The following is a 288358-nucleotide window of genomic DNA, read 5'->3' as shown; positions in this document are numbered from 1 at the left end:
CCTTGAAACCGAAAAAACAACAAAAAATTATTTTTATATATATATATAAATATATATATTTTTGTGTCAGGTCGAGTCAAGGGCATGATTTTTCTCAAAAGACTAGTCAAATTTCAAGTTGGATAAATCAACCTTAAATACAGGTCGAGTTAGATTTTGAGGGATAGTATATTTTTATCTTTAGTAAGAAATCGATCTATGCCCATCCCTAATAATGCCAATTCTTAGGAAGACTACGTCATGGCTGCTACGTCTTGCTAATATATTCAAATCAGTAGAAACTTGCAAGAAAGGATCGTTTATCTTTCATTTAATTATCAAAGGAAAAGTCAATGTCAAGACTTTGAACAAACCTTATGGCAAGTGGGCAGGTAGTGTCAATTGCCAACGTGGTTTGCAATACGCTAAACCCGGTAGCACGCAATTTTGCCAAAATATTACTCGTGACACCGACATTCACATTCCTCAACCGGATATCATGCAATTAGTTAGCAAAACAAAATCATTTCATATTCTATCACAATTCTTTTAACCATTTATGTTTGTTTAGTGATGCATTTGTCTAAGCATGAAAAATACGATCATACCAACAACCAATTGATCTAATAGAATGAGTTATTAATTTTTTTAAATAAAATTAGAAGTATGAATCTTGACATTATGAATGAAATAAATTGAATTCGAAAGGTCGATTTATAATGGGGTTCTACACTACGATGATGGTTTTGGCAATATTGACACTCGAAAGATTCAATTGGCATGTTGCACGAATTTGTTATGGGAAAGAAAAACGAGTAAATGATAATTTTTGTTTATTTAAACAACCCAAAGCTGATCCCAAAAGGACGATGAGTCATGCTCTGATCTCTGCCAGCTCAGCCCTATGGGTATCAAAACTGGAAAGTAGTGTTCTCATGCCCTTGTTTCTAAAGAAGTGCCATTGATTATTTTTCTTCAAACTCCACTATTAACTCATGTAATATATCTATGAGGTTTAATTTTTATGTTTTAATTTTGATTAATTTTAGTTCAAATATATTAATAATATTTATAATATTTTAAAATTGAAACCTTTTATTTTATTTTTGTGTAATTGAGTTCCTATGTTATTAAAAAAAATCTTGATTCATCTCCTAACCTTTATTCAATTTAATTTTTAAATGCAATCTTGACCGTTATGAAAAATTAAGATAGTATTTTTAGTCTCCTGATAATTTTTTAAAATCAATTTTAGCCTTAGTTTTGTAAAATAAACCAAATATTTTAATTAATTGAACGATACAAATTTCAATCATCTACGTTTACATTTTTTTAATTATCAATTTGATAAAAAGAAAAAAAAACATATAGGATTAAAAAAACGATTCTTCTTTTTTCATAGTTGTTAATTCAACAACTAACATCAAAATTGAATAGAATTGAACGAGATATCAATATTTTCAAATAAAAAAAATAATATAAGGACTTAATTTTGTAAACAAAGATCGTGCGTTTATGACACATTTTCTTCTACCTTTTGGCATGTTCTTCGACCGTTTGGCTGTTGTTTTTACTATTTTTTTCTAAGGGTTAATTAGACATCGTCACAACTGATCAAGATGACGCTTATTTGTTATACTGTTGATCTTCCATACTTTAGACACTCAGATTGGATTTGGACACCGTTATGCGTTTGTGGATAGTTTTTCACGTCGCTCGAGTTTGATTTATAATTTGTCGGTGGTCTTTTAGTAGTTTGATCCCCTTTTGTGGTTCGTTTGCCGATGCGATCAGATATGTTTGTATCTATCTTTGTTTGAGTTTTCTTAGTTAGATTTTAATCTTTTCTTGTATAGTCCTTATGTGATCTTAAGTTGCTAGTTTTGTTTCAATGATTATAAGAAATTGTCCTAATTATATGCTTAATTTACGATTATAATTGTAAATCTTTATAGTAATTTAGGAAATTTCTTATTTTGAATAAAATTAGTGATTTCTTTCAAACTAGAAACTATTGACAATAAGAAAAAATGATTTATAAATTCAACAAATATTATATCAAATCATCATTAACTTTTAATGGACAGTGACCAAAATAGAAAATAAAGATACTATTGGATACGCTTTTGTTAGAAAAAGTTAATTCGATACCGTATTGAAAAAGAAGCAACATGTTGATGATTCTTGATGTAGTTTATTTTCTTTTATGAGAGAGAGAGGCTCAGCAAGATTTCTTATTTATTTGTTTAAAACACATCAAGTGGCATCACTAGTTAAATGAATTATTGTTCTATTTAAATATTTTGGATTCGAGCAATTATATCTGTAAAATATGTATTCATTGTAAATGATCAATTTTTTTTAAATAAATATTATTTTATAATCAGCTCAAACTTTAAAAAAAACATGCGAAGTTGAAATGTTTTAACCTTTTCAATGGAAAAAATATAGATGTTTTAGCGTTGCTTGATCTAACCAATTGCTTTCGTACATTGTAGCTTTGTGAGCAGCCACAAATAGTATTTTTCCTCCTAACAAATATGTATTAGGAATCGTTAGTCACAAATGTCAAAGTTTAGCTGTGGGAATGGTCTTGTTTTAATGTTATTCTAAATTATAATAATAAAAAAAATCAATTATTACGTTTTAACATTTAATTCTATCTGAACCTATCAATTAGTTTCGGTAGTTAAAGAGAAGTCTCTTAAAGATTTTCGGTATGAGTAGTAGGGGTATGAGTAGTAGGGGTGTTTAAAAAAATCCGGAACCGTTAACCGGTATAACCGTTAGATTTAATAGGTTAATTAACCTAACCGTTAATATTAAACGATTTCGGTTAACCGAATCGTTAAAAATGATGGTTAATGGTTAATGTTACGGTTACAAGTTTTGATAAATGGTTAACCGTTAAGAAATTAAATTTATAATTATATATTTCTAATTTATTAGATTTTTACACAAATAACTTAATATAATTTCTACTATTTATAATTTATAATATATATATATATATATATATATATATATATATATATATATATATTTAATAACATTTGTATACAAATAATTTAATATATATATATATATATAATTTTTAATTTTTATTTCTTTGAAAATATAGAAATATTCTATATTCTTACACCAATATAATTATGTGTTTATTGTTAGGTACTAAGATATTTATAGATGTACATAATTACACGGATGTAAGTATGCGTTAAGTGCTACACTTTTAATTTTATTCACTTACATCGGTGTAAGTACGTGTTAAGTTATATATTTTTTATAGTATGAATTAATTATGAAAAATTTTGACAAATAATTGTAATAGGTTAACCTACGGTTAACATGTAACCGAACCGTTAATAATGATTAACCGTTTCTTAATGGTTAAGTTACGGATAGAAAAATCTCATAACCCTTATAATGGTTAAAAGATCGTTTAGGCTAAACATTACGATTAACCGTCCATGAACAGTCCTACTGAGCAGTGGTCTACAGAGTGTACGCATTGTCAATTGATTAAGAAAATTATGAACATATATTATAATTATCTCGTACTATTAAAAAAATAATTAATCCTCTTTTTCCCCTTCAAGACATTATTATTTCAACAATCTAACATGATGTGATCATATTGAAATTTGGCACATGTTCCATCTAGATTACTTAGACATTATATAAAAAAACAAACGAACTGATATTTATTTTTTGTTAAAAAAAGACAGTAACCAAACTAACATAAGTAGGTGGTGAACCAACCTAACCAAATAAGGAATATTAATTGGTTTAATTGTTTTTGTATAAATGTTAATATGTTTGGGTTTGTAATTTTGTTAGATCGGGATTTTCAATGATTTGTATATCTAGGTTTGAAAAATGTTATATCAGTCAATTCGATTATTGATAATTATTTAACTGAATATGTTTTAATTGTTTTTTCCTATTTAACTTAATACATGATCAAATTAAGTCAAATTTTGTTTCTATTCGATTTTAACTTTTATTTTTACTAATTAAGTGAGTAAAATAAAATGTTGTTTATTTTAGAGGTTTTGAATTCAATAAGCTGCATCTACATGGTGTATGTGCATTGTGAATTGTTAAAGAAAAATTCTGAACATATATTACCTTATAATTACTCAAGGGTATTAAAAACACTTTTTTTTGTGAACCTCTATTAAAATAGTAGAATAAATCTATTGTCGGGACAATCCTTAAACTTGAATCAAAACTCAGACTTTAGTGAATGATTTTTTTTATTGACATTAAACATGTGAATTGTTTATTATTCTTATATGTCCCGAATTCGAATTAAATGACCCAAATAAAATTGAGTAATTACACATATACTTATGAATGGGAACCCTTGAAGCCCATGACAGAGCCCAATGAAAAAATGCATGTTGGGTCATTGAAATCTTAAAACCATGATGAATCGATATCGTATTGTATCTAACACCCATTTTGTTTTTGTTTTCCTGGAAAAAGTGAATGAAAATCGTTGAGCGGTAAAGTCATTTTGGATCACTGATTAGATTAAAATAAAAAAGTTTTAGTACGAGGATATGAAATTATACTAGCAAGTTAGTATAACATATAACTAATATTCTTAAAATTAAAGAAAAAAAACATTGAAGAATATCCAAACATAACTAATTTTTTTTATCAACTTTCCCAAATCCTTTTATTCTTTATTAATCGGCATTCAACACCTTCAATTGCATGCTTAAAGTATTCCCTAAAATCAGTGACGAATTTAGAGATAATTTTGAACGTAAACATATATATATATATAATAAATAAACACAAAATTTTTTTAAAATAAATATTATTAATAAAATAGACAATTAATTGAAAAAAATAAAGTAGGCCTACTACTGCCGTGAACGAATATCACTTAGGAGTATAAACGTAAACACAAAAGGGCCAATTTGTAGTTAAATGGATAAGGTATATTTAGGTGTATCATGGAACTAGGAATTAATTAGAGGGGGTTAAAATATTTTTTTTTTATTTTTCAAAAATATAACTTTTTAATTGAAGGGAGGCTGATAAAATTTTCTTTGTTTATTTTCTAAAATTATATTTTTTCAGTATTAATTAATAGTAAAAAAATTAATAGAAATTTAGGCTCATGCTAATCCCTACGATATTCCGTCCATGAGTGTATAATGCAGATTTGAGCTTCAATCTTGTCCATATAAGATCATCCATCGCCTCCTCCAAATCCATCAATAATAAATTCCATATGAAAATATTTCAATAATTTTGTATTCATAATCAAGGACTCCAGGTTTGAATTTCAACCTTCCTTTCATACTCGATTCATATAGTAATCACTAACATCATGTGGAGACAAGACAAATACTCCTAAATGTGATCAAAAGGAACACATACATACATACATAAACAAAAAAGTATATTACTAAAATTAAGCCTTAATGTTTACTAAAATGTTCATTTTGATCCTTATTCCTTTTTTTAACATTTCGGCCCCATGTTTTATTTTAAGTAAAAAGTCCCATAATCTTGACCGAATAATCACTTTGTCTTTTATTCTTTCTTTTGGAGTCTTTTCGCCCTCAATGTTTCATTTTAAGGTAAAAGACATATTTTAAGCGTAACCAGTTATTAACTAACTGTTTTCATATATATATATATGGGTCTTCTTGTCTTAAAATGAAACGTTAGAGACTAAAATACTTAAAAAAAAAATGAGTCAAAGTGACTATTTAGTAACACGTTATGAGTATTTTTTTACATTATACCTAAAAAGACCTATACTTTGTAGAATATAGATAAAATAAAATAAAAGGCGTATTCGACCAAAACTACCAATGTTACCTAACTACAACTTTTCTTTCGACATCCCAGTACCTCATTTTAGAGAGATTTGATTTCAAGACCCAAAAAATATAAATTTTCTCAATATACAATTTACTCCCGCAAATGAATCAAGAATACCCTTCACAAATATAAGAAGATGATAATGCATGAGCATATTGTACAAATTGGTAATAGAAACCTCTTTAATCAACCTTGATAATATGTTTTTGGCCGTCACAAATACATAGCGAGACAAAATGATCACCTTGTCTAACCTCTTCGCTCCCTTACAAATCCCAACTCATAGAGTCAAAGCTTTCTACAAGTCAAGTTTGAAGAGAGAAAAAGAGGATATATCATATTTAAAGGTGAGTAAAACTCGACTCGATTCGAAAAACGGATTTTATTAACTTGATTTGAATTGACTTCGAGTCGTAATTTCATAAACTCGATTAGATTAAAAATTTTAAATTCAAGTAAAGTATAAAATAGAACTTGAATACTCAAAATTTTTAGTAATTATTGATTAATTTTTAAGTTTGAGTCAAATACTTCAACTCTGTGAGTCTTTTCGCCCTCAATGTTTCATTTTAAGATAAAAGACATATTTTAAGCGTAACCAGTTATTAACTAACTGTTTTCATATATATATATATGGGTCTTCTTGTCTTAAAATGAAACGTTAGAGACTAAAATACTTAAAAAAAAATATGAGTCAAAGTGACTATTTAGTAACACGTTTGAGTATTTTTTTACATTATACCTAAAAAGACCTATACTTTGTAGAATATAGATAAAATAAAATAAAAGGCGTATTCGACCAAAACTACCAATGTTACCTAACTACAACTTTTCTTTCGACATCCCAGTACCTCATTTTAGAGAGATTTGATTTCAAGACCCAAAAAATATAAATTTTCTCAAATATACAATTTACTCCCGCAAATGAATCAAGAATACCCTTCACAAATATAAGAAGATGATAATGCATGAGCATATTGTACAAATTGGTAATAGAAACCTCTTTAATCAACCTTGATAATATGTTTTTGGCCGTCACAAATACATAGCGAGACAAAATGATCACCTTGTCTAACCTCTTCGCTCCCTTACAAATCCCAACTCATAGAGTCAAAGCTTTCTACAAGTCAAGTTTGAAGAGAGAAAAAGAGGATATATCATATTTAAAGGTGAGTAAAACTCGACTCGATTCGAAAAACAGATTTTATTAACTTGATTTGAATTGACTTCGAGTCGTAATTTCATAAACTCGATTAGATTAAAAATTTTAAATTCAAGTAAAGTTATAAAATAGAACTTGAATAACTCAAAATTTTTAGTAATTATTGATTAATTTTTAAGTTTGAGTCAAATACTTCAACTCTGTGTGATATATATATATATATATATATCACATATGAAAAAAATATGAAGAGATATATATGTATTGTATATGGTTATAGAAAATCATTTAAATTAAAATCAAATAGTACTATACTAAATTTAAGTAGAAATTATAACAACTCGACTCGAAATTTTTTTTAAAAAAATTGAGTTATAAGATAAGACTCATCAACTGGAATAATTTAAAATTTTTTGACTTCTTGATCAAATGCTCACCCCTAATCATATCCTCCCAAAATTAGAAACGAAATAACATAACATAGATGCACATAAAATTTTATGCTAAAAGTGTACTTATAAAAGACGAAAATAAATTATCATAATATATATATAAACAACTAAAATCCTAAACGAGGTAGTAGATGGAATTTTGGGTGAACAATGGCCCATAGTACACGCGTAGAAAGCACTCAAAGGGACAATGGAAGGCACGCGTTACATCCCTTAAGATGCCAAACTCTCCTTATAAAGTATAAAATGGAAACCAGCTGTATGCACTTCACCACTTTAGTTGACTCCTACTTCAACAATTATTGTTTTCTTAATTTTTCTCTCTTTTTTTCATCTCTATAAGTATAATATTTTAAATATTCTAATTTCAACTTTGAAGTTTGAATGATTTAGAGGATATTATTAGAATGTTCAAAAGTTTATGGACTAATTTAGAATAAGAGTCATAGTTTGAGGATGAATTTGGATTGTTTAAAAGTTTGGGGACTAATTTAGAATAAGGATCATAGTTTGCGGATGAATTTGGAATGTTTAAAAGTTTGGGGGAGCAATTTAGAATGAGAATCATAGTTTAGGGATGAAATTAAAATGTTCAAAAGTTTAGGGACCAATATAGAATAAGAGTCATAGTTTGGAGATGTATGCTGCAATTAACTATATTTTTATATAAAAACATTTCTTAATCATGAAGTTTTGAAATGGTCTTAAATGTATTCATCCATCCACTAATACCCATTACCTTGTATGCATGTGACAGATTCTGATCATATCCTAACTGTGTCCATAAATTAATGAATTTAAAAACCAACAAAAAAAAAAAAAAAACAAACAAAACGAGATAGAAAGGATTAAATTGTAAATTTTAGACATTAAAAACAAATTTTTAAATGGTCAAAAATTATCATTAGTTCATTTACTATATGTGAGTTGTAGATTTAGATTTATTACTCTAATTTAGTTAATGTTAGTTCATATACTTTTCTTGTTTTGCAATTTCAATCCTGACCCACATAAAACAAGTCAATATTATTAAATTTATTAGGACTTAAAGTGATCAAACTAGAGAACATGCATTAATCTTCAACTAACACATAATATAAAATTAATAATAGAATTTAATTTCATTATTATTGTTTGAGTGAAGACTAAAATTTTAAAACCTGAAAAATACAAGGGCTAAAAAAGTTAGAGTAAAGAGACTAAATCAACAACTTAAATATAGTACAAGGACTAGAAACGAATTTGACCCTTCTATATAGTTTGAATAGTACACCATAAACAATAATGAAAAAAGGAAAACAATCCAATGGAGATTAAATTACGAGGACATTGTTGCACTTGCAATGCCTATTTTTATCTTTGAAATTTTAGTCATTGATAAAATAATACTTGGATAATATAATTAAAATACAAGCATTTAGAATAATTAAATTAGAGTACGTGAATTAAATAACTGATACATATTACATGATTTCATAATAGCATAATCAAAATTAACACATTTCATTGTCATTGTTTAAGTTAAAATTCAACTCATCAAGTGTACTCAATGATAAAAAGAAATGTTGTTCTTCCTCGAGGTTTTGTGTTCGAACAATTACGTCTACATGAGATGTGTGTATTTTCAACAAGTTAAGAAGATTTTGAACCAAAAAATAAATCACATCATCAATTTTGTTAATTTTTAACGGCTGGTGACCAGGCCATTTGCTGCCGCCCACCCCCACTAAGGCATAAAGATAGTTAATCATTTCCCACAATTTGCCTTTTGTCCAAAGCATTTTCTTATGAGCAACTAATAAGGCCGCTCAGCATATGACTTGTTTGGAAAGTGGGTTTTGGATTTGGATCATGCAAATATTTCATTGTTTTTCTCTAATCAATTTTACTTCTTAACCTGACTTTTAATCTCGTGTTTGAAAATTTTTTACACCAACAATCTTTTAACCTAACTAGATATTATATGTGTTTAGTGAGTTTGTTACGTGTCACCTTACGTGCAATTAACATGCAATTAATTCTGCAAGTAACATTATCATATTCATTAATGACCAAATTTGGTGGATGAGATGATAGACCCACTATCAAAAAATAATTCATACTCGGACCAACTTTATGCATATATCATGTATTCATGTTCATATATATATATATATATATATATATATATATATATATATATATATATGGGGATGCTCTTCAGCTAGCCTAGTAGCAAAGCTAAGTGATCAATCTCCATTGAAGTATTTGGTCATGCTGTTGAAGATGATAACGGTGGTTAATTAACTAAGTATGTTTATACTGGCTGGGGGGGTTCAATATGGAGTCGTCGACGGTCTCCGCATGGACTACTACCTCATGAGCTGCCCATTTGTTGAACAAATAGTGAAGAACACTGTTAACAGTGCTTTGGATAATGATCCTGCACTGGCTGCTGCTCTTGTTAGGATGCACTTCCATGACTGCTTTATTGAGGTTTCTCTCTCTCTCTCTCTCGGTTTTAATTTTTATTTTGATTCATTGTACGATTTGTGCTTAAATGTATGGTGGATTAGGGATGTGATGGCTCGATTCTGATCGATTCGACGAAGGACAACACGGCCGAGAAAGACTCCCCTGCAAACCTTAGTTTGCGAGGCTACGAAGTTATCGATGACGCAAAGGATCAGCTTGAAGAGCAATGCCCTGGTATTGTGTCGTGTGCTGATATTGTTGCCATGGCTGCAAGAGACGCCATTTTCTGGGTATAACAAACTGCTCAACTAGTTTGCTATATATATATTATATTAATGTATCATTAGGTTGATTAATTCAGTAATATTGTAAGAGTGCAGGCAGGGGGACCAGTGTACGATATACCAAAAGGAAGAAAAGATGGAAGGAGGTCAAAGATTGGAGACACAATCAACCTGCCTTTCCCCACCTTCAACACCTCTGAGCTCATCAGCGCCTTCGGCAAGCGAGGCTTCACTGCTCAGGAAATGGTTGCTTTGTCTGGTACCTAAATCACCTAACATATATATAATATTTTTGTTGTTTATTTTAATTGCTTTTAGATTGGGTTTTCACAGTTCATACACGCCAAGCAAGCAATCATGTGCTTAAATTTACACGTAAAAGTGCCATCGTTTACTTCATAAATTATACCTCCATTGTCATTTCATATCTTTCAGAAGATCACAATCTCTTGAAGTGATCTCTGAAAAACCAACATGATTTACCAACTAAATCTACTATTTAAACCAGATCTGCTCAGTATGTCAACATACAAATAATTATCGTCACCATAGACATGATACAAGGTTGGAGAAAGAAACTCTCTCTTAGACAACGGTTCATCATTTTCTTCAACACGTCTCTTTTCTCTTTTCACCAACCACCATTTATAATTCTTTGTACAAACTAGAAGGATAAACCGTCTAAAATCATTAGAGCCACAAATCTCTCAGTAATATAACATTCCACTAATCTTTCCAAATTTCATGTCGTTTTAAGCCGACAGTTCTTTCAACTGAAAACATTCAGCGGTATTTCTTTAAATTCTCAAACCGAAACGATAATAGAATTTAAAAATTCAAATTAATTCGATCATGAATGAATCTTTCAGGAGCACATACTTTAGGAGTGGCAAGGTGCGCATCATTCAAAAGCAGATTGAGTAGTGCAGATCCTACTCTGGATTCAGATTTCGCCAAGACATTGTCCAAGACATGCAGCGGAGGCGACAACGCGGAGCAACCATTCGACGCTACACCGAGATTTTTCGACAACTTTTACTTCAATGCACTGATGAGGAAAAGTGGGGTACTTTTCTCGGATCAAACACTGTATACGACACCAAGAACTAGAGGCATTGTGAATAGCTATGCCATGAACCAGGCTATGTTTTTCTTTGATTTCCAGAAGGCAATGATCAAAATGGGCACCACTGATGTCAAGGAAGGATCTAAGGGTGAAGTTCGTCAAGATTGCCGCAAGATCAACTGAAGTTCATTGTTGTAGACTGTACAATTTGATTTTCTGTAGTCTAAATTGTATCAAGTACAAATTCTGGGATTTCTGTATTTATGGTTGCATAAAACTAAATAATACCACACCTTATCTCTTAATGTGTATTCCCCTAAGGTTGTCGGGCATCAACATCACTTGAAATTAGTACATAGGAGCTCATAATTGGTTGGGGATGAACAAAGTGTTGAAAACATTGCACCAAATCAACGAATCCGGAGCTAGGATTAAATATCGGTAGGGCAAGGGTTTATTAAATATTTAAATCGAAAATTGGGAGAATCAAAGGACTTATTTGACTAATATTCAAACTAAAAAGTACTCAAAATGCTATTATACCAAAATCACTTACTTGATATTTCACTTAAAATAACTTCTAACTTCACACAATCAATTGATATTACTCTATCTCTTTACAGCTGTTTTATTTCATCATGTCTTAGATAAATATTTTTATTTTTACCATTAAAATTTTCATTTTTTTACAATAGATATTGCCTCTTGACAAATCTCTTCGGAAACTATTAATAAAACCATCAAATTATTTAATTTCCATTTTGATTTGTGAAATTAAGTTTAGAAACCTTTAAATAACATCAAAATAAGTCTATAATCATTTAAAAACTAAAGATTAATATGTAATAAAAATTATCATTTTATCGAAACCTCGTATAAAAAGTTTATTAAAATTGGTTATCACATTTAGAAAAATCAAATCTTGATCTAAAAAATAAAATTACTTAAATAAGTGATGAGAGAAAATAATTTTAGAGAAAAAAGAAAATTAGAGAATTTTGAGAAATTGAAAAATCAAGAATGGAGTAAAAGAGAGTTAATTATGGGTTGACATAATAAAAATCACTAATTAAAATAGTTTAAGAAATTTTTAAGAAGTAAAATTAGATGAAAATTTGACGTAAAAATAGATGGGAATAAGTAACTTTTAAAGTATCGGTATAATTACTTTTTGAGAGCTACAACTTTAACCTTCTTATATTTTAGTCCTTTTTGTCTTTAAATATTTATTTTTGAATAAAATTTATCTTAAAAAACAAATCATAATTAATCTTCAACGCCATTTTTAAAACATAATTTAGTTATTCAACATTTATCATAAAATATTCGAGAACTTTTTAAATTTCATTTTTGAAAATCCTTTTTTTTAAATTTAAAATATTTTTCTAAACTAACAATTTCTATTAACCTAAATTTTAGGATGTAATATTATGAATTATGTATATTATTTTTGTGTATAGGCTTGTATTGTGGTAGTATCTAAGCCGAGCATGAAAGGATCGACCGAGGGAGGAGGGAGACGGATGGAGGCAGTCATCCTCCTGAAATTTTTAAATTCTATTATATTTTAATATTTTGAGTATTTTCTAATAATAATATGTTTTCGTCCCTCTCTAAATTTTTATAAATTCATCCACGAAAGATAAAATCTTACATCCGTTCCTACAAACATGAAACCCTTTTATGCATTGAATTATGTTATATGCCTTGAATGTCTCATGTTATGTTTATGACTAATATGCTTATATTACTTGTTTTATGTTTGTATTATTAAGTTATATGTATGATCGAGTTTGTAAAATGCAAAAGTTCAAATTATATTTCTATACATATAGTTAGATTTGATTCTATTCAAGTATGTTGTATAATTATGTAAATTTTGTAGAGCTCCATTTATGCGAACCGCTTTATTTTATGTTTACCATTTAATTATTTTGATTAAAAATATAATGTTTTAAGTAATGGTTTCAAATAATTTGACCCTCGTACTATTTTTTTAATGTGACCTTTCAACTCAAAAAGAGAATCTAATGTGGCCTTTTGACCAACATTTTCTAACAGCTTTGTTAATTTTAATGTTGTTATAAATGGGTAAATTACACCATTAATCTGTCACACCCCTATTCTCATTTTTAAATTTATTAAATAAATTAGTTGATTTTAAGGACTAATGTACCAGTTTTTGAAACTTTTTGAGCTAGCTTCAAAAATTTTGGAAAGTTTAGGGACTTAATCCTAAATTATCCTATTTTTCTGGTCAGTTGAAAAATAAAATAAATTGAGATTTGGTGGTTGAGGGGACTTAAACCCATGATCCTAAGGTTATGAGTACCCATGCCCTTGCCACTAAGCTAAGCTACTTGTAGACACTCGTTTTTGTCAGAGCCTTTTCTATTTAATTTTATTATTATTATTACAATATCTAATTACATTATATTTTTTTGTTGCAGGCCCAATCCCCAAGCCCAACTTACAACAACCCATCAGTCCTAAGCCCAGTTACAAATTAACTCAGCCCAGTTACAAGTTGCCAACCCAGCTGCTGATCCACTGGAGCCTGACCGGTTCAGACCCGAACCGGCTCAATCTGAGACCCGATTAAAATAGAGTTTTTAAAACCCTAATCATCAGCTCAACCGTCAACCAGCCGTCGAGCTACCGTCGATTGTTTCTCACCCAATGTAATCATCAATAGTGACCGGTTTCTCCACCCATCATTTTGCAGTCCATCAAACAGAAAAAAATCAAATCAAATCTCAGCAAAATCCCGATGAAATCAGGTTGTGGCAGAGATCATATCAAGTCCATTAACAGCCCTCCATAAAAACAAAACACATGCTTTCAGATAAAAGGGGAAGAGAGATAACAAAAGGGGGGACCATTCGGCTTTTAAAAGAAAAAGAGAGAGAAAATACGTGGATCGGGGGGAAAGAGAAATAAGGTAGAGAGTTGAGAGGCCGGGGAGGAAAACAAAAAAGCAAAAAGGGAAAAACAGAAGGAAAATCGAAAGAAAAAAAGGGGAGAGAAACCATACCTCGTCGAACGCTGATGAACCGATGCCGCCGGAGATCCATGGTGTAGACATCCATTTTTGTTCGGGCTTTAAAAATTATTATTATTATTAAAATTATTATTATTATTATTAAAACAAAATTACAATGTTTACAGGCCCACAAAACAAAGACTCAGTTACATCCAACTCGGTTACAACCCGACCCGGACCCGGTTGCAGCAACCCATACTCGTGCCATTTCCAGCTCCCACATAAAGCACCACGCCCGAGCAACTCACGCCCACTATGCCCGTGTCATACTTGTTGGCCACCAACATGTTAGTGCCATTACCTGCAACACCCATCAGTCCACTACCCATATTCAATGGAAATCAACAGATTCCAATGAGGTAGTGGGTATAATATGTTAATGGAACAATATTAAAAGGAAGAATGGGGAGCAAATGAAAGTGGGGGAAATTATTATTTAATAATTGTAATTTTGAGCTATAAGAAGGGAATGATACGGGGGAGAAGAAAAAAAAGGAAATAAGAAAAGTGAGGGGCTAACATATATTCGTTTTGTAACATGTGTTAGATGCATGGAAGAATAGCACTTGGGGTCCTTCAAATTTTGTAAGAACTGCAATCAGGTTATATAATAAAGTTTTTACCTTCTTTTATTTTGAGCTTACTAGTTGTTGAGAATTTTGATTTTTTCCTTACTTGCTTATATGAATAATTATGCTTATATTTGAGATCTAGCCATCTTACTTTAATTTATTCATGTTTAAGTATTGTATGTTTTTTATCAATTCATTTTAGTTTTTTTATATTATTTGATTTTGGTCATTTTTATAATTACGGAGTATATTCAAATCTAGAATATTGTTTTGTGAGTTATTTTCATTGTTAATATATATATTATTTGATATTTAATTATTATCCTAGTTTGCTGTTGATTTTTAGTTTAGAATTACAAGTTACTATTAATATCCTTTAGCCTTCTTAATCACCATGTATGTGTAATTAATTTTATTTGTAATCTTGTTTAAGGTTTCCATATTATAATTTGCATTTTTTTACAAATATACGCATATTCGAATATATATATGACTTATTTATATATATATATATATATATATATACATACATATTAATGTTTTATAGTTTGTATATAGTAATGTATTTTATACATTTTATTGCATATATGGGTTTATTATATACACTTACTAAACATTTATATATTTTTCTACATATCGAGTAGTTATATACATATATAATATATTCTCATTTTTATGATTATGTATATATTTATTTACCATATTTTGATCTTCATATACTCATGTATGTATTATTTATAACTGATATTTTTTGAACAATCACAAAGTACTCATTTTACTTACTAATATGTTTAATATCACTTATCCGAATATTTTCAAGAACACGTATTTACAGAACGAGCATGGAAAGTATCACTTGATCGAAATAGTACAATCCAATATGAAATTTTAACGAAATGACAATATTCAATAAATGAGTTATATTTTAACTTTATATTCAATTCATGATTTCCACCATTTACGATAACGTGTAAGCGACACAGTACTAATTTTGGGCGCTGTGGGGGTACTAATCATTCCCCAAGCATAACCGACTCCCGAACCTATTTTAACCGAATCTTTGTAAACGCATACCAACTTTTTGTCTTAAAAATGATTTTTCTTAAAGTTGTTTTTTTTTAAAAGACGTTTTTAGGTATTCGACCTACCTAATCAAAAGGTCAATGGCGACTCTATCCAATTTATTCGAAATTAATTCAAAATCGTCCATTTTCCAAATCAAAGTCATTATTGTTTTTTTAAAACAATAAAATATTGTTCCGCATGAAAAATGGTTATGACAGCTTGGCGACTCTGATGGGGATCTTATTTTTAGAGAGTCAAGCTGTTAGTCGCTTACTCATTGTTGTTGTGGTGGAAATTATGATTTCGAGTCTTTAGTTAACTTATGATCCTTTTATTGAAGTTTTTAATTGCTTCATTATTTTTATTGTCATACTAACATTTGAATTTTTGCTTTCAGATCTGTCAAAGTTTTTGTCGAGAGGTTTCGTTTTTCTTTTAAGTCAAAGGGTTGAATGTTCCTCCTCACACACATCAAGCGCATTTGCATAACATAAGCTCTATACCCGAGCTCCGAACCCTTTCTAAGTGGGGGTAAAAGCAACACCTTTGTGGGAATTTATTCTCATTATAGGTATAACAAGTAACCTTCGGGATTCATATACCTTATGTCTTCGTGTGAATTTATTCTCCACATAGGCATAAGGGAATGTATCATGTAACATCCATAACCCGTATAATTATACCTATACAGATAATAGATGTCACCCGTATTTTCTAAAACCATTTTACGATTCGAAAGAAATTTAAAATTTATTTTCTTAAAATAGTAAATGATATTATAAAGTTATCATATCATAAAAATTACGTTTCGTTGTAACCAATTTAATTCAAAATATTTTTAATTATGAATAGTGAATAGTACCCGAATAGTGAACAGTGAACAGTGGGGGAATCGATTCTCTGTAGCAGGGGAATCGGTACCCCTTTAACAATCTGGAAATTTGGCTTAAAACGTGGTTACTGTTCATGCTACAGTAATTTCCGAAAATTACATATAAAACTCATAAAAATTAACCTTTCATCACTATAAAAAATTCCCAAAAATTTACTCAACAATTAAATTAAACCAATAAATTACATGCTACTATCTAAAATCAAATTTCACAATAGAATGTCTTACTGATATTGAAATATACCTCTCGATGCTTGATGTCGTTCTGAACTCTTTATTCTTATTCTTTCCTTTTTACCTACGCGTGAAAATAATCACACGCTAAGTATAAACTTAGTGAGGCAATTAAAACATTTAACAGTGCAATACAATTCATGCATGATTTTCAATGTCAAAAATTGAGTTTCCATAAAATCATTTTACCATGATCAACATAATATAAAATCCCTTACCATTTATCCCATAAGCTCGTAAGCTTATTTTACCAAAATACTTACCATTTAAATTCCATAAGCTCGTAAGCTTATTTTACCCATATACTTGCCATTATTCCAAAAGCTCGTAAGCTTATTTGTATGCTTACCATTTATTAAGCAATAAACCATAAACATAGCCTATAGCCCAATATTCAACCCTGAGGACCCTGGGTACACGAGTCAAATATAAGCACCGTAGTACTATCCCGAATATGACAAATAAGGTCGTGTCCACCATCTGTACTAGGTATCCTTAAGTACAGTCCCGAATATGACACATAAGGTCGTGCCCACCATATACACTAGGTATCCTTTAGTGTATTCCCGAATATGCAGCTTGCTACTAGACTCTATGGCATGCCAGCTATACCATGTCCCTCAATAACTGACTTGGGCATACAGTCTATTTTATTTGATTCATCCATGGCAAAGTATATTATCAATATTTAACAATGGGGCAGTTCATACCCGAAATAACATTCATGGTAAAATCATATGCAAAAATCAGTGATCAATGAATTTTAATTTCATACTCTGACATATCAATGTCAATTTATAAAAAATGATATAAAATCATGCCGATATAAACAAGGTCGACTTATCGCAAGTCTTCCTTATGATGTATAAAACATCCATGTATAATTTCATGCATGTATTGCACTCACCTTGACACTTTATGTCTTTCAAAATATACGAGTCTCACTATTGTGCACAATATACCCTTTTTGTACTTGACTTGCTTCAATTGCAAATCAATCATAATCTGTATAATTTACAATTTCATAACGATACATATGTTAGTATTTTACTAACATAAACATATCCCAAAATAAATCCATAATACTTATTATTCCTTTTAACATTGGAACCAACTTGTCCAATTTACACAAAATGGTCCTTCACCATTTTACCACTTAAATTCTTTAATACCAATAATTCCAACATTGAAATTATTTCACAACTAACACTCATTTCAATTCCCTAACAACAATTTCCAGCATAGTACATCAATTATATAACACTTACACAACAACCCATCAATTTTCCAGAATTCAGACAACTCGCACTACCCTTAAAGAATCATTATTCTGTATTGATATAGACACTGGAATTCAATTCAGTTTCTTCCGTTAAAAACTAGACTCGAATAAGAATCTATCCATATAAAGAACTCCTTCTAATTCATTCTGTACAATTTATGGTGAATTTTCAAAGTTCACCAACAGAATCTGTTTTGTACAGAATTCTGCTGTCCGACTTTTCTGACATTTCCTCAGTTAAAAATTCATATATATTTGTATACAACTTGAAATTGATCCCCGTTTGTTTAAAAAAAACTAGATCCATATATGAACACAATATATAAAAATAACCTCCAAATTATTTTTATATATTTTCTGGTGAATTTTCGAACCTACTGTAATTCCCAAAATCTACACAGTTTTCTTTAACCTCATCCTTATGTTCTTCATCAATTCATACAACCTCAAAATCATCAATAATCATCATCAATTTCAACAACCATAGTATAAACCCAAATTTCCAGATTTGGGGATTTTTAAATCAAGCAAGATAATCATGCAATATTGGTACCAAATGATAGCGTTTTTCGCAAATAACCATTTTCTATTCTCATCATACTCATAATCCTAAAGAAATGGCTTGAAAATAGAATTGAAGCTTTGTTCTTACCTTAGGAGAAGCCCACGTTGGCTGGAGAAGAAGATAGCAAATTTAGATGAAATTTTGAGTGCATTTCATCTTTGTTTGAATTATATTCCACTATAATAAAATAAAATATTCATTAACTTTAGAAAAGACCAAATCACCCTTAATGAATATTCTTATTCACCATAAAACCAAGCCATCTGATATTACAAAGTCAAATATAATTTAATTTGACTTTGACCTACGAAAATGCCCTGAAATTTTCAAAACTTGCATTTTAGTCACTAAATTTCACAGTTTCGGTTGAAAATTTGCACAATTCCAAACCAAATTTCTATGATCCAAAATATTAAAATAATATTTCCAACCAATTTATAACATCCTTCAAATTTTTGTAAAATTCCGATTCGATCAGAATTTACCGATTTCTTACCGGCTTTAACTATTTCTTTACTAAATTCCAAATCCAACAATATGATTTCCATAAAACTCTAATCTCAAGAGTAAACCATATATTTATGGAATAAAAATCTTTTTAGGAAATTTATCACTTAATTCCATAAACTTTTCCAAAGTTTTAACTTTGACCATCAAACTTTCAAAATTTGCATTTTGATCATTATCTAAATTTTTGGGGTATTACATATCCCCTCGAATTGAACTCGTTCCGTTCGAAACCTGTAATGGGTGAGGATCGAGGGTTTGGAAGCCCAAAGGGGCACTGCCATCAAGGATAATTCGAGTACCTTTTTTCTCATAGAGCTAAAACCATGCATATAGTGAACCCTAGAACGGTCACCCTATATATAGACATACCGAACCTATGTCTGTCAGTAGATACCCGAAGTAAATATACACAAAGGAGGAGCGTTTCTAAACCCTTATCTTTTGGTTTAAATTTGTAGAATATATTTTCTTTTCGAATAAAAGCATGCGAACTAGATACCATGTGGTTAGGATTAATTTCTTGTAAATACATCATTATGGGTAGAAAGCATGTCTGGGTAGGAATGTTATTTAATTAAATCATGTTTGGGTAGATACCATGATGGGGGTAGGTGTTATATTCATCTTTGAATAATATTTTTATTTGTATCAATTATCTTACATGTACTGACTAATTTCTTTTCTTTTGTTTGTGTACACTAATTTATTTATTTTGTTTGTATAATTTTTCATCATTCTTTGCATTGCATTGCATCAATATAACATAATGCAAAAGTGTTGATTCGCATGAGGATACTCAAGTGGAAATTTTGCACAAGAAGAGATAAAAAAATTCAATCAAGCAGTCGCGTACACAGACATGCGCCGAGGGCTAAGAGAAGTCCAGAATACCAAAATGAGACTTGTTTGAAGATCGTGCAACATTTGAGATTGGAAAACTGATCCTTTGATCCAATAAGTAATCCAATAGTAGATTCTTATCTACAATCATCTCATAACTAGTCATCAAGGAGCAACATACTGACTTCAGCACCGCCGAGGCATTAACGGAGTTAGTTTATAGAGCATTGAGGGGCATTAATTCCAAATACAAAGATCCAAGACAAAGCAGTGAGCTCGAAGATCGTGCAACATTCGAGACTGAAATGATGATCCATTGATCCAAGGAGTATTCAGCAATATATTCTTATCTATGATCATTTCATCATTAACTATCAATGAGTAATACACTTCAGCACCGCCGGGGCATTAACAAAGTTAGGTTACAAAGCGCTTAAGGGGAATCATTTTCAAGGACGAATATTCAAGATGAAGCGGTGATCCACTTCAGACTCAACATTTAAGTGAAGTCGTGTCTGTAAAATGGATTGTCTTGTAATGTGAAAGCTTTAATTTCTAGTGAAAATTATTCTACGATATCCATCGTTGGGATCAACATTTTTTGCATCTGCATTTGTATCATTGCATTTTGCATGATATTCATTTAAGCCTTTTTTACATAAATTAATCATATATTATAGGAAACTTTGAAGAAGTGCTCCTAACGGTAACTACATTCACACAGTAATAAGAATGGAAGCCAAATTTGAGCAACTGAAGAAAGAACTGGAATAGTGAGAATCTAAAATGGAGCAGGCAAAAAAGGCCACCATGGAGTGTATCTTGAAAAACCAAAAGGACTTAATATACAAAATGGTAGAAAAATTGGCTAGGCTTAACCAAGTAAGAGAAAAAGAGAAGATTTCTTCGATCAGAGGAACCTCCGAAGGTGTGATGGCCTATGCTAATCAATCGATACTTATTTTGCCCCACAAGCTTCCAAACCATCAAGCATGATTCTCTACCACTAAAATTCATACAACTGTGTTAAATCCTTAGGGTAATTCTAAAGATCAAAACATATACGTTCCTAAGGCAATGAGAAGAGCCAAGAATGAGAACCCAGAGAATTTAAAACAATAGTGTAGAGAGATATTCAAGGGAATGAAAAGACAGAGCTCTCACAACGAAATGGATGCAATAGAACTAGTACTAGTTCTTGACTTGATGCTTCCGCCCAAATTCAAGATGCCCGAGTTTGAAAAGTACAGTGGAACCGGTTGCCCTAATGCCCATATCACGATGTTTATTCGAAGAATCACTGGATATACTAAAAATGATCAGATGTTGATCCACTACTTCCAAGACAGCCTGACTAGACCCGCTTCTAGGTGGTATAACCAATTGAGTCATACTCAAGTCCGCTCTTGGAAGGATTTGGCCATTATCTTTATAGACCAATACAAGCACATGATTGATATGGTACCTGATCGAATAACACTACAGAATATGAAGATGATAAGTGATGAGAGCTTTCGACAATATGCTCAACGATGGAGGGATATCGCATCTCAAGTACATCCACCAATGACTGAAAGAGAGTTCATCACTTTATTCATAGATACATTACAATCTCCATATATCGACTACATGATAGGGGTTTCCACTAAGAGTTTCTCTGACATCGTCAAGTGTGGAGAAATAATCGAAAGAGCTATCAAGAATGGCCAGATAGGTGGTACTAGCCATACTGACATTGAAGAAAGAGATGAAATCAGTTTAGTGGATTTATCTAGTATGAGGACTGTGTATCATAATGTTTTTCGTAAAAAAACTCATATCAATCCAATTCCGATGACATATGAGGAATTGCTCCCAGTGCTAATTGAGAATAACCTAGTGATTCCAGTTCAATCTAAACCAAGAGAGGACCCATATCCTGAAGGCCATGATATTAATGTCATATGCAGCTATCACATTGGGAGCTCAGGACATACCACTAAGAATTATAGGGTATTGAAGCGCAAGGTCCAAGATCTGATCGATTCAGGGGTATTGACATCCAATGTGTAATGAGGCATTCTGATTAGGAGTTGGTTGGGGCATCCATCAGAAGTTTTGCATCATCAGATGCATGTTATATTGTTTGAACATGTTTTATGTTTATGTTTAAATGTTTTGATGAGCAAACAAAAAAGGGGAGAGAAACCATACCTCGTCGAACGCTGATGAACCGATGTCGCCAGAGATCCATGGTGCAGACACCCATTTTTTTTCGGGCTTTAAAAATTATTATTATTAAAATTATTATTATTATTAAAATAAAATTACAATGTTTGTAGGCCCACAAAACAAAGACTCAGTTACATCGAACTCGGTTACAACCCGACCCGGACCCGGTTGCAGCAACCCATACTCGTGCCATTTCCAGCTCCCACATAAAGCACCATGCCCGAGCAACTCACGCCCACTATGCCCGTGCCATACTTGTCGGCCACCAACATGTTAGTGACATTACTTGCAACACCCATCAGTCCACTACCCATATTCAATGGAAATCAACATATTCCAATGAGGTAGTGGGTATAATATGTTAATGGACAATATTAAAAGGAAGAATGGGGAACAAACGAAAGTGGGGGGAAATTATTATTTAATAATTGTAATTTTGGGCTATAAGAAGGGAAGGATACGGGGGAGAAGAAAAAAAAGGAAATAAGAAAAGTGAGGGGGCTAGCATATATTCGTTTTGTAACATGTGTTAGGTGCATGGAAGAATAGCGCTCGGGGTCCTTCAAATTTTGTAAGAACTGCAATCAGGTATATAATAAAGTTTTTACCTTCTTTTATTTTGAGCTTACTAGTTGTTGAGAATTTTGATTTCGTCCTTACTTGCTTATATGAATAATTATGCTTATATTTGAGATCTAGCCATCTTACTTTAATTTATTCATGTTTAAGTATTGTATGTTTTTTATCAATTCATTTTAGTTTTTTATATTATTTGATTTTGGTCATTTTTATAATTACGGAGTATATTCAAATCTAGAATATTGTTTTGTGAGTTATTTTCATTGTTAGTATATATATTATTTGATATTTAATTATTATCCTAGTTTGTTGTTGATTTTGTAGTTTAGAATTACAAGTTATTATTAATATCCTTTAGCCTTCTTAATCACCATGTATGTGTAATTAATTTTATTTGTAATCTTGTTTAAGGTTTCCATATTATAATTTCCATTTTTTTTACAAATATACGCATATTCGAATATATATATGACTTATATTATATAATATATATATATATATACACACATATTAATGTTTTATAGTTTGTATATAGTAATGTATTTTATACATTTTATTGCATATATGGGTTTATTATATACACTTGCTAAACAGTTATATATTTTTCTACATATCGAGTAGTTATATACATATATAATATATTCTCATTTTTATGATTATGTATATATTTATTTACCATATTTTGATCTTCATATACTCATGTATGTATTATTTATAACTGATATTTTTGAACAATCACAAAGTACTCATTTTACTTACTAATATGTTTAATATCACTTATCCGAATATTTTCAAGAACACGTATTTACAGAACGAGCATGGAAAGTATCACTTGATCGAAATAGTACAATCCGATATGAAGTTTTAACGAAATGACAATATTCAATAAATGAGTTATATTTTAACTTTATATTCAATTCATGATTTCCACCATTTACGACAACATGTAAGCGACACCGTACTAATTTTGGGCGTTGTGGGGGTACTAATCCTTCCCCACGCGTAACCGATTCTCGAACCCGTTTTAATCGAATATTTGTAAACGCATACCAATTTTTGTCTTAAAAATGATTTTTTTAAATGATTTTTTTTAAAAGATGTTTTTAGGTATTTGACCTACCTAACCAAAAGGTCAATGGCGACTCTATCCAATTTATTCCAAATTAATTCAAAATCGCCTATTTTCCAAATTAAAACCATAACTGTTTTTTTAAAACAATAAAATATTGTTCCGCCTGAAAAATTTTTATGACAGTTTGGCGACTCTGCTGGGGAACTTATTTTTAGAGAGTCAAGTTGTTAGTCGCTTACTCATTGTTGTTGTGGTGGAAATTATGTGTTCGAGTCTTTAGTTAACTTATGATCCTTTTATTGAAGTTTTTAATTGCTTCATTATTTTTATTGTCATACTAACATTTGAATTTTTGCTTTCAGATCTGTCAAAGTTTTTGTCGAGAGGTTTCGTTTTTCTTTTGAGTCAAAGGGTTGAATGTTCCTCCTCACACACATCAAGCGAATTTGCATAACATAAACTCTATACCCGAGCTCCGAACCCTTTCTAAGTTGGGGTGAAAGCAACGTCATTGTGTGAATTTATTCTCCGTATATGTTTAGCAAGTAACCTTCGGGATTCATATACCTTATGTCTTCGTGTTAATTTATTCTCCACATAGGCATCAGGGAATGTATCCCCTTGAATTTAACTCGTTCCGTTCGAAACCTATAATGAGTGAGGATCGAGGGTTTGACAGCCCAAAGGGGCTCTGACATCAAGGATAATTCGAGTACCTTTTTTCTCATAGAGCTGAAACCATGCATATAGTGAACCCTAGAACGATCACCCTAGATATAGACATACCGAACCTCTGTCTGTCAGTAGATACCCGAACTAAATGTACACAAAGGAGGAGCGTTTCTAAACCCTTATCTTTTGGTTTAAATTTGTAGAATATATTTTCTTTTTGAATTAAAGCATGCGAACTAGAAACCATGTGGTTAGGATTAATTTCTTGTAAATACATCATTATGGGTAGAAAGCATGTCTGGGTAGGAATGTTATTTAATTAAATCATGTTTGGGTAGATACCATGATGGGGGTAGGTGTTATATTCATCTTTGAATAATATTTTTATCTGTATCAATTATCTTACATGTACTGACTAATTTCTTTTCTTTTGTTTGTGTACACTAACTTATTTATTTTGTTTGTATAATTTTTCATCATTCTTTGCATTGCATTGCGTCAATATAACATAATGCAAAAGTTTTGATTCGCATGAGGATACTCAAGTGGAAATTTTGCACAAGAAGAGATAAAAAAAATTCAATCAAGCAGTCACGTACACAGACATGCGCCGAGGGCTAAGAGAAGTCCAGAATACCAAAATGAGACTTGTTTGAAGATCGTGCAACATTTGAGATTGGAAAACTGATCATTTGATCCAATAAGTAATCCAATAGTAGATTCTTATCTACGATCATCTCATAACTAGTCATCAAGGAGCAACATACTGACTTCATCACCGCCGAGGCATTAACGGAGTTAGTTTATAGAGCATTGAGAGGCATTAATTCCAAATACAAAGATCCAAGACAAAGCAATGAGCTCGAAGATCGTGCAACATTCGAGACTGAAATGATGATCCATTAATCCAAGGAGTAATTCAGCAATATATTCTTATCTATGATCATTTCATCATTAACTATCAATGAGTAATACACTTCAGCACCGCCGGGGCATTAATAGAGTTAGGTTACAAAGCGCTTAAGGGGAATTATTTTCAAGGACGAAGATTCAAGATGAAGCGGTGATCCACTTCAGACTCAACATTTAAGTGAAGTCGTGTCTGTAAAATGGATTGTCTTGTAATGTGAAAGCTTTAATTTCTAGTTAAAATTATTCTATGATATCCATCGTTGGGATCAACATTTTTTGCATCTGCATTTGTATCAATGCATTTTGCATGATATTCATTTAAGCCTTTTTTACATAAATTAATCATATATTATAGGAAACTTTGAAGAAGTGCTTCTAACGGTAACTACATTCACACAGTAATAAGAATGGAAGCCAAATTTGAGCAACTGAAGAAAGAACTGGAATAGTGAGAATCTAAAATGGAGCAGACAAAAAAGGCCACCATTGAGTGTATCTTGAAAAACCAAAAGGACTTAATAGACCAAATGGTAGAAAAATTGGCTGGGCTCAACCAAGTAAGAGAAAATGAGAAGATTTCTTCAATCAGAGGAACCTCCGAAGGTGTGATGGCCTATGCTAATCAACCGATACTTATTTTGCCCCACAAGCTTCCAAGCCATCAAGCATGATTCTCTGCCACTAAAATTCATACAACTATGTTAAATCCTTAGGGTAATTCTAAAGATCAAAACATATACGTTCCTAAGGCAATGAGAAGAGCCAAGAATGAGAACCCAGAGAATTTAATACAATAGTGCAGAGAGATATTCAAGGGAATGAAAAGACAAAGCTCTCACAACGAAATGGATGCAATAGAACTAGTACTTGTTCCTGACTTGATGCTTCCGCCCAAATTCAAGATGCCCGAGTTTGAAAAGTACAGTGGAACCAGTTGCCCTAATGCCCATCTCACGATGTTTATTTGAAGAATCACTGGATATACTAAAAATGATCAGATGTTGATCCACTGCTTCCAAGACAGCCTGACTAGACCCGCTTCTAGGTGGTATAACCAATTAAGTCATACTCAAGTCCGCTTTTGGAAGGATTTGGCTAGTACCTTTATGGACCAATACAAGCACAGGATTGATATGATACCTGATAGAATAACGCTACAGAATATGAAGATGATAAATTATGAGAGTTTTCGACAGTATGCTCAACGATGGAGGGATATCGCATCTCAAGTACATCCACCAATAATTGAAAGAGAGTTCATCTCTTTATTCATAGATACATTATAATCTCCATATATCGACTACATGATAGGGGTTGCCACTAAGAGTTTCTCTGACATCGTCAAGTGCGGAGAAATGATCGAAAGAGCTATCAAGAATGGCCAGATAGGAGGTACTAGCCATACTGACATTGAGGAAAGAGATGAAATCAGTTTAGTGGATTTAGCTAGTCTTGGGACTGTGTCTCATAATGTTTTTCGTAAAAAGACTCATATCAATCCAATTCCGATGACATATGAGGAATTGCTCCCAGTGCTAATTGAGAACAACCTAGTGATTCCAATTCAATCTAAACCATGAGAGGACCCATATCCTGAAGGCCATGATATTAATGTCATATGCAGCTATCACATTGGGAACTCAGGACATACCACTGAGAATTATAGGGTATTGAAGCGTAAGGTCCAGGATCTGATCGATTCAGGGGTATTGACATCCAATGTGTAATGAGGCATTCTGATCAGGAGTTGGTTGGGGCATCCATCAGAAGTTTTGCATCATCATATGCATGTTATATTGTTTGAACATGTTTTATGTTTATGCTTAAATGTTTTGATGAGAAAACGTTTTAAATAAAATGCTTTCTTCTGAGGAAATGAGCAATGAGCAAATTTTAATCTTAAATTCTTTGAATAACACCTTAATTAAATTTTTAATAATTAAGGTTGTAAATCTTTGACAAATGACAAGATTGAACTCTTGTAAAACAAGGACCCCTTGATCCATAATATACAACAGAACGTATACCCTTCTTTTGCAAGGACCAAGCTAGCTCTCTCCTCGTATGTACAATCAATCATTTTGGCATTTAGGTATGTATTAAGAGCGAACAAAATGGGGCATCTAGCATATGAGATTACAAAACTAATTGGTTCTACTTCTGTTGATAACGTTTATTGATGATCATGATCTTCTCAGATGGAATGGTCAAATAGGTGAATTTAGTTTAGGTCAGATGCTTGGGAATTGAACTCTAACGATGAGATTTTCTGACCTTCAACAAACACCAGGACTATAACAGGTTCTCCTTAACAAGCTTAAGAAATAGAATCTGTTTACCCAACAAATATATATATACATATATATAATATGTATACAATAAAGCTGAGCTATTCCGCTAAAGCAATTGGTTATAGAGGAAACTCGAAAGCCCTGGCTTTATGAATAGATTATATTCAAATCATGACATTGATTGGATAATCGACAATTTAGTGTATGCTCCACTGTGATTGTCAAGTCAAAGACTTTGTGACTACATGAATCCTTCATATAGCTTGATAAAAGTGATTACAATAAAGCTTGAGATGTCCCTCTAGAGCAATTGGTTAAATGCCTTGGCTTTATGGATAGGATTCTGCTCGCCAGATAATGACAAATTAAATCAAATTTACTAATAAGGAGTTTCGGTGAATATGGACTAAGGGAGTTGAGGAGCACCTGTTGTAGTCAAACTCACACGAGCACTTAGAAATCTCATTTTTAGATCGATATTTTTGCACTACCTTGGCTAAAGGAATCTATGAAGCTTGAACAAATGAAAGATTTCAGAGAACTAAAACAGAATTGTTCTGAAAAGTCTAGCTATTAACTATGCTAGTTATGTCATTTTGTTTGTATCTGATTAAAATGCCAAACCAAGAAAGAGGGGCAAGTCATGAACGAATTGAGGAAACAAACCTTATGATTTAGGTAGCCTACCTCTAAACCAACTTTTCGATCTTGATATTTGTCAAAGATTTGTAGCTATCAAAGATTAAAAGAGCAGTTAATTCTTTGATATCCAATGAACTCCTGTTTTATGATTTGATTCAATTGTGAAACCTAGAATAAGGTAACATTTTTAAAATTCCTTTTGATATTTTCAAGATTTTGAAAATTCAAATAAAGAAAAGAATTTTTAAACAAGATAAATTCTCTGGAAATATCTTGGAATTCAACGAATATCTTTCCAAAGCTCAAGATTCGAAGCTTGGGGCAAGAGAACCCAAATTTTTGGGGCAAAATTTGATGGGGCAAGGAAAATAAATTATCTCAGGTTGAGGTTTACATGAGTACACCCTGATGAAATAAAGATAAACTGAATCAGGGATAGAATGCCTGCTCAAACAATTATTTCCACCAAGAATACATACATACATGACGCATGAAATTTGCATTCATCATCATGTGCAATTTTGACATCCATCATAATATCCAAAATAGTCAGTCAAAAATGCATTATTTTGAACTTTCAGGAAATCAATGTTTGGAAATGACAAACAGATCTTCTGAAGATATTTCCTCAACATGAAGGAACATGCAGACTATCTATCACCTTTGATGGTGTTCTCTAAAAAAATTTTTTGTCTCTTTTGAGACAATTTCTTTTTAAGAAAAATCTTTGAGTTTGTTTCTTTGGAAACAAAATTTTATCTCTTTTGAGAAAGCTTCTTTTGAAGAATTATCACTGAGTAGGTTTCTTTTGAAACCAAAATCCTTAGATGGCCAAGATTCATCATAGTATAGTAGTGTCATCCCCGACCAACCGTCCTCATCACGTAGGAACCGTGTCAACCAGATAACCAGCCGCTCTCATCACGTAGGAACCGTGTTATCACCTTTAGATTGCCAGAACTCTTCATCACGTATGAGCTGTTTCATCAACTGACCAGATCTCCTCATTATGTAGGAGCTATGTCAACCCAGATAACCAGCCGTCCTTATCACGTAGGAGTCGTGCTATCACCCTTAGATGCCCTGTCGTCCTCATCAGGTAGGAACCATGCCATCACCCGACTAGATTTCCTCATTATGTAGGAGCTATGTCAACCTAGATAATCAGTCGTCCTCATCACTTAGGAACCGTGTTATCATCCTTCCTAAAGATGGCCAAGATTTGTCATAGTATATGCAAAGAGGGGCAGCTGTTGACACCCGTTTTTTTCCGGGCTTTAAAACTTATTATTATTATTATTATTAAAATTATTATTATTATTATTATTATTATTATTATTATTAAAACAAAATTAAAATGTTTGTAGGCCCACAAAACAAAGACCCAGTTACATCTAACTCGGTCACAACCCGACCCGGACCCAGTTGTAGCAACCAATACTCGTGCCATTTCCAGCTCCCACGTAAAGCACCATGCCCGAGCAACTCACGCCCACTATGCCCGTGCCATTCATGTCGACCACCAACATGTTAGTGTCATTACCTGCAACACCCATCACTCCACTACCCATATTCAATGGAAATCAACATATTCTAATGAGGTAGTGGGTATAACATGTTAATGGAACAATATTAAAAAGAAGAATGGGGAGAAAACGAAAGTGGGGGGAAATTATTATTTAATAATTGTAATTTTAGGCTATAAGAAGGGAAGGATACGGGGGAGAAGAAAAAAGAAAGAAAGAAGAAAAGTGAGGGGGCTAGCATATATTCGTTTTGTAGCATGTGTTAGGTGCATGGAAGAATAACGCTCGGGGTCCTTCAAATTTTGTAAGAACTGCAATCAGGTTATATAATGAAGTTTTTACCTTCTTTCATTTTGAGCTTACTAGTTGTTGAGAATTTTGATTTCGTCCTTACTTGCTTATATGAATAATTATGCTTATATTTGAGATCTAACCATCTTACTTTAATTTATGCATGTTTAAGTATTGTATGTTTTTTATCAATTCATTTTAGTTTTTTATATTATTTGATTTTGGTCATTTTTGTAATTATGAGGTATATTCAAATCTAGAATATTGTTTTGTGAGTTATTTTCATTGTTAGTATATATATATATATTGTTTGATATTTAATTATTATCCTAGTTTGTTGTTGATTTTGTAGTTTAGAATTACAAGTTATTATTAATATCCTTTAGCCTTCTTAATCACCATGTATGTGTAATTAATTTTATTTGTAATATTGTTTAAGGTTTCCATATTATAATTTGCGTTTTTTTACATATATACGCATATTTGAATATGTATATGACTTATATATATATATACATATTAATGTTTTATAGTTTGTTATAGTAATGTATTTTATACATTTTATTGCATATATACGTTTATTATATACACTTACTAAACATTTATATATTTTTCTACATATCGAGTAGTTATATACATATATAATATATTCTCATTTTTATGATTATGTATATATTTATTTACCATATTTTGATCTTCATATACTCATGTATGTATTATTTATAACTGATATTTTTGAACAATCACAAAGTACTCATTTTACTTACTAATATGTTTAATATCATTTATCCGAATATTTTCAAGAACACGTATTTACAGAACGAGCGTGGAAAGTATCACTTGATCGAAATAGTACAACCCGATATAACGTTTTAACGAAATGACAATATTCAATAAATGAATTATATTTTAACTTTATATTCAATTCATGATTTCCACCATTTATGACAACGTGTAAGCGACACGATACCAATTTTGGGCGCTGTGGGGGTGCTAATCCTTCCCCACGCGTAACCGACTCCCGAACCTGATTTAATCGAATCTTTGTAAACGCAGACCAATTTTTTGTCTTAAAAATGATTTTTCTTAAAATTGTTTTTTAAAATATTTTTTAGGTACTCGACCTACCTAACCAAAAGGTCGATGGCGACTCTATCCAATTTATTCCAAATTAATTCAAAATCGCCTATTTTCCAAATTAAAACCATAACTGTTTTTTTAAAACAATAAAATATTGTTCCACTTGAAAAATGGTTATGACACATGGCGTTTAGGCCTTTTTTAGGCCAAATAGTGCCCAGATCCGTGATCAGGGCGAAAGGGCGATTCGAGTGGTACCCTTTTTTCTCTCCTCCGATGCCGACGTACGCCGGCGGCGGCCGGTTTCTGAGAACCCTTGAAGCCCCGGTGAGAGCTCTCGTTCTCTCTCTCTCTCTTAGGCAAAACAAGAAATGAGGGAAATGGGTGAGAAAACCCGTTTGGGGCTTATATATATAAAGCAAAACGGCATTGTTTTGAGGGGACGAGTTCTATAATTTTAAAATGGGGTAAATGTCTGTTTAAGTCCATGTTCTTTTGTAATGTGTTATTCTAGTTATTAATAAAGTTTTAATTTATTTCATTTTGTTCCTGCTATTTATGCTTTCTTACATTTTAGTCACTGATTTTTATAAATCAATCATTTTAGTCACTATTTTATATTTGTTTTTTATGATTCAGCCTTCATGTTTTTGTTTATTGCAGTTTAGTCCTAAATACTATTTACGGGTTATTTTCGTTTCTAGTACCTATGTTATTTAATATTTGCAATCTGGGCTCTTTTTTATTTATAATTACTATTTTGGTCCTTTAAGTTTCTATTTTTTATTCTTTTAGTCCTTTAAATTTCTGTTTTTGTTATTTTAGAACTTTAACTTTTTGTTATTGCTATTTTAGCCCTTTGAGTTTATATTTTCGATATTTTGGTCCTTGTATGTTCAAATACTTATTTTTTGTTCATTTGTATTACGGTTAGTAATATTTATTTGTTTTCATCTCTATCCCTTATGTGTGTACATGTTGTAAATGTTATTATTTAATGGTGTAAATATTTTATTTTTCATTTGCAATCATATTTGTTTCTATTTTATTTCCTTATTTATTAATATTATTCGAATATTTTTCAAGAACACCAATTTGTATAATGAGCGTGGAAAGCTTCACTTGGTCGAAGTGATGTGATCCGATACGTCATTTTAACAAAGTGTGAACTTGAAATAAATCAATTTTATCTTGTTAAGTAATTCATCTCGTATTTTAAATCGAACATGATGCATGTTTCTCTAGATAACAATTTATTTTATTTCACGTAAATGTTTATTTTCAATTTATATTTGATTCATATTTTTTACATAGTCGAAGGTAGAATATTCTTTGACGAATGAGAAATGGTTGAAATAGATTTCCCGACGGAGGATTGCAAATTTCAAGATTTCTTATTGAGTTAAAGGATTTTCTTTATATAGTTAATTCGAAGCAAATTAATTAAATTTCAATAAACGAATCATAATTTAACTTTATGTTCGATTCATCATTTCCACCGATTACAACAACGTGTAAGCGAGTCAGTACCAATTTTGGGCACTGTGGGGGAGTTAATCCTTCCCCACGCGTAACCGACTCCTAAACCCATCAAATTGAATTCTGGTAAACGCAGACCGTTATGTCTTAAAAAATGATTTTTTCTTAAAATTGTTTTTAAAAGATGTTTTTAGGTATTCGACCTACCTAACCCAAAGGTCGATGGTGACTCCTTTCAATTTAATTCCAAATCACCAATTTTCTGAAATTAAAGTCTTAATCATTTTTTAAAATAATATTTAATTATTTTTCAAAAAATGATTATGACAGCTTGGTGGAAATTATAAGTTCGAGTCTTTAGTTAACCCATGATCCTTTTATTGAAGTTTTTAATTGTTTCATTTTTAATTGTCATACTAACATTTTAATTTTTGCTTTTAGCTTTGTCCAAGTTTTTTCGAGTTGTTTCTCTTTTCCGTTTTGAGTCAAAGGTAGGTACGTTCCTCCTCACACACATCACGTGCATTTGCATAACATGAGCTCTAGACACGAGCTTCGATCCAAATTAGTCGAGGTGAATGCTTTACTCTCGTAATAATTTATTCTTCGTATGAGTTTTAGCAAATAACCCACGGGATACATACATTATACCTTCGTAGGGATTTATTCCTCGTATGGGTATAAGGTAGTGAATCCACTCGAATTGAAAGCTTGTAATGGGTGAGGATCGAGGGTTCGGTAGTCCAAGGGGGCACCGACATCAAGGATAATTCGAGTACCTTTTTCCTATTAGAGTTGAAACCATTCATATAGTGAACCGTAAAACGGTTAACCTAGGTTTAGGCATAACGAACCTCTTTCCGTCAGTAGGTACCTAAAATAGCTGTACACAAAGGAAGAGCATTTCTAAGCCCTTATCTTTTGCTTTAAGCTCGTATAATATATTTTCTTTACGAATAAAAGTATGCGAATTATATATCATGCGGTTAAGACCAATTTCTTGAAAATAGATCATTCTGGGTAAAAAGCATATCCGGGTAGGGTTGTTATCTATTGAAAGCATGTTCGGGTAGATATCATGACGGGATAGGTGTTATATTCATCTCTGAATAACATTTTTATGTGTATCAATTATTTTACATGTACTAACTCATTTTTCTCTTTTGTTTGTGTACACAAACTTAATTATTTTGTGTGTATCATTTTTCATCCTTATTTGCATTGCATTGCATCGTCATGACATAATGCGAAAATGTTGACCCGTAAGGGGATATCCATAAGAAAATCTTCACAAGAAGAGATAAATTTTTTCAATCAAGCAGTCACGTACACAGACATGCATCGAGGGCTGAAAAAAGTTTATAGTACAAGAAGGAGACTTGCTCGAGGATCGTGCAGTATTCGAGACTAAAATGATGATCCACTGATTGGATGAGTAATCCAGCAGTGGAGACTTGCATCTTTGCATTTTACATCTGCATTTTCACATGCATTAATCAGCGGAGGATTCAATGAAATGGCCCTAACCACATTGAGAAAAGAAGTAAGAAGCTGAAATCAGCACGATGAAAGCTTGTTCAGCTGGTTGTAGGACTGAGCCTTCCAGGATGATTTGAGAAAGAGTCCCCATATCCTGAGGTCTATGATGTTGATATCACATAGGAAGCTCCAAACATTCCGCTGAAAGTTGTAAGGCACTGAAGCGCAAGATCTAGAACCTGATGGATTGAGGGGCATGGGCAATCAAAGAAATATGAGAGCATTGCATCTACCGCTTGCATTGAGAGCATTGTGTTGTTTGAAATCATTTGTGTTCTATCTTTGATATTTGCTTAAATATTTTTAATCTTAATGATTGAAATTATGTTATCTTCTAAGGTTGAATAATTGAACGAGTTTTAATCTTTAGTTCTTTGAATATCAAATGAATTACGGATTCTCTTAATTCTTCAAGAATTATAGAATTTTGACATATGGCAAGATTAGACCTTTCTTATGCCATCCAAAACCCCAAAATAAAATCTCTTGATTCTTTACCCAAAATAATTCATGGTCACACCAAATAACCAATTTTTGACATTCCCTCTCTTTTCGACCTTGAAACATTGCAACTATCCTTTCGATACACATACCTTTCTTTGAGACAATAAGGTCATCATCGTCTTCTTAGACGTCAAACCAATATTTTTCTACCAATCAAGCCTACAAGCATTGAGTGCAAGATGTTCACTTGAACATGAACCTTCCTGCAAGAAGACAATGTGGGGAATCTAGAGAAAATACAATGTGGGGCATCTCGACTCAACTTCCTAAAGATGAGTTTGTACCATTGAGACATGCTGAGAGCGAGAAACATAAAAAAAATTATTCAAAATAATTCAACCATGCATTAATTACATTATTTTCGTGTGAATAAAAAATTTTAATCCTGAATATATATCCCATGTGGTACATCTTCTGCGAAGACTTCTATGTATGAGATGATGAACGATGTTCTTTCATTATCCCTTCACAATAGGAGAAAATATATATCCCTTGTGTCCTCCTTTAAGCCTAAATTTTCTTCTTATTCAACCCTAACCAAGGATCACACTCCACACTAAGGGGCAAGATAAAGGAAATTTGCTCGCATGAGTGAAGACATTGATTCAAATGAGATACCAAAAGGTGAACCAAATACAGAGTGCAAATATCATATCAAAGCGAAGAGAAAAGAAAACAAAGAGAAAAGAAGCAAAGAAAGAAAAAACAAAAAAGAGCAAAGAAAAAAAACAAAGTAAAGAGTAAAAAGAAAACAAGAAGTACAGACAAAGAGTCTCTCGACTCGAATGACGCATCGAGCTACAAACCGTGAGATTGATCAAGCATAATCGCTCCAGAATCACTTCACTTAAATATCATAGAACATCAAAAGAAAAACACATACGAGCATATAGAAATTGAGCAAGACAAGATTGAAGGCGTCAGAATGAATTGATCCTTGGTTCAATTACCCTTAAACACTTATTTGGACCTTTTATCATTTTCTTTCATAACTCTGAGTCATGATCTATATTATGTGCCTAAAAAGTCCCTTCTAATCATACATGGATTTATAAACAAAAGAGACTATCTTCAGATTTTATCCCGCTCGTCAGGATTAATTTTTTATTTGCAAAAGGTTTTCTAAAATCTTTAATGCATGATAAAGAAAAATAACAAAGGGGGGTTCAAGACGTAAATCCTGAATAACGTCTTGAAACCAAAGGAGGATTCGAGTCGAAAACCTAAAAATACGACTCAAATATGAAGATTATACAACTATGACATAGGAGGCGATTGTACAAATCCCTTGATGAGGCATCGCACAACCCAAATAAGATCATGAGAGCTGAGAGTCAGAGAACACTTCCAATAAATGAGTACAGAAGCTACTCCGCCAGATCAATGAACATCAAAGAAATAGGAAGGATAAATCATTGACCAAAAATAACAACCTAAGATATTTTATCCTCTCCTTACTTAAACCATTTCTCAAAGATAGCATTTATCTTGACACTTGTCAAATAGATATAATTTATTGAAGGATTAATAGTATAATTAATTCTTTGATATCCAATGAACTCTTGTTTTATGATTTGTCAATTGTGAAACCTCGAAAGGGGTAATATTTTCAAACTTTTGATTAAACATTTTTCAAAACTCTTCTAATTAATATTTTTCAATCTTTTGAAAATAAAAGAAGAAGAAAAACATTTTTCAAACAAGACAATCTCTCTGGAGTGGATCTTGGTAGTCGACATGCGGCTCTCAGACACAAAGCTCATGCTTAGGATCAGTGTTGAAGCAAGAAACAATGAACAATGGGGGCATCTTTGAAGCAATCAACATCGAACATTGGGGCATCTTTGGGGATTCAGCATCCTGATGTGAACGATCAGACCTTTTGAAGACATTTCCTCCACCAGCAGGAACAAGCAAATTATCAGTATCCTTAGACTTATTTCTCTTGAAACAAATTTTGTATTTATTGAGATAGTTTCTTTTGAAGAAAAAATCTTTGAGTTTGTTTCTTTTGAAACAAAGTTTTGTCCCTCTTGAGACAATGTCGTGAAAAAAATCTTTGAGTCGTTTCTTTTGAAACACCATCATTTTTTTAGTCGGTTTCCCTTGAAACCATTATCCCTAAAGATGATCTGCCATTCTTATCACGTAAATCGTGTCATCCCCGACCAGACCTCATCATCACATAAGAGCCGTGTCACCCTTAGATAATCAGACGTCCTCATCACGTAGGAACCATGTTATCTACCTTATTAATAAAGATGGCATGTCTTCCTCATTGCGTAAGAACCGTGTCATCCCCCGACCAGACCTCCTCATCAAGTAGTAACCATTTCACCCTTGATAACCAGCCCTGTTCATCACGTAGGAACCGTGTTATCGCCATTCCTAAAGATGGCATGTCGTCTCATCGAGTAGGAACTGTGTCATCCCCCGACCAAACCTCCTCATCATGTAGGAGCCGTGTCACCCCAGATAACATGTCGTCCTCATCGCGTGGGAACCGAGTTATCACCCTTCCTAAAGATGGCCAAGAACTCTTCATCACGTATGAGTCGTGTCATCCACCGACTAGATCTCCTCATCATATAGGAGTTGTATCACCCCTAGACAACCCGAACTCTTCATCACATATGAGCAGTGTCGTCCCCAACAACAAATATTATCCAATTTCTAAGCAAAAGAATGGGAGAACCAGACAAAACCGTGTTGTCTTGTCGTCTTTGCTCTATTCTTGTTAACACAATAATGTGCAAAGAGGGGCAATTGTAAACACCCGATTTTGTCTGAGTCTTTTCTATTTAATTATATTATTATTATTATTATTATTATTATTATTATTAATACAATATCTAATTACATTATATTTTTTTTGTTGCAGGCCCAATCTCGAAACCCAACTTACAACAACCCACCAGCCCTAAGCCTAGTTACAAATTAACTCAGCCTAGTTACAAGTTCCCAACCCAGCTACTGACCCACTAGAGCTCGGCCGGTTCAGACCCGAACCGGCCCAATCTATGACCTTATTAAAATAGGGTTTCTAAAACCCTATATCATCATCTCAGTCGTCGCCTTTCAACCTCCCAGTCGTGCGTGGACCTTACGCATCTCTCCCTATGCGCATCCGCTGAGCCACTGAGCCACCGAGCCACCGTCGATTGTTTCTCGCCCAATGTAATCATCAACAGTGATTGGTTTTTCCACCCATCAATATGCATTCCATCAAACAGTAAAAAATCAAAGCAAATCTCAGTAAAATCCCGATGAAATCGGGTTGTGGCAGAGATCCTATCAAGTCTATCAACAACCATCCATCAAAAATAGAACACATGCTTTTGATAAAAGGGGAAGAGATATAACAAAAGGGGGGACTATTCGGGTTTTAAAATAAAGAGAGAGAGATAATATGAGGATCGAGGTGGAAAAAAAGAAAGAAGGCAGAGAGTTGAGAGCTCGGGGAGGAAAACAAAAAAGAAAAAAGAGAAAAACAGAAGGAAAATCGAAAGAAAAAAAGGGGAGAAAAACCATACCTCGTCGAACACCGATGAACCGATGTTGTCGGAGAAGAAGAAACCGAACGGTTTCTTCATAGATCCATGACGTTTAGGCCTTTTTTAGGCCAAACAGGGCCCAGATCCGTGATCAGGGCAAAATGACGCTTCGAGTGGTACCTTTTTTTTCTCTCCTCCGACGTCGGTCAGTGGCGGTTGGCACGATGGGGTTCCACCGGTTTTTGGGAACCCTTGAAGCCTCGATGAGAGCTCTCCTTCTCTCTCTCTCTTAGGTAAAATGAGAAATGAGGGAAATGGGTAAGAAATAAGCCGGTTTGGGGCTTATATATATTAAGCAAAATGGCGTCGTTTTGAGGGAGACGAGTTCTGTAATTTTGTGCATGGGGTAAATGTATGTTTAAGTCCTTGCTCTTTTGTAATGTGTTATTCTAGTTATTAATAAAGTTTTAATTTATTTTATTTTGTTCATGCTATTTATTTTTTCTTACATTTTAGTCACTAATTTCTTATATTGTGTATTTTCTTTGATATTTGAATATGGACACCATATTTGTAAATCTATCATTTAGTCACTATTTTATATTTGTTTTTTATGATTCAGCCTTCATGTTTTTGTTTATTACATTTTAGTCCCAAATACTATTTACGGGTTATTTTCATTTTTAGTACCTAGGTTATTTAATATTTGCAATCTGAGCTCTGTTTTATTTGTAATTACTGTTTAGACCTTCAAATGTCTATTTTTATTATTTTAGTCCTTTAAATTCATGTTTATATTTTTTAGGTTCTTTAAGTTTCTGTATTTGTTATTTTAGTCCTTTAATTTTCTGTTTTAGCTATTTTAGTCCTTTAAGTTTATGTTTTTTGTTCTTTTAGTCCTTTAAGTTTCTATTTTTTTGTTATTTTAGCACTTTAAGTTTCTATTTTTGTTATTTTTGCACTTTAACTTTTTGTTATTGTTATTTTAGTCCTTTGAGTTTATATTTTTGCTATTTTGGTCCTTTTAAGTTCAAATACTTACTTTTTTTCATTTGTATTTTGGTTTGTAATATTGATTTGTTTTCATCTCAATCCCTTATGTATGTACATGTTGTAAATGTTATTATTTCATGGTGTAAATATTTTATTTTTCATTTGCAATCATATTTGTTTCTATTTTATTTCCTTATTTAATAATATTATTCGAATGTTTTTCAAGAATACTGATTTGTAGAATGAGCGTGGAAAGCTTCACTTGGTCGAAGTGATGCGATCCGATACTTCATTTTAAAAAAGTATGAACTCGAAATAAATCAACTTTATCTTGTTAATCAAATCATCTCGTATTTTAAATCGAACGACACGATGCATGTTTCTCTAAAAATCTTGTAAAAATGTTTATTGTTAATTTATATTCGATTCATATTTTTTACATAGTCGAAGGTAGAATATTCTTTGACGAATGAGAATGGTTGAAATAGCTTTCCCTACGGAGGATTGCAAATTTCAAGATTTCTTATTGAGTTAAAGGATTTTCTTTATATAGTTAATTCTAAGCAAATTAATTAAATTTCAATAAATGAATCATAGTTTAACTTTATGTTTGATTCATCATTTCCACCAATTAAGACAATGTGTAAGCGATTCAGTACCAATTTTGGGCACTGTGATAGTGTTAATCCTTCCCCACGCGTAATCGACTCCCGAACCCATCAAATTGAATTTATGGTAAACGCAGACCGTTTATGTCTTAAAAAATGATTTTTTTTCTTAAAATTGTTTTTAAAAGACATTTTTAGGTATTCGGCCTACCTAACCCAAAGGTCAATGGCAACTCCTTTCAATTTAATTCCAAATCACCAATTTTCCAAAATTAAAGTCATAATCATTTTTTTAAAATAATATTTAATTGTTTTTTTTAAAAATGGTTATGACACTACTATTAGTGTTTTATTTAATAAAATATATTTTATAATAATTTATTTGGGATAAAACCCAAATATGGAACTCCTGTGTTGTGAGCCAAACCCCCAAACCCAAAACCCATTTCCCCAAAAATTAAACCCCTATCACCGTACTTTCTAGCCCCAACCAGCCACCTCTAGTCAATGGTGTAGATCACTGCCACCCCCAAGTGAAACGACGCTTAGCTCCGAACCCACCCAAGTTGGTAACTTGCCGAAATACGCTGCTATCCCCTGTCGATGAGTGTTTGAAAGACCCAACCAGTGGGTTAAGTCATCGCCGCCAATTTCCTCCATCGCCGGCATAGGTAAGCTTCGAATGTTTTGTTCAATTGATTTAAATCTTTTGGTGTAAAGATTTTCCAAAACATTTTTCAATAACTTTGACCATTGACTTTGACCAAAAAGTTAAATTTATGAAAAGTCATATTTTATGTTTTTCGACGTCTTGAGTCTGAATTCGAAGTCCGTTTTGCTAAATTCGAACCTAAAAGTCTCTGAATTGATCATTAAACTCGAGCGTGCATATGTAATTTAAGTATTTATTTTAGTGCATCAAATTTAACTGAAGGGTCAAGGACTAATTAATGTTGTTGTATATTTAATGTACTCATGATCTCTTAACCATTCGTTTGCTCGACCCAATTCCTCCTGATTTGTATGTCAGGAGCTCGTGATTACCCGTATAGTTCTCTAACCTTGTTAAATATTTAGTTTAGTATATTAGTCAGATTATAACCATGTTCTGTAATGACTTAGGTTCTCGTACAGTCGAAGAGCGTAGTGAAGCCGGTGTTCGATAGATCTCCCAGACTAATTCTTTTTGCGAGGTGCTTTCCTTGTGTGCCATATATATATTTTGAACATATGTTTGAAATATCATGTGCAAATGATTATTTTCTCTGATTTGAAATGAATTGTTTTGCTCTAATTTGACTACGAAATGATTTATCTGATTTAAGTGCGATTCATGATTTACTGTAATTTAAATCATGCTTACTTGACATATGTTCTCTGGTTACTGTTTTTATTGATAAATAAGTATGTCTGAACTCTGATTTCCTATTACCACTGGTTACTGTCTGAAAGATGTTTTTCTTCGGGGTACTTTAGGATCTAGTATGAAGTCTCTGCAGGTTCAACTTCGATGAAACTAGTAATTCCTTATACAGGTTCAAACTGATCAAGCTGGTAATTCCTTATAGACCTAAGGTGACCCTTGGGTGGGCTCCTAGGTCCAATGGGCCTAGTGGTAAGACCTTATGGACCCTAAGGTACTCCCTTAGGGTGACACCTCTGCTAGTGCATTAGGTAAGTCCTTATGGGGCCTAAGGGCACACCCCTCAAGTGGGCACCTATGCTTCGGCTAGGGTAAGGCCTTATGAACCCAAGGTGCTCCCTTAGGTTGGCACATATTCCATTCGAGCCTAGGGTAAATCTTTATGGATGCAGTTATAAAGACCTATATATAGTGTTCGGTTGGAGGGCGATTCTATATTTTAAGCTAAAAAACACTACTGACGTTTTCACAATTTTACTGATTTTGGAAACTCTACTGACGTTTCATGACTTTAATGTTGAACTGATTTGAAATCTTAATTATATGTTTAATTCTGCATTGTTGGAACACATCTCCCTAACTCACTCTCCCAAACTTTTCTCTTTCAGATACTTTTGATAGGCGTCCCGAACCTGGCATTTGGAGGATTGACACATTCGTAGAGTACCTTTTGTTTTAATGTATTTATCTTCCGAGTTGCATTTACTCTGGGTGACATGTGCCTATATTTTGGAAGTATTTGTTTTACGAATTATACTGCTTTTGATACTGATTATAGATTTGTTTCGAAACTGATTTCAGAATATTTTATTTTACTTAGTCCTTATGACGACTTTTAAATTATTGGAATTGAACTTTAAAATTATCAACTACATTTTTAAAGGATGTTTATTCGAAATATGATTTTAAGTTATTGGAAAATATTTTGGAAAATCTTTACTGTAATTCACTAGATCTGGTTGTAACGCATAGGTCGGGTCTAGGGGGTTACAATTAATCACTCAACTATCTTCTCTCTCCCATTTTGGTCACTAAGCTTTAAAAGTTCTCAATTTAATCACTCAACTTTTGAATTGCTCCTATTTTAATCACCATGACTTATTTTTATTAATATTTATGTATGATGTGGCATTTATTATTATTATTTTATTAATATATGATTAAATTAAAAGTAATTAAAATAAAATTTCAAATTTGTATTTAAATGAAAAATATCCCCAAAACCCTAAATCACTACCCCAATTAACCTTTTACCTTTTCTGGTTGTGGGAATATTTTTTTATTTAAATACAATTTGAAATTTTAATTTAATTAATATCATTTTAATCATATATTAATAAAATAATAATAATAATAAATGCCACATCATACATGAATATTAAATAGAATAAGTCATGGTGATTAAAATAGGAGCAATTCAAAAGTTGAGTGATTAAATTAAAAACTTTTAAATTTTAGGGACCAAAATGGGATAGAGAAAATAATTGAGTGATGAATGAAATAATTTACCCATTTATAACATCATTAAACAGAGGGCACTAGCTTGCTTGACATGTCATATCAACAGGAATTAACGAAACCATTGAGCAACGACGGAAAACATTGGTCAATGACCACATTGATTTTTTTTTGAGTTGAAGGATCATATTAATTTTTTTAAAAAGTACAAGGGCTTCACCTGCCCTTTCACCTTAAAAAATTTAGATTAAATTATAAATTTTTAAAAGTACAAGTATTTTCCAAGCCGTTTCACCTAAAAAAATTAAGATTAAGTTATAAATTTCTAGAAAGTTAAAATATAAGTTTATTCTCATGATTAAAATTAAAATTTATTATTTTAAGATATTAAAGTAAAATTCTATTATCATCTAATCTTAAAACTTCAAAATTTAAAATGATTAATTTTAAAATTTCTAATTTAGGAGGCCATGGCCCTGCCTTCACCCTGCCACATTGGGACCTGCAATAAGCATTCTAATGTAGATTCAAATAGTCCCATCCCTTGTTAACCAATACAAGCTTAAATTGCCCATGACCATGCTTCCTTCGTGGAATTTATGACTAAATGTTCGTTTGAGAAGAATCTTGTTGATTGAATATATAATTTTTCTAAACATCTACATGGCTTCCCTTCATATCAGATCTATATTATTTCCATTATCACTACACACAAATATTGTTTCCGAAACAATTCCATCAGCTCTTAAATATATACTTGTAAATATGATCATCAATACCTTTAAAACAGAGAAAAAAAAAGGCAACCCAAGTTTTAAAAAATGAAAAATGGTTTACATTGCTTCCAAAACTTGATTGGTGACAGAGAAAAAGAAGAAGAAAATTTGACAAAGAGGAAAGATGAAGAGATCATCAGAGATTTAAAACGAGGAAAGAATCATGGAACGAATCCATCATGTTGTTGGTCTTCCAGGCTCATCATTTGATCCATTCCCTTATCATTGAAACTCATTCAAAAACTATCTTTTTCTTTTAAAACTGAAGAAAAAAAATTGGGAAAATTCAAGAAAGAAAGAAAGAATAAGAGCTTATCGAGGGGAACGATGATTTCGGAGCGCATTTATAGACTCAAAGGCGACGGCTGCACCATCCTGAAACCCTAGAACAACTTCTAGAAAATGGGAAAACCTAGCTTTTATTCATCTCCATGGCACTAAACGCAGCGTTCCATTCGCACAAATAGTCTACAACTAGAAGAGGAGTTTTAGAATCTATTGTGCAAAATTATTGATTTAGTCGCTATATTTTAATTTGATATAATCTTATAATATTTATTAAATTAATGTATTTCTTTATGTTAATATGTACATATTGATAGAAGTACACTTTTAACCATGGTTTTCAAAACTGGACCGGTTAGCGAACCGACCATACTATCGGTACACTGGTTCAACCGGTCGGAAGAACCGGACGATGTCATAATTATTTAAAAAATTAAATAAAAATACTAAAAATATTTAATAAAAAATAATTTTTTTATATCACAAGTCATATTCAAAGTAAATCATAACATATATAAGTTAAAAACCATAAAATCAAGTTAAACAAAATGATTCAAATTAACTACAACATAATATTTAAGGTAAAATATATTAAATAATAAATATAATTATATAACCATAATTAAAAAATAAATTTGGGGCTAAAAAATCATAACAAAATGATATTGTTTGGTTTATTTAAAAAAAAAACAATCCCACATAAGAAACATAGAAAAGCATCCCAAAAGTCTAAAGAGTAAAAATATGAGAACAAAACAATCTCACATGGCTAAGAAACATAGAAGAGCATCCCAACTAACTTCTATAAATAATAGAGGTAATTTGACATTCAAAATCATGGAGCCTTTTGGTGAGCATTGAGTGAACTATTCTTTTACTTCAATCAAGCTCGAATTTTAGACTTCAATCGAGCTTCTAAATTTTTTTTTAGTTCAAGACTTTTCGAGTTCAAGTTTCAATATTATATTTTGAGTTCGAGTTGAACTTGATAATTTTTAGCTCGTGAGTTTGAGTCGAGTTGAGCTTACTTTTAAAGTTTTCAAGTTCGAGTCGAGCTCAGCAATACTCGAGTTCGACTTGGCTCGTTTAACAAACGACGTCGTTTGATTTAATTTTTTTAAAAAACAAAAACAAAATTGACGACTTTTTCCGGTTTTCAGTCGGTCTGGTTCGAATGGTTCAGCGGTTCCGGCCGGTTCACTAATAACGATTTAATCGGTGTAGATTGAACCGGATTGAACAGCGATTCTCGGTTAAACCGGTTGAATCGACCAGTCCGATTCGATTTTCAAAACACTGCTCTTAACGTTTACAAAGGTTTTTCAAATGGTTTCTAGTGGTTAAAAATTTATTGTTCAATAAGACCGTGTCATGTCAATATCGTTTTAACCAGGTCAAATTCTCATATTTTGTTTTTATTCAATTTAGCCCCGAAAGGGTAAATGACATGTCAAGATTAGGGCTGTTCATTTAGCCTTTTAGCCCATTTTGCTTTTTCGGCTTTTTAGTTTTTAGCCCAATTGATTCTTAGCCTTTAATCCATTCGAAAAAAAACAAGAGAAAACCATAATAAATAATAAATAAACTTTATTTAGTACTTAAATTTTTAATTTTTTCAAAATCATACCTAACGTTTAATTTTTATTTCATTTTAGTACCCATTAAAAATTTAATGTTAAATTTTAAAAATATTAAAAGTTTTTGTATTAAAATTGACCAAAACTGATAGTTAGGTACTAAACATGTTAAGTTTTTAACAGTTGAGAACTAAAATTAAACAAAAACTATACATTTAGGTGTGATTTTAAAAAAATTGAAAGTTTAGGTATTAAAGCGGACTAAAACTAATAATTTGGTACTAAACTCGTAATGTACCCTTATTTTTATTTAGGCATAATGACTTCTAAGCTTTGTATTTTGTACTGAATTATCTTCTAAAGTAATTTTTTAGACGTTTTATTCCATGAAGATCAAACTGTTACCTCATTTGCTTTAAACTCATTAGAAAATCAGTGACCAATCACTACACACCACATCACCCCTTTTAATCTTGATTTTCTTTTTTTATGTAAATAAATAAATAGTATAATAAATAATATTTTAATCTTTAAATAAAATATCAAACGTTAACATTCCATTTCCTCACTTCCTACTCGTATTTTTAAATTTTACAACTAAACTAAATTTCTTCAATGTCTTATATTTTCAAATAAAAATAATTTCTATTTTTTAGAATAAAACAAACCCAATATATTTTAAAAAATTACAACCAATCAAAACCTAAATATTTTAGAAAACAGCTGAACAACTCATACTATTATCCTTTGAAATATTCAAACATTAGTGAACTTTTTTTTCAAAAAAATTTGTATAGTTTTTTTAAAAAAAATTATGAAATATATTTTTAGAAGTTAATAACATCATATGTCCCCAAACTACAATAATCATTTTAAATTGGTCCTTAATTTTTTTTTAATATTCCAATTTCACCCATAAACTATGAATCTCATTCTAATTTGGTCCTTAAAATTTTGAAAATTCTAATTCCATACCTAAACTATGACCCTCTTTCGAAATTGGTCCACAATATTTTGAATATTCCAATTTCATCCCCAAATTCATCCAAATATGTGATTAGTTTCAACCATAATTTAACCTAAATTTTATTTTTTTGAAACATATAATAATATAACTTCACCTAACTATTTTATTAACAAGGGATGTGATTAGTATATACATATATGTTCAAAAACTTTGGGAATCAATTTAGAATGTCATAGTTTGGGGATGAAATTGAAATGTTCAAAAGTATAAGGACTAATTTAGAATGATAGTCATAGTTTAGGAATAAAATTGAAATGTTTAATTGTTTAGGGACCAATTTAAAATTAAAGTCATACTTTGAGGACATATGATACAATTAATTCTATTTTTAGGAAATAAAATGTTACCTCGAATAAAAACTTTATATATATATATAGTGGACAGTAAGGCATAGCAGTGAAAGGGAAACAATAAGATTGATTATTATTTTTTTTATATTTATCAGTATCTGATATATTGATCAACTAATCTAGATGGAGTATTGCAGAAATAAAGGTGACTCTCTCAATCCAATTTGCTCCATTCGTAAACTTCAGGTTTCGAATGTGGGTTTGCATTTCTTATATATCCTTCGTAGCCTGAACTGAGTGGTTTATTGTACAAGCAAAGCAAGCTCTCTCTCTATACCCATATTATAACTATCCTTAAATTTGTTGTCCCCATGTTAGAATCTCTCTCCCTCTCTTACGCTTTAATTTTTATAAGCTACTGGTAGTTGCTCTACTAAATACACCTCTACTCTTTTTCTTCTTCTTTATCTCTCCCACCACACATATATATATTTGCAAATTCTCATTATTTCTTGCTTCACTTCTAATACTAACCTTTACTTTATAAAGTTTCACTACTTAACCTAATCTCTATGTATCTAAGGCATCGCCCATATATACTTTACATTAACGTATACCTTGTGTTATAGTCTAATCTCTCTTTGTCTTCTTAGTTTATTGTTTTGTTTTGTTGGGAGTGTGTTTGGAATGTATAATGCAAGCCCTAGGTTGGAAGAAAGGCAGGTTGGAGATGATGATTACAAGAAAGTTGTGGTGAGGTACAAGGAATGCCTAAAGAACCATGCCGCCGCCATCGGAGGGAACGCCACAGACGGGTGCGGTGAGTTCATTTCGAACGGCGAAGAAGGCTCCCTCGAGGCGTTAATGTGCTCGGCTTGCAACTGTCATCGGAACTTCCATCGGAAAGAGATAGATTGTGATTGCCCTTCCAATTGTTGCCACCGTAAACTCATCTTGGGTCCTCATAGTTACATCTTGAGCTCACCCCATGGGAACCCTACTGCAGAAGCTACTGCTACTACCTTGATTTCCTCGAGGGAAGAACTGCCTCGGCAGATGATAATGTCGTTCAAAGGCGGATCGATTCCTTCGGAAACCGACGAGAAAGACGAAGGACGAGTCGGGACGAAGGGGAGGAAAAGGTTTAGGACCAAGTTCAGCCAAGAGCAAAAGGAGAAGATGTTCAGCTTTGCAGAGAAAGCTGGTTGGGGGATTCAGAAGCTGGATGAGAGTGTTGTGCAGCAATTTTGCCAAGAGATTGGAATCAAGAGGAGGGCACTTAAGGTGTGGATGCACAACAATAAGCAAAGCTTTGCAAAGAAACACAATTTATCTGCGGGTGCTGGTTAAATTAATTAACTAAGCAATATACACCTATAATATATATATATTCGGATTCATTGGGTAAGTGTCCATCCTCATACCTAATTTTATTTAATTAGTTATCTATTTTATTGATGGTGTCCATTATGAAATTTTATTTGTGTGCACTCAATTTAAAATTTTTGTATTATTAACATACATGTGTCAATCCTAAGGGGGCGTTTGGATGGGGGAATGTGAGATTTCCATGGAAATGGAATTCACATTCCCCCGTTTGGTTAGCCCAGAAATCTTATTCCCTGTAATGTAAGATTACTAATAGTAGATTTTTTGGGTATATTACCGGGAATGTCATTACTTCCCTTTCTTTAGGTATTGTTAGATTACCGGCGTTTTGGACTAAAATGCCCTTAAAATTTTTATTTTTTTTCAAAAATATCATTCTTCTGTCATTGAATAATAAAAATTCTACGAATGTTAAATTACAAATTTATCCTTAAATTATTTTAAATTTACAAAAAAAAAACTATAATTAAAATTTTATATGAAGTTCAGGGGTTAAAATAAAATTTTACCCTTTCATTAATTTTTTTTATATTTTTAATTTTGTAAAAAAATTATATAAATATGAATTTAAATTTTTTTAAAGAAAATATATAAATATTTTTCAACTTGTAATATTATACATATATATATAAATGACAATTTGATCAAATATATATTTCAATAATCTTTTATTCCTTTAACCAAACACAGTAATCTTGCATTCCTGCTAAACCAACCAAACACAAAATACAACATTCCTAGTAATTCTATTCCCTAGTAATCTTACATTCCCATTAATAATCTTACATTCTGTGAACCAAACGCATCATAAGAAAATTATTTCTGAATCTATCATTAATAATATATATCTATATATCATCAACATATTTCTCTGGAATTCTTATAATTTGATATTCACAATTTATATGTCGTTCGCAACTATAATGTTTGTGTATCCTTGCTAGTTATTAATTGTGGTTAACTGTATGAAGTAGGACCTTTTTCTGCGTTTCACAAGTTTTTGCATTTTGCACTGTTCTCTTCTCTTTTTGAAGCAATGGTACAAAAGCTTTTGATATTTATTACTAACAGTAATAGTTTTTAAAAGGATAAAATATGTATTTAATCACTCAACTTTTTGAATGGTTCCATTTTGGTCACTCACCGTTAGAAAATTAATGGTGATATTGATGTATCACCATAAGGTAATGTCACGTCATCATTGAAAAATAAAATAAAAATTCATATCAGCATTTCTATTAATTTTTTAACGCATGTGATAAAAATGAAACAAAAACATAATGTTATGTATGGTTTTGAAGTAAAAAATACTTTATTGACAAAAACAGAACCACTTGAATAGTTTTTGAATAAATATGTAGTTTACCCTTTTTAAAATATAGTGTGTTACTCAATGACAATGTGGAAATTGGAAAAGAATAAGCGCTTTGCAGGGCAAATAATCCAAACAGAAAAAAGAAGGGTAAATTATACCTTTTTCACTTTATTTTATTCTCTCTTATTTTGCTCACTTTACTTTTAATTTTTCTAACTTGCTCACTGAATTTTATAAATTAAATCATTTTTCTCACTCCCCCGTTATCTCTCTAACATTTTGATGACATGACATTCTTTATTTATTTTTAATATAAAATAATTAAAAAAATAACAAAAAAGTGGAAGGTGTAATTAGAAAAATTGAAAGTACAATGAACAAAATAGGAGAAAGTAAAGTACTGTGAGGAGTGGTGTAATTTACCCAAAAAAGAATTAGTTGTTTGTCCCTTTTTTCCCATATGTATGGGGTAAAGGGAGGTAAGATAGTAGGCTGCCCCCAACACCAAATTGAGAGCAGCTTCCGTAGAAGACCTCTGAATTATGAAATGCCCTCCGTGAGACTCGATCCCACGACCTCAAGATTAAGAACCATGTGCTAAAGGAATTAGGAAAATATATATGTTGGAAAATTAATTTGAGAACTAAATTATTTGCTAAAGTGTTTTTGGAGCTCTCCATGTCATCGTGACGAGTTTCATTTCCATATAATTTTCATCAAATTTATCCACATGACGAGTTATGTTTTTTAATATATTTTATGAAACCCGTCACGAGAACATGACGAGTTTCAAGTGTACGATAATAAATGACCCATATCTAAAAATAAATTTTCAACGCAAATATTTTTCAAAAAGATTAATAACATAACAATTTTAAACTACAAGCTTACTCAGTAAAATCAAGCTTAAATTATTGTGCAAAATTGCTATTATAAACTGATTTTTTTTATTATCTAAATAAAATACATATATCCTTTACATTTCTCTCTTCAATTTTCCTTTCCTGTTTTCCTTTACTTTTTCATTTATTACGTTCTATCCTAACGTAGCTTCGTAATGAGTACGAATATGTAACAATAAATTTATGAGACGCATGCCGGTGCGATCGATAACATTAAATTTTAGGGAAACTTAGATAAGAATATTGGTTGAAGTTCATAAAGTTCTGTAACAACTCAAATGGAAATTGAATTTATAAAGCAAAACTCATTAAATAGCATAAGATCAATAGATTTTTGTTTTATACTCGGTGGAAGTTGTTAGGACTACACGACGATTTTTAAAAATCACCAGGACTACACTATGATATACGTCGAAAATCAAGTTTTTCTGTGCTGCATATATAAAAAAATCGTTGTGTAGTTCTGATGACTTTTAAAAATCGTTGTGTATTCCTAATGACTTCCACATAATACTATATCAAAAATCTTAATTCAAAAATTAATTTCTACTACACCTTATATAAGTAATTTTTTTTCTCGATCCATTGTTGAAGCAATTTTTCCCATCACCATGTTTGAACACCAATTGCACATTTTTGTATATACATAGAAATAGAAAAATGATACACCTCCCTTGAAAGAGACCATTTTAAGCCACAGCCCATGGAACATCTAGGGATGGTAAAAAACTCCGAATCCGATGGGAAAAATTGAAAATCGAATTAAACAGAGACGGAAAAAAATCGTTTATGCTAATCGGAGACGGGTTTGATAATCCCCGCCCCGATTACCCGATTACCATGCCCGATACTCGTCCCGATAAATATTAAAAATAATTATATATATAATATTAATAAATTTAATTTAAATTAAAAAAAATATATAATATTTATATATTTAATTTAAATATATATATATCCGGCCCGATACCCGTTTAAATAACCGTTTATGCTAAACGGAGATACCCGTTTCCTCGCGGTTTTCCCCGATTACCCGATGGGGTTCCCCGTTTAAATCCCTACAATTTTTTAAGCGGTGACGGGTATGAGTTTTTTAAACGGGGACAGGGGACCAATATCCGGCCCGAACCCGACCCGTTGACATCCCTAGGAACACCCCCACTTAGAACTTATCAGTTAAGTTGTAATTTTGGTCCTTTTATTATGTTTAAAAAGTGAAGATTTAATCCCTAAAATTCTAGTTCAACATAATTTGATCACTATATTATTATCATGTCTTTTATTAGTCCCTAATCTATTTTTAGTTAAAATCTTGGCATAGATTTTTTATAAAGGAAAAGTCATCTTCCAACACAAAAATATCAAATCAGAAAATTCTTTTATATAGAGAAAAATAGAAAGTTTTACACACAATTAATTTATAATTTAATATTAATCAAAACTAAAATAATATCTCTTTGTTATTATATTAAAAATTTGATCGCTTAAAATTATTTCTAAAAATAAGATTTATTATCATGATATTTGACCATCATTTGTATTTATGTCCGGATCAATCACGATTCATGAATGATTGATTATAAAATTTTATAAGTTCACTCTCTTAAAATTGTATAATTCATCCTTCTAACTTAAAATTATGTGTTCATCTTTACATACATTAATATAATTTAAGCGTAGATTGAACAGGGCTTGTATAAAATTTATTTGGATTAAAGAGGTGATAATTGCAGGGCAGGTAACATCAGGTGCCTGCTGTGAACTGGTAAGAAGCATAGGAAAAAGAACCAAGATGCCAGCTTTCATGGATGAGTTTGGCCTTTGCATTTTCTACGGCAGCTCCCATGGCCACATGCAGTGGATACAAGTGCTCCGGCCAAGGGTGAGCCGTCTTCACATGTGGTGCCTTCTCATCGTACTCATTCACATCTTTGTATCTACAACATAAACCCTTTAATCATAACTTAAACTACTTACATAACTACAATCGATGAGAACAAGTTTATCTCATTGATCGTATACGATTAATCTCTTAGTTTCAACAAAGAGTCTCGTCTGATAAGATAACAATAGGTGACCAATATTTTTTTATGAAAAAAATAAAATATAAGAATATGTTAGGTATGACTCATAAATATACCGAGAAAGTCTTGTAGTGGTGGTTATGATTATGTGGGTTGCGGGTGTTGGGGCTGCGGCCTTGCGGAATGGTATAGGGTTATTTTTGTAAATATGTATCAGGGTTTATTTATTATAAAAGGAGATGTAACCTAAACCTATGAGACATTGAATTGAATAAAAATTCTAGCGCCGTCTAAGGCACCGAGGATGTAAACACATTGCTGAACCTCGATAAAATTCTTGTGTTCTTTCTGTTTTCTTTACCCGGTTTTTAAACAATTGGTATCCGATATCAGGAGCCAAATTCGAAGTTGTGAAATTCGATGGTAAGGGTAACTTCGGATTATGGAAAATAAGGGTAAAGGATCTGTTGGCGCAACAAGGGATCCTGAAGGCTTTGCGACCTACAAAGCAAGCGTCGATGAAGGAGGAATATTGGGAAGAATTGCAACAGCGAGCGACAGGAACATATGATTATGTTTGACGGACGAGATCATGTATCAAGTCATGCATCTACCGTCTCCAGATGAAATTTGGAAGAAGTTGGAAAGTTAGTTTATGTCCAAATCCTTAACGACTAAACTGTATCTAAAGCAGTGGCTGTATGGGCTGAAGATGCAGGATGATCATGATTTGGCGCAATACGTGAATGTCTTCAATCAAATCGTTTCTGATTTGGCTCGACTTGATGTGAAGATTGAGGATGAAGACAAATCGATGATTATGTTGTGTTCGTTGCCTCCCTTTTACTAACATATGGTGACTACTCTTACATATGGGAAATAGACTATCAAAGTTGAGGAGATTGTTGCAGCCTTGTTGGCTCACAACCAGCGAAAGCAGAATGCAGGGGAAAGCTCTCAAGTTGATAGCTTATATGTCAAGGGTAATCGAGACCGTGGACGGAAGCCAGAGAAAGCAGGGTCTGGGAAGTGGAATTTCAGATCCAAATCTAGGGATAAGAAGACAATTCACTGTTACAAGTGCAGGAGGCAGGACATATGAAGCGAGACTGTCCGAAGCTGAAAAAGCAGACTGATGAGAAGCGTAATGACTCATCCAAGTCTGTGAATGTGGTCGAGGATGACAATTTTGATTGTAGTGAGGGTGCTATGTTCTCTATTTCAACGACTCAATTGATGGATGATTGGATTCTTGATTCTGGATGTTTTTATCACATCACGCCAAATAGGGAATGTTTTTCGACATACAAGTTGGTTGATTATGGTTCTGTTTATTTGGGTGATGATCGATGTTGCAATATTTTTGGTATTGGTGATGTCAGAATTAAGATGTATGATGGTTCTGTTCGGACGTTGTGTGGTGTTCGACGTATCCCATATTTGAAGAAGAATTTGATTTCTTTGGGCACTTTGCACAAGAAAGATTTTATCCCTAAGGCTGATAAGGATAGGGAAACCATTCGGATTGTTAAAGGAGCTTTGAATGTGATGAAAGGAAAGATGGTTGCAGGGAATATTTACAGATGTTTGGGAGTACCGTTGTAGGTGGAGTTCATTCTGTTGAGTCCTGTGATGATACTACCAAACTGTGGCATATGCGTCTTGCTCATCTTAGTGAACGTGGTATGGCTGAATTACATACAAGAAATCTGTTGCATGGTGTTAAAAGCTGTAAGATTGAGTTTTGCTTGTGTTCTTGGTAAACAGACTAAAGTTCATTTCAAGACTGGGAAGCACACAACTGAAGAGATTCTTGATTATGTGCATTCTGATGTATGGGGCTTTCCACGACATCGTCTTTGGGTGGATCTAGGTATTATGTTACTTTTATTGATGATTTTTCACGGAAAGTTTGGGTGTATTTTTTGAAACATAAGTCTGAAGTTTTTGAGAAGTTCAAGGTAGAAAACCAAATAGGATGGAAAATCAAGTGTTTGCGGTCTGACAATGGTACGGAGTACACAAATTCTCAGTTTCTAAACTTCTGTAAGGAGTATGGGATTAAGAGGCATTTTACAGTGCGCAAGACACCACAACATAATGGTGTTGCGGAACGGATGAACAGGTCGTTGAATGAAAGAGCCAGATGTTTTCAGTTGAATGCGGGGCTCCCCAAACACTTCTGGGTTGAGGTTGTTAACATGGTGTGTTATCTTATCAATATATCGCCAAGGGCATCATTGGTTGGGAAAGTTCCAAAAGAGGTATGGACTGGTCATGATGTTACTTTTGATCACTTACGAATTTTTGGTTGTTCTGCTTATGTGCATGTACCTGCTGATGAGAGATCCAAACTTGATGCAAAGTCGAAGGAGTGCATTTTTTTGGGTTACAAGAAAGGTGTCAAAGGATTCAAGTTCTGGGATCCAGTTGCGAAGAAAATTATGATCAGTAGAGATGTTGTTTTTGATGAACAACCCATGTTGCAGCAGAAGAAAGACACGGCAGTGGTGGATTTCGAGCAGTTTCCAGTTAAGAAAACAAAAACTTCTCAACCTACTTCTAGTGGTTCCGCTACGGTTGATTTGCAGGATTATAGTCTCGCCAGAGACAGGGTGAGATGGACGAATATAAAGCCTCTGAACAGATTGGGCTTTAAAGACTTGGTCTCTTTTGCACTTACTATTAGCAGTGATGATCTAGTTACTTTTCATGATGTTGTTACTAGTCAGGAAAATGATAAGTGGATGGCTACCATGGTTGAGGAGATGGAGTCTTTGCATCATAATCGTATATGGGAGTTAGTTCGTCTTCCTGAGGGTAAGAAGCCGATTGGTTGCAAATGGGTGTATAAGAAGAAAACAACAGTAATAGAAAAAAAAGGAGAAGTTCAAGGCTCGTTTGGTAGCAAAGGGTTTTTCACAGCAAAAAGGAGTTGATTATAATGAAATTTTTTCTCCTGTGGTCAGGCACACTTCAATCCGAGCATTACTTGCATTGGTGGCTAGTTGGGATTTGCATTTAGAGCATATGAATAATAAAACTGCTTTTTTGCATGGTGATTTAGAGGAGCATATCTACATGTAGTAGCCTGAAGGTTTCATTCAACCTGAAAACAAGCATTTAGTTTGCAGATTGAAGAAATCTTTGTACGGTTTGAAACAGTCTCCGAGACAATGGTACAAACAGTTTGACTCCTATATGATCAAGATTGGCTACAAGCGATGTGTAGGGATGGCAACGGGCCAGGTTCGGGCCGGGTATTGGTCCCCCCGTCCCCGTTTAAAAAACCGGTACCCGTCCCCGTTTAAAAAACCGCGGGGATTTAAACGGGGATCCCCGTCGGGTAATCGGGGAAAACCGCGGGGAAACGGGTATCCCCGTTTAGCATAAACGGTTATTTAAACGGGTATTGGGCCGGGTATTGGGTCGGTATTGGGCCGAGAATCGGGCCGGGTATATATATATTTAAATTAAATATATATTTTTTATTTAAATTAAATTTATTAATATTATATATATATAAATAATTATTTTTAATATTTATCGGGTCGGGTATCGGGGAGGGTAATCGGGTAATCGGGGTGGGGATTACCAAACCCGTCCCCGTCCCCGTTTAAAATAAATGGGTTTTCCCCATCCCGTCCTTGTTTATCATCCTCGAACCCGACCCGTTTAATTCGGTTTTCGGTTTTCCCCGTTGGGTTCGGGTTTTTTTTCCATCCCTAGCGATGTGAGTATGATTATTGTGTCTATGTTAAGAGCATTGATGATGGTTCTTTTATTTTTCTGTTATTGTACGTTGATGATATGTTAATTGCTACGAAGAACATGGATGATATTATCGGTTTGAAAACTTTATTGAGTCAGGAATTTGATATGAAAGATTTAGGTGCTGCAAAGAAAATTCTTGGAATGAAAATTTGCAGGGACAGAGACTCAAGGGAACTGTGGCTATCTCAACGGGGTTATGTTGAGAAAATGCTAGAAAGGTTTGCGATGAGCAGCGCAAAACCAATGAGCACTCCATTGGCGAATCACTTTAAGCTCTCATCAGAACAGTGCCCTAAGATAGATAAGGAAGCTGAAGATATGACAAAGGTTCCGTATTCTAATGTTGTTGGTTGCTTGATCTATGCAATGGTATGTACTCGTCCTGATTTAGCTCATGTTGTTAGTCAAGTTTGTAAGTACATGTCTAAACACAACATTGAGAAGCAGTCAAGTGTATCTTTAGGTACTTAAAGGGTACTGTGGGACATGAAATTGTTTTTGGTAGTCAGCGGGATAATCCTTTGGTTGTAGGATATGTGGATTCAGACTATACGGGTGACTTGGATAATAGATGATCTACGACAGGGTATGTCTTTACTCTTGGTGGATGACCTATTTGTTCGAAGTCTACTGTTCAATCTGTTGTGGCATTATCTACAACTGAAGCTGAATACATGGCAGCAGCTGAACCTGTAAAAAAAAGCTTTATGGCTTACTGGTTTAGTGAAGGAGTTGGGTGGTTAGCAAGGTGGAGTTCAATTGCTTTGTGATAATCAAAGTACTATTCACCTGGCTAAGAATCAGGTATATCATGCTAGAACTAAGCATATTGATGTAAGGTTTCACAAGACCAGAGAGTTGGTTGCATATGGAGATATTTTGTTTCAGAAGGTACATACTGATGAGAATGTCGCTGATATGTTCACCAAGCCAGTTACGACAGACAAGTTCATGCATTGCTTGGACTTGTTGAGTGTTTCAAGTTGTTAAAGAAGTAAGGTAACCCAACCCACATTGAATGTTTCCTAAGGAGCAGGATATTCACCAAGGTGGAGATTTGTTAGGTATGACTCATAAATATACCGAGAAAGTCTCGTAGTGAGGGTTACGATTATGTGGGTTGAGGGTGCGAGGGGTGCGGCCCGCGGTATGGTATAGAGTTATTTTTATAAATATGTATCAGGGTTTATTTATTATAAAAGGAGATATAACCTAAACTTATGAGAAATTGAATTGCATAAAAATTCTAGCGCCGCCTAAGACACCGAGGACGTAAGCACATTGTTGAACATCGTTAAAATTCTTGTGTTCTTTCTGTTTTCTTTACCCGATTTTTCAACAAAATAAACTAGGAATGAAGAAGGAGAGGAGAGTAGAAAGAATCACATCTCTCTATTGTGGTTAAGATGTATTTATAAGGACTCTAGATGATGATGTTAGGCATATGATTATTATGAGTACTCGTAGGTTAATATGTTAAATAAATACAATCATCAAATTTTTGATTTCGGGCCGATAAATCACGTGAATTTATCAAAAGTCTTGTATATATATTATAATTCACTCGAAAGCTTTAATATTTTTATACCAAGAGGATATGAATCATTTAAAAGCACCGGTAAATGAAGAAATCTATTTGAAGATGTCACTGACAAAGAACTGTCAATTTCCAAAGAATATCTACGAAGACGTAACAGCAGCAAAACAAACAAAAACAAGAAATGATATGTACCTTCCTTGAAGGAGAGCCTTTTTAAGCCAAGTATCAAACTCCAAAGCCCAGGGAACTACAACACCGTCCAAGTCTTTACTAAGGAGTAAGGACCTCCAAGTTATGAGTGGCGGCTCCTGAACCCATGATCAGAACATCTTCTTCCTTGAGAGGGGCCAAAGCCTTTCCCATGTTGTAATGGTAATTCCCATCCCTTTCCGACTGAACTGAGAGTTGACACACCCGGATATTGGCCTCCGGATACATGAGCATCAGCGGAACCCAAGCACCATGATCCAGCCCACGTTCTGTCTTCATCAACATGCTCGAACCCAGATGCAATAAGCAGTTCCTTCACTCTCAGTGCCAACTCCTGTGCCCCTGGTGCTGGATACTTCAACTGTTAACAAACACAATAGAGCTAAAAAGAACTCCACCGGTGTGAAATAATTGAATGTTGGAAGGTAAGAAAATCACCTTGTACAAAGGATCGGGGAAACCAGAGAAGTCATGGATTGTGTCAGTGCGGGGAACGATGTTGACTGAGGGAAAACAAGTGTCCCAGTGAGCGGAAATGACGAGGATGGATTTGGGTGTTTGGGGAAACACTTTGTCCTTCCATGAAAGCAAGAAATGCTTTGCCGGAAGAGAGTCATCTATTGGCAGCGCCGGTGATCCGTGTGATATTAGAATGTATCCTTCATTCTTTTTACGATATCTGGTGTTTTATGAGCAATTATTATAGCTCAGTTTCTCTGTTTATACTTTTTAGCAGCTCCACTAGGTCGTTGGAGTTGGTAAGCGACAGGCGGGGCAGCTTACCCGTTTCAGATCATTGCCTAATAAACTATTATTTTTAATTAATCACCGGTGTCCAATCAACTAAATCATATCAAATTTTACTTAAATTATGAGACAATTCTTATAATTCAGTTTATTCCATTAAAAATATCATGATTTAAATCTCTGATTTTATTTAAAAAATTAATGTCTCGTCTTGGACCAACTTCTTGTTGGTAATAAACTATTCGATACTGCTAGATAAGGAAGATCGTATCTTATCAATCCAGGGATATTGTTGGCCGATATGCTGGCCCTTGTCGGCTTCTTTAAATACATGTTTTATTAAGTGGATAATGTAAAATACAATTTGTTAACGAATGTTAAAAAATAATAGAAATTAATTTGCAATCGAAAATATTATCAATAGTATATCCTTTTAAGTAAGATAGAATAATTAATGATCATTTGTAAATTCTATCCTATTTTATACCGGTGTATATCAATGTGTAGGGTTCGTTATATACTCATCAAACAAATCCTAATAAAAAGAAGTGAATAGATCAAAGACAAAAGTTGGTTCCCAAATCAGTTTCATGTAGGCAATGATAACCTAGGGTGGGGACAGTGACTTGTTTTTACTGTTATAAAAAAAGCAAGGTTGATGAAATAATATTTCACAGCAAACTTTTTCTGTCAACAACAACAACAATTCCTTCATGATATAAGATCATCCAAATCTTTATACTAATGTTATCCAAAGGGTAATATCCAACTTATGACATGTATCATCTGCCAATTACATTTCGTATAATAATGTCAAACACTTCCATTTGGGGTTCCCCATCAGATGAGATCTCAAAATATGCAGAGTTTTCACTTTCAGAGACATCCAAAGGGACAACCTTGACCAGCATTACACACAATGAGATTAAGCATCATTGTTGGTATATCATACAAGTAATTTAAGAACATCAGTAAAATTGGGCTATCAAAACAGTTGGAAATCATCAGAGCATCATAATCATATTGTGGACAGATCCACTTATCTCCTACTGGAAAGGAACATCGATTATTCATAGAATATCAACCAAAGGTATCATACATATATCTTGGAGGGAATCGGATTTCCTGGAAGAGTAAGAAACAAAATTTTATAGATAGAACAATTGTTGAAATAGAAACGAAATACCATTTCTAGTAACCGAGTTAATGATTTTGTTTGCCTCCCAACAAAGGAGATGAACAACATGAGAGAAACAACTTACAGAAGAACTAATGTTGTGTTTAATCCCAAAAGTACTCCAACATTCAACCAAATTACAAACATTTAGATGAAAAATCAAGGGAAGAAAATCAAGCTCGAATATAACTTGTGGTCAACCATGATGCTTAGTGAGGGAAAACAATGCTCGAATGATGGCTTATGAAACATTTTCTATGAATTATATATTAAAATGCAATTTTACGTCAACAATCCATTGTCTTCCAGTGGTTAGGATATCTGGCTTTCAGCGACGAGACCTGGGTTCAATTCCCGGCAATGGAATCTTTTTCAGTTTATTAATAGTAGATCTGGATCTTGATTGCTTCCGGTTAGAAATAATTCAGACTCTTTTTTTGTATCATTTGCTAGAATGTTATACAAAAATATTTACATTTTCCAATCACATCATAACATTAATCAATGAACCCCTCCTATGTTATAAGCATCTCCATCTTCCCACCTTGAGCTGCTACATCAATGGCTTCCATGGAAAACAAATGGGTGCAAGAGACCCTAGCTCCAACAAGATCAAAACCCAGTTCATCAAACGCATCTAGAATCGACACCAATCTGTCCCCTCCTTTGTTGCTGTCACTTTAACCACAAACTGTTCTCCAATCTTCTCCACTTTCACCTCCTGATATGCTCCAATAAAGTGAACTATATAATTTTACTGTCAGCATGAGAACTATATAAACCACCTTTATTATATATGCTCAATAAAGTTAAGCAAACCACCTTTGGGATTTGTATATGCTCAATAAAGTGAAGTAGTCGTTTTTTTATAACCCTAAGGTTTTGGCACTCACTTTGTAGTTCATCCAACTTGGCTTTCAGCTTGTAAAAATGGAGAACAACACCTTTATTGAGAATCTTACAGTTTTGGGGTTTGTGGGAGTCTGCAGAAGGTGAAACTTTCTGCTAGATGCTGCTGTTCTTCTCATTAGCTCTAGTAACCGTATTTATTTTTGCCTTGTTCTTTCAACGTGCAGTGGCTTTTATAGGATGAAAGAAAGGGCGCGTCTTGGAATTCAATACTTTTTTGCTAATTGCTGTTATGTTGGAATGATTGTCAATATTTAATTAGAGAATGGGGGATATGAACAAGCTGCTGGAAAGTAGTTTTTGCAATGCAATGGTTAAGGCATGGTAAGAGGTTTCATTGATTAACAGTACTAATAATTAAGGGTGTTTCACATTTAAATCCTTTTCTCCACGTCTAATTATTATGCTGTTGGCCTATAGCTCAATGTTTTAAGGGTGCAAGGCACACTCTGTGCACTAGAATCCTCACATTTCCTGGGGAGTAGAGGCAGAGAACACTTGCCTTTGAGTGAGCCAGGGTGCAATATGTACAGGCCCGTGCTATCATACTCATATCTCTTTCTTTTTTTTTTTTTTTTTGAACTGAATACTGATATGTCTATTTTATGTATAGAACAAGCTTAAGATATAAGATTCTTATAACAAATTCTAAAGACTGGTCCATTTATATAGAAAACAAGCATAATTTTCTTTCTATTTTGTAGGCCAATAATCATGATTTCCTTAAGGTTTATACTTGTTGAATGAGCAAAACATTGAGAAGTACAGAATTTGATATAGCTCCTTATACTACCACTTCAACACATTATCCTAAAGCTCCTTCCTTTGGCCAAAAAAAGGCTCCTTCAAGATGTTCACTTGCTTTAAAAACATCCAATTGCCTTTTCATGCATATATGCAGTCAGTTTTTATTACCTAATTTCACAGCAAATCCAGGGTCGTGAAATATGATTTCTTTAATCCTTAGGATGACTAAGAAGTTATACAACTCAGAGTAAAAATGCCAAAAAAAAATTACCAAATTTCACATTGATTAAATATAAAAAGTAAGCAAAAAGAGATCTTGATACAACCATGTTAGCCAGCTTCACATGGTACTAAAAAACTGAGACTGGGTTTTTCTTATAACGACATCTCTTTCTATTGCACTCCCGTAGAGGAACCAGACCTCCGGCTCTTCCTTTCTTTTCCAACCCAAATTTCTAAAGCAAGCACTAGAAAAGTATATGTTGTGAAATTTTATGTTTCTTTGCACTAAAGAGTTGCTAAAGCTAAACTTATGGAAAAAGAACAGCCAAAGCAAGTTCAGTTGGTTTTCTTCTCATCTTCATTGGCAGTGGTAATATCTGTACTGCCAGGCGCCTGGTCATCCTCGCCACCGAAACCAAATTCGTTTATTCGTTTCTTATCCACGGGATATACCCACCTCTGGTACAGATAGATTAAAAATATAAGATCTGCAAAACAGACATGAGAATGAGAATTACACCTGATATCCATGGAATACACAATATACTGACAGAACATGTGTAATTCAGAATGATCTTTTAACTCGGATTATACTCGCACAGGATCAGCATTTGTGGCTATAGATACCCAATCTCTCTATGTACAATTAAATAAATTCAAAGCAAATAATAACTTCAAAGAGTAAAAGGAAGGTCAAGAAACACTGTAAGCTAGGCATAATCTTACACTTTGAGTATGTAAAAATATAATGGCTGATTAGACAAATGGTTATACCAGCACTTGTATCAAATACACATCCCAAGTTGATAAGTTGCAAGTTTCTGTTCTTTTCTTTTCTTTTCTTCTTTTTTTAAAGAAGGTTTACTGAGAGTTTTTTATAATTAATCTTCCCTTACAAAATCAAACAGATTATCAGATAATGAGTCATTCAGCCCTTTGTACTGTTAGGATCATAAATCCAACCAACATATTTGCTTGGTAAGGAGGAATGGGAGGAGGATAGAAACATCTTTATTGCAATGGTTACATTCATAACCACCTTCCTATTTCGTAGTAGCTTAACCATTGGTTAAAACCTTTTCCTCTCCTCTTTTGCATCCTCCATACCAAGCAAATCATGAGAATTGAAAGATACAAAACAAGAAAAATTATATCTTACCATCACGGAAGACAGAAAGTCGATGAAGTGTTGGCATTTTTATGACGAATGCAAAGAGATCATCAATGATGGTGTTGAGGAACTTGTAAGTCATCTGCCTCCAGGGTAAATGAGCCACAGACTTAAGCTTATAGTTTATGAAAAGTTGAGGGCACATCATAATAAAACCTGCCAAAAACATAGAAGAAAAGCAACATTATTGCAGTTTAAATATGCACAATTTAAAATTTTGCAGCATATAAAGAAGTAAACATAAAAATATTAATAAAGTTATAGATGAAAAAGAAAGTGATCATTCACTTAACAAGCATAGGTTGGGGTTCATTGACCATACAAATTTATGTACACATAAAGACAATCAAATTCATCATTATTTAGATGTCTCCTTACTCTTCCTGAATTGCAACTAATTAGCTTGGTCATAAGATAATTTTATATAATGATTAAACATCATGAAACAGTCGACCCAAGTTCACGAAGTAGAAGCCCCAATTCAATTAGTCATGTTAATCTTCAAGTGTTCATGCTCACCAAGTTATGAAGTATAAATTTTTTATCCTCTACCTAAAGCAGTACTTGGTTGCCTATCTGGAATTTTTGTTTCTCTCTTAGAAACTTGGGTGGAGAACATGGCTCTAGGCCTATCAAGAGCTTTTTCCTAAGCCTGACAAGACATGATTTATCATAGTTATTTTGCCAAACAAAACATCCTAGGTGTGTCTGAACTAATAACAATATTGATGTGTGAAATTGTCCGGGGTTCTTATTTTTCTTTTTTCTTTGATAAGAATAGGAGGCCTCATTAAAAAAACCCTTCATGATTAATGGAGCTCATAGGTAGCTCTTTAATCAGTGGAAGGAGGAAAAGAGTGCCTTAGAAGTATATTAGAATCTTGAAAAGTACATAGGAGTTACAACAACCTGCAAGTCCCCTAGAAGTAAAAATTTTTTTTTGATAGGAATAGGAGGTCTCATTAAAAACCTCCCTCATAGTTGGCTCTTGTGAAAGAGGCAACTAGCGGAAGGAGGAAAAGAGTACCTCATTATATTAAAAACCATGTTTACATAAGATTGCAGCTTACTAAATAAACTGTCCGAAATATAATACAAACCAAAACAACCATAAAGCTCAAACATCAACCAATACCCTCTTTTGTTAGCTTATCAGCCTCCCAATTGCATGACCTAGGAATCCATCTAACAATAATACCCCTAGGAGAAACTAAGGCCTCAATTTCCCCAACTAAAGTATTGAAAAAAGTAGGGGCAAAAAATGGCATCAAAATCCAGTCAACTGCTGTTTTACAATTTGTTTCAAGGATTAGTCTTCCCTTCAAAGCCCATTCGGAAGAAATGAATAGATCAATCCCTTGTTTAATAGCTTTCAGCTCAGCTAACATGGGAGGACCAGGTCCCACCGCAAAAGAAAAGGTATATAAAGTAGAACATTCTGAATCTTTCAAGACTCCTCCAATACCTCCCTACAGCCCATCACCTCTTACCGCTCCATCAACATTGAATTTAAAGAAATTCGAAGGAGACGGAGACCAGTTAAGAACCTTCTCCTTATTGTAGGATTTTATAGGCAAATTGTCTGCAAGCGATGGATCCCCTACTAGTAGGTCAACTTGAATATTAACATGAGGAAATTTCTCTAAAAACCATTTAGCCAACCTAAACCTGGAAATGAAGAATAGGGATGAATTATCTAATGTCCAGTTTTCAAAAACCACTGCATTCCTAGCTTTCCAAAGAGACTATAGAACAACACCTGGAATGAACTTCCAAATATTAGAACAGTCCCTTAGATAAGACCAAGAGCAAAGAAAGGAAGGAGGATCTTGGGGCATGACCGAAGAGATATCCCAAAACCTTAAAAATCTATACCACAACTTCTCTGCAACCGAGCATGAAAAAAACATATGACGAATTGATTCCTCATATTTGTGGCAAAAAGGGCACAGAACATCTTCAAGATTGACCCCTCTTTTCTTCAATTCCACTCTAACCGCCAATTTCTGATGAGTAAACTGCCATAGAAATGTTTCCACTCGAGGAGTTAATCCGGACCACACCCATTTCTTCCATTGAAAATGTCCTCCAGTTCTGCTTGAGATAGTCATTCTACAAGATTTTACCGAGAACAAACCATCCCCTTTCCCCGACCACCCCAGAAAATCATCCACTGATTCATTCGGTGTTATGTTGTCAATCAAAAGCATTAAGGAAAGCCACTGATCCATTCCCAATCACAAAGATTTCTCCTTAGCTGAATGTTCCAAACCCAACCATTAGCTACAAATCCACCAAATTCAACCAATTTTCCCCTTTTGTTAGTCGACAGAGCATAGATTCTAGGAAATTGAATCTTAAGAGTAGATCCATTAACCCAAATATCATTCCAAAAATCAATTGACCTACTATTCCCCACTTGGATCTTCGAATTGGATCTCAAACAATCCCCAATCTCGTCTTTTTTCTCATAGTTACTCCGAATACCTCTCCAAACCCATGAATCTTAAAGAGAAACAGCCTTGCCTATAGACAGAGACTCCATACTGACATTATGAATACAACAAATCAGTTTTTTCCATTGAGAGTCTTTGTCATTTGCATACTTCCAAACCCATTTCCCTAGCAAAACTCTATTAATCATACTCAAGTCCAATACTCCTAAGCCTCCTTCTTCCAATGGTTGACAAACCGTACTCCAATTCACTCAATGAACCCTCTTCTTGTCAGATTCTTCACCCCAAAGAAATCTTACCAATACTGAGTTAATTTTCTGATTGACCTTAAACGGAATTTTGAAAATAGAGAGGTAAAAAATAGGTAAGGAGGACAATACCGATTTTATCAACACCAATCTTCCAGCCAACGATAAAGAAGCAGCTTTCCAACCTGCTAATCTGATGAAAACTTTCTGTAAAACTGGTTCCCACAATAACTCTGAATTTTTCTTTGTTCCTATCGGAAGACCTAGATAAGTCATAGGAAAAGATCCCACCCCACAACCTGCTTCCAGTACTAAATCTTTTAATCTGTCCTCTGCTACATTAACACCAAACAATTTACTCTTGGATAGATTAAGATGAAGCCCTGAAATTAAACTGAATACCCTCAATACTCTCTTTAATTCAGAATTTGAGTTGAGGAATCTCTGCAAAATAAGATTAAGTCGTCTGCAAACTGCAGATGAGTCAACTTAAAAAGATTCTCTTCAATACCAATATTGAATCCTTCAAAAAGACCAAGGGTAGCAGCCTTACTCAACATTAAATTCAATAGCTCACCAACAATATTAAACAGAAGAGGAGATAGACTACAACCTTGTCTCAGCCCTTTGCCCATCTGAAATTCTTGAGTTGGGGAACCATTAATTAGGACTGAAATTGAAGCAAAAGAAATATAATAATCCATCCAAGAAATCCATTTGTCTCCAAAACCCATTATCTTCAATAACCTCAAAATAATTGGCCATTCCACTGAGTCAAAGGCTCTGCGAAAATCTACTTTAAAAACAACTCCTTTCCTACCTTTTTTCCTCCAGTAATCTATAGATTCATTTGCCATAAAAGCGCAATCAATGAGCTGCCTACCCGGAATAAAGGCGAACTGCAATGGGCTGATCAAAACTTTAATAACAGAAACCAATCTCCTCGATAAGATTCTAGAGATAATTTTGTACAAACTTCCAACAAGACTAATTGGTCTATAATCTTCAATAACTTCAGGGTTGAGTTTTTTAGGAATCAAAGTAATGAAAGCATGGTTGACCCCATGCTCCCAACTCATTCCTCTGTGAAAGTCATCCACAAACTTCATTAAATGATCCTTCAAAACAGGCCAGAATTTTTTAAAGAAACCCATCGTGAAGCCGTCTGGACCCGGGGCTTTGGAGTTGTCCGAGTGAAACACTGCTTCCCTAACTTCATGTTTTGAAAACCGTACCTCAAGTCCATTTTTCTGCTCCTCTGATAATGTCATGAAATTGAGATTAATGTCCTCTACCTCCAGCGTATTTTTAGAGCTGTAATTCTCCTTAAAATACTCAGACAAATTTTTTCAGCTTCTCCGGATCAGAAATTTCTTCATCAGCCTCTCTCAGGGCCAAAATTGAATTCATTCTATTTCTATTTAATGCTGTTAAATGGTAAAACTTTGTATTCCTATCCCCATCCTTGATCCACTTCAATCTTGATCTTTGTAACCAAATACTCTCTTCCCTCCTATGCAACATCCATAATTCATTCCTGGACAGAATCAACAAATCCCTCCTTGCAATTTGAATTCCAGATCATTAATCAAGTTTTCTAGTTGAGAATTTTTTTCAAAAATCCCCTTTTGAGTCGAAAAAGGCCTATCCCTGATCTTCTGCTTTGTTCCTCGAAGTAAAGAAAATAGACCCCATCGACCATTCGCCTTCGCCGTAGACAATGAATTTTCAATCAACTCAACAAATCTGTCTTCCTCTAACAAATAGTTGTATAATCGAAAAGGTTTTGGTCCCCAATTGTTGCATTCTTCTACTAACACCACAGGATTATGATCCGAAAGGGATTTTGGGAACATTTTTTGGATCATATTAGGAAATTGATTTAGGAAAGAACCACTGATAATAAACCGATCAAGCCTTTCCCAAGTAGGAGACTCTCTGTTGTTGCACCAAGTATATCTTCCTCCTACTAATGGTAAATCCATAAGATTAAAATGTTGAACAAAGGATCTAAACAAATCCATGGAATGCCAGTTTTGACCTACACCGCATTTCTCCTCTGTATCCAAATAAGAATTAAAATCCCCTCCTATGCAGACTGGCAGGTTTAAACACTGCACAAAACACATCAGCTCCCTAAAGAATTCCTCTTTATCCGCTTCTACTGCTGGACCATATACATTTATTAAAACACAATCAAAATTATACAGCTTGAACTTTCCTGATAATGCTATGAATCTGCTATGTTTATGTTCGGCATTGACCACAAAAACATTCTCATTTCACAAACTTATCAGACCTCCTGCGGAACCCTCAACTGGAAGAAAGACATGACCTTTCAATAGATTACCTCCTAACCTCCTCCATAAATTGCTTTTACAGACATTCAGTTTTGACTCCTGTAAGAATAGGATAAACGGCTTCTCTCTAGTAACAAGTCTGGCCACTGCTCTTATTTTTTCTCTTCTCCCAAGACCTCTAATATTCCATGTGATTAATTTTAACTTAGACATAAAATTGACAATCATAAACTCCACATCAAACCAAAGAAACCATCAGGGTCATTGAGAAGACCCCTTCAATTCCATCTTAAAAATCTCCTCCTCTAATAATTGCTGCCCCCCTTTAAAGGTGATCCCCAACATTTCACAGACCTCCCTAGTAGCAGCAACTTCAATCCTAGCTTTAACAGAAGATTGGGAAGACTGAGATACCTCCCTGACTTGCTCCACTGACTCCCTGACCTTACTTCTAAGAACCTTTCTATAGACTCTATCATAGAAGCTGATAGACACTTCAGTATCCGAGCAAACACTTCCCGATCGACGAGGTGCAATTCTCAACTTTCGCTTATTAGTAAGGCTTTTAGACCGAGGAATACACTGATCCTGCTGATTAATAGGAACTAGATGACTTTCCTTTGCTTTAAACTGATCATCTTTCTTGTGGCATGAAGTACTTCCCTCTTGAATCTCATTATTTCTATTCTTTATACTCGAACTTGAGAAGATTTCCTCATTAGAGTTACATAAATTATCATTCATAACCTTCTCCATCTGCTTACCACCTTCCGATTTATCAACTGTACATTTAAACCCCTCTACATCATTATCAATCTGCAAACTAATAATGTGGTCCCCCTCCAGGCTTTTTGAACCAATGTAGTTATGCTTTCTTATTACATCTCCCTGTTCACATGGATTCACTTCCTTCTCCCCTTGAAAATTGACTTTCGCCCCCCTATCCTCCCCCTCATCAGCAGCACTCAAGTGAATTGCAGGACTGGCATTGGGCTGTAAGACAAACTTGTCCCCAACCCATTTAAAATTAAATGCAGGCCCACTGGGAACCCATTTTTTATTTCGAAATAATGCAGCCTCATTTTCCTCAGATTGCACTGAGTCTACCGGATCAATTGTATCTCTCAATCCCAAGCCCACGTGATTGTCGTTCTGACTTGTCTTAATTTCCAAGAAACCTGACAGCCCACAATCAGAATTATCTGCTGTTGACTTACTCGATTGGACATGTCCCCCACTGACTCCATTCACTCCACTGTTCTGCCCACAATTCAGCCAAGAAATGACTTTAAGCCTAGCATCCTCTGCAGACTCATCCCTGTCTTCAGCCAGAGTAGGATGTCTGCCAGATCCCTCCTCAGACACGACATAACCACTGTTCCTTTTTTTGAAAATTTCTCCATCTTCTTCCTTCCCGCTTCTTCCTCTGGATTAATCAAAACAGATCCCAGTGTGATCGTAACTTTGAACGATCTACCATACGAACCAATTGTCACTTTATCAAGAACATCATAAGGACTTTCCACCCTAAGCAGAACTTTTGCCGTCGAGAGGTCCGATCTGCTCTCTGAATCTTTGTTAAAACATAGAAACTGACCCCACTTCCTTGTAAACTTTCTTAAGAATGCCTCATTCCAGCACAGTAAAGGCAATCCAAATAACTCAATCTGGCAAAGTGCCGAAGGAACTCCATCCTCGTTCAAAACTGGGGCTAACCAATCAAAGCATAAGAACAACTTTTCCTTTTTATTCATCCATACCTGTGAGGCCTCCTCCACCGAGTTGAAAGTAATTATGCATGCATTCCATGCATAACCCCATCTAACAACTTGAACTTCCATGCCTTCTAACTCCAGAGCGTCCTTCACCGAGTTATGTTCAAAAGAAGACTTCATTATCCCTGATAATGAACGTTTAACCCATTCTGAATTATCTGATGGAATATGCATGTCCCAAACATTTCTCACAGTTGGAACACTTTGATTGTTACCCGGCAAGTTTGCCCCTGATACTGTTTTCCTTCTCAAATCATAATTAGAGTTCACCACATCCTTATACGATCTGTCATCTCTCAAGCTTCTCAACGATACAGCTCTCCTCCCCGATCCTGATGCATCCTTAATCTCAGACCTGATCTCCAACATTCTCTTCCCCTCCACAGCTTCCCTTCTCTTAACTTTTTGATACTTAGCGACCCCAACTGAGACTCTTCTTCCATCAAGCCACTTCCCATTCACGAACCGGATTGCCTTGTTTCTACTTTCCTCACGAGCATATTGGACGAAAGCAAAAGTAGAAGATTTATAATTTGGTTTTTCTAAAAAAACGAGGGATGAAAATCCTCAATATCTTACCATAAGGACTAAAATAATTCCTTAACACCCCTCTGGAAACACTTTTGTTAAGATTATCAATGAACACTGTCCATTCCTCATCAGCATCAATGGAAATTTTCGACTTTTCTCTCTCTCTCTCTCTCTCTCTACCTAACGCGCTCATTCCTCTCACTTTTAGAATAATCACGCAACCTAATCCAAAAGAGATGTCCCCCTTAGAAGTAAAAATAAAAAACAGCCTTGACCTACAATTCAAAAATCAACCTATACCAGCCTTAGCTAGGGCATCTGCCTCTAGGTTAGCTGTCCTATTGTCCAGGGTTCTTAAACCAGTTAGACAAACTAACGTGAAAATCCAAGAAACAATAAAGGACAAAATGGCTTACCAAACATGTAGACACAGCTTGTGAGTGAAGAGAGAATCCAAGAATACCAGCTCCTATGACGCTCATACATAAGGGAGTAAATAGAAAAGCATGCAACAAGGAGGAAGAGCACGTAGGACAAATACTTCATTGCTATATCATCATATTCCTTGGTTTTATTGCTTGCATATGAATCACGATCTCGGAATCTCAACATAGGTATCTTTCCAGATCTATCAACCTGAAGATGAAAAACAATTATTACAAATTTGATACTCTTGCAATAAATTAACTGAAATATAGCAGATGATATAACCAGATTGGAACTAGATGTTACACCATCAAGATTGATGATACTATAGGATCAATGCAAAACTTAATGAACGTTTACAGACCAACTATCAAAACATGACTAGAATAGAGGCTTTTAGATGTAATTCAAACAAATATTCAGATTGGCAAGCCAAGAAGAAAAGTAAGAAGAATTCTTGTTCTCTTGTATCTTTCCAGCAACAACTAAAGAGAAGAATGAAGCATCTAAACATGAATCAGGAATGGAAGATGGCATTTGTGCACTAATATGCCCTCAAAATACTTAAAGGAGATTGAAAATGATGGTTTCTGCATTCAGTTACACAGAATATAAAATTTATACTCAATATATTAGCAATCCTCAAAAAATGGCCTTTGAATACAAACACTTATTAGGGAAGAAAAACAGATAACCAAGAAAGAAGTATGATCATATACAAGACAAGGTTGCCTATATCCTCATGGAATCAGAAAACTTTAACACACAGACAGGGATCTCATTCAATATCAAACTTTCAGTACAGATGTATCTAAAAGCTGGTCTTTCGTTTTTCTTTTTCCTTCTTAGAGGAGTGCCCAAGATTTAAATGAGATATCCAGCAAAACAAGTGCTTGTATGAACTCATACCTCTATGTGCATTGCTTTCCCTATCTTCCAAAACTCAATGCAGCAACCAATTCCAGAACTTGCCAGTATCATCCATGAGGTCTCATTGTCAAGTAGATAAAGGAAAATAATGAGCTGACACAAAAAGCTAACCACGACAGATTTTGCAGACAGTCCCTCCATAGACTTATTTTTGTTCCAAAACTGGATATCTGCAAAGAAGAAAACCAACATGCTAAACCTAAGTTTCCAATAGAAAAAAACCCAACCACTTGAGGAACAAAACATTTTCAAGATAACAGAAATGTTTACCATTCTTGAAAGCCAAGAAGTCAAACACGGAATGAAGCAAAGAAACAACCATTGTGATCACTAGCAAGTATGGATTTCCTTCCAGGAAGACCCTCTACAAAATTTATTAAGTAAATAGTCAGCATTTGACTGATAAAAGAGAATAAAAGGATCCTTAACTTAATAGTAGCGGCAGCCAACCAAATGAAAAATAAAAAAATTAGCTCTTTCAACATATAGGGTTCACTATTTACAACTTTTTTTTTATTTCCTCATCAGCAGAAAAGTATAGAATGTTTTCAGGAGAGTAACAAGCAGCCTGAACCTTATGACAAACAAAATCCAATTAAATACATATGCAAAAAAAAAAAAAAGTTCTACCCTCATCATGGTTCTGTTAAGAAAATAATTGGTTGCTAATAGAAGACAGAATCAAGTGAAGAAGAATTCATTCTTGCTTCAAAGGATATCACTTAATTTGCTACTCCACTTCTTTTACGATCATATCTCTTTCAACTTGAGGGATTTCTTTGAAAGAAGCGACAAGAGTAGTTATGTCATTTTCTAATTCCGCATAAGCAACTAAGAGCCTCTCACTAGAATAGAAGAGCCTGCTAACATTAGGGACTTCAGTATGTTGCCTACCTTTGCCAGTGGACTGGTTTAGTTATAGAATGGGGCTCAAATCAATCTAAAACTGTTCATGACCGAGACCCAGAGTAAAAATTAAACATCCAGCTAGCACAAGTTATCAACCCCAAGTTAGAAGTGAAACCCAATCCATATGGATTACATTCACTGGCCGCTGGTGTGGCAACAAAGTTTCTTTTTAACTTCCATTTGCTTAACTTTTCTCTCTTTAAATAGGTTACAAAGTTACTGGAAAGCAAACAAACTGCAGACAAAGAACACAAGAGAACATTAAAAAAACTAAAATCCATAGGCTTTTTAAAAAGAATCCTATAAACAGAATTACAGCAATTACATTTCATATTGCCTATAAGTCATGGGATAGAACTTTGAGCAACATATATTTATCATAGGTCAGGTGCTCAACACAGAAAACTAGCCTAAAAACTGGGTGTCCATCCTTATATATGTGAACTCAGCCCAGCATATATACCATACGACCAAATCTTAAATCTTTTACCTTCGCATAATCTATAATGATTTGTAAAATGACTAAAGTTCCAAGGCAATGGAAGATAGAAAATACCTTCAGTTCATCAGCCTCGCCTTCAAGCATGCTTCCATAACTACGATGAATTTGGAATGATTGGTCAATCTGCAGGAATAGTTGCCACTTCATCATGCTTATGGGTCCAACCTCCAAATTAAGAAGGAATTCTGTCACTGTCTCATTGATTGCTATCAACTTATCTCTAAGTAACCAAAACTCGTTGAAGAAGATGGTAGGATAGTAATTTCCATTACTAGGATCGATATTTAAATCTGCAAATCTGAAGTCAAGAAACTCAAAGCAGGTATATTTGAAGCTCTAACACATTCAAATAGTAGTTTCCCATAGGTAACAGTTGGATCATCAAATATGGGCTCAATTCAACACACATACTATATCCAGAAAGATACAGAGATCTTTATCAGTAAGAAGGATATGGTTATATCAACAGTGATTTCTAACAAATTCAATTTATGGTAAAAATGTGATCCAATTAATAAACTAACAATTCAGGTTACAGTTATTAACATAGAACCTCGGTCTAAATGGAGAAAAAAAATCATATAGGCAAACCCAAATAAAAGGGGAATTAGCAAAAAGACTTGGTTGAGTTGGGATGACTTCAATTAATATTCAAGCATAGAGATGTTATTATAGCTAAGAACAATAAAAGTTTATATTCTAATCAATAGTTGAGAATGAAAAATTATAAAAAGAGTTTCCAAGTTTGATGCTTCTTAATCCTTTGATATTCCGTTGTATATTAACTCCAATAGAATTCTTATATATACTAATGAGTGATGAGAACGGCTAAGATAGTCCTCGGTACTTCTGATCTAATTCATGGTGAAAATTGCAGAGTTTTTCTTCACCAAATTACCATCTGGCTAACCTATAAGGAAAGTTGCTGAGCTAAACTAGAACCCTCTGCTCGCCGTAGATTAATAGAAACCTGTACTTCCATAACTTAGGACTATGTTGTACTTGTGACCAAATTCCTACCGCAAAAACTGGAGTCATTTAAAAGCAAAGCGTCCCAGAATCCAAATCATACCGTGTAAAATCTAAACAATTTCTTTTAGCTTTAATAAGACTATAAGAGTAAATCAGGAAAGCGAAAACTTATATAGGTCTTAAAAAATCATAATTGAGATGCAAGATGACAAAAAGGTTAGGAACGTAAGGATACAAGGAGCCACATTCGGTGGTACAGCATTATGACCATATCTGGGAAGATAAAAAAGCCCAAATGTTAGTTTATTTTTCAAAGAAGACGCAAAAATCTTGCTGGGAAATAGATAAACAGCAATCTAACTTTTTACAGCAAATTACAGAAACATGAAATTAAGCAGAAACTTACCGAGTAAAATCTTCAACAAAGTTAATTGTAATATTTGGTTTCCAATAAGAAATCCATTCAACAGGGCCATCACCTTTAGAATCAGCTTCAGCATCATCAGCCACCTGAATTAACATGATTCCACACTTAGATCATTATATTGTAACAAAATCCAGTGGAACTGGAGGGGCATAAAATATTGGAAAAGAGATATTATCATGAGAAACACTGAACGAAATTCAAACATACAAGCACCAAGTAAAATTAGATCTACCCTACTAGAACTCAAAATTGATTTTCTTAAAAAGTAACAACATGCTTCAACAGAATGAGCTAAAGTAGTAAAGAACAAACCATAGCTACAGGTTCAGACCCTTCAGCATCCTTGGGGTTCCCAAGCAGACTTTTCCTCTTATCTGATCTTGATTTGGGCAAATATGCCACCACGGCTGAAATCAATTAAAAGGGGGTTAATAGTTCACCATTAATCTCCAAAAAATAATGTAATGGAAGAGGGTAGACTTACGGTGAGTCCTCCCAAAGGCACCTTGAGGCTGGTATTCAGGGTCATTTGGATCTGGGGGGTAACCCGAGCGCGCGAAGAAAACGTGGGCATAGAGACTACCATTGTTTTTCAAGGCCTGAGAGATTTAAACATCAACTTCATCATGCGCTCTAACTCTTAACAGATAAATAATCAAATTATAAGCAAGTAAAAAGGAAAGACATGTTCCCAAACTCCTTACATCGGAAGGATGGTAATTTAAAGAAATAGTACGAGTGCTTTCAGAACCCCAAGTGGCGTAAGGAATATTAGTTTCATGCCAAACAAGAGAAGATTCGTTCCCAAAGTCATTGAACCTTTGGTGCTCAGAAAGATATAACCACATATCCTGGAAAAAAAAACACAAAAAAAACATCATACAACAATGAAAGAGAAAATTTAAGCTGGGTTTGGGCTAGTTTGTTGAATGAATCTTCATACCAGAGGCTCGCCCTTCTGGAAGAGATTGGAGATGAGGTGAGAGGGGTCAGCAGGCTTTTTCGGAGAGAAGAATTTGGAAGCAAAGTACCAGAACACGGCGATCCTTATGATTCCAGTAATGGACTGTCCGAATCCACCTTGTTGCTGCTGTCGCGGTTGCTGTCCTCCTCCTCCGCCACCTCCGCCCGCTTCTACTACTGCTGCTGGCGGCGACATGCTTTCTCTCTCTCTCGCTTTCTCTCTCTCTCAGATGGGGGTTTCGAGTTTCGATTACTTCAAAAATCGAACACGGAAAAAGAGAAAGAACCTTTCGGCTTTGATGGTGAAACTAAAGCAAAGATGCAAGGCGATATTTTTCCTTTATCTTACGAAGGTTAAATATATAGTTTGGTGTCTAAATTTAGTTTTAATATTCAATTTGGTATCTAAACTTTCATTTTACCAAATTTGGTACTTAAACTTGAATAAAATACTCAATTTGATTCTAATATTTGTAGACTTCTTAATTCGCAATGATACAAGAAGTTGATCTTTTCAGTTCAAGTAGGTACTTATGAATTTTAACTAATTTAAATTAAGAGGTCAAATTGAAGTACCAATTTAAAACGAAAAAGTCAAGTTCAAATACCTAATTAGACGTCTGAACAAATTAAATACTAAATTAAGGTTTAAAATTAAATTTAAGTACTCAATTAAACTAAAAAATAAATCTCGAAATAAAGTTTAAATACGAAAATATAATACGTATAAGGACTCCTTTGTAGAAACCAAAAATTTCCAATTCCCTTAGAAAATTTGAACTAAAGATGAGAAAGTGATAGAATTGGATTCTAATCCCCCAATTCCAAAGGATTCTATCCAACTAAACGCCACCTAAGTGAATTTAGTAGAAAATATAATAAATAAAATATAATAATAAATCAAACTTTATATAATAAAACTCAATTAATATATTAGAATTTACATAAACCTAAAAAAAATTAAATATTATTAATACCATATATATTAAAAAGTATTGTTTTTATTAGATTATTTTACATTACGGTTTGGGTAAAGCAAAGTATATATAAGACGTGTGTTTTTGTGATTGAAGTTATTTTATTTAAAAAATAATATAAAAAAACTTTGAAAGATAAGATATTCAGTTTTTAATTATTTCATAATTAAGTTAAATCTATAAAATAATATTTATTGTGTTAAATTTTTTAAATAATATTTAAATTTAAATTTTGATATTATAAATGAAATGAAATAATGTAAAAAAAAATTCACATAATAAATCTCTATATCTAATCCAAATTAATAAATATAATATTAATAATTATTTATAAAAGATGGACATAACATAAATATAATCGAAAGATCTCAGAAAAAAAATATATAGGTTAAGATATTTCATAAAAGTTGAGTTTGATGGATATTAATAAGAGAATAATTAGGTATGAACCAAGTTATTCAGTGATTAAAGGGATCGTTGTTATCTCTAGAGGTTTCAGGTTCGAGTACCCGAGACTGTAAGGGATCGTTGTTTTCTCAACATGTTATTTTCATCTCATTATAGAATTAAAATATATTATTTTTCTGGTCTTTCTTTCAAGTACCTAGGGTCTATGATACATAAAGATGGGGTGTAGATGATGACGTTACACACTGTATAAAGGCGGGATGACTAAAGTGGAGGGTCGCTACTGGAGTTTTGTGTGACAAGAAGGTGCCTCTAAAACTTAAGGGAAAAATTTATAGAATGGCAATAAGACCAGCGCTGTTGTATGGATCAGAATGTTGGGCAATCAAGAATGATCACGTAAGGAGGATAGAGGTCGCAGAAATGAGAATGCTTCGATGGACATGTGGTAGGACTCTGTGGGATATGACAACAAACTCTGCTATTAGGATGTCATTGGGGGTGGTGTCTGTTTCCGAAAAATTGAGGGAGGGAAGACTACGGTGATTTGGACATGTCCTTAGGCGACTACCGTCGGATGTGGTCAGGAGGGTAGAGTCAATTACAGTCGGCGGTGCCAGAAGGAGAGGACGACCAAGGCGGAAGTGGGAAGACTGCTTGAGATCTGATTTGATGGATTTAGCCCTTACCAAGGATATGACCTCTGATAGGAAACTATGAAGACTTAAGACTAGGGTAGTCGAGTAGTGTGGGTCACATCTATAGGGTGTATCATCTCTGTCTTCTTTTAATGCCTTTGTAGTAATTCCCATGACTTCTACTTTTTATACATTTCTGTTATTGGTATTTATGAAGGCTTAGAACTAGGCTTGCTATCGTTGACTTATGTGTATCATTCTCTTCATGTTTCATCTTTTAAATTTAGCCGGGTCTTACGTTTCTGTCTATATGCAGAGATTTTTTTTCGCATGAATTTATTTGCAGGGATTACTTCCCATTACAGACACACATATGATATTAATGACTGCATATGAATACTGTTCAACTATGTATTTATGTATTTATTTATATATGCATTGCATTTTATCTATATTTTAAATTTTCTGACTGCCGGAAGTCTTCCACGGAAGCTACTCTCAACCTGGCGTTGGAAGCAGCCTACTATCCTACCTCCCCCTTACCCCATTGCATATGGGAATTGGGTTTTGTTGTTGTAAATAAACATAGAAAAGGCGCTTTCAGTTTGTGTCATAAGACACTACCATGGAAAATCTATTCTATTTCAAGTACCCAACTGAAGTGTCACATTTACCAACAGACCCACATTTATTTACATTTTACCGAGTCCAAAGGCATCCCCCAGATTCATTGTCCTTCTCATAGTTATCCTCCCAATACCTCCATTACCCTTCCTCATCATTGCAGCAAACTCCCCATAGTCTATTTGTCCATCATGTTATTTACTTGCACATGAGAGCTTAATATGCAGTGAAGTTTAGAAAGAAAAAACAAAACTCACATTGTCTTGATCGATTTCTTTGATCATCTCATCGAGATGGACGTCGCTTACTCCAAACTCTTTGCAGGCTTGTTGAAGCTCGTCGATGGTTATGTATCCACTACCGTCTTTGTCGAAAAAAGAGAAGGTGCCCACCAGATTCTCTTCCCTCTCCAGTTTATTCAAGTGAACCGTGGCATCAAGGAATTAACTGTAATCAATTGACCCGTTGTTGTCGATATCCGCCTACGAAAACAACATCAATGCTTGTCCATTTAAAGAAACATCAAAGTCAGTCCTGCAAGAGGTGTACATAAAGATTGCGGTTATCGATGGAATTTCTTACTGCATCCATAAGATTTTGATCTCAGATTCCATAAGTTCAGAACAAAGTCACTTCAGGCCATCTTTTAATTCTTCAAATGTTATTGTTCCGCTGTTGTCGGTATCTATCATTTTAAATAACTCTTTCAGACCACCAATTTCTTCTTCTGAAAGCCTTTCTACTATAACCTAACATTGAGTAATATGAATGTTAGTAGAAAATTTGATCAAAGCTCATAATACCTGAAAGCCCTAAAACATTGTTCTTACAAAATTTACAAACAAATGCCGACATGAAATACCAGATGATACAAAAATGAACCTCACAAGTAACAGGATAACATAACGTCTCTATGGAGTATGATTTGATCGAGATCTAGACACAGTGGTTATGGATTATGTAACACGGAAAATAAAAGATTCGACCGATATTCTACTCTGGGCTGAAACTGACCAATCTAAGGCCATCTATATAGCACATCAAAACAAAAGGAGAAAAAACACTAGAACCATTATATATACAACATACAGTAGTTCAAGTATGCAAACAGAGAAGTGAAGCTAACAGGAGCTGGAAAAATGGTTCGAACACAAGAAATCTGCACATCATGTTGAACCTAACTAGTATTTTACAATGAATATTTTCCAAAATAACTTGAAAAAGGAAATGTTAAAAAGAAAAATAAAGAAGCTGGAGCAGTCCAAGAACTTATAATCTATGAAATTAAAAGGTATGCATTTACTTGCACGCAAAGCCATCTTCTTAAGTTTGTTCATTACAGAGAACTGTTTCAGGCGTGACAGTACTGCAAAATCAAGAGGTTTATCGGGCGCAATTGTGTCATCTACAATCCATGAGTGGCCTGGTTTAAATGGTTACAACCATAAGGGTGTGAGGAACATCAGATGGAAATTTCCTGACAAATCTTTTGTTATGTTGCGGACTAAATTCGGGAAAGCAGATTCAATTTTGGGTTTGTATATAAATGATGAGGATGAAGGCACACATTATGTAAATATTAGTTAAGATCCAATACACTTATGCATTTGAGATGCATAACAAGATGGATATAAATTACATACTTCATTCTGGTAAACCCAAATACACCATTAAGCAGAGATCTAACAAATGTATGAATTTAGATTAATCATGGAAGTCATGTTTTCATGAGTTCTATTATGCATTTTATATATAACTGATATCGAAATCTCTTCGGAATTCAAGTTTCCAAACACAGTCGTGGTTTTATTTGACAAATCCATTATCCCTTTTATGCAGCAAAGGAAACTTACATAAGACTTGATGAGCAGTTAGCCTACTCTTCGGATCACAGCCAAGCATTTTTTGTATGAGATCCTCTGCACTATCAGAAATAGCAGGCCAGGGTTCTGAATCAAAATCTATTTTCCCTTGTAGAATCTGCCTGAAAATCCCCATTTCAGTTTCTGAAAGGAATGCAAAAACATCAACAACTATGAGATTTGAAAGTGCAAGAAAGAATTTCTCCTCAAAACTCCAAAACCTTTTTCACACACTCAAAAATTTCTACCCTGCCCAAAATGGAGGCACCCCACTCAATAGTATATACAGAATAACACCAGCACTCCACACGTCTGCTTCAGGTCCATAATGCTTACATAAAACCTCTGGTGCAACATAGTATGGACTCCCAACAACATCAGAGAAAGATTCACCTAGAAAGATAGGGGGAAAACTGTTAGTTCTTGTAAAAGGGTGATTCAACCGAACATTAGAATAATGCATGCTTAAATAAGGTGAAGAAATACAATGCAGATCTTGAAAGTTTTTTCCTCCATAGCAAAACCGCTAGACAGCCATAGAATAATAAAAGAAGAGATCGCTGTTCAATCAAACACGATATGATAAAAGGATTTTCCTACAACATATTGTGCTGCTTATCATTGCAGTTGCAGGCACAAAAAATATTAGTAACAGCATATCAGAAACTTCTAGGGTATTTTTTAGTTCCGAAATGTCCCTGCAAAAGGCCATGCACCGTTAACCAACGTGCATATTCATAGGTATGTGCAAGCCATTCTTCCTTCCTTTTTCTCCCTTACAAACTCAAGTCATCATCAAGATCAAACTATTTAGGCCTAGCTATATAAATTAGCTTAAGCAGTACCTAAGTTCTTTGCATTCTAGTTAACAGGCCTTTCCTTTTCCTCCTCCCTTAAATTTTAATCCCAGTGGCCTTCCCATTGTATGAATATAAGGCTTTCTTACCCAGTCTACTCCCATCGCCCACAAGGCGGTCCATTTCCTCTGATTGGCAATCGAGTAACCACAAACATTAATGCTACTCAATCCTATCTCTCATTCTCTTCCCCTCCCTCACTAACAAAAGTATGGAATCTGTTATACCTCCGGAGATATCATCCAAAAATAATATCTCCGCCAACAATTCCTTCGGAGTCCCATACTCCATGGATGGCTATAGTGCCACGATTAGACCTCTGACAGTCCTACGTGATTTACTAGAGTCAAAACCTACTCCAACAGCTGTAACCATCTTGTTTAAGTCAATCTACAGATAGTCGTCACCATCACACAGAAATACTAGTCAACAACCGTTAGCTCTTCGGCTGCAACTCTTCTCTCAAACCAGAAGGGGTGAACCGTTAACAGTCGAAGAGACCAAATTATTCCCATTAACAGAAATACAGAATAATACATAAATAGGTGTACCAAATGATATTCCAGCTAATACTAAGGTCTGCAAAATCAAAGTGCTCATATCACTGAACATAACATAGGTGTGTAAGGTGTTTGACTATTTCATGACCAGGATTCCATGCCAAATCAAATGCAAACCCTAGTTTCCCAACAACTAAAAGCCGCAATATGGCACCAGTGAAAAGAAAAAACAATCAGAGGGTAAAAGGTTGAAGAGAATAAACCTGGCTTTTAGAAAACAGACAACCCAAAATCAGTGGCCTTTAGGGCAGCATCTTCCTTAATAGTATCAAACAAGTTCTCAGGCTTAAGATCTCATTGCATAACCCCATGAGAATGGCAAGCCTCAACAACTCCAACAATGGTTTTGATCAACTTAGCAGCCTCCCTCTCACTGTAATGACCTTTCTTCACTATCCTACAAAAAAGTTCACCGTCCTCACAAAGCTCCATCACCAAGTGCACGGATAACCAATCCTCGTAGGTGCCCCTGATCCTCATCACGTATGGGTTCTCGGACAGGTGGTGCATTATCTGAATTTCTCTCCAAACGTTGTCGTAGTCCTCCTGGCAAATCAGCTTACGCTTTGGGATTGACTTGCAGGCGTATCGTTGTCCTGTTGGCTTGTGGGTGCAGAGGTATGTAGTCCCAAACTACCCTTGCCCGAGTTTCTTCCCTAAGCTCTAATGCTCAGCTAAGCTCGGGGTCTGGTAAGGAAGAACCATAGTGGGTTTCTTCCCTGAGCTTGGTTTACACATATCCTTTTTTCCTGGTTTTCTTCTGTAAATTTCAAGTTTTTGAGTAAGAGAAAAGATTGATTTTTTTTTCATTTTCACAGCCAATATCACACCATGTTCAATCAATATTTACCATAATATGTTTGTAAAGTATAGATTGATGGGGTATATGAAGAACAGATCAAAGAGTAGACCCAGGACCTTGACGATGATAGAATAACAAGAAGCTTTACCCAACCGAGGGGGCAATTATTATTAAATAAAAGGACAAAGCTCAAAGTCGATAATTTTTCTAATAAATCACTGGTGATCGGTATATTTATCGATTTAATACCGGTCAGATTATATTTCTCGATCTAACACCGATCAGATTATATTTCTCGATCTAACACCCGTAGTAGTAAAGTGCGCTCCCTGAACCGCGTTATACGCTGATTTGGCGTCACATGGTATAGCGCAGCCTCTGTCCCGCGATATACTATGATCTGACGCCACGTGGGTATAGTGCGCCCCCTGATCCGCGCTATATCTGGGTATCTGACACGTGGGGTATAGCGCTGTGCAGGGGGCGCGCTATACCCCTAAATACCTAACCCTTCATGTCCTCATCCTCTCTATAAATACCCCCATCCTCAATCACTTTTATCACACCAAATTCTCTCGCATTCTCTAAATTTCTCTCAAATATTCTATCTTTTTAAGGTATATTTTATAATATTTTTACTATTATATATTTACTTTATTTAATATTTTACTAATATAATTCTTTTGTAGATATATAATGGAAGGCAGTCTACTTCGCTCGGATGAAAATCATATATCTCTACACTTTGCTGATATGGTAACATTTTAACGTTTTAATTTAATTTAAATTATTAGTAATATTTAGTTGATTTATTTAATACATGATTATTAGATTAAGAATTAAATATCTCGACACTTTGCTGATACGGTAACATTTTAACGTTTTAATTTAATTGAAATTATTAGTAATAATTAGTTGATTTATTTAATGCATGATTATTAGATTAAGAATTAAATATCTCGACACTTTGCTGATACGGTAACATTTTAACGTTTTAATTTAATTTAAATTATTAGTAATAATTAGTTGATTTATTTAATGCATGATTATTAGAGTAAAAATTAATTTTTGTAATTATTTACTTTTAGGATAAGGACCGTGTATTAGATCCTTTTATTAGGAATCTTAAGTTAGTGATACCCAGCCGTGTCTTGCCGTATTTAGTAGAGGCTGGATTCGATTACATAGGTAGATATCAGGGTCACTGTAAGATAGAGCCAGAACTGATTTCTGTCTTAGTAGAGCGGTGGAGGCCGGAGACCCACACATTCCATCTTCCGTGCGGAGAGTGCACGATCACGCTTGAGGATGTTTCTATGCACCTGGGGCTTCCGGTGGATGGAGATGTGATATCGGGGATAGCTTCCGGTTCTTGGACTACCGTTAAATTGGTTAGATGCCAATTTTCGGGAGTTGAGCACAGACGTCTCTAAGGATGAGGTTAAGATGTATGCACGGGCATGCATACTGCAGTTGATAGGAGGGTTGCTGATGCCGGACAAATCGCGCAACCTAGTTCACTGCATGTGGTTACGGCATCTTAGCGACTTTCGTCTCGTTGGATCATTCAGTTGGGGCTCGGCAGTTTTGGCTTTACTGTACAGGGAGATGTGTGAAGCCACTGACTACAGACGTAATGCTATCGGCGGATGTCTCCTGCTACTGCAGTCTCGGGCATGGTATCGATTGCCCTTTTTATGTCCTGTTGTGAAGAACCCATTCGTATTTCCACTACTTCTAAGGTAATTATAAAACTGATTTTGTATATTAATAATTTTATACAGCGTATAACAAATTTTTTTCCTTGAATAGGTGGTCTACTGATAGGAAAAATCATCAGGAGCTACCTGATGATTTAGAAAAAATTAGGGTGCTAATCGATTAGAAGGTTGCACACAGGTATGAATTTTAATGTTTAAAAATCGATTTTAGATTATAGTTATATAATTAGATTATTATTTTGATAAAAATTATATATTATTTGTTTTAGTTTGAATGGGTGACATATTCTACTGATGATGTGAGGGCGGAGATCCCAACTGAGTTGAGGGGTCCATCAGATGTTTAGAGGCGATGGTCCCTCTGATCTGTTATACGACCGTCGAGTGGCACTCCACTGATCGCGTGCTCCGACAGTTTGGTTGTTTTCAACCAATTCCGGAAGCACCTCGCAATATGGACGAGTTGCATAGCTTAGATAGACGCGGAAAGACAGATACAGATTGGCTGGTGAGGCATCATGGGTGGGTCGTGTTGTGGGAGGATCGACATCGACGCCTTCCCCGTAGAGAGTCCATTTTTTATGACCTCTTGATGTATCCTGAGGATTATTATGAGTGGTTCAACAGTAACGGGAAACCGTTTCTACTTCCCGAGGATGCACGAGGGCAGACCTTTCCATGACGTCGACAGAGACGTTCACCGACACAGCACCATCATCCCCCGACTCGTGGACAGAGAGCAGGTGTTTCCGGTTCATACTCAGCTGAACCAACAAGATCTTCCTAGCAGCCACTGCAGCCATATATGATGCCGCATCCATATATGATGCCGCCATCACCTTTTCATTATCAGATGTCGCCACCGCTGCCTTCACCTGGTTTTATGACCCCACCACCGTCACAGATGACCCCTCCTGGAGGCTATTATGGGTCTATGTTTGTAGATCTGACTTGAGGTTCATATGCTAGATATTTGGCGGGTTCAGCCTCATCACCCATGGTCGCAGCACAGACACCTCCTGTACAGTTTTCACACTCAGCGATGTTTGGGTTTTCCCAATTTTCGCAGTCCGATAGGATAGTCAGTCATACACCTCCAGGGTCCTTATTCTATGGAGGTGCTTCATCGTCATCAGCTCCTCATCAACCTAATGTACCTGCTCAGGACGACGATGATGACGATGGTGACGACGACGACGATGATGACAGCGAGGAGTCAGAACCAATGATACGAAGAAATCCTCCTCGAGACCGACAGCCACCGCCCTGCGGAACACATTCGTGACGCAGACATCGATAGATTTTTTTTATTATATTTGTATTTACTTTATTTTGTTTAATTGTAATTTTTTATTATTTCTCATTTAATACTTACTTTATTTTGTTAAATTTGTTGGACTTTTTTTTAATATATTTCAGTTAATTTTGTTTATTACCATTTAATATCAGTTATTGTAATTTGGTTATCATTTACCATTTAATTCTTATTGTAAGTTTGTTGTATTTAAATACCAAATTGTTATTAGTTTGATAAAATTTAATGATTGTGTTCGTTTTTTTAATCTTCATCAGCGATTATCGAATGACATTAACTTGAAGTAAATACAAATTAAAATACAAGAATTATTATTTGATAAACAAATACATCATTTCCTCATCAATTGTTACTTGATGACAACAGAAGTGGACATGTTTTTCTAGTGTGTCATGGGTTTCTACAATGGCCACATCTTTTGTCTTGTCTAGATCTTTCTCGAATATCCATATCGCAATGAATTCGATTGGATTTTGGATGACCACGCTCCCTCAATAAACTAGGATTTGGTACAATCGGAAGCTAATCTTGAACCTCATCAGGGTCTTTGTCATTACCTATGGGGGGAAACTCAAATTCGTATACCTTAAAAACTTCATATAGTAGGTATACGAGATCCACAAAATGGTTATAGTCTTGGCGTGTATGCGAGCAAGCTGCTATCACATGAGAGCATGGATACTTCAGAGCTTGAAAAAACCAGCAGTCGCACGTTCTGTCCCTTAGATTTACTCTTAACGACACAACTTCAATCCCTTGAAGAGGTCGCGGTAATTCTGTGACACGAAACATTTCATGCCTTCTTGAAAAGCTTGTTATATACATTCTATTTGATGCAACAATTTTTTTCTGTAGATCTACAACTAATCTAGGGTGATAGACATGATCGCCTTGCATCCAGGTTTGAGCTTGTCCCCCGAGCTTCGCAAAAAGTGCCCCCAAACGAAAATATGTAGTTTTTACCAAAGTCGCTACAGGTAAGTGACGTGCACCCTTTAAGGTTGAATTGATTGCCTCAGCCAAGTTGGTCGTCATGTGTCCATATCGATATCCACCATCATATGTGTTCGTCCACATTTCTTTATCGATGAGGCTGATGTAATTGTATCCTTCCTCGTTCTTCGCCCGTAAATCTTGAAGCATTGATTCAAACGTTCGAGGAAGTAATTTGTAAACTGATCAAAAAATGTATAACTTACTAACTTGTTTTCTTTGCAAAATTAAAATGATCAAAAAATGTATAACTTACTAACTTGCTTTCACTTACCCATGCGCACAATTAATTGACGTTCATCATTCTTCTTGTACCTTCCATGATAGTTCGCAATAATGTGTCGGAGACAATACCTATGTTAGACAAAGGGTGGTTTCCACATTGGACCCAAAGACTCCATTGCTGCTTTGATCCCAGCTCCGTGATCTGAAATGACACAGATTTTTTCCCTCGTGATAACATGTGCACGTAAATTTCAGAGGAAAAAAGCCCAAGAATCTGTATCTTCTCCTTCGACAAGAGCAAAAGCAACTGGAAGAATGTTTCTATTGCCATCTTGGACAACTGTCAATAATAAAACTTGCTTGTATTTTCCATACAAGAAAGTCTCGTCGATCTGGACCACAGGCTTGCAGTATTTGGCAGCATTGACGCACTGTGGGTAACTTCAAAAAACCCGGTAGAATTGGCATCGATCGCGAAGAACTCGATCATTATGGTATGCATAGGAGGTTTCGAAGTCCACAATTGTCCCAGGATTCAACGTCCGCACCAGCCTAAACCAACCTGTAAGTTCGTTGTGATGCATCCCATTCGCCATGAAGTTTGACAATGGCATTTTGTTTTGCCAACCAAGCTTTTTTATAGGAGACAATGTACCCATACTGCGATTGTATAGCTGAAATCAACACTGCAACAGCTATATGAGAGCTTTCTTTTACCATGGGCATGATGGCTTGGCATATCACTTCAGAGTCCAAGTTGGGATGATCTTGGTTGACCCCTCCAGTACAACATGTGTGAGGACCGTTGTATAATGTTAATTCCTATATGTTTTTTCTCTTCATTTTCGATACGCGAACCATCCAATTGCATTCATTTTCGCGTCGGGCACAGTAGCATACATATTTTTCGGTCGTCGATCGGTTGACTCTGGACTGAACAGAATTACGGATATTGTAATTTTTGATAGCCATCATCGCTTCTTCTTTGCTTGAAAACTTCAGGCCTAAAGATAACTTACCATTATTTATTGATGAATAATATCTATAGTCACCGAGATGAGGCATATCCACAAATTCTGGCCCGTACATTGCACCATAATCAGCTTCATACATGTGTGTAGGAGGGTCAGTTTGTGCCACATTTCCTGGAATTTCATCATCATCGGAGTTGAATTGCGGTGATTCTGGGTGACTGAATAGTCCAGTCTCAGCACCATCCGCACCAGGCTCACGAAGCGGTTCTTCTGGTGGAGATGATGGTTCTTCCATGCTCTCCACATTTAGGTCGAAGAACCTACTACTTGCATGCCTTCCCCTTGAACTGGAAGGCATATTGTTGAAAACATTTTTGATATTTCGATATAACAAATTAAGTTAAATGAATTTTAAGATTTCACAAATGATTTTACAAATTTATATTCGATTCAATTAACAGAATATCAAATTATTACTCCAAGTTTTTCAAGATCAATTTTAATCCTTACTAAATGTGTAAAATTGTGATTTGTACTTAAACTATTTTTGAAACAATTTTCACAAAGTATTTTGAACCAAAAACAAGCCTTAAATCAATTATTCAAAGGCATGCACCGATGAATCAGTCCATGCATCGATGCATCGATGAATTAATTAAACATCGAATGCATTCCATGCACCGATGCACTCTCCATGCATCGATGCACTCTGAATATTTTCAAAACATCGAATGCATTTGATGCATCGATGCACAATCCATGCATCGATGCACCAGGCTATTTTTCAAACATCGAATGCATTTCATGCATCGATGCACACTTGGTGCACCGATGCATCAAGTGTTCCAACGGTCAAAATATTTGAATTTTACACGAATGCACCGATGCATCCTTGATCATGCATCGATGCATGAGACGCTCCACCCATAAAATTAATTGTTTTCACACAATAACGGCTCTATTATCTCCACTATCTATCACCAACGTTCAAAATTATTCAAGGAGTATTTAAACAAGTTTTGAAGCCATTGATAAAAAACAAGAAACATCAAGAAACTAGAATCAAGAGAGAATCAAAGATAAAGCATCAAACCTCAAGTTTGAGCATTTAAAGCATATTCTTCATTCAATATTCATTTTGCTTTCAATAACACTTTTGTACTCAATTGTATTCATCTTTGAGTGTTCTTTTCTTTGTTCTGGAATTGTGCAAACAATCAACCTTGTGAGGATTTCCTTGTAAGTTTGCAAATTTGTATTGTTCTCTTTGGGAGAGAGTTTTCTCAAGAATTTGGGGTATAATTCTTTGAGGGTTTGTAAGGTTACTCTTTGTCCTCAAAAGAAAGACAAATTAGTGAATTTGTGGAAAATCCTTAGTGTGGATAGCTAAGGTAGTGGACGTAGACTTTGGTTGAGAAAGTCGAACCACTCTAAATCGCTGTGTAAATCTTTTCAATTTTCTGCAAAAGGTTCCACAGAAATTTGTATTGCCAATTCACCCCCTCTTGGCCGATTCCCGTCGATCGATTAACTCAATAATTGGTATCAGAGCCTCACTCATTTGAAGGTTTAATCGCCTCTTGAGTCAATTCGGGAAGAGTTACATCGATTACAAAGTCATCAATGGCCTCCACTTCAAATTATGACTCTGGTCTCGATTCGATGCCCGTCAACAAGCCTCCTTTCTTCAATGGGGCTAATTATGCCTATTGAAAGAATAGAATGATGTACTTCATTCAAGCAAGTGACATGTGAGCATGGAATGCCGTAGAAGAAGGATACATCAAGCCTCTCACTCATCCAAGGTTGTGGAGTGAAGAAGACACAAGAATATTCTAGCTCAACTCCAAAGCCATCCATATTATTTTCTGTGCTTTTGGACCAGATGAATACGGAAGAGTTTCATCGTGTACAACCGCCAAAGAAATATGGGATAAGCTTCAAGTCACACATGAAGGTACAGATGAGGTAAAGAAATCAAAAATTAGTATTCTAACGCATAACTATGAAAATTTCAGGATGAAACCAAATGAAGACATCAAAGCTATGACGGATAGATTTTCAACGATTGTCAATGGTCTTAAATCATATGGAGAGATCATCTCAAATGAAAAGCTTGTGAGGAAGTTAGTCTACTCCCTCCCAAAATCATGGCAATCAAAGAAGACGGCAATCATCGAGTCTAAGGACCTATCGTCCTTAACTCTTGAAGAACTTATCGGTTCACTCCTCACTAATGAGATGATGCTTGAAGATGAGGTGGACCTTGATAAAGTTGAAGAGACACCAAAGGAGAAGGAGAAGAAGAAAAACATTGGAGTTACTCTCAAATCCACAAAAGATGAGAGTGGTTCTAATAATGATGATGATGACGAGGAAATGGCATTATTTGCCAAACGGTTCAGAAAAATGATGAGACCTTACCGAGGAAGAAAATTCAAACGAAACGAAGGCCTAAAAAATGAACCAAAAGAGAAGGACCCAATCATTTTCTATGAATGCAAAAAGTCGGGGCATGTCAAATATGATTGCCCACAATTGAAGAAAAATGGTCAATCAAAGAATAAGCACAAGGCTCATGTGGCTACATGGAGCGATGAAGAAAGTTCCGATGAAGAGGAACAAGAAGTAGCAAACTTGTGCTTGATGGCATTCGGGGAAGATTCCAAGGTAACCTCTAACTCATCCGATTTTGATGATTTATCTTATGATGAGTTATTTGAGGAATACAATGGGTTGGCTTCGGATTATGAGAAACTGTTTTTAAAATATAAAAATGAAGTTTCAAAATTGAAAAATGAAAACAAACTCATATCCAAAACCAACAATGATCTTGAAAGTAAAATCAAAGATTTGCAAATCAAACTAGAAGAATTTGAAAAGAAAAATTTAGATTTGCAAAATTTACTTTCAAAGGTCAATGATGATCATCAAAATAAAATTGATAATCTTAAAACTTCTTTTGATAAAGTTGGTACAAAGCATTTTGAAAAAGGAGAAAATTCAAAATCCAACTTTGTTAGAAAAAGTTTTAAAAACTACAATCATAGAGGTCCCCAAAGAACCTCAAATGGAAAAATCATTAAAAGCATGTGGGTTCCTAAAGAACTCATTACTACTAAAGATAAAGATATCCTATACAAATGGATACCTAAGGGGACTAGGATTTTGGAAACTAATGAATATGGACCCAAAAGAATTTGGGTACCAAAAATCAAAAATTAATCTATGTTTGTAGGGAAAGGAGCATTGCTACAAGGAACGGGAAACAAATTCAAACTCATGGTACCTTGATAGTGGATGCTCGAGACACATGACCGGGGACAAAAGCCGGTTCATAGAGCTTAACGCCAAAAATGGAGGAGAAGTGACTTTTGGAGATAATTCAAAAGGTCATATTGAAGGTATTGGTACTATAGGTAATACCTCTTTCATACAAATTAAAAATGTTTTGTATGTGAATGGATTAAAGCATAATCTTTTGAGTATTAGTCAATTGTGTGATAAAGGATTCAATGTCTTATTTGAAATTAATGGTTGTAAAGTCATTGACATTGCATCTAATCGGATTATGCTTGTTGGTCATAGAACAGGAAACATTTACATGGTGCATTTAGATTCTATTGATATGACTAATTTATGCCTAGTTGCTAAGGATGAGCATGATAGTTGGTTATGGGATAGGAGACTAGGTCATGCTAGTATGAGTTTTTCCAACGGCTAATTCAAGGTGATTTAGTTCGAGGGTTGCCTAAGCTTAAATTTGATAATGATAAAATCTGTGATGCTTGTGCTAAAGGAAAACAAAAACGAGTTTCTTTTAAATCTATTAATGATGTATCAACTAGTAGAGTATTACAATTGATCCATTTAGATGTTTTTGGGCCAACTAGAACTACTAGCTTGGGTGGAAAACAATATGCATTTGTCTTGGTAGATGACTATTCTAGATATACTTGGGTTCTATTCTTAAGTACTAAAGATGAAGCATTAGAACATTTCATCACATTTTCAAAAATAATCCAAAATGAAAAAGGTTACTCTATAACTAGTGTTAGGAGTGATCATGGAACTGAATTTGAAAATCTTGGATTTATTGAGTTTTGTAATTCTAATGGTATTAGCCATAATTTTTCAGCACCTAGAACCCCTCAACAAAATGGAGTTGTTGAGAGGAAAAATCGAACTTTAGAAGAAATTGCTAGAACCATGCTTTGTGAAAATAATTTGCCAAAATATTTTTGGTCGGAAGCCACAAATACCGCTTGTTATGTTGTAAATCGAGTAATGATTAGGCCAATTTTAAAGAAAACTCCATATGAAATTCTCAAAAATAAAAAGCCTAACATTAGCTATTTTCATCCTTTTGGATGTAAGTGTTTTGTTTTAAACAATGGTAAAGAAAACCTTGGCAAATTTGATGCTAAAAGTGATGAAGGAATTTTTATGGGTTATTCCTTAAATTCTAAAGCTTATCGTGTATTTAATAAAAGAACTTTATTTGTAGAAGAGTCTATACATGTTGTTTTCGATGATAATCTCCTTCCGAGGAAGAATTCTTGTGTTAATGATGATGTAGGTATTGTACAAACAAATGACGTTAGACATGATGTTGGAGAATCATCATCAAAGGAAGAAACAAAGGATGAGGAAACTCATGATCCCCTAGAGAATCCAACCATTGAAGAAAGGGAAGTATCTTTTCCAAGAGAGTACAACTATGTCAAGGATGGTGAAATTTTAGGTGATCCATCAAAAGGGGTAACTACTCGATCTTCTCTTAGAAATATCTGTAATTATGTTGCATTTATTTCATGCATAGAGCCTAAGAACATCAAAGAAACATTAAAAGATGAACATTGGATTATGGCTATGCAAGAAGAATTAAATCAATTTGAGAGAAGTAAAGTATGGACATTAGTTGAAAGGCCTAGTAATAAATCTACTGTAGGTACTAGATGGGTTTTTAGAAATAAACTTGATGAAAGTGGTAATATAGTGAGGAACAAGGCTAGACTTGTTGCTCAAGGCTATACTCAAGAAGAAGGCATAGACTATGATGAAACATACGCTCCCGTAGCTAGGATGGAAGCAATTAGAATGTTATTAGCATTTGCATGTTTCAATAAATTTAAATTATATCAAATGGATGTTAAAAGTGCATTTTTAAATGGTTTTATAAAGGAAGAAGTGTACGTGGAACAACCTCCAGGTTTTGAAGATTCAAATTTTCCGGATCATGTTTTAAAATTGACAAAAGCTCTTTATGGTTTAAAACAAGCTCCTAGAGCTTGGTATGAAAGATTGCCAAATTTTTTAATTGAAAAAGGTTTTTCAAAAGGAAAGGTTGACACTACATTGTTTTTAAAGAGAAAAGGTAAAGATTTATTAGTAGTTCAAATTTATGTGATGATAATATTTGGTTCTACTAATGATGTTCTTTGCCAAGAATTTTCTAAGCTAATGCAAAGTGAGTTCGAGATGAGCATGATGGGGGAGCTCTCATATTTCTTGGGACTCCAAATCAAGCAAAGGAAAGATGGCATCTTCATTAATAAAGCTAAGTATGTCAAAGATATGCTCAAGAAATTTGGATTGGAAAATGGGAAGCCTTATGCCACTCCAATGAGCTCTTCTACAAAGCTTGACTTAGATGAAGGAGGTAAATGTGTGGATGTTAAATTATATAGATCCATGATTGGCTCATTGCTTTATCTAACCACAAGTAGACCGGATATTATGTTTAGTGTTTGCTTGTGTGCTAGGTTTCAATCATGTCCTAAAGAATCACATTTACTAGCCGTTAAGAGGATCTTTAGATACCTTAAGGACTCTCCTAGTATAGGTCTTTGGTATCCTAGAGACTCTAGTTTTAGCTTGCATGCCTTCTCTGATGCGGATTATGGAGGATGCAAATTAGATAGGAAAAGCACCTCCGGTACTTGCCAATTCCTTGGAAATATGCTGATTTCTTGGTTTTCAAAGAAACAAAATTGTGTTGCATTATCTACCACTGAAGCGGAATACATTTCAGCCGGTAGTTGTTGTGCACAAGTTTTATGAATGAAACAACAACTTTTTGATTATGGAATTGAAGTAGGTACCATTCCTATCAAGTGTGACAATACTAGTGATGTTTGTCTCACTAAAAATCCCATCCAACACTCTAGAACTAAGCATATTGAAATAAGACATCACTTCATTAGGGACCATGTCACTAAGGAAGATGTAGTTCTAGAATTTGTTGATACTTTGCACCAATTAGCGGATATTTTTACAAAACTCTTAGATAAAGAAAGATTTTGGACACTTAGGAGAGAATTAGGTTTAACTGACCTATCTTCACTTAGTGTTTAAAATATTTTAGCACTTTTAAATAATATTGAAAAATGCTTATAATAATAATTTTTGATTGCATTCTTGCTATTAGTTAGGGGGAGTTTATGATTCTTAATGAAAATTAATTTTATGTTCAAATAAAGTTTGAAGATTAATTTGATTGATTGAACATAATTAATTTTTGATATATGAGTTGCCATTACCATTAGAGCCAAATTATTTAGCATTTTAAGTGTTTAAAACGGATTTTTGACATTTTTTGTGCTTCATGCATGGATGCATTTAACAATGCATCCATGCATCCCTTTGAATATGTATCGATGCATCACCATGATGCACCGATGCATGCCTTGAATAGGCATCGATACATAAGACCATGCACCGATGCATCCGTCGGGTTTTAGGTTTAAAATCCTCATCTTCTTCATTTTTCTCAAACCCTAAACACTAAAACATACGGCCATTCGACCCCTCTCTCTCCAAAATCTCTATTTTTGCTCAAAATCTTCGAGAAATCATCGGATTCTTCAAGATTTTCATCCTACAAACCTGCTACACTCATTAAATCGCGCAAAACATCTCCTCATTCCCCTCAATCCGAATTTTCAAGGTATTTTCACAAAAACTCTATTTCATTAAAATTTTTGAACTTAGGACAAGTTTAGATTAGTTCTAGTTTGAAATAATTATCGGGCATTGGCTATATGATGATTCTAAACTAGTTTCTACAATGAATTTCATCAAAAACGCATAATCTTTCAAAATTGTTTTTGAAATTTCGAATTTAAAAAAAAATCGAAAATTACTGATTCAATTGTGTTGTTTTCATGAAAACTATGCGTATTATGACATTAATTTTAAATAGTTTTCAAAACTTTGCCCATTAGGACTTTGTTAGAGAACCTTGAATTATTGAGGACTCATTTGAGTTTTGGGATTAATTGTTGTTCATACATGTGTTTTAAAATTGAAGGTGATATTCCTTTTCCGATTTTCCTTACCATGACTAATCCTAAACGCCCTAGGACATCCTCTAGTCGGTCTCACCAAAATCGTCCTCCCGTTCCTCAACATCCTCCTCTCGATCCTCCGATGGAGTAGACTTACTTGCCATGCTTTCTTGTTCTTAAAACTTGGATTTGATTTTTGTGGTTTGATTGATACTTTGAACTTGATTAGTTGTTGGATGTTTGTTTGAGGATGCTTGAACTTATTATATATATATTTGGGTTGACATTTTAACGTTTTCTGTTTATTAATTTTGCATCATTAGAAATTTATGACCAAATTATGCCATTTCACATTTTATTATGAATATTGTTTATGAAAACTAATGGCTAATCTCTCTTTTGATTGTGATCTTAGCAGCCTATTATTAATAAATCAATTGGCTAATGTTTTTCAAAATTCTTGTTTAAAACGTTTTTATAGAGTCTTTTTGATTTAACAAAAAGGGGGAGAAAATTTAAGATGTGCTATAGTAAGGGGGAGTAAGTTTTTCAAAATCGATTTCAAAAATAATTTCTTAAACAAATCTTAAAATTATTCAAATGTTTTGTTATATCAAAAAGGGGGAGATTGTTGAAAACATTTTTGATATTTCGATATAACAAATTAAGTTAAATGAATTTTAAGATTTCACAAATGATTTTACAAATTTATATTCGATTCAATTAACCGAATATCAAATTATTACTCCAAGTTTTTCAAGATCAATTTTAATCCTTACTAAATGTGTAAAATTGTGATTTGTACTTAAACTATTTTTGAAACAATTTTCACAAAGTATTTTGAACAAACTTAAATCAATTATTCAAAGGCATGCACCGATGCATCAGTCCATGCATCGATGCATTGATGAATTAATTGAACATCAAATGCATTCCATGCACCGATGCACTCTCCATGCATCGATGCACTCTGAATATTTTCAAAACATCGAATGCATTTGATGCATCGATGCACAATCCATGCATCGATGCACCAGGCTATTTTTCAAACATCGAATGCATTTCATGCATCGATGCACACTTGGTGCACCGATGCATCAAGTGTTCCAACGGTCAAAATATTTGAATTTTACACGAATGCACCGATGCATCCTTGATCATGCATCGATGCATGAGACGCTCCACCCAGAAAATTTAATTGTTTTCACACAATAACGGCTCTATTATCTCCACTATCTATCACCAACGTTCAGAATTGATTCAAGGAGTATTTAAACAAGTTCTGAAGCCATTGATCAAAAACAAGAAACATCAAGAAACTAGAATCAAGAGAGAATCAAAGATAAAGCATCAAACCTCAAGTTTGAGCATTTCAAGCCTATTCTTCATTCAATATTCATTTTGCTTTCAAGAACACTTTTGTACTCAATTGTATTCATCTTTGAGTGTTCTTTTCTTTGTTCTGGAATTGTGCAAACAATCAACCTTGTGAGGATTTCCTTGTAAGTTTGCAAATTTGTATTGTTCTCTTTGGGAGAGAGTTTTCTCAAGAATTTGGGGTATAATTCTTGAGGGTTTGTAAGGTTACTCTTTGTCCTCAAAAGAAAGACAAATTAGTGAATTTGTGGAAAATCCTTAGTGTGGATAGCTAAGGTAGTGGACGTAGACTTTGGTTGAGAAAGTCGAACCACTCTAAATCGCTGTGAAAATCTTTTCAATTTTCTGCAAAAGCTTCCACAGAAATTTTTATTGTTAATTCACCCCCTCTTGGCCGATTCCGTCGATCGATTAACTCAACACATATCGACATTGAGATCGAAAAAGCTCGAAGTCGAATGCCTCCATATGGTCAAATGGAAACTGCACAGATGGTTACGTCGATGGCATTTCCATATGGTCAAAGAAATTTGCAGATGAATGCCTTCCCTTTGAACTGGAAGCAGTGTTGCCATACGGATTGTTCGTGGACCCACCTCGGTACATATCGTAAGGAGTTACGGATGAATGTCTCCCCATTATGGCATTAAAATCATTACACATTATTGTAGTCGGGCTATCAACTTGATCAACTTGTTCAGCCAGCCCATAGTGTGAGCTTAAAGATTGACCCCGAACAGCACGCACTTGAACAAAATATGCATACATCTCAATAGCGGCGTCTGAATAATTCCTTTGAGCTTCAACCATCATTTGAACATCATCATTGTTCGAAAGTTCGAACGCTGTATAAGTTAATGGCAACAATGATGTTGGAAATCTGTACTGCAACAACGACATTCTTCTGTTACTTCCAACATGAATCTTCCTCGAAATCTTCGTTATCAGCTCCTCAATAGTTATGTTTCTCTTGAATGATATTTTAACATGCTCATTTGATACGAAAACAATGTTGGTTTCATCTTCTCGAATTTCACCATTATAATAAACAATAGCTGAAAGTCGCGCCATTCTTTGAGTTTAAAAGTGCGGCAATATTATATATGCAAAAAAATAACTTAAACAAACCTTATTAAATAAATTATATATGAACGAAAATATAACACAAATTTTTTTTACACATCAACGTAAATAATTTAAATAATATAATTTTATATTATTACCTGCACCGCAAAACTATTTCGACGTATGCTCCCGCTTTTCACTTTTACAAACATAAAAATTAATTAAAAATAATTAGTATAATATTTTTTCAAATAATGATAATAAACAATAAGTATAATTAAAAAATTATAACAAAATTACCTTATAACGAAAAATCGCACGAACTTCTAAATAAAATATAAGAAGATTGCCAGAATTATTATTCGTTGACGGAATTGTTGTATTAATTTATAAGAGAGGAGAGATGCGATGAGATGTGAGGAGAGATACGAGGTATTTATAAACATATAAGGCGCGGTACTTGCACCGCGTTATATGTAATTATTATATAGCGCGGATTAGGGACCGCGTTAAATATAATTTTGGTACGACGTATAGCGCGGCCCCTGATCTGCGCTATACCCCTACGTGGCGTATAGCGCGGAGCAGGGGGCGCGCTATACCCCACGTGTAACCCAGTCATCGTATAACGCGGTACAGGGCACGCTATACTCCACGTGACGCCAAATCAGCATATAGCGCAGTTCAGGGGGGGCGCTTTACTACTACGGGTGTTAGATCGAGAAATATAATCTGATCGGTGTTAGATCGGTATATATACCGATCACCGGTGATTTTTGGGGAAAATCGCCCAAAGTCTTCCCCAATTACCATACATATTATCTTGTTTTGTATGTCAGACGCTGTCTAATTAGCGTCAGCTGCTAATGTGTTATTACCTTTTTTCTTTTTTTTCAAGAGAAGATGTGAACTAGTTTATTAAAATAATATTTTTTTTAAATTTTTATTAAAATAACATTAAATAACATATTTGACAATAATTTTAATTACAATCTATAAAATGGTTGTCCCTTGTTCCCATATGTAATGAGGTAAGGGGGATGTAAGATAGTAGGCTGCCCTCAACACTAGGTTGAGAGCAACTTCCGTAGGAGACCTCCAAATTATGAAATGCCCTTCATGGGACTCGATCCCACGACCTCAAGGTTAAGAACCTTGTGTTCTACCAACTGAGCTGGATGATCATTTCTTTAATTACAATATTTAGTGTTACCTAAATAAAATCTATTACTGATGGTATCCTTTTACATTTTAATCTAAAACATTATTTGATTTATATAATTTATTATAGACAATATAATTTCAATTGAAAATGTGACCTCGTCCACTTTAAAAGGTTATATTTAATTGAATAAAATTCATTAGCAATACTATTTTTTTATGTTTTAACTTGAAAAATATTTGATTTATATAATTTAGTATAAAGAACGTAATTTTTCAATTTCAGACAAAAATATTACCATATCCACTCTAAAATTTATATAATTTTGTAATAATTCTAATTACAACAAATAATGTTACATAAGTTTCTAAATTGAATAAAACTTAATCATGTCTTCTATTATATTTTCTCAGTGGGCATAGCAATCTCAATTATTCTACTCAATTCAATCTGAGACTTGTAAGAATCAGGAACTCGGGTAAAATTTAAGACTTTTGAAGAAAAGGAATGCATATTAAAGTCCGGAAAAAATGAAGTTAAAAGTGTCCTTCAACTGAGGGTAGGTTTGTCGGAGAAGAGAAGAGCAGTGAGTTTGGATGTTGGAGAAGACTTGATGGAGATATTGGAAAGAAGGGTTCGGTTGAACTTTTAAAAACTACGTTGTTTGTACTAAATCATGTAGATTAAATAGTTTTCCAAGATAAAACATTAAAAGATAACATCAGTTGTAAGTTTTATTCAATTGAGAAACGGATAAATTTTTTAGATAATGTTGCTGATTTTTTTTTAAATAATATTACTTTTAGATTATTTATTCGAATGCAGTTAGAATGAAAGTCGCATTGTACTCCTTGCGACTTAGGTAGGACAGAGCACTTGCACCGTACGTCTTCCACTCTCCTGCCATGCATCCATTTAAAAACTAATTAAAATATCAATTGAAAGTTGAATAGATATACACTTCTACTCGCCCATCTCTTTCTCCCACGATCACAAGGTTAAGAGCCTTGCGCTATACTAACTGAGTTGATGGGAGACAAAGCATTGTGGAAGACACATTGTAAGTCTAATTTACAATGTAAATCCATCTCTGTAGAACACACTTGAGTCGTAAGGACTACATGGCATCTCCGGGTGATCTTGTAACAAATGTATTATTCGTGCAAATAATTTTGGTTCAACATTATTTGAGCAATTTCTTTCCCAGATCATTATCGTAAAAATTTTACTATTCTTATGACTATCGTAAGTAAAATATAACAATGAGCGATCACTGGTGGTCCAACGAGCAAGAGCGTAAACAATTGAGGAGGAAAACCTGCAGAATATCCAAAGCAGGTGAATGAAAAACCAATCCCCCTTTAACTACAGTCCCATGTGACACAGATAATTAACAACAACAGACTATCATATATAATCGAACAAAGAAACCATACATTTAAAAAGCAATCAATCAAGAAATTTCGTAGAACCGTAGACCAAGAAAAAGACCAATAGAAGAAATTTGCGTCGAGAGTCTAAAAACATTGATAACAATAGTACTATATCTTTTATCAGAAAAAGAGTCAATAGTATGCATTATTATAAATACAATAAAATATAACTAAAAATGAAAAAAATTAAACAATAATTAACTGAATAATAATAATAATAAAAGATAGAAATGACATGGAAGTGGTCGGAAAGAGCCACTACTTTTGGGCTCCGTTTAGTTTATAGTATATTTATTTTCTGGGAGGAATGTTATTTTCCCGGATGACCCATATTTGGATGGATTATATTATCGAGTGCGAGTAAAAAATTAATATAATAATGATTTTTTACTGCTTTCCCGAAAATGTCTATCCCTATCTCCCTTAGGGGGTGTTTGGTTCAAGGATTGTGAGATTCCCATCCCATGAGAATCCCACATTCTCATATTTGGTTGGCCGGAAATCTCATTCCCGATAATGTTTTATTACCAATAGTAGATTTTTTGGATATATTACCGGGAATGTCATTTCTTCCATTCCCTTAGGTATTGTAACATTATCGACGTTTTAGACTAAAATGCCCTTAAATTTTTATTTATTTTTTCAAAAATATCATTATTCTGTCATTGAATAATAAAAATTCTACGAAGGCTAAATTACAAATTTATCCTTAAATTATTTTAGATTTACAAAAAAAGTCTATAATTAAAATTTTATACAAGGGTTAAAATTTTTTTTATCCTTTCATTAAACATATTTTATATTTTTAATTTTGTAAAAAAATTATATAAATATTATGAATTTAATTTTTTTAAAGAAAATATATAAATATTTTACAATTTGTAATATTTTACAATTTATAATATTATACAAATATATAATAAGGATAATTTGGTCAAATATACATTCCAATAATCTTTTAATCCTATAACCAAACATGTTAATCTTACATTCCTGCTAAACCAATCAAATACAAAATACAACATTTCCAATAATTCTATTACTTGATAATCTTTTATTCTCTTTAATAATCTTACATCGTCAACTATTTGCTTATTCCCGTCCTCGTTGTATAAAATGACCTTCTCCCCCGCTTCGTTCTGCTGAAATCTTATTCTTCTTCGATTTGGTTTAGATATTTGCTTCCACCGTTCATATTTCAGTTTTTATTTTCAACGTATTTCTTGGCTATGTGTTTGTATTCTCAAAATTGAAATCCCTAAACTGTAAAGCGTTCATTCATTCCTCACGCTCCACCGCTCTAGCCTCCAGCTGTGCGCTCTCGGTTCGCAGTCGTCAACGGTTGTCGGGTCATCGCAGTGGAAGGAAGACAAGAAGAAGAATTTAGCTCGCTCCCTTTGCAAAACCACTCGCTGGCAAAAAAGCTATGAAAGAAAACCAAGCTCGTCCACAAAGGTATCTTTTTTTCAATTTGTTCTTTTAATCAAAATCATTATATGCAAATTTTAGCCGTGAACATAGTTTCTTCCTTTGTTAGAAATTGTTTGTCGGTGACCACCATTGACTAATAAGGTTCCCACAACTGTGCTATTTTTACTACATTTGATTCTTCCCAAACAATATACATCCCATCATTGTCATGTATCGTTTCAATGTATATGATAACAGTTTTGTAGAAAAAAAACTAAATATTTCAAGTTGTTAGAGTTTATGATCCGAATTCTGTAACAATTCCGCAGCTGACAATAAATTACATGTATGCATCAAACATTAACGTTAGTTTTTTCAAAAGACAGCAAGATGAACAAATTCCAAAGAATCCAATTGCGAAAGCTAACCTATCCAAAAGACAGATAAAATGATTCTAAAACACAGTGATTAAAGCTTAACCATCTCTGATTAAACCATAAAATGTCGATCGGTGCATGCTAGAATAGAAGGTGTCATTCACTGGTCGGGGGTCATTAGGTTGAAACATAGGTGTTCTGTAAGGAATCCAGAGCAAGAACAAATGGCAAAAGAGATGTCATTGTTTTGTTTTAATGGAAGGGATTTGAAGTGTTATCCAGAAATGGTTGAGCATTTACTTTTCCTTCTTTTGGTTTGTTTAAGTGGTACTTCAGGAAAAGGTGTGGGACCTTGAATTTGACAAGCTTAATTATTATTATGAGTGTAAACCATTCAAGTTAAGCTTAAATTAGGCTCCTTTTGCAACTCAAGCTTAAGCATTAATTAACAATAGTTAAAACCCTAACAACTTGTCGGTATACATATCTATGTACCTTTATTCCCTACAAAAGGAAAAGGTTATTTTTTTGTAATCTGTTCTTAGTAAATTCATTTTTGCTGTGCTCTGCAAGTCTGCCATTTTTTATTTTAATGCAATTGATGGTTTGACAATTGGCATAGATGAAATTCTTAAAAGACACATCTCTTGTGATTTCACTTTAAATGATACAGTAATTTGGTGATTGCTTGTAGTACTGCGAAGAAATGAAGCGTACTGGAGTTCCAGTTACAAAGCATATTTTTATGGCACAAATAAATGAATATGCAACTTGTGGGCAAATTGAGAAGGCAAAATAGGTACGTATGCATTTAGCACTTAGGAGCTATAGAAGTCGTATACTTCTCATATGTTAAATAAGCATGTCAAACTAATGAATGTAACTCACGTACATAAAGAAATCCTTTGTGAGTACCTAATTATATGGAACATATTTCAAGTACAATTTATGCATTAAACCCATTTTGATGTCTCTTATGGTCTTAAAGGATCTATTTTATATTTTAGGTAGTCTTGGACAAAATGATACCTGTTTGCAGCATAAATGAAATCAAGAGTGTGCTCGTGTCAGCTCTTGCGTTGAATGGGATGATGCCTAATGCATTAAACCTTTACAAGGAAATCAAGCAAAATGGGGGGACTTTGGAACCTAAAGCTGCTATCGCTCTCATTGTAAGTTTACGACAGAGCCTTTGTTTTCTTTTTTCCTATAACTACAATAATCTTAATTATCATCTTTACTATCTCTTGGGAGCATTTTACATCCGAGGGAGAGTTGAGTATATTACTTCAAGTACTGGAGGAAATACAGGATCCAGACTATTGGGTTAATGGATATTGCAGACCATGGTATTAAATTGCCGCCGCAACGCAGTGTAATGGCCACATCGTAATGGTTTTAAAGGCCACCGCGACGCAATATTATAGCAACGCGATCGCCCGCGACAGCCGCAACACGTTAAAAAATCATGCCCGCTACAGCCGCAACACGTTACGTAACCTCCGCAACAGCGACACCGCAACCGCAACCGCGATAGATTCCGCAACCACTATTTTATACTATATTGCAGACTAGTCTTACATTGTGTTAGAAATAAGCACTTAAGGTTGGATAACACAATAATTTTCATTTTTTGGGGAATTTATCTACTTTACCTAGTTTTCTCATTGATCAAACTCTTTATATAGTAATCTTTTATCTTCATTTTGTTAATTGATTGTTTGATCTTAGATCGGCTATTGATTTGCTCAAGCAGCTTAATGATAAGCTTCATACCGATGATTTGGCTATGGAAGCTGTTTTCGACGAGGTTTTTTCCTATTCTCTTTCTTGATTTTGTGTATACATCTTGCTTGTAATGCCCCTACCCATCTTAGTATGGTTGAAACTCGAAAAAGAAGCTTGAACTCTTGGTAGTTGCACTTAGTCATTAGAAGACAACAAGGGGGAGGGCTTTCTATCTCCAAATGTATGCGAGTTTTTACAAATATTGGTTGGCAAATATTTTATGCCTTTTGCTTTTCTGCACCTCTGATTAATATGTTATCTCGTGTGTTTATCTGAATGCATTTGCCTTACATGGTTCCATCTCTTGATTGAATAGATATCCTGTGTAATTGATGAGAAATAACCTAATGATTTAAGGCTTGCCCTGGCTTTGTTTCAAGACATAAAGGATGAATTTGGCCTTACCTCGTAAAAGTCTCGACTTTATCCTTACTTCTTGCGTAAACACAAAAGATTTACAGAACTCTCTTTTAATTTGGAGTGAATATCAGGTAGCTAGCTTTCGTTTCAATGTTTTAACATTCTTAAGGTTAGTAATCCTCCATCAGTCTTCTTTTCTCGGCTTTGTTGCTTTGTTTTGAAAGTCTATGTCTAACCATTTCATCAACCAGTCGTCTCATTGGATGGATTGAATTGTTGTGTTCTCTTGCAGGATGTATCATGCCCTTTTGGCTTCAGGAGATCCCAAGTCTGCGAAGAGTTTGCTAACTAAGATTTCGATGGACGACCCGTACGTTCGATGCATTATCAAGGCATGTCAAGAGACTTATGTTCAATCATCGAGCATGACAAAGACAAAGAAGCAGAAGTTGGAGAATAAAACATGAAAAATACAATCATCCATAAAATAATCAACATGAAGAAAAGCTAGAGGAATCTACGTGTCTTGATTAAAATGTGTAAATGACATTGATCAAGGGCATTGCACCCTAACGAAATCCTTAATTAATGTAGTGGACATGTATGATCATTTATGAAAGTTTTAGCAACAAATTGAAGCACTGAAATTTAACTTGTCAAATTTGAATCCAAACATGAAAATGATTCGAACAAATATACTTATTTGTTATATTGAAATATCAAAATATTTTCAACAAAATTATTGATGAATTTTTATATAAATAATTCTATTTAAATATTTAAAATTTCACTTGTTAAAAAATATAGAACAATGATAATTTGGTAAAATATACATTTCAGTAATCTTTTATTCCTTCAACCAAACATTGTAATCTTACATTCCTGTCAAACAAACCTAACATAGTAATGTAACATTCTCAGTAATACTATTCATTGATAATATTTTATTCCCACTGGTAATTTTATATTCTGTGAACCAAACGCACCCTTAATGCAAAAGAAGCGTGATAAATCGCAAATGTGAAAATAAACTACAACAAAATTTGGTTTGTATTTTCAGGAATGATATATTGTTTATATTAAATTATATTAATTTTTTAAATTAAAACGTAAAAATTTATCATTAATAACAAGTTTTATTCAATTAAAAACTTAATTACATAACATAATAAATCATAACTACAATTTTTACCAAATATATAAATAAAATAACCATTTAAGTTATACATTATTACTTATTGAACCTATAACATTTTGGAAAAGCGTACGCCCCACGACATACATACAAAATTGGTGTTGACCTTTGACTTTGTGTGCTACGCTTCAGTGTCAGCCTCTCTCTTCCGCAGCAAGGCTTTTCTGTTTATTATTAATACTAAATACCAGTGTTCATAGAAGAAAAGAAAGGGTATATATTCTCTGAAACTAAATCCACAACCCAGTACCAGGCTGCAGTTCTATATGACAGCAACTCCATTCTATTAATGGCAGAAGTTGGGGAATGCTCTGGTTCACAATCCTCCTCCCAAATTTGGGCTAAGCTTGGTATTTCCTACCCCCTCCCCACCCAATTTCCCATTCTTCTTTCATGTTTGTTTTTCCAAAAAAAAAAGAAAACTTTTCTTCCATTGTTCAATCGCCACTCTATTGCGTTGTATTTTCCCTTTTATGTTTTCGTTTATCCCATTCCCCCCCAAAAATCAATTGGGAATTCTAAGTTAGATTGTATTCAGAGGGATATTGTACTGAAATGTGAAAAAAAGTTTATTATGGCTTAACCCCAAGTAAAATCATGGACTGGGGGCATGCTGTTTCAATCTTGAAACAACTGATCGAGTAGTTTCAAGGTCATGCTTTAACGAGCATACTTTCTGTTACCGAAACGGAAAAAATGGAAACTTTTGTATCTCTGGTATATCCATTCGTTGATCCAGTTAGAAACTATTCCGCTGATCCTCTTTTTCATATATGCCTTAATCAGTTCATTAGTTTAGGCAAGCTCTTGGCTTTTCTTTCATTTCACTGCAAACAATTGCCGTATCAAGTTTCAGGACAATGCTTACAACTTCATTACCTTTGATTCTTGGCTTATTGTTAAAATGTACCATTTTTGTTGGATATTATGTAGCTCTCATTGCAACAATTATTGGTACAATTAGGATAATTTCTGATATGAGGAGCTCTCAAAGAATCAAATGTCGGACTTTGACACAAAAATGGATTTTTGACATGACGATACTTTTGTCTAAGATGGAATACTTGAATGAGGATATTACTGTAGATTTTTGGTGACTTCTTTTCCAATATGGCTCTGGATGTTCATAAAGTTTTAATTTTTGCAGTTCCATTAGGTGTGCAAGAGTCGGATATTGAGATATGTTCAGATGAGTTTATAGTAAGTTCTCAGATCACCCCTTCCTCCCAAGTGAAGCATGACTGGTGCAAAATAACAAGGAATGCGAATATGTTAACTGCGATGATGCAAAATAAAAGGTGTCTACAAATCATTCACTAACCTGTGTCTGCTTCCTTTTTCCGGTAGCTAAGAAGTTTGTATTTTATGTCATAAATGCTTGTCTTGATCGAGCTACCTGTTATAATCTCTAAATGTTGGTCTTATTGTCATTATGAAAGAAAAATGTGCATACAACCTGACTTTTCTGTGATATTGTTTGATAATGTATAGGATCAATGATATAATTCTACGTGCTTTTTTGCTTTGAGAAAATTTTAATGAAGCTATTCGTGGAGAGCGGATGCTATAGATTTCTTGACCCTTAGAATTTTATATGATGCAACAAATTAGTTACGGAGATAGAGTAGGACTAACAAATGATATCAAATGAAATGAATCAACAAAGTAACTTTAGGACCTCTGTTACCAGAAATCACTATCTCCCAAGTCCCAAGCGAATTTCGAATTGGTATACTCGTCCTGAATTCGGGAATACTAGTGATTCAATTCAATAAAACTAATGATCCCATTGATATATAGTTTATAATAAAATTGTTGACAGTTTTAGAGTTATTTATTTAGAGTTATGTGTTTATATAAACACAAAAATTATATTTATAAGTTCCAGAAAAACGTTTTATGTTCCAATAACTTGGATTTCGTTCCTACTAAATGAACCAAAGCAAAATACCCCTATCGAATTACGTTTTACAAAAGTAGCTAATTACGTTCTAGCTTTTGTTCCTTGTACCAGACCGATCAGTGAGTCAGGTAACATTAATTAGGACAGAGTTTCAGTAGCTCTGGCGTAGCTGTATAGTGGTCTCCATTGTAACATCTTTTCTAATTTGTTTCTCTTTTCTACTTATGCATTAATCCACTGCAGTTCAAATGATATGCTAGTTGATGATGCTGTTGTCCAAAGCGGAGATGTCATCGAAATCAAATCTGGCACTGATATTGTTTTGGGTCCCAATAGAGAAGGTCAGCTTTAGTTTATTTGATTGTTCTGTTTCCATAACTGCCTTGTTTATGACTGAATCATTTTAATAGATCACTCTGTAACATGTTCTTTACATTGTTTATGTTCTTTATTTAGATAGTAATCTATGCAAACTCGCTGATTAAAGTTGCCAATCAATATCAATGGTTGGATTGTGAAGTGTTGAGATTGCTTTCTGATTTACTTTTTCAAATTAAAGGACGTAGAGTCTAGTATCTATTGAAAATGAGGGCATTATCATTTTCTGAAGTTTTTATCATTGGACTGGAGGGAGTTGGACATTGTTCTCAAGGGCCAGGGGTTCTGTTTTCCCTCAAAAGGTGATATTTTGAGTTTAATATTACAAGAGAGGGAAACTAAAGACGAAAAAACTTGTTTCGGATAAATCATGTTTATTTCTTCTGAATATGGCTGACTTAAATAGAGTTTACAATGTAACAACTTTACATAAAAAGATGCATAAAATTAGCAACAAAAAAAACTGATTCTATCTAATTAAAACTGATCCTATCTAATATTTAATTTAGATATTCTCGACACCCCCCTCAAGCTGGAGAATAGATATCGATCATTCCCAGCTTGGACAGAAATCCTTTGAACATCGTAGTAAACAGTCCCTTGGTGAGAACATCGGTGAGCTGCTCTGATGATGGAACAAACGGTATGCAGATATCGCCATTTTCCAGCCTCTCCTTGATGAAATGTCGATCTATTTCGACATGTTTGGTCCTGTCATGCTGTACAAGATTCTGAGCAATACTGATTGCCGATTTGTTGTCGCAATACAACTTCATCGGTTTATCTCTTTCAACCTTCAGCTCCTCCAAGATCCTCCTAAGCCATAACAACTCACATACTCCTTGCGCCATGGCTCTGAACTCGGCCTCCGCACTGCTTCTAGAGACAACTGGTTGCTTCTTGCTCCTCCAAGTAACTAAGTTGCCCCAGACAAAGAAGCAATAACTGGTAGTAGATCTTCTGTCTATAGAACTTCCGCCCCAATCAGCATCAGTGAAGATCTCCACTCTACGACTTCCATTCTTCGAAAACATGATTCCTTTACCAGGACTCCCTTTCAAGTAATGAAGAATCCGGTAAACAGCCTTGGAGTGTTTTTCTGAGGGACAATGCATAAACTGACTAACCAAGCTCACAGCAAATGCAATATCTGGTCTCGTATGAGCCAAATAAATCAGTTTCCCCACCAGCTTCTGAAACCGATTCTTGTCCACAGGCTCAGCACCATCTTCTTTTTCGAGTTTTTGATTCGGATCAATAGGAGTCGCCACTGGTTTACATCCGAGTAATCTGGTCTCTTTCAAGATATCGAGGACATATTTCCTTTGCGAGATAATTATACCTTTTGAGGATCTAGCCACCTCCATTTCAAGGAAATATTTGAGTTGTCCTAGATCCTTGACTTCAAACTGGTTGGATAAGAAGTTCTTCAACGACTCCAACTCTACTGTGTCATCTCCTGTCATAACAATGTCATCTACATACACAATTAAAATACCATTATTGTGTTTGTAGAACATAGTATGATCAGACTGAGCCTGAGTGTAACCATGTTGTTTCACAGCTCTCGTGAATCTCTCGAACCAGGCTCTCGGAGATTGTTTCAATCCATAAATGGATTTCTTTAGCTTGCATACCCTGCCATCCTTCTTCAATTCATCAAAGCCTGGAGGAACTTCCATAAACACCTCTTCCTCTAGCTCACCGTTTAGGAAAGCATTCTTCACATCAAACTGTCTGAGAGTCCAATCCAGATTGGCGGCTAGTGAGAGTAGGACACGTACGGTGTTTAGTTTGGCCACAGGTGCGAAGGTCTCCTCGTAGTCAAGGCCGTATGTCTGAGTGAAGCCTCGTGCTACGAGTCTTGCCTTGTATCTCTCGACCGAGCCATCTGCATGGTATTTGATGGTGAACACCCACTTGCTGCCTACAGATTGTTTCCCCTCAGGTAAAGGAGTTAGATCCCAGGTGTCATTCTTCTTCAGGGCCTTTAACTCCTCAAAAACTGCCTCTCCATCCCGGAACTTCTAGAGCTTCATGTATCGACTTAGGTAGTGCATCATCCATAATCCTGGTGGAAAAAACTTTGAAATCTGGAGAGAGTTTATTATAAGATAAGAAATTGGATATTGGATGTTTTGTGGTACATGATCTAACACCTTTGCGCAAGGCTATGGGTTCAAAGAATTCTGTAGAAGGCTCTAAATTTGGAGAAGAAATAGGAGAAAGAGAAGTCGTACCTTGGACCATAGTCGAGTTCGATGGTTGGCATACCTTGGGGGCCGGTGGAACATTACTTGGTCGAGTCATCCGTCTAGAATAAACACGAAGCTCAGTAGGTGATTCCAAGTTGGTTTCTACCTGAGTCTCACGAGGTTGTGAATTTATAGGTTGTGAAATCCTAGGATTAGTTACGGAAATATGAATTGGTTCCACTGAGCTATTTACAACCGATTTTGGCAAGGATGTTTGTTCCCAAAAACTCATTTCAGAGTCATTCTCCCCCGGAAGAGAGTTTTTGTCAAAAAAAGGTTGTTTTTCAAAAAACGTGACATCCATACTCACATAATACTTCCCAGATTTAGGATCAAAGCATTATACCCTTTTTGTGTTGGTGAAAAACCTAGAAATATGTATTTATGTGCTCGGGGATCGAGTTTTCCTCTATTTTGGCCGTGTATATGAACAAAAGCAATGCAACCAAAAATTTTAGGTGTTAAATCAGTGAAAGATCTATTTTCAGGAAACATATTTTTTAGAGCTTGCAAAGGAGTAATATAATTAAGAACTCTTGTAGGCATTCGATTTATCAAATAAGACGCTGTTAAGAGTGCTTCATTCCAAAAACGATTAGGAACTTTCATAGCAAACAACCTCTAATAAATGCCTATTTTTTCTTTCAGCAACTCCATTTTGTTGGGGAGTATCAACGCAAGAACTGTGATGAATAATTCCTTTTTGTTTCAAAAAATCACCTAAGATTGCATTAAAATATTCTTGACCATTATCGATTCTAAGAACTTGAATATTTGCTTGAAACTGAGTATTGATCAGTGAGTGAAAATTTTTGAAAACACTTGCTGCCTCGGATTTTTCTTTTAGTAAATAAATCCACGTGACTCTAGTGTGATCATCAATGAATGTGATGAACCATCTAGATCCTGAGGTTGTTTTTACTCGTGAAGGGCCCCAAATATCACTATGCACAAGAGAAAAAAGTTTTGATGGCATATACTTTAAAGATGGATAAACAGATCTATGATGTTTTGCCAATTCACAAGCTTCACACTGAAAAGAAAAACCGTCCTTTTTTTTGAAAAGATTTGGAAACAAATATTTCAAGTAATTAAAACTAGGATGGCCTAACCTATAATGCCACAACATTATTTCATTCTCACAAGACAAGGTAGTAAAGCATCTCGGTTTCTGAACTTGTTTATCTGAAGGATTGTCCGTAACCAAGTGATAGAGTCCATCAACCTCCTTAGCATTGCCAATCATCTTCCCCGAACAAGGGTCCTGAAATTCAAATCCAGCAAATGTTATTGTAGCAATGCATTTGCAATCATGAATAATACGATTAACAGAGATGAGATTGCAAGAGAGCTTTGGGACATGTAGGACATTTAGTAATGTGGGAGATGGAGAAATAATGATAGAGCCTTTTCCAGCTATAGAGGTTAGGGAGCCATCAACAATTTTTACCTTCAGATTACCAGATAAAGGAAAATAAGATGAGAATATAGAAGAATTACCGGTCATGTGATCTGTTGCCCCTGAATCTATGATCCAAGGGTTTGATTTAGAACCGGCTATGAAAGCTGTAGGATATGTACCTTTCTGGGCTAATGATGAAGAGGCAATATAAGATGATGGGTTAGGAGTGTTGGATATGGAATGAGAACTCATTAGTGATACAATTGCTCTAGCTGTTCTTTGCTGAAGGCAGACAGTTCTGAGGCAGGTTTCGGCTCTTCAGAAGCATCTTCAGATGAGGCATGGAATCCCTTTGCATTACGAGAATTTCGATTGGCTGAAAAATTCTCGGCTGGCTTCCCGTGTAGCTTCCAACACTTGGCTTTAGTGTGTCCCGGCTTGTTGCAGTGCTCGCAGATTGGCCGATCTCTGTCGTTCCGACGATCGTTGCGACGTGGTGGCTGACCCGAGAACAAGGCAGAAGACTCGGTGGGATTTGGTGAGTGGCCTCCAAGCATGACTGTCCGCCGGCTCTCCTCTCGTCTGATTTCGGAGAAGACTTCTCTTGTGCTTGGTAGTGGTTCACGACCAAGAATGCGCCCTCTGACTTCATCCAATTCCTTTTTAAGGCCGACAAGGAATTCGAAGACGCGTTCTTTTTCCACCATCTTCTGGAATAGAGCCCTGTCCTTAGCACAACTCCATTCGTAGTCGCTGAACATGTCAACCTCTTGCCACAAGGTCTTGAGTTCAGTGTAGTATTGAGTGACAGTTTTTTCCTTGTTTTAGCCTCCATAACCGAGTTTTTAGTTCAAACCATTGTCCTGCGTTCCCGAGATCAGAATAGGTTTCGTTCACAGCATTCCAAATGTCATGAGCAGTAGGTAGGAAGAGATAAGTTCTCCCTACACTCGGATCTATGGAATTTATGAGCCAAGACATAATCATCGAGTTTTCTGCCTCCCATCTTTCAGATTCTTCATCTTCTTCGGCAGGTTTCGTAGTGGTACCTGAGAGATAGCCGAATTTTCCACGGCCACGAATAAGCAGTTTCACAGATTGTGACCACTGTAAGAAATTATTTCCATTCAACTTGTGAGAAGTGATGGATATGTTTTGGAAGGATTCAGTGTTTAGGGTGATTGAAGGTGAGCGAGTAGAACTCATAGAGTCGATACCAGAGGTATCATCGTAGGATTTGGCCATTTTGGCTCTGACACCATAAAGACGAAAAAATTTGTTCCGAATAAATCATGTTTATTTCTTCTGAATATGGCTGACATAAATAGAGTTTACAATGTAACAACTTTACATAAAAAGATGCATAAAATTAGCAACAGAATAAAAATGATTCTATCTAATTAAAAATGATCCTATCTAATAACTAATAGAATAAAAAACTGATTCTATCTAATTAAAAATGATCCTATCTAATAACTAATAGAATAAAAACTGATTCTATCTAATTAAAACTGATCCTATCTAATATTTAATTTAGATATTCTCGACAGAAACATCATCATAAATAATATGCTATGCCTTCTGGAGTTATTGTTGGTTTCATACCCTGTTGCTACATAATTTTATAAACAGAAGTTATCACTCATATGAACTCTTTACATCTTAATCAATATAGATCCTTTTTTTTCTTTCTGAATTTGGATTTTTCTGCTTATAAACAAGTTCAGTCTTATTTGTTGTTATACTCCAAAAACACTTTGGCAAAAATGGTACGTACCAGTTACCACAATACATTCAACAAATGTGTTGTCTAAGTTTTATATTGCTTTATATATGTCACATTAAGGACCTTTTGGAAATCATTGTCATATTTAGATAATTGGCTTTAAATAATTAGTGGAATAGCTTTGGTGGATGGAATTTTATTACAGGTTTTCAAGCTATGGTTGAAGAGTGTTATGGCCTTGATTAGACAATATCATTGTTTTATTCTCTATTACTGTCCTGCTTTACCTGGTTTAATTAAAATTGACAACCATCTGTGTTTTTCTGTTAAATGGCAAACATACAAATCAAGTTGTCCATGATCCAATATGCACCATTTCTACTTTTTTGCCTGAAAGTATTCATCTCTGGTACTACAGAACATGTATATTTTTTTATTATATTTTATTAAATAATTGTAGTAGTTTTTTAAATTATGTAACATGTGTTGGTTGGTTAATGTTATTTTCTCCTGATTCTTCCAGAATACTTGAGCTACATATTTAAACTGATCCTTGATCAAGAAACCTGCAAAAAGCAATTGAAGGTGAATCACTGATATGATTTTTAATATTTTTCTCCCATGGTCACCGTATTATCTATTGGTTTACTTATAGCATATATGTGTGTGTGTATTCTTTTCCTGGCATTTTCCCAGATCTGTATAGATGTTGAGCATGCAAAATGCAGCATCTGCTTGAATATATGGCATGATGTTATCACTATTGCTCCTTGCCTTCATAACTTCTGGTATGTAGTTTATTTCTTGATTGTTTCAGTAATGTAGATTGCCGCGATTGATTTTAGTTCTAACTTCCTTCTATCGCTTTTAGCAACGGATGCTTTTCTGAGTGGTTAAAGAGGTCACAGAAGAAACATTCAAGTGTTCTATGCCCCCAGTGTAGAGCTGTTGTACAATTTGCTGGAAGAAACCCATTTCTGCGCAATATTGAGGAGGTAACATATTGATTTTTTCTTATTTTCTTATTATTTGGGAATATGGCTTGAATCATCCCCAATTAGTAGTAGAGTACCATCTAAAGTAAATGACAATATACCAATAACTGATGACCGAAACATATGACATGGTGGTGCAGCATTTATCATGCCTGTAGTTTCAAACTGCAAACATATATTAGAGGCAATATAATGTAAGGAGTTAATATTGTGTTACTTACAGATATGTCTGGCTGCTTTTTCTGTACTCTTTCCCCCTTATTGTCAGTGATTAAGTAAATGCTAGTGAATTTGAAATTGGGAGAATTAAAACAAGAGAAGTTGTTGATCACTTTTGTTAAGTCAATTGATAAAACTCCAAAGATTTACTTTTCACCTTGGGAACTATCCTAATTCTAAGTTGGTTACATTTTGGGCCGGAACTGTTAAAGTTTGTTATTGAATCCTCAACCCTTTTAAATGGCTCTGGTTTTTCTCAATTTTCGACCCCTAAGATCTACTGCATGACAAGCAACTAGAAAATGTCTTTGCAATCAGGGACAAAAGATAGGAATATTATACATTTTTTTAAAATGAAAATTAAAGTCACATAATTTTTCCTGTTTTCTGTTTTCCTCTTTTTTTTTTTCATTTTTAAATAGCATGAGCTTTAAAGTGACTACAATGTATACCAAAAAGAAGTTAGCTTCTGAATTTAGAGTGTTATAGTTGTATGTCCAGCCAAAAAATGCTATAGGTAGATTAGATTTCTATATTAAAAATAAAAATATTCAAATGCTTCATAAATTAAAATTCTTTCATTTGCAATAAGAATATTGAAGTTCTTAGTTTGATGCAGTTAATGTCGAAGGAGTATTACTTTAAATTTTCTGTTTCAAGAATCTTTATAAACTTCTAGTTTTATATAACATTTTTATGTATGGAATTATTAATTTAATCTAAGATATCGACTTGACACCTTGTTTGAAGGAAGAAAATTCATTGATCCTATGTTGCAAAAATGGTTACATGAAATCTTAAATGGCCCAAAACTTGTTCGAACAAGAATCACCTGAGCTATGAAGACTTGATCTTGGAATGGATTTGAATTTAGAATGAAACAAACTTCTGAACCAAATCTAAACCTATTTGAACCCAATGGGAACTCAACTCAAACTTGCCGTTTGCCATCTCTGGATTTAACATGATGGCTTCTATTCACAAATCCCTTTTGGGTTTCCAGTTTATTGCTCATCTTGAGAGCTACTTAGTGATATTTGTTGTTGGGCCTCTTTTGTACGCATTGAGGTCTCCTTAACGCATCTCAGTGTTATTATTGCTTCTATTTATGAGCATTGAGTACTTAAAGGGTTTGAAATCTGTCAATTTCCTAGAGTAGGGTGTGATATTATTTTTATCTTCTCATTTTTATCTAGTTGACTGCTTTTTTTTTTGTTCAGGAGATCCTGCAAGCAAATCCTTCTTTAAAACGTCCAAATGAAGAAATTGCACTTATAGACTCTTATGCGACGATAAGATCAAATCTTGTGAGTAGTAGCATTCTGAATTTTTGTCATTTATTTTCTGGTTTGTCAATGAGATCTTTATTATGATAAATTGCATTGACTATTGATGCTCCGGGTGAGGCAAATATGACAATGAATGACTAATGATTAAAATGCAGATATTGGTTGTGCATCCTAACCTACTGCTAACTCCCAATGCTATAGTTAACTTTTGTTTTGTTATGTTGTATGATAACAAGAGTAAAATTTTCCTTATTTAGATGTCTTACAGTAGCCTAACTGTAGTTTTCAAATATAATTAATTACCGGACTTCTAGGAGTTCTCATTTTAGTTGGGAAATCACTAAGCAATGCCTTCAAGACTATCCTCAGTTAGTAGTTCAAAATGCTAAAGCACTGCAATGTATCAGTGTTGCAAAATGCTCTTTTTGGTTGAGGTCCACTTAGAATTAATTTCTTTCTTATAACATTCAGCCTCTGAGGTTAGCCATATTAATTTTACTGCAGAAGTTATTTAGGTATAATCTATTTGTGATGTTTCTCTTTTTTCTTCTCCTGTCACATTGTTTGTACTTGTGCTAGGTCATTAGGACTGAAAGAGGTAGTCAAAGGAAAAGGGGTCCGGCATTTGTTAGTGATGAATATGATAGTGAAGAAAGTGATGACGAAGGACCTCAATGCCCTCAATGTGGTGAGATTTTTTTCTTCTTCCGTTTTCCCCAAATTCTCGACTTCTTTTTTCTTTCTTCTCTTTATATTATGCAATGCCCGACTTCTCTTTCTCGGCCTTTAACGGTTCTATTGTGCATTGCATTGAAAAGAAGAAAAAAGAATAGAAAAATGGATAACATCAAGATCTCTCTTTTCTTTTCCTACCTTTAGTTGGCGTTCCTGTCTTCTACTTACATGCTTTCGATAATGAACTTACAACACGGTTCGTTTTATAGAATAGATGAGGAATGAAATATATATTTGGTAGGGAATAGAATAGAGGGAGAATAATGAATTATCAAATAAAAAAATAAAATTAATTTTTAATATTTTTTTAAAAGTAACACACCAAAATTGTCCAAGAGTCCAAAAGTCGCTCGGCTCCCCACTGGAGCAGTCTGGACGGCTTTCATTGACAACCTTAGTAGAAGAGTATCGAGAAGAGCTCTTTGGGAATTTTTCAGCCATCATGGGAGGGTAACCAAGGTCTACATTCCTCTCGTCAACAAGAGACCAAGATGCAAAGACTCCACCTTTCCTTTTGTCCATTTTGCGTGCCAGGAAGACCTGTTGAATACCATTGGAAAAGTGAATAATGCCCCATCGATGGAAGAAGAGTATTTGTTAGGGTTGCAAAGTGTATGAGAGACCAGAACAGGAGAGAACTTACTGGGAAAGACATCAAAGGATAAAGAAGATGTTCAGAGGAAGTTGACAGAAGCAACGGTGATAGAGAGGAGTCTTTTAAGAGGTTCAAAGACGACAGGTCGTACAAAGAAGCATTGACCAGTTTCAATAACAAGAAGATTAACGTGGGAAGGACATAACTGCATAGGAGGGATTTAGTGGAGAAGGAGAATCAATTGAATTTTTTCTTACCTTCGAAGGAGAAAGAGTGTCAAGTTCTCCTTAACCGGGATAATCAAATCTCCATTTGACATAGAGTTCATTTTGACAGTACAACAGAGTTGAGGTTATTGAGGAATGAGCTTTGGAGACTCTACAGAATTGAGGAACAAATCTGGTTCCAAAATTCAAGAGAGAAGTGGGTTAAAGATGGTAACCGGAATTCTAAATTTTTTCACACTTGTGCTTCCATTAGGAGGATGAACGCTCTAAATGCTATTAATGTTGAAGGTGAAATTATCAGGGATCCTGTTCTGATTAAGGCTACTGTCAGGGAGCATTTTTTCAAAGCTTTTAACTGCCGATCTACTTTGGAAGTGGAGGATATTAAGTTAAATTTCTCAAGAATTTCAGTGGAGCAGAATCTTATGTTAGAAAAAGAGTTTACGGAAGACGAAATATGGGAAACCTTGAATTCGTGTGATAGTAACAAAGCTCCGGGATCGGATGGGCTGAATATGGGGTTTTTAAAAAAAATTTGGTCTTGAAAGGTGATATTCTGATTTTTTTTCATAATTTTTCCTTGGAAAAGGTTGGGAGCATGGCATTAATCATTCTTTCATAACTCTCATTCCAAAGGGATCTAATATTGGGGGTTTAGATGATTTCAGACCTATTAGTCTAGTAGGTGGGATGTATAAAATTCTTTCCAAGTGTCTCGCGAGAAGGTTGAGATGTTGCATTGATGATATTATAAGTGATTCACAATTTGCTTTTATTCCTGGTAGACAAATTTTGGACTGCTCTTTTATTGCTAATGAGGGAATTGATTTGTGGAGGAAGAAAGGATTGAAGGGTTGCGTGTTGAAGGTGGACTTCAAGAAGGCCTACGATACGGTTGAGTGGGATATTCTCTTTAAAATTATGGCTAAAATGGGGGTCGATCAAAATGGTGTAGCTGGATTCGGAAATGTGTTACAACTGCTTCGGTCTCAGTGTTAGTTAATGGGATTCCTACCGATGAATTTCCAATGGCTAGAGGTCTTAGACAGGGATGCTCCTTGTCCCCCTTGCTTTTCAATTTCGTTGGTGAGCTACTTCATTTACTGCTTCTTAAAGCAGTATCTTCCGGTCTGTTCAGCGGTTTGGTTGTTGGCAAAGATGAGACCTCTCTTAATTTGTCACATCTGCAATTCACAGATGATCTGATCATATTCTGTACCGCATAGAAGACACAGGTTCTTAATGTTAAGAGGGTTCTACGAGTTTTCGAAGTAATATCAGGCCTGAAATTGAATCTCACTAAGAGTAAATTATTTGGTATCAATATTAGTGAGGAAGAGGTAATGCAATGGGCTAATACTATTGGTTGTGCAGTGGGTCATTTCCCTTCGGAATATTTGGGATTACCGCTAGGTGCTAAGAGGAATTCTATAGCGCTGTGGGATCCAGTAGTGCAGAAGTACTACAAAAAGTTAGATGGCTGGAAGGCGAGGACTCTATCAATGGCAAGGAGATTGGTCTTATTGAAGGCTGTTTTGTGCTCATTACCCACCTATTACATGTCCCTATTTAAAATCCCTTCTTCCGTGGTTGTTAAACTTAATTCCATCTTGGCCAGATTTTTATGGGGAGGAGGGGCAGAGGTCAAAAAAATTCATTGGGTAAACTGGTCGACAGTGTGCTCTGCAAAAAGTGCTGGTGGTCTTGGTATTTTAGATCTTAATTATATGAATAGAGCTCTCCTAGGGAAGTGGTCTTGGAGGTTTGCAAATGAAAGGGAGACGGTGTGGAAAAAAGTATTATGCAGCAAGTATAATTTGGACCCTAGGTTGCTGATTTTTAAGGAAAATCTTCCTGCACATACTTCCTGGATTTGGAAATCAGTAGTCCAAAATCACTTCAAAGAGGATCAGTTTGGAGCTAAATTTCGAAGTCTGTTTGAAGTTCGTGTGGGCAATGGAGACATAATTAGTTTTTGGTTTGATAACTGGGCAATTGATTCCCCCCTTAAAGTTGTTTTCCCGAGATTGTTTGTTCTATCCTTAAACAAAAATGGGAAGCTCAAAGAGTTTGGAGAGTTTCGGTCTTCAGTTTAGTCTTGGCATGTTCAAATTAGAAGGAATTTGAGTGACTGGGGAATGGTGCAGTACTGTGATTTAATGGTTTTAATTCATAATATAACTCTGTCCCATGAGTTGTCATATGAGCTGGTTTGGAGAGGGGATGGGATATATTCTGTTAATTCCAGTGTTAAGTCTTGCTGTCCTGTTTCGACAGTAGATTCCTTATGGATGGAATACATTTGGAGAGGCTTGGTGCCTCCTAGAGTGGAGGTCTTTGTGTGGCAGGTGGTGTATCAAAGATTGCCATTAAACAAGAACTACAAAGGAGAGGAATTTCTGCTATTGTAGATGTGACTTGTCCATTATATAAAAAGGAAGTTGAATCTTCATCACATCTATTTTTTACTTGCTTTTTGGCATGGACCTTATGGAATAAATTTTTGAAATTTTGGGGAGTATATTCGGTTTTGCAGTACAATGCTCAAAGTTTTATGTTAGCTTGGGAACATATGGTGTCTAACTCTAAAATTTGGTCCTTTATTTCGGGTGTGGTGCTATGGACTATCTAGAAATTTAGGAATGACATTGTCTTTGATGGGGGAAGGTTAGATCATATTGATTTGTTTTTTACGACAAGATGTAGGCTGGCTACTTGGTTCTTAGCAAATTTCAAGGAGGTCTCTATTCTAAAGGACTCTCTCATTACTGATCCATCTCTTGGGGATTGTTGCTCTAATTCAAGGTGTTCTATCATTGAAATTGTGTTTTGGTCTCCTCCTCCAAAGGGCTTTATTAAATTAAACGTGGATGCAGCAGTGAATGGAGATTAGAGGAAAAGTGGTGTTGGGGGAATTCTTAGAGTTGAGGATGGCTCGGTGCTGGGTTCTTTCCAAGAGGCTGCTGGTCCAGGTCCTCTTTTGCTAATTGAGCTTATGGCAGTAAAGAGGAGCTTAACTTTCTTTGATTCGTTTCATCAGCGGTTTAAGGAACGCTTAATTGTGGAAACAGATAGTAAACTAGCAGTGGAGTGGGTCAAGAATTACGATCGTTGTCCCTGTGTCTACTTAAACTTAGTGAAAGATATTGCAACTAAGTTAAGGGACTTGAATGGTATTATTAGATGGGTTGCTAGGTCAGCCAATGTTGAGGCTGATAGTTTAGCTAAGGCTGGCATTGCCTAGTTTACTGTTGGGATTAGCTAATTTAGTCTTTGGGTGGGTTATTGTAAAGGGAGTGGTTATGTTTGTTTTTAAACATTATGTATATATTTTGGTTATTAATGAATCCTAAGACACTCTTTTCCTCCTTCCGCTGATTAAGGAGCACCTTGTGCTCTATTAATCATGAAAGGGGTTTTTAACGAGGCCTACTTTCCTATAAAAAAAGGAGATGAGGGAGGCTATGGACATTTGTTATTTTTATCGTGATATAGAGTGGCAGTGTGGTTTTCGGCTAAATTTCCTAATTTTCCAGTTCTCTTTGACTGCCTTGTTGGTGACCCGAAGCTGGCTGATTCGAGTAACCTGTCCATGAAAACTAATCCATCACCGGTCTTATGGAGTCCCCCTCCCATGAGTTTCTTTAAAATTAATGTGGATGGGGATGTGGATGGGGCAGTAAAAAAAGATTGTGACAGCAGCGGTATTGGGGGAATACTAAGAAATGAGGAGAGCAAGGTTTTGGGATCATTTTCGGCTTCAGCTGGTCCAGGTCCCCCTTTTTTAGCTGAATTGAAGGCCATCCAAGCTGGTTTAGTTTTGTTTGTGGATTCAGAGTGGTGTGGCAAGGGTCGGCTAATTGTGGAGACTGACTCAACAAATGCAGTTAAATGGATTAAGAACCCAGAAGTGTGTCCTACTGTATTTTCACAACTAGTTAAGGATATTGTCAATGTTGTTTTAGAGCATAGTGTTATTTTAAGGTTTGTAAAAAGGTCTGTGAATTGGGAGGTTGATAGCTTGGCTAAGACGGGCATAGGGTAGTAATTCAGTACATTAAGGTTACAGAGAGGTGAGTGGTTGAGTGCGGGGGTGGTGTTTATAATAGCCAGCTGTTGTATGAAGTGTAATTTATTTCTGGAATAACAATTGAGACACTCTTTTCCTCCTTCCAATGTCCGTTGTATTTTTATACAGCAGTGGTTATGAAGGGGGTTTAAAGAGGTCTCGCTTCTTTATCAAAAAAAGGGAGGCTATGGAAGACAAATTTGAAGGTTTGACTGGCTGGTTCCTGTTTCATCGAAGGGAGGAGTGCCTTTGGCCTTTTGCTCAGTCTCACTCACCGGTTTTCCACTTAACTGCTGTAATGAAATCTTCTTTTCCGGCTTAACTAAAGGGTGGGCTCTCTGGTTTGTATTCATAATGAGACAGAAACTTGATTTAGGAGTGACCAGAATGTTAGTGAGGGCGGCCTGCCCTTTCGATTTCCCAAAGTCAGTTACCACCCTTTCGAATGGAAGTTTCTATGTGATCAAGGTGAGGGTTGAAATGGAGGATTCGATTGCTTTTGCATTTTTTCATCATGATAAGGAGGGGGATTCACAGGATGTTTGGGAGGATGGTTCATCGGATAGTTTTCAGAGTGAGAACAAGAGTTTTCAGGCGGTTAGAGATTCCCACCAGTCAAAGTTGGCGTGGGAGCAGCATGGCAGCCGAAATACTGAGGCCGTCGTGAAATTCAATCGTCCCTGAAAGAATCTCAAAAAAGGTTGGTTGCGTGGCTTGCGGGAGATTTGATAGTTAGCACTCCAGGGGATGCTCTTGCCGTTAATTCCTTGGAAGGCTCGAGACATCCATCATTGATGTTGGGTGGGGATGATGGAAATAATAATGAGGGTGAATCAGATTTGAAACGTGCCTTGAGTGCTATTAATGGGGATATTCCATCTCCCCCTCCAGCCGGGCCTGGTCAGCCTTTTTTTGAGCCCACTGATGCAATCCGAAGGGTTTCCTCTTTTTTCTCTGGTATTAATTTCAGGCCTCCTTGGCCTGGTAATACGCTAATTCTGAACGATCCTGGATCTGATTAAGGTTACAGAGGAACTTCAATTTCAAGCCACGATATATTCTCTGGCAGAGCTCTTTCGGTTGGTGGCCTGAAAATTAATTTTTTTGACAAGGTTTACAGAAGAGCAAAAAGGTTGGCAAGGATCTCGTTGGAAAAGGACAACAGTTTATCTAATATATCACCAACCACTTCCAAATATTTAAAGGAAGCAACAGAAACATGGGCGTAAGCAAATTGATGGGAGTTCCTTTCAAAGGTGGGAAGGACAGCCTGATCGAGAAAATGGTGTCTGGGAGATAATTTTCCTTGTTCTGAGAACAGGTTTTTTCTTTTCCTTTTTTCATGTCTAGTCTATCCATCATATCGTGGAACGTGAGGAAAAAAAAATGGCTGTCCCTTTTTCCCATATATATGGGGTAAGGGGGAGGTAAGATAGTAGGCTACCCCCAACACCAGGTTGAGAGCAGCTTCCGTAAGAGACCTCCGAATTATGAAATGCCCTCCGTGGGACTCGATCCCATGACCTCAAGGTTAAGAACCTTGTGCTCTACCAACTGAGCTGGATGATCATTTCTGATCTGAACGAGAGGCTGGTGAACGAGAGGAATCCGTCAATGCTACTTCTTCAAGAAACCAAAATTTCTGATCTGAAACCTGCTTTATTGAGAAATTTAAAGGGGAAAAGGCTGCATGGGTCATGTTTCTCACCAGCTGAATTACTTTGTGGGATGAGAATTTCTTCGAAGTCTCCGATAAAGTTATTCACAGTTGGTTCATTGCTGTTCTGGGGAAGGTGAAGGAAAACCAATTCAGATGTGATTTTATTAATATTTACGGTCCTGTTGTGGAAGCCAAGAAGCTGATATTCTTTGATGAACTTCTCTCTTTTGTTGAGCAGTTGAGAATCCCGCTTTGCAATGGTGGGGATTTCAATACTTACTTGAACACAGAGGAGAAAATCGGTGTTTCCCAAAACTGGTAAAGCATGGAAACTCTTAGAACTTTCAACCATCAATCAAGCCTTGTTGATCTTCCACTAAATGGGGGCAGCTTGGTGTAATAACAGAGAAAATCCGACTTCGATCGGCTCAACCATTTTTTGGTGGATAATAACTTCATGATTTCTTTTCCAAATATCTCCCAAAATCTTCTGCCAAAGTCTCTTTCAGACCATAATGCTGTCGAGATTGCAGATGAAAGCATTAATTGGGGCCCGAAACCGTTCAGATTGTACAGTTATTTATTGGAGGATGATGGGTTTGTTAAGATGGTGAGGTCAAAGATTGAAGACTGGGAAAGGAGAATAGCCATAGAGGAATTCTGAGCATCCTCAAAGGTGCGAAAACAGAAAAAAAAAATGGCCAGGCAGCAGACTTTCTGAAGTGGCCGGTTCTATTAGAGAACTGGAAAAGAAGATCCAGTCATTGGAATCGACCTTCCAACTTGGGCCTCATCTTTGATCAAGTACAGGAAGGAATTAGGGGCTCTATACCGAATTGAAGAAAGCATTTGGCACCAAAACTCCCGGGCTAAATGGGTTAAAGAAGGCGATCAAAACTCGAGATATTTTCACATTTGTGCGTCGAATAGAAGAAGAGTTAATTCCATCAAAATGCTGAATGTAGATGGGCGGTTCACTTCAGATCCTAATCTTATCAAGAGTAATATTTGTAACTTTTTTCAAGGCAGCCTACAATACGATGTCCACCTTGGAGGTCGAAGACTTAAATCTGAATTTCTGAAGGCTGTCCGAGGTGTATTCTGCATTACTAGAAAATCAGTTTTCGTAGGGGAAAATTTGGGAAGCGATAGCTTCTTCGGATAGCAACAAAGAACCCGGCCCGGATGGATTGAACATGGGATTTTTTAAGAAATTCTGGCCTGATCTTAAAGAATTTATCCTGAAAATTTTCAATGATTTTTTCGCAGGGAAGAAATGGGAAAACGGGATTAACCACGCCTTTATTACCTTGATCCCGAAGAAATCTAACCTAGAAAGTGTGGAGGAATTCAGGCCGATCAGCTTGGTAGGTGGTCTATATAAGATCTTATCAAAGGTCCTTTTCTGGAAGAGTGCGGACATGTATTCATTCCATTATTGGTCCCGCTCAATTTGCCTTCATTCCGGGGAGACAAATTATCGATTGTTCCTTTCTAGCAAATGAAGGAATTACTATTGGAGGAAGAAAGGTTTGCAAGGTGTGGTTTTCAAATTAGACTTCAAGAGGGCCTACGACTCCATTGAGTGGCCGATTCTAATTTGAACCATGAAAGAGATGGGATTTGGTGAGTGCTGGTGTTCGTGGATTGATAGGTGTATTTCCTCGTCCTCAATTTCTGTCCTTGTTAACGGAGCACCTATCGAGGATTTTCCGATGGCTAGAGGCCTTAGGCAAGGATGCTCCTTATCTCTGCTGTTGTTTAACTTGGTTGGAGAGGTGCTGAACTTGATGTTGGTTAAAGCGGTAGATTTTGGGCTGTTTAGTGGATTTAAAATCGGTAAACAAGAAAATTCTTTTATGCTATCTCATCTTCAGTTCGCAGATGATCTGATCATCTTCTGCAATGCTTCGATTGGCCAAATAAAGAATGTCAGAAGAGTTCTACAGATTTTTGAGGTGATGAAGGGTCTCCAATTGAATTGTTCTAAGAGTCGGCTGTTTGGAATCAACATTGACGAGGACGTTCTAAATGATTGTGCCTCCTCCATTAATGTATCTGTTGGTTGCTTTCCTTCAGAATACCTTGGTCTTCCTCTCGGGTCAAAGAGAAATTCTGTAGCAATGTGGAATCCGGTTAACCAAAACTTTTATGAAAAACTTGCTGGTTGGAAGGCTGCCTCACTATCACTTGCTGGAAGATTGGTGCTCCTGCAATCTGTCTTAACAGCTTTACCTATCTATTATTTATCAATTTTCAAGTTGCCGTCATCTGTGTCTAGGTAATTGGACTCCATTATGGCGGGGTGGACTGGAAAGGAATCACTTTCACTGGCTTAATTGGCATAAACTTTGCACAAATAAAGGAAGTGGTGGTTTGGGTGTATCAAATCTGAATTTATTAAACCAAGCTTTGCTTGGAAAATGAATGTGGAAGTTTGGTGTCGAGAAGGGGTCTTGGTGGAAGAAATTGATTTGCAGCAGATACAATCTGGATCCAGGTGCTTAGACAATCAACAACTCCAATTTTCCGCAAGCTTCTTTGATGTGGAAAGGTGGTGTTAAGAATTGCGACAAGAATGGTAAGTTCGGGATCTGTTTCAATAATCATATTCAAATCCGCGCGGGGAATGGTGAGAACGTTTCTTTTGGCATGATTCTTGGTTATGCGAAGCCCCTCTAAAAAGAAAATTCCCAAGACTGTTTGCATTATCCTCCAATAAATACGGGAAAGTTGCTGAGTTCGGCAATTTTGGCCCCTTGGGATGGTCATGGGATGTCCAAGTGAGAAGGAACCTCTGCGATTGGGAGCTGGATCATTGGACTGCTCTCATGTCCTTGTTAAATAATTTTGTTCTCAATACAGAAGCTAATGATGGGTTATTATGGAAGGGGAACGGGGAAGGGATTTATTCAGTTAAGTCGTGCAGGAAACTGTTGTCTCAATCCGAGGTAGAGGATCCTGTATGGAATAATTTTGTTTGGAGGGGACTCTCGCCACCATGGGTAGAGACTTTCTTATGGAAAGTGATTCATCAAAAAGTTGTGGTTAAATCTGAGTTATTGAAGAGAGGAGTCCCGGGGGTGGTTGATTCTTTATGCCCTTTATGCAGGCTACATCCCGAATCGGTTTCCCATCTTTTTCTTGCTTGCAAAGTCTCATGGGGTTTATGGAATCAGTTTCTTCAACTCTGGACGGTTTCATCTTGATTTAAAAGCTCTTTTTGCAGCCTGGGATGGTATCATTACTCATTCGACCATTTGGAGTTTGATTCCTGGAGTTATAATCTGGTCAGTTTGGAAATTTAGGAATTCCATAGTCTTCGATAATTGTTCGGCAGATTCAGTCCTTTTATTTTTTGTGGCTAGATACCGGTTAGCAGCCTGGTTTTTGGCCAATTATCCAGGTTCTCCGATTTCTATGGACCTTCTCATTGGGGACCCTTCTCTAGCTGTTTCGTGTAAAGTGACTAGGAAGAAAATTGCTCAGCCTTTGTCGTGGTCTCTCCCCCCCCCCCCCCCGAGGGTTTTCTAAAGCTAAATGTGGATGGTGCAGTTTCTATGGATTGGAGAAAGAGTGGTATTGGAGGCTTAATTAGAGACTCCCGCAGCATTATTTTATGTTCTTTTTCGGAGCCTGCTGATGCTGGCCCTCCTATCTTAGCTGAGTTAAAAACAATTAGAACGGGGCTCCTTCTATTCACTTTGGAAGAGTGGGGTCTATATGGTCGGCTGATTCATTTCATTCCTAGGAGTGCTAATTATAAAGCAGATGAACTAGCAAAAGAAGGGATAGGTTAATTGCTAGGGTAGTTAGGTGACAAGCTTTTTTTCTGTTTTGGGTTTGTTTTGTTGTGTCTTTAACCTGGATGTTATCTTGGGATGTTTTCTCCCTATTAATGCAATATAGTCCGAGGTTCTCTTTTCCCCGTCCGCTTTTTGTTAGTATGCTCTCTTGGCTCTCTAACAATTATGAAGGGGGTTTTTAACGAGGCCTCCAATTCTTATAAAAAAATATTTTTTTAAAAGTAATATATGAAATCATTTAATGATTTATATTTAAGTATTATGTTTAAAACTATTTGGAAAAATAATTTGAATACATATACTGTTTAATATAATCATACATTGTTTGATATGATTTCTTATTCATATTATAAGTAGCTTTACTTTATTTTTTGCCATCCATTGCCTAGAAAAAAACTGCGCAAATAACCCTCTTTTTGTCATCCTTTGCCAAATTTTGACATGCTCATCTCTTGACAGTCCTATTCATCCCCAAATTTGAAGCCCTAAGACTCAAAACATTCTCTTAACCCAAAACCTTTAGAGAGAAAATCTTTTTGTTTTTGCATTACTTATTTATTGCGTCATTTGAGGATTTTTTTTTCTTTTTGGTTTCTTGGTACTTCATCTCTCTTGTATGAGCTACTGCTGTTGCCAGCTCTACCTGCATAATCTGGCATCATTGTGTTCTTCCATTCCCTCCATTTAACCTTTTTTTCTTTCATTTCTCTTTTCTCCACTATCTACTTTCATTTTAGAAGGGAAAATGGGAGGCTTATTTTCAGGCTTTTCATATTAAATGGTGTAGAGCATGAATGACAAAGCCAAGAATACTATAACAGCCTCAGTAATGAGGTTGTAATGGCTATTACTATAACAGCCTCAGTAATGAGGTTGTAATGGCTATTACATTGAATAAACATTCTGTGAAGCAAACATCTGCATTAGCATTAGGGAGCGGAATTACTATTCTCCCAACCAAACACTAGATTAGCTCTTTTTAAGTACTTTTTGCCTAATTCTTGCTTCTTTTTTTAAAACTGCAACTTTCAGGCTCTGAAATTGGTGGGTTTCAATGCAACCAGCAAACAATCCATTTACAATGTCAAAATTGTGGTGGAATGATGCCTTCTAGGGCTGATACGCATGTACCACAACACTGTAAGTATTAGTCTGCGAGATTGATGGAGAAAAAATATGTTTGTTACCTAGTGTTAAAATTTGTCTCTTTCTGATGATTCTCTCTGGTTTCTCTCATTTTTCCTTTTGTCTTCCAATTTCCTCTGTTTCCCACTAGTTTATTTTGTCCACCTTGTATTTTCTCTCTATAACGTCTTTCCTGATTCTACCCCAGTAGTAATTGACTGGGTGCTTGCTTTAAAAGCCATTCCATCACTCAATTTATTAAATTTTCAATATAGCCCCTATCCAGTTGTATGTATAATTTTAAATTTTAAATTCCTAGTCTGAACCTCTTGGGATCGTCCCTTGACGTTCCAGATCAAACCTCTTTCATTTCTTAAGAATTTTTTATTCACTTTTGCAGGTTCAGGATGTGATAGAACATTTTGTGGTGCATATTGGTACACTCAAAGGGTTACCAGAAGTGAATTTTATCCTGTGTGCAATCATGAGACATTTAGACTGGTACATATTGATCTGATGTTCATGTCTATTTTTTGTAGACGAAGTCCTCAATGTGTCTGTTTTCATTGTTCTCGTAGCTTGTGGTGTTTGTTTATGGATGACCGATGTTGCACATTTCATTAAACTTGCCTTTCACTACAAGCAAGCTTACTTTGACTTTCTGTCCTACACTTTTCAAATTTTGCAGTCTTTTGAAATAAAATATTCCAACATGGGCATTTTTGTCAATCTGAATGTGCAATTTGGTTTAACAATACCCCTTCCCATTTGGAAAATGATCTATGATATTGATCATAGCTCCCTCATTTTCTGTTATCCCCCTCTCTTGGACCCTGCTTATTATGCTTTCATTTGATACAAGTAAATGGTAATCTTGAGTGGTATAATGGTATTCTGTTTTTTGAGTATTATTATGCCCCACTATAATTGCTGAAACTTAAATTGCCTGAAAAGTTCCTCTTTAACTCTGTTTGCAAGACTGCTGTACAATTTCACGTTGCCAACATTCTATTTTGGGCTCCAATGTTATGACTTACAAAATTTACGACTTTTACTGATAAATCTGTTGTGCAGATTTCTGAACACATTATCACTAGGATTCCTTTCTTGGCACATGAAATGAACAGACATGAACAAGATGTATGGTCTTCTCTTAACATATTGTTATTCTATTATACTGCATTACTAGTAAAGTTCTGATTTGGTGCACTTTTTTTCATAGATCACGGAAAGGTGTATTAGACAGTCGGGCAGAACCTTACAGGAAGTTGTTGCAGAATGGATTAGAAAGCTAAACAATAGGGAAATTGGTATGTTAATATTTTATCATATTCTTTTTGCTCCAACATTGGGTGCTTAATTCTCGTGTGCTGTCCAAGTAACAAAGGTTCTATTGGTACGTCATCTTAATCATAATCTTTTAGTAATTTAACCTTTCTTATCTCTGTTCATTTGTTCCAACCTTTTATAGAGAATAAGGGATGAGTTTGGCATTTTCCTTCACCGATGTGAGATATAAGCTGTGGTTATGATTATCATTATGGTGAATACCATTTTACATCTGTCATCCATGACCTGCTAAATAACCACTTTCTTGACTCAGCTTGATTGCTTTACGTCAGTTTTACAGTCTTCTAGAGAGTCCTTGTCCACAGCTTTTCATTCTGAGGAGGGATCCGAGGACTGCCCTTGGTACTTTAGTGATTCAGTGTCATATTTAGAGTTTCTTGTTATTTTTCTATTAAAGAAAATAAATCATTTTGCATCTAATCTTAATTCATCTGTCCTGAAAATGTGTCTTATTCTGTGTCTTATTCGTTTTACCTCTGTTAGATGCTTAGTAGAGAAAATTTGCTTAACTGAACATAGGACCAAAATAATCTATATCTTCATGCTGTTTTAGTTTTTCTTGAAACAGTTGTGTAATTCAATTTACCGGTGCAGTTGATTTATCTTTAATCCCATAGTATATGTTTGAATAGCATACTTATATACAGCATTTTGCATACAACTAAGAACAATATGAATAAACTTTGAATATTAGAAACATTTAAAATCCTTATATAATTAACACAAAAGAGAAAGCAAAGCATTCTGAAAAAGGGTGAGTTCGATTAACAGAATGCTTTTAGATTCCTTAATACCGATTATTGACTGGCTACTATAACTGAATGCATCCATGTTTCATGCATACCCACTATCACACCCAAAACATAATACTGTAGTATTTCTCTCTTAAAGCTATCCTCAGACCACCTGGCATTTTGGCTCTCTTTGGCTCTCTACTTTCTTCTGAAAAAGCCACTGGTCTTTGAAATTGTTGATAACTTTTGATTTTTTCACTGCTGAACTTGGACCATCTATCATGGTTTGCACATTGAAGAAAAACCAAGAGAACAATGTAGGAGTGGTGTTTCTCATATCACAGTTGATATAAGTGCTGCAAATTACCAAGGAAAGAGTTCTGGTTCAAATTGACTGAAACAGGCTGGTATATTTAAGAAAAAAATCTGGTCCCAGCAGTAAAGTATTAAACGAAATTAAAGTTTATACATAATGTTTTCATCAGCATGTAAAAACATTATGGAGACAGCACTACAAATCATGCACAACACTCAATAATTGACCTCAATACTTTTTTAACTTCTATGTAGTATTGTAATTGTGTTACTTTTAGGTTTCACTTGCACCATGGTTGATCTTCCAAAACTTTTCTAGTTTTGTTTGTGAAGATAATTTTGCTTGTTTGCAGACCGAACAAGGATGCCACTCAATCACGCTGAGAGGATAACTGCTGCAACTCATGTTTGCAGGTAATGTTTAAGTCAATTTAGGTGTGGTTCAAAATATTTATCTTTAAGGGATCCGACTCCCTCCATTGTCAACGATACCCAAAGAATCATTATGTTTCCTGCAGAAGCTCATATTTGATTCTTGTCATATAAATAAATATGAATATGTTTATATATATTTAAGGTTGATCATCTTTTTTCTGTGAGAATGGTGATGTACGGTTTTCTATTTTGAATGCAGCACTTGCTATGAAAAGTTGGTCTCCTTTCTTCTGTATTGGTACCGGATATCGTTGCCCAATTATGTAAGCATTTTTATTTTCCAAGTTGATAATTATGCATTATAAGATCTGACATGATTGATTTTGTGGTGATGGTTTTATTTTCTTAACTGGTTTCTTCTTCACTGCTGATTCGACATATGATTATAGTGCCTACCGCCTGATGCATCACAGAGAGAGGACTGCTGGTATGGACATGCTTGTCGAACACAACACCACAATGAAGAACATGCTAGGAAAAGGAACCATGTGTGTCGTCCTACTAGGGGAGCTAATATGTAGCTTCTTTTATGTGATGCTTAAACTTAGGCCCTCCAAACAACATAGCATCTTACTGCTCAATGTTTCTTTATTTTGTTTACACAACTCTGAGGGTATTTTTGATTTTTCACAGTTTCAACATTGGTTCTGTTTTTTGAAAACTTCCATTAAATCCTATAATAGTAGTTTGCATTGCATGCGCCACATTCTTTTGAATCGAGTATGGGACGTCGGATGGTATTATTTTAACTGAAGCATGCATGCATGGCATTTGAAAAACCACAGGAAGCAATGGGCATTCTAACAGCTCCGAGTACAGAAACAGCGGCGGAAGCCTCTCGGCACTTTCCGTTTGAGAGAAAACTTTGTTCCTACACACCATACAACAGTTGTGATTACCACACACGCTCCCTTAAACTTACGTCTCTTTGACACGAAAATTCTTTGATTTTTGCCTCTACCATCTCGGCCAGAGTAATTGAGCAGATAATAGAATACAACACAAACTTCTGCGTTTAGATATGATGCATATTAATCTTATTCAGGTATTAGATTTGATTATTTTAAATATAATATAATTCAAACCTTTTTCAAATTCTACATAATCGGATTGTGAAGAACAAAGTAAAGAGCGTCTCAAAAAGTTGCAAGTTGAGCCTAGTTCTTTGCATTCTCTTATTCACCTTTCTGCCATTGACAAGTTAATTTCCTTTCAAACACGTAAAAATGGAGGCCTGTGCCCTACACAATGAAACAACAATTCGCCATACAATTCATTAAATCCATCAACATCGTACCCTTTATTTTGATATAGTTCATGATCCTTTGGTTGGAACAGCCAGATGAATCGTGCTTGATCTTCATCATCATCATCAGATTGCATTCTCTGTCCCACCACATTTTTATCCAAGACATGCAACCCTACCTATTGAATTCCTTTACTCTCTTCTTTGCCCTTTCTGCTTTTGCTACTCTGATCGGATCAGGTGCATGATGTTTCAATGTACAAGGCCACGGTTCAAGAGCCACCACCACCAGTGGCTTATCCATAAATATTTATGAGGGTGGACACGTATATTAACAATCACCGCCCCCACGTTTTCGAGACCAAGCCGAAATCTCAGTACACAAGCCAGTTCTTTGGATTCTTGCCCAGCCATTTTCCTGTTCCAGCTTCGGGTCCTTCAAGGAAACACAATGACCTTGTCTTACAAAGTTGGAATTCACGTTGAACATCAACCGACTTTGTTTTGTCGAAAGTAAAGATATCAAGCTTCTCCTTGATACTCAAAGAAGAATAGATTAGTTGATTTAATCTTTTTTTCTTATTTTTGAATGTGAATTATATATAAATATATAAAGGGAGCTAATAACATGGCAGAAAATCTGATTTTGGTATTTTGTACGAGCAGAAATTTTGAGAACATGACAGATTGTCAGTTTTATTTTGATTTTCAGAGCAGTCACTAAATTATATTTATTAATCGTTAATTCAAATCGAGAACTGCAAAGATTTATTATAGGTACGATTCTCTTAGCTTAGTTTACTTTATTCCTAACATTAAGATTTAAACTTTTAACTTTACTACTTCATTCCACTAGACTCTATGATTGTTAGTTATCTGGGTCTTCTTTAATCCTTGATTCCCATTGTTCCAAAGCTGTTATGGGAATAGAACAATATTGCCGATACAAAGAGTTGAATATTGTATTTATTAATTATGAATTAAAATAATTATACATTGTATTTGGTTATGTTATTTTGTGTCTTTTCCAATATTTTTTTTAAAAGAAAAAAGCTAATTAATGTGCCATATATTGAACTGCCTTAATAAACTATCCAAGTACCTTGTTTCAAGCTCACGCCATACATAATAAGTAGGGGTGGATATCTGATCGAGTCAAGCGAAAAAATGAGTCAATCGAGTTTATAACTATCATATTTTATTATTTAGATTTTATTTAAATTTTTTAATGGACTTAATGATTTACCAACTTCATCCAATACAATTAAAAACATAACTAATTCATATATTTTCCCTTTGTAGAGTAGACTCCAAAAGTTAAAAATCATGAGAGAATTGCGTTCTAAATTGCATTGGCCACATGCTTTCTCTCAAAAGAATGAAAAACCAAAGATAGAGATATTTTAAAAATATATTATGAAACACATTCCCTTTTCAGTTTTCACCCACAAATAAATTTGCAGGCAGAGCTTATTGTGTTTGAAAACTATTCCCTGAATCAGTGGGTGATTAATGCATTGAATCTCGACACCCAATTCCCACGTATTTTACCTATGAACATATTCTCTAATACAATGTATATAAGTTGCTGCTTATCATATCAAAATTTACACTTATCTTCATTACTAGAGTGTCGGATTTAGCGGAACAAGGGCAATATCCCCCACTGATGCAGAAATCCCTCTCCGGTTGAGACCTCTAGTAGCAACAGCACAAGCACTGCCAGCATGGCTGCTCTGCCATTCCAAGTTTCAGCACTTTTCGTCCAACCCCATTCCCAAACTGTCACAGGTGGTGGGAGCTCCCTTCGTTGTGAATCATAAGTTGCCAATAACTCCTCCACACTGCCCAGGGGAACTAATGACTGCACAAAAAACAATGTCAAACCATGGTGGCATTATGCAATTGAAACAAGACGATGACATTTTTGTATCACCACAATAACCGAAGTTATTCATAGACCTCAAACTCTTCTTTGAGGCATTACAAGTCCTTTCATCGTTCACTTACCTGGGAGTTCATTTTTTAACATTAACCTGCAGAAAAACACCACCAGTGGCGTACCAGAACTAAACTAATTTATCCCATCAAGATTTCAAAAGGTGCCATGTGATTTTAGGAAACAGTAATGCTGTACTACGGTCTGAAGTTCCTTACGTCCCATCACTCAAGTGAATAAATGAAACACATCAAGGCACCAACATGTTGTGTACGACACAACCATGCACTTTTTAATGCAAATAAGCTTACTTGCAACATTCATACATACAAAACGTATTTAAGTCTTCATATATTCGATAAATCCAAGCCATATTTCTATGCTCTAGAAAAGGCACTTCTCTTAAATTATAAGAATATAGTGGAAAGCTTTAAAGTACCTGTCTAGCTTCAAGATTTGAAACTGCCATAGCTCCCACATATGGAAGACTCTCAATTACAGCATCTGCCAAGTCTGAAATGAACATTGCTTCACATCCTAATGCAGGAACACGGCCCCAATTTGTATACCGGATTCTAAAGCCAATTCTTTATACTCGACATCAATCTCTTCAAGAGTTTCAATATGCTCGCTTACAAAGCTGTGAATCAAATATCAAAGTTTTAGCAGCACATGGCGGAGGTGATGATCGAGCAAAAATGCAACTAGAAAAAAATATAAACTATGTGATGTCATTACACAATCAGATGATAAAAAGCCAATTCTTTATACTCAACATTAATCTCTTCAAAAGTTCCAATTACTGACCTAAGAAGCAACGAGTCAAACCTCAAAATTTTGAAAAGAAACTACATTTTCATACTTTGCATGGATAATCAATACAGAAAATACTACAGCTTCAATAGCCAAAGTTGCGGCTGAAGTAAAATACAAAAGATACAGTTAGAATTTATTTTAACTAGGAGCTATTTGATTTCATTACCCATCACGATATCATCATGACAACTATAATACCTAATTGGTACGGCCAGAAGACTTTTAACTCCTTTTCGCCCTAGGTCAATTATTGTCTCATCAGTGTAGGGCTTCAACCATTCCACAGGCCCAACTCTGCTCTGCAGGAACATTAACCAACCATTCACAAAAGAAGGTACTATCAATAGAGAGCTTTTGCAAGATATGTTAACAAGTAAAATCATGTAGGAACACACGAATCATAGGAAAAACCCTTCACTATCAAAACTCCAACCTATCCTTATTTATATCTATGGAAAATAAATATTTTAATTTTAGGCGTTTTTTTTACAGCTCTTTCTTTGATCTCTCTTTTTGTCTTATGATGGCAAGTAAGGTGACTAGTTCTGCTGGGAAAATTTGTTTTACGGTGATCATTTTCAACATTCCAGAGCGTCTTCATCATAAAGGGCTTTGGCTGTTATTCGATAAACATGGAGAGGTGGTTGATTCTTTCATCCCTAACAAAAGAAGCAAGGGAGGAAGTAGGTTTGGCTTTGTTCGTTTTACCAGATTGGAGGACGCAAGGAAGGCTATCAACTGTGTTGACAGATCTAGGATTCGCGTAATGAAGTTAGAGTTTTTTTTGGCCAGATTTCTACCCCGGGAAGTTTTTGGAGAAAGAAGTTTTCGGGTTTAAAACCAGCCGAGATCAAGAGTAAAAGGGAGGATGTTGGGCATTTAGAGGCTCCCATTGTGGGTTCTGTTGACGAGGACAAGCTGCTATCTTGTAGAGGCAGCTTGGTAGGGTGGTGCAGAAATTTTTTTAAGATGAATGAGCTGGCTGCCATAATGCATAAGGAAGGCATTTTAGGCCCGAAAATCATGAGGCTAAGCGGGTTAGCAGTTCTAATCATTTTTGAAGATGATGAGAGTAGGGATTTCACGCTGAATAATCAGATGGGGGCATTGAATAAATGTTTTGGCAAAGTAGAAGTGTGGTCGGAAAACTTTCATTGCAGCAGTCGTCGGGCGTAGCTTTCGTGCAAAGGGATCCCACCGTTTTTGTGGAATCCCTCCACCTTCAGAAGAATTGCAGACAAATGGGGAGAACTTATCTCCATTGACGAAGGATTTGTGAATCCAGGTTCTTTTGAAAGGGCTTTGTTTCAAATTATTACAAACCGTCAAACACGTGTGGAAGAATCCGTTGTTTTGAAAGCCGGGGACTTGTTATTTACAGTTTGTATTTCTGAGTTTGAGCTTTGTTTCAGTCCCGATTCGGTCTGGGCAGACTCGTTCTTGATGGATGAGGCAGTTGCCTCCCCGTTATCTTTGGTGGGGGAGCTCGTCGGTGTCTCGCCAGTTAATTCTCCCGTGGTGGAGGTATGTCTTGAGGGAGCTGGCAGAAACGAGGACTTTTCGGTGGAGAAGATTTCTGAGCGTTGTTCTGTGGATGAAGAAAGTCTATTATGTTGTATGGGGGAAAGAGTTAGTGACTGCTTCTTGTCGGGTGGGGAAGTAGTGGAAAGGAACATAGGGGAGGATTTTATTATGGGCTTAAGGAATTATGCTGCTGGTTTGGGGATTATTCCATCGTAATTCGAGGATGTGGTGGAGCACGAGAATGTGCTGGATCAAGGGGCTAGAGAGTCAGTTTTTGAAAGCAGTGAAAGTTGTATGTCTACACGTGATAGAGAGAGAATATTGGATTTTTTTGATTCATGCAACTTAGATGATCGGTTAAAGGGAAAGGTGATGAAGAACGTGATTAACATTATCAAGAGGCGTGCTATTAGTAGTTCCAAGGGTGTGGAGGCCCACCAGGATGGGGATGCCCAACAGGTTGGGGAGGTGGTTGATAGGCTGGATGGCAGAGATATATCGGGGTTTGTAGAGAAAGTTTCGGGTCCCCAATTAATGGCCTGATATAGCCAAATCAAGCAGCAATAGAAGGTTCAATGTGAGGGAGATTTGTCTGTTCTGGGAGCCAGATTATGATTCCATTTTTCCAGCTTTGGAGCCAGAGTCTATAGTTTGGTTTTCTGCCCTCTTCGTGTGGATGAAAGCTCCTGGATGTTTGTGTTTTTTTTGGATACTATGGTTTGAGCCAGCTGTCATTTTTTCTCTTTTTTAGGAGTTCTGTTTTCTGGTGCTCTCCGAGTCAAGAGTTAGGCTTTTAGTTGGGTTAGTCCTTTAGAGGCTGTTGTGGTTGATATTAGGTTGAGCTACTGTTGCTGCTATGGGGGTGTTTTTTGGTGTTTTGTTTTATGTACGGGGTCGATATCTGGATGTATTTTGGTGTTCTTATGTTCAATGAAATCCTAAGGCACTCTTTTCCTCCTTCCGCTGATTAAGGAGCTTCTCTTTAAGTCTCTCTAATCAAGAAGGAGGTTTTTAATGAGGCCTTCAATTTCTATAAAAAAAAAATATTTTAAGTTGCATCAAAAAAAATCTGAGTCCCAACCTGACCTGCTTCACTATAAAATTCATCCAAGCCCAACATGGACCACTAAAAAAGGTAACTACTACAACAATACACGAATGACTTCTCAAAACAACCTATAAATAGACCATAATTCAGCAAACAAATTTCTGTCGTTTTTTTAAACATAGAGAGGAAGTCTAAAGGGGAGTAGAGATATGAATCTAAGACAAACCCTTCTAAAGAGAAATAACAACTGCTGGAACAAGTCTCAGTGGCTCATGTTTCAAAAAAATTATATTCATAAAGTAGAAATGTAACAGCCTCAATACCGGGTTAGTGACTAAATTGTAAAACTTCAGAATTTGGTGACTAAAGCATAATAATGGAATAGTATTGTAATTTGGTATAGGGTTAAATTGCAAGGAAGAAGGAATGGAAGGGTAGAATAGTCATTTACATGGAAAAGAATTAAAGAGATATTTATATTAACTCCACGTGGAAGAGAAGAAAGAAAAACAATGTTCCAGAGTTCTCTTCTTCTCTTATTTCTCCACATGTGAAGAAGGCAAAACAAAGGTGAGATCTTTTAAAAGCTAATGGTTTGCTGAAATTTAAGTCTGGTTTTGATCCTTAGATGCTAATTAAGCTTATGGAAAATTTAATTTGTTTTAAAGTAACAAGATGAAGAAGTTATAAGAGATTAAAGAAAATGGGTTTTTAAATGAATTTATGGAAAAGAGTTGATAAGTTGAATTTGAAGATAAATTTGACTTGTCATCATGCTAATTAAGGAATATGAAGTGTTAGAATTGTATTTAGAACATATTGAAATTTGAGTATGATTCTTGAATTAGATATGAGGAATAGGATTTTGAGGTTAAAGATGATTTTCATGGATATAAGTTGGTTTAAGTAATGATGGTTGAGTTTAATGACATGATAGGGGTTTAAATAGAAGAATTTAGTGAAGAATTGATGATTTTCGGGCTTAAAATACAAATTTTGTATCTAATGCAATTAGTGCATCGATGCATGAGGAGTGCATCAATGCACCTACTTAAAATACAAACTTTGAATGGGATTTATGCACCGATGCATAGATAGTGCATCGATGCACCCGTCAAGGGATGCATCGATACAAGGTGTAGTGCATCGATGCATACCTTCATTAAAAGATAATAATAGCTTTCTTTTTAGCCTAAAGAGTGATAGTTTAGAATATATCAATTAGTATACTGATATGTATCAATGTATTACTATGTAGATTTAGAATGTAATCTCGTTCCGGAACAATCGAGAGATTAGAATTGAGTCAAAGCAAGGCTAAGGTGAGTGCCCATACTGGATAGAATTGTGTGGAGATAAGACTTGCGATAAGTCTATCTCTTATAGTTGAATTCATGATTCCATATTCATGTACATGCATCCACATATATATTGGATACAGTGATTTCATGTATAGTTCATTTATGCTTTACTATGATATTATATGAAAGAATGAAATTGTCAAAGGATCAATCCAGGTATGTGAAATAATGAAAGTGATCACATGTGTGTATATGAAGTGAAATACACGTTTACATGAAAAGTGATGAGAAGATATGAAAATGAGAAATGTATTCATATTTAAGCCAATGTGAGTTAATATGAGAGTTGTAGGTATAATTGGCATGCCAAGAATCGAGGGTTCTATGTGGTCCTTCGGGACATATATGTAATTCTGTGGAATATATATGTGGTACTTTGGTACACTTATTTGGTTCATTGTATTATGTATATGGTTCTTAAGGAGTGGTCATTCGGGACAAATATTCAGTGCCCTTTGAGGGAATTATACGAGCTGTGGTGATAGCATAGTGCACAACCTCTATGTACTCACATACCTTTGTTCTCAATAATGTAATGGGCAATCCAAAGATAAATTAAAGCGAAATTAGCATAAAAATATGTCTTATATGTGCATACTATCATCATATATGTTATAGTATAATAAATATATGCAAGTTAAGATGACATGATCAATGGTAAGGATGCATGTTCATAAATTCATTGTTATACATGCGTATACATATATTTATGTTATGTCTCACTAAGTCTATGACTTAGCGTGCAAGTGATTTACATGTAGGTACCAAGAATCGAGCAGAACCAAAATAGGAGTGGCAATAACAGCATCACTGCCAGAAGTTCAGATCAGAAGTAACTGATAAAGTATGTATTTTGCCGTGTATAGTATGTTGGCATGTAAGTAAAGTGTCAGTTATAAATGCTCTGATCGATTTTGGTTGTTTTGGTTATTTTATGTAAATAAACCGCTTTTATGTTAATGAAGGTTTTAAATTTTCCTTGATTTTTTGTCAAGAGTCAAAGTTTGAAAAGTCAATGTGACACCTCAGACTCGTATACGGGTTGGATACGAGTTGAAAGTGTTACAAGAAATGTAACCCAAACAGCCCTAAGCTGATAAAGAACCCTAAGGCAACTTTAATTTACTTCAAGTTTAAATACGGTTTACCCATTGTATTCAGTTATATCCGAAAATTATATTTAATCTCAGCATTATCCTAACAGCATAGGCATCTTCTGAAGAGAAAATTTGAATTGCTGTAAGCATTTATATCGAGACTTTACTTAATTCAAGATTCTACTACCCATCCACATAATTCCAGATCCAGACTTAGCACGGATCGAGAACGCATAACTTGGAAATTAAGAAGTGAAATAGATTAGTAAGGAGTAATATGCCAACAAGACGTACCTGATAAGCAAGAGTGTTTGCATTTATGATCTTCCTCTTCTCTAATTCCCCCATTATCAAGTCCACACATTCTTCCGTCTCTGCCTTGTAAGGATCACCTGCCTCTTCTACATATGCAAGTGGCACCCCATGCGCGCTAAAAAATATTACCACCTGTATCGTGTACTCTCATTAATATTTTGATTTATTTTTAAGATAACAAATTTTAAAATTTGTATGGGAAAAGGCTCCTAAATAAAATGAAAATAAAGGAAGCACAAATTTAAGAAAGATTTGCATCTATGCAAAAGATAATAGCCAAGGCCCTCTTCACCACAAACAACTGAAGGAACTTCCCAAGTGATCACTAAAAGTTTGAGAGGTTTAATAGAGAATAGTATCTAGAGAAACACATCATATAAAATTACTATGTCGTGATACTGTATCTTTAAAATGTAAATAAACAGGAAACAAAAATAAACAGAATAGGTCACTAGACACCCCAATAACTAACTTGCAATTCTAAAATCTTTTTTTATAGGAATTGAATGCCTCATTAAAAAACCCCTTCTTGATTAAGGAACTCATCATCAGAGGAAGGAGGAAAAGAGTGTCTTATACTACATTAATGAAATACATAAGATTACAACATGAAGATAAGTCCCTTACAAAAACTCCTAAAAACCCAAAATAAAATATCCCTAAAACACACTGAAATTATCTAATGGCAGATTTAGCCAACCCATCAGCCTCCATATTGGCTGTCCTAGAGACCCATCTAATAACACCCTCAACATCTTTGAGCTTAACAGCTATATCCCTGACAATGAAGACAAAAAAATGAGGACACAAAGTTCCATTCCTAATCCAATCAACTGCCAATTTACAGTCTGATTCTAATATCAACTGACCATTAACAACTCCTCTCACTGAATTAAAGAAAAGTAAACCCTTCTGAATAGCCTTTAACTCCATCAAAATAGGTGGACCCGAACCAACCAATTGTGAAACAGGAGGTAAAATGAGAGAGAATTTTAAAGAAAAGTCAGTTCCCGATGAGTGTTGGTCGGCGTTTATCGACAACCTGAGTAGGAGGGTTTCTTGTCATACGCTTAGGGAATTATTCTTAGTCCATGGTCTGGTTATGAGAGTTTTCATTCCCAATCAAATTAGAAATCCAAAGTACAGATTTTCCACCTTTGCTTTTGTTCATTTTAAGAGGGAGGAAGATTTAAGGAGGCTGTTGATGAGTTAAACGGGGTTGTGATTGATGGAAGAAAGATCTTAGTTAGTCCTGCCAGATTTAAGGATGAACGTTCAAGGTCAAGGGTGGTGCATACTTCTTCAAACGAGGCTTCTGGTCATATTAATGCAGATTCTTCAAAATCAAGAGAAAGAGAAAATATTATCAGAAGTAGAAGGGACGACAGAACTTATAGGGGTGCTCTGATGTCAAATGGGAATACAAGGGGGTACAAAGAACTATTGTCTGAGGATATCCAAAGGAGGAATGTCAAGAAAAATATTATGGAGATGCATATTCCATCAGAAAGTGCCAATTGGGTAAAGAGGTCGTTAACAGGGATTATCAAATACTCGTTTCAAGTTGAGTTCATTCGGAATGCCTTATTTAAGGAAGGCTATGATGTTCAAATTGCTAGATGGGGTTATGTTTGGAACTCTTGCGTTTTAGTTCTTAATTCCCATGAGGAGATGCTGGATTTATGGAGCAAAAAGGAAGAGGTTTTAAAACAGTGGTTTGAACGAGTGGAACATTTACTGAATGAGGCCGGAGTTCCCACGACCTTCTGCATGGAAGAATTAATAGGGGTTCCTTTATTATGCTGGAATGAATATTTCTTCGAGAAGATGGCTGGTAGATGGGGCAAAGTGGTAGGTATTCATGAGAGTACAAGGAAAAGAGAAGACCTTACAATGGCAAGAATTTTATTGAGGGTGGAAAGCCCCTTTGATGTTCCAGAGGTGATCACTCTTGGATCTTAAGGAAGATCATTCAAAGTAAGTATCAAGATTGGATCAGCAAGTGAGTATTCAAGTTTGTTTTTCAGTAATTTTCCGGTGGAGGATTCCGGTGAGGCCTTTTCTGAAGAAATTATGTCTGAGGAGGATGTAGACAGGTTGTTGTCAGATCATGGGGAAGGTGAGGCATGTGCAACAAGAAAAATCGTCTGTCAGTGGACAATTGGATTGATCAGGGTGTGTTCAGTGGTTCTGGAGGAGTTAGTGAGAACAGACAGCTAGCAAGGCTTTCCTTAGATAGGAAAGGTATTAATTGTAGTCTGCCAGAAAGTCAAAAGGTTGGGAGCTTAAAAGTTGGTGAGTTTGCAGGTTTGGGGATTAGAAGTCAACATTATTCGGTTGATGGATCTCAGGCCCATTCTGAAGACTCTGGGCAGTCTGGGTCAAAAGATTTTCCGGGTTTCTTTTCTGGGCCAGCATATACAGTTAATAAGTTTGGGGATTTTGTGGAGAACCTTAATTTAGCAGGAAAAAATAGGAAAACGTTTAGAGAATTGGAGACGAGCCCAATTACAGAGAAGTTGGTTAATGCAGAAATAGAGGCTGAAGAAGAAAGCTTAAGGTTGGTTGAACCAGTTACAACTAATTTAGGAAACATCTCAAGAGGGAGACAGTTACACCGTTCTAGAAGAAAGGTCTCATCTGAGAGTGAGGTATTGGAAACTAGAAGTTTGAGCAATTGCAAAAGGGTCTATAGCAGGTCGAGGGAAAGAAGATATTGGTATGGAGATTTTTTGAACTTCATGAATGAAATAGATGGCACCAAGGTTGGGCAGAGGAAGTTGGATGTGGATTCCAATACTGCAAAACAACTTTGTTTATCAGCAGAGCTCATTGCTGATGGGAGTCTTCTTCCTAGCTTTGATAATGGTCTTGGGGATGGGACCGTAGAGGGAGATTGAATGTTACTTTTCTGAAGGTGAATGCTTAAGACCCAAATCTGGTTTGTTAATTAGAAGGAAGATGAGAGCTAGAAGGATCCTGTTTCGAGAGGTCCTTGACCAGGTGAGCATTGATACAGCATCCTCCTCAGCTTTCTCGAGTTTATTGAAAGAAGCTGTAGAAACTTGGGAGGTTAGTAAGCTTTGGGAGTATCTTTTAAGGAAGGGAAAGAAGCATTTTTGGAAAAAATCATAGCTCTAGAGAAAGGCTTGATTGGGATTAATCAAGGTTTGGTTGATTGAGGGTTTTGTTTGTACCTTTTTCCCTTTATGAAGATGTCAAAGTTAGTAATATGTTCATGGAATGTTAGGGGTTTGGGGAAAAATGAAAAAAAAGAGGGCTGTTCAGAATTTAGTCACTAGCTTAAATCCTACTTTCCTTTGGTTGCAAGAAATCAAGACTGAAAAATTTAAGAGGTCTTTCTTTAGGAGAAGTGGGATTAATAAGCTTAAAGGAGTTTTGGAATCTCCTTCAGTTGGATCAGCGGGGGGCTTGTTGTGTTGTTGGGATGACAATATCTTTGAGTTGGAGAGTCAGTTTATTAGTAGGAGATTTATAGCTACTTTTGGTAAATTTCGGAATAAAAACTTTAGTTGTGGTTTCATCAATGTATATGGTCCAGCAATGGAGGAAGAGAAAGCTGTTTTTTTTGAAGAATTAAGCAGTTTTCTTAGTGGACAGAATTTTCCCGTTTGTGTGGGAGGGGACTTCAATGTCTATTTACAAGAAGATGAGAAGATGGGCAGAGGTCAAAGTAGGAGCTCAATGGAGATCTTTAATGAGTTCATTCTTCATACGGGCCTAATTGATCTTCCTATGAATGGGGGAAGGTTCACTTGGTGTAATAACCAAGAGAATCCCACTTTTGTAAGATTGGATCGTTTTTTGGTTGACAGTCAATTTCTAGCGTTATTTCCGGACATTTTGCAGTCTCTTCTACCAAGATCATTGTCAGATCACAATGCCATAATTCTTGTGAATAAAGGAGTGGACTGGGGTCAAAACCGTTTAGAATGTTCAACTATTTGATGGATGAGGAGGGTTTTGAGGATATGGTTATTTCTTCTATTCAGAGTTCTAAGAAAAGTCAGAAGAAGGCAGGTGCTTTTAGTCTTTTAAGGAATGCCAAACATGCAATAAAGAAGTGGTCTGGAAACAGAGATAAGTATCCAAGAGACTTGATTTCTGAGTTAGAGAAGAAAATTTCGAAGATAGAGGCTGATATTCAACAAAAGCAGGGTGCTGTCGATAGTGAGGTATTAACTGAGTTGAATAATTGTAGAGTAGAATTGTGGAAGCTGCACAAGATCCAAGAGCAGATTTGGTTTCAGTATTCGAGATCTAAATGGATTGAAGACGGGGATCGCAACACTAAATACTTCCATACCTGTGCTACGGTTAGGAAGAAGAGAAATGCTCTGGTGGCATTTAATTTTAGAGGAGAAACAGTTGAAGACCCAATTGCAATTAAGGCAATTGTTAAGGATTATTTTTTTAAGATCTACAATGACCAATCTACTCTAGAAATTGATGAATTAAATATGGATTTTTCCAGAATTTCTTTAAAGCAGAATCAGTTCTTAGAGCAGGAATTTTCAGAGGAGGAAGTTTGGGAGGTTGTGAAGTCTTGTGGAAGTAACAAAGCTTCGGGTCCTGATGGCTTTAAAATGGGTTTTTTCAAGAGGTTTTGGCAGGTCCTTAAGGAAGATATTATGATCTTCTTTAAGAATATTTACTTGGGGAAGGAATGGGAACATGGAATAAATCACACTTTCATCAGTCTTATTCCAAAAATTTCAAACATTGGTGGTTTGGACGATTTTAGACCTATTAGCTTAGTTGGTGGTTTGTACAAGATCATCTCTAAATGTCTGTCAAGGAGACTTAGGAGCTGCATTTCAGATTTGATCAGTCCATGTCAATTCACTTTTATTCCCGGTCGACAAATCTTGGATTGTTCCCTTATAGCCAATGAAGGGATTGACTTTTGGAAGAAGAATGGTTTAAAAGGATGTGTTTTTAAAGCTGATTTCAAGAAGGCATATGATACTCTTGACTGACCTATTTTGTTCAGAATTATGAAGGAAATGGGCTTTGGTTCTAGATGGATAGGGTGGATTTCAAAGTGCATCACTTCAACAACTGTTTCAGTCTTGGTGAATTGGGTTCCAACCGAGGAAATCCCAATGGCTAAGGGTCTTCGTCAAGGCTGTTCCTTGTCTCCGTTGTTGTTTAATATAGTTGGGGAACTCTTGAATTTATTGATACTTAAGGCTGTTCCAGGGGGGCTCTTTTCGGGTTTGATGATTAGAAATGAGAGAGGAATTTTAATTTAACATCTACAATTTGCTGACGACCTTATAATTTTTTGTGGTGCGTTGAAAAACAGATCTTGAATGTGAAGAGGGTGCTTCGAGTGTTTGAGATTATTTCTGGACTTCAGTTGAACTTGAAGAAGTGCAAATTGTTTGGGGTGAACTTAAAGGAAGAGGAAATTAAGGATTGGGCAGCTACGATTGGATGTTCAGTGGGTTCTTTTCTCTCAGAATATTTGGGACTCCCTCTTGGTCCTCACAGGAACTCTAACATTTTGTGGGATCTAGTGGTTCAAAGCTTCAATAAGAGGTTAGCAGGCTGGAAAGGCTCTTCTTTGTCACTGGCGGGCAGACTGGTTCAAATTAAATCAGTCCTATGTTCACTTCCTATATACTATTTGTCATTGTTTAAGGTTCCAGCTTCAGTATACAAGACCCTAAACTCTATTATGTCAAATTTTTTATGGGGTGGAGGAGGTGGGAGGAAGAAGATCCATTGGGTAAGCTAGACCGACGTTTGTAAACCAAAAATTGAAGGAGGCTTGGGAGTTCCTAATATAAATACGATGAATAAGGCTCTATTGGAAAAGTGGGCTTGGAGGTTTGCTATTGAGAGGAAGGCGATTTGGAGGGAAATGATTTGCATTAAATATAAAATGGATTCTTCATTGATGCAGTTTGACAGTAAGGTTTCTCCTAAATTTTCTTGGATATGGAGATCTTTGGTGAATAATCATTTTAAAGCTGATTCGATGGGCTGTAGTATCAGAAGCAATTATAGCTATAAAATTGGCAATGGGAGGAATATTCGGTTTTGGCAAGACAATTGGGCATTGGATCATCCTTTGATGGTCATGTTCCCTAGACTATTTTCTATTGCAGTGAATAAAACTGGAAGATTATTTGTGTTTGGGGATTACAGCTCTGGGGGCTGGTTTTGGAACGTCCAGTTGAGAAGGGAGTTGAATGAATGTGAATTTGAACAATGGTCAAACTTGATGGCTGTTATTTCAGATTTTTCTGTTTCTGCTGATGCTTTTGATGGACTGTTTTGGAAGGGGAATGGAAAAGGGGTTTTCAATGTTAAATCATGTGCCAATCTATATTATTCGGATATTTCCGATTCGGAGGAAGCTAATTTTTGGAAATCTATTGTTTGGAGGGGCCTGCTGCCTCCAAGAGTGGAGACTTTTCTTTGGCAAGTTATCTTAAAGAAGCTGGCAGTGAAGACAGCTCTGGTTAAGAGAGGTGTTCAGGGCATAAATGATTCTATGTGTCCTTTTTGTAATCTAGAAGAAGAGTCTTCATCTCATCTATTTTTTTCATGTTCGGTTGTTTGGCCAATATGGACTAAATTCATGGGCTATTGGAATTTTCAGTTTGTTTTTCATAAAGATGCTAAAAAATTCCTAGTAGCATGGACTAACTTGAAGACCAACTCTCTTATGTGGTCATTTATCCTTGGAGTGGTCTTATGGACAATATGGAAAACTAGGTGTCGAAACGATTTTTTCTAAAAGGTGAAAAAGTGAGATTTTAAAAAAACCACATTAATTTTTAATTTATATCTTTCAATTGATTTTTAATTTAAAACAAATGCGATTTAAAAACCTCTCGTTTCGAAAAAAATTCAAATTTCTTTTATGATCGAAAAAAATACAATTCAAAGAGTCGCCGCCAATCTTTGATTAGGGTGTGATTGGGCACCCAAAAATGATGTCATTTTAAATAAAAAATTAACTTTAATTAAAACAACAAATCGAGGTCTGCGTTACCCATATCCGAGTTCGGGAGTCGGTTACGTGTGGGGAAGGATTAGCACCCCCACAACGCCCTAAATCGGTACCTAGTCGACTAATTAACGTCTTTGCAATGAACTTTACAAATTCAGATTTATTTTGATTTTTGATCCCATCAAATAAAAATGTAAATTTAAAACATTCAAAAGCACTCAAAATAATTAAATTAAAATTACCAAGTCGTTTTAGAAAGATAAAGAATGTTCGATTATTTACAAATATCGAGACCAGATCTTAAAGATATAACAACCTTTTCTAGATATATTTAAATAAACGAACATTTCTTTTTCTCTCGTTCCCAAATTTTAGGTGACGAATCATTTTTTTTTGAGTTTCACTTTCGGGATACACTTTTATTTTAAAATCATTAAAAGCGGACCTCAAATCAATTATGACTGCCCACTTCAACAATTTTAAATTAAAAGGGTATTACCCTTAGTCCAATTATGTAATAGGTCGAGTTATGGCTGTGTGAGTTTGTGAGTTAGAAGTGAGAACTGCGCAGGGAGAGGGAGAAGAAGGGAGCATTGCGGCTATGAGGAAGAAGAAAATATGAAGAATGAGGGTTAGGTTTAGTTTAAAGTAGGTTTTATATTATAATTTTAGGGATAATTTCTTTAAGGTCACTACACCTCTGCCGTTGATTTCCATTTTGGTCCCAATCGAGTCTTGTTTGTTTTGTAATTTGGACTTCATCTTTCATATACATTTTATTTTAGTCCTGAATGATATGGTATACATTTTCTTTCGTTTGCACATTTGGTTTTCAAGTGTTTGCACGTTCTATTTTAGTCCTTGAACATAGTTGTTTTGAATTATTCTTGGTTTGTACATTTGCTATGTGGTTTTGTAAATCTACATTTTGGTCCAGCATGTAATTGTGGATTTATTTCTTAGTTAGTCATGCATTTATTCGGTTTAGTTCATTTTAATCCATGAATAGAGTATCTTATTATTTTTAATCTGATCTTCATAGTTTTATGCGTATTTAAGTTCAGTCCCAAATGTTGTGTCATTTAGTTCTTGTTATTTTAGGCATTTTGCTTCTATGTTTTTGCATGTTTCGTTTGAATCCCTAGGCTGAATTTTTCATGTTAGTAATTTTGTTCCTTTATTTTATGCGAATTTAATTTCAGTCCTACATATGTTTAGGTATTTATTTCAAATTTGGTACATGGAATGTGATGGTTTTATATGTTAGGACTTTATTTATGCTAAACTTATGATTTTAACTTTAAAATTTATGGCTCGTTCCATTTCAGTCCTTATGTTTGTTTGACATGGCATTTTTATTCATTTGTGTATTTATCTAGGTATAGGTTTTCTTGAAATCATTCTGCATAATTTGCATGATAGCCTCACGCGCATAACTCGACCTATTACATAATTGGACTAAGGGTAATACCCTTTTAATTTAAAATTGTTGAAGTGGGCAGTCATAACTGATTTGAGGTCCGCTTTTAATGATTTTAAAATAAAAATTTATCCCGAAAGTGAAACTCAAAAAAAATGATTCGTCACCTAAAATTTGGGAACGAGAGAAAAAGAAATGTTCGTTTATTTAAATATATCGAGAAAATGTTGTTATATCTTTAAGATCTGGTCTCGATATTTGTAAATAATCGAACATTCTTTATCTTTCTAAAACGACTTGATAATTTTAATTTAATTATTTTGAGTGCTTTTGAATGTTTTAAATTTACATTTTTATTTGATGGGATCAAAAATCAAAATAAATCCGAATTTGTAAAGTTCATTGCAAAGACGTTAATTAGTCGACTAGGTACCGATTTAGGGCGTTGTGGGGGTGCTAATCCTTCCCCACACGTAACCGACTCCCGAACTCGGATTTTGGTAACGCATACCTCGATTTGTTGTTTTAATTAAAGTTAATTTTTTATTTAAAATGACATCATTTTTGGGTGCCCAATCACACCCTAATCAAAGATTGGTGGCGACTCTTTGAATTGTATTTTTTTCGATCATAAAAGAAATTTGAATTTTTTCGAAACGAGAGGTTTTTAAATCGCATTTGTTTTAAATTAAAAATCAATTGAAAGATATAAATTAAAAATTAATGTGGTTTTTTTAAAATCTCACTTTTTCGCCTTTTAGAAAAAATCGTTTCGACAGCTTGGCGACTCTGCTGGGGACTTTTTTAGAGAGTCAAGCCGATAGTCGATTAATTAATTGTCTTTGCAATTGAAAATTAGAAATTCGTTTTAATTTGATTTTTGATCCATTGTTTGGTTTTTAATAAGTTTTGTTTGTATTTTGATTTTTTTCGATTAACAATTAAATAGTTGTACTAATTTGTTTGCTAATGATTTCAGATTAATTGTGTGAATTTAGAAATTTTGAGTGTTTTTATTGATTGTTTTTTCGCTTTTCCTCACACACTGCACAGCTGCATTATCATAACATGAGCTAAAACCCCGCTCCGTCCTAATTAAGTAGGAGTGAGAGACTATGCCCTCGTGTGGTTTTCACCTCCGCATGGGATAGTGGATCGCCCCTGGAGCTCACGCCTTATGGTCCTCGTGATGGTATTCACCTCCGCATGGACATAAGGAGGTGTGTTCCCTCGAAATTGAACTCGATCCCCTAAAGCCTGTGATGGGCCAGGATTGAGGGTTCGGTAGCCCAAGGGGGCACCGACAAGGACAATTCGAGAACCTATTACTTTAGAACCTAACCCGGCATATAGTGAACATAGAGCCTGAACTTAGGTTGAACCAAACCCGAACCTTAAGAATCCCGTGAGGAGGGTACACAAGGAAAAGCTTTTTTGAGTCATTTATTTTCGTTTTTTCTAATAAATGTATGCGAACTAGATATCATGCGGTTAGGTTTATTTTTTGAACAAGCATGCGAATTAGATATCATGCGGTTAGGATTTATTTTTGTGAATAACAAATCATGGGGGTAGATTTCATGTTGGGTAGGATTTGATAAAGCATGATTGGGTAGTCAGCATATGTGGGTAGGATTTTTGAATAAATTATTATCCTGACTTAATTGTTTCATGTTTACTAACCGATCTTTTGTTGTTTTTGCCTTGTTTCTTTTCTGTTTTGCATTGCATTGTCCATTACATGGTGTTGATTTGGGGTCGATGTCCATATAGAAGGCCAGTAATATGGAACGAACGGTTCAGAAAGAGGTTGAGGACAATGCAGATGTTCTGAGGTGGTCGGAACAGTCCCAATTGACCAATGGAGATAGCGTAAAGCCTGGATATGTGTTGGAGTTATTTGGTTACACTCACATCAACGTACGTCAAAATGATCTGAGTGAGCTAAGAGAGATATGGGGAAGATGGGAAGCAGTCGATAAAGAGATGTTTTATCAGTTGTACGGTGATATTCCCTATCTCCTGGATGTTCCTATTGACCGAAATCTGTTTAGAGCATTGGCGCAGTTCTGGAATCCAGCTTATAGTTGTTTCACATTTGGTAGAGTAGACTTGACACCAACAATAGAGGAGTATCAAGCTTTGGTTCGTTGTCCGAGGTCCCAAATGGATAGAATATACCAAGCTGCCAGTCACTCCTTCATTTAAGAAGAAATTGCTATTGATGACCGGAATGAGTGAAGATTGGGTAGTCAGAAACATTAAGAAGAAAGGAGACAGCGAGTGCATTTCTTGGGCTGCTCTGAAAGAAGTAATTGCTCATCATCCTGATAAGAGAAAGAAGCTGGACTTGTTTGCTTTAAGGATTTATGGGCTCGTTATTTTTCCAAAAGTGCTAGGATATATAGACGTATCAGTTGTTGACCTGTTTGAAAGATTAGACAAGCACGTGGATCCTGTTCCAGCCATTCTAGCTGAGACGTTCCGGTCTTTGAGTTCTTGTAGGCGTGAGGGAGAAGGACGCTTTATAGGATGTGCGCCTTTGCTGCTAGTGTGGATTCTGAGTCATTTTAAGCATGTTGAAAGAGCACCAGGACGAGTGTTTCTAGAGGGGTTTTCGCCTTTGAAAGATTTTCTTTCTAAAGAGTGGCATGGGGGTTTTACTGAAGAAAAATGGATGGTCATCTTCAAGGATATCAGAGATGGGGATATTTTGTGGCGAGCTTCGTGGAATACCTCTTCGGATATACTTTACCGATGTGGAGAGCGAGATTGGGTTCCTTTGCCAGGTATATGGGGTTCTGTTGGGTATGTACCGCTACTAGTTTCCAGACAGTATGGATCGAGGCAGTTCATTCCAGCCACGTGGGACTTGGTAGGATCGGATTTTGCATTCAAAGGAGATCAGTATAAGGTTAAAGTTAAAGGGGTTGCTGAGGCTTGGAAGCAAACTCGTCGCGTGAAATTGTTTACCTATGATCTCGAGCTGTCTCAAGAGTACGAGCAGTGGAGAAGCGGTCGAGTAAATGACAATATCCCGATGGTGAATCCTGAAAATATTCAGCCGGTGGAGGAACAGTTGAGAGTGGTGCCATCTCCATTAGAGTTAGCCAAGCGCGATTTCGAAGCAGAACGGAGACAATGGAGAATGACTCTACAGAAACTAGAAGATGAAGTGTATCAAAAGGGATTGGAGATTGATATTCAGAAGAGTAGAGCAGATCGAATTGAAAAAATGGAGAAGCAGCTTCGGCTAGATTTTGACGATCTTCGGTCAACTTATCAGCGAATGGTAAAAGCTCAGACAGGTTCTAGCTCGAGTAAGTCTGTTGAATTGAGGCAAGAGGTGGCGAGCCTCAAAAGGGTAGCCGGAGAGAGTCAAGAAGAGCTCAAACAAAGCAGACACCAAGTGAAGATTTTATCGAAAGAAAAGGATTCTTTAGAGCAGCGGTTACAAAAGAGTCAAGCCAAGAATGAGAAGTTGAAGGAGAAAATTTCAAGTTTAGAGACTGCATTACGACGATACCGAAACAAAGAAGGTAGTTCGAGCCAGGGAGAGGTTGAAAGTTTGAAGAGACAAGTGAGCGAGCTTGAAGCCATGGTTCAAGAGTTTCAGAGGCAAGCAAGTGAGCTATCGATAGTTCCCTATGAGGGAGATATACAGTGGCGTTTTCGGTGGGAGCGAGCTCAGGTGAGAGTTAAGCAAATAGAGGATTTTATTGCTTGTTACCTAAACCACGCGCGGGGAATAGCTCAGTATTTGGTCATTCTATCTGAGGAAGCTGCTGATGTGACTGAAGAACTGGATCCCGAGGCTGAAGAAAACCAGAAGATCGTGGAGTTGCTAGCACACGTACAAGAAATAGGAGAGATGGTGCAAATTTATTGATGATATGTTTCAACTTTGTAATTGAACGTCGTTCTAATATAAAGAGTTGTTCTAAGGAGTCGTTCCAGGATCAACACCCTACATTTTGCATATGCATTTTTAATGCATTTAATTTTTGCATCGCATTTTATTCATTCATAATCATATATTTTATATTCATTAATAAATATCAGCGATAACAAAATGACTCTGTGACAGAGTAATACTGGAAAATCCCAAGTATATCTACAGAACCAGGAAGAAAGTTATGGAAGACAAACTTGCCCAAATTGAGAAGGCTCAGTCGGAGTTACAAGATAATATCAAGAAAATGCAAGAAGATATGATGAATGCCCAAAAGGAGATGTTTGCCAAGTTTGCGAGTATGTTGGAAGGAAGAAATCCAGAACATGGGAAAAGCCCTATACCAGAAGGTGTAACTGAAGACCCACTTCATCATCCAGGGTTAACCCCAGAACAATCTCAAAATGTTCAAGTGACCCCTGTTCATGTCGGGAAGGTGCACATTAATCCAGTCGGTGCTTCTGTTAACGTACAGCCTGGATCTAGTTCGTATCAGGAAGAACATCAATATCATCAAGTTCCGGACCTTGATGAAGAAGCCAAGAAGGATCAAAACAATCTGCTGGAAGAGAAATGGAAGCAGTTAGAAAGAGAGATCAGAGCCATGAAGGAAGATACCAGTGTCTATGGATTTGACGCAAAGGAGTTAAGTCTAGTTCCCGATCTGGTCTTGCCTCCAAAGTTTAAAATTCCTGACTTTGAAAAGTTTGATGGTACCAGGTGCCCCTCTGCACATATCACAATGTTTTGTAGGAAGATGACCGGATATATAGGGGACGATCAATTGTTGATACACTGCTTTCAGGAAAGCTTAACTGGCTCGGCAATCCGGTGGTATAACCAGCTGAGTAAAGCTAATATTAAATCGTGGAAAGACTTGGCTAAGTCCTTTCTTGAGCAATACAAACATGTGAAGGATGTTAGGCCCAACAGGATGATGTTGCAAGGAATGGAAAAGAAGTCTAACGAAAGTTTTAGACAATATGCTCAAAGATGGAGAGATGTAGCAGTGCAAGTCCACCCGCCATTGGAAGAGGAAGAAACAAATATGCTTTTTGTCAACACCTTAAAGGCTCCTTTTTTCTCTCATCTTATTGGTAATCCTTATCGAAGTTTTGCTGATGTAGTTACGGCAGGAGAAATGATTGAAATGGCTGTTAAGAGTGGGAAGCTCGAAGGAGGAGAGTCTAGTAAGAGGCCACCAACGAGGAAAAAGGAAAGCGAAGTCAGTAATGTGAGGCAGTACGATTCTAATAACATCACTGTTTCCCGTCCTCAAGGAGCAGGGTCGTCAACACAAAATGATAATAGACAAGGGGCAAGGGACCAGAGGAGAGAGAGGCCTCAATTTGACCCCATCCCGATGACTTATAAGGAATTGTTTCAGATTTTGTATGATCGACATGTGGTTTCGCCATATCACGTGACACCAATGCAACCTCCTTTTCCCAAATGGTATGATGCTAGTGCTCAGTGTGAGTACCATGTAGGGAACCCTGGGCATTCCATTGAGAATTGTACTGCTTTTAAGAAGGTTGTCCAAGCTTTGAGAACGAGGAATGTCATCAACTTTGGTGACAGTGAGCAGCCAAATATAGCTCAGAATCCGTTGCCAAGCCATGCAGGGGCAGGAGTTAACGCGATTACTGAAGAGAAAGGAAAGAGAATTGTAAAGAATGTTAGTGAGGTGGTATCACCCATGAGTTGGGTGTGGTGCCAGATGGTCAAGGTAGGATTGTTGAAACCCAGTTTGATGGGTGAACAGTTTAACAGTGGAGAGGTGTGTCAGTATCATAACAGTGAAGGACACAGTATTCAGCAATGTCCTGATTTCCTATCTTTGGTACAAGACATGATGGACAATAAAGAAATTGAGTTCTTTAGAGAGATTGCTGAAGAAGAGGAAGCGGAAGTTTGCGCTTCAGAAGGGTCGTCTAAAGGGGTATACAATGCTAGTTGTCCCCTAATTATTACTCCCAAAAATCGAGTTGTTGAGAAGGTAGCCCCGAAAGTGGTTATTACACCTCCATTTCCATTCCCATATCGGGATAATAAACAAGTGCCTTGGAGATATGATTGCCAGATGAGAGATGTAACAAAGGAGAATGAGGAAGTAGATGAGGTGGGACGCTTTACTAGAAGCGGTAGGTGTTATTCTCTTAATCAACCTAAAGAGTCTGAGAAGAAGGTTGCAGTTGATAAAGGGAAAAAAGTGGATGTGCAGATAGAAGAGGATAAGCCTGTTATTAATGAACCAGTAACCGAGAGTGAAGAGGTAGAATTTTTGAAGTTCCTGAAACACAGTGAGTACAGTGTTGTGGAACAGTTACACAAGTTGCCTGCCCGTATTTCTGTTTTATCATTACTTTTGAGTTCAGAGGCCCATAGGAATGCTCTGTTAAAGGTTTTGAACCAGACTTTTGTTCCGAAAGAGTTGCCCATTGAAAAGTTGGATCGTTTAGTTTCCAATATACAAGCTGATAATTTTTTATCTTTTTCTGAGGATGAAATCCCTTCTGGGATGATGGGTAGTCAGAAGGCTTTGCACATTACAGTTAAATGTAAAGGGCATGTGTTGTCCCGGGTCTTGGTTGATAATGGTTCAGCTTTGAATGTGATGCCTTTAGTGACTCTAAAGAAGCTTCCATTAGATAGTACACTTATGAGAACCTGTCAAAGTGTGGTTCGAGCTTTCGATGGGACTAAAAGAGAAGTGTTGGGCAAGATTGATGTTCCTCTGAATATTGGTCCAGCAACTTATGAAGTAGAATTTCTCGTAATGGACATTATGCCTACGTACAATTGTTTGTTGGGAAGGCCTTGGATTCATCAGGCCGGTGCAGTTCCGTCCACATTACACCAGAGACTGAAATTTGTGATTGATGGAAGGTTGGTATGTATTCATGCTGAAGAGGACATTATTGCTTCTATTTCTACTACTACTCCGTATATTGAAGTTGATGAGCAAGCCGTCGAGTGTTCTTTCAGATCGTTGGAGTTTGTCAATGCTACGTTTGTGGCCGAAGGCAAGAAGATACCAAAGCCTCGATTGTCAAACTGTACCAAGATGGGGCTTAAATTGACTCTTGGAAGAGGAGCAAAAGTTGGAAAGGGTTTAGGCCGACAGTTGCAAAGACCGGTGAATCCAATATGCCCTATTACTAAAAAAGATCGATTTGGTTTGGGATATCAGCCAACTTCGAGGGATAAGATGAGGGGAATTAAGAAGGGCCAAGAAATCAGAAAGGCCAGATTGGCTGGTGAAGACCTTAGCTGGGAACCCATGACCTTCCCGCCGTTGAGTAGCATTTTCATGTCAAGGGGGCATATGTTTCAAGGGAATTCAAGGAATACTGAGACGATGGTTGAGAATGCCTTGGGAGATTTAGGCATTAATGTTATAACTGATGATGAATCCGAGGAAATGAGAGCTATGGGCATTTATCCTGCACCACCGGGCTTCGTGTTGAACAATTGGACCGCGGAAGAACTGCCTGTAGTTTACAAATCTGTTACAGAGTAATGCACTGGAACTTTCTCCCTGTTGTTCATACCCTGGGGCAATAGGTGATTTTATGTAAAGGGTTAAGCTATTTGTTTTTTCTTGCTTTCAATAAAAGATGCATTCTGTTAGTTCCAAATGGCAAACATTTTCCCATGCATTTCATTCATTCATTCTTTGTTGTATATATGTATGTATTTATTTCTTTCTATTTATTTATATGGGAAAAGATCCTCCCGTATGTATATATGTATATATATCTTCTCTTTCATTATTTTTTTTTTCAGGAGCTCAGATATCAATAATATGAATGCCAATGACTCTGACCCGGAGATTGATTTCGAGAAGCCTATATGTCAAGGGGAAATCGAAGACTGTGATGATGATGAGGGATGTGAATTACCTTCTGAATTGCTGAAAATGGTGGAGAATGAAGATAAGCAGATTCTACCTCATAAAGAGCCTACTGAGATTTTGAATTTGGGGACAGATGAGGATAAGAGGGAAGTAAGGATTGGTACCACTCTGTCAGTTGGAGGTCGATATGATTTAATAGAATTGCTTCAAGAATACAAGAATGTGTTTGCTTGGTCATACGAAGATATGCCGGGTTTAGATACAGAATTGGTTGTTCACAAACTGCCAATAAAGCCTGAATGTAAACCGGTACAACAAAAACTGAGAAGAATGAGACCTGAGATGTTGCTCAAGATTAAAGAGGAAGTGAAAAAACAATTTGATGCTGGGTTTCTTAAAGTGGCCAAATATCCTGAATGGATAGCTAATATTGTCCCAGTACCGAAGAAGGATGGGAAAGTTCGAATGTGTGTTGACTACATGCATCTCAACCGAGCTAGTCCAAAGGATAATTTTCCTTTGCCACATATAGACACTCTAGTGGATAATACTGCTGGAAATTCTTTGTTCTCTTTTATGGATGGTTTCTCTGGCTATAATCAAATTAAGATGAACCCTGAAGATATGGAAAAAACGACATTTGTTACCATGTGGGGAACGTTTTGCTATAAAGTAATGTCGTTTGGACTGAAGAATGCAGGGGCAACATATCAAAGGGCCATGGTGACGTTATTTCACGACATGATGCATAAAGAGATAGAAGTTTATGTCGATGATATGATAGTCAAAGCCAAGACAGGGGAAGAACATATCGGGAATTTGAGAAAGCTCTTTAAAAGACTAAAAAGATGCCAGCTAAAACTCAACCCAAATAAATGTACTTTTGGGGTGACATCTGGGAAGCTGTTGGGATTTGTAGTGAGCCGAAAAGGAATTGAAATAGACCCAGATAAAGTAAAGGCTATTCAAAACTTGCCACCCCCACGAACACAAAAAGAAGTCAGAGGATTTTTGGGGAGATTAAATTATATAGCTCGGTTTATTTCACAGCTGACAGAAAAGTGTGATCCCATATTTCGCCTTCTTCGCAAGAATAACTCAGGAGAATGGAGTGAGGACTGTCAAAGAGCTTTTGAAGCAGTGAAGAGATATTTGTCGAGCACTCCAATCTTAGCGCCACCCATCTCAGGCAAACCCTTGATTCTTTATTTGTCAGTTTATGAAAATTCAATGGGGTGTGTGCTGGGGCAACGTGACCAAACTGAGAAGAAAGAAAGGGCTATCTATTATCTCAGCAAGAAGTTCACTGAATGTGAGACAAGATACTCACCCGTTGAAAAGTTGTGTTGCGCTTTAGTATGGGCTACCCGAAGGCTTAGGCAATATATGTTGTATCATACTACTTGGCTTATATCCAAGCTTGATCCCTTGAAATATCTAATGGGTGTGCCTGCATTATCTGGAAGATTAGCTCGTTGGCAGATCTTATTGTCCGAGTTTGACATCCAGTATGTAAACCAGACGACAATTAAAGGAAGTGCTATAGCGGAATTCATTGCAAGCAGGGCTTCGGAAGAATATGAGTCGTTGAGCTTTGATTTCCCAGATGAAGATTTAATGGCTATTTCGGTAGAAGAAGCAGTTGCATCCACTAGCAAATATTGGAAGTTGAACTTCGATGGTGCTTCAAATGCCTTGGGACATGGAATCGGGGCAATTTTGGTATCACCAGAAGGAGAGCATTATCCTTTCACCAGTCGGCTTAATTTTGATTGTACAAACAATATGGCCGAGTATGAAGCTTGTGTTCTGGGTCTTAGAGCTGCTGTTGAACGCAAAGTAAAAATGCTTAAAGTGTATGGGGATTCAGCTTTGGTAATATACCAGCTCAGAGGAGAATGGGAGACAAAAGATCCCAAACTTGTAGAATACCGTAAGTTGGTTATGGAACTTGTTGAAGAATTTGAAGAAGTAACTTTTAATTACCTCCCCAGAGAAGAGAATCAAATGGCAGATGCCTTAGCCACACTGGCAGCAGCGTTTAAGATGAACGAGCATTCAAATATGATGCCCATTGAAATGAAGGCTTATGAGTATCCAGCCCATTGTTTTAATATTGAAGAAGAAGAAGATGGAAACCCCTGGTATTATGATATCTTGCAATATATAAGGTATCAGAGTTATCCAGAACAGGCTACTGAGAATGATAAGAGAACCATTAGAAGAATGGCATCAGGATATGTGCTTGATGGTGAGACCCTATACAAGAAAAGCCTGGATCAGGTTTTGTTAAGATGTGTGGACGCGAAAGAAGCCAAATTGATTCTTGAAGAAGTGCATGAGGGAATATGTGGTACCCATGCTAATGGGCATGTTATGGCTAGGCAGATTATGAGGTTTGGGTATTATTGGTCAACTATGGAAACAGACTGTATCAATTATGCCCAAAAATGTCACAAGTGTCAGATTTATGGAGATAGGATACATACTCCTCCTCATCCGTTGCATGTAATGACAGCTCCGTGGTCATTCTCAATGTGGGGCATGGATGTTATTGGACAAATTTCGCCCAAAGCTTCAAATGGTCATCGCTTCATTCTGGTAGCCATAGATTATTTCACCAAGTGGGTAGAAGCAACTTCTTACGCAAATGTTACCCAGTCTACAATATGTAAATTTTTGAAGGAGATCATTTGTAGATATGGTTTGCCCGAGAGGATTATCTCCGATAATGCGTTGAATTTAAATAATAAGATGATGGACTCGGTCTGTAAACAGTTCAAAATAAAGCATCATAATTCCACTACTTATCGTCCAAAGATGAATGGGGCAGTAGAGGCGGCCAATAAGAACATCAAAAGGCTCATAGAGAAAATGACTGAGACCTATAAGGATTGGCATGAGAAGTTGCTCTTTGCTCTGTTTGCTTATCGAACTTCAGTACGGACTTTAACTGGGGCAACTCCGTTTTCTTTGGTTTATGGGATGGAAGCTGTCTTACCTATTGAGGTGGAAATTCCCTCACTTCGGATTTTGTCAGAGGTAAAGCTTGATGAGGCAGAATGGGTCCAAGCTAGGTATGACCAGTTGAATTTGATTGAAGAAAAGAGATTGAAAGCTATTTGTCATGGTCAGATGTACCAAAAACGTATGATACGGGCACATGGTAAGAAAGTTCGCCTTCGAGAATTCCAGGAGGGAGATTTAGTGCTTAAAAGGATTTTGCCTATTCAGAAGGATTTCAGAGGAAAATGGATGCCCAATTGGGAAGGACCTTATGTTGTCAAGAAGGCCTTTTCTGGTGGAGCTCTAGTCCTAACTGAAATGGACGGATCAGAATTACCATATCCAGTAAATTCCGACGCTGTTAAGAGATATTTCGCTTGAAGAAGAAATAAAAGAGAAAAAAAAAAAGAAATAAATGAGAAAAAAAATGAGAAAAAAGAAAAAAATGATGGAAAAAACGGAAAAAAAAGAGAGAAGAAGAAAATGGAAGAAAAAATGAAAAATGAAAAAAGAGAAAAATGAAAAAAGAGAGAAATAAAAGGAGGGTTCAAGACGAAAACCTGAAAAGGGCGTCTTGGAACCAAAGAAGGTCTCAAGTTGAAAACCCGCAAAGGGCGACTTGAGTTGAGTTTGAAATTCAGAATTCGTGCATGGTGGAGGTTCTGAATCAATTTTGGAAGTAGAAAGAGCTCTTGATATGGATAGTAACAATGACAGTTGGTGATCAGGGATGAGACTGAAGATTAATGAGTCTCGATTGAAATAACCAAGAGAAATTGAATGCACATGAGATTCAATACTGGTTTAGGGCATCTAATGATAGATATTTGGGGAATTTAGAAGTAGCTTCATACTCTTAAGCATCACAATTTTGGAGATCCTTTTGACATAAGCTACACTCGAGATATTCTAACGGCGTGCCAGTTCAAAAGCATTTGCATTATTGATATTTGAAGACGCCTACTCTTTTGTTCTTTTACTGTTTCCAGTTAAAAGTTTGCCATTTAGTTGCCTAAAATTCTCTGTATTTATATAAATAAAGAGATGTCTTTTCTTGATAATTTCCTTTTTGCAAACATCTTATTTTGAAAGGTTAAAACATATGACTTAACTTGAAGTACATGAGATCATTTTGTATTATTGTGCAAAAGGTTTTGGGAAAATGCAGGTATTCTGAAGTTGACAATGGTTTAAACATGTAAGCTTGTGTGGCCATGGGAAACTAAAATCCTCAAATTCAAAGAAAATCTCAGCCATTAAAAGATGACCCAATGAGGTTACCATTAATCAAGAAGTTGGTCATGGATACTGGCGGGTTTCAAGAAAAAAGGAGTCAAGGTCATGTTAAGCCGAGAGATATGGAATTGAGATTGTCAACTGGGGTGAACTGGTCAAACGTTCTGTGCCCAAGATGAAGCTGAGTTCCATCGAGATCAAAGGAGATAGAGTTCCTTCAAAGAAGAAAATGTATCAAATAGCATATTTGCATACATTTAGGCATGAATAAGATCATGGCATTCATAATTGCATGATGACTTAAGCATTTGCAGGTTTCCCAATGATAGTTGAAGATTGAAGAGTTTGAAGCATCGAGATGAAGATAACTGGTCTTGAGATTTTGAAAAGAATGTTGTTTATACGAAAATTGAGTCAAAGCAGATTTAAATATCCAATGGCTCCAGACAAGTTTTCACGATGGAGATGGATCTTCAAAAAATTTCTCAAATTCTAAATTTTTTAGTATAATATTTTTCAAATATACATTCATGATGAATAATGTTTGATTTTCAGGTTTGACCCTTGAAGCAAATCATCTATAAGCCTTCACGAAAGAGTAGTGAAGCAAATTCGTTTGCTGAAGATTGAGTCCTATACTCTCTGAAAGAATAGGGAGCGGACAAGTTTGTTGAAGATTGAGTCCTATACTCTCTGAAGAAATAGGGAGCGGACAAGTTCGTTGAAGATTGAGTCCTATACTCTCTGAAGGAATAGGGAGCGGACAAGTTTGTCGAAGATTGAGTCCTATACTCTCTGAATGAATAGGGAGCGGACAAGTTCATTGAAGATTGAGTCCTATACTCTCTGAAGGAATAGAGAGCAGACCCGTTTTGTTGAAGATTTTCGAGTTCTATACTCCCTGAACGGATAGGGAGCGAACACGTTTGTTAAAGACTGAGTCCTATACTCTCTGAAAGAATAGGGAGCGGACCTGTTTATTGAAGATTTTTCGAGTTCTATACTCTCTGAAGGAATAGAGAACGGACCCGTTTTATTGAAGATTGTTCGAGTTCTATACTCCTTGAACGGATAGGGAGCGGACCTGTTTGTCGAAGATTATTCGAGTCTTATACTCCTTGAACGAATAGGGAGCAGACACGTTTGCCAAGGATTGTTCGAGTCTTATACTCCTTGAAAGAAAAGGGAGCAGACCCGTTATTTGAAGATTTTTCAAGTATCATTTCTCTTGAAGTAACAGTGGAATGGATTAATCTTTTAAAGTTCTAATGACTTGACAAACTCAATCATCTATTGATCTTTGCTCTATTCTCGTTACACAACAATAAGTAAAGAGGGGCAGCTGTAGATGCTTGATTTGTCCGGTCCAACTCAAAGTGCTCAATTGGTGGGAGATCAAAACCAAACTGGCAGCCCAACAACTAAGAACCGAGCTCAGCTTCCAGCAACAATGTTTCCCAGCCTCTGCATGAACGGTTTGCCACTGAAAATGAAAGGACTGCAAACAAAGATAATAACCAAGGCAGCACCAAAACGTGAGGGAACCGTTAGCATAGAGAGAGATATGTTGAGCAGTCAAGAAAACCGTAAAGTATCAGTTTTCAATTAACTACCAGAAACGTGGGACACGCAAAAAAAGAACAGGGGAGGTCAGTTTTTTTTTAACTACTGGAAACCATCAGAAAGGGGAGACTTCACGGGAACAGAACAGAGGATTATAAGAAAAAGATAGAAAGCATTACGGGGGAGGGATGAAGACAAAAAAACGACCAGAAACAAGAAAAAAGAAAGAAAGAAAGGGGGTTCTACTGTCCGGTTCAAAACGAATCAAGCAGAAATTCCATCAATATTCAGTGAGGAAATTCGAGCATAGGGGAAAACAATATTTCCATATTACAAGGTCAAGCATTGTAACAATCATTGTTTTTCAGGAAAGCAATAACAAGCAAAGAGCCATTCTTTTGGTATATTCTCTCTTTATTTCAAATTCTAGTAATTTGTATGAGTGTTTTTATTTCTAAACCAAAAAAAAAAAACAAACTAAAGGTAAGGAAGATAGAAATAGACAGTTAGATTTACCTCTGGTTCTGTTTTGATTGATTGTCAAGGTCAGTTTTGCTGCGTCCAGGTTGGGTTTCTGTCCCGTTTGGTTCATTTTTTTTTATGTTTAGGGTCCGAAATTCTCGAGTTCATGGTCTGAAATTGGTTCAACACCAAGTCATGTTGGTTTCGTACGGTTTGAAATCTTGTTTAGACTAGAAGCAAAATCAGAAGAGAAGTTAAAGGAAAGGTTCAGCTTAGCTTACCTTACTGGTTTAGGCCCTCGTCGGAGTCTATAGGCGGCATTGGTTGTTCGTTTTGGTTGAGGGTTAGAGAGGAAGGAGGCGTCTAGGCTCATTAGGTCGGTTCGGGTGCTTCATCGTCGGTGACTATCACGGTGGTTCAAGGAGATGAGTGGTCGAGAGATGGCTGTGTGAGTTTGTGAGTTAGAAGTGAGAACTGCGCAGGGAGAGGGAGAAGAAGGGAGCATTGCGGCTGTGAGGAAGAAGAAAATATGAAGAATGAGGGTTAGGTTTAGTTTAAAGTAGGTTTTATATTATAATTTTAGGGATAATTTCTTTAAGGTCACTACCTCTGCCGTTGATTTCCATTTTGGTCCCAATCGAGTCTTGTTTGTTTTGTAATTTGGACTTCATCTTTCATATACATTTTATTTTAGTCCTGAATGATATGGTATACATTTTCTTTCGTTTGCACATTTGGTTTTCAAGTGTTTGCACGTTCTATTTTAGTCCTTGAACATAGTTGTTTTGAATTATTCTTGGTTTGTACATTTGCTAAGTGGTTTTGTAAATCTACATTTTGGTCCAGCATGTAATTGTGGATTTATTTCTTAGTTAGTCATGCATTTATTCGGTTTAGTTCATTTTAATCCATGAATAGAGTATCTTATTATTTTTAATCTGATCTTCATAGTTTTATGCGTATTTAAGTTCAGTCCCAAATGTTGTGTCATTTAGTTCTTGTTATTTTAGGCATTTTGCTTCTATGTTTTTGCATGTTTCGTTTGAATCCCTAGGCTGAATTTTTCATGTTAGTAATTTTGTTCCTTTATTTTATGCGAATTTAATTTCAGTCCTACATATGTTTAGGTATTTATTTCAAATTTGGTACATGGAATGTGATGGTTTTATATGTTAGGACTTTATTTATGCTAAACTTATGATTTTAACTTTAAAATTTATGGCTCGTTCCATTTCAGTCCTTATGTTTGTTTGACATGGCATTTTTATTCATTTGTGTATTTATCTAGGTATAGGTTTTCTTGAAATCATTCTGCATAATTTGCATGATAGCCTCACGCGCATAACTTGACCTATTACATAATTGGACTAAGGGTAATACCCTTTTAATTTAAAATTGTTGAAGTGGGGCAGTCATAACTGATTTGAGGTCCGCTTTTAATGATTTTAAAATAAAAGTGTATCCCGAAAGTGAAACTCAAAAAAAATGATTCGTCACCTAAAATTTGGGAACGAGAGAAAAAGAAATGTTCGTTTATTTAAATATATCGAGAAAAGGTTGTTATATCTTTAAGATCTGGTCTCGATATTTGTAAATAATCGAACATTCTTTATCTTTCTAAAACGACTTGGTAATTTTAATTTAATTATTTTGAGTGCTTTTGAATGTTTTAAATTTACATTTTTATTTGATGGGATCAAAAATCAAAATAAATCCGAATTTGTAAAGTTCATTGCAAAGACGTTAATTAGTCGACTAGGTACCGATTTAGGGCGTTGTGGGGGTGCTAATCCTTCCCCACACGTAACCGACTCCCGAACTCGGATTTTGGTAACGCAGACCTCGATTTGTTGTTTTAATTAAAGTTAATTTTTTATTTAAAATGACATCATTTTTGGGTGCCCAATCACACCCTAATCAAAGATTGGTGGCGACTCTTTGAATTGTATTTTTTTCGATCATAAAAGAAATTTGAATTTTTTCGAAACGAGAGGTTTTTAAATCGCATTTGTTTTAAATTAAAAATCAATTGAAAGATATAAATTAAAAATTAATGTGGTTTTTTTAAAATCTCACTTTTTTCGCCTTTTAGAAAAAATCGTTTCGACACTAGGAATTATATAGTGTTTGAAGGAGGGAAGCTTGATCGAGCAGAAATATTCTTTCTAGCAAGGTGCAGGCTTGCTTCATGGTTTCTAGCTAGGGAAACTCAGATTTCTATTTCCAAGGATGCTCTTATTGCCGACCCGTCCTTAGTGGATTCTTACTCGTCTCATACTAATCGGATTTCAACTAAGTTTCCTTGGTCCCCTCCTCCAAAGGGTTTTATTAAACTTAATGTGGATGCGGCTACTTCTAGTGATTGGAAGAGGAGTGGTTTAGGTGGTGTTCTGAAAGACATTTCTGGTTCGATTCTTGGCTCCTTCAAAGAGCCTGCTGGTCCGGGACCTCCAATTTTGATGGAATTGAAAGCTATCCTAAAGGGGTTATATTATTATGAATCTATTCGCCACAGATTTAAAGAGAGATTGATTATCGAGAGTGATAGTAAGGTGGCAATTGGTTGGGTCAAGGATGTTGGTTCTTGTCCTGTCGTTTATGTTCAAGTTGTTAAGGACATTATTCAAAAACTTAGTGTTTATGAAGGTCTTATTAGATGGGTTAGTAGGACAGCCAATATAGAGGCGGATGTTCTAGCTAAGGCTGGTATTGGTTGAGAATTATGTTCTGTTAAGGGTTGTTTCTTTTTGGCTTTTAATCTCTGGAGGGAGATTAGACTTTGTATTACTTTGTAATGTTTTGAGGTTAATGAATTCCTAGGACACTCTTTTCCTCCTTCCGCTGATTAAGGAACTATTTTCAAGTTCCGTTAATCATGAAGGGGGTTTTTAGTGAGGCCTACTATTCTATCAAAAAAAGGTGGACCCGAACCAGTAGCCTCCTTAAAAGATCCTAGAAGAAGACCTTCCTCATCTCTTAGAATACCCGCAACTCCACTGCTCTTCCAATCACAACTTGTAGCTGCATCCACATTCAATTTTACAAAGCCCTTAGGAGGGGGGACCAAGGAATTGTAGAAACAATCGATTTGTTGAGTGGGAAGCATGAATCCCCTAGGGAAAGGTCACCGATTAGAGAATCCATAGAAATAACAGAATCTAAAACTTAGCTAAAAACCAAGATGCAATTCTAAAATCTGGTTCTGAAATATTTTAAAATATCAGGAACATTTGAAAGTCATAAACTACGAACCAAATAAGCAGGAATCAAGTGAAAACTCAGTTGTCAAAATTGCTATCTACCATTGCAAATATAGATTATTACAAGAAAAGTTCAACCTTTCAGTGAGCTCGTGATTTTGACTGGTCAATCAAGACCAAAATCAAACTTCTATTGATCAGAAACAGGAACATTTGCATGTATTATTATGCTTCAAATTGATTACATTGTCAGAGGAACATAGATTTTAGATTATACTTCAAATTTACATCAAGGAATGCAAGAAAAGTTTCCTCATTCCTCACCGAAATATACTTTCCAAGAGTCGAAGACTTGAACCGCTAGTTGATATTGAAAATTGAGGATAAAGTGGAAGTACAACAAGCTTTTCTATTCCATCCTTTTTTATCTACAATATTGTTAGGAGGAAAGTACAAATAATTATATATAACCAGAATCAATGTCATATAATAGAAGGCAGAGGAAACAAAGATCGTCTTTTAACCCAGATCAATGATGCATTCACAGGACACCATATAGACAGAAGAAACACGCAGATTATACAAGTAATACCTTAATGGAACTCCTAAATACACAAAATTATCTGTGAAAAAGTGGACTCGTTTTAGGAATAGAAGAAAACAAGTTGACACCTAACTTCAAGTCGGTTAAATATAATTATACAAAAGCAAGCATATAGTAGCAATCCATAAATTTTAAAATCAAGCGATAAAGTTTAAAATGTCCACATAGAAATGATAACTTACAGTTGAAGCATTACAATACTTAAACAACATTTTGTTGGTTTCACTTACTTCTGCATCATAAAATATTAAATCAAGATTGAAAAAAATTCACGAAGAATCGAAAATGTAAAGTGATATCCTCATCCAATAAATTCAAATGATTTAGAATCGGAGGCTAAAGTTAACTGCTTCAAGAGACATATAGCAACTGCATATTTTTTTCTGTTAGGAATGGAAGGCCTCGTTAAAAACCCCCTTCTTGATTAAAGGAGCTTAGGGGTAAGCTCCTTAATCAGCGGAAGGAGGAAAAGAGTGCCTTAAAAACTTTATTGATAATACAATCTTACATAATATTTAAACACTACACCACAATACATCCCATAAAACTTAACAACAATTTTCTAATAGACCGTTTCGCTGGACCAGAAAATCCAGTGACAGGGCTTTACAGTCAACCTATCCCTTTCTTAGCTAAGCTATCAGCCTCCCCATTGCTCGCTCTTGGAATCCACCTCACTGAATGAACCTTGCCATTTGAAAGTGTCAAAATCTGATTAACCAAAGACGAGTAGAAAACAGGAGCCAAAGCCGGTGATTTAATCCATTCCACTACCGACTTGCAATCACTCTCAACAATCAATCTCCCAACAGAAAACCAAACTGAAGCCAGAAAAATTTCAATACCCCTTTTAATAGCCTTTAATTCAGCTAGAGGAGTACCTTGGTCAACTTTCTCTGAAAAAGTCAAAAGTGTGCGACACTCCCAATCTCTCAATATACCTCCTATACCTCCACCCGAGCCTCCAAGCCTAACTGCTCCATCAACGTTCATCTTAAGAAAATCAACAGGGGGGGAATCCAACGCAGGTTATGACCAACTTTTGCTAAAGTTAGAGAAACCCATCTGCTAGAGATGGATTACCAATCAACAAATCCTCCTGAATATTAACCGTAGGAAACTTGGCTAAAAACCATTTTGATAGCCTGAATCTAACTGTAAAGAACAGAGACATGTTGTCCAGGTTAGAACCTTCGAACACTATAGCATTCTTGGCTTTCCAGATTGACCAGAAGATAACACCCGGAAAAACTTCCATATCGTCGAGTTTCCCCTCAACTCACCCCAGGAACTAAACAAAGCAAGAGGGTCTTGAGGAAGAACAAGCGAAATATCCCAGAAGCTAGCTATTTTATTCCACAAATTCCAAGCAACAATACAAGAAATAAATAAGTGTTGAACTGTTTCCTCCTGAATCTTGCAAAAAGACACTGTATATCTTCCCCTAAAGAAACTTCTCTCTTAACCAACTCAGCCTTAACTGCCAATTTCTGATGTGCAAGTTGCCATAGAAAAGCTTCCACTCTCGGTGGAGCAAAACCCTTCCAAACTCCTTGTAGCCACAAATCATTACTCCCGACCTCCGAGCCAAAGGTTTTCCTGCACGATTTAACCGAAAGCAATCTATCTCCGCTAGCAGACCAAGAAAGGGAGTCCTCCACCAGCTCTGACAGTTTGACATCCTTAAGTTTTGTCATCAAAGCCAACCACTGGTCCAATTCCCAATCACTCAGATTCCTTCTAGTTTGGACATTCCACTCCCAACCACTCGGTCCATAGCTGCCAAACTCAACAATCTCCCCCCCTTTATTAATGGAAAGCACATAGATTCTAGGAAAAATTATTTTAAGAGGGACCTCATCAGCCCAAACATCATTCCAAAAAGAAATTGATTTCCCATTACCTACTTGCAGCTTCGAATTCGATCTTAAGAAAGTTCCCTACCGAATCATTCTTAGAAAAATTATTAGCAATGCCTCTCAAGATCCATGAAGATTTCGGAGAAGTAACCTTTCCAATAGACATAGTGTTCCAGCTGACCTTTTGCTTACTACACAACACAGATTTCCAGAGAGTTTTTGTCATTGGCAAATTTCCACACCCACTTGCCTAGTAAAGCCCGGTTAGTAAGATTCAAATCAAGGACACCAAGTCCACCACAGTTCATAGGCCTGTAAACCGTGTTCCAATTTACCCAGTGAATCCTCCGCTTATCCCCCTTCTCAACCCAAAGAAAGTTAGCCATTAAGGAATTAAGCTTCCTTCCGATATTGCACGGCATTTTGAAAAGAGATAGAAAGAAAATCGGCAAAGAGGTTAGCACCGACTTCAACAGAACTGTCCTCCCAGCCAAAGACAGACATGACGCTTTCCACCCCGCAAGTTTGGAACTAAAATTCTTAAAGACCGGATCCCATAGAGCCTCTGTGTTTTTCCTAGCTCCCAAGGGAAGTCCCAAGTATTCTGTTGGTAGAAAACCAATTGAACAACCCACTTGCTCTGCCCAATCCGATAACACTCCCTCTTCCAAATTGATACCAAACAGCTTACTCTTTGCTAAATTGAGGTGTAAACCTGTCATAATGCTAAAGATCCTCAGCACCCTTTTTACATTCTTGATCTGATTAATAGAGGCTTGACAAAAAATTATTAATTCATCAGCGAATTGTAGATGGGACAGCATGGTAGAATTTCCAAAATTCCCCATAATAATACCCTGGAATAAACCCCTCTCGATTGCTTTAGAAAGCATCAAGTGTAGCATCTCGCCTATAATGTTGAACAAAAGTGGAGAAAGACTGCAGCCTTGTCTAAGACCTTTTTCCATTGCAAACTCCTCAGAAGGTGACCAGTTAACAAGAATCGAAATAGAAGCTGTAGACAGATATTGAGAAATCCACGAGGACCATCTGTTTCCAAATCCCATTTCTTTCATTGCTCTAAACAAAATAGGCCATTCCACAGTGTAATATGCTCTTCGGAAGTCAACTTTAAAAACTACCCCTTGTAATCCTTGTTTTCTCTAGAAATCAATACCTTCGTTCGCAATGAAGGCGCAATCCAATAGATGTCTCCCCGCAATAAAAGCAAATTGGGATTGCCTGATTATGTCCCCAACACAGCCACTCAACCTTTTAGATAATACTTTTGAGAGAATCTTGTATAAACTACCTACAAGGCTGATTGGTCTGAAATCCTCCACACTTTCTGGATTAGTCTTCTTCGGAATAAGTGTAATAAACGCGTGATTAACTCCGTGTTCCATTTTCTACCTTGTAAAATCCTGGAAAAACTTCAATACATGTTCCTTTAAAACCGGCCAACATTTCTTGAAGAAGCCCATGGTAAAGCCATTCGGTCCTGGTGCTTTAGAACTATCCGAAGAAGCTATCGCTTGCCATATTTCTTGTTCCGTGAACTTCTCCTCAAGTTTTAAAGATTAGAACACTGATAGCATAGAAAACTCCAGGGATAAATCCTCTACACCCAGCGTTGACTTGGAACTATAGGATTCCTTAAAATAGGCCGCAATATGCAACTTAATAGATTGCGGATCAGCAACTTCAGAACCATTGATCTTCAAACTAGTAATTTCATTTCTCCTACTCCTGTTTAGAGCAGTTAAATGAAAAAATCTAGTGTTTCTATCCCCATCTTTAATCCATTTCGCCCTTGATTTCTGGAACCAGATGCTTTCTTCAATCCTATACAACCTCCATAGATCCGATCTGAACTGTAGCAGATGCCCCCAGCCCTGTTGGCAGAGGTCCCCAGCTTGAGCCTTAAATTCAAGATCATTAATCTTCAATTCTAGATCTGCTATGGACTCAAAAATTCCATTAAACTTTCTGCCGGACCAAACTCTGATCGATTTTTTAGTTCCTTGAAGAATGCTAAAAAAGCCCCTACTCCTACTCCCCTCGAAACATCCAAGGATGATTTAACTATATCCTCAAAACCTTTTTCCTCTAAAAGATAATTAAAAAATCTGAATGGTTTGGGGCCCCAATCAACAGTTTTTTCCTCCAAACAAACGGGATTATGATCAGATAAAGACCTCGGTAACAAGCTTTGCACAACATTAGGAAAACTGATCAGAAAATCCCCAGAAATTAGGAACCTATCCAATCTGACCCAAGTAGAGGCTTCTCTATTATTACACCAAGTGAACCTTCCCCCAACCATAGGTAGATCGATTAAATTAGTTTGATTCAGGAAATTTCTTAGAATAGCTATAGAAAACCAATTCTGAGACATTCCTATCTTCTCTGTCGGATCAAAATACACATTAAAATCACCCCCAATGCAAACTGATACTGTTTGAGCAATTACAAAATTCAGTAATTCCCTGTAAAAATCCTCCTTTTCCGAATCAATGCTTGGACCATAGACATTAATAATCACACATGTATCACATGAATTCTTAAATTTTCCAAAGACAACTATGAATCTACTGCTTAAATGTCTATTTGTAACTTCAAATTCCTTATCATTCCACAACACCATTAATCCTCCTGCAGACCCCACAACTGGAACGACAATCCAACCATTAAGAATACTTCCACCTATCCTTCTCCTAATAGCCTGAGAACATTTTTCCAGCTTTGTTTCTTGAATGAGAAGAATGCCTGGTTTATAATTCCTGACCATAGTAGCTACGGCTCTTGATTTTTCCTTTTTTCGGATACCCCTAATGTTCCAATAAATAATCTTCATCTTTACCATGTATATATATATGGAAACAAAACCTCAAAGCAAAGCAGCCGAGAGATCCCTACTCCCCTGGAACCACCCCTTCCCTACGATCAGCCAAACCTTTCTCCAGATTAATTATTTTATCCAAAAAGGCCTTCTTCCCCTCTTTGAATGAGATCCCTAGCAATTTACTGACTTCCCATGTAGCCAGCGCTTCTTCTAAAAATAAGGAGAAATTTGAAGAATACACAGTAAGGATACTAGCCACGTCCAGTGCTTCCCTAATCAGTATCCTTTTCTTTCTTCTAATACCAATCCTTGCTTCTGATCCAGGCTTATTTCCTTTAACACCCTCACCATCTCCCCGGGGAAGCTGTGACCGAACTACATCCGAATTCTGGCTAGAACCATCTTCATCCTGGGTCCCAATTGGGCTTTTCCCCGAGATATTAGTAATAGGTAAAATACTCGAGATAGGAATAATTCTAGACCTATTGTGATCAGACACCTCCAATGGAAACATTGACTCATTTTCTCTGCATGGATAAAACCACACCTTTCTTTCTCTAGATCTTCTATACACTCTGGAGACAGACCCTCTCTTCCACCTTCCCAAATGCAGACTCCTAGACAGTTGATTGAAAGGACTCCAGCTACTAAGGCCAATAGTATGAGGCTCCTTATAACAACCACCCCTTGATTCCTGCCCATGTGAATCGACTCTTCTTCCCTAACCTCCTCTATACCTTCCTCACTACTAGCTTCTTTGTTCAGGAATGCTCCTCCATCAATCAAAACCTCATTGGACTTGTTAAGATCTTCTCTAGATACTGGCTGTATCCTAACGACAGAAGGATCATTAGCCGTTTTTTGCACATTAGACTTATCCGAACCAGTTTTCTGCGGCTCCACCAAATTTTCCAACCGGGATTCATTCCCCTTACCAAACCCCAAATTGGTTAGATTAACCACAGGCCCAATAAAAGAAAATGGGGTGTCCTCACTCGAGTCCACAGATTGGGCTGCCACACTTTCAACTAAAAAATCGTCTCTTAACCCAAGACCTCAATAATCCCCTTTTAAATTCAAAATCCCATCTGGTAATTCTGACATCATAGCACCACTATTTTGACCTTGTAGTTCCTGCGACAATAAATGCTCTTCCCCTTTGCCGCCTACCATAGATGTACAGTTTTCCCCTACTAACCATCTGACATATGTATCCCTAGAATCCTTAGCTATCAAATCCTGATTACCAACCCCGACTGAATGACTATCATCTTCCTCCTCTGATTGAGCGTCGTTACTGTGCACACCATCTCCGGCCACCATAGATTTTTTTACTGCAAAGCTTTCCTGTTTGATACTAACCGACCCCAAAATAATTTTAACCTTGAAAGAACGCCCATACGAACCCATATAAACAAATTCCTGTATGTCGAACGGACTGGCCACCTTCAGTAGAGCTCTTGCCACCGCTATATCCTCCCTTTTGATCGTCGACTCATGAATACAGATCAGCTTCACCCACTTTGAAAGAAACTTTTCCAAGAAAGATACGTTCCAACATAATAAAGGAATTCCAACCAATTCAACTGAGCAAAAAGCCAACGGAACTCCTCCTTCGCTCATAAGCGGGTCAAGCCAGTCAAACCAAAACAACATTCCTCCCCTCTGCTCGTCCTTGCCTTTTCTAATTCTTCCACTGAGTCAAAGTTAAGATACAAGAGTTCCATGTATAGCCCCATTTAGCTCCCCTGACTATGATTCCATCGCTAGCCAGCCCCTTCACCGCTAATTCCAAATCAAACTGGGATTTAATAATTCCAGTCAATGATCTTTTAACCCAATCATACTCATCTAATGGGATATGCATCTCCCATACATTCCTCAGCCCTTCTTCCTCTCCTGGACGACCCTCCTTAATCTCTTTGTTCCCCTGAACTTCCCTTTGCTCATCATGAGAGACCAGCGCATCCTTATATGTTCTCTCATCCCTCAATTTACTGATCGACACTGACCTTAGTCTTCTTCTCGAAGTCATTCCCATTTTCAACTTACCTTCTTCTCTTCTGACATCTCTATTATCCGCTTGCCTGGACCTCTGCTTCTGGTACTTAGCTACACCAACTGATACTTTCTTACCATCTATCCAAATACCATTCACATTTGCAATCGCCTTCATCAACCCATCTTCCTTCTCAAACTGAACGAAAGTGAATGTGTAGTTTCTATAGTTCTGCTTGGTGGAGCTACTCGGAATGTAGACTCTAATAACGCGACCATGTTGTTGAAAAATTTCCTTTAGTGTTCGCCAAGTTACCCTCTTACTCAGAAAGTTGACAAACGCCGTCCATTCCTCACCGGAGGACTGGACGCCTATGGCACTCTCTCTCTCTCTCCCTTTCTCTCTGACACTCTCTCCCTTTCTCTCATGACTCGATCGAGAGGAAGATGTCTCCATACCGACCGCTAGTGATTTATTACGTAAAGGTACCCATATAGCAACTGCATATAAACCATCCTTCCTCAGTCCTCTCATCAGACAAGTAGGAAAGCAACACAAGGAAACACGTAGATTGGTCCCTCCATCCTTTAATAACAGTTCAAACTTCATATTCATTACTTATCACAAATGTATCTAATAATTACTTTTCATTGTTCCATATCACTATTTGTCTCTCATGGTAGTGGTTGGATCTAGATAAATGCACACATTTCCAAGAACACATTCTCTTGAAACATTAGAGGGTGGCAAATGGCAATAGACAGAAGAACATCTAAAGCTAGTTTTCTGATATGTGTTACCCAATATGAAATGTCTAACGTTAATTTGGGACACAAACACCATATGTAGGATATAGGAAGAGCATTGGAATTGCCAAAGGGTCATGTGATTGCTTATTTAAAAAATGATAAATCAGATTTTGATAAAGTTACGATGAGAGAGAATGAGAGAGAGCGAGAGAGAACTTGAAACGTCAACCTTCCTCCGGTGAGGAATGGAGAATCTTTGTCAATAATCTGAACAAGAGAGTATCAAGGAGAACGTTAAGGGAACTCTTCTTATTCCATGGTCCTGTCATTAGGGTCTTTATACCGAGTGTTATGAACAAACCTGAGTATAAAACTTCAACTTTCGCTTTTGTTCAGTTTGCGAATGAGTCTGGCATGAGGAATGCTATTGCGAATATCAATGGATCATGGATTAACGGAAAGAGAGCATCAGTGGGGGGTTGCCAAATATCAAAAAGCTCGAAAGGGAGAAGATGTTGCAGGTAAAGTCCAAGGGGAAACTAAAAAGTTAGCTGGCGGTGAAAAGATGATATCCAGAGAGGGTGGTGAGTCCATAAGAAGTATAGGGGATGACAGATCTTACAAAGTATTGGTTTTGAATGAGAGGGTGATGAATGGACCTGGAACCTTGGAGAATAGAGGGTGTAATCAGCAAGTTTCAACAGGGATGAGGAATGTTTGGGAGATGCGCATCCCTCCAGATAAGTCGAGTTGGATGGAGCATTCGTTAACTGGGATTATCAAATCGACCTTTGAGATGGAGCTGGTGCAACAGGCATTATCAAGTGAAGGAATAGAAGCGAAGGTCGCCAGTTGGGGTTATGCATGGAACTCGTGTATTATTACCTTCAAGTCGGCAGAAGCAATGTCGGAGACATGGAATAAAAAGAATGAAGAACTGTTTTTCTGGTTTGATTGTTTGGCTGGAGTCCCAATAGCGTACTGTTTGATTGAGCTATTCGGAGTTCCTTTATTATGTTGGCATGAAAAGTTTTTAGAGAGGCTTGCCGAAAGATGGGGTTCGTTGGTCTGTATTCAGGAGTCGACCAAGAAGAGAAAGGATATGTCGGCAGCGAGACTGCTGACTGGGAGTATGCTCTTTAAAAGACCGTTATCCAAGGATGTATGCTCTTTCGATTAACAAATGGGGAAGAATTTATGATTTCAGAAAATAAAGTCAGGCAGGATGGTTTTGGGATATCCAGTTGAGGAGAAACCTTGCGGACTAGGAGTTGGAGCTTTGGCTCGAAATAAATTTTACTCTCTACAAGTTTTATGTTGATGCTTCTTTGGAAGACACTTCTGTGTAGACAGGAAATAGAGAAGTCGTTTATTCCGTTAGATCTTGTTTAAAATTATTAAATGAGAAAGAGAATGTGGAACTAGATTGGTCAAATCTTATATGGCTTGGGGTGGCTCCTCCTCGGGTGGAAGTTTTTGTCTGGCAGGTTTTGCGTATGAAGGTAGGAGTTAAAGTTGAGCTGCTGAAACGTGGAGTCCCTGGGATCGTGGACAACCTTTGCCCCCTGTGCGGTTCGACTCCGAAATTGGTTTCTCATTTGTTTGTGGCTTGCTCGGTAGTTTGGAAATTATGGTCCATTTTTTTTATGTGGGATGTCCCTTTTGCTGCTCCAGAAAGTCCGGCTACTCTAGTTTCAGTTTGGATGTTGCTGGTGCCTCGTTCGAAAATTTGGGTGTTTATTCCAGGAGCGATTTTAAGGTCGGTCTGGAAGTATAGGAATGCGATAATTTTTTAAGGTATGAAGCTAGACAACACACTGCTGTTCTTAACAAGGCACATACTGATTTCTTGGTTCTTGGCGAAATTTCCTGTTGTCCCAATTCCTTTCGATTGTCTTGTGGGTAATCCTGCTTTAGCTGATTCATGGGTGTGTTGTAATAAAACTCGCGCTAGCTCGGTGTCTTGGTGCCCTCCTCCTAAGGGTTTCTTCAAGATAAATGTGGATGGAGTTGTGGATAAATTTTGGACTAAAGGGGGAATAGGTGGTTTACTAAGGGATGAAGATGGTTCGGTGTTGGGGACCTTTTCTGAAAGTGTTGGTTCGGGCACTCCAATTTTGGTCGAACTATTGGCTATCAAAGCCGGTATATTATTCTTCATGAATTCGAATTGGAGCTCAAGGGGAAGACTTATTTTGGAGAGCGATTACAACAAAGCGTTAGATTGGATCAAGATTCCGGGTTCTTGTCATCATGCTTTATTTAGTTCACTGGTGAAGGAAATTGGGTCTTTGGTAGTAGATAGGAATGTTATTGTAAGACATGTCAGTAGAGTTGTGAATTGTGAAGCGGATGAATTAGCTAAGATAGGAATTGGATTAGCTTGTGTTTTTTTTCTAGGAGGTTTCTTCGTATGTAAGGTGTTGTTGCTGTAATGGTAATTTTGTACTGATTTTCTTGGTTGGTAATAAAATTTTGAGGCACACTTTTCCTCCTTCCAATGTCCGTCGAGATACCTTAGTGTTTCGACGATTATGAAGGGGTTTTTTAACAAGGCCTCCCTTTCTTAAAAAAAATATCAGATTTTGATTATAAATTACCATCAGAATGAAGTTCTGCCAATTACAAAGTTTCTTATATCATTGACATTTGGTACAAAAGCTTTCTGAAATAAGAAAACGAGAATGGGTGAGAGAGTAGTAGAGAGAGAAAAGTTGAAGGGGAAGTCTGATTTCGACGAGGTCTGGAAAGCTTTTGTAGATAACCTCAGTAGGAGAGTGTCTCGACAGGAGCTTAGGGGTATTTTTTCGGCTCAGGGAACAGTGGTGAGAGTTTTCATCCCAAAAGAAACTAGAAATCCAAAATATAGATTCTCCACTTTCGGTTTTATCTAGTTTGAGAGGGAATCTGGTTTGAAGAGGGCTATTGATATGTTAAATGGTTCACTGATAGATGGGAGAAGGATTACAGTTGGAGTTGCAAAATACACTGTTGCTCGTCCAAGGAAAGAGGTAAGGAATATTCTAGTTAAGATGGTTCTAGACTCGTTTACAGCAGGACCTTCTAAGTGGAAGGAGGTTGATCTTCTCAGAAGGAGTGTTAGGGATGACAGATCGTACAAAGATGCTTTACTGTCTAATGCTATGAAGAACCATGCATTGGGGTACAAGGAGTCATATTTTGAAGGGGGTCACAGGGAGAAAGCTAGGAAGAATGTTCTGGAAATGTCCTAATGAAAGTTCGAGCTGGGTAAAGAGATCTTTAACAGGGATTATTAAGCTTTCCCTTGATTTTAAGTCAGTTCAGGAGGCTTTCATTGATAAGGGTTATGAAGTACAGGTTGTTGGTTGGGGTTATGTCCAAAATTCATTTGCTATCATTTTCAAATCTTATGAAGAGATGATGGAGGCATGGACAAAGAAGGAAAATGAAATAGGCGTCTGGTTTGACAGAGTGGCCCCTTTACTGAATGAAGATGGAGTTTCGATGGCCTTTTGTCAGGTTGAGTTAATTGGTGTTCCTCTGTTATGCTGGAATGAATCCTTCTTGGTACGAGTTGCTGGGAGATGGGGAAATATGGTAGAAATCCATGATTCCACTAAGAAAAGGGAGGATCTCACGTCTGCGAGGATTCTTTTGAGAGTTGCAACTCTTTTCGATGTTCCAGAATTCATTACTTTTGGATCCTATGGCAGATCGTATAGAGTTAAGATCAAAGTTGGATCGGGCTATGAAGATTCAAATCTTTTTTTCAAATTTTCTCCGGTGAACGGAGCAGTTGGAGAACAGTCTGGCGAGTTGAGGTCTGAGGAAGGTAGAGACTGGGAGAAGTCAGAATATGAGGAAAGTTCTGTCAAATCAGCAAAGATGTTCAGACAGAAGGTTGACTTATGGAGTGATGATGGTGCTTCTTTCGGCTCAGTACAGTCTGATGGGGAAATTCACTTTCCAAGATGTACTAAACATGGGAAAGGCATTAAAAGAGGATTGTCAGGTGTTCAGAATGGTGGGAATATCATAGTAGGTGATTTTGCAGGTTTGGGCATCAGAAATTCAAATATTTCGGTTGATGGGCCTGAGTCCCTATACGATGACAATGAGCTGTCAGGGTTGGGGGCTAATAAGATAATTCCTTCTGGGCCAGGCTATACAATTGACAAGTTTGGTAAATTGGTTCAGAACAGGGGGATTAAAGAGGCTAGCAGTGTTAAAAAACAGAATAAGGGGACCAGCTTCTTTTCAGTTTCGTCTGCCAGTGAAGATATTGAGGATTCTAAATCTAACTTTTCGCTGATAGATCCTAATTCAGAATTATTGAAGAGCCACTTAAGAAATAAAGTGATGGTGGTGCATAGAAGCTCGTTATCTACTAAAAGTGAGCCTCTTGAGAGAAGGAAAATGGCCAGTTACAGAAGAGTTTATAGAAGGAGGAGGGCGAGGAAATATTGGCATGGGGAGAATCCAAAGGGAATTAATGTAACAGAGATTGTTTCAGATCCAAAGAAAGCTAATAATCAGGTCTGCACGTCAGTTCATCAGATTTCTACAGCAGCAGAGTTTAATTTTCAAGGCAGAGAGGAGACAAATTTAGTAGAAACAGCTGTGGTTAGTAGTTTTGATGGAGAGCCAGAGGGTTGTGTTAAGGATAGACATATGTTCAATTCCAAATCTGGTTTTTGTAAGAAAAGGGCAAAAAGATCATTGGTAAGAGAAGCTCTAGAACATGTTAACATTTATACAGCATCTTCTTCAGAGTTTTTGGAGCTTTTGGATGAAGCAGTAGCTACATGGCAAGTGAGTCAGATTCTGGGTGTTTCTTTTATTGAGGGGAAGGAAGCTTTTCTGGATAAAATCATTAAATTAGAACAGGGCATGAATATGGCCAATTGAGTTGCCATAGTGGGGAAGTCAGTTTTTCAAGCAATATTAATGAAGGATAAATTAACAATAATTTCATGGAATGTAAGGGCTTGGGAAGAAGAGAAAAACAGAAAGCAGTTCAGAGATTAGTCTCTAGCACATATCCTTCCTTTCTTTGGCTACAAGAAACTAAAGCAGAGAAGTTACAAAGATCTTTTCTGAGAAGGAATGGGCTGAATATTTTTCAGGGTGTCATTGAATCTCCAGCTGTTGATTCTTCAGGGGGTTTATTATGTTGTTGGGATGAAAATGTGTTTGAGATGGAAAATCACTGCATTAACAGAAGATTCATTGCTGTTGTAGGGAAATTCAGATTGCATCAATTCAGAAGTGTTCTTATAAATGTTTATGGGCCCTCAGTGGAGGAAGAAAAAGAAAGTTTTTTTGAAGAACTTAGGGTGTTCATTTCTGGACAGAATCTGCCGGTTTGTGTTGGAGGGGATTTTAATGTATACTTGTGTGATGAGAAGGTGGGTAGAGCTCAGAATAGATTCTCAATGAGGATTTTTTTCTCAATTTATTCAGTCTTTAGGGTTAATTAATCTGCCTTTGAATGGGGGCAGGTTCACTTGGTGTAATAACCAAGATGATCCAACATTTGTTAGATTGGACAGGTTCTTGGTGGATGGTCAATTTTTTGCTACATTTCCTGAGATTTTTCAGTCTCTTATTCCTAAATCCATTTCGGATCACAATGCTATTTTATTACAAGATGAAGGAATTGATTGGGGAAAAAGGCCTTTTAGACTTTTAATTATCTAACGGAGGAGGACGGTTTTGAGGAAATGGTAAGACATTCCATTACAGATTGTAAGAAGCCCGGGAGAAAAGGTGGAATCTTAAGTATTTTGAGGAACTCTAAAGCAGCCATCAAAAAATGGGCAGGGAAGAAAAACCAGTTTCCAGGAGCAACAATCTCAGATTTAGAAAAGAAAATTCAAAAGCTTGAGGAGGATGCCCAGTAATTGAATGTCAGTTCTGTTCAGGGGATTGCTGATGAGATTAGTGTTTGTAGAGCAGAATTATGGAGACTTCATAGAATTGAGGAGCAAATTTGGTTTCAAAATTCTAGGAAGAAGTGGATTAATGATGGGGACCGAAACACAAGATTCTTTCATACTTGTGCTTCAGTTAGAAGAGAACGAAATGCTTTGAATGCTTTAATAGTTGATGGGAATATTACTCATGATCCAACTGTTATCAAGGCCAAGGTCAAAGATCATTTTTTCAAAATTTTCAATGATCGGTCTACTTTAGACGTTGAGGATATTGATTTGGTTTTTCCTAGAATTTCACTCGAACAGAATATGCTTTTGGAGAAGGATTTTTCCGAGGAGGAGGTTTGGGAGACTAAAGTCTTGCGACAGTAATAAAGCTCTGGGGCCAGACAGTTTGAACATGGGTTTTTTTAAAAGGTTTTGGTCTGTTCTTAAGGGAAACATTATGCAGTTTTTTCACAGATTCTTTGTGGGGAAGGATTGGGAACATGGTATTAACCATACTTTTATCACCCTAATTCCTAAGGGATCAAACATTGGAAGCCTTGATGATTACAGACCTATAAGCCTAGTAGGAGGTGTTTATAAGATATTATCCAAGTGTCTTGCAAGGAGGCTCGAAAGTTGTATAGGAGATATTATCAGCCCGACTCAATTTGCTTTTATACCCGGTCGACAAATTTTGGATTGCTCTCTCATTGCTAACGAGGGTATTGATTATTGGAGGAAGAAAGGGCTAAAAGGTTGTGTTTTTAAAGTTGATTTAAAAAAGGCATATGATACGGTTGATTGGCTTATTTTGTTCAAGGTGATGGATAAGATGGGATTCGGTTTCACTTGGATAAGTTGGATTAGGAGATGTGTTTCTACAGCTTCAATTTCTGTTTTAGTCAATGGGGTTCCATCCGAGGAGTTTCCAATGGTCAAGGGTCTTAGACAGAGATGTTCACTCTCACCTTTATTATTTAATCTAGTTGGGGAATTACTGAATCTATTAATCCGAAGGGGTGTTTCTGAGGGATTATTTTCTGGTATGACAGTTGGCAAGGAAGAAGGATCATTTAATCTTACGCACTTGCAGTTTGCGGATGACTTAATTATTTTTTGTGGAGCTTCGAAGACTCAAATTATGAATGTGAAGAGGGTGCTTAGAGTATTTGAGGTTATGTTAGGGTTGCAACTGAACCTTAAGAAAAGCAGATTGTTCGGGATTAATATTCCCCAACAGGAGGTTAAGACTTGGGCAGATTCTATTGGTTGTACAGTGGGAAACTTCCCCACTAATTATCTAGGCCTCCCTCTAGGTGCTACTAAGAATTCCTCTGTTATTTGGGAACCAGTGGTGCAGAATTTTCACTATAAATTAGCAGGTTGGAAGGCTGCTACTCTATCTTTAGCAGGGAATTGGTTTTGATCAAATCGGTTCTTTCCTCACTGCCTACGTATTTTTTATCTTTGTTCAAGATTCCAGCTTCTATCCTTAAGTCTCTAAATTCAATTATGTCTATTTTTTTTATGGGGAGGGGGAAATGGTAATAAGAAGATACACTGGGTTAAATGGGATGATGTTTGCAGATCAAAGAATGAGGAGGTTTGGGAGTTCGGAATCTGATTTGTATGAACAGGGCACTGCTAGGGAAATGGTCTTGGAGGTTTGCAAATGAGAGAAGTTCTGTTTGGAGGAATTTTATTTGTAGCAAATACAACATTGATTCTTCTAGATTACTGTTTGATAGCAAGATTTCTACTCAATCTTCCTGGTTATGGAGATCAGTGGTTAATAACCATTACAAACAAGACTCCTTTAGTTCTAAGTTTAGTAGTTTGTGCAATTTTCACGTTGGAAATGGTAAGCATGTTCGATTTTGGCAAGATAACTGGGCTGCTGATTTTCCGTTTCAGATTATGTTTCCTAGACTGTTTTCGCTTTCTACTAATAAATACGGTAAACTTTGTGAGTTTGGGGAATTTCTTTCTTCGGGCTGGATTTGGGATGTTCAAGTTCGAAGAAATTTAAATGATTGGGAGCTTGAACAATGGTGTAATTTGGTGAGCATCATTTCTTTTTCTCTATCTCTTGATTCTAGTGATGGTTTGATTTGGAAAGGTAGTGGGGACGGTGTTTATACAGTCGGTTCTTGTGTTAAGAGGTGTGGATCAGGTTCAGAAGATGTTCATTTCTGGAATAAAATTGTTTGGAGAGGATTGGTTTCCCCTAGAGTTGAAACATTAGTGTGGCAAATTGTGCTTCACAAATTGCTGTTAAAACCAAATTGGTTAAAAGAGGTGTTCAAGGTATTGAGGATGAGTTATGCCCTCTTTGTAGAATGGTTGAAGAAACTTCATCGCATCTATTCTTTTCTTGTTCGGTTGCGTGGTCTTTGTGGAACAAATTTCTAAATTTTTGGAGGTTTAGTTCTGTGTTTCCTACAGAAGCAAAAAGTTTTCTTCTAGCTTGGGATGAGTTGAAATCCAATTCTGCAATATGGACTTTCATTCCTGGGGCTGTTATTTGGTCAATCTGGAAAATCAGAAATTTTATTGTTTTTGAAGGGGGAAAGCTTGATCAGTCTGAATTATTTTTCTTAACAAGAGTTAGGCTGGCCTCTTGGTTTCTAGCAAAGAATAAGGATGTTTCTATTACTAAGGACTCTTTAATTTCTGATCCTTCTATAGGAGATTCCTATTCGTCCTACAATTTCTTGAAGTCTTCTATAATCCCTTGGTTACCTCCCCCTATGGGTTTCGTCAAGGTAAATGTGGATACAGCCACTAGCAGTGATTGGAAGGAATCAGGTCTTGGAGGTCTTATGAGGGATCAATCTGGTGCAATCCTAGGTTCTTTTCAGGAGCCTGCTGGTTCAAACCTCCAACATTGAAGGAACTTAAAGCTATTCAAAGGGGTATTTCTTTCTTTGCCTCTTTTCAAGGGAGGGTTAAAGATAGGCTGATCGTTGAGAGTGATTGCAGGGTTGCAGTAGACTGGATAAATAATGTTGACTCATGTCCAATTGTATATGGTTTTATTGTTAGAGAGATTGTTGATAGTCTTAGAACTTTCGGGGGGGTTGTTAGATGGGTTGCAAGGACAACGAATATGGATGCTGATGGTTTAGCAAAGGCTGGTATAGGTTGATTTTTATGTTGTTGGCTTCTTTAGTTTGGTTTTCTGGCTCCTGTATTGTTTGTAAGTGTTTTTTGGAATAGTTGTTCCAAGGTTGTAATTCTATTTTCTATAATGAAATTATAAGCACTCTTTTCTCCTTCCGATGATTAAGAAGCTTCTATACAAGCTCCATTAATCAAGAAGGAGGTTTTTAATGAGCCTTCAAATCTTATCAAAAAAAATATATCATTGACATGCCCAATGTCAAGCGTTTAAGAAACGAAATTCAAAGTGGGTGATAAAATAAGGAAAGGCATCCACATCAATTTTCAAACAGTCACCAAAAGATATATGTAAAAAAAGACTAAAACTAAAAATACCTGCTCAATTGCTTCTTCAGTGAATGGATGCCAATAACGCATACCAACATATACTTTAGCAGGGACATTCTTTTCCCATAGTGAATTTCTTAACTCTTCAGCCTGAAATGGATAGTGATAGGGCAATACAAATCAAGGACTAAAAAAGGAGATACTAACATGCATGAGATCAAGATTGCTTAAGCTACATATTCCAGTTCTGCAGGCGAAGGAACCATCCAAACCATCAGCCAAAACAAGGTCAATTATATATCTGCTCTATGAAGGTGGAAGCTTTAAAAGCCAACAACAAACAAATAAAATAAATTTCAGTAATCTGGACACATCAATTTTTCCATTTACACATAAAACAATACATTTAAAACAATAAATCAGTCGACAAAATGAACAGATCTATACAAGTTGAAACTTGAAGAATTACTCTCTAGGTTGATAGTTGTCATTACCAGTTCCAACCAGGGTTTTAAAAAACGGTCCGCACCGCGATGTCGGCCGCGATATAGCGGTTTTGCCGCCGTCCGAGTTACCTGCGACGGCCGCAATCACGGTAAATCTGAAATAACCGAAAACGCGACCGCGATTTGAAACCCTGGTTCCAACATTTAAATATTTCTAACACTATTTGAATCAAGGTTGCAACATAAAGGATACATGTCTCTGACCCTTATCGAGGGGGGAAAAGAAATAAAACATTTCCATTAAAAGTAAAATCAGATAACAGCATAAAATAAATTAACGAAAAGTGAATGTTTACGGCACATCACTGATTAAGGAGTTCATATAAACTCCATTAATCAAGAAGGGGTGGTTTAACGAGGCCTGAAATTCTTATAAAAAAAATGTTTACGGCACATGTTTGTGCATGGCAACATACTCGGTCACCTGAAAATTACTTCATAATAGTTCAGGTGCAATTTATTTTTTCTCTTCCACATTACTTAATGAGCATCATAGTAAAATGAAAATGGTAGGTTCTATAACATATAAAACTGTCCAAAAGAAATTCTAATGATAACAAAAACAATCATACCTGAGCATCAGTTATTCGTCGAAGAGGAGAACCACCACCAATTGAAGCACAGCCTTCCTTGCTCTTTGGTGCTCTAAGAACAGATATAAACTTTGCCAAGGGCCTTTGCAAAAAACGAAACAACCTTGGTAGCCGTATAATATCCTGTCCAATTAGGTAATTAACACTAGAAAGCAGAATGGAATGAAAAAAATTGTCCAAGAAACTTGATAGAGGGAAAAGATATAACCAAATTCATTTTTTGGGGGTTTCGGATTCTTATTTGGTCAACCCGACACATATAACTAGACATGGAAATAGATAAGGAGGGCCTTATCTTCTTGTATATAGAGGTTAAAGGGTCACAATATTAATCTCTTCTAGGGCAATTCAAGTTCTTTTAAGAAGTTATGTTGTACTAGATTCACCACAGCCGTAATGAAAATATAACTAACATTTTTTTTGGATCATGATGAACTTAGTAGCACACCAAAGCAAACCAAGTAAGTAAACTTGAAACAAACGATCTACACTTTTAACATGATACCCAAATTGCTCAGTGTTGTTGTGCATCCATATCAGATTTTTCGTGGCCTTATATTAAAGTTGGATCTCTCCAAAGTTACCAATTGATTTTGGGGTTTTCTTATACAATTATGTTATTTTTTTTCACATGATAAACTCAATTGTATTTGTACCAAATTATCAGCATTAGACCTCCATGTAAAAGGGAGTAATATATTAGTCATCATACTGAAGAAAGGTCATAAACTCATAATAATTACTAAAGATGCTAAAGAAGAAGAAACGGGAGCGTAGAATGAAACAAACCGGGTCGGCGAAAAGGTTAAACAAGAAGGGCTGCACATCGTCAAGGGTCTCGGGACCTCCAAGGTTCAACAACAAGACTCCAATCTTTTCCTCGCCAATAAGAGGCCCAGTGGAGACAGCTTGAGTGTTTGAAGTCTCCAAAGCTCCCACTCCCTCGTGAAACAAATGTTTCTTATTGATAATGATATTAGACTGTTTAGAAAATGAGAACTGAGTCGTCTCGGGCACTAGGCAATTTCCAGACACCCTTTGAGAGAGAGAAAGAGCTCGAGGCGACAACCTGAGAACATCCAAAGTATCAAAGGAAAACAAGGGTAAAGTAAAAACGAAGAAAGGAAAGAAAACGTAAGTGGATAAGAACATACAGACGAGGGAACTTGCAACGGCGAGAAGCAGAGGTGAGGCATGGAGGATGAGGGAATGTGGAAGAAGATGATGCTGAACAGGAAGCAGAGCTCTGAATTCTTCCACTTCTCATTGCGTTGTATTAAGTCTTCAATTACACAAAGAAATGGAACCCCAAATCCCTAAACAAAAACAATCAAAGAGTAAAAGTGAGGAACCCGAGATTAGAGGTGCAAAGCAAAGCCAATCGCTTGCTTTTTAGTTTCTTTGACAGATAATGATTAAGCGTTGTCCTCCATTTTTAATCCAAAGGAAGGGAAGGGAAGAGTGGGAGGTGGGAGAGAGACACCTGAGAACTGAATGACACAACCACTCTATAAAATCGTCTTCGGTCGTTTTCATCCTCATCCTTCCCTTTTATTCACTGCCTACCATTTTCCCCCTTTTCATTTTTTCTTTTTCTTTTTTCCTTTAAAAATATTCACTCAATGATAACGATTGTATTAAGGTTTAATAATTAATTTTGGCTTGGTGAGAAAAATAAGTATTTAAAGTATATCCAGCTGTAGAGCACAAGGCTTTTAATATTGGGTAGTAGAATTGAATCTCACAGAGGGTATTTCATAATTCGGATGTCTCTTACGAAAGCTGCTCTCAACTTGACGTTGGCGCAGCCTACTATCCTATCTCCCCTTACCCTATTACATGTGAGAATGAGGGTCAACTAATAATATCAGGTGTTTAAAGTATTTTTTTATTTAATTTAATGATTAACATTTTCTCTATTATTATGTTAATTATTTGACTTATCATGATTGTTAAAAAAATAGTTGATCACTTAAAGCATAACATATATCACTTTTATAATTTTTTATAATTTTATTTTTAAAAAGAGAAAATAACCTCAGTGACCAACAATACCTTATAATATATGATTTTAATCAAATTTTTTTGGATTTGCCAAAATAACCAACTAAATCGCAATGCGATCGATAATTCACAACGCGATCTCCGGTATTGCAAATCAGTTTCCATATTCGCAACGCGATTCTGACTATCGTATTGCGATTTCCCAAATTCGCGTTGCGATTTTCCTAAATCGTAATGCGATTACGTAAATCGCAATGCGATTACGTAAATCGCAATGCGAATACGTAAATCGCAATGCGATTACGTAAATCGCAATGCGAATACGTAAATCGTAATGCGAATCTGACTATCGCAATGCGATTTACATAGCGCCATTTGTATTAACGTGTATTTTTTTTCAAATTCCAAACACGAATATATTAATATATCGGAACACTGAACCGTCCACAGTATATCCCGTAATCGTAACTCATAACCTAAAACCCTAAATCACAACTCAGTCTCATCTCCATTTCTCACTCTCTAAGGCGACATCTGTCCCCATCTCCGACGAAATTAGTCCCCACGACGATAACAGTCTCCATCTCCGGCGAAATCATTCACGGTCAGAAATTGAAAATCAACCAAATCAACCACCGAGGGTTAGTTTTTTTAATTATTTTTATTTTGAAATTTTTGCATTATTATTAGGTTTTTCATATTGAAATTGATGATAAGTTTACTGGTGTTTTTAATAATAGATTAACCATTTCACTTAAATTGCTTATTATATTCATTCGATTGCTGCCAATACTGCTAAACTGTTTAGTCTTTAACCCTGTGAAGTTAGTATTTGTCTTTGTTTTGTCTTTTGGTTGAAGTAATGCAATCCATTCAAGTTTCTTTCAATTTTAGTATTTGAAACCGAGAATGACTATCGCAACGAGTGAATCGCAACGCGAAAATGATTATCGCAATGCGAATTTGACTATCGCAACGAGAGAATCGCAATGTTATTTTCATTTCGCGTTGCGATTCTTGCGTTGCAATAGTCAAATTCGCGTTGCGATAGTCATTTTCGTGTTGCGATTTTCATTTTCGTGTTGCGATTTAAAGTTTCAGAAACTATTATTCTTCTGCAAATTGAAACTTGAATGAATTGCATTACTTCAACCAAAAAACAAATACTAAATTCACAGTGTTGCAAATTTAAGTTTGAAGAATAAACTACTACTCTTTATGTTTATTGTTCATATCTTCACAGTGTAGTTTTTGGTATATCTAAATTGGTATGTTTATTATTTTTGCAGAACTTTTATTCGGCTCAATTGACCTTAAGAAATAAAGTAAGCTTGGCCAAAACAATTGCGTCGAAGCTTTCACCTGCACAAAGAAAAATATTTGAGGATACTTAATTCGGGTCATGGCTGAAAGTACAACATTCGGGTGGAGATGCTATGTTGACCCATCTGTTTCTTCAAACCATGACTAGCGATCTACCAGAGACTATACAACATCGTGATGAAGAGATATGGTTTGATTTTCCACCGGCTTATACGTGTTTTGGGCGGGAGGAGTTTTGCTTAATCATTGGTCTACGCTTCAGACACGATGATGTAGATCGGTACACTAGACATATTACCCGCCTATCATGGTTTTCTCGGTTTTTTCCTGAGCAGTCAACGGAGAAGTCGAATTTACACGTGGAAGACTTGACGAGATTATTAAATAAGAAAGATGGTTTTACTCGGATGGATGACGTCGATGTTGTCCGAGTATGCCTTCTAATACTTTTGCAAGCCGACTTTTTAGGCAGAGAGGCCCGACAACCTATTCCTAATGATCTAATTAAATTGGTAGAGGACCTAAATACATGGAACCTATTTCTGTGGGGTTCGTATCTATGGAGAGCTACATGGAATAAGTTGTCGTCTGCCTTTGATGATCGAAAAAGTTTGCGTGGCGATGGTTCCAAATACACTTTGTCAGGCTTTATTTGGGCCTTTAAGGTAATAATTTTTATATAATGTTTCCAAAATTATAATTAATTCTTTAACAATTACTAATGTTTGTTATTATATTGTTTGTAGATTTGGATATTTGATGCCTTTCCCGCCATGCGGACATATGCTTTAAAAACTTCTAATGATATTCCTAGGGCTATTTCCTGGAAGAGGAAACGGTCCTTGCAGCAATGGGAAGATTTACTACCGTATACTACAATAAATCATGTAAGTTAACACAAATACTACCATATGTTTATAAACAAGTTATTACTAGTACACGTTTAACTTTGTTTGAGCTTTTATATTGTTAGGAGGCCAACACTCCATTACAGAGGCTGACACCCACGGAAGCTGAGCTTGCCACTGATTGGTGGCAAGCTAGTAAGCTTTTTTTTGATGGCACGGATGATGAGCAGCCACCACTTCGAGAGCCATCACCTCACCCAGAGCCATCACCTGATCGACCCGAATATACACCTCCACAACGAGAGTCATCACCTATTCTGTCACATCATCGAGCCTCTTCTCCACCATCATCTCATGATAGGCGACCGGAAAAGATGCCACGACGTTTATCTCCCTGTTCTCCACCTCCACGGGATGAGTTAGGGGAGTTACGTAATGAGGTCAATGCCTTGCGTGAGGAGGTCAGTACTTTACGCGATGCCAATGGTGCATGGCGTGTTGAGGTGTCTACTTTACGTGGTGAGGTAGCAGCTCTATGTGAGATTATAGCATCGTTGTAGAACGAGGTTCATACTCTACGCAACGAGGTAAGTTTAATATTTTTCATATTTAACTTGATAAATTTACTCGTAATTTCACTTAGATTGCTTAGTAAATTCATTCGGTTGTTGCAAATACTGTTTAACTGTTTATTCTTTAACCCTCTAAAGTTAGTATTTGTTTTTGGTTGTCTTTTGGTTGAAGTAATGCAATTAATTCAAGTTTCAATTTACAGAAGAAGAATAGTTTACTATCGCAATGCGAAAATGACTATCGCAACGAGAGAATCGCAATGCGAAAATGACTATCGCAATGCAAAAATGACTATCGCAATGCAAAAATGACTATCGCAATGCGAATTTGACTATCGCAACGAAAGAATCGCAATGCGAAATGAAAATCGCATTGCGATTCTCTCGTTGCGATAGTCATTTTCGCATTGCGATAGTCATTTTCGCATTGCGATAGTCATTTTCGCGTTGCGATTTTAAGTTTCAGATTCTATTCTTCTTCTGCAAATTGAAACTTGAATGAATTGCATTACTTCAACCAAAAGAAAAATACTAACTTCACAGTGTTGAAAATTTAAGTTTCAAGAATAAACTACTACTCTTTATGTTGTCATTGAACCTGCACTAAACCTATATGTTGTCCTTTTAAATATTTATATAAGTGCTTACTTCTGGAATGTTATCTGATACATTTTGTGAACAATGATATAATAATGACTTGGGTGAATACCGTGCAAGTTTGAAATATATTTTTCTTTGTTCTCACTGTTTAATATAATGTCTGTTTATTTACTGATTTATGTATTAATTTATTTTTAGCGGCCCGCTAAGGTGGATGCTCTACGTCGGGTTTTTCTTGCAAGACGGAGTTCACGCATCAGACGGCGTGTACGTGCCATTACGTCTCCGTTCACCCCAATAGTGCGAAGAATCCGTAAGAAAAAGCCCAACTCACCTGTCATCGTTCAAGAGGCCTCCCCTATCGTTCAAGAGGCCCCTATCATCCCTCAAGAGTCCCCTCCCACCGTTCAAGAGGCCACATTCATCGTTGAAGAGGTCCCTCCCAACATTCTAGAGCCCGATTCACACGGCGTAATATATCGAATTATTGAGAAGCCCCCTCACGTGCCGGACATGATGGATGACTGTTGGCTTTCGTATAAGTTATCGGCCAGTACCATTCCGGCAGATGAAGCGGAGAGGAAACAACTACCGGAAACAATTCTGGATAATACCCTTTGGGCTAAGACCGTAGTTGATTTTTATCTACATGAGCGGAGCCAAGGGTGTTACGTTGACATATACAAACTCAACGATGATATGCATTTGTTGATTGAACGGTCTTGGTGGGGTGTATTATTAGGGGTTGAAGACAACAGCTATTTCGATGGGGGGTAAGTCTTATATTTCTTATATTTCAGTTTGATTAATTTTTTTTTTAAATTTATGTAATTCACTAATATATGTCTTTTTTTTGTAAAACAGCATATTGATGCATGGGTGACACGTCTTCTAATTGTAAGGAAATTGAAGAAAAATATTAAAAAAAACGCGATATACAATTATGCCGACGTCTTTTCACATAGTTCACTTGAAGAATCAACGACAGGAATCATATGTGTTGGCTAATGGACAAGCTAAACTTTATCCTGCATGGTGGGAGGTCGATAAGGTTAGTATATTTGTTTAAATATTTTAAGGGTGTTCATAAATAAGTGCGCAATTTGAATTATTACACTTCGATGCAGGTTTTTATCCCTGTTTTGGACCGTACTCATTGGCTTCTCATCGAGCTTCAGCTCCCATCCCTAAAGACAATAGTATATGACAGCATGATAAATTACATATCATTATCTAATTTGAGAGATATGATTAAGGGATGGAGCTCTCATTTGGCTAAATTCTTGGATGCAATTGATTATTGGACTAAGTCTAGAAACAAGAAGCCAAAGAAGTTCAATGTTACAGTTATCAGAGACGAGACCGCGCCACAACAAACGAAGGAAGCCAGAGGGGATTGTGGTCCTCTCGTATGCATGTGCTTGGAGCGTTTGACGACAGGAAGTACATATTTTCTACCTCCCACCGATAGAGATAGAGGTGCAGTAGGCTTGTGGTTTCAGTATTTTATGGCTAGAGCGATATATGCGAGACGCTTCCTACTTGCATCCGCGTTATGAAAGTGTCCATAAACAATTTTTAAGTCAAATGCAAGTGTTGTTAAACATATTTACTCTTTTTGGTTTGAAAATGTTTGGTTAAGTAGCTAGAATTCAATAATTTGTTGTTTGTAGGTTTTAGATGTGTAGAAAGTGTTGTTGATTCAATGTTTGGTTTCTGCAAGTTAATCCTGAAGTGAGCTGCGTGAAATGGATGTATGGGTGCAAAAGTTGATTTCATTATTATTTTTTGATTGTTTAATTGATTTGTAAAAAATGATTTGTAAATGTTGATTTGTTTAATTGATGTGTACATAATATTTGTGCTTGTTTAATTGATTGAAATGTAATGGTTTATTTGTTGATTTCAATCTGCATTATGTTGAATGCAAAACAGACTATCACAACGAGAGAATCGCAATGCGAAATGAAAATCGCAACGAGTGAATCGCAATGCAAAAATGAAAATCGCAACGCGAAACTAATTTCGCGTTGCGATTTTCATTTTCGATTTGTTTAATTGATGTGTACATAATATTTGTGCTTGTTTAATTGATTGAAATGTAATAGTTGATTTGTTGATTTCAATCTGCATTATGTTGAATGCAAAACAGATTATCGCAACGCGGAAATGACTATCGCAATGCGAAATGAAAATCGCAACGAGTGAATCGCAATGCGAAAATGAAAATCGCAACGCGAAACTAATTTCGCGTTGCGATTTTCATTTTCGAATTACGATTCACTCGTTGCAATTTTCATTTCGCATTGCGATTCTCTCGTTGCGATAGTCATTTCTGCGTTGCGATAGTCAATTCCGCATTGCGATAGTCATTTCCGTGTTGCGATAGTCATATTCGCGTTGCGATTTCCTCGTTGCGATAGTCAAATGAATGTCTAATAAGTGATAACAACTGAACATATCATAGCAATGTTCAAACTCAAGTTACTAATACATGCCTAATTGAAAATGTTAAAAGTTCACACATAATATACACATAATACAACGTTTGCATTTAAAAATCACCTAAGTTAACAGTCCCAAAAGGTGAAGCCGGTTGTGATTGGGATTTTGATGAGGATCCATATTTTGGTAGAGGAAAAGATGATTGTGATGGCACTGGTGATCCACATGTCAACCTTGTATGACCACTTTCCTTGCACCGACTACATGTCAATCTCTTTTTCTCTTCACTCTTAGACGGTATACGATCGTGACTTTTTGGTCGCTCAGGTAGCCTTCTGTCCATGGCTGGTGGCAAAACTGTTTGTAAGTTATCTGGTATGTCCCACTCAGAAGGATGTGGAATAGGGTAGACAATCTCGCCATAAGTCTGTCGATATACTTCTGTAGTGTAGCAATCCATAGCGTATGCGCTTGAATCATCTTGGTTTAGATGAAGATAAACTTTTATAACATGGCCACACGGATAACCAGATATTTGCCATTTCATACAACTACACATCTTTGTATTTAGATCGACAAGCCCATTTAAGTTATTATCTAGTACTTCAAACAAAGTGTTTGAACATGGTTCAACTCTCCATGACGTTGACTTCACAACACGTTTCGTTATCTTTTTTTCTATCCATGGTGTAACACGATGTTCCAATGTTCCTGTAAATTTAAATAAATAATACTTAGTAAAATATATGATAAGTTACGAATTTAAATAAATAATACCAGCATGGTTTCTTTTCTTGTAGTACTACTATTGAATAGAGGCTCGAAAAAACTCAATTAACATAGTAATGGGTAATTTCCAGGAATGACGACTTAGAGCGTTGATTGATTCTGCACTATTAGACGTCATGAAACCATATCTTGCTCCAAGTTGATGTACTCTTGACCATCTTTCAAACCCGACATCTTCTAGTGTTTGAGCACACTAAGGCAAAACACGTCTTAAACATTTTATATGCTTATTAAAATCCACTTCCCGATAAGCTTTTACATCCTTCCAGTATGTCCATTTGTGATTTTTTATACCAACAGACCTTGATTTTAGATTTCTATACAAATGAACACCACAAAGTCCATGAAAAGCATCTGGGAAACACCTTCTAACAGCATTGTCAATTGAGTTTGCCCTATCGGATATGATTGTCAGATTGCTAATAGGACCTATACAATCCTTAAGATGCCCCATAAACCATGTCCATGAATCATAGGTTTCAGATTTGCCTACCCCGTAAGCTATTGGCAGTATCCCATTGTTAGCATCCATGGCTACTGCTAATAAGTTTACTCCAAGGTATCGACCTTTTAAATGTGCTCCGTCAACTATAATAATTGGGCGCATGCAATTAATAAACGAACAAATCTACAAAATCATATACACAAGAAATATAATCATTTAAATGTGAAATGCATGTAACTAACAAAAATGAGTCAACAAAATTATATTGATTTACTAACCGCAGCACCAATGGCAATAACAGCAACTCAAAGCGTCCATCTCTATCTGTTTTGATATGAGTTACCGACCCAGGATTTTTCAGCTTTAAATTGTGACAATAAGCCGATAGTTGGCAAACGATGCTTCTGGCGACCCCCTCAACAATTCCAAGGCATAACATTTGGCTCTCCAAGCTAGAGAATATGAGATACTAATCTTGAACCGAGCATTCATGTCAGTCATAATTTCATGTCCCCGATATACCCTACCATTCAAAAACATTAACTCAGCCAGAAAACCACCCAACACCTTTTTGTTTGCCTGTCTATGGTGAGGAAAAACTTGGGTTCTTGAACATGTATGTTTATCAATAAAAGTCCTAACTTGAAACATTTCGCAATCTTTTATCCTTTTTGCAATCATACGCTACATACAGTTTTTGTCAATCATACACCTTGTTTCGAAACGATCTTTGCTTGATTTTTAACTTTTAGTTGATAGCCATCTTCCATACATTTCGTATACAAAGCTATCTTCAAGTCTTCCTTTGTATCAAAACAATCATCTTTCTTGATACGAATAATTTTTGTGTAATAATCAACTGCTATCTTTACCAACTCTTCTTCCGGTATCTGAAGTAATTCTGGCATATTCCAGTTATACTCCCGTGGCATTTTCTTGGGGACTTTTCTTTGGGGATTTCTTCTTCTTCTTTTTCTTCTTCAGTGTTATATGAATTACAGAATAGATGTTCAACATGTTCATTTACAGTCGTAACTTCCTCCTCATTATCATCAACAACATCTTCTTCGGCAATGGTTGTTTCATCATCAAAATTCGGGTATTGACCAATATCAAAATCATTACACGCAGGGTCTGTTTCTTCTTCTGAAAAATCATCAAAATCCGAGTATTGACCAAGATCAAAGTCCGGGTATTAACCAAGATCAAATTTCGAATACTGACTAGTACTCATAATTTTTTCTGTTGGCTCATCATCGTCTAACTAGTCAATACGAAAACCGAAATTTGGTGCTGAAAGTTGATTGGGATTTGGATTAGGGAAAGGTTATGGGTTTTGAGATTGTGTTTGGTATTGGAAATGTGGTGAAACAATATTTGCTTGGTGATGAAATTGTGGTGGAACCATTAAATTTTGAGCACGATAAACTGGGGTTGAAAAACTTAGTTGATTACTGCCCACTACTGACCCAACTTCACTACTTCTAGGTTCAACAACATACAATGTAACATCATCACTTGAAACACTAATGTAAGCAATGAATCGTTCAACATCTTCATTGTCGGTTAACAAATAAACTTTACCATTTCTCTGATAAGATAGCCTAAATCCACTTAGGGGCTCTAAATTCAATTTATTTGCAACACGTAACATTAGAGTTTCATAAGTTAACTTTTTTAATGACAGTTTTAGTTGAAGATTCATGGGTAAAGGCATATATTGTAAAACACCATGAACATTCTCCCATGACCCTCCAAAACACAAATCTATCCAAACATGATCAACATTAGATGATTTCATTATTGTAAATTAATTTACTAAACAAACGAGTTGCGAAACTAAAACCTGTTGCCGGATGGGGAAGGATGTCGTTGGATATAGGAACGGATGTCGCCGAAGAGAGTGATAGATGGAGATGGAATGAGTTGCGATTTAGGGATTTAAGTTATGAGTTGTTGCTGCTGCGTAGTTATATACCCAAAACATTTGTGTTGCGAAATTAAAACCTGTTGCGAATTCAGAAATCGAGTTGCGAATTTGAAATTCAGTATTGCGATAGTCAGAATCTCGTTGCGATTTACAGATTCGCATTGCGATTTAGGAAAATCGCAACGCGAATTTGGGAAATCGCAATGCGATAGTTAGAATCGCGTTGCGAATCTGGAAACTGATTTGCGATACCGGAGATCGCGTTGCGAATTATCGATCGCATTGCGATTTAGTTGGTCATTTTGGCAAATCCAAAAAAAGTTGGTTAAAATCGTATATTATAAGGTATTTTTGGTCACTGAGGTTGTTTTCTCTTTTAAAAAAACTTATAATTAGTAAAAAAATTAAAATCATCTTTTTCTAAAATCTAAACAACTCGAAAATTCTTAAGGTCTTTAATTGCAAACCCCTTTATTATTGTCAATGGTTGGTTTTGCTATCAAACAATAACTTACATGTCCTTATTCAATGACCATTCCAATACTTAAAATCTAAAATTCTTAAAATCAATGGTTATCTCTTATCATCGTCGTCATCTGAACGCTTATTCACCTGTCACCGGACTTCCACTACCTACCATTCCTCTTATAGTATCTTAATCTCTAAATATTATTAAACTATAAATCATCAAATTCATAATCCTTAATCATGGGGATGACTTATCAAAAGCTTGGGATGTTATTCGTGATAGTATTAGCTGGTCCATTGGGGATGGGCGTAAGACTAGATTCTGGCTCGACCCTTGGTTTCTGGTTTACCACCGCTTGCTGATCTTGTCAACATGGGCTGCCAATCTAATCCCCAAAAGATGGTTCGAGATTTCGTTTCTTCGGACGGGACTTGGAAGGTGGCGTAACTCCGACAGACGCTCGATGAGGAATGGATTCAATGGATTAGTGGTATTCCCACCCCTTGCGATGATGTCGGTGAGGACAAGCCCATCTGGCGCTGGGAACCAAATGGCATTTGTTCAGTGAAGTCTGCTTTCAATAACATCCAACAAAACACCTGGGATGGGAGAGACAATACGTGGAATCTGGCTTGGGGTTTTGATGGCCCCCAAAGAGTGCGACAATTCATCTGGCTTCTTATCAGGAAACGAATAATGACCAATGCGGAACGTACAAGGCGAGGCCTATCCTCCGACCCTTGATGCTCGCTTTGTGGTACCGGTGAAGAAACTATTCTCCACGTGCTCCGGGATTGTAACAACTCATTTGGTTACAACTCATTTTCGCACGGTATTCTCTTCCTCTCATTTGCTTATTGCATGGTTGAAATTTAATCTTGTAGGAAAATGCAGGTTTGAACATAAAAGATTTGCAGCTAGATCCATCTGTTCGGTATAATCCTTTGGAGGCTCTGGAAGAACAGGAACAACTTCGTTTCTAGCAGGAAAGTTTGGTTCATGTTGGAAACTATCCTTTCGGCTAAGGCATGGGCATGTCTCTCTAAAAAGAATTTGCAGTAGCTTCCAGCTCGTAGCAACGTTAGCAGCAGAAGAGCTCACTGGAAACCACCTGATGAAGGCTCCTTTAAGCTTAACACGAACAGAGCCGTTTCCTACCTGTCTATGGTGGCATCGTGCGGAGGAGTCATTTGGGATAGCCATGGCGATTAGATTTTGGGTTATGTCAGGAATATCGGCAACTGTTCCGTTCTCCAAGCTGAGTTATGGGCTGTTCTCGATGGCCTCCGAGTGGCTTGGAGCGAGGGTATTAGACAGTTGGAAGTGGAGCTCGATAGTTTAGAAGCGGTTCAGAGTCTTAATTCCCCACCACACGCTCATGAACCAGTTGTGACCAGGCGCATCAAGGCCCTCTTGCATCGGAGTTGGAGCATTTCTCTGAGATATATCCCTAGACAAGCAAACACCCCTACTGATGGACTCGCGAACATGGGACGTAAAGTGAACCTGGGACCTTTTATTCTGCAGCAGCCGCCTAATTATATGCTTAGCATTCTCTCAGTTGATTATACAGCTGTGAGAAGAAGCCATTCCCACTGAGTTTTCAGTGCTTACCTTTGTAACTAAAAAAATAATGGTGATGACCTTTCCACAAAACCTTCTAATCGCAACAAATAAATATGGCCATCGTAATAAACATTGGAACAAAATATTGGAGATGCCCATGCCTACGACACATGAGTAAAACATTGGAGGAAGGGTACGATACATTAAAGAAAACATTGTAACAAGGGTATTGGGTAGGCGATAAGGAAATTTTGACAGTGGGGTTCAGCAGTAAGGACGGCTGACGACAACAATGACACAAAAAAAAGGAACAAAATAGTTGATGTTATTTTCTTTGGGATTAGGGGTTTTAAGTTTTTTTAGATTTTTAAAAAAATAAGAGTTTTTTATATAAAAAATATTTTAAGGCTTTTTAAATAAATTTTTTAAAAATAATAAATAATGTGATACATCTCATTTTGAGTGATTGAAACACTTAAAATGAAAACGTCGAAAACATTAGGCACCTACATCGAGCGAAAAATACTTTAAGCACCTAAAGAAAAAAATGATATAATTTGTGTATTTATTTTCCCATTAAACCTTTATTTTCCAGTAGTATCATTAATCTCAATTTAAAGGGGTATTTTTTTAAAGTATGATTCTCAAGTTGAAGAATTAATTAATTAATTAATGTCATAAATTGCAACAACCGGTTTTAGAATTCTAGTTCCAGACCAATATTATGGCTGCTTTCGTGTTTCTCAAAATACTTAAGATTTTTGTTATTCTCTTTTTGCTTTTAAGATATATGGTTTACGATTGCACCATCTCCTCAAAGCCCTCCTCCTCCATTAAATAATTAAAGAGCTTAAAAGGCCTCTTACCCCAATTGACACCACCATTCCCAAGAAAAACAACATTGTGATCTGATATGGACTTTGACAAGAGAAGCTGTGTGATTTCTGGAAAAGTAGCCATAAAATTAGCATCCACCAAGAATCTGTTAAGCCTTACAAAGGTTGGAATCTCCCTGTTATTGCACCATGTGAAAATTCCCCCAATTAAAGGAAGGTCTATGAGACCTACATGATGAATGAAATACCGAAAAAGCTCCATTGAATTTCAGTTTTGTGATCTTCCTTCTTTCTCTTCTGGAGATAGATACACATTGAAATCCTCTCCCACACATAAAGGAAACCTTTGACTTTCCAAATAGGAAAAGAATCTTCAAAGAAGGCTACTTCTCATCCTCTGTGACCGGTCTATATACATTGATATGACCAAAACTGAAATTATTCTCTCTAAAATGTCAGAATATGGCAATAAACCTTTTATTTACAAAGTGTTCTTTGACTTCAAAAATACTATCATCCCAACAGCTCATCAAACCTCCAGCCGATCCTTCAACTAGTGAAACCACGTAGCCCTGAAGATTCTTTGCCCCAATTCTTCTCAAGATCGACTTAGGTAAACTGTCAAATTATGTTTCTTATAAAAAAAAGGAAGGACGAAATCTTCTCAGATACCAAACTATGTAATGCCCTTTGTTTCTCTTTTCTTCCCAGGCCCCTTATATTCCAAGTTATGATGGATAATTTTGGTATAATGGAAGTTAGCCGAATACCCATTAACAAACGTTAGGACATCATCCTTCTCTAACTACTCCCGATCCTTTCTCCAAGCTGATTATTTTTTCTAGAAATGTCTTCTTCCCATCCTTGAAAGAAATTCCTAGTATCTTACCGACTTCCCATATAGTCAAAGCTTCCTCTAAATACATCGAGAAAGAAGAGAAATAAACTGTGGAGCTACTAACCATGTCTATCGCATCCCTTATCATTGTCCTTTTATATCTTCTATTGACTTTCCCACTTACTATACCAGTTCGACAGCATGCTAATGGTCTCTCTTCACACAGATTGGATTGTGTTCGAAGCTCTGTTGGGCTCCGTGAATTAACATCACCATTTCCAACAATGGAAAGTCCTTCCCCAGACTCTGCTAAAAAGTTATGCTAACCCGTAATAGTTTCGTATGTCTTCTTACTTTTTTCTAAATGATCCACCTCTTGAAATGATTCTCCTTCATTTCCTGATCGAAACCATATCCTTCTCTCTCTGGATCTGTTATACACTCTGGAAAATCTTCATGTCTCCCTCTTCCCATCCGGGGCGCTTCTTATAGATATATAATAGAAAAAGGATGTGGCGGACTACATCGCAAGATACCCCTTGAGTGAATTTCCTAGTTCTAATCCATCATTCCTTTTTTTAACGACTCCACTGTTGGAACTCCTTCTGTAGCAGCTTCTCCTTCACATGTAGCTCCTTCAGAGTCGACTTATTCCATATGTGTTTAAGATAAGATCTGAACCTCATTTTACTTACCAAACCCACAACGCGCTCTGTTAACTACAGGCCCAATGGGTTTAAGTCTCTAAATAGAGGAATTGGGCTCCCATTAATCATCAGATTGGGCTATAGGTATAGAATCCGAATTCACTACATTCCTTAAACCGAGACTCGCATAATCCCCTATGGGATTTCTCTTATTATCGAGGAGGTCTAACACCCCATTATTAGTATGTTCCCTATCTGTATTCTACATCATTGATTGTCCCCCACAATCTCTTTCTAATCAAACCGTTTCTCCTTGTTCAAACCACGTATCCACCTTTAGCCGTGCCTCCTAGGTTGACTGCTCAATTCCAGATGCCGCCAGTGCAGGTCGACCACACTCGTATTCCTCCAATTAAGCATCCTCATTGTACCAACATTTTGAAGCTCTTTCTTATTCCATCCCGATAGGATCGACCTATTTTTTGAATACCAATTCCAGCTTAATCTTCACCTTAAAAGATCTATCGTATAACCCTACATTAATCATTTTCGGGACGTCAAAATGGCTCACCACCCACACCAACAATTTCACCGCCAAGTAATCCTCTCTATTTCTTGTCTTCTCTCGAATGCATATAGCATTCCCCCACCTTCCAGTAAGCATAGCAGTGGGATTCCGTATAACTCGATGAAACAAAACGCCATTGGTACACCCTCATCATTCAAAAGAGGAGCCAACCAGTCAAACCAAAAAAATAACTCTTCTTGTTTATTTATCCAAGCTACTGGTAGCTCTTCAACTGTCTTGAACATGATGATACAATAATTCCATACATAACCCCAACTAGTAATTTTTACTTCAAACCTTCATTGGCCAGATCCTTCTGCACCAAGTCCAGCTCGAAAAAAGATTTGATAATCCTTGTTAAAGAACGTTTCATCCAACTCGATTCCTCTATAGGAATATGCATCTCCCAGACGTTCCTCATTTGTTTTGCAGCTTGCACAATACCTCCCATATTCACCCCTGTTTTCGATTCACTTTGTGACCTTCTATCCAAGGTTAGTGCTTCCTTGTACGTTCTATCATCCCTAAACTTCTCAGAGGCTCAACTCCCTCATTGAATAATCTTTTTTCATCTTTGTTTGACTTGTTAGCTTCCACATGGGTCTGCCTACATCAGCTGCTCTTTACCGAGAGTTCTGGTATTTTACAACCCCTATTGAGACTTTTTTCCCATCAATCCACGTTCTATTAACATTCTGTATTACCCCGTTGGAAAACTAGACAAAGGCGAACATGGAGGTTTTATATTTTGGTTTGTTCGTTACACTCGGGATGAAAACCCTCACAACTGGACCATGGTGATTGAAAAGTTCCCTTAATGTTCGTCTTGAGACCTCTTTCTTAGATTGTCAACGAAAACTGTTTATTCCTCACCAAAGGAAAAAAGACCTTTCAAATTCTCTCTTCTTCCCTCTATACCACTCGCACTCATTCTCTCTCGTGTTAAGTATTTTTTCCATCTAAAATAATCATATAAGAAAAAGTAATTTATGCGTAGGTAATTGGGTGGTGAACAAAAGAGATGTTTTTAAGAACTTATAAACAAATGACAGGGTGATTAGTTTTGGAAATATATCTAAGATATATTTTAGAAAGTTAAAAGTATCTAAATAGTGATAATTTTTCAAAATATATTATTGTTCTTAAATTTTATGTAATTTTTTATGTGTTTATTTTCTTATATATTTGTATATGTGATGTGCCTAAAAGTTTTTAAAGATAATATATTAGAAGTTATACTTAATTGGTTACAAGTATACAACTATACTTGAGGAGGGATGTTTTTCAGCAAAGTTGTGAATTAGGAAATTTTTTGAGATGTCAGGTACTAATGTTATTTGGGACAAACAAGTGTGGTTTGGGATAGCACTGCTTCGAGTAGAAACGTTCGTCTGGCAGGTTGTTCATCAAAGATTGGCGGTGAAAGAGGAGTTGCTAAAGCATGGGTCGTAGGGATCGATGATACACTTTGTCCTTTGTGTGGCAAGTTCTTAGAGTCTTTTCTTCACTTATTTGTGCATTGTGAGGTGGTTTGGGCCTTATGGTCTAAATTCATGCATCTTTGGAATATTTCATTTGTTGTTTCGAGAGTCCAACTATTATGATCTCTGGTTGGGCAGATTTAGTTCTGCAATCCACTATTTGGACTTTCATTCTTGGGGCAGTAATGTGGTCGGTTTGGAAGTATAGGAATGAGATTATTTTTGAAAAATGCAAGTTGGACTTAACATTGTTGTTTTTCCTAGTAAGGTATAGGATTGCAGCCTGGTTTATAACAAAATTTCCAGATATGGTTATTCATTTTGATTTTCTTGTGGGCGATTCAAAAGTAGCAGATTTTGTCGTGAGTACTATGAAGGGCAGTTCTTCCTTGGAGCGTTGGGTTCCTCCTTTTTTGGGCTTCTTCAAACTAAATGTGGATGTTGTTATAGTAAAGGGGTGGTTAAGAGGAGATATTAGTGGCTTGCTGAGGGATAGGGATGGTGTGATGTTTGGTTTATTCTCAGAGAGTGTTGGTTCCAGGCCTCCTATCCTAGCTGAATTATTGGCAATTAAAAGGGGTCCGTTATTATTTGTGGAGTTCGGTTGTGATTTAAGGGGGAAGTTTATTTTTGAATCGGATTGTTCTACTGCTTTATAGTGGATTAAAAATTAAGGTTGTTACACTCCGTTGTTCGAGTCATTAGTGAAAGACATTGCCATAATTATGATTGAACAGGAAGTTATAGTTAAGCATATTTTGAGATTTTCCAATTGGGAGGCGGATGGGTTAGCTAAGGCTAGAATAGGGTGAAACTTGTTGAAGGTTGGGGTATTTATGTTTAGTTCTAGGTTTTATGGAGGTTGTTGTAGTGTGTGTTTTATATTTTTGGTTGGGTTATGTATTTTTGGTGGGTATTGTTTGTATTGTACTTGTTTTGTTATAGTTTTTCATTAATAAATTTTTGAGGCATTCTTTTCACGTATTGGGTTTTTTTTTGTTTGGTCGTAGGAGATGTTCGGAAGTAATTGGTCTAATGTACTTTTGTTGTATAAGGTTTTTCAGTAATAAAATTTATGGCACACTTTTCCTCTTGCCAATGTCCGCTAAGCTACCATTGTAGATGGGTGGTTATAAAGGAGTTTTTTAACGAGGTCATCTTTTCTATAAAAAAATGTTCGTCAAGCTACAGATGTAGTTTGAAGGTTATGAAGGGATTTTTAATGAGGTCTCCCATATTTTTATCAAAAAAGTATACAACTATACTACTAATTTTATTAAATAAAAATAGTTAAGAAATAAAAATTCAATCACTATAAGATCCAAAACATGGTGCTTATATTGCTAGTAATAATTCGCTATTTTCTCATGCATAGACTTAATTATTTTATCCGTTCTTATTCTTTTAAAATTCACAAATTTAGTGATAATTTTTTCATTAAATTTGAACGTAATTAATTAATAAGATGTGTATAAAAATGATCATATTTGCAAAATATGGTATCATCTCTAGCAAAACTAATGGGATTTCAGATATCTTACCGTATATGTTAGTATTGATAGATTTTCTGTTGAAATTACTCAGTGTGCTAATGTTTTTGTTATTGTTTTGGTCTTAAATTTACAGTTTGAGCATGAGACCTCAAGTGCTATGGGTTTTGGCTTTAAATGTGGCTTCTTGGGTCTTCTACACATGGAAATTGTTCAGGCATGACCTTTTTGCCCCTGAAATGTGTCTTACTGTCGCTTCTTACTACAAGTTGAAATTCTTGAGAATTTTTTAAATTCAGTGTAGGCTCTAACAATTTATAGTATTATAGGAAAGACTTGAAAGGAGTATAATCTGAGCCTAATAACCACTGCTCCAAGTGTCGTGTACAGAGTGAACTGTGTTAATAATGAAACAATAATTTCTTCTCAACCCTTCGCACTTTTTTTTATATTATATTTCAAGAATGTTGCAAGAGTATACTTTTTAATAGTTGATTATGTCTTTACATCAAGAAGAAGCTTTGGGATTTTGAGAAAACAATTGTAACCAATTTCCATTGTCATACTGATTTCCCTTTTTCTTTGTTGTTTTACATTTGAAGGGAATTATTTCTCTGCTTGAAAAAAGAAACAAAGAAGAAGAAAAATACTTTAAGCTCCTAAAGTGAAAAAAATGATAATTTGTGTACTTATTTTCCCATTAAACCTTTATTTTCCAATAGTGTAATTAATCTCAATTTAAAGGAGTAATTATTTTAATGTATGATTGTCTCATGTTGAAGAATTAATTAATTAATTAATGTCAGAAATTACATCAGCTGGTTTTAGAATTCTAGTTCCTGACCAATTTTTATGGATGTTTTCGTGTTTCTTAAAATACTTAAGATTAATGCTCTTCTCTTTTTGCTTTTAAGATCTGTGGTTTATGATTACTTCATCTCCTCAAAGCCCTCATTCTCTATTATATAATTAAAGAGCTTAAAAGGCTTCTTACTCCAATTGACACCACCATTCCTAAGAAAAACAACATTGTGATATGAGATGAACTTTGACAAGAGAAACTGTGTGATTTCTAGAAAAGTAGCCATAAAATAATCATCCACCAAGAATCTGTCAAGCCTTACAAATGTTGGAATCTCCATGTTATTCCACCATGTGAAATTTCCCCCAATTAAAGGAATGTCTATGAGGCCTACATGATGAATGAAATACCAAAAAAACTCCAATGAATTCCAGTTTTGAGATCTTCATTCTTTCTCTTCTAGAGATATATACACATTGAAATCCCTTCCCACACACAGAGGAAATCTTTGACTTTCTAAATAGGAAGAGAACTCTTCAAAGAAGACTGCTTTCTAAATGTCTGAATATGGCAATAAACCTTTTATTTACAAAGTTTTCTTTGACTTCAAAAATACTATCATCCCAACAGCTCATCAAACCTCTAGCCGATCCTTCAGCTGGTGAAACCACATAGCCCTGAAGATTCTTTGCTCCAATTCTTCTCAAGATCGACTTAGGTAAAATGACCAATTTTTTTTCTTGTAAAAAAAAGGAAGGACGGATTCTTCTTAGATACCAAACTATATAATGTCGAATGCCCACTAACAAACGTTAGGACATCATCCTTCTCTAGATACTCTCGATCCTTTCTCCAAGCTGATTATTTTTTTCTAGAAATGTCTTCTTCACATCTTTGAAAGAAATTCCTAGCATCTTACTAACTTCCTATGTAGCCAAAGCTTCCTCTAAATACATCGAGAAGTTAGAGGAAGAAACTGTGGAGCTACTGACCATGTCTAGCGCACTGTTGGGCTCTGTGAATTAACATCACCAATTTCAACAATGGCAAGTCCTTCCCCCAACTCTACTAAAGAGTTATGTTGACCCATAATAGTTTCGTTGTATTCTTACTTTGTTCTAAATGATCCACCTCTTAAAATGATTCTCCTTCATTTCCCGATCGAAACCATATCCTTCTCTCTCTGAAATTGCTATACACTCTGGAAAAGCTTCCTCTCTCACTCCTCCCATCTGGGGCTCTTGTCCGCTCTTTGTGAGTACTAAATATGGGTGCGGATATGTGTGTAAGTATACACAATCGAACAAGTAATAAAGTGATAAGTAGAGTATTATCTCCACAGGGAATTGGGGAAATCAAATTGGTTTGTCAAGGCACTTTACTTTGTCACCTAAGCAAGTGAGTGATGGTACGTACAAATGATAATATTGTGGCAAAATGAAATTGTTGAAAACATTTTGATATTTCGATATAACAAATTAAGTTAAATGAATTTTAAGATTTTCCAAATGATTTTCTAAGTATATTCGATATAATTATTCGAATATCAAAACATTACTCCAAATATTTCAAAAATCATTTTTAATCCTTAATTAAGTGTAAAATTAAGTTTTAATCTTAAAACAATTTCAAAATAATCTTTCAAAGTATTTCGAACCATTTCAAAGCCAAAAATTCCAGATTGCTCAGAGGGAACCGATTCCCCCCCAAGGGGGTACCAATTCCCCCTGAATGGTTTGGCTCCGAGATTTCCAGAATGCTCGGAGGGAATCGATTCCCCCATAGGGGGTACCAATTCCCCCTTTTTCAACGGTCGAAATATTTGAATTTTACACTTAGGGAACCGATTCCCTATGAGGGGGAACCGATTCCCCCACGCTCCAAGCTGTTTTATTAATTGTTTTCACACTAAAACAGCTATATGATCTTCACTAATCATCCCCAACATTCATAAGTGATTCAAGGTGTATTTAAACAAGTTCTGAAGCCCTTGATTAACAAGAAATTATAGAGAAACAAGAGAGAAAGCATCAAACACCAAGTTTGTGCAAATCAAGCCAATTTTCCTTTCAATATTCATCTTGCTTTCAAAGAACACCATTTGTGCTCATTTGTAATTATTTGTGAGTGTTCTTTTCTTGTTCTAGAATTGTGCAAACATCTTACCTTGTGAGTTTTTCCTTGTAAGTTTGCAAATTTGTAATCTTCTCTTTGGGAAAGAGTGTTCTCAAGAATTGGGGTATATTCTTGAGGGTGTTGTAAGGTTATCTCTTTGGCCTCAAAAGAAAGAACAAATTAGTGAATTTGTTGGAAAATCTTTAGTGTGGATAGCTAAGGTAGTGAACGTAGACTTTGATTGAGAAAGTCGAACCACTCTAAATTACTGTGCAATTACTTTCAATTTTCTGCAAAAACTTCCACCAAATTTTTAATTACCAATTCACCCCCTCTTGGCCAATTCCGTCAATCGATTAACTCAACAATTGGCATCAGAGCCTAACTCATTTGAAGGTTTAATCGCCTCTTGAGTCGATTCAGGAAGAGTTATATCGATAATCAAAGTCATCAATGGCCTCCGCTTCAAACTTCGACTCTGGTCTCAACTCGATGCCTGTCAACAAGCCTCCTTTCTTCAATGGAGCTAACTATGTCTATTGGAAGAATAGAATGATGTACTTCATTCAAGCAAGTGATATGGGAGCATGGAATGTTGTAGAAGAAGGATACATCAAACCTCTCACTCATCCAAGGTTGTGGAGTGAAGGAGAGACAAGAATGTTCCAGCTCAACTCCACAGCCATCCATATCATTTTTTGTGCTCTTGGACCAGATGAATACGGAAGAGTTTCATCGTGTACAACCGCCAAAGAAATATGGGACAAACTTCAAGTCACTCATGAAGGTATCGATGAGGTCAAGAAATCTAAAATTAGTATTCTAACGCATAGCTATGAAAATTTCAGGATGAAACCAAATGAAGATATCAAAGCTATGACGGATAGATTTTCAACGATTGTCAATGGTCTCAAATCATATGGAGAGATCATTTCAAATGAAAAGCTTATGAGGAAGTTAGTCTACTCCCTCCCAAAATCGTGGCAATCAAAGAAGACGGCAATCATCGAGTCTAAGGACTTAACGTCCTTAACTCTTGAAGAGCTAATTGGGTCACTCCTCACTCATGAAATGATGCTCGAAGATGAGGTGGACCTCGACAAGATTGACAAGACACCAAAGGAGAATGAGAAGAAGAAAAACATTGGAGTTGCTCTCAAATCCACAAAAGATGAGAGTGATTCGAATAACGATGACGATGACGAGGAAATGGCATTGTTTGCCAAACGGTTCAGAAAAATGATGAGACCTTATTGAGGAAGAAAATTCAAACGAAATGAAGGCCTCAAAAATGAACCAAAAGAGAATGACCTAATCATTTGCTACGAATGCAAAAAGCCAGGGCATGTTAAATATGATTGCCCACAATTGAAGAAAAAGGGTCAATCAAAGAATAAGCACAAGACTCATGTGGCTACATAGAGCGATGAAGAAAGTCCCGATGAAGAGGAACAAGAAGTAGTTAACTTGTGCTTGATGGCATTAGGGGAAGATTCTAAGGTAACCTCTAACTCATCCGATTTTGATGATTTATCCTATGATGAGTTATTAGAGGAATATAATGGGTTGGCTTCGGATTATGAGAAATTATTTTTAAAATATAAAAATGATGTTTCAAAATTGAAAAATGAAAACAAACTCATATCCAAAACCAACAACGATCTTGAAAGTAAAATCAAAGATTTGCAAATCAAACTAGAAGAGTTTGAAAAGAAAAATTTAGATTTGCAAAATTTACTTTCAAAGATCAATGATGATCATCAAAAGAAAATTGATGATCTTAAAACTTCTTTTGATAAAGTTGGAACAAAACATTTTGAAAAATGTGGAAATTCAAAATCCAACTTTGTTAGAAAAAGTTTTAGAAACTACAATCATAGAGGTCCCCAAAAGAACCTCAAATGGAAAAATCGTTAGAAGTATGTGGGTTCCTAAAGAACTCATTACTACTAAAGATAAAAATATCCTACACAAATGGATACCTAAGGGGACTAGGATTTTGGAAACTAATGAATATGGACCCAAAAGAATTTGGGTACCAAAAATCAAAAATTAATCTATGTTTGTAGGGAAAAGAGCATTGCTACAAGGCATGAGAAACAAATTCAAATTCATGGTACCTTGATAGTGGATGCTCAAGACACATGACCGGAGACAAAAGCCGGATCATTGAGCTTAACGCCAAAAATGGAGGAGAAGTGACTTTTGGAGACAATTCAAAAAGTCACATTGAAGGTATTAGTACAATAGGTAATACCTCTTCCATACAAATTAAAAAATGTTTTATATGTGAATGGATTGAAGTATAATCTATTGAGTATTAGTCAATTATGCGATAAAGGATTCAATGTCTTATTTGAAATTAATGGTTGTAAAGTCATTGACATTGCATCTAATCGGATTATGCTTGTTGGTCATAGAATAGGGAACATATACATGGTGCATTTAGATTATTTTGATATGACTAATTTATGCCTAGTTGCTAAGGATGAACATGATAATTGGTTATGGCATAGGAGACTAGGACATGCTAGTATGAGTGTTTTGCAACGGCTAATTCAAGGTGATTTAGTTCGAGGGTTGCCTAAGCTTAAATTTGATAATGATAAAATCTGTGATGCTTGTGCTAAAGGAAAACAAAAGCGTGTTTCTTTTAAATCCATTAATGACGTATCAACTAGTAAAGTATTATAATTGATCCATGTAGACCTTTTTGGGCCAACTAGGACTACTAGCTTGGGTGGAAAACAATATGCATTTGTCTTGGTAGATGACTATTCTAGATATACTTGGGTTCTATTTTTAAGTACTAAAGATGAAGCATTAGAACAGTTCATCACATTTTCAAAAATAATCCAAAATGAAAAGGGTTACTCTATAACTAGTGTTAGGGGTGATTATGGCACTGAATTTGAAAATCTTGGATTTATTGAATTTTGTAATTCTAATGGTATTAGTCATAATTTTTCATCACCTAGAACCCCTCAACAAAATGGAGTTGTTGAGAGGAAAAATCGAACTTTAGAAGAAATGGCTAGAACCATGCTTTGTGAAAATAATTTGCCAAAATATTTTTGGGCGGAAGCCACAAATACTGCTTGTTATGTTGTTAATCGAGTAATGATTAGGCCAATTTTAAAGAAAACTCCATATGAAATTTTGAAAAATAAAAAGCCTAACATTAGCTATTTTCATCCTTTTGGATGTAAATGTTTTGTTTTAAACAACGGTAAAGAAAACCTTGGCAAATTTGATGCTAAAAGTGATGAAGGAATTTTTCTGGGTTACTCCTTAAATTCTAAAGCTTATCGAGTATTTAATAAAAGAACTTTAGTTGTAGAAGAGTTTATACATGTTGTTTTCGATGATAATCCCCTTCCAAGGAAGGATTCTTGTGTGAATGATGATGTAGGTGTTATAAATACAAATGATGTTAGACATGAAGTTGGAGAACCATCATCAAAGGAAGAAACGAAGAATGAGAAACCCATGATCCTCTTGAGAATCCAACCATTGAAGAAAGGGAAGTATCTTATCCAAGAGAGTACAAATATGTCAAGGGTGGTGAGATTATAGGTGATCCATCCAAAGGGGTAACAACTCGATCTTCTCTTAGAAATATTTGTAATTATGTTGCATTTATTTCATGCATAGAGCCTAAGAATATTAAAGAAGCATTAAATGATGAACATTGGATTATGGCTATGCAAGAAGAATTAAATCAATTTGAGAGAAGTAAAGTATGAACATTAGTTGAAAGACCTAGTAATAAATCTACTGTAGGTACTAGATGGGTATTTAGGAATAAGCTTGATGAGAGTGGTAATATAGTGAGAAACAAGGCTAGACTTATTGCTCAAGGGTATACTCAAGAAGAGGGCATAGACTATGATGAAACATATGCTCCCGTAGCTAGGATGGAAGCAATTAGAATGTTATTAGCATTTGCATGTTTTCATGAATTTAAATTATATCAAATGGATATTAAAAGTGCATTTTTAAATGGTTTTATAAAAGAAGAAGTGTATGTGGAACAACCTCCAGGTTTTGAAGATTCAAAATTTCCAGATCATGTTCTTAAATTGACAAAAGCTCTTTATGGTTTAAAACAAGCTCCTAGAGCTTGGTATGAAAGATTGTCAAATTTTTTAATTGAAAAAGGTTTTTCAAAAGGAAAGGTTGACACTACATTGTTTTTAAAGCATAAAGGTAAAGATTTATTAGTAGTTCAAATTTATGTTGATGATATAATATTTGGTTCTACTAATGATGTTCTTTGCCAAGAATTTTCTAAGCTAATGCAAAGTGAGTTTGACATGAGCATGATGGGGGAGCTCTCATTTTTCTTGGGACTCCAAATCAAGCAAAGAAAAGATAGCATCTTCATTAATCAAGCTAAGTACGTCAAAGATATGCTCAAGAAGTTTGGACTAGAAAATGGGAAACCTCATGACACTCCAAGGAGCTCTTCAACAAAGCTTGACTTAGATCAAGGAGGTAAATGTGTAGATGTTAAATTATATAGGTCAATGATTGGCTCTTTGCTTTATCTAACTGCAAGTAGACCGGACATTATGTTTAGTGTTTGCTTATGTGCTAGATTTTAATCATGTCCTAAGGAATCACATTTACTAGCTGTTAAGAGAATCTTTAGATACCTTAAGGACACTCATAGTTTAGGACTTTGGTATCCTAGAGACTCTAGTTTTAGCTTGCATGCCTTCTCTGATGCGGATTATGGAGGATGTAAATTAGATAGGAAAAACACCTCCGGTACTTGCCAATTCCTTGGAAATATGCTGATTTCTTGGTTTTCAAAGAAACAAAATTGTGTTGCATTATCTACCACTGAAGCGGAATATATTTCAGCCGGTAGTTGTTGTGCACAAGTTTTATGGATGAAACAACAACTTTTTGATTATGGAATTGAAGTAGGTACTATTCCTATCAAATGTGACAATACTAGTGCTATTTGTCTCACTAAAAATCCCATCCAACACTAGAACTAAACACATTGAAATTAGACATCACTTCATTAGAGACCATGTCACTAAGGAAGATGTAGTTCTAGAATTTTTTGATACTTTGCATCAATTAGCGGATATTTTTACAAAACCCTTAGATAAGGAAAGGTTTTGGACACTTAGGAGAGAATTAGGTTTAACTGACCTATCTTCACTTAGTGTTTAAAATAATTCAGTACTTTTAATAAATACTGAAAAATGCTCATAATAGTAATTTTTGATTATATTCATTGCTATTAGTTAGGGGGAGTTTATGATTCTTGATGAAAAATTAATTTTATGTTCAAATATCGATTAAAGATTAATTTAATTGTTTGAATATAATTATTTTTCAATATATGAGTTGCCTATACCACTAGAGAAGATTAATTTAGCATTTTGTGTTCTTAAAAATCGGATTTTAGCATTTTGGTGCAGAGGGAATCGATCCCCCTCATGAGGGAACCGATTCCCCCTTTGAAGGGGAACCGATTCCCCCCACAGGGGAATCGATACCCCCTGGGGTTCTGTTAAAATTGGGCAGAACACCCCAAAACCCTCTTACTTTTCTTCTTATCGTCGTTCCCTCTCAACTCTTTCCCTATCTCCATTCTTGCCTCAAATCAACGATATTAATCGGAATTCGAATCAAATATCATCTTCTAAACCTGTTGGAATCATTAAAATCGTGCAAACAACATCTAAATCCCCTCAATCTTCATCTTTCAAGGTAAATTTTTCTAAACTCTCTATTTCATTGATTTTGAACATAGGATTAGTTTTAATTAGTTCTAGGTTGAAATAGTGATCGAGCATTGATTGTTTAATGATTAGAAACTAGATGTTACAACTAATTTCATCAAAAACACAAGAATTTTACAAAATTTTAAAATTTTTGAAATTAAAAAAAATGTTAATTTTTAAATTATTGTGTTTTGATTAAATTATGTTGTTATGAAAACTATATATATATATATATATATATATATATATATTGTTTCTCAAAACCATATTTGTCAAAAGTTTTTTCAAAAACTTTGCCCAATAGGATTGATTTAGCGAACCTTGAAATATTGAGGACTCAATTGAGTTTTGGGATTAATTGAATTGCATACATTTGTTTTTAAAAGTGCAGGTTATCCAATCTATTCCAATTTCCTTTACCATGTCCAATCCTAAACGTGCTAGGTCTTCATCTAGTCGTTCTAGTCATCAACCAAATTCACCTCCAAATCCTCCTCCTATTCCTCAAAATCCTATTCCAAATCTTGATCCTAACTTGACTATCCAAAATTCTTGTTTCAATCAACCGGGTCCTAAAGATTATCGTTATTGGTTTTACCAATATTTTGACTCGTATAAGATTAGGGAAGAACGTATCCATCTCTTCAAGCTATGGTTGCTATTAACTTTAAATATCTCCCCATCTTGCACGAATGGAAATTTGATAAACTTTTCGAACTTGAACCCGTTGTCTATCATCAACTTGTTCGTATCTTCTATTGTAATGCCGTTTGTATAAAAAAATCGTGACAAAACCAAAACCATAGGAGTGCGTTCCTACCTCCTAGGTCAATATTTTCATCTTGATCCGGCTTACATAGCCAATGCCTTAGGCTTGGATAATGAAGATTTATCAAATGAAAAACAAGTTTTAGGCTCACGATATAAACGAAATGATAGTGCAAGTGTTCTAGATCTTCATGAGCGTTTTCTTCATCTCATGATCACTTGGAGGTTTCGACCATCTGGGGGTCGTTATTCTACTCTCAGAGCTTTAGATCTTTGGTGGTTGCATTGTTTTGAACACAATATAAAAATAAACCTTTCCGAGATTATCTTTGCTGAGATTGTTGAAACCGTTAACCTAGTGCCAAATAAGAAACTCTGTTCTTCACTAGTTTATGGTTGTATCCTTAGTAATCTCTTTTCTAAAGCCGAGCTTCGAGTTGGTCTAGATGCCTCCTTTCCTCTTAAGAAACAAATCAATCTTCTTTCTTTAACAAGAGTGGGATGGGTCAAAATAAAGAAACCGGTGAATGGGTTCGATCTTCTGCAACTACTCCGGGAGCTAGTTCTTCACAAGCTCCACTCGAAGCTGATGAAGATCCAGAGTTTGAACAATTAATGAGGGATATCGATGAAGCCGAAGATGAGCCTGAGCAACCCGAGGAGCACGCACAACAATCGACTCAAATGCCTCCATATTTTCAATCCTTTATGGAGACATTTGATTTCCGATATGAGACCATGGATTCGCGCTTTACTCCTATAGAGTTCCATTTATCCACAATGGGAGCTCAACAATTAGAGATTCTCTGAGAGATGCGCACAAACAACGCTTCAATGAATGAACGTATTGATGCATTCTCATACGAGATGGCCGCTATGCGAGCTCGTTTTCCTCCTCCCGATCCTCCTACGTATGTTTGATTCTATATTTTGCTTTGAACTCCAAACTTATTGTTTTAACATTTTGAATATTTTGGAATGTTTGAATTTGTGGATTGTGAATTTGTTTGGATTTATGGATGGTGTGAACTTATATGTTTGGTGTGATTTATTCATTATTGCATCATTTACATCATTATTAACAATATGACCAATTTTTCCATATCACATTGTTTATGAATATTGATTATGGAACTAATGGCTAACGTTTCTCTTGATTGTGATCTTAGCAGCTTATGCATACATATACTTAATCAATTGGCTAAATGATTTTCACGTTTCTTTGAATCTTTTTGATTTAACAAAAAGGGGGAGAAGTGTGTGTTTTTAAAATGATAAATGGGAGAAGTGTTAAAGTAAGGGGGAGTAATTTCAAAACTTGATAAACTTGATTTCAAAATCTTAAAATTACTAAAATGTTTTGTTATATCAAAAAGGGGGAGATTGTTGAAAACATTTTGATATTTTGATATAACAAATTAAGTTAAATGAATTTTAAGATTTTCCAAATGATTTTCTAAGTATATTCGATATAATTATTCGAATATCAAAACATTACTCCAAATATTTCAAAAATCATTTTTAATCCTTACTTAAGTGTAAAATTAAGTTTCAATCTTAAAACAATTTCAAAATAATCTTTCAAAGTATTTTAAACCATTTCAAAGCAAAAAATTCCAGATTGCTCAGAGGGAACCGATTCCCCCCCAAGGGCGTACCGATTCCCCCTGAATGGTTTGGCTCCGAGATTTCCAGAATGCTCGGAGGGAACCGATTCCCCCATAGGGGGTACCGATTCCCCCCTGTTCAACGGTCGAAATATTTGAATTTTACACTTAGGGAACCGATTCCCTATGAGGGGGAACCGATTCCCCCCACGCTCCAAGCTGTTTTATTAATTGTTTTCACACTGAAATGACTATATGATCTTCACTAATCATCCCCAACGTTCATAAGTGATTCAAGGTGTATTTAAACAAGTTCTGAAGCCCTTGATCAACAAAAAATTATAGAGAAACAAGAGAGAATGCATCAAACACCAAGTTTGTGTAAATCAAGCCAATTTTCCTTTCAATATTCATCTTGCTTTCAAAGAACACCATTTGTGCTCATTTGTAATTATTTGTGAGTGTTCTTTTCTTGTTCTAGAATTGTGCAAACATCTTACCTTGTGAGGTTTTCCTTGTAAGTTTGCAAATTTGTAATCTTCTCTTTGGGAAAGAGTGTTCTCAAGAATTGGGGTATATTCTTGAGGGTGTTGTAAGGTTATCTCTTTGGCCTTAAAAGAAAGAACAAATTAGTGAATTTATTGGAAAATCCTTAGCGTGGATAGCTAAGGTAGTGGACGTAGACTTTGATTGAGAAAGTCTAACCACTCTAAATCGTTGTGCAATTACTTTCAATTTTCTGCAAAAGCTTCCACCAAATTTTTAATTGCCAATTCACCCCCTCTTGGCCAATTCCGTCAATCGATTAACTCAACAGAAATGATTGATGTAGAAATAGGATAATGGCAGTATGGTAGAAAATGAATATGTCGTGGCAAATTGAATTGTGAAACATGCAAGCATATGAAAATGTCAAGGCAAAATAAAATATAAATACTGGATTTAATTTATAGGACTTTAGCTTTCTCACACGACAAACAACAATGGGAATGAGTGATAGGTGTCACTAGGAAAATCTAAGTCTATTTCTCCGAATGGTATTTCCTCTAAGATTAACCTGCCCGACAGAGTCTACTGAAGTGCCCTAAGCTATCTCTAGTAAGGGACTCGATAGATTAAAAATGCCATGGCAAATCCGATTGGCGTAAACCCTGCAGTGATCATATTAGTTCAGATAACAGGATATGGGAGTCACTAGGAAAATCTAAGTTTATTTCTTCGAATGGTATTTCCTCTATGATTAACCTGCCCGACAGAGTCTACTGAAGTGCCTTAAGTTGTCTCTAGTAAAAACTCGACAGATAAAAATGCCCTAACAAATTCGATTGGCGTAAACCTCTCCAGTGTTCCTATTAGTTCTGATAACAGGATATGTCTCGACAATACCTTTTTGCGGCAGCATTAACATCTAACATATCGGTTATGCTCTACTCCTTTTAGTCAAATGAAATCCTATCTTTATCTCTAAGGTGGATTAGGCCCAGTTACTACCTAGTACCCGTTGTTTATGTAATTCCTCCCTAGCTTTTCTCGAAGACTAAAGATAAACTACCTAGGCATTCTCTCGAACCCTAAGCACCTTCTAAGGAAAGGCTACTCTCGTAGCTCCTAAAACCTCAAAGAATTAAGTTTCATAAACAAAACAGATTAAAGCATAATAAAACAACCATTTATTGAAAATAAAACTTAGACATCCAAGCAAACTCCCACCAAATAAGATTAGTTCATTGTGGGGTTCGAAACAAGTTCAAGACAAGTTTCATTCATTCCTTATAACCCAATAACAAAATATGAAAGCAAAGAACAAAGGGGATGAGAGAAAGCCTTCGATGTGCACTGCCCAATACTTCTCTCGGCCACCAAGAACTGCTCCTAGCAGACTGGCTCCTCTCGGATGCTCAGAATGCCACTCCCTCAGTCTTGTCAAGGACAAATGCCACGGCAAGTAGGATTGACGAGAAAGAAGAGACTTTCTCTCTCTAACTTTTTAAGCTCAAATATATGTGGAACTAAAGTCTCTAACAATGTGGCTTCATCCTCTATTTATAGGGGAAAATTAACCCTTGAACTAAGAGTTGACTTTCCCAAACCATGGTTAACTTTGTTTGGGAGTCGGGCAAGACAGGTGATGATACAGCCTGGGTAGCTGGCATGAGTGACCAGCATAATCCGTTGCAGCGCCCAAGGAAGACAGGATCTGCAGGGTCAGGCGGTGTGATCAGGAGAACCGGCGGTTGCAGCGCCGATCCCTCCAGGTGTATCTTCGAGGTGGATTTCTAGGGCAGAGCTCTCTGATAGTTGGATACAACTGGCTTCAAAAATATCTTCTCGTACTTTAATCACTTTCGAAATGCTGATTGAACTTGGCAAATTCATTTTGCTCAGTAATCTCCTTATGTCACGTCATTTTCTCTCCTCTTTTCCTTGCTTTCAATACCTGCACATCATCAGACAAATACCTTTCTCATAAAGCAGTACCACTGTAAAAATAAAATGCCACGGAAAACCAAAATCCACCACATACAACTAAATGCTTCTAAATGCCTCTACATGGTTCTAAATGAACCTTTAGACATTCAGTAACTTAAGTTAAAAGGTCCCAAAATATGGCCTTTTACGGAGTTAGCACACCCCCAAACTTAAGCTATTGCTTGTCCTCAAGCAATGGATTATAATAAGCAAAACAAAATACCATGACAAGTTCAGAAACCACATAGTTTCATGGAATAAAATTTCAGCCCTCAACACATATGGCTTCAACATGCTAGACTAGGTCGAGAAATCTAGTATTGTCCCCCAGGGCAAGATTCTTTCTGTGAGTGTGTGCATTTTTGTATCGGTCCATGCTTAACAAACTTAAAAATTTTCTACGCAAGCTTTCTTAATTTACCATGACATTTTCTAAATCAGCTCTCACCTTGCCTTTCTTTTCTTTGATTAGTTGTGCTATGAGGAGAGTCAGCCCATCACTCTATCATCCCACACTCTAGGTGAAAGGGAGCATACCTTCTACCCCCGAGCTAGTCAGGTAGAGTCATCCCGTGACATCTTTCATTCACTCATATGCCATGGCATAGTGGACTGTCCCTCTACAGATATGCCTAGGCATTTATTCAAAACTTCAAACTTTTTTAAGCATAGAAACGGGGCGTTCAACAGTCAAAGTTTTATGCCACGACATTTTAAGAATTCTCTTATAAAGATTTCTAAGTTTCTCAAGCATAGAAAACATACAATCGTGTAATCAAGGGTTTCAAAGAAACAAGTCCTAGAGTTGGTTATATCATCCTCAACCAGTCATACATTCTATCCTAGCCATCAAATTCATCATCATCGGGCATCCTTAATTAATTCCAGAAAACTATTCAGGCAATTACTAATGTCATGTCATATGTATTTTACTACTACTATCATGCAGTGGTGCGAGAACCCTACTTCCCCCAAACTTGAGAGAAGCATATCCCCAATGCTTACTAAAACTAAGGAAAATGGAACTATATGCTATGAATACAATGCTAATGCAAAGTACCTTGACTTTAAGCGGGTGGTGGTACAGTGGCTGCGCGGCGAGTGCGCTTTCTCAGCTTGGTGGGGCTAGAATGCTCAGAGTCAGATGCAGATGTGGCTGGAGGAGTGCTAGGTCCTTCTGGAACGGCTGGGAACGGGGGCTCCTGATGCTGAGATACCTTCCTAAGGCGACACCGGCTCCTACGCAAAGGAGGTTGTTATGGCATCTCGGATTGGGACTACTCGGTTGACTCGGTGGGGAAGGGTACTTCAGGGTGCTCTTCTTCCATTGGTACAGCAGGTTGCGGTATATCAGGGTGTTCTGCTGCCAAGGGTTCAACATGTTGGGAGATTTCGGACAATGAACGAGTTGGAGGTTGGCTTCTTGATTGGCATCAGGCGACACAACATGGACATGATCAGGGTCTTCGGGTTCTTCAACGTCAGTAGACTCTTCAGGTTCAGCAGGCTGGGGACTCTACACCATGCGATTGAGGGGTATCGGTATTGGCAGGATGAGGTGCTTCTGCATGTACCTCGCATCCTAATTCTGTGGCACGAGTATGTGGGAAGACATGAATGATGAAGTTTGCGTGAGGGAGAATTTCATCAAGGTGCTGGTGAGAAATTCATATTGGCGTTTAACATAGGCGAAATATGTCATCAGTTTGTCAGACAGCTGCCCGACATGCTCTTGAGTGCGTTGGACTACCTGCTCCAGGGCATCTGAATTTGCCTTGGCATGTGGAGATGGTGAAACGCGAGATGTGGAAGCCTCTCTTTCCTTCCCCTTTGCTTCCTTCAATCCCAACATCAAAGGGATATTCGCTTTGGAAATTCTAGCAATACCCGGTAAAATCTCATCAAACACATCTTCAGGAACATTCTTCTTTCGGCATAAGGCGGTGATGAGATTCGGAAATACCAAGGCACTCATAGGTCGCTTCAAGCACAGATGAGCTGTTCCACGATAATTTTCCCTACATCAATGGCTCGTCCGAATATGATTGAATATAGCAAGAGCATCCGCTGGAAAGACACGGTACAGTTGTGGGACGTGGGTAAAAGTTTGTGCTTCATGAAATGATTCCACAACTTCACTTAGGGAGCAGCCTCTCCCGGTCCACGGTCTTGCGGCTCATTTGCTGATCGTTTCATTGAGTATCGGGAAGACAAAGGTCTTCCAAGATGCCTTAGTATGTTTCATTGTCAGCTTCTTGAGCGAAACTGGCATGGTGGTCTTCAGCAACCTGCAGTTTAAAATAACGATTTATGGAATGAGTAAAACTAATAAAAATACCGTGAACCATCACGACATGCTGGTTTGGCTCAGATATGTTGGAGTAAAACTCTTTCACTAAAGTGGTGTTGACGACGACATGATGCTTGGCAAATTTTTGCCACTTATGTTTGGTGACCACGTCGAGAACCTCACTCCCTAAGGCAGTATCTTCCTCCTTAGAGAAGACAAACCCAACAAAAAAGACACGACGATTTTTGATTGTTTGGAATCGTTCGCGGGCATAATCATCGACAAACCGTGGCGGCGAAGGTGGTGCAGGAGGGCGGGAATAGACCATCGTTTAAAAGAAAAAAATGAGAAAAGAATGAGAAAACTTGAACTTTGGAGGTTATGGCAGTTTCAGTCAAAGAGAGAAGAAGAAGATGAGATAAGAAAAAGTTAAAGGAAAAGTGAAAAGGAAATGAAGATAAAAACAAAAATGAGATTATGTGGGGGATAAAAATAAGAAATATGGGGTATAAGCGGGAAGAAAACTAAAATTAAAAGTTAAAAAATTTTAAACCTAGGTAAAAGTGAAAAAATTCCCTTATTTTACTATTCACTTGTGCCACCCAATTTTCACAAGCTTCCTTCATACTCTTCACGTGATGGTCATGCGGGAAGTCCCTTGCAACAAAAATAAAATAAACATAATTAATTAAAAATAATAAAGACTAAAATAATAGTAAAATAAAAATTATTTATGCACAGGAGTAAATTTAAAATGTCAGGGCATCCTTAAGATGTCAGACCAGTATCGACATCGTGCAAGAGCAGCGCCGACTTGTCACGCGTAGGTGGATTCCTTGGTAAGCCTTCAGGCGCTGGCTATTGACTTTAAAATGGATCCATCATCCATGATCTTGATATCAACAACGCCATATGGGTAAACGTGGTGAACTTCAAATGGTCCCAACCAACGTGACTTTAGTTTGCCAGGAAAGAGTTTGAGTCTTGAGTTGAAAAACAACACTTTCTGGCCCTCATGAAAATGTTGTGGCAAAAGATTTTTGTCATGCAACTTTTTGGTTCTTTCCTTGTAGAGTTTGGCATTTTCATATGCTTATGCTCGAAACTCCTCCATTTCATTCAAATCGAGCAATCGTTTCTCCCCAGTAAGTTGTGCGTCGAAGTTTAATTTCTTGATTGCCCAATATGCCTTGTGTTCTAACTCAAATGGGAGGTGGCAGACTTTTCCATATACCATCTTGAAAGGCGACATTCCCAGAGGTGTTTTGAATGCCATCCTATAAGCCCATAATGCTTCATCGAGCTTGGGGGACCAGTCTTTCCTTCGAGGGTTCACCACATTCTCAAGGATTTGCTTGACTTCCCGATTGGACACTTCAGCTTGCCCATTTGTCTGTGGGTGATATTTCGTGGCAATCTTATGTCGCACTCCATATTTATGTAATGCCTTGGCAATTAATCTATTATCGAAGTAGGTACTCTCATCGTTGATAATGGCTCTCGGTACTCCAAATCGAGTGAATATGTTCTTGTGAAGGAACTTGAGCACCGTCTTAGAGTCGTTTCTTGGCGTGGAAAATGCTTCAAACCACTTTGAAACATAGTCCACCGCAAGCAAAATGTATAAGTCTCCAAAGGAAGATAGGAATGGTTCCATGAAATCAATGCCCCAAACATCGAAAAGTTCTATCTCCAAATATTTTGCAACGACATTTCAAGTCGTCTGGAAATGTTTCTAGTGCGCTGGCATCTGTCACGCGCCTTGCAAAATTTGTGGGCATCTTTAAATAGAGATTGCGAATAGAAACCTGATTAGAGGACCTTTGCAGCAATCCTCGAACCTCTAAAATGCCCTCCACAGGTTGCTGTGTGGCAATGGTATAAGATATTGCGTTGCTCCTCTTCGGGGACACGCCATCTAATCATCTGATCAATACATTACTTGAACAAGTACGACTCGTCCCAAAAATAGAACTTGGCATCATGCAGAAACCTCTTTTTGCCCTGGCTGTTTAGTTCATAAGGAAAATACCACTAACAAGAAAATTAACAAGGTCAGCGTACCACGGAATTGCCGTGGTATATAAAATTTTCTCGTCAGGGAATTCTTCTTTAATATAAAAAATGTCATGACATTCTGAAATGTTCTCTAGCCTAGATAAGTGGTCTGCAACCTGATTTTCAGTACCTTTCCTATCAACTACCTCTAAGTTGAATTCTTGCAAGAGTAATATCCATCTAATCATTATAGGCTTGGCATCTTTCTTGTTCACTAAATATTTTATAGCGGAGTGATCGGTATGAACTATGACCTTTGTACCTATCACGTATGGCCTAAACTTGTCAAATGCAAATACCACGACAAGTAATTCATTCTCAGTGGCAGTGTAATTCAATTGTGCATCATTTAAGTTACGGCTAGCATAATAAATCACATGAAATATTTTACCTCTACGTTACCCAAGCACAGCTCCCATGGAAAAATCACTTGCGTCGCACATTAAATCGAACGGTGCCATCCAGTCTGGGGGAACTACGATCGATGTAGAGATAAGTCTTTGCTTTAGCTCTTTGAATGCGCCATGGCATTTTTGATTGAACACAATCGGTTGGTTCTGTTGCAGCAGGGTGCACAAAGGCTTGGATATTATGGAGAAGTCTTTGATGAATCTTCGATAAAATCCAGCATGTCCAAGGAAACTCCGAATGCCCTTGACAGAGTTTGGTGGGGATAGCTTCTCGATTACCTCGATCTTGGCCTTGTCTACCTCAATGCCCTTTGTAAAAATCTTGTGGCCTAGAACAATGCCTTATGTTACCATGAAGTGGCATTTTTCCCAATTCAGCACGAGGTCAGCCTCCTCACATCACTCAGTAGCTTTACAAAATTGTCGAGGCATTTTTGAAAGTCGTCCCTAGAAACAGAAAAATTATCCATGAAAATCTCAAGATAATCCTCAACCATGTCAGAGAATATGGCTTGCATACAGCGCTAAAAAGTTGTCAGGGCATTACAGAGTCTAAAAGGCATTCTCTAGAAAGCATAAGTTCCATAAGGGCACGTGAACGTGGTCTTCTCTTGGTCCTCTGGTACGATGGCAATCTGGTTATACCCTGAGAAACATTCCAAGAAATAATAAAATGCCTTGCCAATAAGTCGATCCAGCATTTGATCGATGAACGGTAAAGGGAAGTGATCCTTCTTGGTGGCCTTGTTAAGCTTACGGTAGTCCATGCAAATTCTCCACCCGGTGACCGTACAAGTAGGTATCAACTCGTTATCTTCACTCGTCACCACGGTCATGCCTCCCTTCTTGGGCACGCATTAAACGGGACTCACCCACGAACTATTCGAAATGAGGTAAATTACTCCATTATCAAGCCATTTGAGAATCTCTTTCATCACAACTTGCTTCATGATTGAGTTCAATCTTCGCTGTGGCTTTATGGATTTACCATGGCATTCTCCCAGCAGGATTTTGTGAATACAGATTGTTGGACTTATTCCCTTCATATCTGCCATCGTCCACCCTAAAGCTTTCTTATTTTGTGACAAAACACTTAACAAACTCGTTTCTTGGTTAGGAGTAAGGGCAGAGGAAATAATCACAAACAAAGTTTCTTCACTACCCAGATAAGCATATTTAAGATGTTGTGGCAAATTCTTAAGTTCTAGGGTAGGAACATGTTGTAATGAGGGCTTGGGAGGAACAAACTCTTCAAAGTTCAAAGGTTCAAAAAGCGTACCTGGGCTAGCTTTAAGGAAGCTAGCTTGTTGTTCCTCGGATGAAAAATCATTAGGCTCTCCGACCTTTAAGTCTTCCAGCAACCCTTCATCAGATCCCAAGTGAATGAAATTGTCCTGACAAAATTGATCTGCTTCTTTTGTTATTACTGTATCCACTTCTAAAATGCTCTGGCATTCGTCAGAATCATCCATGTACTTAAGTGATCGGAAGACATTTACGGTGACATGTTGATCGATCGCTCTCATGGTTAGCTCACCCCTCTCACAGTCGATGAGAATACGACCGGTAGCTAGGATGGGTCTCCCCAAGATGATGGTTGATGTGGCGTCAACCTCACAGTCCAGAATCAGAAAATCGACAGGAAAAACGAACTTGTCGACCCTGACGATGACATCTTCAATTCGCCCCTCTGGTCGAACGTCTGAACTATCGGCTAATTACAAGATGACCGATGTGGGTCTTGCATTTCCTATCCCAAGCTTGATGAATATTGATTTAGGCATCAAGTTCACACTTGAGCCAAGGTCACATAATGTCTTCCCAATAAATTTATCTCCTATTGAACATGGGATGATGAAGCTGCCCGGATCATGTCTCTTTGGTGGCAGCTTGCTTAAGGAAGAGCAAAATTCTTTTACCGTGGCAATTATTTCATACTGCTCAACCTTTCTCTTATTGGGTAACAATTTCCTTGAGAAATTTGGCATATGTCGGCATTTGTTACATCTGCTCTAAAAAGGGACATTGATTTGCAGTTGACTCAGAATGTCAACGAATTTCTTAAATTAGATATCTTCGTTATGCTTCTTCAGTCTTTGCGGAAAAGGAGGTGGGGGGCTGGCTTCCTGTACTGATGGGGTGCGAACATAAGTTGCCTTGGCATTTTTATTTACCCCCTCAGTTTCTTCACTTGACGAATCCTCAGTCTTTTTCTCTTCTACTGGTGCTTCTTCTTGCACTTCTTGATCAGCTTGCTTGGTTACAGGGGATGACTCATCCTTCGGTCTTCCCCCAAACTTGTCTTCAACATTAATTTGTGTACCACTTCGGAGAGTTAGCACACTACAGCTCTCATTTCCATGAGGTTTGGTGATTTCAGTGTCACTCAGTAACTGTCCTGGTTTGCGTTCTTGTAATGCTGCGGCAATTTGATCAACTTGACTCTCGAGTACCCTCAGACGAACAATGGCTCTGAAGCAGGGCCCTTTGATTTTTGATGGAGGTCGCATGGTCTTGTAGCATTGTTTTTGTTGTTGCAATAAACTCTTTCATTGTGGCCTCCAAAGAACTGGTACTTGATGAAGATGGCCCTCCCTTGTTAGAATTATGCAATGGCATATTCGATTGATAACCCTGGGAGTCATTGTAATTCTGCTGTCGAGCTGGTTGATGGGTATTGTTGGATCCTTGATTTCCCCATGAAAAGTTTGGATGCTGGCGCCATCCAATATTATACGTGTTAGAATAGGGGTTATTGTTGCCTCGATTAAAATTGCCCACAAAGTTTACGGATTCTTGATTGGCAGTCACTCTCATTGTGATTGTCATGGCATAATAGACAAGCTGAATGGGTTGCCTTTACTTCTCTCACCTCACTTGTCCTTTGCAATTTTTTCAACATGTTGGTGATAGTAGCAAGTTGGGTGGACACATTATCTTTATAATCTAACTCGAAAGCTCCGTGTGACTTGCGCCCAGCTCTAAGCCGTGTGGATGGAAACTGATAATCATTAGTGGCAATCTTATCCAGAATGTCAAATGCCTCTGCTGGTGATTTGTCAAGCAGCGTCCCATTTGTCGATGCATCTAGCATCATCCTCATGGGCGCGTTAACTCCATTGTAGAACATCATCACTTGTGTCCAATCTTGAAAATCGTGGTTTGAACACTTGCGGAGAAATACCTTGTATCGATCCCAATATTCTTACATCGACTCGTCATCAGCTTGACGGAAGAAAGCAATATCGTTCCTTAATTGGGTGTTCATATTCGGAGGATTATACCGCATCAAATATCTTTTGCACAGATCTGTCCATGACTCCATTGAACCCGCTGGAACGCCACTCAACCATGCCCTTGCTCGGTCACGCAGGGAGTACGAAAATAACTTTAATTTCAGAACATCTTCGTGCACCTTTTGTTGGCAGAAAGAATCGTACACCTCTAAGAAGTTACGAATATGCTGCATGGCATCTTCATTTAGCATGCCCCCAAACTGGCCTATGAAGTTCAGCGTATTGAACATGACAGGTTTGAGCTCAAAGTGAGTTACCTGAATATATGGGGCCACAATTCCAGGATTTAAATCCTATAAGATCGGATTTAAGTGATCATAAATTACACAAGGTCTGGCTGCATTTCCAGCATTTAAATTTGCCCTGGCATTCTGATCCTCCTCATGACCAATACCTTGATTTCTGATTTGGTACATGTTTACACGTTGAGCACGTCTTCTTTGCCTAAAAAGCCTTTCAATTTCAGGATCAATCGGTTCTAATGGCTCTTCAGAGTTGCTTCGGGTCATGTACCTAAAAAAATAAATGAAGAAAAATTAAGGAAAGTAAAAAGTAAAGCTAACTAAAAAGAAAATATAAACAAGTAAAAAAATGCTATGACAAGTCAATTTAACTTCCAGTTGCCGACTCCCCGGCAACGGCGCCAAAAACTTGTCTGCTCTTTGTGAGTACTAAATATGGGTGCGAATATGTGTGCAAGTATACATAATCGAACAAGTAATAAAGTGATAAGTATAGTGTCGTCTCCACAGAGAATTGGGGAAATCAAATAGGTTTGTCAAGACACTTTACTTTGTCACCTAAGTAAAGTGAGTGATGGTACGTACAAATGATAATGCTGTGGCAAAATGAAATGATTGATGTGGAAATAGGATAATGGCAGTATGGTAGAAAATGGATATGTCGTGGCAAATTAAATTGTGAAACATGCAAGCAGATGAAAATGTCAAGGAAAAATAAAATGTAAATACTGGATTTAATTTATAGGACTTTAGTGTTCTCACACGACAAGCAGTAATGGGAATGAGTGATGGGAGTCACTAGGAAAATCTAAGTTTATTTCTCTGAATGGTATTTCCTCTATGATTAACCTACCCGACAGAGTCTACTAAATTGCCCTAAGCTATCTCTAGTAAGGGACTCGACATATTAAAAATGCCCTGGCAAATCCGATTGGCGTAAACCCCTGCAGTGATCTTATTAGTTCTGACAACAGGATATGTCTCGGCAATACCTTTTTGCAGCAGCATTAACATCTAACCTATCAGTTATGCTCTACTCCTTTTAGTCGAATGAAATTCTATCCTTATCTCTAAGGTGGATTAGGCCTAGTTACTACCTAGTACCCATTGTTTATGTAATTCCTCCCTAGCTTCTCTCGAAGACTAAAGATAAAGTACCTAGGCATTCTCTCGAACCCTAAGCACCTTCTAAGGAAAGGCTACTCTCGTAGCTCCTACAACCTCAAAGCATTAAGTTTCATAAACAAAACATATTAAATCATAATAAAATAACCATTCATTGAAAATAAAACTTAGACATCCAAGCGAACTCCCACCAAATAAGATTAGTTCATGGTGGGGTTCGAAATAAACAAGTTCAAGACAAGTTTCATTCGTTCCTTACAACCCAATAACAAAATATGAAAACAAAGAACAAATGGGAGGAGAGAAAGCCTTCGACGTGCACTGCCCAATGCTCATCTCGGCCACCAAGAACTGCTCCCAGCGGACTGGCTCCTCTCGGATGCTCAGAACGTCACTCCCTCAGGCTTGTCAAGGAGAAATGCCACGACAAGTAGGATTGACGGAGAAAGATGAGACTTTATCTCTCTAACGTTTTAAGCTCAAATCTATATGGAACTAAAGTCTCTAACAATGTGGCTTCATCCTCTATTTATAGGGGAAAATTAACCATTGAACTAAGAGTTGACTTTCCCAAACCATGGTTAACTTTGCTTGGGAGTTGGGCAAGACAGGTGATGATACAGCCTAGGTAGCTAGCATGAGTGACCGACATAATCCCGTTGCAGGCGTCCAAGGACAGACAGGATCTACAGGGTTAGGCGGCGTCATCAGCAGAACTGGCGGTTGCAGCGCTGATCCCTCCAGGCCTATCTTCGAGGTGGATTTCTCGGGAAGAGCTCTCGGACAGTTGGATACAGCTGTCTTAAAAAATATCTTCTCGCACTTTAAGCACTTTCGAAATGCCGGTTGAACTTAGCAAATTCATTTTGCTCAACAATCTCCTTATGTCACGACATTTTCTCTCCTCTTTTCCTTGCTCTCAATACTTGCACATCATCAGACAAGTACCTTTCCCATAAAGCAGTACCACTGTAAAAATAAAATGCCTCGGCAAACAGAAATCCACCACATGCAACTAAATACTTCTAAATGCCACTACATGGTTCTAAATGAGCCTTTAGACATTCAATAACTTAAATTAAAGGTCCCAAAATATGGCCTTTTACGGAGTTATCAACGCTCTTTATGGATAATCGAATAGAAAAATGATGCGACGGACTCCATCGCAAGATACCCCTTAAGTGAATTTCCTGGTTCTCATACATCATTCATTTTTTAACGACTCCATTACTGGAAGTCCTTCTGTAACAACTTCTCTTTCACGTGTAGCTCCTTCAGAGTTGACTTATTCCACATATGTTCGAGACAAGACCCATACCTCATTTTATTTGCCAAACCCACAACACGCTATGTTAACTACAGGCCCAGCGAGTTTAAATCTCTAAATTGATGAATTGTGCTCCCAATAATCATTAGATTAGGCTATAGGTATAGAATCTAGATTCACCGCATTCCTTAAACTGAGACCCACATAATCCCCTATGGGATTTCTCTCATTACTGAGGAGGTCTGACACCCTATTATTAGTATATTCCCTATCTATATTTTGCATCAGTGATTGTTCCCCACGATCTCCTTCCAATCTAACCGTTTCACCTTGTTCAAACCTCGTATCCACCTTTAGTCGTGCCTCCTAGGTTGATTGCTCAATTTCAGTTGTCGCCAGTGCAGGTCGACCACCCCTGTCTTCATCCAACGAAGCATCCTCACTGTACCAACCTTTTGAAGCTCTTTTCGATTCCTTCCCGATAGGATCGACCTATTTTTTGAATATCGATCCCATCTTAATCTTCACCTTAAAAGATCTACCATATAACCCTACATTAATCGTTTTCGGGACGTCAAAAGGACTCACCACCCACACCAGCAATTTCACCGCCGAGTAATCCTCTCTATTCCTTGTCTCCTCTCGAATGCAGATAACCTTCCCCCACTTTCCAGTAAGCCTCTCCAGGAATGACTCGTTCCAGCATAGAGGTGGGATTCTGTATAACTCGATCAAACAAAACCCCATTGGTACACCCTCATCATTCAAAAGAGGAGCCAACCAGTCAAATAAAAAAATATAACTCTTCTTGCTTATTTGTCCAAGCTACTGATAGCTCTTCAACTATCTTGAACATAATGATACAATAATTCCATACATAACCCCAACTAGTGATTTTTACTTCAAATCTTCATTGGCCAGAGCCTTTTGCACCAAGTCCAGGTCGAGAGAATATTTGATAATCCTTGTTAAAGAACGTTTCATCCAACTCGATTCCTCCGTAGGAATATGCATCTCCCAGACGTTCCTCATTTGTTTTGCAGCTTGCACAATACATTCCCTATTCACCCATGTTTCTGGTTCACTTCGTGACCTTCTATCCAAGGTCAATGCTTCCTTGTATGTTTTGTCATCCCTAAACTTCTCAAAGGATCAACTTCCTCATTGAATTTTCTTTTTTCATCTTTGTTTGACTTGTTAGCTTCCACATGGGTCCTGCCTACATCAGCTGCTATTTTTTGAGAATTCTGGTATTTTACAAGCCCCACTAAGACTTTTTTCCCATCAATCCATGTTCTATTAATATTTTGTATTACCCCGTTGGAAAACTGGACAAAGACGAACATGGAGGTTTTTTATTTTGGTTTGTTTGTTACACTCAATATGAAGACCCTCACAACTGGACCATGGTGATTGAAAAGTTCCCTTAATGTTCGTCTTGAGACCCTCTTGCTTAGATTGTCGACGAAAATTATCCATTCCTCCCAGAGGAAAAAGGACCTTTCAAATTCTCTCTCTCTCCCTTCCTACCTCTATCACTCATTCTCTCTTGTGTTAAGTATTTTTTCCATCTAAGATAATCATATAAGAAAAAGTAATTTATGCATAGGTAATTGGGTGGTGAACAAAAGAGATCTTTTTAATAACTTATAAAGAATGACATGGTGATTAGTTTTGGAAATATATCTAAGAGATATTTTAGAAAGTTAAAAGTATCTAAATAGTGATAATTTTTCAAAATATATTTTTGTTCTTAAATTTTATGTAATTTTTTATATGTTTATTTTTTCATATATTTGTATATGTAATGTGTCTAAAAGTTTTTAAAGATAATATATGAGAAGTTATACTTAATTAGTTACAAGTATACAACTATACTTGAGGAGGGATATTTTTCAGCAAAGTCATGTATTAGGAAATTTTTTAAGATGTCGGGTATTAATTTTATTTGGGACAGACACATATGGTTAACGATAGCCCCGCTTCGAGTAGAAACGTTCGTCTGGCAGATTGTTCATCAAAGATTGGTGGTGAAAGAGGAGTTGCTAAAACATGGAGTCGTAGGGATTGAGGATACACTTTGTCTGTTGTGTGGCAAGTTCTTGGAGTATGTTCCTCACTTTTTTGTGCATTGTGAGGTGGTTTGGGCCTTATGGTCTAGATTCATGCATCTTTGAAACGTTTCATTTGTTGTTTTGGAGAGTCCGACTATTTTGATCTCTGGTTGGACAGATTTAGTTTCGTAATCCACTATTTGGACTTTCATTCCTAGGGCAGTAATGTGGTCAGTTTGGAAGTATAGGAATGAGATTATTTTTTAAAAATGCAAGTTGGACTTAACGTTGTTATTTTTCCTGGTAAGGTATAGGATTACAGCCTGGTTTATAGCTAGATTTCCGGATATGGTTATTCCTTTTGATTCTCTTGTTGGCGATCCAAAAGTAACAGATTTTGTCGTGAGTACTAAGAAGGGTAGTTCTTCCTTGGAGCGTTGTGTTCCTCCTCCTTTGGGCTTCTTCAAACTAAATGTAGATGGTGCTATGGTAAAGGGGTGGTCAAGAGGATGCATTGGTGGCTTGCTAAGGGATAGTGATGGTGTGATGTTTGGTTCATTCTCAAAGAGTGTTGGTTTCAGGCCTCCTATCCTAGCTGAATTATTGGCAATTAAAAGGGGTATGCTATTATTTGTGGAGATCGATTGTGATTCAAGGGGGAGGCTTATTCTTGAATCAGATTGTTCTACTGCTTTGGAGTGGATTAAAAATTAGGGTCGTTGCACTCCACTGTTCGAGTCATTGGTGAAAGACATTGCCATAATTGTGGTTGAACAGGAAGTTATAGTTAGGCATATTTTGAGATTTGCCAATTGAGAGGCATATGAGTTAGCTAAGGCTGGAGTAGGGTGAAACTGTATTGTAGGTCGAGGTATTTATGTTTAGTTCTAGGTTTTATGGAGGTTGTTGTAGTGTGTGTTTTATGTTTTTGGTCGGGTTATGTATTTTGGTGGGTATTGTTTGTATTGTACTTGTTTTGTTATAGGTTTTCATTAAAAAAAATTAAGCACTCTTTTCATGTACTGGGTTTTTTTTGTTTGGTCGTAGGAGATGTTTGAAAGTAATTGGTCTAATGTACTTTTGTTGTATCTAGTTTTTTAGTAATAAAATTTATGACACTCTTTTCCTCCTTCCAATGTCCACTGAGCTACCTTTGTAGATTGGCGGTTATGAAGGGAATTTTTAACGAGACTTTCTTTTCTATAAAAAAAAATATCCGTCAAGCTACAGATGTAGTTTGAAGGTTATGAAGGGGTTTTTTAATGAGGCCTCCCATATTTTTATCAAAAAAATATACAACTATACTACTAATTTTATTAAATAAAAATAGTTAAGAAATAAAAATTCAATCACTATAAGATCCAAAACATGGTGCTTGTATTGCTAGTAATAATTTGCTATTTTCTCATGCATAGACTTAATTATTTTATCCATTCTTATTCTTTTAAACTTCACAAATTTCTTTTCTTTAGTGATAATTTTTTCATTAAATCTGAACAAAATTAATTAATAAGATGTGCATAAAAATGATCATATTTGCAAAATATGGTATCATCTCTAGCAAAGCTGATGGGATTTCAGATATCTTACCGTATATGTTAGTATTGATAGATTTCCTGTTGAAATTACTCAGTGTGATAATGTTTCTGTTATTGTTTTGGTCTTAAATTTACAGTTTGAGCCTGAGACCTCAAGTGCTATGGGTTTTGGCTTTAGATGTGGCTTCTTGGGTCTTCGACACATGGAAATTGTTCAGGCATGACCTTTTTGCCCCTGAAATGTGCCTTGTTGTCGCTTCTTACTACAAGTTGAAATTCTTGAGAATTTTTGAAATTCAGTGTAGGCTCTAACAATTTATAGTTTTACAGGAAAGACTTGAAAGGGAGTATAATCTAAGCCTAATAACCATTGCTCCAAGTGTCGTGTACAGAGTGAACTGTGTTAATAATGAAACAATAATTTCTTCTCAACCCTTCGCACTTTTTATTTATATTATATTTCAAGAATGTTGCAAGAAGATACTTTTTAATAGTTGATTATGTCTTTGCATCAAGAAGAAGCTTTGGGATTTTGAGAAAACAATTGTAACCAATTTCCATTGTCATGTTGATTTCCCTTTTTCTTTGTTGTTTTACATTTGAAGGGAATGATTTCTCTGCTTGAAAAAAGAAACAAAGAAGAAGAAAAATACAATATTTGAACTAGTATGGAGATGAAACCTAATATCTTATGATTTCTGAAGATGCTCTGTGTGTGTGTCAGTGCACCCCATCCCCCTCACTGAAAAAGGAAAACTTGAGTATTTGGCATCAGACTATGCCCACATGGAACTTTTGAATGAGGCAGGTTGATATTTTTAATGAAAAAGGTTCATGTGTTTTATGGAAGATATGGGAATTTTTCTAGGATGCATTTAGGAAATTATTATTTCAGAATAGATCTTTAGAAATTCCCTTAATGTTCTCTATGTGGAAAAATTATTCATCATCATTTGAGTTTTAGAGGTACCAATATTTCTATGTTGTTTCCTTTGTTCATGCTAAAACAGTAGCAGGACGCTAGTTTAGGAGGATTCTTTGGTTTCATCGTGAACTAGCTTGACTGCTTGAGTTGAACTTCTGTCTTTCTAAACACAATCATAAAGTTTTGATCACACCATAAAAACGAAAAATAGTTTCAGTAAAACTAGTGGCATTTTAGTTTCTTGACATTTTCTTTCTTCATGAATTTCTTTTGCAAGCTTGTAACCACTAGGACCATGTTAACTTTGTTTGAATTATTGTTTCTAGTACCATGACATCACTTTTTTTGTAGGCAACAACTTTATCGGATGTCACGGTGTTGCTAGATGATTTTCACGGTATTCGGGAGTGGAGAAATATCTATTGTTAATATTCTGCTAATGGGAAGCTTATTATTATTTTGACTGATAAGTTGGTTTGTCCTGTACAAGGAATTTGCTAAAATATAGCATGTTTCGTCTCATACTATTACTTTTCAAATATGAATATTATTGAAGGTTGAGTGCTCAAATCCATCTTTACTTCCTGAACCTGGACAACGGAGGTCGATTGAGGAACCAGTTGATAAGGTTATTTATTTTGTCTTGAGTTATTTATTACTTAATTACTTTAAATGAGTTTCTCTGAAACTTGTAAATTTATATGCTATTCTTTATCATGTAACATGTACAGATTGAGATTTTTACACCGAAGGACTATATTAGTTCATTGATGGAATTGGCTCAAGACAGAAGAGGTGAGTTCAAAGAGATGAAATATATCACTGAGAATAGAGCATCCATCATCTATGAGCTACCCCTTGCAGAGGTGAGATCTACCCTTTTATTTTGGATCATCCTGCTTTATTCACAGCCAAAGATCTCTTTATAGATAGCGTCAACCATTTTTACATATAATTTTCCATTCGTCTTTTCCTCAATCTATGTGTATACTCATTTCACAGATGGTAGGTGACTTTTTCGACCAGTTAAAGTCCAGAAGAAAGGGCCATGCGCATGGAATATACTTTCATTGGGTGAGTTCTTGTAAGAGTAGCTGTGATATAAGGTTGACTCGCTTGTATTTATATGATGGAATTTTCAAGCGTAGCAAAATGATTGCCCAAGATTAAGTTGTTTGAACAAGGTTCCTTGTGAAGCCCTGCACCTAATAAATGATTGCCCAAGTTTTTTTGTTTGAACAAAAGAAGACCAGGGGGCTCCAGTAGGGTGAATTCACAAAAAGTACTTTGGTACATAGTACAAGAACAAAATGGACATAAACTAATATTTTCTTCATAGATTTTGATGTTGATGAATCCCATTATGAAATTGCTGGTAAGAGTGATTATGTAAAAATTAAGGCATCAGACTAGAATGATGGAAATGATTTCACCAAGAATGTTGGTCATGAAACCTATTCATTAGGTGCAGGGCTTCACAAGGGACCTTAGTAGTAAATAGAAGGGTCTATATATTGCGTTCATTGAACTTAAAAAGCCTAGAATGGAATTCCTGAAGGTAATTTGATTTTGATAGCCCTTGAAGAAGAAAGGATTTTATGTAGATGTAGCATATATTCTACTCATGAAGAACGCGCATGATGATAATGACGTGAGGATCACTAGACAGATGACAACCTATTTATTTCCCAATTGCAGTAGGTATTCCACTTTTTGAGATTTATCCATTTGAGGATTTAGTGTTTGTTTATCAAATTGAGGATAGGAATTTAGAGTATTGAGTGCTTGTTTGACTGAATTTTTGGATTTATTTTCAAGTGGTAATTCAGTGCATATAGGATGGTAGGAGTTTTAGAGAGTACAATTGTTTGAGAAAATCAATGAGAACGCAGAATTGAAGGGGACTAATACTTGTCACTTCAAAACAATTCCCTTCCCATCTATACTCCAACGAAAGAAAGGTTGCATTCCTTCATGAAATTAAGTGCTGCTGCTACTACTCAACATGATAATTCTTTACATGTTAGAAACAATTTATATAAGGTAAACCTCGGTATTATAAGACTTCAAAGTCACTGAAGGACCTAAATCTATCATGGGATCGCTTTTTTAACAATTTATAAAAATAAAGATGTAATATAAGAAAATAAAAGACTAAAGAATATCGACGGTAAGCAACCAACATTAAAGTTGGCGTCGTCGCCGATCAACAAAGACAAAAGAAAAAAGAAGAAAAAAAAGAGATAAACGACTTATCAATGAGAGAAAATTATGAGAAGGAAAAAAAAACTTGTACCGTTAGATACACATGATATGATATAACTTAAATATAAGTTAACGATGAAAGTATCACAATTAATATGCTTATCGCAATGGCTAAATGATATATTTATTCATTATATTATTGATCGAATAAAATTATTAAAAGTTATCACTGAATTGATGATATATTTATTTTTGGTCTCTGCAAGGTGCGCTAACTTTGGATTTTTCTGCATTTCATTTCTGTTGTATGGTTTCAAAGAATTAATTAGCTAAAAATGAAGTTCCAGAATAGCCTTTGATTGGTTCCAGCAAGGTTTTAAGATTGTTTAGGGAAAACCCATTTTCGTCTTTGGTTGCACCATCAACATTCTGAGAACCCATAATTGCCTTAAATTCTCTTTCACAAGTTATGGAGTAATTATACCACAAAGATTCTCTCACGTACTTCAAAGGGATCACAGAAAACGAATTCAACTAAAAATTTGGATATGGTTGGCCATGCAATAGAGGGTAAGTTATACAATTTGTTAATAGAAAGTAAGATAAAATCGATAATGATACTAATCATCCCGAGAGAAGCTAAGGGGCTAAATATGAAAGACTTTTGGACCCATCAGGTAGTTTCAGTATTGTTCTCCCTTAAGGTTCTGTGTTCAAGCAACGGTGTCTTCATTGTGTGTGTACGTTGTTAATGATTAAAAGATATTTTAAACAGACACTATATTGTAATTACATCAAATTATTTGTAAAAAAATTAACGAGAAGAGAAATTTATTTTTAGCGCTTAATAAGAAGTTACGAGAATCTTATATGTTAAGATTTATGAAAAAGTTTAAAATGTTATTAAGTGTAAAACGATAAATAAGAATTCGAACAACTTGACTCGAAAAAATTACAAATCAAATTTTAATTATAAAATAAAACTTATCAATTCGAATAATTCAAAATTTTTCGATTCGATTAAACTCTTCAACCCCACTTTCACCGATGATACGTAAAATGAAAAACATTACAAAAATCACCACAAAAGAAGCATTTGAATAATTTATTTTTTAGATGGGATTCGTCCTTATTTCTCTCGTGACATGTAGAATTGGCATGCAGCGCCAAACCCAGTTGACTCTATACCAAGTTTTCCTGTTGTTCAAACTACTTTTCACCCAACACGCACACACCAAAACAAAATCAAGACGGCGTTGAAAAGGTGCCAAATTTGACCAATCCTCTCCAATTCAACTTATATATATGGCCACCATGAACACCGACGAAGACTTGTTGTTTGAGAGTAGATGGCGAAGAAAGCCGCCGAGGCTGCGATTCACTCCATTGGATTGGGTTACGATCTCACCGCCGATCACAAGTTCAAGTACTGCAAAAAGGCTTCAAATTTGATAACCATCGCCGACCGTGATAACGTCCGGGACATCGCTATTCCTGGTGGGATTTTGGTTCCTAATGTTCCCAAATATATCAAATGCGATAAGGGGGAGCGGATAAGGTTCGCGTCTGATATCCTGTCTTTCCAGCAGGTACCTATCAGCCTTTTTTTCTTTTTTAAATGGATTCCTGTGTGTATCAGAATTATGATTTTTGTTACTCTGGGTTGCGGATGATGAATCTTCTCTCTTAATTTACTTGTAGATGTCGGAGCAGTTTAACCAGGAAATGTCTCTGTCGGGTAAAATTCCATCGGGACACTTCAATGCTGCTTTCGAGCTCACGGCAGGATGGCAAAAAGATGCCGCCAACACTAAAACCCTCGCTTTTGATGGCGTTTTCATTACTCTTTACAATATTGCATTAGAGAAATCCCAGGTCATGCTCTGTGATCATGTCAAACAAGCTGTCCCTTCATCATGGGATCCTTCTGCTTTGGCTAAGTCAGTATCTGCTATCCCTTCCACCATTCTTCGTCTTATTATGATATTAATTTGTGGTCAATATAGAATAGAAGAATTGTTGTCAATCTGATTAAGTTCTTAATTTGATGATAATACTTACTTTCTAGTTTTTGGGAAATCTTTCTTAAAAATGGATTTCTGGTTGTTAATGTTATTCTTATTTCATTATCCACAATTCTCCAGAAACTATTAAGTTTTTGGATTTGTCAAGCTGATTAAGGAGGTTCATATCTCGTAAAGCTGATACATACCTCTGAGTTCCTTGATCAGATGATGATAGTTTTATTGTTGTGGAGGTTAAATTAATTGATAATATTTGTTGATTGAGGTTTAAAGTAATTCTTTGGTATAAATTGCACCTTATTGCTTTCTATTAGAGGAAAATTTTCCTTATATGAAGGTTTGTTTAGTTTTCATACAATGCTTCAATGAATCTTTATTTTTTTTCCTTGAATTATAACGTATTGCTACAAAATCATGTTTGATTCATGAAATTTGTAAATGCCATTGACCTTTTATTTTGTTGTCACATTTTAGGTTTATTGAGATGTATGGAACCCATATTATTGTTGGTGTGAAGATGGGTGGAAAAGATGTTGTATATATGCAACAAAAGCATTCATCAGGTCTCCAACCAATTGAACTACAACAGAAATTAAAGGACTTGGCAAACAAAATGCTTATAGAAGAAACTCGGCACAAAACCAACTATGATAAATTAAACCAGAAAGATAAGGTTTGCAACATCTAAACTTCTTCTAAATTGGAATGACTTGATGTCAAATGAAATATAGAGAAACTATTGATATTACCTCAAGTTCAGTGAAGCAGTGCTGACATACAAACAGAAAAAGAGAACCAAAATAAATTCTAAAATTGATGTGAAATTGAAGTTGAGACAATCACACTAGTTTTTAGGGTTGTAGAATTACCAACTGATAGTATCTGACCATAACATCACTGATGAAAGTTTCCAGAAAACTATTTAATACCACTTTTAAACTATTCTTGGACTAAATCCTTGGACTCAAATAAATCTCTTATATCCAAGTTCTTTAGACAGGTAAAAAAACCACTCTGTAGTCAAATAACAGACTAACTAGAATATGAACATAATAATTGACCTTAGAATAATGCGTGAAATGGATTATCACGAACAAAGCACAACCTTGATAAAGTATGAAGATAATTTGAAAATTAATGCTTAATCTAAGCAAACAAGTGCAATATGTGCAGTAACTGCTCAAATGCTTTAGATCAATGGTTATCAGAATTGGGATTAGTAGCTACTCAAATATATTTTAGACACATGTGCATTTGGAAAAATGAAAAGTCTAAGTAGCTTTTGATAGAGTAAGGATAAAGAAATCAAACATAGAGATTTTAAAGAGGCTTGGTCCTTTGCTCAAATCTCGTTTGTTTTCTCCCTTGGTATCCTGTTACCAAGAAGTTCAATTCACTAATATTCTGCAAGATTATCCAAACTAGATTTAAGGGCTAAGATATAACCTTCAATTATTATCTATGATTCTATGGTGGTTGAAGTTTGATCTCTACAACAATTACTTTTGTAGCTAAAGTATAACCTTCATAGCCAAGCAGTTTCTTACTTCCTTTCTGACAAAGATTTACTGTACTGAATAACTTCTTAAAAATCAGTTAAAATTAAGGTAAGAATCGATGCAAATATTGAAACAATTGAAGATATAAGGACATTGAAAACAAGGAGTTGGGATAGCTATCGGTCATTTATTGAATACAATATCAAAATTGTCACTATAGTATGACTCAATTCTGGATTTCTTGTGTTTTAATAAATTACGGTGAACTTTGTTTCCAATTTGATTGATTTTTGGACAGAAAGATTGTGGAATATTTTTAAATGTGTTTTTGGGAACAATCATTACCGTTTGGATTGGCATAGATTTAATCCTTCCCAATCCATTTGTCTACTGTGAGCCTGCATACTGTGACAATTTTTACTTCAATTCTACTTCAAAGTTGAACAATGAATGCCCATATTAGCATCCAAATTTGAATGCACCTCCTTCACTCAAGTTGAAAATTTCACAGTAGAAAATTTTTGGACACAGTAGAGTTATTTGCTTGCTACAAACAGAATTAATGAAAACTTGGCAGTTGCATGAAGGCAGATATCATAGAATATCCAGTGATATTTTGGGTATAGTGGCAAAAATCAGTAAAACTTTTGCAAAGACATTTTAATGTCGATCCTATAGTTATTTGCTTGCTACAAACAGAATTCGTATTGAAATAACTAGCCCCCTTGATCTGGTTATATTGCATTAGATGCAAATGCACATATGGATACACTAAAATTACTTATGGTTTTCTTCCAGATTTTAAAAGAACATGGGCTAGCTTCCATGGACATGCTTCAAACCAGTTCTTATTCTCAAGTGGAGGTATGATGCCCGAAAATAAGTTTGCATTAGGAATTTATTGTCTACGGAGTGAATGACCCTATCCATCACTTGTTTTAGTATATGCCACAAATGCTCTTAGTAGCCTCTCAATAACCTCAAATTCTTTATTATCATCTAACATAGTTTTCCATTTAGGAGCTTTGTATAAACATTTTGCATTTGCAGGATATCAAATTCATCTGCAAAAGGAAAGGAGGCAAGTTGAGTTCAAATTTATCACATGGTGAATGGTGTCAAACCGTTCAGTCTGAACCAGATGTGATTTCCATGTCTTTTATCCCAATCACATCATTGCTTACTGGAGTTAATGGGAGTGGATTTCTCACCCATGCCATCAATCTATACCTTCGTTGTACGTACAAAACTTAATTCATTATTTACCTATTGCTTTTCATATAACTGTTTGGTTACCATATGAACAATGCATTGAAATTTAAAACAAATATTTTTAGTTCATAACAAAATAAAAACCATAGATTATTGTCTGGTTGACAATTTGTTTCATTATCATTCACTTGAAGAGTATTGTCTAAATTAATCATTCTGTTGATGATGAATAATGAACTTTTTTGGTTCTCTAACCTCTAGTTGACTTATCTAGGGTTTCTTGGCCATAAAAATCATTTTAAGGAAAAGTTTTTCCATTGTGCATATAAGCAGCATTTTTTAAAAGCGTCGTCCGTAGTCAATAAGCCTCTTGGCCAAGCATTTCTAGAATTTCAATCTAGAGTATGTGTAATTGCTTGGCATCACAAAAGTAGGCACTTCTGATAGATACTATAGACTTATGATCAATATATACAATTTTGTTGCTTTATTTTTGAAGTTACAGACTCGCAGTATTGTCATTAGGTCCATATTGCGGGAAAGCACCATACAGTGAAATAAATTCTGGTATAAGAGTGAATTTGCTTTTTTAGTGATTAGTGCCGAGTGAAAATTCCACAGTTTTATAGAGTTTCACTTCTTTAAATCAAATATCCACATCAATCTTTGTTACATAACTTTCACTTCGACTTTAAATGTGGCAAGAATTTTGGATTTGGAAGCATATGGTTGTTAATAGGATCGATTCTGGATTTGTGGCAAGATCCTAACATGACTCCCCAATTAATGAGTTCTAAACTTATTTTTCTTTTCGTGTTTGGAAGGGTTTCCACTAGCAGATCCCTAATATTTTTTAACCTGTCAAAGGGATGCTCACATCACGCTCTCCATTGATGATGCATGGGCTCCCATTTGTTTATTCCTTGAAAAAACAATATAAATTGGACAAATTTTCTTAGTGTTACCATTTTCTGTGTTTTGTTAGTTAAGACAAGCTGATTTGCAATTTTCTCACACACCGTTTCCTTCCTTTATTCATTACTATTATATCTTAATTGCATATGCATGCATACTTCATTTTTTCGCAAATTACCTTGTTGCATCACTTGAATTCCAAGAAACTTAATCTTTACATTACGTGGAGGATCCAAATAAACCTACACTGGCTGTGGGTGTGTTTAATTTTGTATCAGGCTTAGTTTTAGTATACAAGTTATCTATTAGTATGAAGCAGTTTTATTCATGTAGAATGATACATGTAGCATTTGCTTTTAAGTGGCTTCTATATGATAAATTTCAAAGCATGATACTTGCAATCAATAATAGGAATCTAGCCTAGTTTAATTCATGGTACGCTGTTACGACCTTTTGCATCAACTTTTATTCATAATTTCAGTTTTGGGATTTTCTTGTGGCTTGTTTCTTAAGCTTGAAATTCCCTTATTTAAGATATTTGGAGATTGATTTGTATTTTGGCGTAATGGAAAAAATTTCCCCTATACTTTTCGATTATACTTTAATTGATTCTTTCCGAATATGGAGTATTGGAGATGGAATATTCTGGTAATGTAAAATTCCCAGGAATTTTCCATCTCTGTTACATTTTTGTCCTAAAACTAAATTGTGGCCAGATTCACATTGACCCATAATATAGTGCCAAATTTGGCTTTAAAGCCTCGTCTTTTTCTTTTACATTTCTTGAAGGACAAGTTTAAATGAAAAGGACAAAATCACATCTGTATGTTTTAATTGAAGCATTCTTACCTTGTCATGCAACTTAATTTTTCAGGTTTTGTGTCTTGAATTGTGTCATTATCAAATCTGTATTCCAGTTCCACTTTACATGGTTTGTTGGTATCTGATGGTAATTTTTGTTATGTAAAAGTTCAAAATATCCTCAAATATAAATCATGTGTGGGTAAGAAACCAATCACTTTCACAAGTAAGCAAACCGCTAATACCTACTTCTCTAAATAAACGTCAAAATCCTTTCAACATATATTCTGAAGCTAAAGTGATAGATATTTTTCATTTTCAAAGAAATAGAAATTAAAGATAAACGAGTTATGTTCTTTTAGTTGGCATTTCCAAAATTTGCTTCTGGGATCGAGGAATTGTAAGCCATTATCCATTTATAGTTTTCCCTTTTACATACAGATAAGCCTTCGATTGATGAACTACATCAGTTTTTGGAGTTTCAGCTTCCAAAGCAGTGGGCACCAGTTTTTGGTGAGCTTGCCCTTGGTCCTCAGAAAAAACAACAAAATAGTGCATCATTGCAGTTTAGCTTCATGGGCCCCAAGCTTTATGTTAACACAACACCGGTAATGTTCCCATTCTTTTATATTGCTGTTCTGCCTTTCCCATATAAGAACCCAATGTTAAGCATGGTAAAACTAAAGCATGTGTGACAATTTGTTTCAGTGCTTGTGTATGTGGCATGTTAATGCATTAGTTGCCACATTAAGCTCAGGCTAGTGATGGAGCTTAAATGTAAACCAAATTATAAAGCAAAGATGATGTATCGCGGGCTATATTTGTGTTAAGTTAATATGCTATATCCACCAGCATAGTTAAATGTTGATGGTCTCTGAAAATTATATCCTTAACTCCTTGTACGCCCTTTGATACTCTGACTCACCAATGGTGTTATTTGGTCTTAAAAGAGAATGTCCTCCAATCCTGTTGTCAGTTAAATGCGTAGAACTCATTTTGGAGTAGAACTGGGGTTAATAATATCAAATGGGGTTACTCTTCAATTCTTAGTTCTTAATTTACATCTTCATGTTACACTTTTGTGCTTTTCATACTCTGTTTTGTTAAGGTGCCTATAAACCGTCTTGAAAATAACATTTTATCTTCTCTTTTCCTATAAAATTATTGTTACTCTTAAAGTTGTTTTGAAGAAAAATAAGAAAATGTTTGTTAATTTGTTGAAAGAAATACAGTAACATCCTTAAAATTGAACGTTGTCAATAAGCTATCATTATAACTAATGTTGTGCTCATTTACTTTGTTTTGAGTTCCTTTGACAGGTTTATGTAGATAAAAAGCCCGTAACTGGCCTTCGACTTTATTTGGAAGGCAAAAGAGGCAACTGCTTGGCAATTCACTTGCAGCATCTTTCCTCACTGCCAAAGACATTCCAGCTTGAGGATAGAGCAAGCGCTAGTGTCTCTGATCCCATGTCTGAACGCAAGTACTATGAGAAGATTCAGTGGAAGAACTTCTCTCACGTCTGCACAGCACCTGTAGAGTGTGATGAAGATGTCTCTATTGTTACTGGTGCTCACTTTGAAGTTGGAGACTATGGCTTGAAGAAAGCTCTATTCTTAAGGTTGCATTTCTCTAAGTTAATAGGTGCAAAGGCCATCAAGCAGCCCGAGTGGGATGGCTCTCCTGGCTTGGGCCAAAAATCTGGGATTATCTCAACTTTGATCAGCACTCACCTCACAGGTGCTCAGAAACAAGCTCCACAGCCAACCGAGGTCAACATGAATTCCGCGTTGTACCCCGGGGGCCCTCCAGAGCCCAGCCAAGCTCCAAAACTCCTGCGGTTTGTGGACACAACAGAGATGAGTAGAGGGCCACAAGATTTACCTGGGTACTGGGTTGTCTCAGGTGCAAGGCTGGTGGTTGAAAAGGGAAAAATATCATTGAAGGTAAAATATTCTCTATTGACTATGATATTACCGGATTAGAGTTCACAAATCGAACGACATGGATCAGTGGTGGTGTAGATAGATAAGAAGGTATAAAGGCACTATTGGTTTTGGTTCATTTCACCTTTGCTTTTCCCTTTTCAATCAATTTGAGTTAAAAGGCGAAGTTGGTAAGCACTGGATTGCTTTTCTTTTTATTCTGTGTTGCGTAGCAGGATTTGCTGAAACATTTAGGAATGAAGTTGCTTGCACTTCAATGCTTTGTAATTATAGGTGGTGTTGATGTTTCTTTAAAGCCTTTGGGTCACTATTGACATTCATACAACCATTATATATATATATATATATATATATTACTGAAAGGTCAAAAACTTGGTTTGGTGGCTTTCTTATAATTATAGTATTCCCTAACCAATAATAAACCGTTTTGAGATTATTTTTCATTTTATAGTATTGTCGAACCAAAACTGTTGTGTAAATATAAACTTTTTTTAGTTTATTTGATAGTATTCCCGAACCAATAATAAACCGTTTTGAGAAGATATATAGATACAATCCAATTACACAATGTAAATAAAAATTGTTGTCTACTTGAATTATAAAATCAAATAATGGAGGAGAAATATATATTTACACAACTAATAAAAAAAACTCGAATATATATATTTATACGATCAACTTATTCATAAACAATCATAATCTAACAAAAAATAATATATCAAATACCAGCAGTCTCATAAATACATCTGTTTTCTAAAGTAAGTCAAATATTGTACTATGACTGAAAAACATGGGACTATCTCGACAACTGTGCTCCTTGAACATTGATGTAAATCTACTAACCTATAAACATAAATAATTTGAACGATGAACTTTGCAAGGTCAATGTTAAAATTTAACGGTACACGTCCACTTTATTGTATTTCATATAATTTATTAACCTAAACATACAAATCAAACATAAACATAAACGCATCACATATGCATCATATCTAACTTATTCATCAATGGTTATTGGACTAATAATGATCATACACGAAGACTCACATCAAAGCTTGCTCTCGAACAGAAAATCTCACCATCTTAACTTATTAAAGGTAACATATTCATAGAAATTGATTAACTGTTTATTTTTTTTCAGTGAATATCTTTTATTTTCTATTGTTAATTTCAATCGTTTATTTTCACTCATCTAACGATCATAATTCTATGTAATTGGATTGTATCTATATATATATAATGAATGTATATCAAACAAACAAAATTTGTATATATGCTCAAATAGTATGGAATATCTAGATAATTTTTCCTCAGAGATAACTGCAACTAGAAATAATATTGGATTCAACATGACTCACTGATCACCATTCATAGATACAAATCAATACATAAAAGTCATACATTACCAAATTATCAACAAACTAATCATCATAGTTACTCTTAGTCTAAGACATACAATTCTCAAACATAAAATGAACATTAGCCATCATCGAAATTATTCAAATTCTTATGCTTGATCCAAGCTTATTTAACTTAGGGTATATTCTTCATAGGGTAGATCTAGTCATTTCAAGCCTTGTAGCTCCTTTAAAGTCTTATGTAGTGATTTGAGTGCATTATTTAACATATTTAACTTTAACAGCTTAGGGTATCAATACAATATATAGGGCATCGATACTCAGAGAGAGTATTGGTGCCAAATTAGAGAAGTAGAATTTCATCAAACTTCACAACGTTGATACTAAAAGCGGTATCAATAGTGAAGGAGTAATATTGATAAATCAAGAATGAGTATCAATGTTTTATTTATAAATTACTCAAATTTCTAAGGGATATTTTATAATATCAATTTCATTTAGTACCAGAACTCAGAAAATGCATTTTAAGTCAAAAAAACCACTCCAAATTGACTCTGAGAACACCTTCGTTTATGCCCTAAATGATTTCTAGGGCTTGTGTAATAATAACACATCATATAACATCATTTTATCAGTCTCCTAATTTTTTTGAATATGGGTGGTGGCATAAGCCAATTACATTAAGTTGTTACTAAACGTCCTTGGGGGGGTATGAATGTCTCTATAGAGAACACTAAATAAATAGACGGGCAATATCGAAAACAGTTTAGTGACTAGCTGATGTAGAGTATAGTCTTTGATGATTTTGTTTGCTGCTTTATTGGCGTCGTGTCGAATAAGATCGGTATCAACACGTCAGGCTTTGTTGATTAAAACTTTAATGGCTCGAACTAGGAAGTAGAAATGATCGGTAAAAGATTAAAGACATAGGCGATGTCAATTTGGACGGAAACCTTTCCAAACCCTTGGGGCCGTGCTAGTTTAAGACCTTTATAGACACCTCATAGTTCCACCTGGAGCAACATTAGTCTCCTAATTTATCTAGTCTACTTTATTAATTACTTTTTAATATTAGTTGATTTAGATTATTTTATTTATTATTTATTTAATTAAGATTTTAGATTAAGTTAAAAATTATATGGATGTAAACTACCCTAATTTTAGAATTATCTACCCCATAAACTAACACCTCTCATATATATTTTTATACACCATTTAAAAATAAATCAATTTTTCCGTGACATCAAATTTGGTTGCTTAAAAGGCATCTTGAACCATAAATTTATACGTCTTATTCATTCAAATATGCATCATAAATGAGAAGACTTCTTTGAATTGTCTAAAATTTGGGTGTACACATCATATGCATGCATCCTTTTCGCATTCTTAATTATATCTTGTTCTTTTTTACATGTTTTTTTACCCTATCTAGATTAGTCGATCAATAGATCAAAACCGGTGGTTATACCAAATAAATATGAAACTATTTAGGGTATTTTTATAAATACGAACCAAATTGATATTAGCTAAGAATTGGTTTGGAGTTATTTTATGGATTTGGAAAATGAAATAAAAGATAAAAATGAAAAGAAGTAAAGGCATTAATGGTTATTTTTCTTATAATAGGAACCAAATTTTTAAAAAAATATGAAAATGTTGGGAGTCTATTTTTATAATTATGGGTTAAATTAATAAAATATATAAATATTGATGGTTAAATATGTTATTGTATCAATTATTTAGAGAAGACTTCTTTGAATTGTCTAAAATTTGGGTGTACACATCATATGCATGCATCCTTTTCGCATTCTTAATTATATCTTGTTCTTTTTTACATGTTTTTTTACCATATCTGGATTAGTCGATCAATAGATCGAAACCGGTGGTTATACCAAATAAATATGAAACTATTTAGGGTATTTTTATAAATACGAACCAAATTGATATTAGCTAAGAATTGGTTTGGAGTTATTTTATGGATTTGGAAAATGAAATAAAATATAAAAATGAAAAGAAGTAAAGGCATTAATGGTTATTTTTCTTATAATAGGAACCAAATTTTTAAAAAAATATGAAAATGTTGGGAGTCTATTTTTATAATTATGGGTTAAATTAAAAATATAAATATTGATGGTTAAATATGTTATTGTATCAATTATTTAATGATCACGTTATCAATTCATCATAAGTTAACAACATTTTGACTGGAATAATAAAAAAACGATTAATCAAGTGACTAAAATAATATTCTTAAAATTTAATGACGATAACATTCTTATGAATAATTTGATGACGGTCCCTGTGGTTTACTCCAAATTTAATTAGGCTTCCGAAATAAAACAAAAAAAAAACTAATTTTTACGAGTCTATCATACTTAACGTTTACTTTTTGTTTCGTCTTGGTACTTCGCCATTAAAAACTTAGTGTAACTGTTACAACATGACATATTTTAATGGGTAAATTACAACATTCATCATTCAACTATCTTCTCACTCCTATTTTGATCACTGATTTTTTTAATTTAATTACTTAACTTTCAAATTACTCCAAATTTAATCACCCTTACTTTCAAATTTAATTTTTTATTTTAATTATATATTAATAAAAAATTAAAAAAATTCATAACATAAAAATTAGTAATAAAAAAATTAGACTGATTAAAACATGAGCAATTTAAGAGTTGAGTAGTTAAATTGAAAAGTTTTAAACTTTAGGACCAAAATAGGAGTGAAAAGATAGTTAAATGATGAATGATGTAATTTGCCCATAAAAATGTCCATTAAATTTTTACAGTTGAATACTAAAATGAAATAAAAAAAATAAACATGTCAGTTTAGATACTAAAACGAAACAAAACTAATAATTTAGATATTAAATAGGTAGTTTATCCTCCATTTTATCAGTTCACCTAATAATTAGCTCTCATGAATTATGACCAACCATGTATGTTTTAAACCCGGGACTAGAGCTGTAGAAATGTTAGGCGTAGCCACAATATTCACTATCATTCACCTGAACCGTAAAAGTAAGGCAAAGAACTGTGTTTCTCACACGAGTGCTTTTTCACTGTGGTGGAACCAAACCCTACGCAGTCCTACTCGTGGGATTTCAATATAACATTCTTTAGCTGACTTGGTCGTCTTCTCCATCTACCTTTCCTTTTTCTATTTTGTCTCTAACTGAGAGAACCGCAAACAACCATGGGTTGGACCTATCTTGAACTCAAACTCATCTCCTGCAAAGATCTCAAGGCCTTCAACTTCTTCCAGAAACTCTCAGCTTACTCCGTGGTTTCCATGGTGGTCATCAATGAACAATCGAAGAAGAAGGAAGAACACCAGAAGAAGTATCTGCAGCGTCAGAAGACATCGATCGAGAGAGGAGGCAAAAACCCTGAATGGAATCACGTGTTCGAGTTCGACCTCCGGAGCTTGTCCCCTGAGGAAACCGATCATGTTTTTATCAAGTTCGATTTGCGCGCCGACGTTTTGGTTGATCGAACAATCGGTGAAGTTCGGGTTCCTTTGAAGGGTTTGATTGATGAGTTTGGTGGAGTCGTGCGGTACCTGACTTACCAGGTTCGAAACAGCGATGGCAAGCCTAATGGGGTGCTTAACTTCTCGTATAAGTTGAAAGGGAAGATCAAAACCAGTGGAAATCATGATTCTGTGAAATTTGTTTACGGCAAGATGAAACCACAAGCCATTGAATCGTCTTCTTCACCTGAAAAATCCCATTGTTCCTCTGACAAAGTGGTTTACCCCAAGGTGGAACTCGATGATGATAATCATCACTCATGGCCACGAGATGTTATCCGCTATCCTTCATTGGATTCTGCTGCTTATACTGTTCCTCCACCGTTTCAATGCCAAACACCGGTGCAGGGTATGGTTCCTGGAGGGTACTTTGATCCATATTCAAGACCATCACCAGTGATGCAGCCTTCTGCAACATATTGGTATCCAGTGCAGTCAAGTTTACAGTGATGATACTTGTTACTACATTATTTAGGGAAACAATTGTGCCACAGTAGCTGTTCTTTGCTTTTCTTTTTTTGGGCAAAATATGTCTTTTTGTTGTATTGATTTCTCGGATGTTATTATATAAATGAGAATCTACTCCACTTGTTGGTTAATTTACCTGAATGGAAGAATGGTTTTGAAGAAGGCGGACAAATTGGGAATGAATTGTTTGAATCTCAACTAAAAATTGGCTGAGTTGTCCAACTCCAAGTCAATTCCAAGTTTTGAATGGAACTAGAATAAATCTCGATGTGAAATACCAGTTTCTTTAGATTTTTTTTTATGCCCTCCCGGTTCCCAAGGTTCATCCTGATTTATATGGACTAACTCGATTCGTAAATTTAGTTATGGTGGTTAAGTCTATGGAGATTTTAAGACTCAAACTCAAGACCTGCTTCAACGTTATCAAGTTATTTATTACTTGAATTAATCCGTAAATAATTTCTTTAGATTTTAAAATTACATGAATTGATATTCTTAAAAAATAATTTAATTTCTGTTAATATTAAAAGTGAATAACCAGATATAATTAATTAAGGCTATAATTTTTTTTCTATTTTTAATAATTATGATTGACACAATAATGAAGTTGACTCTTAATATTTATTTATTATGTTAATTTGATTTTAATTTTAAAAAAATAATTCACTCATTCTATAAATTTTGATAATTAAATTTGTTGATTTTTTGAATAAGTCCAAAGTGACATAATTTTAAAAAAAAAAATATTAAAGGTTGGATTTGTTATGTCAACTAAAATTATATAAAATCAACATAAAACATTAAGGTTGTGTTAATTATCCTAAATTGATCCCTTCCGCAGATTTATAGTTTTGAAACTGTTTTTAGCTTCAAAAATATTTTTTTCTTAAAAGATATTTTTTTTATAGATATGCATTCAAAACCATGGTCAAAATAGATCCGGGACCAATTACGTGTGTGAAAGATTAAAGTACACTCACAACGTCCAAAAATAACTTGAACAAAAGAAAAATAAATATATGAAATTTGATTTTATAAGAAAAACGGAAAATAAATACATAGGAAAAGAAGAAAAATTGAAGTAAAAGAATGGCTCCTATAAGGATCCTAAACAACGTCGTTTTGGTCAAAATGTGATATTTCATAATGAAATCATTTTGGTGTGTCATAACATCGTCTGTCATATCATTGCACCGTTTGTGATTTAACGATAGAGTGATCAAAATAAGAACAATGTAAAAGTTGAATACTTAAATTAAAAATTTTATATTTAGTGACTAAAATAAAAATAAAAGAAAATCAAGCAGTAAAATTTATCATTTCTCCAAAATTGAAATGACCTAAGAAAGATTTTTACGATCTAAAAATGTGAGTGGAGGTGCGTCTCATGCATTCCCAACTAGAGTTTGACTAGCTTTAAATAAAAATTTAAATTTCTCAATTTAATTTAGTTTGGATTAATTTTGAATTTAGGTCTAAGGTTTATAATATTTATGTTTGAAATTTATTTTTTTGATTTTAACCTATCTGTTTATGTCATTATAGCTTTAAATTACATTAAATTTGAGTTTATTTAAATTTAAGTTATTGATATTTTAAGTTAAACCGAAGATGAATTTCAAGGCTAGAATTAATGTGTACAGTCCCATCGATTTCTTTGTTTTCAAACATTAACAAACGTTGGAGTATGATATTTACTTTGGCAGTCAAAAGTTTGGTTTGAAATTAGGGCGTAAGAGACTTCCGGAAGCATTAAAGCCGATTGTTGCATAACTAATAATTGTTACTTTTAGAAGTTTAAAATTCCATTATAATGTTTACTTGAATATTTAACGTTTATTGTTAAATAATTAAAAATATTTTAAATATATACTATGTTTTGATCATCCCAAATTAACAATAAATAAATCGGTAGGTGATTTGTGAAGACTTGTCGATCTATCGGGACATTTGGGTATTTCTTGTAGAATTAAGTCATTAAGGACACGTAAATAATAACATATGCTTTACATATGATATTTTTAATAATTTATTTGTAATTTTAAAATAATATTTGTTTAAAAGTTTTTTAAACTATTAATAATATATATTTTATAAATATAATTTTCCAAACGTAAAATCAAAAAAAAATATTCTCTTTTGTCATTAGGGGTTTAACTTCACGTATAAATCTTGATTTTTTTTACATGAGTTTTACAATCCTAAAAGTAAAGTTAAAGACTTTTCCATTGACAATGCAATTTCTTTCTAGAAGATCCTTGAATCAGTTATAATTTACCAAAAAGTAAAACCGGTTCTTTTCTTGCCTTTTTATAATAAGATAAACTAAAACATTTTTATACAAATAAAATCATTTGATTTTATTAAAATAAAAGAGTATTCAAAATTATCATAAATGTTTATAACTATAAATGTAAACTAAATACATAATTAGAATATATTCTTATAACTATTGACACAAAAAATTAATCACTTAAGATTATATAAGGATCATACAAAGAAAAAGTTAAAGGCCCATTCAAAAACTCGAACAAAAGGTATTAGATTCGAGCATGGTGAGAAAACTATTTTCGAACACAAACTTTGCATCCAAATCCAATCCGATGGATCAAAGAATGAAATATCAACATGATAACAAATAAACATCATCTTGATTAGTCGATGCGAATGCAAATCAAATCTTAAAAAGTTTAACAAAAAGAACAACCAATAATTGATAAAAAAATAATCGAAAGTGTGCCATAAAAACAAATAAAAACTTAACATAAAAATAGAATTGTTAAAATTTAAAAAGATGCATAAAAATAAAGGTACGATATAAAAATAAAATATACTGACCAACATTGAGATCGTTATGTCGCAAGCCAAACAAAGAAGTAAACCAGTTTTAATAGTAAAAGAATTAAGCAATTAACATCTAATTTGCTACACTACTACGAGTTAGTATTGATTATTAATTTGGGTAAATTGCATAACTAATACTTAAACTATTAATTTTATTTCATTTTAGTACCTAAACTTTCATTTAAAACATGTAGTTCCCTATTAATTTTTGTAATACAGTGTTTCTAATTTGTTACTATATTAGATGAAAATACAAACCGGCCAAAAATTTGGGAAAATAGAACTGGTGTCCCTAAACTATGACGCCACTTTTAATGTGATATCGATAATTACAAAATGTTAAATGTGTCTTCGTACTTCTGTTTACTTCTAATATTTCTTATGAATCTAACCTCGTTGTGGACTAATAAATAACGTTATAGGACCATTTTCTGATAATAAAAAAAGTCAAATAAAATTTAGGGACGTCATTATAATTTTACCATTTTTTTCTGAAGTAAAACAGATACAACCCACAAAAATGGTGACCACTCTCATTAGCGGAATCAAATTTAAAATATTAACAATTTCATATATTTATTTTTCTTTTGTTCTTTTATTTGTCTTCTCTTATTGCTTCCATAAACAACCTTAACCATCGCTTTCACACTATCGTCTTGTTGGTATTCTTCACCCATTTAATAAATTTGGTATCGGTACCAAATAGAGAGATCAGTATTATATCAATAAGAAGTATCAATACTAATTGAAGAAAATTAATGCCTTAAGTCAAAATCGAATATAATTTATCATTTCAATAATGATATTAGATATGAGTATCGGTATTGTCTCATTAGAATCGATACCTAAATTATAGCATCAATACTTAATAGAGAGTTTAGGGTATATGAACTCCGATTAAGTATTGATACTATCCAAGTTATCAATATTGTGTCCATATAATATTAATACCCATATATTTATATCTATAGCAATCACTTAAAACAACTAAATTATGCATGTACTCCCTTAATGGTGTAAAGATTATGATATGACCTCTTAACTTATAATAATTATATGTGATTTATGTTGTTGATCTCAACTATGAAAATGTTTATAGATCAGTGACTAAACTATAATATTGACTATTTGATAATTCCATTAAGACTAAATATACTTTCGATCAATTAATGTGACATTTCCGATCATGTTCACTATCAGACTGGATTGAAGGTGTTACACACTCTCTCTCTTAACATTATTCTCTTTACATTCTCTTTAGATTGTGGTCGTCGTTCGTTTTTGGCCATCACCGTCAACCACCATTAATTGTTGTTAGATGTCATAAAAAAATTCGGTACTGATTTCTTTTTTTAAAAAAAAGTCTCAAATAGCATAAATATGCGTTTGAGCACTCTTTAAATACACTTTAACTTTGAACTGCCATATTCATATGACTTTCTTCATATATCCAATTTATTGGAGTTTCACTAGTCCTTTTTCCTTTGTAAGAATATAGAAATGGGCAAATATTGAGGGCATCACGTGCTCAAATATGGGGACCCTGAGCCCAATACTTTTCTTACAGGCCAAACACATGAGCCTACAGCTACATAGGGTCACTACTCAGGTTTTAGTATACACCAATTTCACCTAAATAATACTCAAATCAATTTTTCTATCAAAATAGTATTCAAATATATTGCCTCAAAAGAGAGTCAATAAAAGGAGTTGTGACGTAAGAGCGTCTTTGCCTGATGTGATACAAATGGTGGAAGGCTCTTCTATGAGAAAGTGCTTTTGCTCTAAATTACAATTGATGTTTAAAATGATAATGTTCGTAACTTTAAATACATATATTGATTGAAAAAAAATTACACACTTAAATGAAAAAAAAGTTTAGACAATTTTTTTTATATTAAACCTTAAAAGAAATTAAAAGTACGAATTCTAAATGCCCTGATACTTTTCTTTGCTGAGAATAAAGAAAAGGGAAGCCTTCCTACTTTGGCTTAACGTCATCAGTTTCTTGTTGCAGCTTCTTCCCCTTTCTCTCTTTTCCTAGTCCTCATTAATGATTCCAGAAGAGAAACAAAGATTTGCTCCAAGAGAGGAATTTCAATTATATTCTACATTCCAAATCTCATCTCTTTGTCTCGTCTTGTGCTGTCCCTTCACCACAGTTTCGAAGAGCAAATGGGGCAACCCACCTGGGTCATCGACGTTAACCGGAAACACGAAACCATGCCGGATACCAACGCCGAGAAGGAACATTGGATGAAGCGATCCATCTACAAATTGCCGGCCGCCCTTGCGGACCTAAACAAGAAAGCTTACACGCCTCAGGTGGTCTCCTTCGGTCCTTACCATCACGGTAAGGATCGTCTCATCCCCATGGAGGAACACAAGAAACGATCTCTCCTTCATTTCCTCAAGCGATCCGACAAACCCTTGGAAGCTTTCGTCAACTCCCTGGTTAAAGACGTGGAGAAATTGAAGGAATGTTATGATCTGCTTGATCCCATATGGGAACATGACGACCACAAGTTTCTGCAGATGATGATTCTCGATGGGTGTTTCATGCTGGAAATTCTACGCTCTGCTACTCATACAATGGAAGATTATGCTCCCAATGACCCCTTCTTCAGCCATCATGGGAAGATACATATTATGCCGTTTATCAAACGGGATATGTTAATGCTCGAGAATCAATTGCCAATGCATGTTCTTCACAGCTTAGTTGCTGTTGAGTGTTGATAGCAATGGAACTAAGGTTTGGAAGTTAGTAACACATTTTTTAGCAGGTTTCCACGTTGGTGCATGCAGGATGGAGAGTTCCTCAACAAACTTATACTCAAGTTCTGCTCACCCAACACGCCCATCTCCACCATGGGGACTTGCTTGCACGTCTTGGACGTCTATAGGAAGAGTCTGCTTCCGGACATACCGAGACGTCGGAACGAAAACGACGTTATAAACCGAGCTCTTTACGGCACGAAGATGGCGACGACATCATTCGATCAGCGATGGAACTTAACGAAGCCGGAATCCTGTTCAAGAAAAGCAAATCCATGCGCCTCAAGGACATTCAATTCCGGGGAGGGGTTCTCGCGCTACCAGTCATCATCGTGGACGACGCAACGGAGTCTATGGTCTAAAACCTAATGGCATTTGAACGTTTCTACGTAGGGGCGGGCAACTAGGTGACATCCTACATCTTTTTCATGGACAACATCATTGACAATGAGAGGGACGTGGCTCTGCTACATTCGAGGGGGATTATTCAGAATGCATTGGGGAGTGACAAAGCGGTTGCTAACCTTTTCAACTCGCTCTCGAAAGATATATCGTTGGACCCGGATAGCAGCCTCGATGAGGTGCATAAGAAGGTGAATAAGTACTGCAAGAAAGCTTGGAATGAATGGCGAGCCAACCTCATCCACACCTATTTCAGAAACCTATGGGCTATACTTTCTCTGATTGGTGCCATCTTTCTCTTTGCTCTCCCCATATCACAAACTGTGTACACCATCTATCCTTACTATCAAGACTCTCCTAACCCACCTCCACCATCTATGGCTCCTCCACCGCTCCCTCCACCACCTACAGCTGCTCCTCCGCTCTCTCAACCACCCACAGCTGTTCCTCCGCTCTCTCAACCACCCACAGCTCCACCAACCCCCGCCCCGAAACATAAGGCTCCTTCACACCATTGATATATAATATAATATAATACGAGTCCCTTCCTGGTAAACGATATGTCTGTTCCGGCTTCCCCAATCATTCTGCTCCTCTTTCTGAATTGGCTGGTTGGTTGGCTTGATTACGGGTTTTTATAAGATATTCCAACATACAGTACTTAATTAATTTCTTTTTGATGAATTAATTTGATTCACAATATTAATAACACTAAATGTGTGTACTAAGATGAAAGAAGTGGATTTTGATGTTTTACTGTATCATAATTCAGGACTATTAATTGGGTCTTTTGATGAGCTTATTCATTTTTCCAGGTTTTGACTGGACTGCTTATATTAAAGGCTTAATATAAAAGTAGGTTTCTAACTATGCCTAAATTATTATTTTTTTGTCAATTCAGATTTTTAACATTACAAACTTTATCATTTTAAGTACTCAACTATAACGGTTATTAAAAAAACTCGTCAAGTAACGCATGTTGTATTCTAATTATTTTCAAGGTTTTGTTAAAAAAACTTTAAACTAAATTTTATATATATATATATTAGAAAATCTCCCCAATCCCTCTCTCTCACCCAGCAACGGAACCAGTATTCTAATTCAAGGGAAGTAAAGTATAACTAACAATAAAAAAGAGACGGATAAATCAAAATAAACTAAAAATTTGAAGGTCTAAATATATATTTACCCTATATATATATTTAATGATAAAAATTAGGTGGAAGTGGTCCCCCAATCCTACACGTAGCTTCGTCCATGCTCTCACCCACTGTCCCAGCCATTCCCTTTACCTAATTTTAGCATTTGGTGATGGCGGCTGGATTGATTTCAAAGGTTAGTGACGGTGGTTGTTTTGTCGGGTGACTGTGTTATTGATTGAGGTTCAGTAGGGTAGAGATCCGATCGAGGATAACGGCGACAAACAACGATAACGGCAGTAAACGATGATAATTGGCATAGGTATAAAGATTGGAATAAAGGCTTTTAAAATTTTATGTTTTTCTTAAGATTTTTAAAAGATTTGAATTAAAAAATATATTATGTTTTTTATTTTAAATAAAAAATTTCTAAATTACTATAACGCAACATGAGTCACTTAACGAATTTTTTTTATATCGTTATAACCGAAATACTAAAAATGATAATATTTATAACATTAAATACCTAAATTGACCAAAAATAATTTAGACACAAGAATAGAAAAAAATAGAATAATTTGATCATTTCTTTTTATACCAAACTAGGGTAAATTATCATATTGGTCACTAATCTATGGGATCAATTTCGCTTTGATCATTGAACAAAAGAATTTTAACATCTAAGTCATTAACTAATTTGATTTTAATCAAGTCGTCGATTAATTGATACAACAGTTAAGTAAATTTGTATGTAGCACATTTTGTACTCATCATTTTCACATTCTCTTAATTTGATTATTATTAAGATAATAACATATTTATATATTTTATCGGTTTACCTTAATTTTAATTAAAAATAGTTCAATAAATAAATGTAATTCTTCACTAAGATAATGGCACGTGTAAGTAGAAATTAAAAAGAATAAAATTAGGATCCACATATTTAAACCCAAGACCTAAAGGTATAGGCATAACACCAAGATAATTTCTAAAAATAAAATAAGTTAAAAAAAACTCAAACATAAGACCTAAACCTAGGACCTACTACCTAGGGGTATAAGCACAACACCAAGATAATTTCTAAAATAAAAATAAGTTTAAAGGAATTTAAACATAAGACCTAGGGGTATAGGCACAACACCAAGTTATTTTCTAAATTTAAAGAACTTCAAAATTAATGTAAGCAAGCTAAATATTGAGAAAACATTATTTAAGTTAAAATTTGTGTTTGATGTAAAATTATTATATTTTTAAACTAAATTTATATATAGATTTATTTTAAAGAAAACAAAAAGTATTCAATGCATGTAATAGAGAAGTGTGTTATGATTTGAATACCCCAGAAATTTGTAAACGCCGGTTAACAAAAGAGTTAAAAAGAATGACTGAGATTTGGCGGCTTGTAAAAATAAAAGAGGAACGGATTAAACAAAACAGGCAGCATCCCATTCCCTCTTCTTCCAGCACAATGTTATTCTCATGCGAACTGCCACTTCAAACAGGCACCGAATATATGATATATCTATCTCAGAAGTTTTTACTAATCTTCTTTCAACTTGTTCACATACTTGAGGAAAGCATTTGAAGGGTTTTCCCGAGGTGGTGCTCGAACACGAGTTGATCTCCGCAGCACTGCCTCTTCCAACGCAATCTTCTGAGCCAAATCCTTGGATCTTTTTTGCAATTCCGTGCTGTAAATGTCAAAACCCCTCTTTTTTTGAAGAATGAAATCAACTGCATTTGTTCTACAAGGAAAATATTTGATTACACTCTCACCTGATCTTGTCATAGAATTTTCCCAGCTGCTTTTGAAGAGCTCTCTCTCTCTCCCCCTTGGGATTCAGTGAACTTGAAAGTAGATCAACCTGTCCATCAAGCTTTTGGTTTAATCTCTTCAACAGAAGAATTGAAACCATATGTGTATATATATATATATATATATAACATACCTCTTCCTTGGCACTATAATAGCCCCACTGCTTTGAATCACAACTCTCAACAAATATCCTCCCATCTCGCCTAAACCACCAATACCTGTTATAGTCTCTGTCTTTACCCAAGGGATTAGTACGAACGTTTCGTTTCTCAATCTCACGTTGAAAATATTCCCTCTGTTGTAAAAATAATGTTAATGAAACAAGAACAAAGCAAAATATACACAAGCATCACATCAGATAGAGAGTAAGGAGATAAGACCGAACCCTCTGTTCCCTTTGTTCTTTACTCTTCTTCTCCCGGTCTTCCTTTTTTTCACCATTTAGTTGTTTCTGTGCTTCCTTCTCATTTGAGTTTGTCGTATTTTCTGCCTCGGCTTTTGGATCCACATTTTGCTTCTCTTCTTTCTTTGATTGCCCGTTTAATTGTCTCCTGCTATACAAAGAAGAAACTTTTTCTAAAAACAACACAACTAGGGTGCATGAACCCCTAGCTCCATTTGATTGATGTTTTCACTATTTTCTTCTTACTTTTTCTTTTAATAAATAGAAAACAAATGGCAAATGCATCAAGCAGATATCTGGTAATAATCTTTACGTCTAAAAAATAAGCAGCCCGTACCTATTATGAAATGCATTGCTTTGTCTTGATGAAATAACCTCCTCCGCCATCTCTCCAGTCTGATCTCCATTTTCTGCAATTTGTGGATTGCTTCCTGTGCTTTCCATACTATTTTCCTTTACTAATGCATCAGGCTCGTTTTTCACTGTTCTTTTCTTCTCGTTTCTTTCTAGCATATTCCAAAGATTCCCCTCTTAGAGCGGCTCCAAGTGCCTGCCGCTGCTCAATAAGCTCATCCAGTTTCCCTCTAAGAACATCAGTTCTAAGGGCATGACAAACCAATTCACTCAAAATTGCTAACTTGGCATTAGCCTCCAAAAGCCCGTAATGGCCCCGCTTTATAGTGCTCATATAAGAGCATAATTCAGTAATGTCGATCATTTCCAAGAAATCACAGATATACTCAGTCCAAGTGATGAGTGAAATCTGAAATAAAACAGTCAAAAGACAAAGCATGAGCATGGGAGGTTTCACGAGGGAGGGAAATAAAGAGATCTTCATGCAAAAAAACGAAAAAGGTTCATCTAGATAGTAATAAATGTAAATTTTAACAATATTCTGACCTTTGACTTTCGCTTTTTCTTCTGTACAGCCAATGAATATTCACCACCATCTTTTATGAGTAATCGAAGTAGAGCTGAATGTGTCTCCACAATGAGAACCAAATTACTATCCTTGTGACATATGGCATTTTCAAAATCTTCAAGAGAGAATGGCCATAAATTGAGCACCCGACTAAATGAACAACAAAAATCCCAAACCATCAAAAGATCCCCAACGCAATCCATTGGAACATTGAAATCCCTTGACAGAGAGGGTCGATCAGTAAATGTGGATCATCAGGACCAGGCTTCACCAGCAGGTCATCAATTGGATATTTGATAGGTTCTTCCTCAGGCTGATTACTTTCTGTGAATTAAAGTTAGAATAATCAGAATAAGTGAAAAATAAAAACGGTGCTGTAGCATTGCATGCTGAAAAATGGCATAACCTTCCCCCACTCCCCAAAAAAAAAATAGTAAAACACACAAATAGACAAAAAATAAAACCAAGAAAGGAGGAAAAGATAAAGAAAAAACAAAACCTTAAAACTGTCAGGCAATAATCTCCCCAAACAAATACAAGGCACATAGAAAAGAAATTGATGTTCAACCTGCTCCTTACCAACATCAGGGTTTCCAGTTTCTCCTTTCTTCCTTTTGGATTTCCCAGAATCTCCATTTGCTTCCTGGTCATGAAAAATTATGAGAAAAAACAACATAATATAAAATAAAGATCCTAAACATAGTACCATAACATGTAAGATTACCCCAACATTATTTCTAATTTCATTTTTCCTTTTCTTCGTTCTGTTAACCAGCTGTCCATCTTGAAAGAAAAATCTGCTACGCAACTCCTCTGGAGGGTCTGTTGATATACCATATTTCTGTGCCAGTTTTTCATGGATCACCCATGGAATACTTCGGCATGTCGACTCCCTAATAAAAGACTTCAAAATATTTCTGCCGAAGGGTGTTTTCTTCCACACCAGATCATCTCCATGTAATATTATGTTTTCTGTTATTTTCTTTTCTTTTCCAATCAATGCTACCTCATATTGTATTTTGCCACTACCATTCTCCACAATTTTTAACACTCTGCAAGGGTATAGGTCACCATCCTTCTTTCCATGCAATTCAGCACCCACAAACAGATCTTTCTGCAACTTTTTGGATATTAGATCAGCAAGATCTCTCAGTGATAGCATACCTGCGAAAAGATTAAGCGAAAAATAGAAGTTAGAATGAATAAGAAAAACAACTGAAATACTAAAACTCCAAAAATAAATACAAACTGAAGTACAATGCAACAATCAACTTTATCATACATATGATACTTACTCTTTCAACAACAAAAAATTGATACACTAGTTAAAAATCAGTGCAGTCATCAGATTCACTTTAGCTGAAACTATAGCAGCTCAATTATGTTACCTAGTACCATTTATGAATGATGTGATTTTAACAAAATCATCTTCCAGCCATTAGAAAATCCTTTCTTACTTCCGTTCTTCTCTTTTCTACCTTCTATGAAACAAGACGTAGAACCATCCCACAATTAATGTTAAGCTCACAAAGTTACACAACTCTGAAAACTGCTCCTAGGCTTCCAATATCGAACTGATATATCTTTTAATCAGACAACTAAAACAAACAGCATAACTATGCATCCACAAATATTTCAAGTAAAAGTAACAACAATCTGATTGCTACTTTCTAATTGCTCAGAGTTAAGAGTCATAACATAAACCATCCTCCAGATCATTCTTTTAAGGAAGTCAACAACTAGGCCTATAGTGAGAAAGATTCCAGAAAGTACAATTTATCAAAATTTCCCATACCTTACCAGTAATACAATGAAATGAAACAGCTGAAATTTCTCTATACAATATTTCCCAAAAAAAAATCCATAAAAGGTGCTTTTCAGTGAAGGATGCCACAACTGTTGTTACAAGATTGCAAGTGAATATATTAAACCCAGTTCCGCCAGTGCACTAAGGGACTACGGACTTTAATCAGCTATAGCTACACCTACAATCCAAATATGGCATAAACCACATAAGAGAAAATGGTTCAAGATTTAGATCTGACCCAAAAATATCTCTTTTGTCAGGGGTAAATCAAACATCTATTATTATAAATTATCCACTGCAATTTGTAACATCAAAGTACAAACCAAAAATGAAGGTTGAGTAAAAAGAATATGAATAACTACTACAGAATTAACCGGTAAAGTGGCTAAATGATTCTTACTAAATTGTATAATACGCAATGCAGGTGCCACTAGCTCATTGGGTAGCTGTTGAATCTTTTGAATTGCATGTTTTTCCGACACCAAGGCCTCTTCATAAGTCAAGTTAGATTTTCCAGTAGACTTGCACATCCAAACTCTCTCACGATATAAATTTATCCGGTTCAGATACTCTCTGATCTATGTTAAGGAAAATAAACGTGCAACACCACCTCTTGTCACATATGACTAGCTTGGAAAAAGCAAAGAATTTGAAAATGAAATAAAGCATTTGCTTCTTGTCATTAGGAAAGAGTCCAGTCTTTACAGAGTACATATGAATTGGAGTGATCAAGGGTTAGAAAATCTAATAAATTCAAAAACACAAACCCAAGAAAGCATGATATATATAATTTTCTTTATTCTCTGGGTAAAGGCAGGAAGATTCAAATACCTTAAACTGCAATTAGTTTTGCAAGAACCAAAAAGAGGATAGTATAAAAACCAAAGGGAAAAATGAAGATAAATTACATTGAAGTACTTCAACTGAGGATACTGATAATCTCGAAAAATCTCTTTGGTGAAACGAACTTGGTATACAAGCTCAGAGGACTCCAAATCTTCCGGTGGTTTTGCTAAACCAAAAGGCTTCCTCTTGAAGAGAGGCATTTCCCAAACTGCTTCCTCTGACCAATGCACCAAGAACACAGAACAACCAAAGTCAACTAAATAAGCATAAGACAGAAAAAGTGACAGTCAACAAGATTTCACTTTTCTCCGTGACAACAGCATTTAACCTTGGATACAACAATTTATCATACAAAACACACATGACTTTGAAATTGTTATTACGCAAATGTTAATGGATGGAAATGATTAAATGACAAGGCTTAAGCAATTTTGCTCTCAATCAAACAATACAAAGCAAAAGATTAAGAAGAAAATGATGTGAATCAGAGTTTTCTATAATAACTAACTAGAGAAAAATCTGTACAATAGCATTTTCTATAATAAGCAAATATTATTGATCGAAACTGCAAGCGCAATGCAGTGTAGTAATGGACCCAAAAAATGTACAATAGCATTGCTCCCTTTTTAATTAAAAACCCAAAACATCGTTGAATACTTGAATTCTCAGCTTTCCTTCATAAATTTCTTCAAAAATCAGAACCCAGAAAGACCCATTTGAGGAAACAACAATACTGCCCAGAAGTCAAAGCAAGAAACCCTAATATGCTTATTTTGATTATTTCAAAATAAAAAAAATAAAAGCATTCAATAAACACAAACACGAACAAAGAGGTTACTTACCAAGCAATGTTACCTGCAAGAATATGAGCACAAAAACAGATGAAATCCTCAATCAAATCCACAAACATATATATCGAAGAAAAAACAACAATATCGGCCATAGTGGAACAAAAGCTCAGGTTCCCGCCAGCCACAGCAAAAATAAATAAATGCTTATAAAAAGAACAAAACTTTTGCATTCAAAAGAAAATCAGCTGAAAACGCCAAAGAGAAATCTAAAGATTCAGAAATCTTACAGGGAATGTATTAAGCAGAGCGGTCGCAGTTTTTTTTTTTTTTTTGGTTTAGTTTTAAATTTTATTGGAAGGGAAAGAGAAAGTTCTCACGTTTTTCTCTCTCTTGCTACACTCCTCTCTCCTTGGAAGGCCGACGCTCGTCGTGGACAATGCATTTATAATTTATTTAGAGAGAGGGGCGTGATTATTACTTTTTCATTTACTTTTGGGGTCCCTCATAAACTATGAAATTACTAGGTTAGGATTTTTTTTCGATTTTATTGATCAAATTATAAAATTTTATAAAGTATTTACAATGATATTGTATCATCTCCAGTTTCATCCTCAAGGATTTTCAATAACACTAACTTTAATTTCTTTTAAACTTTGAACCTTTGAACATGCATCATTTTCAATCAAATAATTCAATAGGTGATTGACATCTATTTTATTACAGTATCTAATGCCATTAATCATCGTATCAAGTTTATAAATACATTCTTCAATAGTTCATTAATTTAAATTCTTTAAGGCTACTTCATCCCGTGAACAAATTTTACAATATCGAAAACAATTTGCTAGTCTTTTGCTAAATATTAAGTTTTAACTAGTACTACGTACTACAATTATATTTAATTAGTCACATTATACATGAACATCATTTAATTAGTCAATACAATGTATATATTTTATTCATAAAAAATAATATAGGCTTTTTTAATCGAAAAAATTCTCTTTAAATTAATAAATTATTAATTTATCGATTAATTAATCTCTCTTTAAATTAATAAAATTAAATTGTCGCAACATTATTAATTTATAAAGATTTTACTATAAATTTAATAAAAGGAAAATATATAAAATCAATATTATATTTAAAAATATATATATATTTAATAAAAACAAGATGAGGTCAAAATTAAATTTAATCTTACCATTTATAAACACGAACAGACTTGAACAACACATTAAATTCATATTTCAAATTAAATCAAACATAAAACACGTTAATTCCATACATAAATCTGATTAATCCGACCCACAAACACATCTACTTGTCAATCTGTCACTCATAAGGGTTTGTTGAAGTCATATTAACTTGACAACATTATAATTATCATGATGGGTAAGGGTGTAAACGAGCCGAGTCAAACTCGAGTATTACTGAGCTCGACTCGACTCGAAAACTCTGAAATAAAGTTCGACTCGATTTGAAAACTAGCGAGCTTAAAATTTTTAAACTCGACTCGAACTCGAAATCCTGAACTGAAGTTCATGAGCAACTCGAAAGCTCGAAATGAAAAAAAAAAAATCTTAAACTTAACTAGATTGAAACTTCAAACTCAAACTCGAACCTGAATCTTAAATACATAAAAATCTTATTGTATTTTTAAAAAAAATCAATACATAAATGTTAATATTATTAATAATTTATTTTTAAAAAAATAAAATCTTAATATATTATATTTTCGAGCTGCTCACGAGCTTTTCGAGTCGAGTATCAAGCAACTCATTTCGGCTCGTTAAGAATTCGAGTCGAGCTCGAGCTCGAGTCGAATTCATTCGATCCGAGTATTTATCGAGCCTTGACCGAGTCGATCTCGAGTAGCTCGCGATCTGTCTCGTCTCATTTACAGCCCTAATGATAGGGTGAACAAATACACTAATTAACCCTAAGCATAAGTTGCTTTTAACCGATTCTACTTGTGGGAACCTAAGTTACCTCGTCTTGATAATATGATGACCAAACACATCTTTGATGTACAAGGATCTCGTAATTGTATCTATGAGCTTTATCTACACAAGTCAATACACTAATTTAATAAATGTTACTTATGGATAAAGAAATACCTCATATTATTATCATACAATATAATGCTTATACAACTCGCAAATCATGTAATGCTATGCAAGCCTGCTCATCTCAATTAGCTTGCAGGACTCACACTAACAGTTTTGTCACTTGCATGCTATCAAGAACCACAAATAAACCATACCCTGTTCGCATTGAACAACTCCGATTTTTCCTACCGATTGTTTTTCTCTTACTAAGGGTAGAGGTGGAAGGTTTAAAACCCCTTTCCCCTTCCCCTTGCAATTGTACATCTTCATATGCACCAAATGGATAATAATAGGAAAAAGTTTAGTTATTCGAGCAAATTCATGTCTGCTACACTTGATTAAAATAGCCAAGATTCCTACATAAATGAAGCGAAATGCTCAAATGGAATAGCAAGTCAAAAATAAGATTTCTTCGGATGTTTTAACCTATTATTCTATCAGTTCATACAATTTCGTAGATGTCAAGAAACTACAGCCGGTGAAACAAGGCAACATGTCATAAACTGAAGCATAGCTACCAAGGTGTCATTATGGCATTTCTAATTTCAGCAAGTAATAACAATTATGTACACTCTCTAGACAAGTTCTAAAGCAGATTGAGTGAGAGTAACCAGAAGTACAGAGTTCGAGTATCTTATTATTGTTAAAAAATGCATTATTCTAAAACTCTATAACATGTAAGAGTAAGCTATCTTTTAATTTTTGTTTTGAAGTTATCATCCCTAATAGTTATCTACTCTTTGTGAGAATCCAACATATTACAGATGGTGGAAAAAGCAATGGGCTATCACATGCTCATGGTTAAAGATGTATAAGTCTCCATCACTCAAACCCTTTCTCCAACAAACCTTGTTGTAACAGAAACGTCAATATGATTCTCCAGAGAGCCCTATTTAACTGCACATACATGACAACGCACAAAGAAGTATAGCCAAGGAGCAGATACAGAACCTCAACAATAAGAACATAAATACAATAAATGCAGTAAAATATATGACATTTAGAATGGAAGTATTGTGAACAGCTTACAAGCATACCTCCATTTCGATCTATGGTCTCATCTCATCTACTCATGTTCATATAATGAGCCAAATGGACAAATGTACTTGCAAAAGTTCAAACCTAACAACCTACTGAGAAAAGGAAAACTGAAGAACTGATATGATGTGATACAAACATCTTTATGGGATTATGAGTTTCCTGCCAGCATAGATAGTATCCCCTGTAAGGCCATCAGCCTCTTTGATTGTATCTATTGAAACCTGAAACCGGATCACAAAATTTTCAGTCTCATCTGAATTACACAAATGCCGTATCAAAATTTCAAATTATCAACTAAAAATATATCTTTAGTTTCACTGAGAACATGGTCTGGGTTCAAATTTTAGCCCTTTAAAGCTAATTTTTGGAGTAGAAAAAATGACCATAGTTTGATACCAAAATCACAATCTATTATAAATGTATTTAGAGCACCAAATTGGAAGCGTAACAGAAAAGCAAATTCAAAGTGATTGTTCGTCAAGTAAATTCAAAATCATAAGAATTGAAGATCCAAAGTAGGAAATACCCCGTTTTCTGGACAGACCCCAAAGAGTATATCCTTTCACAATCTCCATCACTCGTTCCGAGTATTCTGGCAGCCTTTGCTCCGTATAACCACCTGCTTTCTACACTACAAAACAGCAAAAAAGTAAACACTAACCCTCGACTATACTTGTATCAAAACAAAACTCGAAATCTAAAAAATATTAAAAACAACAGAAACGTGGGTTCTGAAATACCTTGGTGATATTGGGTTCTGGGAAAGGAGGAGAAGGTGGGGAATCTCGGATCGGCTGGATCGGAGATGACTGAATCGACTCAACAGCTGGCTGTTGAGATAGTGAAGTTGCATTTCTCTCTTTGTTGAAGGAGTTTAGGGTTTTAAGGATGCTCATAGCGATACCCGAGAAGGCTACGAAGCCAGCGGTTTTAGCTACAGCCGCCTCCTTGCTATTAGCGGGGGTGCTTATCACCGTCGTTGGAGGAGGCGGGTGAGTTCGACATCCGGTCGGTGTACAATACGTAGGGATTTCTTGGTTTGGTTAAATGGGACAATGATCTATATAACAAGTCACGCGTCTCTAAATGAGCGGGAAAATGCGGCAAATTTGATTTGGTTAATTGTTAAAGAGACGTATTGATTAAGGGTTAATTTTAATTTTAGTACCAGAAAGTGTATCAAAGAATCAAGTTTCGTACGAATCAAACAAAGTTCAATAAGTTAAAATATTCTATTAAATTTTCAAATTAGAACGCAGGTACATAAAAATATAAACTTTAGGATTAATTTTTTTTAAGAGAAAATAACCTCAATGACCAAAAATCCCAGATAATATACGATTTTGATCAACTTTTTTTGAATTTGCGAAAATGACCAACAAAATCGCAATGCGATCTCTAATTCGCATTGCGATCTCTAATTCGCATTGCGATCTCCACTATCGCAAATTCGCGTTGCATTTCGCGTTGCGATTTTCCAGTTCGCGTTGCGATGTTGTTTCCATTTCGTTGCGATTTCGCGTTGCGATTTTCCAAATTCGTTGCGATAGTCTACAGTTGTTGTTGCGATAGTCTACAGTTGTCGTTGCGGTTTTCCAAATTCGTTGCGTAAATTCGTTGTGATAGTTAAAAAAAATATTTTGTCTCTCTAAAAAAATAGTATCCGCGCGGACGTGTTGAAGACACGTATGACCACGACCACGACGACCCGAGACGGACGGCGGCGGCGGCGGCGCGCGAGAGTCCCCCTTGTTCTCTATCACTCAACAAGGAAGTGAGAAAGCCAAGCCTTAAATATTATTCCCAATAGTGTTTTCAATACTATGTGGGATTTGAGCATTACCAACACTTGTTCCCAATACTATATGAGATTGAGCCTTAAATAGTGATATTATTTTTGAATGTTTTGCTTAAAATTGCAATAATCGCGATTGATTGTAGATTGACTTTTAATTATGACATATTTAATCGTATAATACTAATGCAATTGGTTGCTAATTCAGTTGTTTTAAGGTGCATGATTGTTAATTGTTTCCTGAATAATCACATTGTATTGGAAACAAGTGTTGGTAATGCTCAATCCCACATAGTATTGGAAATACTATTGGGAATGGTATTTAAGGCTTGGCTTTCCCACTTCCTTGTTGAGTGATAGAGAACAAGAGGGATTCTCGCGCGCCGCCGCCGTCCGTCTCGGGTCGGGTCGGGGTCGTGGTCGTGGTCGTGGTAATGGTAATACGTGTCTTCGACACGTCCGCGCGGATACTATCTTTTTAGAGAAAATTCTTAAGAAACAAAATCTTTTTTTTTTAACTATCACAACGAATTTTCGCAACGAATTTGGAAAATCGCAACGACAACTGTAGACTATCGCAACAACTATCGCAACGCGAAATGAAAATCGCAACGCGATTTTCAACTATCGCAACGCGAATTTGCGATAGTGGAGATCGCAATGCGAATTAGATCGCATTGCGATTTTGTTGGTATTTTCGCAAATCCAAAAAAAGTTGGTCAAAATCGTATATTATCTAGGATTTTTGGTCACTAAGGTTATTTTCTCTTTTTTTAAATGAATATTATTTTATGTTTACCCGAATTTATAACAAAAAGACTCCTTTAACTTTCTTCATAAAAAAACATATTTAATTGGGTCTTTAAATTTATAGATTGTATCATAGAAAATATTTTATGCTTTATTTTATTTTAAAAAACAAAAATTGAACTAAAATTAAGGGTAAAGTATATAAATAGTCCCTAAACTTTTAGGTCGTTTGTATCTTGATTACTCAATTTTTGAAACTTGTAATGCAATCATCGAACTTTTAGTTTGTGTTCAATAAGATCTATGTCGTTTCCTCCTGTTAGTTTTAACTGACGTGGCACTTAACTCCCGTTAACCCCACCCCTTCTTATTTTCTTCTTTTTCTCATTCTTCTCCTTCTTCTTAACCAACGACGGACGAAGGAGGGATGACAGGGAGGAGGCACGACCGACTGAGTTTTGTTCGAAACAATGTGAGGACTCCAACGTTAGTGGCGGTGTGGCGAACGGACGACCCAATCGCCAAAAATCGATGAAAATAGAAAAAGGGAGCAGGGGTTTTCTGACGAGATTCGAGCCCTATCAACGGTGAACGAAGGTGAGTCTCGACTAGTGGCGAGAGGGGTTTTAGTCGGAATGGGGCTGCGCTCTTACTGGTACCGACGGTGACGGTCACCGATGATTGACGACGAAGATCGTAGATGAATGTTTGAACATTCTTCTCGTGATTTGGGACAAACAATTGACAGTGAGTATGAATCGAGGGTCGGGGTGTGGTCAAGAGGCGACGTTGGTGACGCTGGTGGTGGCGATGTGAACTATTGCTGATCGGAGGTGAGATAAGAAGGAGAAGAAGAAGAAGTGTGATTAACGAGAGTTAAATGCCACGTCAGCTAAAACTAACAGGAAGTAACGACAGGAACCTAACTGAAAACAAACTAAAACTTTAATGATTGTATTGCAAATTTCAAAAGTTGAGTGACCAAAATGCAAACGCCCTAAAAATTAGATACTATTTATATACTTTACCCTAAACTAAATCTAATGTTAAAAAAATAAAGAATAAGCTACACTTTTAGTACCTAAATTATTAATATTGTTTCATTTTAATACTAAACTTTCATTTATTTTAAAATTATGCATAACTTTTAGTTTTTATTTCATGTAGTACCTCATCGTTGAAAATCTAATAGGACCACAACACGTGACATTTTTTATGAATAAATTATATTGTTCATCATTTATCTATCTTCTCATTCTTATTTTGATCATTAAAACTTAAAAAAAATTCAATCTAATTTAACTATTCAACTTTCAAATTGCTCATTTTCAATTAATCTAATTTATTTTATTAACAATTTTTGTGACATAACACTTATTATTATTATTTTATTATATATAAATAAAATAAATAAAAAAAATTAAATTTGAAAACTAAAGTGATTAAATTAAGAATAATTTAAAAGTTAAATAATTAAATTAAAAAAAAACTCCGGTAACCAAAAAGTAAGAAGATAGTGAGTGATGAATAATAAAAAAGTGTCAAACAACTCCGTCAAATTTGTCTTTAACTTCCAACTCCATGGAAATTAGATAGAAATAGTTGTTGAAAAAGGAACTCAGAAATTTTAAAACAATTCCCTTCGACGGTATCAAAACTTAAAATGAATTCCCAATTCCAAACGATGGTTAATTGACCCACTGACACTCATTCTCTTATCCATGACATAGAAAATACAAAATTATATCGACTTACCATAAGTTATATTCTGAGAAAGTACACGACTCCATTTCATTTATTCTTTGCCTTCGTTGAATGAACCTGACGCTGCTCCTTTTTCCCACCCATGCCTGATACACTTTTCTTCTTCGAGGGCAGTTGAGCTTGTTTCAACTTCATCTTAACCGATCTCACCATCGATGACAGGTTATGCTTCTCCTTTGATGGCAAAATATCGCACTTCTCACGCTCAACTTCGCTTATCCCAGGATCATCAGTGGGTATCTTCATGTCCTCTGCAACCAATTCTTCCTGTTCGCCGTTCTGCCGCTTTTTGGATATTTGTCGTGCATAGGTTGCACTCCTACACGAAACAACACTTATGATTTTTAGCCAGGCAGGCAACAAACCAAATAGAAGACACAGAAACTCTAAGAATGAAAGTACATCAACATACTAGTTCGAACAAGAGAAACAAAGAAACAATTTTCATCCAGATTTGAGACTGTGACCTTATTTATTATAATTAAGTTTGCTGCTACCTTTTGAACTGTGGGTCGGTGGGATCCAAAGCATAAAGAGGTGACGTAAAGAAAGCAGAAAATCGTGGATCACCATCGACAACTGGTATCTTTTTCTCATCTAAAACTTCTTTTTGCCTTTTCCCCTTGGCCTTTTTAGCCTTCAGATTGTATCCCTTAAGGCCAGTATCAGCTCCCTTGTCATCAGTGAGTAGTAACTCAAGTTCAGCTCTGCTTGCTTCAGCTTCCTTCTCCATATCTTCATTTTGCTTCCTTCCTTTCTTACTCTTCTTAAGTGAAGGCTCTTCAATGAAAAAGTCATCAGGTTCTTCTGTAGGTTCCATATCAGACTCATTACTCTCGTCGTCCGATGAATGTTTAGATTTATTTTTCCTTGCCTTCTTTTTCTCCCGTCTTTTCCTGAGATAGGCCTCCCAAACGGTTTCTGCTTCCTTATCTTTCTTCTCCAGGATACGCTTACTTATATCCTCCAGGCCAGTATTGAAAGTGACTTCCATATCCTGGCCATCCTCCTCACCATCTCCATCGGATCCATCACCAGACTGAAGTAAGGCACGATATAAATCTCTTTTCTTATTTTTCTTATCAGATTGATCCTTAGTGATCTCTTCGTTCTCATCATCATCACTTTCACTCTCGTCAGAAGCTAGAAACTCCTTTAACTCCAAGTCAGCCAGCTGCATGAAAACAGAAGCAGTATTAACTTTGACAAACCAAATAAAAAAGCAAAATATAGGACTTCACATGAAATGTTTAATTGGATTTCTGCCAATAAGGAAGTGGACAGGAGTACCAAAAAAAAAAAAAGGAAACATGCATCTTAGACTGAATTTCACAGACAACAGACCATGAGAAAGTGGCTCACAAACAATTATGCACACTAACCTGCTCATCATTGAGTTTTCGTTTAAGAATCTTCCCACGTTGTGGTTCATCTTCATCCCAAGAAAGATGAATTTTACTTTGCTGCAGTGCTTGGGTTTCGAAATTTAAACCCTCATAGTTTGCAGGAGCCTGAACAAAGAAGATATAACATTTTGCAGTTACTCATTTTAGTTAAGACAACAAAGTTGGTCAACATTTAAAATTAATGATAGCAATAATAATATGGAACTAATTTCAAGTTATCTTCAATTTGCTTAGATCTCAAAACAATCATGTAAAATTCCTAAAACCCATGTATGATACATAAGCAGGATGGGTGAGTTGGTCAAACAGACATACCTCAACTGCAACATCACGGGTGGATGTTTAAATTCCATAGAATCAGGAACGAATCGCAAGTCGAGCACATTTGATGACCTTTCAAATTCAGCTCCATCACAAGTTTTGTACAAGTAATCTGCTGTTGCACTAGAATCGCATTCTACAACTGCATAGTAGTATCTAGGAGGGGGAAATAATGAATATGAACAAAAAGAATCGGAAAACATCAATTACAAACATATAAATGTCCCTTTGAAGAGAATCAATCACAATACATATTGACATTAAAAACAACAAAGAAAAAACACCGAAAATAAATAAGCTGAAGAGAATCTTGTACAGATTGCACAAGTTAGTATTTAAACAGTTCACTGGCCGTCAAAAAGTGTTTGCAACAATTACCAAAGAGATAAAAAGAAAGAAATATAAGAGAGAAGTGAACCGGTAAAAATGACAATTAGCGGCAATCACCTTAGCCTACTTTTCTCATATTCACGCAATTTCTCATTATCAATTTCATCATCACCATCTTCATCATTGTCCTCATTTTCCCCATTAAATAGGCCTACTGGTCCGTGAATTTCCTCCTCTTTCATACGCTGAAGTCCAAATTCAGATGGATAAACGGCCACTTGAATAATTTGTCCATCTTTAGGGAGAAATGAGCTTAGCATTACATACAAGTCAGCAGCCTACATATGAAAAGGGCAGAAAACCAATCAGAAGTCATGCTGATATGTGGTCTGTTAATAACAAATTGCAAACTTTAGGTCTTAACCAATCATAACCAATATGAGAAGAATGAATTCTAGATACGGCTCAGCTCATTAGTATCTTGTACAATAAGATCTACTACAATTGTAAAATTCTAGCTTTCATCAAAAGTAAAGAACAAAGAGGGTGACAAATGAGAACCAATGAGTTTAGAGGGCAGAGTAATCAATTCTTAACATGAAGGTCAGAGAAACTGCAATGACCAAAGTACTTGATGATGACCACAGGCTAGGATTTTGAACAATCTATTCTCCATCAAAAGCTCAATAGTTACTCTATGACTTCAATGTTGGCTCCAAAAGAACTAGGAAACACGACAATAAAAAAAATTCTTATGATAAACATAACGTGATTGAGGTAAGTTGAATTATATTTTTTTAGGTCATCACTTTGAAGCTGATTGAAACAGGTATCATTCTAAGAAATAGCAGCATCTTTTAAAAATCAAAACACAATTGGTACAATAGATCCTACTCAAACAATTGGTACAATAGATCCTACTCAAATTACAACTCAATAAAAAAAATCAAGACCACAATAATATCCATTGAAGGGAAACACGACAAAAGATTTCTTTAATTGGATCTACAGTTTGCGATTATGTAAACTCACCCTACAGTGACGTTAAATTTAACGAGTTAACCCAAGTTGAACATAAATGCAGGTATCATGGCATATACTAATTAAATTACATAAACAGGACAAATGACTAAGCAAATACCTTCCTAAAAGAAATTCTAATTTCACATGAACAAGAAGTATACTTCAGCATTTAAACAAATAATTTGAAGGTAATATTTTAATTGTTACTAATTGGAATAATATATCAACTTATGGCATTTCACTGGCAATCACAATTAGAGAACAGTTTAATTGATAATGATAGGAAAAAAACATATATCAGATGATCTCATACACACAATTTAAGCCATTGCACTATGTTTAGCTCTGAACAAACTCCAAAGACTTACCTTAACATGCCTCCAATCCATATTCACAACAGCAAGCCTGCAAGTTTCCTTTTCGATCATTGGGATATTTTCTTCCTGGCAAGAAAATTATATAAAATAATTAAACGGTTTTAGTAAAATAAAAATGAATAGCAAACACTAGCAGCTTATGCAAAGCTATCAGAAGAGTTCAACATCGCAGATTACATGTCACTTCTTAATTCTAGTCCTTTAACTAGAAAACATCAGTTATTAAGCTTAGCAGTGAAATTAAACTGAAACAAAGATAATAAAATTAAAAAAAAATCAATTGCTTATTTCATTTTCACAGCAACCAATAAACAAATTAAGTGACATCAATTAATTGAAACCAAAATAGCATAACCAAAGATTAGACAAGGGCACCTGTATTCCAGGCTCTTCATCCTCATAATCTATATCAACGTCTTCCTCTTCGGTAGTGTCGCCGGATTCTGAACCTTCCTCCTCCTGTTCCGACTCCTCAACACTGTTCTTCTCTAATGTTTCACTACTATCACTCTCCTCGGTATCATCCTCTTCACTCGCAACATTTTTCTTTCTCTTCTCATCTTCTCTTTCGGCGTCTTCAAGGTGATAATAATGGCGAAGAGAGCTCTGGGAGTTTCCCTTCTTAGGTTTCCCTCGCTTATCCAAAGGTGCGGAAGATGAAGCGAATCTCTTGTCAGTGAACATCCGATTGAAACGAGAATCAATGACAACCTTGGACTTGTGTTTCGGAACAGTCTGAAACCGAGGGTCCGTATGAAGGGACGCGAATCGAGCATCCTTAATCATCTCGCCACCGCCGCCACTGGCAGTTTCGCTTTTGTTGTTGCTATCCAGCGCCGATGGGAGAGAATCGGGTTTGTTCTTGCTCTTATTTTTGGGCTTCTGGACTTTGTTTTGGATCCCATGCTTGTTGATTCTCCACTCACCGCCTGCAAGGAGTTAGTCTGCCTCACTTACCACCGCCTGGAGTTGCAAGTATACGAGGCGAACAAGATCCAAGAGTGTAACAAATAACAGTGGAGGCGTTGTAAGAGTGGGAAAACAAAATTGAGGAATAAGATCAATGAGCACAGACCTAAATTAAAATTTGATAAGAGACTTATCAAGCAACAGTGACCTATAAATATTGAAGCGATAAATAATAATAAAATATGAGTTAAAAAACCCTAAACCCTTCAAACCCTAAAATTTTATATATTGCAGTTGCACCGCACCTAATGACATAACAAACTCGGACGGACTTGGCATAATCATAAAATCATCCCAATATTTGCAAATGTAATCATTTTAATCCTTATTTTTTTTCCTTTAAGAATTTTATCCTTTTAATATTTTAATTTTTTAGACATATGCTATATCACTCATAGTAGTGACTTAATATGTTAGATCACTCAAAATAATGATTTAATATGTGTCATATCATACATAATGATAATGTAATATGTATCATGTCACTTATAGTGATGGTAAGACATGTACTACATCATCAATTAAATATAAGTGAAAATATCACATCAGTAATATGTTTTGACAGTTAGTTAGCTAATGATTTCCTTTCAACTTGGTATTGTGAATAAAAATTGAAACGTTAAGGCTAAAATACTCTAAAAATAAAGATAAAAATAACTATTTATCTAAATATTAAAATATTTTTGTCATTATACTTTTTTTTTCTTTTAAAATCATAAAATTTTAAATTATTCTACTTAAATGTCATCAACACAAAAAAATATTATTAAAAATAATTATTATTAAAACTATTCAAATAGGCTTACCATAAAATTCTAATATGTTTTTGAATTTTAAATTGAACACTAGGTTTTAAAACTCAACAAGTTGGTATCAGAACCATCCAACTAGTTCCGGTACAGACAGATCTAATTTTAAGAATTTTATATTTGATTTCTTTTGATGACTGAGATTACAAATGTGACTTTCTAAATCGATAAGTTAGTTTTGTTTGGTGAATGTGTGATTGTTCGTCGGTCCAATATAATTCTATTTCGATTCGATTTAAGTTTTGATTAATTAATGTGATATCTCCAATTTGATATTGAAAAGGGTGGGCACGTACCCATCCTCAGGATCCGTCACTGCTGATCCAAAGAGCAAAAGGGTTATATATAAAACATGGCTCTAATATATAACCAAATAAAATGCGTATGTTCACATTGAAATCTTAATCTCATTGAATTTCACTTACATAAAAGGAATGAGGGACTGAAAACAATGTCAGTCCAACTGACAGACATAAAACTATGTATGGCAAATCCTGTAGTTTCTGGAGAAAGGCATCTGAAAACTTGATGGTTCCTTTGCTTTAGTTTGAACAGAAAAAAGAAATGTCAAGAACGTTGTTTCACTTCTATTTACTTAGGGAAACCTTCAAGTTTCACCACCAATTTCGTTGGGGGCGTAGACTACGAGCCCAGCAGTTGTCGACACGACGACCCTGAGAGATTAATGTTCAGTACTTCCCCTAAATAACTGACTTTCAGTTAGGCCTATAATGAAGCAAGATATGATTTCACAAAAACTGAGCTATGACGTGAGCATAATAGTCATGCATGGAAAATATACCGGGCATTAGGAAGGCTTACTAGGTTAATTAATCCTTATAGACATCATGTGATCTTTAAAGCTCTCCGGGTATTATCATCATCTTAATCGTCCTCCATATCCTCGAGGATGACATACTTGGCAACATGATCAGCTGCATGAGCCATTGCTATTTCATCTTCTTCTACCCTTCCCTTCTTCAGCTTTAGGTATCTTCAAAGGAGGATGAGAGAAACAACATTGGTCAGCGTAGCCACAGTAGAAACCAGAGAGCAGAAAAATAAACCAATAAATAAATTTGGGAATTACTTCTGTGAACTATAAAAATAGGTGGGAAATATATCCTCAGTTGGTAATGACAAACTGGAAATAGAATGAAATGACAAAATCAAATGGTAGGAAATAGTTCGATTTCGATATAATTTCATATCCTCAGTTGAACTAGGCTGCATGGAGGAAAATACTTGACATGACAATAACTTAATCAATTAACTTAGAAGACCAACTAATAAAAGACAACAAATTTTGTTATTGGTTAAAAGAATAAAAAAAAGCCTGAATAATAAAACCAAAGATACCAATTATTCCTACAAATGACATGTAAAATTCCTAATCTCTGGGCAAAGCTCAATGCCTTGGGGTGGGAGCTCAAAAGTGCAAAGCCATCAAATTCTATGCCTTCACTTTATAAACAAACGACTCCCTTCAGACTAAAGCCCCCAAAACTTTGATTTCAGATATGAACAAAGGCTGAATTTCAATAACTAATAAAATAAGAGGATCATAAACAATGAGTTAGAAACATATAAATGTTCTTTTAATCGACACCAGACAAAGCTTGGGCTTTTGTAAAACTATAAATAAATGTAAAATTTCAGAAAATTTGAAGGAAAATCACTAACAACAATTTTACGGAGAGAAGGGGGTTTCTTAAAGCTAGAAGAATGGTAAATTCAGAAAGTACACTTAATGACAGCTTACTTGTACCAGTTGAATAAACCGACTCCAACTAGGATTGTGGAGAGCCCGGCTCCTTTTAACCAGGTAAACTCATCATGTAAGTAAACAACTGCAACCTGAAAAGGTATTAGAAAAGAATTAGTAAGAAACTACAAATATATGGTAGGAAAATAAACAACAAAGGAAATCAATGTGAACAAGAATCAACTTGAAAATGACGATATGCATGAGAAGGCTGACGCCCAATGACTTGAGAAGATTTTACTGGATATATAAAGGGGGTCAGGATTCCACTTTCAGTCCAAATACAAGCCAAAGTATCAGTGAAAATTAAGTGAGACCCAGAACCAAGCAATTAAACAACCCATTCCAACCAATTCAAGACAAGGTTGTCAAAAGAGAAATCAGATAGACCATTTCTCCTCCTCTATGAACTGCCTCTGACTCTCAGAGTCGATTCTTCCATGAAAAAGTTACTCCACGTAAAAAAAAGGTGTTCCTTCAACCATTTTTTACACATGAATATGGAGTCACTAGATAAAGAAATAAAGTTTCACGAATGTCAACTAATAATAAGTAAACTTTAAACAGGCTAGAGTGACATGTAAGACAAGAAGATGACTGAAAATTTTAATGGAATGATATCTGATGACATGGAGTGATAATTAAGGTGGGAAAGCTAACCCTGTCAAAACAACTTGCTTGAAATCGAACTAGTCTAACTTGAATAGGCTAAAAGGTCTACCAAAAGCTGAAGCCTTGTAAACTCCATAAACTCAGAACTCTTCCATATCCAAAGTTTGGCCAAAACCAGAGATGTAGGTTAGCCAAGATTCTTGTCAGACTCAATTTGACTAATATTACCAAGCACAAGAATTATGGATTGACCTCAGCTGGGGCTAAACCATTCTCGAACAATGTGAACTGTGTAGTTCATTTTTGCAATTTTAGCTTACCTTCTAAAGTTACATATTGATATGTATAATACATAAAATAAATAAATAAATAAAAATCTGAAATGATCTGTGACTGTTATTTCCAAGAGAGCTATCTGCAGCATGCACAAATAGATAATAATTGTTTGAACCAGCAATAGCTCCTAATTGTATCTTGAATTAATGACTAACATCAACTACTTTATGAGTACCAGAATAAAAAGGAAAATGAGATTACTGATGAGATAATGCTTTTTTTTAAGGACTCAAACATCCAATTTGAAGATAAGAGCAGCAGTTTTATTCAAGTTTGGACCATAGACAGTCACAGACAAAAAGTAACAATGCCATGTGGGCCTTTTAGTAGAAAGTTAAGATTTTGCAAAACCATTAAAAACTAATATATATCTCTGTGTAAGAAAACTATATACCAATATGGTGACAATCTCCTTCACAACCCCAGCTATTGTCACTGTAACTGCACTTGTTATAGAAACAAGGATGTACTCGGTTAAAACCTGCAATAAGAAGAAATAATAGCTTCTTCAAACCAAAAGACTTTTATAATAGCCACAAGAAGACAAACATTTATATACAATATGTTACCTATTTATTAAATTATTTTTATTATAAAAATAATTTCTAATATAAATGTAGCGGTATATATTGTAGAGTAATTAGGGAAAAATGTCTAATTCAGCATAAGTTCCTACCATAAAGAATGCCAGTGTTCCACCAAAAAGCATCAGAAAGCAGCTTCGAGCAATATGCCATGAACTATTAAAATAATTGTTCTTTCTGAACTCACCCCACGGGTCCAACAAGAGAGAAAGAAGTGCTGTCACAACAGCCATTACCGGAGTCACATAGCTCATGAAGGTAAGTGGGTTTCTCAAACCTAGATACAATTAAATAGTTAGAGAGATGCCGTAAGAAAATCAAAAGAATCAAGAAGAAAAAGACCAGCTTAATTGGAGCAATCAGGTAATTTTAGTTGACATCAGTTGCAATTTAGCACTATATATAAATTAAAACCCTCCATTTAATAGATTAGAAAAAGAAAATCTGGAATAGTTGTCAAAATTATAACTAGAACTTCAAGATTCCCTACTCAGCATCCACATTGAATACTATCCTCCTTATAAACTATATCTGTTTAAGACAGATCACCATAAAAAACAAAGAAAGAAAGTGTTAATACTAAATCACACAGAACTATTAAGCAGCCATATAATGCAACCATATCTCACATATATGACTTATCACATATATGACTTATCAGCAGAAAATAAGATTATAACCTAAGATATAATGTAGTATGCCCAAAGAACTAAATATTGCAGTAGACTAATTCCTCTCTATGGTACTGCTGATGAAACATTTATCATGTTTAAGCAAACTGAAAGGAATATTACTCCTTACAAAAAGGAAAACACGATACAAACTCAGCCATTACTCCAGAAAAATTAAATAGAGTACAATCCCTTCAGCAATAATAGTGAGAACGTTGTCTAAATCAAGAATGAAAAATGATAATATCATGCAAATGTACTAATCAGAAAACATAGAAAAGTGTATTTAAATAACATGGTGGTAAACAAATTAACAATGGGGGGAAATGATGAATTTAAAAAGAAGGGAACAGGAGAGAGAGAGAGACTACCTACCACAGGCTTCTTTCTTAAGATAGTAGCCATTCCAGACATCATTACCATTGAAAAAGTCATTTTGGAGGCAACAAATAATTAATCAATGTAATTAGTAACAGAAAAGAAAATAATTTGAAAATTGGATCAAATAATTAAACTCCAACGTATCATGTAGAAATGAAATAAATCAAAGCCATACCTGCAAAAGTATTTGAGTCATGCACCAGCGAAATCCAGACATAACAGCAGCAAGCATGACAAAAACAAAACCCCAAAACTGAAAATCTGTCTCCTTTGAAACTGAAATAGGGAAGATCAAGTTTCACAGGTTTCATAAATATTAGACACTGTAATAGCTAGAGAGAAAGAAGAAATAGCATCAACAAAAACTGTCACGACCTGCTCAATATTTGAAAAACTCAATAAAGAAATTATTTAGTCTGTCTGAATGATTCGTGTGATTAAGGACCAATTTGGCCTTGGAAAGAGATAACAACAGTGTAGTTAAAAGGGCAATCGAAAAATTGATAATTCTTAAAAGAATGACAGAAAAGGGATAAGATATAAAATGAACATTACTGGTGTATATATATTGATAAGAACATTAATGGTATAATGACAAAGAGATATTAATAAACTATACATGCATGTCGTATTTTATTAGAAATTTGAAATTATCATTAATTAATTATATTAAATAATTTTTTTTTTCAAAATATATGAATTAAGTTATAAGTATAATAATATTTCTAAAAGAAAAGTAAAACAACATACTTAACGGAAAAAATCTTTTTTTTTTCTGAATGAATTTTAAACCTGATTTCAGCATTAATATTATTAATTTACATTGATTACTTCAAAAACCATTCACCACTTTCAATTTATTGAACTTGGAACACAAGTTTGTGAGTATTTTTGAGCAGTTATTATAGTTCTATGGATTCCATGAAGCAACCCTGGCACATCTGTGAAACCTGAGAAAATGAAGTTGTGAATCCAAAGCTTGCTATCTTTTTCTTCTTTCCCCGTCTCTCCATCACAACAAATTGAATGCCATCTTTCTTTTATGAGTGTCAAAAAAAATGTCAACTTCCCCAAATGCACCTCATTTTCCCCAATGTTTCCTAATATCTATCTTTTATTAAATTAAATGGTAAAAGTTGTGAAATAACATAATACTTCATTCTTCAAACTTTGTGCTGTTCGGAAAGTGGACATCCAAATTCAGACTGGAAATATTTTAATTTCCCTTATGTTGCAGATTCAAAATCATTTCTATATCGAACTCTTTAAGCTTAGAACATTCCACACTAACTAAATAATCATTAAACTTCAACCCTAGTCCTAAATTCCTTTCCACAGGTCCATTCATAGTACAAAGACAGTGCCTAGGTAGCTTTCTAAACATTCAATTTCTCTCTTCAATAACAACCCAGTATTAATAGAATCAAAGCCCCTACTCTGGTCATAATTCCAATCCTTTTGACATCAACAAAGCCTCCTTTCAAATTTTACATCATTTGTACAACTACAAGAACTCTAGTGAGTTTTATATTCATGTCAATCATGAAATGAAAAGAATCAAAGGAAAATGCCAATAATGTATTAATGCATAAAATAGGATATAGTTTCCAAATGCTTGAAAAGTTAAGAAAGGTGAAAAGAAGGGGTTACTCCACAGAGAAAAGCCAAAAGATTGTAACATTTTCCCCTTAGTGAAGCATTACAGTAAATGAAATCCCTTCTAAAATTGTAATTGCCTTCAAAATGATTAGGACAGGTGCACGTTACTCACAGTTAGGAAGCAGTACAGATATCCACTCACTATTGCCTTTCTCCTACATCATCCTTCATAATTTGGATAAACAAAAATATATGCAACCACGAGGGTGCTAAATATATACATGCCTATATGCATAGAAATTCAATTAATTGTAAAAAACATACATAATTGGTAAGAACCATACCTGTTAATAGAATCCCAACAGAGATTACGAGGATAATTCCCAAAAGTTTAAGGCTTGGAGATTCCAACCTTAAAAAATTACACATTCCATGGGGATATCAGAACAAGGGACATGAGAAAATATATATTTTATTCTCAGAAAAAAACAGAAATGGAGCAGCAAGAGTAAGAGATATCTGAACATGTCTCATGGACTCTTCTCTTTAACATATATGTGTCAGTCTGTCAGACAATTCTCCATATAAACGGATCTAACACTTTGATCCTCAAAATTAACGTAAAGATTGTCAAAAATATAACGTGCCAGTTTATGATACCCATCTCAAGTTCATGTCAGATACCCCATCCATAGGCTTAAAGTGACTATAACAGCACAGATGGATTGAGTTACCAAAAAGACATGTTACTTTTTCATCCCCAATAATTGTAAAAACAAACAAAAGCTCCAAAATTGATCAAGATAAAGCATACAAAAAAATGAAAAATATAAGATCAAAGTTTTAAGAGTGGTCTACTACAAAAAGTGAGAGTACAATAAAGTCAAGAAAATGAATTGAAATAACTATCTGACAGTTATGCAACAAAAGTCTCAATAAAGCCAACAAGACAACAACCCTTTCAATCAGAAAATTTGAACCAAGTCTATCAGTGGCGGATCCATGAATATATTTCAGGGTGGACACATGTATATTAATAACATAAATTTTTTGTATGGGGTAGACACAAACAAAATTTCAGGGCGGGCACCCTCAATAAAATGAACTACTAATATAAAGAAATTTGGATTTCAGGGTGAGCACTTGCCCACCCTGAACAAAGGCTACATCCGCCACTGAAGACTTAGTCCCATCAACCAACTTGGTCAGCATTTGAGCAAATAATAAAGGCTCAACAAAGCCTTAATTCAACAACTTCAGGTAGATGCAAAAGTCGAACTACGTTTTGGAATATTATTAGTTCAATATCTTCACATTTTAGATGCATTCACCAGTTTCATCATCTTTTTTTGTTGCTTTAGATCTTTCAGATGATAATGCCTTCCAGAAAAAAAACTGATAACACGGTTTCAAGTTTCAACTTTCAAGTAGAAGACCCCAATTTGTTTGAAATTAAGACAAAAACCAATATAGCTGAGATCATATTGGTTCTAATTCTAATGTAAATTTAGGTAAAATTGATTTACAATTTTGATCTCATAATACATCTCAAGCCACCCCTCCCAGCAGATCATGAAGGAAAAAGGAACCTGACGATGACTCATCCTGTATAGTAAGCCTAACCATACCATATAATTCAGCATGAAAATCATGACCCAATTCATAAGGTTGATTAAAGGCAAAGTCCAATGACTCCCGAGACAGGTTCCTCATAGAGTTGGTTCCTAAGGGCCCAAAGCCCCAAACCAGTTACAAACTAAGCTTCTTTTTCTCTTTTCTTATGTTTTTTATGACACTGCTTTCATTTAATTTCCATGAATTCAATCCTGGAAATACAATATCCCACCTTCTTTTACTACCCAAGGTTTCGATACATTTCAAAATGAAGAAATTTATGCTGAAGCAGGTGTTATTCAAGAATAATTAGTTGATATAAATTTGAGAATTCTTATTGATTTTGCTTAGACACATGGAATTGGCCAATCACTTTATTCAAACAAATATAGATACGTTTTGATAGAAGAATTTATAATATATAGGTGTTATTGTTCATAAATGTCCAATCAAACAATCCTAAAGTGATTCATTCAACCCTCACTGAGTAAACAATATTAATACAACCATAAAAGGGAAAAAAATAAAAAGAAGAAGAAGCATTAAGAAAAAAAGATGAACTAAATAGATCATCATCTAATAGATACCTAAAAAAACATGGTTTCAAGATTCTAGAAAGTATAAACCACAATTTTTTTAGTTATAAATTTAAAGAAGAGGGTATCATCCCTAAATTTTTAGACTTACAAAAAATTATTCATCACCATCCAAACTACAATCAACATGAAATCGATTTGAAAACTCACCTGAATGCAAAAGCGAATAGGAGAAGAAAAATAGGAGTGGCAGATTTACACTGTAGGCGCAAAATGAGAAATATTTTAGTCAACAACACAACCCAGAAAAGAAAAATGAAAAGGCATATTCACAGATTTGGAGGAAGTAATTTAATCAGGACGAGATTAAATATCGATCACAGTATAGAGTATAGAAAAGTTAACAAACCATTGTGGCAAAAGTAACAGATATGAAAACCAGTGATGCGTTGCTCAGGTTAACGTCCAGTGCTGTTGAAAGAGCGGTAGGTACAACTGTGAAAGGCAAAGTCCATCTGTACATTAGTTGATAGAAAAGTTAATAAATTACAGAGAAACACACAGATTTGAAAAAACATAGAACATAAGATCAGGATTTTAAAACTCTAAATCTAAGTGCAACTATCCATCTAGGTATGAGATAATGATGTAACATTGAACATAATATTTACAAGTTAATTCCATGATTCCATCAACCACATGCAAGATCTAATTCACATTATAATGAGGCAGAAAAGACCATATGCTTGATGAATTACCTTTGTAGAAGTAATCCCTCCATGTCATTGGATCGGTATGGAGAAATCTATGAGACCAATACCATGTAATTAGCTTTGATAAAACAGCTTGCATGGTGAAGTGGACTGTATTCATCAACAAGGGAGCCGGAAACTTCCCCAGGTCATCACCCAACAAGGTTTTGTTGTACCTACTCAAGAAAAATTGTAAGAGGAAAAATGAAAAAGGTTTTAAACATATGATCTTAATTTTAGCTACAATGCTTCTCTGGTTAATATAAGATGGACTTACAAAGACAAAAATGTGCTGAAAGTGTACCATACAAGTATAAAGAACAAAGTCTTCAATACATCCACAGCAGAAACAAGGCTGTTAAAATTCAGTGGCAATGATCTTGGAGTGCCGGTATCACTGGCTCCATCAGCACAAACATTTGATGATCTTCTATGCACAGGAGACTCGTTTTCAATATCAAAAGGTGCATACGTCCCGGCACTATCTTCTTGTATCTCTTCCACGGTACTACCACCATTCAAGTGCATACTTTTCTCTGGAAATTTATTGTATCTAACCCCTACTACAAACCTGTTTTGTGACTCACTCTGATTAAGCATAGGCAACACAAAATCAAAGTCTTCCACAGTTGAATCAGTATTCACTGAACAGGGTTCCAAATGAATTGTCCCATCTTCATCAAACCAGAGAGAGGAGGGTCTCTGTGAAGACCTAACCCACTATGAGTATCAATTATCCCAGTGCATTGAAATGTGTTCTTATCAGAACTACTCTCTACCATCTCCTTCGTAATTCTAAGTTAGAGCCATCTATGGACTGCATTAGAACACAACTCAAAAATGTCCAATCAGTGCCTTCTTTCCAGATCAATTATGCAACTATAGTGGTAACGATATTGCGGACATCGAAAAAACTAAGAACCAACCAAATACAGTAAAAGGCTTCTGACCAACCAAATACAGTAAAAGGCTTCTGCCACTCTGCTTATTTTAGATCAACCAAAGACCCCAGATGACGCCTATTGGAATGAATTATAACAGAAAAACTAGAGTACGACACAGCTACATTTATAAGGGGGGAAAAGGTGAAGAAAATACCCAATAGTGAAAATTCTTATTTCCATCATCAACACTCAACAGCCCCCTCTTAATTTTCAGAATGAAAATTCGATATCATTCACAGCATTAAATCAACGCATTAGAAAATATAAATAAATAAACAACTCCCTCCTCCCGAGCAAAAACAAAAACCTCCCCATCTCTTCTATTATCCAATACAATAAATTTTAAGAACTTTCAACTGAATGAACGAAAAAGAAAAACTCAATAAACAAACTACCAATTGGAATCGGAGAAAAAAATGTACTTACATAAATTGAAGAACAAAAAGCGCAGAATCAAATCCATAAGAAGCTCAATGAAATTCAACAATGGCATAATCAAATACAAATTACAATTTACAAAAAAAAATGACATTGGAGAGACCTGATCAAGTGTTGATGAGATCCAGAAGTGAAGGAGAATGAGAAAGAGAAGATCTTCAGAATATTAATAAAAAGAGAAACAATGGAAACATAAAGAGATCTGATATGGTGATGAATTAAGGATCAAATAAAGTTGATGATGGCATCGGGACCAGCGTTGTTGTCTGTTGTTGGTTTCTGGTTTGACTCGAAACGTAAGATTCATAAGGCACAAACATCTGGCTTCCTTTCTATAATGGATAATTCCATCATACATCTCTACAATTATACTCCAGATTTTAATTTGATCTTTAATCTTTAAAAAAATTTAATTGAGTCTTTTAAATATCAATATCTTATCAATCAAGTCTTTTAAAAATTTTGATGCAGATGTGACTAACAGTTTAAGTTTAATAATAGGTTATTGACACGGCTAATAGTTCTTTACGTGTCATGCTACATCAAAAAATGAAGTCGTTTTGGTGTGATGGTTCTAATGTTTAAAATGATATCATTTTAAACATTAAACTCTAAGAGTGTATCATTTTTTCAACTGAACTTTTAAATAATTTTCTTTCTTAACACCGTACTTTTCGATTGCTGCATGCAGCCAAGCATCACCCGTCATCGATCTTATTTTATGGTAAGATCGATATCAAAATTATTTCACTCACCTTTTCTCTCTAGATTAATTTTCACGAAATTCACTTAAAATCGATGAAAATAACAATGATTACACATTGACAATTAACTTTATCACAACTTAAAATCGACATATTCTTTTATTTAAACTCTCTATTTTAATTATCGATTTAACATGGACACATAGAATTATTGGTTATTTTTTGTCACATGTGCATTCGATTTTCAGATTCTACATTCTATGGTTTCATATTATTGGAACATTTTAATATTCATTTCATTTATTTTGGCTTAGTAAAGTAATTACATGATAATGTTAAGCAAAAACTAAATCTCATTTTAATATCCGATTCCACGAGGCTCACTATAAGCTCAAAATAATTTCAAATTAGACTGATTCTACCCAAATTAATTTGAATAGAATATAGACTTGATCATATCCGAATCTGATCCGAACCCGATCCAAATAATATGTTTATCACCTCTGATTATTTTTTTAATATTTTTAATTTGAAATATCATTAAAATAAAAAAATTATGTGTTTAACATATGATTAATTAAAGAATTCAATATGTTAACATGTATCTAGTTCCGATTTAATAGTAACTGACGTATACACTCTGCAAACGTAACTGTTTAAATTTAAATTTTCGTTTTTTAATACCCAAACGGTTTGATAGATTCAAATTTTCTCTCTTTTTATAATACATTTAAATTAATATATTAGTTTTGGTGTAGAATAATTTGATCGTTTTCAGCCTAATTAACATGTATGTAAAAACTCGTTATGCCATGCCCAGACTAATTTTAGTCGACACTCCAGCATCATACATCTGCACTACTAAATGGGAAGATTAGGATTGTTAACAAGTCAAGTCGAACTCGAATATTGTTGAGTTTAATTCGATATGAAAATTTTAAAATAGAACTCGATTCGGCTCAAAAACTCACGAGCCTAAAATTTTCAAACTCAACTCGAACTTAAAACCATGAATTGAAGCTAAAAAAAACTAGAAATAAAAAAAAATCTTAAACTTAACTCAGTTGAAGCTCAAACTCGAACCTGAACCTTAAGTGCATGAAACCTTATATTGTATTTTAAAAAAAATCAACACATAAATATTAATATTGTTGATAATTTAATTTTTTTTTAATTATTTATTATTTTTTTAGTTCCTCGCGAGTTTTCCAAGTCGAGTGTTAAGCAGTTTGTTTTGATTCGTTAAGAACAAAAATTAAATTCATTCGAATCAAGTATCTATCGAACTTTAACTAAGTTAATCTCAAATAGCTTATCTCGTCTCATTTCCTCGTCCCTAGAGAAGACTCTGATTTCAAAGTGAAAGTTGTTGCTAAACTAACTAACAAAAACAACTTACACCAAAAAAAATATTGTCCTCCACAACCAAACCATATTTTATAATGAAAACTCCATATGCCATATGATCTATGAGCTAACCTAAACTGACTGGATCTCTTGTGCAAATGATGATGTATCCGGTACTTCGGTCAGAAACCGTTCCCAGAAAACATCGTTTACGGCACCTGGCACCGAATAATCCACCGTCACCGCTTCTACCTTGTTCTTCAAGGCACCATCGGTCTCTGGTCGACTAGCATGCTCCGACTTTGGACCAAAAGCAGAAGATGGTGGAAGAGGATAATAAGCAGAGGCAGCCAGCTCAGGGGATGAGTTAATGTCTGTTGAATAAGGGGAGCAAGGGTGTGATGAAGGCGAGCATAGTTCACCATCCATGTCGTAGTCTCCCGAAGAGCTCGGTATTTCGGTAATAACAATAGGAGAAGGCCGTGGTGACGACGTTCCGATTCCAAGGAACAATGTTTCCAAAAAACTTATAGATAATTCCAGCTCTTCAATCTGTTTCAAGTTCATTCCCGAGTCTGCCTTCTGAGAAGCCAAACTGTGATGATGTCCTTCTCTGTTGAAACCATCATTCAAGTCATGCACATTCATCAACTTCCTCTTTTTGCTATGAGATTGTGACATAAAATTGGGATTGTCTATAACATGAGAAAATGAGGCCATCAACCGTCGTTGTCGGTCTTCCATGTTCCGAAACCGATCCGATAACAGCCGTACCTGAACCCGAAATTCCTGATTCTCTCTTTGATGACCCTCCAACTGCAACTGAAGTCGGCTCTTATCGTCATTCAACCTCTTGATCGCTTCTTCAAATTCCTTCTTCTCTTTCTCAGGTAATGGCACACCAGAGTTCCCATGGCGATTCGTGGAATGGCTGTGAATCGGCTTGCGTCGATAAATGTTCTTGAGAAGATGTTTCTTCCCTCTTATGAATTCCTCGTTTGCAAACTCCCATTGATCAGGATCTATCTTTCTGAATCCCTAATCAAAACAGGAATAGCAACCGTCAATCAATTATATGTATGTGTATGTATATGTATGACCATCCAATTTTTGTTCTTTCTTCAACAATTCTTGCAACATGACATGGTACCATGACGAAAAAACATCATCAATGTCTAGTTATTGTGCTTGAAATTGGGACAGAAAACAGAAATGAAGTGAAGAAACATTACATAAGTGTTGAGCTGTCGGACAAAACTGGAGAAGTTGTTGTGCTTGAAATATGTCGGAAGCAAATCTCTTGCAAAATCCGGCGGGTTCCAGACAATGAAACTGTAACCACTTCCACTCCAAGACACCAAGGAGTTGGTCACCTGATCATCCACCATCTCGTACGTTTTTATCAGAAACGGCGGCGGCCCATTACTACTTCCCTGCGATCCTTCCATTTCATTCAACCTCCTGCTGTTTCTTCTTTTTTCCTTGATGAAAACTGCAACCTTTAAACCCAGAAGAAAACACTTGAAGAAGAATCCAAAGAAAACCAGAGAGATTCCTTTATTCAATGAGAAATTTGTCAACAGGGTTGGAATTGGATCATGAGAAGAAACAGAGAAAAAGAACACAAGAAAAGCAATCACGGCTATGGAAGTTTCTAAACCAATCCAAAATCAAAACTTGGGGATAAAGCAAAGAGGAAGAAGATAAGGGATAGAGAGAGAGCAGAGGCGAAGAAAATAGTTATAATTTTTAATGTTATATTGACTTTGTAACAACCATGCGAGCTACATGCCTTTATAATGTTCAAAGATCAAAGATTCAAAGCTTTAAGCTTTTCTCATGGGAGTCGTTGACTGTCCTGTTCTATTTTGGGTTTGGTCATTTTGAAAATTATTCAAGAACATAGTGGGTTTCTTTGACTGGACCCATGGTTTCATCTCCATGGAACTTTGACTTTGACCGCTACCCATAAATAATGTCTCATTCTCATCATCCTCCACGTTTCCATTGTTAATAAATATGGAGGATGTGAGATTAAATGTTTAAGTGTTCACTGGAATGATTAATTAATTTTTTTAAGTAAAGTTAAAATTTTAAATTCTAAACATTACGAATGACGTAATTTAGGTTAGACGAGTCATTCACATAATGAATCTTTCTAAAACTTGATCTGAATTAGTCAGATATTAGATATCAATAAGATTAATATTTAGAGCTCGACTTATGAGTAAAGTTCGAAATTTTTAGGTTGTGAGATTTCATTTTTAAGAGAGTTTAGTGATTAAAGGGAATATGTTTTTTTTCTGAGATTATGAGTTCGAGCAATTATATTTGCAGAGTATGTTAGTGTTATCAATGATTAGGGAATACTCTACCTAAAAATTAGAGGA

The 288358-nt window shown here is 35.5% G+C and overlaps 10 protein-coding genes, 3 long non-coding RNA genes, 1 other non-coding gene and 5 pseudogenes across 16 annotated transcripts; 7 read left to right on the top strand and 12 right to left on the bottom strand.

Moving 5' to 3' along the window:
* The first annotated feature begins 9649 nt into the window (after positions 1-9649).
* Positions 9650-11552, top strand: LOC120184524 (peroxidase 47-like). Its single transcript, XM_039188955.1, has 4 exons — positions 9650-9918; positions 9999-10187; positions 10278-10440; positions 11051-11552. Exons 1-4 carry the CDS (start codon positions 9736-9738, stop codon positions 11428-11430), a joined length of 915 nt encoding a protein of 304 aa, XP_039044886.1. The 5' UTR covers positions 9650-9735; the 3' UTR covers positions 11431-11552.
* Positions 11553-43931: 32379 nt separating this feature from the next.
* Positions 43932-44013, bottom strand: LOC120184560. The gene has a single exon (XR_005522038.1). It is a non-coding gene; the product is annotated as a small nucleolar RNA Z199 (small nucleolar RNA).
* Positions 44014-47514: 3501 nt separating this feature from the next.
* On the top strand, positions 47515-48340 carry LOC120184532 (zinc-finger homeodomain protein 4-like). The gene has a single exon (XM_039188966.1). The coding sequence runs from the start codon at positions 47667-47669 to the stop codon at positions 48327-48329; it is 663 nt and encodes a 220-aa protein (XP_039044897.1). The 5' UTR covers positions 47515-47666; the 3' UTR covers positions 48330-48340.
* Positions 48341-52329: 3989 nt separating this feature from the next.
* LOC120184523 lies at positions 52330-58798 on the bottom strand (annotated as a pseudogene).
* A 3170-nt stretch (positions 58799-61968) lies between these two features.
* LOC120184533 (CLPTM1-like membrane protein cnrB) lies at positions 61969-75818 on the bottom strand. The gene is made up of 12 exons (XM_039188967.1): positions 75526-75818; positions 75287-75433; positions 75067-75181; positions 74895-74989; positions 74562-74665; positions 74391-74428; positions 73238-73473; positions 72043-72136; positions 71752-71942; positions 70833-71052; positions 63095-63262; positions 61969-62423 (listed from the first exon to the last, which is right to left on the bottom strand). The coding sequence occupies exons 1-12, from the start codon at positions 75739-75741 to the stop codon at positions 62272-62274; spliced, it is 1776 nt and encodes a 591-aa protein (XP_039044898.1). The 5' UTR covers positions 75742-75818; the 3' UTR covers positions 61969-62271.
* A 2442-nt stretch (positions 75819-78260) lies between these two features.
* Positions 78261-82298, bottom strand: LOC120184520 (annotated as a pseudogene).
* Positions 82299-84894: 2596 nt separating this feature from the next.
* Positions 84895-104219, bottom strand: LOC120184534. Its single transcript, XR_005522033.1, has 3 exons — positions 104137-104219; positions 102255-102258; positions 84895-84905 (listed from the first exon to the last, which is right to left on the bottom strand). It is a non-coding gene; the product is annotated as an uncharacterized LOC120184534 (long non-coding RNA).
* Positions 104220-105197: 978 nt separating this feature from the next.
* LOC120184539 (E3 ubiquitin-protein ligase CHFR-like) lies at positions 105198-130797 on the top strand. The gene is made up of 16 exons (XM_039188971.1): positions 105198-105307; positions 106105-106255; positions 107104-107201; positions 113145-113206; positions 113318-113409; positions 113493-113616; positions 115056-115142; positions 115704-115812; positions 127249-127356; positions 127742-127842; positions 128416-128481; positions 128564-128651; positions 130094-130154; positions 130375-130438; positions 130565-130706; positions 130742-130797. Exons 1-15 carry the CDS (start codon positions 105247-105249, stop codon positions 130694-130696), a joined length of 1404 nt encoding a protein of 467 aa, XP_039044902.1. The 5' UTR covers positions 105198-105246; the 3' UTR covers positions 130697-130706; positions 130742-130797.
* A 2036-nt stretch (positions 130798-132833) lies between these two features.
* LOC120184540 (ferrochelatase-2, chloroplastic-like) lies at positions 132834-185278 on the bottom strand. 2 transcript variants are annotated; one of them, XM_039188972.1, is made up of 8 exons: positions 184873-185271; positions 184508-184787; positions 183698-183841; positions 182668-182769; positions 139501-139653; positions 134375-134475; positions 133800-134000; positions 132834-133285 (listed from the first exon to the last, which is right to left on the bottom strand). In XM_039188972.1, exons 1-7 carry the CDS (start codon positions 184983-184985, stop codon positions 133898-133900), a joined length of 996 nt encoding a protein of 331 aa, XP_039044903.1. In that variant the 5' UTR covers positions 184986-185271; the 3' UTR covers positions 132834-133285; positions 133800-133897. The 2 variants fall into 2 exon arrangements, with proteins under 2 accessions (XP_039044903.1, XP_039044904.1); XM_039188973.1 differs by lacking the exon at positions 132834-133285 and having other exon boundaries at positions 133859-134000; positions 134375-134470; positions 184873-185278.
* Positions 133061-133886, bottom strand: LOC120184518 (ferrochelatase-2, chloroplastic-like). The gene is made up of 2 exons (XM_039188954.1): positions 133800-133886; positions 133061-133285 (listed from the first exon to the last, which is right to left on the bottom strand). The coding sequence occupies exons 1-2, from the start codon at positions 133884-133886 to the stop codon at positions 133061-133063; spliced, it is 312 nt and encodes a 103-aa protein (XP_039044885.1).
* Positions 185279-223619: 38341 nt separating the features above from the next.
* LOC120184538 lies at positions 223620-242214 on the bottom strand. The gene is made up of 3 exons (XR_005522035.1): positions 242063-242214; positions 231413-231420; positions 223620-223630 (listed from the first exon to the last, which is right to left on the bottom strand). It is a non-coding gene; the product is annotated as an uncharacterized LOC120184538 (long non-coding RNA).
* Positions 231871-232336, top strand: LOC120184537. Its single transcript, XR_005522034.1, has 3 exons — positions 231871-231910; positions 232014-232148; positions 232285-232336. It is a non-coding gene; the product is annotated as an uncharacterized LOC120184537 (long non-coding RNA).
* Positions 234737-241923, top strand: LOC120184535 (MACPF domain-containing protein At4g24290-like). Of its 2 annotated transcripts, none has more exons than XM_039188968.1 (7): positions 234737-235076; positions 235189-235427; positions 235986-236184; positions 237809-237874; positions 238061-238247; positions 240380-240546; positions 241258-241923. In XM_039188968.1, exons 1-7 carry the CDS (start codon positions 234837-234839, stop codon positions 241921-241923), a joined length of 1764 nt encoding a protein of 587 aa, XP_039044899.1. In that variant the 5' UTR covers positions 234737-234836. The 2 variants fall into 2 exon arrangements, with proteins under 2 accessions (XP_039044899.1, XP_039044900.1); XM_039188969.1 differs by having other exon boundaries at positions 234905-235045.
* Positions 242215-246395: 4181 nt separating the features above from the next.
* Positions 246396-247307, top strand: LOC120184536. Its single transcript, XM_039188970.1, has one exon. It carries the CDS (start codon positions 246444-246446, stop codon positions 247227-247229), a length of 786 nt encoding a protein of 261 aa, XP_039044901.1. The 5' UTR covers positions 246396-246443; the 3' UTR covers positions 247230-247307.
* Positions 247308-252266: 4959 nt separating this feature from the next.
* On the top strand, positions 252267-253786 carry LOC120184517 (annotated as a pseudogene).
* A 1988-nt stretch (positions 253787-255774) lies between these two features.
* Positions 255775-261183, bottom strand: LOC120184556 (annotated as a pseudogene).
* Positions 261184-268452: 7269 nt separating this feature from the next.
* LOC120184516 (ESF1 homolog) lies at positions 268453-273985 on the bottom strand. The gene is given in 9 exon segments (XM_039188953.1): positions 268453-268769; positions 268948-269624; positions 269833-269961; positions 270172-270188; positions 270191-270333; positions 270625-270845; positions 271899-271973; positions 272283-272836; positions 273982-273985. Coding segments are annotated over 9 exon segments (2112 nt in total). The 3' UTR covers positions 268453-268477.
* Positions 273986-274163: 178 nt separating this feature from the next.
* On the bottom strand, positions 274164-284102 carry LOC120184557 (annotated as a pseudogene).
* A 1901-nt stretch (positions 284103-286003) lies between these two features.
* LOC120184525 (heat stress transcription factor A-4c-like) lies at positions 286004-287618 on the bottom strand. The gene is made up of 2 exons (XM_039188956.1): positions 287201-287618; positions 286004-287006 (listed from the first exon to the last, which is right to left on the bottom strand). The coding sequence occupies exons 1-2, from the start codon at positions 287414-287416 to the stop codon at positions 286101-286103; spliced, it is 1122 nt and encodes a 373-aa protein (XP_039044887.1). The 5' UTR covers positions 287417-287618; the 3' UTR covers positions 286004-286100.
* Between the last annotated feature and the right edge of the window lie 740 nt (positions 287619-288358).

This window comes from Hibiscus syriacus, unplaced genomic scaffold (assembly GCF_006381635.1).
Source record: "Hibiscus syriacus cultivar Baekdansim isolate YM2019G1 unplaced genomic scaffold, ASM638163v2 tig00112921_pilon, whole genome shotgun sequence".
Lineage (NCBI taxonomy): Eukaryota > Viridiplantae > Streptophyta > Magnoliopsida > Malvales > Malvaceae > Hibiscus > Hibiscus syriacus.
Note: the sequence above shows the minus strand (reverse complement) of the source record. Positions and strands in the feature narration are given on the sequence as shown.

What these genes read in the sequence shown, in the direction of transcription:
- LOC120184532 (XM_039188966.1), top strand. Translation starts at nt 47,667, where the DNA reads ATGTATAATGCAAGCCCTAGGTTGGAAGAAAGGCAGGTTGGAGATGAT.
- LOC120184536 (XM_039188970.1), top strand. Translation starts at nt 246,444, where the DNA reads ATGGGTTGGACCTATCTTGAACTCAAACTCATCTCCTGCAAAGATCTC.
- LOC120184539 (XM_039188971.1), top strand. Translation starts at nt 105,247, where the DNA reads ATGGCAGAAGTTGGGGAATGCTCTGGTTCACAATCCTCCTCCCAAATT. An exon ending in TTCTGCGCAATATTGAGGAG is followed by an intron (nt 113,617 to 115,055) that starts GTAACATATTGA and finishes TTTTTTGTTCAG; the next exon opens with GAGATCCTGCAAGCAAATCC. An exon ending in ATCATGAGACATTTAGACTG is followed by an intron (nt 127,843 to 128,415) that starts GTACATATTGAT and finishes TCTGTTGTGCAG; the next exon opens with ATTTCTGAACACATTATCAC.
- LOC120184525 (XM_039188956.1), bottom strand. Translation starts at nt 287,416, where the DNA reads ATGGAAGGATCGCAGGGAAGTAGTAATGGGCCGCCGCCGTTTCTGATA. An exon ending in TCCGACAGCTCAACACTTAT is followed by an intron (nt 287,007 to 287,200) that starts GTAATGTTTCTT and finishes TGTTTTGATTAG; the next exon opens with GGATTCAGAAAGATAGATCC.
- LOC120184518 (XM_039188954.1), bottom strand. Translation starts at nt 133,886, where the DNA reads ATGTTCATTTCAGACTTGGCAGATGCTGTAATTGAGAGTCTTCCATAT. An exon ending in CAAATCTTGAAGCTAGACAG is followed by an intron (nt 133,286 to 133,799) that starts GTACTTTAAAGC and finishes TTTTTTGTGCAG; the next exon opens with TCATTAGTTCCCCTGGGCAG.
- LOC120184533 (XM_039188967.1), bottom strand. Translation starts at nt 75,741, where the DNA reads ATGTCGCCGCCAGCAGCAGTAGTAGAAGCGGGCGGAGGTGGCGGAGGA. An exon ending in GGTCTGAACCTGTAGCTATG is followed by an intron (nt 74,666 to 74,894) that starts GTTTGTTCTTTA and finishes ATGTTAATTCAG; the next exon opens with GTGGCTGATGATGCTGAAGC. An exon ending in CTTCTTGGCTTTCAAGAATG is followed by an intron (nt 71,943 to 72,042) that starts GTAAACATTTCT and finishes TCTTCTTTGCAG; the next exon opens with ATATCCAGTTTTGGAACAAA.
- LOC120184540 (XM_039188972.1), bottom strand. Translation starts at nt 184,985, where the DNA reads ATGAGAAGTGGAAGAATTCAGAGCTCTGCTTCCTGTTCAGCATCATCT. An exon ending in GACGAATAACTGATGCTCAG is followed by an intron (nt 182,770 to 183,697) that starts GTATGATTGTTT and finishes TATCCATTTCAG; the next exon opens with GCTGAAGAGTTAAGAAATTC. An exon ending in CTTCTGGCCGTACCAATTAG is followed by an intron (nt 134,001 to 134,374) that starts GTATTATAGTTG and finishes TTTGATTCACAG; the next exon opens with CTTTGTAAGCGAGCATATTG.
- LOC120184535 (XM_039188968.1), top strand. Translation starts at nt 234,837, where the DNA reads ATGGCGAAGAAAGCCGCCGAGGCTGCGATTCACTCCATTGGATTGGGT. An exon ending in GTTCTTATTCTCAAGTGGAG is followed by an intron (nt 237,875 to 238,060) that starts GTATGATGCCCG and finishes TTGCATTTGCAG; the next exon opens with GATATCAAATTCATCTGCAA. An exon ending in TTTATGTTAACACAACACCG is followed by an intron (nt 240,547 to 241,257) that starts GTAATGTTCCCA and finishes TTCCTTTGACAG; the next exon opens with GTTTATGTAGATAAAAAGCC.
- LOC120184524 (XM_039188955.1), top strand. Translation starts at nt 9,736, where the DNA reads ATGTTTATACTGGCTGGGGGGGTTCAATATGGAGTCGTCGACGGTCTC. An exon ending in TCCATGACTGCTTTATTGAG is followed by an intron (nt 9,919 to 9,998) that starts GTTTCTCTCTCT and finishes ATGGTGGATTAG; the next exon opens with GGATGTGATGGCTCGATTCT. An exon ending in GGAAATGGTTGCTTTGTCTG is followed by an intron (nt 10,441 to 11,050) that starts GTACCTAAATCA and finishes TGAATCTTTCAG; the next exon opens with GAGCACATACTTTAGGAGTG.